Raw genomic sequence first — 288,358 nt, forward strand, 5'->3', positions numbered from 1 at the left:
ATATTTATATAAATATAAATATATATAAGTTTAGTATCCGTATGTTTGAGGGTAAAAATCAGTTTCTACCAGTGAGAAACATATTTTCTCAGGCTTCTATATTGAGAAAAAAATAGTGTAGCTTTTAAGGAAAATCTAGTTCAGTACTTCTTTTTATAGAAAGAATCATAAGGACGAGACTCACAGTTTTGTGATTCTGTGAAAAATCAGCTTAATATAATATACACCTTATGGATTGAATGAAATAATGAGTAGTGAGTATGGATTCTACATAAATGCCGATATCCCTGCTGAGAACCCAAACTCCAAGGCACGGGGATTACTCCATGCTCCTATATCACAACTACTACACATTATTATGTAGTTGGAGAAATGAGAACATTCTTAGTTTACATTTTTAATACATACATCACTATTTCAACTTGGGCAAAAGATCATGCTATCAGGAAGATGTCTTACCAAATGCAAAACTGGTTTTATTTGGTAATACTGACACAGATCTCGCTTTTTTCTTTTTAAATACGTGATTGTACAAGAAAAATGTAATCAGGATTGATGCATCCCTCGGCTTGCAGTTGATTGGGATTTAAGGGAACATTTAATCAGGTGCACATCCATTTCCACCGATCAGATGCTGTTGACGATCCCTCCCCATGTTCATGAGGTGTCTCCAGCGCGGAGAACCCGTGCGAGCAGACACCCCTGTGGAGCAGGTCCAGGAGGCAGCTGGCCAGGGCGCTCCGAGCACTCGTAGCCACTGTGACTGGCTGCAGTGTTGAAGACTTCAGCCCCCGTGTTCTTGAGGAGCGCAGTTATGTGCCGGATACAGGAACGATGCCCTTTGGATTTAGGAGCTGCCCAAACCCCATAGTAGGCAGTAAACTGTTTTGTAGATCTTCTTGAATGCTTTTGAAAATTTCCCCTACTACCAAGTTATTTTTAAGTGGTTATACCTTTTTTTTTTTTTTTCTGCTCCTAAAGCCGGATTCTCCTGGCTTCTGGACCCGCCTTTCCTAGGCTTTTTCAAATTTGTTTTTATTACTAACCAGTTTCCTATGTTTCAAATAAATTTTCCTGCAAGTCTTAGAGTATCCATCCTGAAGGACTCTAACAAAATGCCTAATTATATCATTTTAGTGTTTATCTGGCAAGCTGTGAATGATTGTACCGTGTAAAGAATATTGTTAGATGCTGTTGGCCTTCAAACCAGACAGGATCAGGTTAACTAACTGAGGTGTCTCTAGGGTTCTTGTTGAATTTACAGTTAGTTTCACAGGCAGATTCAGTTCCTTCCAAAATTCTTGCTATACAAGCCAGTACATTTCCAGACGTCCATTTAATGATGATCAAGATTCAATTTACACTTAAAATTCACGATTCCTCAATCAAGATTTCAAATTTAATTTAAATTTTACCTTTAATTCTTAGTCCTCAAAATCAAATCTGTTTCTTGTTACGGCATTGTTTCATCTTTACACTTTGGCATTAAAAGCGTTCAGTGTCTGGAGAATTTTGCCAGAATCCTTACCTTAACTAGGATAATACTGATAGTCTCCTTCAATAGAATCATGCTGACTAGTTTTTTCAGTGAGAACAGAAGAATACTGATTTCCGTAGTATGTAACATTATGAGAATTTTAGAGGACCTCGGTTGTCGGATATACTAACTGGCCTTAAATATATGACCTGACTGTTAGCAAATCACAGTAAATACTTCTCTCCTAAAAAAATCAGTATCCTACCACACCACTGGCTAAGTCTGCTCTTGGCAATCCATTTATTCAGTATTTTCATTTTCTTGCCTGTTGGCATCACAAAGATGCTGATTTTACTCTCCAGATTTTGCCTGCTTGGTCTTGCCAGTGTGTGTGTTTTTTTTTTTTTTTTTTTAATGTTGAGGAAAATTCAGTTTTATCAATTTGGCTTTATCTGAAGCTTGTCTGAGAATTAGTTTAATTTGTTTGGGGACAAAAAAATAAATCCTGTTGATCATTTTAGCAGCTGCTTCATTTCTTTCATATTTAATATCCTGACAGCATCTTACTTAGCTGATTACTGTGTTTTAATTTTGCTGGTAATCTAAGCATAATGTAGAACAGTACCTTTCTATAAAGAAATACAAAGGGAAAACCTCAGTTTTTATGTTCTTATGAAAACCTTTCTTTACTGATGTAAATAAGTACACACGGCAAAATAATTCCATGCAGACTCTTTGTAAAAAAGCCTGTTCCGCTCCTTAAATCCCAGCTTGCTTTCCTGGAGTCGCGCCCCGTGTTTCCCGCGCCTGCGGAGTCCCCGCAGCCTCAACAGTATTACCTGCACCGTGAAATACCTCACTGTCAACAGCATCAATAATCCCGTCACATCAACACACGTGGCTTCAAACATCCACAAAATGCAGGTCACTTTTGCAGCCTGGTGGCACAGTGATCTAGTTTTCCCTCTGCGCTTCCCAGTCCGGTGACTGTGGCACTCTTTTGGAGAGTTTCCATGTGTCCAGGCAAAGCATTTTGAGGAAAGGGGACGTGCTTTGAGCGTTGTGAGGGCAGCACAGATGGTGGAAATGGCTGACGGCCATGAGGGAAGTGATTGGTGTGTCGTGGTGGGCTCACGGCTTCATGAGAAGAGACTTGATATGGACGGAGCGATGGGACCCTCAGCTGGGCTTAACTGCTTGGACAGAGGTGAAGTGGGGAAGCCCTACGTGGCTTGGCCAGCAGGGTTGCCCACAGAGCTTGTCTTTCCTTGGAAATACAACTGGGGACAACCTTAAGCATCTGCTTTTTCTCGCTTTGAGCAGTACTGTGACCAGATGGCATCCAGAGCAGTGCCTTTTGTGGCAGCTGGAGGGGGAAGCTCCTGGATCTCAGCTCAGGTTAGATACTAGGAAATTTTTTTTTTACACACAGAGTGGTGAAGCATTGGAACAGGCTGCCCAGGGAAGTGGTGGGGTCACCGTCCTTGGCAGTGCTCAAGAAACGTGTAGATGAGGCACTTGGGAACATGGTTTAGCAGGCAGGGTGGTGATGGGTTTACAGTTGGACTTGATGGTCTTGAAGCTCTTTTTCAATCATAATGATTTTATGGTTCTAAATATAGGTGCCAACAAGCTTCCCCAGTCCATCTTTAACCTGTAGCAATGTCACCCTAAATCCCTATTCCTGCTTCTGTTTTATATTGAATGTCTGATATCCATAGTGCCCAAAATGATGCATCGAATGGAGGAGGGATTCATATTTACTTTGGTCTTAATTATTTGTTTGAGAGGAGATTATGAGAACCAGAGATGTCCAAACTTTTTCCAAGGTTATCATTTGCCCAATGGCCATCTGAAATCTGAAACTTTTTTCTACTGCATTGGTTAATCACTGGAGTTCATTTGATTTCAGAGTTGCTTCCTCCAGTTCCACGGGGAAGTTTTGCTTCCACTTGAATTTCAGAGAGTTTATTAAGCCAAAATTATTTTGCAGTCGGCATGTTCTTAGTGATAAACCATTAGGGAACTCTTTTCCTGGTGAGAAATCATAACATTTGGAAAAAATATCTGTTATCACTCTTCTGCTTTGCTGCATCGAGTTGAAGATGTGGGTCTTGATGTCATCCTAGAAGACTTGGCATTCTTGGTGCATTGACCCATTTCCATAAGCATTTTTTTTCCAAGAAGCCTTTCTGTGCAGTGTTTCCAGATATTATTCTCCCTGAAAGATTTTGTAATTGCACAACTAGCTGCAGCTTTTATGTCCCACTGCAGTTTCCTGTTTGGAATACCCACCCTGCAGTTACAGAATCCTTTACAATGCAGGAGGTCTCTGCAGACAGAGCTGTTGCCAGCTCTAATGAAACGAAAAACCTAGTTTGTTTTACACAAGAAAGAGGAGATACAGAAATGTAATTGCTTACCATACATTAATCTTGTTTTTAAGGATCACCTCTAACATAGTACAGTCTCATATATTCTTCCAGATGTAAGTGATTTCAAGGGCACTTTTTACATTTAACTTTACCATTAGATTTTGACAAATACTTCATTTGTGACTTAAATTAACTAATGCTTGGTTCATTTTGCGTTTAGCCATATATTGTTTTCGACAGAATTTGTTAAAAGCTCAGCTAGATGCCTCTCTTAATTGATGTTACAGTGATTTTCCCTGGAAGATTTTCAGTAAAAAATATTTCTCAAATATCAGAGCCAGTATAAACCAGCTTGCACTGGTTTACTAATAAGATTGAAGAACAGATCTACTTATTTTGTATTTAACTGTATTTCAGTGATCAATTCTGCAAAATTACATGATGAGTGTTCTTTAGGGAACTAACTTCTCTCCCTTCAAATCTGTAAATGGTCTTCGTATTATGAACCTTAATGGTGTTTTCTGTGGTGGTATCTAGTGATTCCATCTGTAATTGGTTACACTGTGAACACAGCAGATAAAGGATGTCTCAAATGGTTTGTAATCCGAGCAAACGTGAAAAAGATGGGGAAAAGGAAGGTTCATAATTTCACATTTTGCAGGTGCTGAACTGATACATCCAAGAACTTCCTTCCCTGTTGAAATCTGACTTTACATGAGCTGCCCCGAAGCAGAATATTGCTTGTTGCAATTTCAGTGCACATAGTCCATGAACCTCATTTCACTCATGTAGTGCCAGCAATAAATCTGCCATTTGAGGATTGTTGCGTATGTATTATACATGTGTAATTTAGATTCTTAAATGGTCATATTCAATAAAGATGAATTAATAATTTATGGGCAGTAACAGCAACCTAGAGTACCAAAGCTGCTGCCCAGAGAAAAGCATTTTGAATAATGTAATGAGAACCAGTTGTTACTGTCAGCTCTTATTTTTCCTGTTGAATGTGCTTTGTCACAATAATAAAAAAAAGCATTTTCTCTGTGCTCCTTACTGATACTGCAGTAGCAATAAGATAAGCAAGTACTTTACTGTAGAAATATAGTTCTATATCTTAATGTCTCCCATCCTGCAAATCACTCCAGCATATTGGACTGCTTCAAATTGCTATAGTTGATGCATTAATTGGCACTTAACCATTCTGATCTCAGGGTCCTGAGAGACTGATGGCCAAGGTTTGTTTGCAGGGTTAAGCTAATTTTTCCACTGTTCTTTCATTTGGATATATCCAAAACTTACTCATGTATTGCCTTAATTTTTCAGGGGGCTCCTTCAACATTATAGATGCAAAAGCGCATGGGCTGTACAGAAAAGCAATGAAATTAAGACATTTTCTTCCTAATTTCTTGATAAGCACTGTTAGGGAGCAAAGTATATAGAGTGGAGTGTTATCCCACTCTCCAGAGTACAAAAACAAAGGCAGAGAACACAACTCATGCAGGATTTTGTAGGCCACTAGCAGGGGCAGAAATGAACTGAAGCTTTTGCGACTTGAGCTTCATTTCCTGAGTAATTGTAACAAGCACATTATCTCTTTCCTCCAAAGAATAAAGCTTGTACAATTTGCAATAATTTATGTGGGTATAAATACATATAAATAGAGCGTAATCATCACACAGTGAAATCCATAAAACAATATGCTGAAGTAACTGAAAAATAATAAAGTGTAAATTTACCATGCAAAAAGAATTAAGAAGAGATTAGAAGACTTATTTGATTATTACAAAAGGACGGAAAGATCGTTTTGAGAAGGACTTTTTAAATGTCCATTACCCTTGATTTTGTCACTGCTGTGGAAGAACCATGCCTTAACTTCAAAGTCTCTTTACAGAACTGACTTGAGAAGGAGTTTTCAAAGGCTGTTAAGACAGCTTTGAAAAGCCAGTCAAGGTTGGTGTTGAGTAACTTCCCTGTTCTTTAACCTTAATCCCAAACTGGAAGCAGGTGAGCACATGAATTTTCATGGGGATGCTTTTAACCAGGAGAGCTAGGAAGGACATCTGAGAGGAGCTTGTACCCAGAAAGCACCCAAGGCCACCAAGCTGACACCAGGTGGGTGAAGGGAGCTCTGGTATCCGAGTCACTTAATGAGAGCAGATGGCTATTGCCATTCCCTCATTAAAGCTAATTAAAGGGTGTATAAGAGCTTGTCTCTCCCTAAGTGGAGAGTAATGAGTGTGAGGGTGGTTGTGTAGTTAGCAGTAGGGTAAGGTGGTTTTGTCGTTGTAATAACACCTAGAAATGCTTTTTTTAGAGAAGCTGTCAAGGTTTGTAACTTTTATTTGTTTCTTATGTAAGGGGAAAAAATAAAAATAGCAAAAGAGGGAAAGTGTGTTGGGCACCTAACTTCTGTGTTTTCTGAGTGATGGGGCTTAAAAGTGACCTTTTCTACTATTGGGTTCTGTAAGTATCCTTTCTATTATGTATAAGCAGAAACTAAAAATATTCTGCTTTTTTTTTGTGTTTATTGATGGTTCATGCTACTGTAGTAGATGGATTGAGCTTTGTAGTGTTTTCCCTTCATTTTACTTGTTCAGCCAATTGATTCTTTAGCAGCTTTTATCTGTTAGCTCTGGAATGCTAGCTGGTCTATAAAAACAAACACTTGGAAAGCGGTTGTTTTTTCATGACAACAATAAATTAGCTGTAAGCAACTAGTTCAGATCAGAAGAAGTAAATGCATCAACAGCTCTCAGTAATGCTGTTTGCCACTGAGGCACTGTCTGCTGGAATCAATGGGAAGGCTGTTATTGACTGGCACCAGATTTGGAGCAGGCCTTTAGCAGGGAGTAAAAAGGAAAAGAGAAAAACTCTAGAAGAAACAGAAATGAGATAACAGAAAGCTTAAGATCACTGGGTCTCTTGGTTTCAATGTAAGTCAGACCTTTTTTTTTTTTTTTTTTTTTTTTTTTTTTTCTCTCTCCTCTTCCTACTTTGAAGAAGCATTATAATTACTACGCAAGGTCCAATGTGAATTGTTTGTATCTAAGGCTCAGGAGAATTATTCAAGACTTAATTTAATGCAGGCTATATAGAAAAAACTGTCAAGAACTCTAACTCTTCAAAAAAAAATAAAAATACCCTCATGATTTAGCTGTAATTAATTGTGGCTTCAAAGATGTGGTGGAGTCACTGTCTCATGTAATGTGTTACATCTTATCCCCCTGGAGTAATCTAGTGAGGATTTAGGGAATGGAGCTACAGAAGGACTCCTTCCATATGGGGGTGCCCTAGATCAAGAGGCATTGGTCCCAGGTGAAAAAGTTTGCTGTATGAAGACACAATAATTCTGCGAATGATATTATATTGCGTAGCAAACAACAGTAGGACCCAACTGTTTTGGAAGGGCTGGTTTTTGGAAGAGAACACTTTTGAGGAATTTTGAGTAGTGATAATAATCACACAAACTTTATGTTTAAACATGGTAATGGCAAGACCGTGTCACAGGGTCACTGAATGGATCATGGTCACTGTTTGTAGAGTGTTTACTCCTCTTAAATATTCTGCATACTGCAAGTGGTGACTCTTCCTTATGACTATGACATATTGATCTTTATATTATGTCATAGATCTTTCTAAAGATAGAGATTTTTTTCCCATTAGACTGTAAATAATCAATGTGGCCATTGATTTTTGCTTAATAATGTTTTAGGTTTTTTGTGAATCTCTCCACTTTATCGTTGACAGTGGGAACACCATGTTATGAGTATCACAAACGGTCAATCAAATGAAAACTCTTCTTCAGCCCCTTTCAGATGTCTCATGATATCTATGCCTACATAAGCTATAGTTATTCCCTCTTCCATACTTTTCCTACAAAGGCTACTCAAGGCAGATGAGAACTTTCCTTTGGCTTCCTAGTTGCTCTTGGTGCACATGAGGATGTTAAGCAGTTGTTGGCTGCCTAGAAAGCTGAGTATCTTACCTAAGACCAGAGACATACATCATTTCTGGGTTGTTTTTCCTATTTCTTCATTTCTTTTTGCTGTCAGGGCAGTCCCATTGGAAATCTTGAGCTTCTACTTCTCATTGCTAAGAAGGCAATTTGAGGTATGCTTAGGCACTCTTTTGTTTTGTTAAAATTATTGAGAACAAAAGAGAATGAGTTTGAAGTAGCTCTTCTCAGGTTCTGAGCAGGGATTTTTCCAGCAGATGATGACCAAAATATATATTTTATGTAACAGACTTAAACTGAAAGATGAAGCTTCAAAGATAAAAGTTGCAGTAAAAGTACCTGATTTTTTTCTTCTTTCCATTTGCAAGGCAGTTCTTACAGGCTTTTTGGAAAACATAAATTAGAGGAAGCTTTTCATTGCTTCAGTGTCCAAGATGCTACAGCTTTCAGGAGCAGAAGGTTAGTGGGTAATAATGAGTCAGTGCTAGATGTGAAAATTTAGGTGGCTTCAGAAGTGTTACTTAATAATAAAAAAACTATTATTCTGGAAGGTAATTCTTATAACTAGAATTAACTCATTCTGATAAGCCTCTGAAGTTATTTCTGAGGATTCTGTGGGGCTAGGGGCAGGCTTATTTATAAAATGTTAATTAGTAGCACCTCTTTAAATCAATATTCTATTTACACTCTTATGATACATTAATGGCATTTGAGGATAAGCCCTTTTTCTTTAGGTACATGACTGGTGGAAGTATCTAATGACTGCAGTATCAATTTTCTATTGCAAAAGCTCTTTGTGTGCGCTCGTAAAACTGCAAGGCAGCATTTGTAGGATTCTTCTTGATTTTTGAGTTGGTGACAGACGGTGTTTTAAAATGTGCTTTAAGTTATGCTTTAAAATCTACTTTTCTCCAGTCTCAATCTACCTGTAGCAACACAGACTTAAAACTAAATCAGTTACGTAAGACAGGCTTGTTCATCTACTGTAACCTGATATTGTAATCAAAATACTTCTCCAAGCAAAGTGCTGAAATAAGGATCAGTGACATCGGGTCAGATTTATGACTGTGAAGCAACAGCAATCTTTGCTCACAGAGCAGGTGATCTTTTGCAGACAGTATTTTTGTTGTGTGGCAGGGAGGATCCAAACATCCCTATCCTGGTTCAGGCTAACTCTGTTCACCAAAGCAATCCCTAGTGATGTTGCTAGTTTATAAATTAGTTACCTTTGTTCCCCTTTTCCACTTTTCTGCCAATACAGATGTTCTGTGGGTAGTCTCTGTCCAAACATACTTTTCTCTTAACAGCCATTAACAAAATAACAAAAATAACAAATTCCATACTTTAGAGCCATGAAATATACTGTATATGTAACAACATATAGTTGCTGTATATATGCTCACATAGTGTGTATACTATTATACAGGTGCTTTTCTGTAACAATATCAGGCGAACATATAAGAGGCACAAATGAAGGTACAAGAAGCCAACAGATCCATCAGGTTTCCCTCCCACAGAAGCAGTAGTCTTTCCATGAAGGTTGGGGGGAACCAACTATAACAAAAACAGCCCTAATTTATAGCAGAACAATTAAGCGGGGGGAGGAAATCTTGCCAGTGTCAGAAAGATAGGAAGTGTATTACTGAATAAGAGAAAAATGAGTGTCAAAAAGAAGATTAATGTGAAGTAAGAAGAACTTCAAGCATGTCTGTGGAATAAAAAGGCAATATCAGATTTATGCCTTCCTACTTCTTTTTTGAACTAAAATGTTTTGGAGAATGAAGCCAGAAAATGCTTTTTCCCTGTTGTGTTCTGAGCTATTTCGCATTAGCCTGCAATGCTGCTTTATAAAAGCCTGGCTTAGCTTGCTTGTTTTTGTACTCTTCTCCAAACTCCCCCTGCTATAAAAGACATGTATATTCATTTCTTGTTTCAGTGAGGAATGCAAAAGTCAGTGTTCAACTTGTAGTTCTTGGCTCTGTGTACAGGGAAGGATTAATGGCTAAATCCCAGTATTGACTCGTTTGAGCAAAAGCAGTTAAGTGCCTATCAGAAATGGTGGAAACGGGAGATTTGAGAAGGGAAATGATCTGAGGCAGAAGGTGGTTTTGTTGGCCTGTCATTACAGAAAGGTAAGGCAGGACTCTGAAAAGGAGCGGAAAAAATAATGGGACATAGTTACAGAGTATTCATCTATGGGTAGTGTTGGCTGAAAAAGTCACTTTATGTAGGTTAAATATTGATGTATGTAACAAGAATGTAGAAATATGCAGCAGGGGGGAAAAATAGGGTAACAAATGGTTATGCTCGTAGAAAATGAGTGTTTACAGTAAGCTAGGTTTCAACCTCCCAAAGAGAAATGTAATTTATTCCTATTTTAGTTCTGAACTCTTAACAGATAGTTCTGTACATCTCTAATTCCTGTTACATCCTTATGGTTCATGCTCAAATCAAATAGATTATCCTCATGATTTTTTCTTCAGCAAATGGTCGCAGTGTGCTTAAATATAATGAGAGTTGGGTTATGGCCAAGGGAGAGTGCAGAATCATGTTAAACAGGGTTCAGAATAGCTGTGCTGATTGCAGGACAAGGGAAAAAACACCCTGTTTGGGTGGTGTCCGTGTCTGTTTAAATTGCTGCTGCTAAGCTGGGAGTCCATCTGGGAAGACTAATTTGGAAAAAAAAAATGTATGGGTCAGCAGTCCCTTTTGGACTGGACAGGAGCATTTCAGGGAAATGGCTGCATTACATATCCAGTGTATTATTGCCTAAGGAAAGGAGGGGAAATAATTTAAAAAAGCCTCTTTTTCATGACAGATACCTGGGCAAGCTCTCTTTATAATTTGCAGGTCAATGAGGGATAAAGATACTTCATTCGGCTTGCAACTATAATTAACATTTTATCACTCTATCAGCTGCTCGTGCTCGGTGGTGCTATCCTGGACGTTTAAAAGATGAAGTCAGCTTGTCGTAATCCCTGGAACCACGCTAATCATGGAGCCCATGTGGAAGATGATTGATGGGAAGAGGAAACCATCGTGGTCAACCCTTGCACCTTCAGCAGCTCCTTCCCATACATCACCCTCTCCACAAAAGCCCTCCAGATTAGTCTTGTTTAAATATTATTTGCATTTAAATTATGGCATGGGTTATAGGCTGTGTGTTTTGTGAATGAGACTAAAAATCGGTTAGTGCTTTTAAACAGTGAAATCCACTTTGTGGAGGCCTGGTTATATGTGGCCAGCTGAGTCAAGGACATAAGAGGAAAATCTCTTTGGATGTCTCCAAGGTGAGAGGCTAAAAGTCAGTGCAGAAGTGCAGGTCTGAGCCCTGAATTGCGATGAAAGGGGAGTATTTTGGTGGTGTGAACGGCACCTTTGTGAATGCAGCTTCATTCAAGTGCTGCATGGACTTAATGGCTTTTCTGTGAACTAAATTGTTGTTTTTGCAGTTAAATTCAAAAATGATCCTCAGAAAGGCAGTGTGGTAATGAAGTGTTGCTGTGTCACTCCTAGCCGGAGTTGAAGATTCCTACTGTATATTTGATGCTAAATGCCATTGTTGGGAAGTCCAATTATATAGTTTTTTCTGTGCTCAGTTTGAATAAGAGCAGCGGGTCAGTTGTTCTGAATAACAACTCAGCTTCTTAGCCTTTCCCAGAAATGCTTCATTATTCAAATAATCCCACATTGATTTTCAATTTGCAAAAGGTTGATGGAAGTTTTGCAAAGGGACACTTCATTTTCCCCACCACCACCTGCCACCTTTCAAAATTCAGGACCAATCTGAGATGCGGGGTTTTCATAAAGGGAAACGTTCTCAGACAAAAGGCTCTAAAATGGAAAGCATAATTAAGACTGCTTTATCCTGGGTTAAAATCTGTGGGGTTTTACTTTACTTTGCAACGTGATAACAAGGGACAAGGTGGTGTAAAATGCCTGTTGAAATGTGTTAGAGAGCATGACTGTGTTCCTAAGAGGATAATAGTCCCAAAGTCCTCATTTGGAAGCAATCTCATCTGTCAGTTCAGAATATTGTAGATGAGATCCTGGAAAAGACTGGCTGACAACAAATCTGGCCCTAATCCAGAAAGTAATGCAAGAATGGACTATCTGCTTTAAAATATCTTTGCCATTAGCATTTATATATATATATATGATCATTGAAAGACTTCATCAGAAGAGTAAAGCTGCAGCACAGGTTTTCTTGCTGTGACTTCTAGGGTGCTGGTAGTTGGGACTAAAGCTTGGTAAATCATTCCTAAGGACAGAAGAATTTGTTTGAGAAGTGTGTGGGGTTTTTTTAATGAAGTTAGATTATCGCTTGAAATATTTAGCTACAAAACCATGATCACTCGCAAGCAGCTAGATGGAAGTCATTTTATTGTAATCTCTACCCTGAAAGGGTCTGCTGCATCTTACTATATTTGTATGGGTCACTGGGAAGCTACCTGAACAAGGTCTGTTCCACCAGGCATGTGCCCAAAGCTGCTCCTGACCTACCAAAAAAGTCTGTTAGTGATTTTGTGCGTGTGCTTGCTCTAGGTAGGGAAAACATGTTGAGAAAGATGAAATATTTGGGTCATTTTCTCCATAACTGCTGAGAATTAGTGGTCATTAATATTAAGAGGTGGTAGTTTCAAAAAGCGCCTGCTTTTATTTATTTTATTTGCATCTCAGAACCAACTTCCCGAAGTCATAGGTGATGCATGAAGCCAAGGGCATTGGGTTGGCTGATGCACCACCTGCCCTCCCAAGTGGGTGGCAATGACTTGCCCTATGATAAACAGCTGTTACAGCATTTTCTTCTTAACCAGAAGTTAGAACTGTATACAAAACATTTCTTGTTGTTTTTATTAAGATTCCTGACCTTGCTTCCAGGGGAATAATAAGATGTCATAAAGCTGCAAAGAATTGCAAATAAAAGTGATGCATTGGTTCAGGACTGTTATTTGTAATCCTACAAAACTTTCAATTCTGTAGTGCTATCATTGGCTTGAGTATGGCAGGCTAAAGCTGAGAGTTACTAAACATACCTTCAGTCACAGGTGAGTTTAAATGTATTTTTTTTAACCGTTTATCTGTAGCAAAGTGGTATCTGAGCTCTCATGCATATTGGCAAGCTCTAGGCTCCTGAGCCTAGAAATTAAGAATACTGAAATTAAGAAGTGAGCTTCCCAAGACATCTAAATTATTCCTTTGCTATGAGAAGCTCCTCCCTCATGCTATGGAGAAACCTGTCTTTCTCCTTCAGCTACAGCAAGAAGAAAGATTTCCCTGAGTACTTAAAACTAGAATTACTTTTCTCCTGAGTTATCCTAAATCTTCATCTGTTTCATCTGTTGTACTGTGTATTTAAATACAAATTTCTGTGTGCCTGAGGAGAAGGCTCTAATGGCTCTGTAAGCCATTGCAGTTTGACATGTGTTCAGAAACTGGCCCAATTTCTGGTGCCAGTAATAGGAAAACTGGGTGTTAGTTTAATCTGTGATAATTGTCAGGAGCTTTTGTGGACTGTCCCAGGAAGTTACTAGCACTAGTACTCCTTTAAAAAAGTGTATATACATATTATGCTTCAAAACAGCAAGACTTGACAGGGTAAAAGGGCTATGTGATCTGGAGTAATGGGACTTGAAAAGGAAACTCCAGAAATCCTCTTTTGTATTTTCATGCCATTCACTACAAAAGATCCCAGCCCTAGTGTGAAGTCTTTGGACTTCACCATGATTGAAATAATTAATGATAATAATGACAATAATAAAGCTTGTAGTAATTGATGTCGGCAATATATTACGAGATCAAGAGGAAGCATCAAATATGAAAATAGTACTCTGATTAGTGTTCTAATGAAAAATAGAAAGATAATTGCATAAACTACAGAGATATGTAGTGCAATTAGCAGGAATGAACTGAAATTTCCATTTTACTACTAAGTGCTTGGGAATGACAAAGACCTTGAAGCTGAAAAAGCCATTAGAATGAGAATTAAAGGCAAACCTGCCAAGTTTGTGCAGTTGGGAGACTACTGTGAGGGTGCTGAGGGCACAGCAGGTTGCAATGGCTTTGGGTGGCCTCTTGCACCCCTGCCCAGGACTATGAGCAAGCGGAACCCAAACCGTTTGAAGATGACTCTTTTCAGTATGTAACCAAGAATATCCAATGAGTTTGACATCTAAGACCATCACTATTTTACGTATTGTGATCATCCTCTTCCCAAACACACTGGTAGTTTCTTGTATCTCTTTGTCATCCAACCGTGGTCTCTTGCACTTGGGCAAGCCCTCTCACTAAGGGCATGCGTGCAATGCACCACCTTAGTTACTGCACACTCATGCAGCTGGCCTCTGTACTGCAGCTGAACTCAAATGTGTCAGCACATTGACCACTCCATGGCAGGCAGTTATTCCAAACGGCAAATGATTGGAGAGAGAGAGAAAAAAAAAAAAAACTCTTGATCCCTTTCCCACAGTGGAAAAGCCCTCTGAAGGCATCGTAGAGGAATAATAACAGGATGTCTTTGACGCCCTGCTTGAGCCAGGGTGTTGGACTGGATGATCTCTAAAGGTTCCTTCCAACCTCAACCATTCTGTGAATTTGTGAATCCCTCTAAGCTTCATCCTGCAGCAGAAACCAGTGAAACTCTTTAAGAAAAAGTGGCATAAAAGAAATCAAACTTCATTTTAGAGATGATTAGCTGGAAACCTTTCTCTGGTGTTAGCAATCAGTCCAGAGGGAGAGATGGGAGATTGGTATTTGCAGTCATCTTAATGTGTTTTCTCCTACGTTTTCCAGGTTCCTACCTTATTGATCTGTCTGTTCATAAGTATAAGGGAGTGTTCATTTCCCTAGCAGATTAAAACTCATCCCTTAACATTCAGTGTTCAAATTCAGCGTGTTATTTGCCTTTGCATTAAAACATCTGACAGCGAAGACAAATGTCTTGTGATGCCTCACTTGGAAACATTTGAAAGTGATAGGCATTAATGACCCATTAAGAGAAGTGTGAGTTTTACTGGTATAAGTATTTTTAGTTTGCAACAGGCTTAAGAGCAGTGCCAAATTGCACAAAAATCGTCCTTGTTATGAAGTTTGTGCTATCCCCTTTTTCCTGATAGATAAAACCATTTCAAGACACATCAGAGGACTGTTTCTGTTAGAGATACTTGTCCTACTTCTTTACTGACACCCTTCATGGCTCATATGAATTCAGATCAAAGTTCCTTAGACAAGGAGAACAGCATGGTAAAACAGTGTAATTTATTAAACCTCCATTTGTGAGATGAGAATTAAAATGAGAAGTTTCAGCAGAGTATCAAAAAACTTGATTTAGGAAGAAACAAAAAAAAACACTCTACAAATAAGGAAAGAATTAAAACATCAAAAGCTCCTACTATTCCACTTTCCCTTTGTAAATTAAGAAAAGCAAGGCAGTGATTGCCTTGGCACTATTGGCACCTCCTCCTCTTTTCTGCATTGTTACCACAGAAGCAAGTGCAGGAGCAGAGACACTGATAGGGGCAGTGCTCCTGTGAGAAGTGAACATATGGCAGGGGCAGTATGTGCCACGCATCAGTTTTTGCCTCCTTTTGTATTTAGAACAGGAGTGAGGTAACCAGTTTTGTCGTGGCTATGTTACACCAACATATTGCCATCCTCCCACAGCCCTAAAGTATCAGCCTGAGCGGTTTCAACTGCTGCTTACACAAGTAGCCAGGAAAAAGGAAAGAGAGGATCAATACCAAACCTGCTCAGCTCTTCCAAGGTGTATCCTCATATATAGGGTGAGACTAAGAGGCTCTGAGCAAAGGAATGGTTGTTCAGATACTGGGGAGGTGACAGCAAGGTGTCCAAGATGCCCTGGGATCCCCTTCTGCTTTGTCATGTGTGTTGACCCTGTGAGACTCCTCAGCCTCTCTGTAGGCTTTGGGAGCTGACAAAAGGTTTCCTTGAACACTGTCTTTAATATCTTGGGCTTTCTTTTGTCATACAACTAGGCTTTGGTCATTCTGCAGAGTTTATGTGACTAAAACTTACAGAAAGTTTTATTTTCTTGCCCAGAATATCTGATTTAGCAAGATCTAAGCAGACATTGCCATCGGTGGCACTACTGGTACGGTTCAAGTTCGGCAAGTGGGATTGTTTTGCTGTGTTGAGCCCAAAGATGCAGTGCTAACAAGGAAAAAGAAAATCTAAGGCAAGTGTCTTGCAGAAACAGTTCCTAGGATCCCATGTATCTATGTGAATGTTGTGTTTCAAAATGTCCTCTTCAGATCCATTTTATGGAATTATTTGCTGCTTTTTTTTCACAAAAGTACATGGGAGTGAATCTGATTATACTGATAGTCATCATTCACTGAAATGAGATGAACATGCAAACTCGAAGACAGATCAAGCTTTGATGAAGGAAGAAATAAAAGACCAAAATTAATTGAAGGAATTTAATACAATTCAGCATATCTGAAATGATGCATTTGAAAATGTTTGGATATTTGGGTAAACATTTGAAAAATAATGTGCAATAGTAGATTAGACACACAAAGGACCTTTTTTTTTTTTTTTGGCTTTGCCTATATTCATGATATTAGACTCCCATACTGTTAAGTAAGATGCTGTTCCCTTAACTTGAATGTTGAATGTTCCCTTAACTTGAATGTAGCACTCCACTGTGCTATTGCCCAAGCAGTGTTTGGGACACCTTTGGTCACCGTGATCATCAATGATGGCTGTTTAATTTTTTGGTATAAATGTAGCTGATATGTCTCTGGAAGATGAGCATGTGCCTATATTAAAAGTGAATGATGATATTAAGGGTGTTCACGTGCAGCTATAATATGATCTTAAAGCATCTAAGCACATATTTATGTTCACACACTTAAAAGGCTCCTCAAGTGAAATAATTGTGGCGAGCCAGTAAATTTTTCTGGCACTAGTTGTTGAAGATGAATAAGCATCAGTGTGCAAGCCCTGCTGATTTAAATCTGTAGCCTTGATCTGGCAACTCATTTCTGGGGTGGATCTCGACAAAATATTTTTTTCAGCGCAAGCATCAGGGAAAGCGTTTTCCAGTTTCTAAATATTTTTTTATTTGCCTTGACTTTCTTTTTGATATCTTGTCTTCTTACTTGTAAATTAATTTCAGTATTTCATTGCTCTGATCTTTGCTTTTTTGCCACTGTGTAGGAGCTTTATTTTCTCCTGCCTTGGCACAGATTCTTTTCTCCTTCTCATTTGTTCAAATGAAACAAGTCCAACAAAAGTCAAGAGCCATCAGCTGCCTAGATGATTACTTCTCTGCCTACTCCTTTCTGAAAAAGGAGTTTTTCAGAAACTGGCTTTTATAAATTACAAAACAGTTTTAAGCAATATATTTTATTTGTTGTTGCTTTTGAGAGAGGACTAGAGCTGAATCTGCCCAAGCTTTAAAAAGAGTTTTATAAGTTTTATAAAGCGCCCTGGGAGACATAGTAGACAAGTCTGTCTTACTATTGTTGCCATTTGTCTGACATTCGTGATCTTGTGGTTTTTGTTTGTCATGGGTAGGAGAAAACAAAATCCAAGCTTTTAAAGTAGTATTCATTGAAGAAGAATGTCAGAATATACTTACTTGGATGCACAAAAATGATAATGTAGAATGGACTGAGACTATGGATAAATACTTTAAGGGGCACCCATGACATTTTCCAAAATGCAGCCTTTTATAAATTTCTCATTTCATTTTTCAGTTAATATTCTTCATGTTTTCTTGCTATGAAGGTCCAACCCTGCCCCTTTAGACTGTAGGCATGAAGTATATAAGTCATTTAAGGGACTAAAATGTTTATTGATAAGAAACACATTACTAGGAAAATAATAAATCAATTAATAGCCAACTTAAACATACCACTACTACTAATTTAAAATTACTAACTATAATTTTTGCACACTGTTACACCCCATTATTAAACTATTAATTATCTTGTGGAGCAGATAAATTCTGTTACATCTTGCCCACATTTTGCTTTTTGAACATTATTAGTTGGGCAGTTTCAGCCTTGCAAGATAAGAGCTAGGATTTGCTTGGGTACAGGTGACCTTGCAAGGTTTTGCACCTCCAAACTCCCTTAGGATGGTGCAGTTCATACTGGTGAGTTACTGTTTTTCTGCTGACTCACCAAGGCAAATGACTTGACTTTAGCTTTGCTTCCTCTCCTTTGCTTTAATTAAGCACTCACAGTTTCCCAAGTTGTGCAGAGGCGGCCTGCACACCCGAAGAGCGAGGAGTTTATTTTTCACACACTCTTTCCATGCTCACTCAGCATCTTTGTCATCCTTGGACAATTTTAATCGCTTTCTTGGAGCAGCAGAGACCCTAACTCGTTACAAGGAGCTCTTGAAGTAAAGGTTCATAGTGTTTAAGTTTGGCTTCCAAGCATTTCTTGGCATCAACCAGGTGTAAGACCTTAGATTTATGTGTTGGTTGCAATGGATTCACTTTGCACAGAAGATGACAGGATCTTGGTGGAAGTACTTTGTGAACATATTTTCAGCATAATTGCTGAAAATTCCTGAGTGTGGGCAATCACCCTGTTCATAAGTGTGCATAAGTAAAGCTTGTTTGTGTCTGTCTTTTGCTTTTGGAGTCTAACCAGTTGAAAAACTCCAATATTTTAGTGTATAGAAAAAGGAGAATTAGTGCTTTCAGAACTCCCTAGGAAAACTGCATGCTCTTTCTTTTCATAGTTTCAGTGTAATTCCGTTAAGTAAGCACAACTTTCTCTTTAAGGAACCTAAATTATTTTCTTGCAGATTTTCAGATCTGGCCTGTGGGCTGTGGAAAACAGAAAGATTCGTCAGAAGTAAGACAGGGTTAGCTCTAAAGTTAAGCAAGAGTGCAAGTTGCAAGCAGTAGAGATCAAATACTTGTGCCTCTTTGCAATTTATCCAATCTGTAAGTAATACCAATTATGAATGATATACCAAATAAATACTGGCTCCACAAAATGCTTTCAAAATACTATTTCTAATTCTGAACACCATTTTTGAGTTATCTGGCTGTATTTCTGCATGCCTGGTTAATTGATTGATTTCATGCTTTCCTACTAATTAGATAATAGGTTCCTCCAGCCTACATCCTATCCTTTACCAACACTATAGTTATTGGATTTTTCTTGGTAGATGGAACTACACTTTCCTCCATTTTACTGATTTTATTTTTTCCCAGCTATCAGCGGTGAAGGTCAGGGACATGAGTCTCTTCCCTCCTGATCAGGATAGCTCCCTGTCATAGTGAAGACCTGGTTTTAATAACATTTAAAAAACTAAAAAAAAATAAATCCTTGTCTTAAATTATTAAGGTGTCTTTTTAATGTAGCCATTTGCTTTTTCTGTAATTCCATTAATTCCATCCTGGATAATAGATTTTGTGTGAATAACTGTAATGGAAAACACTTCCATGGAAGCCAATTTCATTCTTTTTTTAAATGATTTGCTAAAGTAACTATTCAGTGGATTTTTGCTTTAAATTTGAAAGGAAACTCGCACAAAGCCAAGGTCCTGGCTCTCTGTGTTTCAAATCAAAGGAGATTATTATTGAAGAAGTCCTCCTAAGGATAATCAATCCTTTTTTGAATCAGGAACAAAGGCTAAGCACGAACTAGAATACTGAACTATTGAAAGAGGGAACTAGTTTGAGTATCCTGGCAAGTTTAGAAAATACTACAGGACTTAACTTCTGATCTGCTCAAAGAGAATTCAGTCACTTTGCAAGCGAGTTAAGTGGTGACATGAGAAGGGACCATGGCCATGGTGGTGTCCCTCTCCGTGGCAGACCTAGTGGCAAGGAGGAACCTGCGCTCCCTGGTTTTGAGGATCTTGCAAGTTCCTGCCAGTTTTTCCATGCCTCTTGTTTAATATTCGTGGATTCAAAAGCAATCTCAGAGTTCCCAGTGTCACTGCTAAGGAAATGAGAGTAAGGAAGACTAAAACTCTGAGAGCTTCTTTTCCTAGGGAAAAGGAAAATTGGACTTCCTTTCCCAAGGAAAGGACATTGCAAATTACAAATTGTTATTCCTGTCTTACAGATGGAGAACTGAGGCATGAAGCGGCTGGATAACTTGATTCAGGGTGATTATGATTACGAGTATGATTTTGGCAGTCATGGGAACTGAACTTAAATACATGAGTATTCCTGTTTGCTTTATTTTTAGTCTTCTTATTGTAGGAAAATCTTCCTCACCCTGTTGTTACATGCATTCTTTTTTTTTTCCTGCTTGTTTTATCTTAAACTGTAAAGATTCTATGATATGGACCATTTTCTTTTACACTTGTACAGTATCCTGCACAACGCAGCTGGAGTCTAGTAGCTCCTGCTTTTAGATGCACGTTTCTGCATGCTGTAGAATAAAGCATAAGTACCACAAACACAGTAAGAACACAATAGAAGTCCTAAATAAAACAATAAATTGCTGCCCTAAATCTTTCCTAAATCCGCAAACCTTTCCAATGGCACTAATATCTGGATCTTAAAAACAAACAAACAAAAACCAGTGTTGTTGCTCACTGACTTGAGGAATCCTTTTGCTGATGATGTATATTGAGCAGCCCAACTACGCCATAGTGTGTAAGCCAAACTACACCATAAATTTCTCCAGGAGACAATGAAACGTGGAATTTATGATCATTGACTCTTGCTGAAGGCTGATCCTCTGGATCTGTATTTGTCACTTCAATTGCACTGAGTCATTTTTCAGGTTTTCCTGGCTGGCAGAGGGGGGTTAGAGTGCAACTGGAAACAACACATTGAAATAACATATGTCAGAGTGCATTGCATGAGGAGCTGAGATCATCTCTAACAAGCCTTGAAAAATATTGCTCCCTCTACTAAGCAGAGGGGAAAGGGGTTATCTTATTTGCCTTTTCAGTCAATCAGAGCTTTGTCTGAATGAGAGCCATCAGATTAAGCTACAAGGGAGATTCAATTTGCACCATCGTGTGTGAAGAGTTTATTTACAGGCAACGACCTGCAGATGTTAAATTTTACTAAGCAATCCTCTGGTTATTTTAAAGATCCTCAGCTGATATGAAAACAGTCAGTCACTCCTTTAGCTTTTCCACTGAAAAAATATTGTTTTTCTCTGCTGAATTTAACTCAGGAAGGATTATTAAACTTCTTTTCAATTACTCGTGGGTCAGGGAGAATCCTCCTGTGCCTTTCTGGCTTGAGCTGTGCTTGAAGGTTTTGCTAGTGTCGCTGTCAAATAAGAGCTTGAAGAATCTCTGCTGCAAAGTATGACTGTGGGTAAAGACTGTGACTGGAAAAAAGGTGTCTCTTGGCTGGTTGACCAGCTGGTTGATGTGCAGGGAGGTGGTATGAGCTACACTGAGAAAAGCAGCCAGGTGCTGATCAGGTTTGTTGGTGTGGTGATCAACAGCAGCTTTCAAGTAAGGCAAATTTTCCGTATTCTTTAAACATTTCTTGGATCTCCAGCCAGTTGCTGGTGCATTCCTTCAGCATCTTTGATTTTGTTTCAGGAAATTTAATATTTACTTTTTGTTTCAAAAGGGAGTGAGCCCACTAAGGCAGCAAGGAAAAGCAAGCATATGGGAAGAATGGCCAGTTAATGCCTTCAGTTAATTAAGGCTTTTTCCAGGTTGCTTCCTTCCCCATAAAAATAACTTTTAATCGAGTTATCTAAATAGGTTAAAAATAATACATTGCAGAGAGCTTAGTTTAGTGATATGGATCTTCTTAATGTGTGCAAATCTTCTTGCAAATTTACAACAAACCTCAGCTACTTGTTAAGCAGCATCCATCATTCCTTCCAAAACAGCAGAACCACTAGTGAAAGGCTTCCATAAAATGCTGTCTCCTTTCTTTATAGATTTTTTTTTCCCCCAAGTTACTCATAAATCACAGGACATGAATTGTTCTTTCCCTTTGCAATTATTCAAAGTATTCAAGCCCTTTCCAGATCCCGCCACTGAGAAATGGACATGCCAGCCATGTGTCAATGCAGCAGCTGAGCCTTGAAGAGCAGAGCAAGAGTTTGCATGACCCCGTGGAGCATGGGGAGGTAAATGCAGGCACCTGGCAATGTCCTCATTTCAGCACCTGCAGCCTGGAGCTTAGTAGGTGAAAAATATTTAAAAATGTGGAAATACCGCAAGCAAAAGTGCCTGTGTGGAATCCCAGTTGTATCAATTGCAACGAGAGAGAATACCCCCACTGTTTGCTCCTGTCCTACTGACGGGCAATGCAGTGACTCCTGTGGACTTTGATGTGCTCCTAGGAAGGCACAGAAGTCTTGCTCATGTACGACTACTGGGTTTGGTAACACGGAAAGGTCCTCTGCTTAGCAAGAAGCTCCCACATGATGAATGTGTACCCGAGTGCTTTCAGAGGGTTGGAATATGGAGCGTATAGAGGCTGCTCTGGGAGGTGCGAGGCTTCCCCAAGGTAAACTGGGAGCTAGCATGGAAAACTCACCCATGGGAAGGACCAACACTTTTGAGACTTGTTTTTCAACCTGCTTTCCCCTGGAAAATAAATTCTTTGGAGTGGGATGAAAGCTTGCTAAAATATCTTTCTTCAGAATGAAACTACCACAGTTGGGTGGCTATGAACAAGTCATGGCTTAAAGCAAGGTATTTACTTAGTATTCTCTAATGACTTTTTACATGATGTGATAAAATAGTAATGATGCCTACTACGAGTATGCCATACTTAATGACATGCTCTGATTTAATGAGTCAAAATATATTTTTATCCAAAAAAAAAAAAAGAGAAAAAAAGCTGCTGCTGCACTGATAGGAGCATCTTTCTACATTTTGGGTTGATTTGAAATAAAATAATGTATTAAATGTACCACAGTCTAACTCATTCATTTCAATAGTGTCGTAGTATTATTATATGTCATTTTTAGTATCTTGCTACTTACTGAGCAATCATGAAAGACCATATAATGTATATTCTTGTTTATAATATTTTATAAGCATAAAATTCAGTGCTTAAAAGAGTTGAAAATGAAATATCAATGGTTGAAGCAACAATTTGCCTCAATGACAAGTGCTGAAAATCTTTTGGAAGACAGAAATGCCAGGTTTTCCTTGCACTTCGGTGAGAAAGTCTGAGAGATTCTTACTGGATTTTTTCATCTGAATTGTTAATAAACCCATACCTTTTCTTCCTATATTTCTTAGAAGAGGAGGAAGACTTACAAAATATACATTCTCTGGTAAGACTAATAGTTTTTAATATGAACATTTTATTTATTTTAAACAGAGATGCATCCAAAAAGAAATGTTTTGCATAGCAAGCACCTCCCCTCATCAAGGCAGTGATTTCTGCTCACTAGGAACCAGCATTCCAGGGAAGTCACAAGCTGTTTTAATTTAACATTTGATGTGATGAAGTTAGTGTGTTTTAGGAGGAAATAATTGAAGGGAAGGTTTGCACCATCATACACAGGTGCAGGCTCTTGGCTCCATTGCGATGTCTCCTTCACTAGCTAAATTGTTTTTAGTAACATCCTGTAGGAGACCAAGGACTCGTACTATATATTTCAATCTAGATTGTTAATAAACCATCTACTTGTGCATATATATATATATAACTCACAGAAAAATGTTACTGATCCTTTTGTGTTAAATATTTTTGGATAGTGTTGAATGGAAAAAGAATTTGGAGAAAGGAAATAAATATTAATTTTGGAAGCAAAAATGTCTTAGCTAAATGGGGTAGAAAGCTTACTTTTGTGCTGCTAATGCCCTTGTAAAACAGTATTGATTTCCCACAGTTTTCTCTAGATGATGAGTAATAAACCTAAATAGTGATTTACTCAGGACGTTGCTCATGAGTATCTAAGTTATGACCGTGCCTCCTCTCCTCAAACATGGGAAACAGATTCACCAAACTATAGTCTCTCCCCCAGGGAGACAAGATGGATTTTCATGTAAAAGATGAGGTTTCTGATGTGAATAGTTGCAATCTTTTTCTCCAAAAGGTGTGGCTAATATACCAAAGGAATGATTTATAAAAGCCATGGAAGCCACTTCTGCCTGCGACTTCCATTGACTCCGTATATAGAGGCTGCCACTCGTGCCGGGTTCCTGCTGAGCGCGGGCCGTGGTGCTCAGGAGTAAAATCACAGCACTTTGTAATGCCTTTTGGAGCCGCCTTTCAGGAGAAATTGCATTGCCAGGTTATAGCAGGGAGCTTCAGCTTAGAAAACAGGCATGAGTTACCTGACGCTTGGTTATTTTTTGCAGTTATTTTGCACTACTTCCTTCTCACATCCAACGGTGCATGTATATGGTGTTAGTACTAATAGCCTGAGACATGTCCATCTTGGAAATCCGGGAAGGCTCTAATTCCCCTTGGAATGATGAATTCTGAGCCCTTCTTTAACGTAACAGGTTTTCTGCTCTGCGCTTAGACATCTTTTTTAGTATATTAGAGGGAATAATTGCATGGCTAAACCATCAAAAAGTCTTTTATCTCTATTTTTGCTCTTTTCTCCTGTAAGTATAAAGGTAGAAAAGTCAACAGTAAACATTGCGTGGTGGCACCTGAGGAAAACATTCATACCATTTCCAGTGCCGTTTTGCTCTTATTTTGTTCAATAAATATAAATATGAATATAAAAAAGCTCTTACAAAAAATCTCTGTACTGCATATATTTCTTCTGACCTTGGCTCTGTTTTGTTAGGACTTTTTAGCATTGGTCTAACTTTATTTTGGGACACAGACGCAGGCACGTTTTATCACCAGACATGTCAGGCTTCCCTTGTGCTAGGAAGCCTTTCTCAGGAACAGTTTTTAATTAGAGAAAGTTCAATAATTAATTTAGTAAGAGCTACCTAGGTAATTCTCAAGTCCTGAGAGAAATTATGAGTTCACTGATTCTCTCTGACTTTCTCTTGAATATTTACTTGGAAAAGAAAACAAAAGTCTTCATCACCCGGCAAAAAAAGAGCTATGTCAAAAACAACGGAAATTATTTCCTTTCCCTGTGAAGAAAGCAAAAGCTTATGCCTTAAACCTCCGTCTTCCCTGCTAGTATTTGATACTAAATACTAGTGAATTTTGTTAGTTAATGTGAGAATTGTGAAGTGCTGGGATAAGTTTTAAGGGAGGTTCATGGCCTCTGCAAGAACAGGTGAGGAAGCGTCTGCCAGGGGATGGTTGAGGGCGCTTTGGACTGAGCCTTCTTGTGGTTTGGATGTAACATAGTAGGGAGAACAGTGTATTAAGACCTTTTGAATCACCATTTTTTTTCTGCAATGTGACTTTTGCGTCTTGTATTTTTGCACTGTTGTGCATTTGCACGTGAGTCACGGGATCTGGTGGGAATTTGTTACCCATGCTATCATGAAGTAATCTTCAGCAAAAAAAATGGATTGTGTTTAGAGCTATGTAGTTAATTCAAGTATTAAAAGTATTCAAGTATTAAAAAAGTATTAAAATGCTCGGGTTGAAATAGACAGTGTGAGCATACCCTTAAAAATCCTAGCTTTATGCTGGCTTTGGTTACTACAAAAATTGATTATCTTCCCCTCAACCAAGACTGATAACGTTGTTTTTTTTTTTGTAGGAGTTAAAATTTATAAGCTGTTCTAGAGGAGACATTTATTGCCTTATAAGCTGGAAACTATAGCGGAGTTATTTCTTATCTGGGTTTTCCGTGAGTGCTTATGGCTAGATTCTGATTTCAACGACAATGCTGTAAATGTGAAGAAATGCTGCTGGTCTCAGTAGACATACACTTGTCTTTGAGTGAGGAATGCAAACTACCTTCTCCCACCCCTTCAGATGTGGAAGTACAAGTTTCAGACACCAAATGATCAATTCCTTCTGCAAATCTTCCCTGTGCTACAGGTGCTTTTAAATTATTTATGAAATGGTTGCATCAGTTCTATAACTTGTATGAAAACAGAGGATCTGAAATCCTTGCGCTATCAAGAAGCAAAGCGATAACTTCTCTGTCATGTTAAACATCTTGGTGATATATTTGTGAACATATGTAAAGCTAAAATAAGTAATACCTTTCACTGTATTTTCTACTGATGTATTAATGATTTTGTTGTTTTAAGGTTGTTTCTTGCATTGGTTATTGGAATAGCAACGAGAAACTGTCTTCCAGATGTGCTGGCACTGCCAGTCCTTGAACTCTTTTCCTATTTATATATAACTTGCTGCATTTAGGTAAGATAAAGTAAGAAAAACAAACATGAGTATCTCAGAATTGGACATAATGCTTGGTTTGCACTGCAAGTAGTGAGTTGTTTGTTGTTTTATTTTGTTTTGTGTTTTTTGCCCTGTATTTTAAATATTATGTTTTGTCAGTAGATACCTGGACCTTGCTGCTCAGATTCCTTTTAGAGTGAGGCTGATTTAGGATCATTTATTTATCAAAAGTTCATAAATGTCTGTCTCTTGAGCAGCAGTTGTTAATAATTGCATATAACCTCACAAAACCTCTGCTGAAGTTCCACAGATCTTTTATTCTAAAAGAAAACAACAACAAAACTTTCATGATCTATTGCTCTGTTTTTATTATCACTCTACAGGAATGTTGCCAGTTAAAATAGTTACTCACTTATGGCAGAGACCCAAGGTTTCTAGGCAGGAAATCTTAGAGGGCAAAGTTGTTTTCTGGGGAGCATATGTTCCCGAAAAACAACCTAGGTGCAGATTTGGTCCTTTTTTATTAAAGCTTTAGTGTGCATAGAAATGCTTTACTGCAGGTAACCCCCTTACTGACTGTGTGCAAATATCCACATCAGTCATTAGGGGGTCAGACTGGCATCTTTTCCATAATGCACTATAGGTTTGATGGTATAAAGCCAGGAAAAGAAGGGAAATTATTTTATGCATTAATATCCTGCTATTCCAAGTATGCAGATTCAAATGGTGAGTTTCTTATTACCTTCTGGAGGCCTTTCTCATCTGATATCAAACAAATTGTTTGCAAATATGTCTGTATTTCAGCAATTGGAAATGGAATCAGTTTATGCAAAGAAATATTGAGTTTCCATGTCCATGGTGAGAAAAAAATTACTGAGCTCCTGATGAGAACTAATGGCAGGAGCAAGGAACTCAGGAGGAGAGATGCTCCTCTTTCCTTCTCCATCTGGTTGCAAAGAGAGACTAAAAAGGGAAGCTGCAGTGTTCTCTGCTTGTCCCCTGAGTCAGACCAGGGGGGTATTCCTCCTGCCTCCTCCTTTTTGCAAATGTATAACCCAAATATAAGCACATTTCTCTCTTGGCCACTTAAGAGCGCAGAAGAGGTCCATCATGTAGCTTCCTGGAAGTGAAGCGCTCATTAATGCAAAGCAGCTAATTGAACTTTTACTCCTGGCACTGCTATAGGTATTTCAGCTCCTTATTGATCTGAGTTTGGCATTGACACCCAGCTTTCCTTAAGGGATGTTGATGTAGAAGCCTGGTGAGAGCATGAAAGCTCATGTTAGGACAAGAATGAGGAGAACGTGACATAAACCTTCTCTTAAATCTTCCCACTTGAGAGAGAGCTGTCAGAGCTGTTATCGTTTGCTGAGGCTGCTCAGAAAGTTTCTTCGGAGAAAATTCCAGCTAAATATCATACTGAGCTGTGTCTGTTTTGACAACCTTTTTCCTTGAAAAGTTTGATGAGGTCCTGGTAAACTTACTGCCTGAGAAGGAGGTGAAGCGAGAACCTGACCTTTCTGAGCAAAAAAAAGAGGCATTTTTGTAAAATCGTTTTTTTTAAAGTTTAACATTTCCAAAGTGGAAAAAAACTGTAGCACATCACAAAATGGTATTGTTGAGCTCCAACCATCTGTATTATTCATGTAGCTGTTGAGTAGGATCTACCTGTAGTCATTTCCTGCCTGCTAGTTTTCGGGCTCAAGTAAGGGTTAGTACAGATGATTTTATCAGAAACACTCAAGGAAAAAAATAAATATATATATATACACCAGGATGTTTTATGTAAGGAAAAACCTATGTCAGACTGAGGTGAATAGTGCACCTGAACTGCAGCCTACCACAGGCTAATTCAAGATTTCGAAGTGTATCTAGGGGAGTGTGAAAGCTCCAGAAGTGTTTGGGAGCTAATGATGAAGCCTTGCTGTAAAGCCTGAATTTAACTCTCAAGTTCTCACTTACAGCTTGCAACATTAATGCTTTTCTACCGAATTTCAGAAGCATGTTAAATCTTTAAAATTCTTTCTCCCTCTGTGCAAGAAATGCTCATTTCCAAAAACGGATTAAAATACAGGCTTATCGTATCTCAGCTGGCTTGAATAACAAGATTGTATTGATAGCACCAGCCTCTCAAGGTATCCTAAGATACAGTGAGTTTATTAATCTCTCACGTATTCCCTCAGCAAGTCTTCAGTAACATTATGCCTCAAGATGGTAAAACCAACTCAAACCAATCAAGGAGACAGAGCAATAAATCCAAATGGGAACTTCCTCCAGGCCAAAAAACTTCCCATGAGAATCAGAAATCAATATTCTAAGTATTTAAAAAAAAAAAAAAAAAAAGCTTGAAGAAATTATCTCAAATAAATAAAGGCTCTTTCCATAAGTGGAGTCTAAAGCTAATTCTGTATAACAAAGCAGTCATTAAAAGTTAGTGCGTAATTACGGGTGATATACCGTCCCCTGGCACCTTCTGCAGGTTTCCCAAACTGTTAATGTGTGCAGTAGTGTAAAGGAGCCCGTATCACTGACGGGGATGGCGCAGGCCTTTTAGTATCATTTTCACTGCAGTCGTAAGCAGGAAAAGCTCAGCTGAAATGATTGCACCCGTGCCAGCGTTGAGTATGCCCTGTATATCAAAGCTGACACAAAAATCATTTAAGTTACTTCCCTGTGAGTGGTGTGCTGCCACGCAGATAAGTAAACTGAGCGTTTCTCACTCCCTCCTGCTCTGAGCAAAAAGATAATTGTGGCTAAGTTGTCCCTGCAAGAGACTTGGGGCATCTCTGGTACTTACACCACCCCCCAGGATTTGCCCTCCAAGCCTCAACCTGGGGTTCCTGCAGCCAGGAAAAAAGAACTTATAAAAGTCTCGGTACCACATGGAGGTTGTGCTTTTTGTGTATGTTCATTAACATAAAAAAACCCTGTGTTCCTACCAGGAGCGAGTAATTGGAGATCACTAATACAGTGTCACTAATAGCCTATATTGGCTAGAGTATTAACCAGGGCTGGCACTGGTTATTTTTACATCTTGATTATTTATGGCATGAAGTCTTTGTCCAGTATCACACACAAACTTTCTTTATGGTGCAACGATTAACGGTCTTAAACGGATTCATTGAACGTTTTTGCTGGGGTTCTTTTTCACTTATAGTTGAAATGCATTTTAGCTTCTGTGTTTGCTTTTCCCTGTCAACCTGTGTCGATGCAGTATATACAAACTAGAACAAAAATGTCAACTGTATTGAATAAAGAGTTTAGCTTCCTTCCCGAAGAACCAAGAACATCACAGTATAGAATTTTTTTTTCTTTTTAATAAGAAAAATTAAAGCTCAAGTGAGTGTAGAAATAATGCACAGTTGATTAATAGTGAGCTTCTTGGGGGAAAAAAAAACTAATCAGAGAGGTGCATTAGCATAAATTACATATGCTTAACATAATAACAAAAACACCCAGTGCTGAAACTCAGAATCAAGCTTAAAAAGCATGAGATTACATTATAAATATAGGGATTTAGCCTTTTCTTTAGCATTTTGGGATTGACAACCTGCTTCCCTGCATCCATGTTTTGCAAGGGAATCGTCTCGGCCTGCCTGCCAACATGGCCGGGGGGAACGTGCGTTTGCTGCAGGGGAGCTCCAAGGTGAAAAGGGCAAAAGCAGCTATTGAAAATAGCTGAAAATATTGAAAAATGGTGATTTATTTTAGCCGTAGGGTCAGTGTGGCAGGGTGCTGCTCCGGCCTCTTCGCTGGGAGGCGAGCGAGGCCCTGCGAGCGAATGAGCGGCGCGTTTGTGCGGCGCCCGCGATCGCTCTCCGTAATGGGCCTTTACCCGGAGTGCCTCTCACCCCCTGTGTGAAGTGTGGCTCCTTCCTCCCCGCTTAATGCCTTTAATAAAACTTAATGAAACATTTGTAAACCTAATGGAGCACTCTGCAAATGAAAAACAAGGGCAATCCGTCTCCTTCCGAAGCGGGCCTAGGCAGCCGTGCTCATAGCACGGGGAGAGCAGAGATGGTGCTAAGCTTTTAATGTGCCCTTCGGGGTTAATCAGTGTGTTTCCCAGGATCTGAGCCCCCAGGAAAATCCTGTTACAGTAAATACAAATAGCTCCACGATGAAAGAACCCGCCAAGCTGATGGAGGCCTGTGCTCCATCTAGTCCATTACCTTGCCACTGACAACGGCCAGTGTCAGATGTCTCCAAGGACGGTGCAGAAACCACACACTCGACAGATGAGATATGATTTGTCTGTCATAAAATTGGCATCCCTTTGATCCTTTCAGATTGATCCTTTTACAGTTAGCTTGTCCTTTCCTTGGAAGCTCTGGTCCGATGCAGGTTTATCCGTTGTCCTGGTTACGTGTAGACAGTGGTTTCCTGGGCATGCGCGAAGTGTAGCCCGATAAGAAACTACTGCTCTTGCAATGCACTGCAGTGGAGTCGCAGGCTTTGTGTTGAGTTTGCAAGGGCTCTGGATCTCTCTGAGTTTTCCTTGATCTTTGTCTTTACAGCTGAGCCTTTTGGCCTGCAGTGCAGCTACTTAATTTTCTTCAGCTTGCATATTTGGCCCAAGCTTTAGGGAGAGCCGTCGGTTTAATGGAGAACCAAGGCATTACCTGAGCATCAGTGCATTGCTTATCACATGAGCAGTAATGATTTGACAGTTCTTCAGTGTCTTGCTCAGCTCGTAGATCAGTAGTCTTTCAGTATTGAAATTTCTTGGAAGTTGAGTATCTCCACAGTCAACATCCTTGGTTTATTGATCAGGAGGTGAAAAGTTTTCATATATGGCGCTAATGGAGCCATGGGTGGAGATGCCCACCTACAGTGAAGACTGAGTCCTGATTTTGGACTATTCATCCTTCAGTCTTCATATCATATCTTCTTTGTAACTGACTGTAGTGGAAGACTAGGATTAGACCCTTCCCTTACCCCTGAGTGTTCTGTAGACTGAACAAATCCAGTTTGTTCCATCTTGCCAAGTTCTCCAACCCTGTAATCGTGTCGGTGACCCTCCCCCTGGACCCTCTCCATGTTTTCAGTATCTCCATTGAACTGGGAGGCCAAAACTGGACACCATATTGCAGGTGTGGCCTGACATACAAATACTCCCTTTTTCTCCTTGCTGGTTTTGACCTGTTGAGTGGGAGCTATTGGCCCACTTGTCTCTTCCAGTAGAACTAGAATTAGTTAATTTCTCCCTCTTTCTTCATTCCTAGCATTTTTGCCTGTTTTCTGGGTGTTTCCTGGTTGCTAGCAAAAGCTTTGGAGAAGCTGATCTCAAGGACATGATTTTTATTTGAGCATTTTCCAACTCAGACTTTGGAGTAATCCATGCAGATATTTGAGCAGGAACAATTTCTTACTTGGTCTTCTGAGATTGTGCAGTAAGATTTTGAGGAAGATCAAGTGGGATATGGCAGTGTAGCTTGCACATGGGGACACTTCATCCCATGGTTTACAAAGCCAGCCCTCATTTACATTCATCTAAGCAAGGTATAAAAAAGTGACTATTCAGTTTTACCAAGGGTCAACAGACTTATTTCTTGTCATTGTGTTCACTCTCACACTTCATGACTAAGACTTGGATCACTTAAAGACAACCTATTTCAGATGAGTGATTTATGAGGCACAGATAGAGCTCTCAGAGGTTAATTTAATTCAGGGAGATTTCCTAGATCTTATCAGGGGCTGCTATAAATCCAAACATTGAATCACATAAGAAGGTTTTACATTTTCTCCTAATGTTTTAAAAATGTCCGATTCTGCAGTAGTTAGTCTTCACACTAAGCTGCATCATACCCCTGCAGGATTATGCAGTGGCTAAACGCGCCCCTTTAAGACTTCTTACATAAGTGGTGTGTCTTAAGGTTATGCTTATACTTGTACTTTGTTTTCTAATTTCTTATTATATCATGGATTTTCCTAGGGATTGCCCTTAGAGTTGGCATGAATAGCAGCCTGGAGAACTTCTGCCCCTTTCTGTGCATGGTTTGAGTATTCACTGTCCAACGTAATACATCTAATCAAGGCATTCACTTTAGGAGCCTAGGATCTCTATGTAGTTGATGGACAGATGCAATTGAGATGTCTGAATTCCTCTCCAGAGCCTTATTGCAAGTAGCAGCCTAGGTTCCTCTCTTAAAAACCTAATTTAGATGCCCTGAATCTAACCAGGTAAATACCTCCATATAGGTATGGATGGCCTCAGCAATTTGAAATGTGTTGCCTTGCATCAGTGTGACAAAGAGCTTGCTTACTAAGCAAGCTCAGCTTCTCATGAATTGCTTGTTCCTAGAGTGCTTAGGTGGAAATGACATCTATTAACCTTAAAGTCAAATATCCTTGCTTGCAGGGGGATTACTGCTTAGTGGATCTTGGCTCTTTATGTAATAGCTTTTACTGACTTTATCAAAGCTTCTGGAAGTTACTTCTTAAAGAAAAAACTAGGAGGGTTCAGTGATAAGTGGCTGGTCCACGTTTTAATAAAAAATAATGGAATAAAACAAACAAAAATGATAGTTTGTTTTCAAATAAATCTAGGCTTGGACTTCAGTTTATTCCAGTAAGAGAATGTGACTGGGATTTAATTGCTATTATCTTTATCTGATGAAGGAAAGGGATCTGTCTGCAGGATACTCCATTTACTTCAACACATACTTGAGAAAAACACTTACATTATTTTAATTCATTAGAATTTGTTCATTTTGCGCTCTTAAACTGGTAAAGCCTGAGAAATGATACATCAGAAGAAATATATAGTGATTTTCCATGTTCATAACTAAACTCTTTTTAGCTCTGGGGTTTTCTGTAGTGTAGATAAAACATTTAACCAGGAATTGCCATTTTTTATTTTGATTTGGCAAGTCAATATTTGAAAACACTGAGAAACTCAGTTGACCTCTGAATTTTATAGATTCAAAGACAAAAAATAACCGCAACCTATCTGTTTTGCGGCTAAGCATAGCCCTTCATAGCTAATGCTGTCAATCTAGCCCCTTCAAGATGTACTGATTTTTGGTAGCGAAATCTTAAGTATCCAATAGTATTCATTGACCTTTAGTGGAAGAAATCCTGTTTAAGAAAATAACTTCATTTCCAGGTTATTGGTGCACTTTACATTTGGTGCCTAATGTATGGCAAATCTTTTAAAGACACACGCTTGTATACCGCAAAGATACTCGCATCGTTATTGACATAGGCAATCTGTTGTGTTGTTAATATATGAACTCCTTCAAAGCACTGAGAACAGGACTAATTAAATTGCTTTTAGTCATTGAGGAAGGTTTAATAAGCATATACCCCCTGACATCTTCCTTTGGAAAAGCTTAGTACTATATTTTACCCAGTGTTTTGGTTTAGGGATGAGGAAGGACTTACTTGCAAAACTTACAGGCTGAGCACAATTCCTGAAAATGACTTGGAGCTCTAACTCACATGGCAATAATTTTCTCTCATGGTAGGATGCCTTAATTTTATAGTTACGCCATAATAAATAACTGGTGAGTTTTATGACTGAAGGCCAGTAGAAGGGAGCTTAATTAAACAGGACAGCTAAAATCTGAACAGCTAAAATGTTAATTTTCTTTTTTTTTTTTAGACACATTTTAATGCTCTCTTTCATGCTGAGTAATACAAGATGAATACGGTATGCCCAAAACACACAATGTTCAATTTTCTTGTGTCACGTTCATGCCAAGCAATTGCCCCTAACCTTTTTATTCCTGGATTCCTGTTGCATTTATCCCCATGTGTCCAAGTGCTTGCAGTGTGTGTTATCTAAAGTGTGATGAGACCCTAGATGGATTTCTGAGATTCTTCCTCCTTCCTTGACAGGAAAAAATTTGGTATGGTATGCACAGACCCAATTTTGGTTCAATCAATTTTCATTTTTCCCCAGGCATTTGTTGTTACCAAAGCCCAACCAAACCCAAACACTTACAAGCTGTAGAAAGCTGGAAGTGCCAGACGACAGAGTATGGGACACGACCTACTTTTTGGTTCTGCTCTAGCCTGCTCTATGAGTTTTGACAGATGAGGTTCCTTTCCTTTTTCTTGGCTTCCATATCCATAAGCTGGATGTAATTCAGGATCTGCCATCAAACGGTATCAACAGGAGCAGCAGTTGGGTTGTCAAAGGCCGGTCCAGCCTCATGTCCCGTCTGCCCGGCTGCTGGGACCTCTGTTGCCATTCCCATCTCAACATCTAGGTGTAACCCAGGAGAGCAGGTTTTGCTGGCAGCTGCAATACTCCGCTTTGTGTCTCTGTCCTGGCTCCTGCTCGAGCTGCCTGTCTGCGCTGAGTTTTGTAAGGGCAAAACTGGACCGTGGCAAAGGCAGCAAAACCCTAAAACACAACAGAACCAGCTAAACCTCTCCCCGCTCCAGCCAGTGCAGTTCAAACACGTTTCTGTCCTGGCCTAGGCCTTCCAGAAAGGCCTGAGAGAATCGAAAGAACCATTACTCATGCCCTTAGTATTTTTAATGCAATCTGATTCTCACTCTGCGTTCTGAATTATATCAGCCCAGAGGTTTAGATCACTTTGGCAAATGTAACTGCTGTTACAGAGAGCTAATTTAACCCATCCTTATTACACTTTTTCTTGCAGTAGGACTTCCGGACATTAGTTTGGCTCCCGTTCTTTGGACATGGTCTGAATTGCATTTCCTTGGAAAAGATTCTTGTTAAGAGTTTGGTGTCAGATAGTGGCTGCCTTCACTTTAGCAGAAGGGCCGCCCTATTATAATTAGTTATTATAGAGACTAATTAGTTTCTTTTGGGTGTGTTGCCATGGTGCCATTGCTTGCTTTACTGTGCTTTTATTGTGTTTTTCCAATTGTTTCAGCAGGTAGTGGTAACAGTGGTGACTGAAATGGCACCTGGAGGACACAAATGCCATGAGGAAGGAGCTGAAGTATCAGTGGACACCGAGCAGGGCAGGATAATCTGCAGCGTCCAGATGGGAATGAAGGTACATAGCTGCAAGCACAGTTCACATTTCTTCTTCCACAATATGTCCATCTCTTAGCACAACATTTTCCTGTGGGTAAAATTGTTTTGACTTAGCCAGACTTTGTTTTTTCCATACCCTGAGGTTCTCTTTTACATATACAGAAAGGTTTCATTTGGGAAAGTATCGTAAGGGAAACGTGAATGCTTTTTGTTTGCAGCCTGGGAGCCTTATAAATTCAGTGTGTCTGCCGTTTACTTTTTCCTTTCTCTTTATGTTTGTCTTTCTGGACTTCAGTTTTATTAAACTAGAATCATTCATCTTACCAAGATCACATAAGCTGCAAAGTCTGCAACTAGTCCAGGACTAGTACACTAAAAAACACATTGTATGATCCTCTTAATTTGTCACAAACAATGCAGTAGAGAGGGACTTTGCTGCCGGTCCAGAGAGGTACCCTGAGTGTGACGTGCAATAATTAAATGCACAGAGCTTTTAGGCTATGAACCTGGAGCCTCTTTTGCCTTGTTTGTGTTTTTATCTCTGTTATGTGCTTGTTTGGGCATAAAGAAGAGCTTTCTATTTCAGGCAAAAAAGGGTATTTTTAATGAAAGGTGAAGTACTCAATGAGGAACTGTTTTAGGAAGAAACATGAAAGGAGAATAAATCCCAGATCGTTTACTGTGATGTATCAGTGTTTTTACTTTGTAAAGGGATAATATAAGAGAATGTTTTATTTAAAATTGTCACATATTTCTACTCTAGCATTTCTGTTTTTATGAATGCAACAGGACTTTCTGCTCATTTTGTTGCATTGCAGTCTTTTCCTTATTTAAAAGGTCTGCAAGAGGCGCTGACTAGGAAAATCTCATTGGTTAAATTCTGTACTTTAATTGACTGGAGACCAAAGGCAAGACTTGGAGATGTGAACAAGAATAGTATGAATCTTAATTGAAAAGTTTCTCAATTTGACACATAGAAGAGATGCTGTGATACATTATTTATCAAAGAAAACTGGAAAAGGAAAACCAAAAAGGAACTTGTCTAGAGACTAATGGAAAAATTTGCTAATTTTAGTCATTTTGGGCTTCCTAATATAGAATGAGGAAATAATATGAGTGTGTAGTGGAGCAATAATAACCCTTACAAGTATTTGGTGAGATGAGGAGGAAGAAGAGTCATTACAGAAAACAAGAGTCTCCTTGACAGTAGATTTTTAACATATTTTTTCTGACCTTGGATTTTATTTTGCCTACATTTAATTATGAAGCATAATAGTTTTTGTGCTGTTATTGTCTAGCTAAAAATGAAGTGAGGGCTGCAGCCTACTGATTCATAACTGGATTGCAATGCAATTAATGTAAGCAGTATATTAATAAGTTTTTTTCTTTCTTTGCTTGCACTTAAAACAGTAGTCTTACATGCAATTATTTCCCATTTAAAGAAGCAGCCCGGTGTTTACATCAGCGGCACAGATTCAGATTCACCCTAAGTAGGTGCCACCCAAGGAAACGACATCCATTTTGCTCACATTATCATGTGTTTTCTAATAAGGCCTTTTTGTCTTCTTGCAAGATGTAGCAAAAGTTTCATTTTCAGTAATATCTACCCAGTCATGAAGCTTCTTTCCTTCTTAATTCTTGATTGCTTTGATTTGCGTTGCAGCTAGGGCCATGAGATTGTTATTTTAAATGCAGTTTTTCAGCTGCAATGTGTAAAACATCGAAGAATCTGATTTGTTTTCCAGATGTGCACGTTTAATTCATTTCATGAATAGATAATGGAACCTTTTTCTGGAATTGCTACTTTGTAAAGTAGATTTCAATGCTGTCACATACAGGTAAAAGGGTATATTCATTAAAACCGCAACATCATGTCAAAAGGTTATTACTTGTACGTATGCAAAAATAGACACATGCTAAAATTATAGAATATTTTTGGGGGAGTTTTTAACTGCACTTGAAGTTTTGCAGCGTGGATGATACCTGGGCTAACAGTTTAAGTAGGTAATTTTGGATGTGTGTGTGTGTAGGGGTGGTATGCAGAGATGTATGTGAAAGCTTAGAGAAAATGTTACGGCTGGAAAGGTTGTCTTTTGTAAGGGCAGTTTCACCAGTTGCATAGACACCCTCTCCCCTGTTCTGCTATTGAGTTTCAATGCACCCTTTTGCTAGTGGGCATCTCCTGTCCATCCTAAACCACTCACTATTGCCCCCCGGGGAATCTGTGGGTCATATTAAGCGTCTCGAAAAGCGCCCGTCCTCGGAAAGCCTCGGAGGTGCAGCGAGCCAAACAGCGCTGCCGTTGTCACTTCAGCTCAGCACCAGCATCCACATCCACCTCACAAGGCTGCTGTGAAAATCACAGACAACTCTCTTCTCTCTACCTCCTCCTCCGTTATGCAACCCACACAAAAGGATATCTGCTACTTTTGTGCAAGAAAAAAGAATCCCACAGCATTTCTTTTTAATAACTGTTCAGCTACAAAATTTTATTGGTATCCTTTTATGTTCCCTCTAGAGGATGTAATGCACAAAAGCATTGCCACGGAACATAGAAAATTACAAATGAAATTTATTGTAAAAAGTAGAATGTCTTCTAGACTGGTGTCAGTATTTATTTCATTCATAAACCAAAACTGCAGGTATAATATATTCATTGTCAGCAAGTTCATGGGTGTAAATTGCCATCCAACAGTATTGACTGATATAAGACAGATATTGAAAAGACAATTTAAATGTACTCTTCCAAACATAAACTGCTCCACAAAAGCACTGTAAAAACTCCTTCAAGGTTTTGTGTTGTGCTTCACATTTATGGTTAACTACATAATTTGGTTGTGTCATAATCCACTGTGTTTGGCAATTTGGCATTATAGGCCTGCAAAGCAGATTGGATCCTCACCACCTCACTGGTAGACAGCTTGAGTCTGTGGCGGAGCAAGCAAGAGAAGAGGTCCAGGCGACGCTGGCCCGGTGGAGAGAGTTTATTTACACGATCCCGGATCTCCAACAGCTGCAAAAGTGCCGAGTCCTGTGATCCCTGAGTGTAGGGGTAGTCCAGCTGCAAGATCAAATCTCGAATTGCTTCAGGGTCGAAGTGCATGCTGTAGCCAAACACTTGGATGTTGTTGATTTTCATGTAGCCCAGGTTTCGCGAGGGATCGATAAATTCCAGGGGCTCGTAGTAGATGCTCTCGTTGCCGTTCGGACCACTCGACTTGATTCGACTCCTCAAGTAGATGTGTACCGTTTCAAAAAACGTCTTCCACTTGTTGCCCAGCGTCAGCGTCCAGTTATAGCACTGAAGGGGTAAGTCCAGCTTAGTCCGCTCCCAGTCTGGGAAATTGTTTTCGTTCACAGGCATAAACCAGCTCTCAGAGTGGCTGCCCCCGAAAGGGTTGACGTAAACAGCGAGAACGGGCTCTAAGGTGCTGTTTTTAGTTAGGCAAATCTGAAGCGAGAGGCCCAGGATCATGTGGACCAGGCTGGACTTGTACTTGTTGCTCTTCAGCGTGAGGAGCATCCGCTTGCGCCAGGACGGGTCGAACCAGCTGTTGAGGCGCATGTCGTTGCTGATGAAGATGGCGTGCACCTCGATCCTGCGGTCCGTCTTCTGCAGCAAGTACCTCATCTCCAGGTCCTGCAGGTCCGTCTCGAAGCCGATGTAGTGCTCGGTGGACTCGGCCACCTCGGGCTTGCAGAGCCCCTGGCTCAGCATGTAGCCGGCGTTGCAGGCGCCGCAGCGCGTGCGGTTGTCGGCGGCGCAGCCCAGGCACGCGGCGCCGGCGCCCACGGTGCAGGGCAGGGGGCCGTGGCACCCCACCTGGTCGTTGGGGCAGCTGCACGTGTGCGTCTCCTCCGAGAAGCTGCCCAGCAGCCCGTTCTCGTTGCAGTACAGCAGGGACTGGATGCGGGTCAGCCAGTAGTGGGAAGACCTGCGAAAAAAGCAAAAAAAGAAGAAAAAAAAAAAACCCGTTTCAGCGCTGAGGGAGAACATGCATTTTTTCATGGGGGAAAAGAAAAAAAAAGACGCCGTTTTAGTAGCAGATTAAGACCCTATAAACACAGCTAGGAAGTTGGATGACAGCATCTGCAGTCGGATAAATACCTTTGTAAATTGCCTTTTGACGATGCAACACCGCAATAGAGAAGGTTCTTTCACAACGCACAGGCACATTTGCTTTGCGTATTTGCTCTCTCCGTGCCTTTCCCAAGGGAGCCTGCCAAACAGGTATCTTTTCCGTGGCTGACTTCGGATTAACACCTTGCAATTCTCTGCTGCTGCTGCCGAGATTTTCTTTCGTGATGCTAATCGAGCAGTGAGGCGATTCCTACGTACCTAAGCGTGCACCATGTTTTTGCTGGGATTTTGCATGCTTGCAAGCTTCCTTGTTCCAGGCTTTAGCGAGCCGCAGAGCGGCCAAAACGTTTGCCTGGAAGAGCAGCTAGGACCCTGCTCTGAAAAAAAGAAGATTCCTGCTTAATTCCTTGAATGCCTTCCAGCGCAGCGCTGTCCCCGTGGGAGGCCATGGCTGAGCATGCTGTGTTTACTTTTCATCCTCTGCACTGAAATTAAAAGATCACTTTAATATTCTTCTTGTCATCTCGTTTTGGCTTCCCTAGAAGCAAGAGTTAAGGTCCTAATTTGTGCTGGGGGAGCGCAGACGGAAACCAGCAGCTGGGGCTGATAAGGCACAGTTGCTAGCAGAAAGGCTGGGCGAACAGCACGGTGCTGTGGAAGTAACCCAGAGAAAAATAATAAATCTCCCTTTTCTATATTTTTTAATTCTTCCCTTTAAGCCGAGCAGTAGCTTAAGGATCTGTCTTTGGCTGCTGCAGTCACTTCCACTGCTGTCACGCGGAGGATGGCAGCTGTGCAGCTTTTCCCTTTGCACTACACTGTTTCAAAGAGAAAATGCCAGAGCCTCACACACTGCCGGCTTAGGCTTTAGGTTGCCTCTGAATGTGGCTCAAGCATTTCCTGTATCAGAAATCCTAACTTTTCTCTGAGCATAAGATAAATCCTAATACTAAAAATCTGTGGTATCTCATTCCAGCTCTTTAAAAATAGAAAAATAAAAAGCAGTAAAGTCATTTTATATTTTATATACCTTTTACCTTTCATACCTTATATACCTTTTTTTCCTTTTATATATTGTCTATTAGCAATTTACATATGCCTAGTAAAGTCTGTGACATGGATGTCTCGATACCTGCCTCCTCCTTTGTGCCTAACTGAAAGTCAACGTTAAGCAAAAATGCAACTTGCAAGTTTCCTCTTGGATTTCCCGGTTAAAAATCAGACATCCATTCTGTAAGCAAATGCAATACCAAAATGTACATGTTATCCGCAAACTGGGGAAAATATTTATGCTATTGCTTTCACAGGTGGAATGGGAAGATCCCGTGTGCTGTGTCTGGCTAGGTTTGCCACTCATCTGTGTGTATCGAGCTTGTTCAGGTGTGTTCTGACCCCATTTCCATTACGGGATACTTTTGGAGCAAGGCTACTTCTCCCATGGTATATCTTAATACTACCCTGCCTGCAACGCACCACAACATGAAAGCAGAGAAGAGCTGTGCCTGAAGGAGTGAAAATCTCCTCGTTAGGGCTTTTTCCTGTTCCTTTGTGACTCTCCGCGCTTGTCCAAGAATTGTTTTAAAGGCTGCAAGATAGAAAAGTCCACCTTTTCACTTTCCTTTGGATCTTTGGGTCTAAAACCCATTTGCTTTTTAGTCCCCAGGTATTCGGCACATGCTGTGAGTGCCACTTGGAACCATGTCTGCTACAGCAAGGTTAAGCATGTTCCACAGCAGATGATCAGGTCCATAGATGTATGGACCTGATCATTTAGCATCATCTCCTACGTCTCTTGCTAACATCTTTTCTTGGAAAAGTTTTGTTATACATTAGGACTGTGTTTCCAGAAAGCCTTTTTTTTTGCATTGACCAGCTCTGAGCTTCCAGATATGGGTTTGAATTCAGCCTAGGAGAGTATCAACATTTGAAGACCTACTGTAAAGATTTCCCTTCTATCATGGAGTGTCTAGTGCAGAGTCCAATGCTGTTTGGCTCGCCCACACAAAACATCAAGCGTGACACATACTTTGGGCATCTAAGTATGCATTTCCATGAGATATTCCAGCCGGATGGAAGCCCACGGTGCCTAAGCACTGGTGCAACCAAAGCCATGTGTCTACATGAGTTTCTCAGAAGAGCTGAGCAGCCTGGGTTCAGCATTGCATTAGTGTGATCACATTCTTTCTGGATGGCTTGGAGGTGAAATGAGAGTGTTTAACCCTTGCATGGAGCTCCTGCTGGTGATGCCTCAGCTGCACTCCACCTAGGATTTCTGTAACCCAATTTTAGATAACATTCGGATAGATTATAGTAGTTAGCATAATTTTGAATATTACTTTATTGAGCAAGGAAAGATAATCTGCAGCTTTAAGATCATCTCTGCTTTGTTTTTTCTACCTTTGTTTCCTCTTAGATCTCGCAAATAGAATTACACTTTATTACATTATTATTTATGATTCTGATTTTCATTTGGCGTGGCAGTACTTCAAAGAGCGAGCCACACATTAATTTTTACAAATAGCACTGCTAGGGTTCTGAGGAAAATAGAAATGAAAATGAGGAACAACATGAGCATTAAGCTTACAAACTTACAATCAGATACTCTTTCCTTTTACAAATATGCTGGTATCAGCTGAAACAGGAATAAAAAGAGGGGTCAGAGAGGGAGATGTCTTGAGAAAGAGAGCACTGTTGGAAGATAAGGATTGTTAATTGTTGAAAAAAATTTCTTCAAGCAAGTAAAATTCTTTTGCTGGTAAAGGTGGCAGTGCTTTGAGTCACTTGCTTTTCCAGCCTTTTTTTTTTTTTACCCCCGTTAATGATCATTAGATCACGGTTGTTTCTGTTCTTGTGACAAGGAAAACAACTTACTTCAGTTATTTGTTTATTTAAATGCGCCTACCTTCCATTTTTTTCATTAGGAGAAGAAGCAGTCTGAAAATCTTCTGCATGAAATTACATATCCATGTGTTGAAATAAGTCTCCTGCCTAAAACTTACTTTATAACTTAATACTTAGCATATCCAAACCACTACATATTTGATCATTAGCAGTTGCAAGGAAAGCAGGAACCGCAGAAGGAAGGATGTTTTCTTTTTATTTCAGCCAAAGTTCATAACTTTGGTAAGGTGTTTTTAAAGTAAGTACCTTACACTTTTTGTTTTAATTTGCTACCTTGTTTTAATTAGACAGATTTCACAAAGTTCTAATTATACTTCCTTGTCTTTGATCAGCTTAGAAGCATAACTTCTATGTAAAAAAAAAAAAAAAAAAGGCAGCTCTTTTAATAGCTCTTTTTAAAGTTGTCATTAAGGATAACTGTTATTCATTCTAGATTTACTGCTTTTACCCAAGTATATTAATAAAATTAAGTGAAAATATCCAAAATGTAGGTAAATAGCTGCTTTACTTAAGCTACTCATCCTTAATTGGTTAAATTCACATTGGAATGTGATTCTGAAAGCTTTCTCATTCTGCTAGAAATAAAGGGTGATGATTTCAGTAATGGAAATTAAACTTCTGGACCTTCAATTAAGGGTAGCAGCTGATGCATCCTGCAGGTTCCCTTCTAGGAAGGCCAGGGAAAGGTTGCTGTCTATGCAAAAGGCTGCTTTGAACTAAAACTGCTATTGAATGAGGAATGAACCGGTCAAGAGCTTAAGTAAGTGTCAGGCTCAGCAGAGGGACCAGCAATAGGGAAGGGATAGCACCCATCTGCAACAGGTCAGAAGATTGAGACGAAGCAGATGAACCCTTCCTTAAGCTGGAAGAAGCCCTATGGTCACAGGCCCTGGTCCTCATGGGGTACTTCAGCCTTCCCGAGATGTGTTGGTATGGAAGCATGGCAGGAGAGAATGCTGGAGCACATCAAGAACAAGTTTTGGCAAGGGTCCTGGATGGGCTGACTCGGGGACATGCTCTGCTGGAGCTGCTGCTCACAGGGAAGGAAGAAATGGTGAAGGGTGTCGATGCTGGTGGCAGCCTTGGCTGCAGTGACCACAGGATGATTGAGTGGAAAATCCTGAGGGAAGGGAGAAAGATAAGTAGCAGGGTGCTTATCCTGGTATTCAGGGGGGCAGCTGTTGCTTGTTCAGGGAATTAGTTGGCTGGGTCCCAGGTGAGGCTGACCTGAAAGTTAAAATGACCCAGGAGAGCTCATTGGTCTTCAGCTCAGCTTGAGTTGGAATTGCTGAGACCTGTGAAGGACAAGAAGATGGACTGTTACAGGTGCTTTTGTAGCAGAAGTCAGACTGAGAGGGAGAGAGATGCCTGCTGCTGAATTACACTTGGGAGTATTAAAAAAACTTCATAGGAAAAAGCTCTGACCTGACTTTGAAGGTGACCCAGCTCTGAGCAGGGGATCGAACCAGATTATCTGCACAGGTATGTTACAAATTACATTTTTCATGATCTGTCATCCTTTTAAGTAGGATAAGTCTCTAACACCTGAGGAGGAAAAGACTCTTTCTTCCTCAGTAATGTATAGGCTCTTTCCACCTCATTAGAAATCCAAGATTTTGATACTTTTCCTGAGCTCATTATATGAGACTAGTTTATGCTAACGCCAGGGTTTGAGCCACTGAGCTGTTTAATATCCTCCACAAGGACCTTGGTCACAAGTTTTGACTGAAAACTTCACACAGATGACTGACGTTCCAGGTCAGTAATTACCATCTGCATGATGGCAGGTACTTCTGAAAACCTTATGAAAGGCAAAAACTGTGTTCAGGGAAAATCTAGATACGTCTAATATATCTCTGTTGATTTAAAAGATATCCAATTTTCATTTGCGTCTTTAATAATCTTGCCATGGCCTTCAAGCAACAGTGAGGTGAGATAACATTTTTTTTTTTTTTTTGGGGGGGGCTTAGTGCCCCTAGTATGAGACAATCAAAATCTCACCTTTCTCCTGGATTTTTATTTTCTTTACCACTCATTTAGCTAATATCAGTTCTTAGTGCAATCCACTGAATTTCCCCTTTCCCTTTTTGCACCGGACTTGATTATTCTTTGATTTTTTTCAAAGTTAAGTGGTTAAATTAATGCTTGGTTTTCTGACCACTCTGTGCAAAGCTGAGTCAACCATTCCTAATTTTCTGCTTCTCAAATTTTCTCTAGTAACTTTCACTTTTAGAAACGCTTTATCCTCTGTCATATTCAAAATTGATTCCTAGATCCTGTGTTAGAAAGTGGAGTTGGGGGGGAAAACAGTTCTTACTAACCCCACTATAAGCTTTTGTTATATATATATATATATATATATATTTTTTTTTTTTTTCTTTAAACTTGGGTTGATATCTTAGGTCTAGAGAAATTATGGGAAAGGCCTGTATCTGAGTCCTTGAATTTAAGCTCCTCAGGTTCAGTTTAAAATTAGGAAGAGGCTTTGCTCAAAGTTCAGGATACTCCAGGACTTCTCTTTGTACTCAAATGCTCATTTTTTTGCCATTCTTAAAGATACAGGTGACATTTGCTGTCTTTCAATCCTCAGGAACCTCTCCTGATCAAAGGGTTTTTTCAAAGGGAAACAAGAGTGGCTTTGCAATGATTAGGGTTCATGGACTTGTGGATTTCTTTCTTTTCTTTTCAAGTGCTGCTCAGGTTCAGTAGTTCTTTAACAATGTCTTCCTTGCTCCAGGCTTCCTCTGATCTCAGGGGTTGGGATTCCCAAAAGATGCTCTTCTCAGTAAAGACTGAGATGAAGAAGCCTTTCAGTACCTCAGCCTTTTCAATGTCCTTTGTCACCTCAGTTGTGTGGACACCTCAGCTGTGTGTTCTGAGGACACCTCAATGTCCTCACCTCTTCTACCTCTTAAACCTAAACTGGAAGTGTAGGAGTTTAGTGCATCCCTGCACATCCCTGTGGGCCTTCTGCTCCCCTTTGCAGTAGGATAGATGACCATTCTTGAGCTTAGAGGAGATGGACAGGCAGAGTCCAAGGGCCCACCATCTCATCATTGCTTCTGTTAAGGCTACCTCTGGCTTAGATATCTCCAACCAGCTCTTCCTTGTCTTGGAGTTATATGGCCCATCAGAGTCCTTCTCCTCATCAGCTCCTGCATCACCAGTGTTAGGAAGTTGTCATCAGTGGCCTCCAGTAATTTCCTGGGTTGCTTGGGTCCTCCTTTGCTGGTCCTCCAGAAGATATCAGAGTGGTTAAAGCACCCATAGGAACCAGGATCTACAAACTTGAGGCCTCCATTTGTCTGAAGACGGTCTTATCTGCTTCTAATTCCTGACCAGGCAATATAGAATAGACCCATGCTACAATGGGCTACCCAACTTTAAAATACTTTGCAGCTTGCTTTCTTGTTTTACATAGCAAAAAAAAAAAAAAAAAAAAAATTACTTGCAAAAGAAAGTAAATTATTTGAGTAGTAGCATTGCAAATGTAAATCCCAAACACATGCCTGCTTGCATTCAATACACTGTAACATTAAATACAAGAACAAAGCAGTATGGTCACCTATGCAATAGCTGTAGCAAGTGTTTAATCATGATATGACACTTTTACCTCCCTCTCTGCCTCACTAAGTGCTTAACATCTGCTGTACATCAGATGGTTCACTCGCAGATGATGAGCACTCAGTGAGGCAGCTGCTAAGTGAGAAAAGGGAGACAATTTAACAAGAAGTGTATGGGCAGTAAAATACCCATTACCTATTTTCCCCTCCTTTGGAGGTTTGAGTCCAGTATAAATCTGTGAGAGAAGAACAGCAACTGCAGTTACAGGCATCTTTAAAATGTCCTGCTGTGGATTTTGTGGGATCGCCTCTTGGGAAGGACAGGTAGGACTCAGAGTGCTCTTTCCTGTGCAGCAATTCATACCCAGAACATTAATTGCCATTAAATTGGGTGATGGTCTTTATGGGAACGCTCTTGTCTTCTGGGAGTCGGGATTAAACCACTGGCTGCACAGTTACCCGAAGGCCAGTGCGTGATTGATGGGGAGCTGGGAAGACTTATGGAGGCTGACAGAAGTCTAAGTACTGCTTGAACCACAGCTCAAATAACCACGCTTGGTATTACATGACTTTGGCTAATGTCACCGGTACGTTGGGGAGAGCCTCAATGACAGCTGCAAATCCCACTCAAGAAGGTGATTAAACACAAGTAATTAAACAATTTTGAGTTCACATCTTACAGTTTCACAGCTGCCTCTGCCACTTAATTTAAGTTATTCTAAAGGTGTGAATGAGCTACATGGCCCATAGTGAAAACAATGCCATGAGCTAGAGTAGGAATAGACACTTTTCTGAATGTACAGGAGAAAAAAAGAAGAGTGTCTGACTAAAGTGCTACCTTAGTTGAAATGTCCCTATGAAAATTTTAAGGAACTACTGTGTGTCTCTGGAAAAATGCTCCCAGCATGGGTGTGGATGATGCAGAGACTTGGTTTGAGGCTACTGCATGCAGGTTGTTCAACACAACAGGAACTAGAAGCACCAGCACATCAATTCTGTGATGATGTTCCTGGGATTAAAGACAACCTATACAGATTTGCAGTTATGTAGAGAAGTAAAATATAAATTTCTCCCTCTTAATCACATCTAAGATCTTCTCGGATTCTACATGCCTTATATCATCTTCCTGCAGCTACTGGCCCTTACATTAAGTCTGGTTCTCTATGTTTTGAAGGTAATAATACATGTCACTTAAATTCCTTGGGCCTTTCTGTTGCAAGACAGACAGGAATTAAGCCCATATTTTAAATGGTATAGGCCAGTACCTCACAGAGTAACACTGCTATGAGTTACTTGACATTCCAGACTCAATGACATTTTAACATTAAAAAGATGTTTTCTTCATTATTTAAATTAAGCTCATCAAACGAGCTAAGCCTGATAAGGGGCAGCTGCTAGCAAAGCTATCATGACATGTTCTTATCATCTTAAGAACAGGCTCCCGCCGTTGCTTTTATTGATTAAGCAAAGCCCCATCTAATTTGGAGATCTTCCTAAAGTTCCCCAAAGTCTCCCCTTGGAAAGCATAGCATTTAGTGATGACCTTTATAATGCCTTATTTTTTAATACAAGCACATGACTAAAACAATTTAGAATTGTATTCCTGAGTACATCCCTGTACGTATGGGTGTTTTACCACATTCAAAATGCATGGGGCTTGGTGATTTTGCTGGATTTTGTTGCATTTAACCTTTCAGAGGAGCTCTACAGTTCTATACTGCTAGGAATTCCAGTTTCCAAAGTTTTGTGGTTTTAACTAAACTAATATTTGTACTGTCTTTATTTGCATGACAAAGGTGTGGGTTTTTCCCATACCTCCCCTGCCTTTCCCTAGCAAAGTCATGGACAAAACTTCTTAAGATGAGATACTCATGCGTGCTTGACACAGTTAAAAACCTCATAACCCTTTTACAAAAGGCAGTTTGATTCTGATTTCACTGTAGTAGTACCTCCTATTTATTTAAACAGCTTCAAATCAGATATAAACTTTGAAAGTTTTTACTGGATAATGATCCCTAGTGCAGCAGGGATAAGGGGGCTAAGGGCCAAATTAAATAACTGTGTCAAAAGCAGAATAAAAGAGCAATTAGAGGGGTTGAGAAAATATGAGTTTGTCATGTACGGAAGGAAGGAAGATGCTACTAAAAATAAAAAAGATACTCTGTAACCTCTATTCTTTTTTAAACAATCAGCTGTTATGGATTTGTAGGAGTGTTTAGAGTGGTAGATCACTTTTAAGAGGATGAATTTAAAAAAAAAAAAAAAAAAAAAAGTGAAAATCAGTATACTAGATGTATGAAAGTCATCTTGGGCCAGCAATTACCCATTACTTCAGTGGGCTTTTCCAGATGTGTATCAAACTGTAATTATAAAGGAAAAAAAAAAGTAGTCAAGATTTGGAACAGGCTGCCCAGGGAAGTGGAGGAGTCCCTGGCTGTGTTCAAGGAATGTGTAGAGGAGGGACTTAGGGACATGGTTTAGTAATCATGGTGGTGATGGGTTTATGGTTGGACTTGAAGATCTTGAGGGTCTTTTCCAATTGCAATGACTCTGTGAACTTATTTAGGTGCTTCAGTGGCTGTCATTTTGATCCATCTCCTTAGATGTTAGGAAAATAACAAACAAGCTGGCGGTAAGATGAGCATGTTGTTCATCCATTGGGTAACCCAAAGAGTCAGCATAAAACTTGCCAAGCTGAAGGTGGAAGCGAGCCCTGCTGCTCGCAGCTGGATTCGTTGCAAACAGGTTGGTGTTGATGTAGTTTGATCAGCAGCAACTGGGGGCCCTTGGCTCCATCCTCAGCACAGAGGTAGAGATGAGCGAAGGAAGGGAAATATTTGACTTTAGGGTCTTGTATAAGGCTGACTTGAATACTTGCCCTACAGAAAGAAGCAAGCCTGGTGTTTCTGGGCACGTTCACAATCCACTTATATGATCATAACCATAGACAAGTTACTTATTAGATTATTATCATCTTTTTTCCTCACTGTTCCGTTTGGGTTGTATATGTTGGGAGCTCTATGCGTTACTGTAATATTAACGGCAGTAACATGTCATTTGTTTCCTTCACGTGACTTCAAAACTAAAGCCAGGATTATCTAGTGAAGAGTAATGATTTTAATTAAAGCATGAAGAACGCAGGTCTGTATTCACTGCTCACTTTTTGCTATTTAAAAAATGGATAAATAAGGAAAATCAGACTCCAATCTCAGTATGCTTTTTTCTTCATTCTATATTAATACTAAAAATAACCGAGAATTGAGATTTTGATCAAAATATAATTAAACTTTAATATGGCACAGTATCTTTATGAGCAGGCAGGTTTTTCTTCAGGAGAATATAACCTTGATTATATATATACTTGGACTATAATCAAAAAATAATCTTAAATTGCTTCTTTAGTGAAACTAGCATGTTGCTCTTGAAAAGAATTAATTTAAGAGTCTTGCCTTGTCTTTATAAAAGTTTATATATGTAAAAGTTAACATTAATAACCAAAACCGGATTGGAGCCAACCATGTTTCCTTTTTGGGAGGGGGAAAAAAATCTACTAAAGAATGTATTCTTCTGACAAGTAAAAAAAAGGTGGATAACATTTCATAGCTGACAACAGCACATGCCTTAAAACAATTCTAGCCTTCTTAACAGTTATTTTTAATAGCACCATAATATCATTGATTGTGTGGGATATCAAAGCCTTTATTATTAATAAGGTCTGCAGAAGGCTTTGGGTTTATATATATGAAAAACACATGCTCTCCCTTAATACCATGGGCATAGTTTTGAATTTCTGGTGGGGAAAGATGGATGATAGAGATTCCCAAGAAGCCGGAGTGGATGGACTTAAAAAAAAAAAAAAAAAAAAAAAAAAAAAAATTTTTTTTGGAAAAAAAAAAGTCTACCCTGCCCTTGCTTTGTAGCAAGTTAAGTGTTCCCCCTGTTCTTAGCAATGATTGGCAAGCATGGCTTTCCTTTCTCTTGCATTTATTGTTTAAAAAATGACCCATGACTTAATGCAGAGTGAGCATGAAGACACCTGGCATTGACATTATCAGAAAGAAGAGAGTTCAACCCCACAACATCCAAACTTGTTTCACTGAAGCCCTATTACAAATCCCATGCCAAGCTAACATTGATAAAATATTAACAAGGAATGCCACCATCTACTTGCAAACTGTAGCACGCTGCATATGATTGGTATTTATTCAAATGTAACTTGATTTAATTCTTCTAAAGCTCTCTAGCAGCTTCCACTGGTTGCTTTTAGTTTCTATGGAAACCATTTCAATGATTATTATTATATATGTTTTTTTCCATAGGACTGAATTTTTGCTTGGACCGCCTGCCCACGTCTAGCTGCTTAAACCCTTGCAGGAAATGCCTGCACCACACTCTGCTCCAGAAATACGGGAGGTGTTAGGCACTAGAAGAACACTTAATTTTCCAGGCGGTCAGGTAAGATGGGTCAGAAAACGTGCAGAGTTATGGCATTATCTCCAGTGCATCCTACTTGTTCCAGCACGTTTTGGGTGGCAACTGATTTTTGAATTAGATTTGTGGTTTTTACGAAGTGCCTTGTTTAAAAAAAATAAAATAAAAATAAACAGGCTCCATTAGCTAGCTTGCATCCACACAAAGTAGAGGGGGAAAAAAGGGACTGAAGTGTAATTTGGGAAGGGGTGGGGGGGGGATAGTTACCTGTGGAAAAAAATACTTCCAATTTCCCCTCTTTCTCTACAAACTTAGTCTATTCCTACTGAGATGCAGTCAATTCTAGAACTTCTTTTTTAATTCAGCTTAAAAAAGCTCTGTTTGTATGAGCTGACTTTGCTTCTATTTTCCATGGACCACTCTCTCTCTGCAGATTTTTTTGGTATTTAAGAGCATTACTTCACTATGATTTTCCACAGCATTTCCAGACAGCAGCTACATTCCCTTATGGAGCCGAGTTTATCACTTATGTTTTCTTTTGTTCCCTAATTCCCACGTAAATGTTTGGGCAACTTAAAATTCTGCTCTGCTCTTTTCATGCTGCAAAAGATAACAGGAAAAATCAAAAACCTCTCTGTGAGGATGATTTGGTAATGAACAAGATGCTCAAAGGAAAAGGAAGAAACATTGAATGGATTTTCTGCTCCATAAGTAATTTTTAAAAGGGGAGAGTTTTGGGGGGAAATAATAAAAGCATCGTGATGTTGGAGCACAGCAGGGCTCTCCACTAGGCACAAATCTAATTAGGAGGCGAGATCGTCAGCAAGGGGAAAATCACAGGAGGGCTCGTGGCTGCGGGACTCCCATCACCGCTTCGCTCGTCCCATTTGCGCTGCAAAACCAGCCCCGTTGTCCCGCTCCCTGGTTTGCGAGTGGAGCATCTGGGCCAAATCCTGTGTGCCAGGCTGGGCCCTTCGAGGAGGGCTCGTTCTTTGAGGATAGTCATGTTTTCACGGTCGGTTAAGGACGGTTCTCCGAGCGCCGCGCCAGGAATTGAGCAACTGGAATGGAAACTATTATTTAGACGGGTCTTTTCAAGCATAAGAGCCCGGAGAGCTTTTTAACTGGAGAACACAAAATTGGTTAATATGTGTTTTGCTTGTACATTGGGCATGGAGTTGTTGCTGCTGAGGTTAATAACTCTGCATTACTCTTGCTTATTACCAGGTAAAGTGGTAACATCAGCTGTTCTTCCTGATTTTTCTCACCCGACAAAATATTTCTTGCTAAACTTAAGCTTCTCCTAGCAGGACCCGTCCTTGGGAGCTGTTGCAGAAGCAACCCAGCAGTAATACATTAAAATCATTAACAACGATAGGCAGTGTTTTGCAGCACACAGTTGTTGCCTGTAACCAGGCAAAGAATTGCAGCAAACCAAGACATGGGATTTAAAGCTGAAAAAAGCTGCTTTACTGCAGAAAGGTGCAATTTTAAAATTATACTTAATGTTCTTTCTCAGATTCATTTACCAACAGCTTATTTTATCTATAATAAATTAGAAATTATTACAGGAAAGTAGTATCTGAGCCCATGTCAACAGCAGGTTCAAGTCTTTAGCAACGTAGTGAGGGACAGTCCAGAAATGTGTATTTAAGTAACATTATTTTGTTAAATGAAGAAAAAAAAGTTAAAATTCAGCTAGGGGAGGTTTATTTGTGTAAACGGACTTCAAGACATTTTGATTTCTTCTATTAATTCCCTTTGTGTCTGTATCTGTTTCAAAGCTGCCAGACTGTTATGCTGCAGATTGATACAATTGCTGCTGCCGAAATCAGCCCACATCCGTTTCACCACGGGCCGATGAAGTTAATGAAAAGAAAGAGCTAATATTTCATTAATGATAAAATTATACTGTATCTCCTTCCCCGTAACAGGAAGAGGAATGAGAGAGAATCTGAGTAATAAGAGGTATCTTTCCTTGTCAGCCAGGTGATCAAATATAATAAAAGCTTTGAAAGGAAAAGCTTTTAATCAAAGAAAATACCACATTATAAAAAAAAGCTTCATTTGGACAGTCAGTAGAATAAAGGAGTTTATCTGTTGCTATCTTCTGCATGGCAATAAGTTGACACAAATTGGGTATGTTTTATGTGTTGCTATTGTCGCCCCTTGCCTCACTGAAGAGCATTTTATGCAGACTCCTCCAGAGCTTCTCCCTCACCCTCCTTGAAGGGTGAGTTAGACTAAGTTCCTATGCAGAAGACTTCCTTCCATTAGACCAGGGGAGCTGTTAAGACTCCAATCATCTTTTAACTATTGAGAAGGGCTATGCTACAATAATCCACTTTTATGGGAGTTTGGAAGATGAATATGAAATAACATAATCCCCAGCTGTGCTATTATGGGTAGAGTCATCCCATTAATCACACTCGGTTTTACTTTGCCGCTTAACAGTGTGCAAAGTGTGGCTCGCCGCTCAGGTACCTCAATACCAGCAGTTGTGGACCTTAACTGCATTTTAACAGCTATCTCCCCAAGAAATTGGGCACTCAATCTTCTCCTCTCCTCCTGTGGAAATGCTAATTCAGCAGCTTTCTGATATCACCAGGGTAGATCCACCTAGAAACCTAGGCACTTGCTTGCTTTCAAAGTGTTAGTCACATTAAGGATTAAGTTTGGTTGTTATTTTTATTTGCAGATTATCTGAAATCCTTACTTTTCCTTTACGATTCTGGGGTACAAATAGCAATAATATATCCTTGAAGGGGAAGGTGTTATTAGGTCATCTGAAGATGTAAAGACTGAATATGTATAGAATATATAACTTTTTATATTGAAAACATGTAGAATGAATATACAGAATGACATAGGAACTGCAGTTGCCACTAAAGGAAAGGAAAATCTTATTCATGTCTGTGGGGGATTGCAGATATAGGAGTTCAAACATCTGGAAATACTCAGAACCGCTCACTTCATACCATGGGCAGCACTGAGGAATTGTGATCAAGCAGCTGAGTCCAAAGCAAAAAAGGAATAGGTATAAAGGTCAAAAAGAGAGGAAATTGTAGGAACTGGTTGTTTTTCATCTGATGGGTACTATAAGGTCTAGTTTGATATTCACTGGTCAAGGCAATAGCTAAGATCAGAAATGATGGAAAACTGAATGCTGAATCTGTGTGACACCCTCTTAGTCCCAAGATCACACAAAACCACTAGACAGGAAAAAGCAACATCTGCAAGTCAGGATAGCTTTATAAAATTCCTGGAGGAAGTGAATGTAAGCACCTGATTTTTTTTTTTTTTTTTTTTTTTTTTTTTTTTTTTTTTTTTTTTTTTTTTTTTTTTTTTTTTTAAGCAAAGCTTTGACTTGTGTGTGCAACAAACTTTCATGTGACAGCTGGGAATGAGATTTTCATTGTTTTTGCAAAGATTGACAGATTTTTGCAAAGCTTCCTGTTCATTTGACTTATCACCTTTCTGCTAATGTCTCTGCACAACTATCAATTTCCGTGCGCCGAGATGTGTATTTGGTTTCACGGGGTATCCCCCAGCCTGCGGTTAGGGACTATTGCACACAGGCATTGCAAGATGTAAATGCATTGCTGCTGCTGTTTGCCCTCTGGGTTAGGCCTTGGAACTAAAAATGATTTAGCTATTACAGGAATTAGATATATGCAAAAAAAAAAAAAAAAAACTATTTTACCTCCAAACTGTATGAATGCTCTTGTAAACTTTGATGATGGAATAATGGAATAGGCTAAATGATTGGGGGTTTTTTGTTGTTGTGTGGTTTTTTGTGTGTGTGTGTTTTTTTTTTTTTTTTTTTTTTTTTTTTGAGGAGGGTAAAATACAGTTGAATGGTTGGGTGAGTATACAGTCCCACAGGCTATAAGGCCTGTGGGGTCATCTACTTCGGAGCTGCATGGCTCTATTCATCTGCATTTATCTATGGAGCTCTATAACCAGATGACTGTCTGCTATTCAGCAAAGAGGGAAAAAAAGAAGGAAGAAAATGGGTGAAACTGGCTCTGGAATCATTATTTGCCAAGATTTGCAGGTGCCTCTTGTAGAAGTCTTCTTTATAGTGGCTCAGTCCTCTCCACCAGGACACTAGTCTCTATTCAGCACGGAGAAATTTTGCCTTTCACAGACAGAGGGTCTATTTTTATCTTTGAAGTTAATCCAGTCCCAAGTTGCCGGCACACTTAGAAGCACAGATGCCGAGATTTTGTATAGACTTCCTTTTAAATATTCATGCCTAGAAACCTGTTCCTCTAATTCCATTCAGAGCTGAGGATCGTGGCTTTTCCGAACCTTCCCTCATCCCTTAATCCCCAAGGAAAATGTGGCCCATCCAACACATCCGAATGCAGATGCATGTAGATAAGTATTCTGCATATGCAGCAGATGGTTGGCTCCAAAATGGAAAAATCACCTAATGTTGCACAACTTCAGACTGGTGGCAAGACCCGTTGAGCTGTGGACTGGACTCCGTGGGACAAGAAACACGGTTCAAGTGTTTTGTGGTGCTCTGAGGGCTAATGTGGTCCTACCAAAGGTCTGCATGCTGTTTTGGGTTTTGCTCCACAGATTTCTGCTTCCAGCTTCTTTGCTCAGGAGACATAAGGCACAGCTCAACTGTCCCTGTCACAGCACCTTGCTCACGTCCTGGACATACTTGTCAACTACCTGGTTTATATTTATACCCATTCTTAGCCAACACTCCAGGAATAACCTGAACCACTGTTTTCTGCAGATAATACACCGAGGAAGCAATCTACACAGATGGTAAGCTTTCAACTTGCATTAAAAAATCATCTGTTATTGTCCCTATGTATATTTTTTTTTCCCAAATTAAGGCAACATAGTCCAAAAAGGTATAGAATATTTATTTTCTGCGGTGCTTCAAGGGCATGATGGCCGTTGGGTTTTTAAGAGACTCTTTTGGGACTTCTGCCTCTTTCTAGCTAAGAAACATTTCCTAAATTTGAGAGAAATAAGAGTAATAATAATAAATGAAGGTGATGACCCTGATTTCAAGTTCTAGTGCAACTTTCACAGTTTTAAATAAAGGAGTAAGGATTTAGAGAGAATAATGAACACAGCCTAAGAAGGATTGAGGGAAGCTTTTAAGTGTCAGTTATTCAGAAGAAAATCTGTTTTATTTAAGCCGTAGCTCTTTCATGGAATCCCAGAATGGCTGAGGTTGGAAGGCACCTCTAGAGATCATCTAGTCCAACCCCTGCTCCAGCAGGGACACCCAGAGCACAGGGCGCAGGGTGGCATCCAGGTGGGTTTGAAGATCTCCAGAGAAGGAGCCTCCACAGCCTCTCTGGGCAGCCTGTGCCAGGGCTCTGTCACCCTCACAGGAAAGAAGTTCTTCCTCACATGGAGATGGAACTGCCTGGGGTTCAATTTGTACCTGTTACCCCTTGTCTCGTCTGTGGTCAGCACTGAGAACAGTTTGGCCCCATCCTCCCTACCTTCTCCCCTCAGGTATTTATACATATTGATCAGTTCCCCTCTCAGGCTTCTCTAGCTAAACAGGCCCTGCTCGCTTAGTCTTTCCTCGTACGACAGATGCTCCAGTCCCTTCATCATCTTTATTGCTCTACGCTGGACCCTCTCTATAAGCTCCCCATCCTTCTTGTCCTGGGGAGCCCAAAACTGCCCCCAATGCTCCAGGTGCCTCCCCAGAGCTGAGCAGAGGGGCAGGATCCCCTCCCTGCCCTGCTGGCAACGCTCCTGCTGGTGCAGCCAGGAGCCCATTGGCCTTCTTGGCCACAAGGGCACACTGCTGCCTCATGGTTAACTTGGCAACCAGGACTCCAAAATCCCTATCTATGGAGCTGCTTTCTTTCTAAATATGAAGATATACACTGGACTTCTAAACAGTGCAACAAATCCTCACTTTTGCTATACTTTGGTGAACTGAGGAGAAACTAGTTTGAACATATGCTGGTATCATTCCTGTCACATGCGTAGAATTTATCCAAGAAGCTGTACGAGCAAGAATCCAAAGAAAATAAGGATGGAAAAAATACTTATTTTTTCACTAAAAACCTGTAGAAGATAACTTTTATGGCAGACATGCTAGTAATTTTAACATTGGGGCAAGATTTTAGACTTGCTGTAGAGAGTTTCTTTATTATTACTTGAGTTCTGAACACACAAATTCATAAATCCATTCATTCTTGAAAAGCAAGCCAAGAAAAGATGCCTGTGGATAAAATACAGGTTAAATCAAAACTCTGCTCCTTGAGTTACATGAGGTCTTTACTCAATACTCATCAACTGTGGCTTCCATCTATGGGTTTCTAGAAAACTAATGATACTATGACTGGGATAATTTCCTGGCAAATGAACTGGAATTGGTGCCTTCTGCAGCTATTTTGTCTCATCTGCTACTTGAGGGATTTTTTTTTTTTTTTAATGTCTGAGGTCAATTTTAGACTATGCAGCTGACTATGTCCTTAGTATGCCTCAGGCTTCAACAAGCATGCACAGAAGGGAGCAAATGGAGAAGATGTCCCTTTGCCTTCCAGCCTTGTATGTGAAACAGAGGCCAGGGAATGCCACGGTGTGATATCACTCTTATTTTCCCTCCTGAATTGAGACTTTCCTGTGAAAAACCTTTCTGCTGTTACCTTCAAGATGGGGATGGATTGATGGTCAAGATGACATGGAGACTGCTGCATAGCTTTGAGGCCCAGGTCAAGCTGCAAATGTGGAGAAAGAAAACGTGACGGAAAGGGAACCTTGCTTTCATTTTCATAGTTGTTTTAAGGTCCTGATCTGTTTCCCTTGCTGATGAACTACAACTTCATTTCCTTTATCTCAGCCTGAAGCTTTTCTGTTCCCTAACAAAACACTATGAAATGGATTTTTTTTTTTAAAAGGAGTTCTATTGATAGCACTGTGCTTTGTGATAATTTTCAGTGGTATTTTATGGTGCCTTTCCAAAATAACATAAATATCTGAAAAAACATCCATAAATGATACCGTCTTCCATAAAGGCGTAAGCAGAAAAGTTTTGATAATAAAGAAAAAAAATATGTTTTGCTTTGCTTTGTTTTCCAGAATTACACAAAACAGACCAGTTCTGAGGGCGCAATTTTTAATTTTCTTGGCATTTGCCTGGCACCCAACTTGGCGTGTGAACAGGATAATGAGCCTTTGGACTGCCAGGGTGCACGGTACCATCTGTCACTGCATCAGCTCCTTTTTGTTTGGTAAGTGGTTGTAGAAGTAAATGTTGCTATTCCGGGTGAAGCAACTTGGTTGGCCTCTGTATGGCTGGTAGAGTGCACGTCTACATCACCCCAAGCATGTGAAGTTTTATAACGCTAATATTCCCCAGAGTAAAAGATGGTGATCTGATGCTTATTTAGTACCTGGAGTATCGTTTTGAGATGCTTTTTGAGATCCAAATTACTTGCATCTTTATTGAAGTTATAAATAGTTAGAATAGGACCACATTTTTTTTCTCTCCAGATGTTATCTCATCCCAGGCATGGTATGAGATAATACTTCCTCCTTTTCTTTTTGTTTTTGTGATTCTGAAAAATGAATCAATTAATTACACTTTTTTTCCCCACTAGTCTTCCCTGCCATAAATGAATCTACTCTATAGCAATTGTGGACAAACTATATTCTTACATAGCAGTTTGATTTCAGAGAACTTGGGTGTCTGCTGTCTCTTCCTACTGCTTCAATATTCATCTTATTCCAGCTTTTTTATTATTCTGCTCTCATTAAGAGTGTATAAGAAAATACAGAGAAAATAGAGAATTCAGTATTTTGATTTTTGAAAGATATTGCAAGCAATAAAGGGGAACAAGTGACAAACTTTGAAAGAGATGCAAAAATAGCCTTTAGCAACCAGTAAATTTGAACTGATTTCTTGCTTTTCCCCACTTGTAGAAGGGGATACTAACAAATGACTGGTTTTGATGACTTTTATCCATATGTCCACACGGGCCAGATAGTTACAAGAACAAATTTCCTATCTATGTCATTGGGAGGAATGTAAGAGAAGATAGAATTGGTGTAGTCTGCATGTTGACATCAGAACATCTTTAAAAACAATAACAAAAGAGTGGAAACATGAGAACATGAGATGTCCAGAGTCAGACTTGCAGTACATTTTCAAGCATTTTTCAAAATGAAAAAATTGGAAATTCCGCCATCCATGGGACTGAAGTTTTCCAATCTTCAAATTAATCCAAAGACAAGAATATAATATGTCTTTAGCTGAGATGACCTGAGGCACAATCCAGAGGACTAAATTCTAGCATTTGATGTCCCCTTGAAGCTCTAATATCTCTTTCTGCGTGAGCTATTAGAGCATACTACTTGGCACAGGTTGGAAATAAAAGACACTCACTTGCAAGTCTGTATATATGTCAACGCATATATCACAGGGCTTCGACTTGCTTAATTGAGAAGATCATCTGATTCATGAAAAAAAGGAAAGCAGGGTAGAAAAGCCTGCTTTCAGAGCTTTGACAGACACGACCTGACAAGCAGAGACCTCTTTGTCAATGCGAGGCATCAGAGCAGTGAAGGGTTTTGCCTGGAACATGGACATGCATGGCAATATTCCACTTCCCCCGTCCTCAGCGTCGACCTTCATCTTCCCTTCCCTTCCCTCCCTAGGCACGTCAAAGCTTTCCTTGTGCTCTGCATTAATCCTACCCTTCCCACGGGGGAGGCCTGTTTCAGCTTCAAGCAGCACGGAGCTGAGCGCCGCGCGCATCCGAGCGCTTCATCCGGACCCGTGGGACATGGGCTGCACAAACGCCTGGGGAGACACATCCCGGGCACCCCCCTAAGGAAATGACACAGGCAAAGGAGAGCAGGAGAGCTGGGGTATCATCAGCCCGGTTAGACCACGAGGAGCGCAGCCTTTGGGGACTCTGCAGAGGACACCTATTCCACTGCTGGAGAATGAATGTCAAGGAGCCGCTTGTCTTATTTTAGGTCTCCGTCTTCTCACTTAATAGTTGATGGATGATAAAAGACGTGCCTTCTTGGTAGATTTTATGCTGTTCTGAATCAGATAGAGCGTTGTTCAAATGCCCTCTCATTCCATAGGTGAAATCTGGACTTGGGAACAGCCTGGGCACAGGATACTCTAAGATCCATCATCGACTGACTGTGTCCTCACCTAGCCTCGAGCTGAACTTGTGGGGTGGTTGTTGTTGTTAAGACCATCAGAGATTGGCGGGGGTGGGGGGGGTACCATCTAGAAAGGACCTAGGCCGTCATGTCATGTCATGACCACAGAGGCAGATGGATATCAGCCCAGAAGCAAACAGAAGCTGCCAAGCCCAGAGAAGTGTGCCAAGATCCGTCCGCATGTCAAGTAGTTAAATTTTAAAGTGCAGACTTGCAAAGCTTGTGACTCCCTACGATGTTGGCTCCGGTGCTGTTCCTGCAAGGAGTTCATGTAGCTCAACAATGAATATAGCTTAAATTTGGCCTGAGGGAAGGCCCTTTACAGCAGTGTGGTCACAGTCCAAACCAGAAGGCCATGAGCAAATCCCTGACTACCCTGGATCTCCACTGAGGAGTAAATGGGCCAAATAATGTTCCTTTCTAGAGCTATTCTTTTTTGATACTTTGTGTGTGTGTGTGTGTGTATCCCTATATCTACATATACGTATGCATGTGTATGTATACAGGTAAAATTTTATTTCAACTTGCCTCTGTTTTACTGGCTTCATATTTTTAGGCTCCAGTACTAACTGCACCAACTGCATTACAAAATTTGTCTGGAAGAAAAATGGAAGCCTGGGCATTAGGATTGAAAACATCAAGGAATTTGGAAAAGATGTGTTAGTAGAGCTGCAAGAGGAAGGTAAGATGGATACTGTTTCATGAATGTAAAGAGAAACTGGAGCCTGGCTCTCTTCTTAGAACTAGGACTGTAGAGAGGAAATTTGCCTTCCAAAAGAGTTTGGGGTTTCTGTTTGTGGGGCCCTGCTGCCCTTAGAGAAGAACTTGCAAGAAAGAGATGGACACAGAAACCATCATTGTGTCCATCAGTCATCCTTGAACCATCTTCTGCTGTTGCACTTTTGGATGCTGCCACCCTGGGGCTGTTGCCCAAGCTACTGAGGTCCAAAAGAGTACTTTGGTGTAAAGAGTACTAGAGTACTTTGGTGTAACTCCTTTCAGATGCTGTGTTAAGCGCTGCCTAAGAAATGATCTTTAATTTTACCACCTGCAGTTGTATTACACCTTGTTTAGAGAGCAGCTATACTCAAACCTGGTAACTAAAGCATTAACTAGCATTAAAGTATTCTTGCACTGGTAAATAGCCCATATTTGAAAAGGGCAAAGTATTAGCAGGAGAGCAGTGGCTCCAGGCCACAAGTTGTCCCCAAGGCAGGCAGGGTAACAGGTATCAAGAAGGCATCATGCTGAAGTTGCTCTATTCTAATGTTGCTATTCATCAAAAAGCTCAAAAGTGGAGCTAGGAGGTGGCTGGATATTTTTCCTCTGTATAAGAAATGATGAGTAACAGCCTCTCTGAGGGTGTAATAAAATGTTGCAACATGAGAAATCCAAAATTCCTGGAGAGAAAATTTATAACAATCACAGACACTGAGAAGAGTCTGCTCTTAAGGACATATGGCTATTGACATATGTGTGAAAACACACCTATACCCAAGAGTTTATTTTAGTTTTGCTATCAGAACCGTTATTTGCAAGCGAGCCTAACATATTTTGATGTCTGTCACGTTAGCTTTAAATAACTCTAATCTCCAGTCCAATTAAAGGTATCACCTCAAAGTGGATTATTCAATTTCCTTAGAGGAAAGCCAGGGACTTATTATTCAGTTTAGTAAAGCAGCCGCTGCCAAACTGACCTTCATTTTATCTCACCCCCTTTCCTGTGATCACCTGCCTTTTGGGTAGCACACAGCATTCAGCTGGGCACCTGGCACCCCAGAACAAATCAAAGTTTCTACTGGGGGGGTGTCCTTTACATTCACATTTGCCACCTTCATTTTAAGTCCCACACGCAGCAACTCTGACCATAGTTTTACAAATTGCAGTTCAAAACGATGTGCAATTTGGGGGCATTTTTCTTTGTTCTTTCTGGAAGCAATTTTTATTTAGAAGCGTGGCTATGATATGTTGTATATTAAGAAGGAGAGTGTTTCCTTAAAAAAGAGGAGCAGATACTGCTTTTTAAAATATCTCTTGTCAAGGAGCACCATATACTTCAGTCCCAGTCCATGCAAGGGAACTTTTGCTTTTTTATCTCTTGCTGCAATTTGATTTTCATCTAGACGTGCTGTTTACCATCATTCCTGCAGTCTGCAGTTAGATGATCTTTTCCTTACATCCCATGCCACAGATGTGGCCTAGAGAAAGATCATCCTAGAAAATGAATCAGATTTCTTAAATCTGCTTTTCTGCATGTGCATCTGAGAGAAGACTAAGGTGCAAGCACCTTTACTGATGTGATCTTACAGTATTTAAGCCCTGTTGCACCCTTTATCCAACCTGGGCTTTTTGCTCAGTAAAATTCATGAAAAAAGAAAGAGAAAAAGCTGAAAAATGCAAACGTGCAGCTCTTCCTCCTTTTACAGGAGTCCATAGGAAGCTCCATAGTTTTTTCTGTCCTCAAAAAAGCAGAATTATTTCTGCAAATCTTATGTCTCATGCGGCTGTCCACTGGCCCAGCATTTTTCCTAGGGAATTCTGTTAGAAAAGGATTGGCGTGGCGGAAACATCAGGCTGGAGGGAAGGGCCTTCTCTTTGCAGAAAAGATTTATTGACCTCAATCTTTTTTTAAAAAAAACCTCATTAATTATTATAGATTATATTTGCTTTCTGCTTACAATCAGGTGCTTGAAAAAGTCTGTTTCTGTCCGTGGCCTGGCTAGACTGTTGGTATAACCTAAACTTGCTCTCTTATCCGTTCTTTTTTCTGCTTTGTCATGTGGCCCGAAGCGCCTTAGCCACTTGCTGTAAATTGTATGGTAATATTAGACATTCAGTCCTTTGAAAAGTTCACATCCTGACACTTTCGTTGAGATTGCATGCTTTTGTGTGCAAATGTGCTACATGACTTTTAAAATTAAAATTCTTATTTACTTGAATGGTTTGTAATTCCTCAGTTGCGCTTCGCTGCAGCCCATTTCCATTTTGTTAACGTGCCAAGGAAGACGTAATTTATTCCACCAGTTTATTGCTGTGTTCACATTATGTTTCTCTCTCTTAATATTTTGTTTAGGCCTTTATTCACTCACCAACTGTGCTGCTTAAATTTGGCCTCGAGTGACGCCTTTTCATTACCAAGTGATTTGAATTGCATGCAAACGCAGCGTGTACGTCTCGCAGCGCCGTCCCGCACCAGCGCGCGCAGCCACACGGGTAACGTCAGCCAAGGAACCGGTCTACATGGCACAGAAAAAGGTGGAAACTGAGTGCCTAAGCCATCACTTCTGAAGGAAGGAGCTAAAGATGTTCTCCACGTCCGAGGTAATTCAGCACTTGGGTATAAAACATGGGAAATCATAGCCATCCTTGCAGGGAAATATACAGCAAGGGGCAGGCTGTTTCTCCTCCAGTGCAATTTAGATTTTTTTTTTTCACTCTTTAGCAGTGGTCTTGCAGTTTTCTCATTTTCATTGATCACATTTTAATAGTCTTCAGTAGTTTTGACCAGAGAAAAGGATTTTTCTCGTTTGATGGACAAAACCCCAGCTACACCCAGATCTTCCTCTCTTGTGCATCCCTTGCCTCCCTGTGTGGCCAGCAGTACCAAAGAGAAGTATAGGTCTCAAATATTTAGCTGATTTATTAATATCAGGATCATTGCCTATTGGAAAGACACCTTGAGCCAAAATATGGGATATCAGCCAAAATGCTTTGCAGATCCTAAAGTGTCAGGGAACTTATATCTTAGGAATGTAAGGAATACATGATCTTAATAAATGTTTTCTGCTGTTCATTTAACCTTCTAATTAGCCAGCTCATTTGCTGGCTAATTTGGTTTACTCTCTTCAAACAGCTTACTAAAAATAATGAAGAAAAATGCATGTTGAGAGCTCAAGCTTTGTCTTTTTTTTTTTTCTCGATTAGCAGCAATGGAAAGCTGTATCATTTTGTCACTGCTACATGCAACATGGCAAGAGATCATCTACATAGGGATTGCTGTGTTTCTCGTTGCTTTGAATTTTTGGTCCATGATTTCCTTGGAACATAGACAGCCAGTAAATATTTCCCTGCTTACAGAAAGTCTTGACAAATTCAGGTGACTTTTTAAAGTTGTGCCGAACACCGCTGTAACACTTCGTTATTGAAATCTCAGACTTCTGATGTATCTTGGCACGATCTGACTTTTGGGGAAAGAAAGAATAGGCCGTTTCATGTCAGTGAAAGAAAGCTGAAAATCTGGGAAGAACATCTGGAACTTGAAAAGATTTGCAGCGAATCGAATAAAATAAAAATAGGGATCCTGTTCCCATCCCCAGTGTGTACTGAAGTGCTGCAGTAAATAAGACATTGTTCTGAGCACTAGGGTGGACTGAAAGAAAACTATTTGTTCATTCTTCTGGTTGAACAGTATAAACTGTGTTTAAGGAGATGCAGGGGTGTCGTTTCTTTAACTTGCAAGGTGATACAGATTTTTCTACTAAGGACAAGGATGCTAGGCGAGCATTCAATGCCATTTTGGTTCAAGGATTAGGAAAGTATTAAATGTAATTTATTCCTATGACTATTAAGTGTCTTGGATCTCCTCTCTGGGAAATCTGGAAGAAGTCCCAGGCAATTCTGCTTGGCTGTTTAATTGAGCCCCCATTCTAAAAAGGCAGCAATTATTTGTTTTGTGTTCAGTGAAAACTTCCGAGGCCAGAGAAAAAGAGACTGGTATTTTAAGTAACAAATTATAACCTTGTCTGCATGCAGGAGCTCCTTGAGGTGTGACAGCATGATTCCTGACAGACCACATAGACAAATCCCTATAAAATCCCATCTCACAGGAAGTTTTCCTGAATTACAATCAATTTTGGATTCTGTCACCCCGTCTCCTAAAAAGCTCTCAGTTTTAAACTGTTCCCTTGAAAAGTCCTGTGTGTAGATCATCTAGTGACTCGTAAGATACAGTGCAAGACAGGCATATGTTGAACTCACTGCCAACACCATGGCCTTTACTACAAAATAAAACATTGATTCTTTAATTTCTCTCTGAGCAGAAAGGTGGCACTAAATGCAGTCGATAGTTCTATTTATCTCTCTAACAACATTATAAGGATCTCTTTCCATAATAAAATCCCCTCCTGTTTCTCAAAAGCAGGGCTGGAGCACCGACCCAAACGAGTTTAGAAATCTAGAGGTTAGAAACTAGCTGATCACAAAACAGAAGGGGATGTACAAAAGCAAGGCAGGAAAGACTACATCCGTCTATCGGAGAAAGTATAAGTGTTGGCAAAATTCATAGTGCCTTAGCTTGTAACAGCAAAGCTGGAAGAAAGGGAGATTAAAGTACTCCTCTCAATTCTGGAATGCTCAACCTAAATTAGGTTTCCTACAGAAATACATGCTAAATTCAGGAGTCTCTGGATTGAACCCATGAAATGAGAATAATCTTCAAAATCATAGGCATTTCTAATTTCCTGTGATATCATTCCACTGATTTCAACGAAACAATTTTTGAACCACATCAACAGCAACCACCTTATGTTAATACAGACCCAACCAGCTGCTTTGCAGGATCTCTCTGTTTCTAGGCAGGACGAAAACTCTTCTCTTTCCTAAGGCATCTTTTCAAATTTAATTCACATCTGACAAGTACGACAGGAAATCAATAGTATGTTGTATATACTGTATAATGACCTGGAAAGTTCCTAAAATAGCCATGCTTGCTTCCGAATAGGTACTCAGTATGCTCTATACAGTTAATTGGCACATGGCCATTGGCCAAGCTCCGCAGAAAATACAGTTCTGCAAAAGAGGGGCAGACCAAGCAAGGGTTCAGTGTAAATACTCATGCTGCTTCTGAGTTGCGGTTCATAATCCACCATGATACATAAATCAGGCCTTGTTTTAGTCTTTCCCAACCCAATAAAGAAGCTGTGAGCAGAACAACATTGAAGACTGTGATGATTTAACTACAAGAGTCGTGTGCTCTACACAGCCTATGTACTCTGCATCGACCACGTCTATGCCCTGAAGGTCTCCGTCGCCTTTCTTACCTCTGCCTGGGCATGCGGATGAGTGGTTGCTTATGGCATCTCTTGCTGAGGCCGAAGAGCTTGTGGACAATCTTCTGTGCCTTGAGGAAGAGCTGCTTCATGCTGTGCTCTAGCTGCTCGTAGCGGCGCTGGAAGTTGGAGTCCATAGTCCACAAATGCATTACAGCAGATGTGTTGAGGAAATAGTTCATGGGCAGCCTCTTCATAAACAATTTGAATTCATCTAAAAAAAAAAAGTCAGAATTCAGGAAGCTGGAAGTATGGAGCAATTGTTATGTTCACAGACAGAACAACCCCCACCTTCTAATCTGGTCATTCGCGAACTTCAAAATTTTTTAAACTGGGTTTTCGGATTGCTTTTAAGTAGTAAGATGACTACATTGTCAATGGTAATATTAGAGTAAAAACAGCAGCAGGAAATAATTATGTAATGAGATTTAGAGTAAATATGAACAACGGCATTATATCTCACCTTGAGAACAGAAGGACTAAAGGAAAATCAGTGTAATTTAGCAGTGCCTCCTCTGACTGCCCTCCTTCCCACTGCCATCCTCCCATCCATCACGCTTCCGTCTCTTCCTTTCAGGATGTTACCATAATACACACACACAAAACAAAACCTTGGGGAGGGAAATGTTGAGAAGAAAGATCATTTTAAATGAGCCTCATCCCAACCTGGTGGACCTGGGGCCATGAGGAGGTAAAACAGTGCAGTTTGGGCATTTTCTGTGTTGGGTTGGAGTAGAGTGATGCTGTGAAAAGCTCTTCTGAAAGGCACAGAGCAGAAGGTAAGGGACGAAGATTATTTATTTACTAAAGTGGTTTTAATAATTCATGTGGGAGATCCTGGGTGATGCGTTACTGTTTCCTCTTTGAGAATTCACCCTCTGTGGTGACTCCATCAAGGCAGAGCCTAGGTACAGATGAGACATTGGAGGAAAGGAGCTGTCTGCTCATTTTGGAAAGTATTGGGAAACCCAGTTCTCATCCTTTGCTTTTTTCATTTCCTCTAGTTTTGTCCAAGCTGTGTTACCCTCTGTCCAACAGGAGTAAGCATCTGTCCCTCCTCCTGTACCTTCATAGTTTGACTTTCTAGGAGTTTCACAAATTCTGGGTTCCCAGATGACCAACTCGACGAGTCTTTTTGGTGTTTTAGGAGAACTAGCTCCCTCTTCTCCCCTTATGGAGTGACAAAGTGATGACAACTTCTTGGTCCCACACCTGGGACCTTGAGGAGGGCACAGGCTCCGCGGCTTGGCCTTCCCAGCCCAAAGAGTGTGTGTTAAAACGTAACAAACCAGCCATTAAAGAATAGGGAAAGCAAATGAAAGGCAAATAGGGATAACGGAACTGTCAAAATATGCCCCTTGGCAAAGCTCAGCACTGTAGTTTGTTTAAATCGGTCAAGCTCTGCTGCCTTCAGCGGGGCCTGCTAATACACTTAGGGAGGATTGTATCCCAAAGCCACGTTCCTGGCCACCTTGTAAACCACCGACTTCTCACTTTCTGTTTTTCTGATACACATATTTGCTTAAATTCTGTTTCATGATGAGAAAGAAAAAAGGCTCATAATGTGCCTTTTCAGTTTTCATATTGTTGCAATGACTTATTTAAGGAGCATTTTCTGTTTGCTGTCCTTTGCACACTGGCAATATGCTCCCCAGCTGACAACTAATCAGATGCAGTATTTAGACTGCAGAGGAGGAGGGTTTACACGGTTTTTACTTGCAGTGCAAAAAGACATTTCCAAGAAGAAAATGCCTTTTTTTTTTTTTTCTCCTTCCCCATAATAGACATTGACTTCGTCTGTCCCTGGGTCCACATGAACATGATAATGAGCACCACAGCACAGGTAAAACAGAGACAGAGGTAAAATGAGCACAGTTACATAGTGCCTTTTTAAAAAAAAAAAAAAAAAAAGAAAAGATAATGTCCTCATACCTTAAGCAGACACACTTCATGAGCTGTGAAGCTACAACATGAACTCCTACCATTTGGAGGTGATTAAACTATTACAGTCTAATCAAAATATTATCCCAGCCCTTCCCAAGTAGCCTTTGGTACTGGAGGCAGAGAAACTGATGTTCCTAAAACATTGTATTTGATTCCAGATATGACATATGATTTCAGCACATCTTAATTTTCAGATTCGCAGCTATATCAGGTGCACATGCAGAGCAATTTTTCATATTGCCTGCTAACTTCAGATGAAGGAAAAGTGCAAAATACTTTATGCATCACCTGATAAATAAATTATTTCCTTAAACTGTCTATTTTTCTGGTGGTCATGCCATGATTTCTCTTCAGTGTGGCAAACCATGATTCAGCGGTAAAGAGTAACCATAAAATATGACAACAGAGTCGAACATCTATGCTGAAAACAGATGAATATTACACATATTTATGGTGTAGCAAATACCTATGGCTACCTAACTTGCGACTTGGATTCTGTATGTTATTTGCCATCAGAGCAGACCATATTGCAGGCAGAGCTAGCAAAAAACCAGGCTAATGCAAGAAACTTCATCAGAACATCTGAAAACACCCTGTTGCAAAGGAAAGAATCTCCTCTGTATGCTGGAGAAGAGGACCCCTGTGTCCTCTGTTCCAAATGCTGTGTATCTTTTCCTTTATGTTTGCAACTATCAGACCTGCAGATTTATCATACATTGCAGTTATCATTTTGGCAATGATTGAGTGCTTTTGGGAGCTTTTGCTAACCATTCAAAATGTTAATCAATACCTTGTGTCCCAAAATCTATTTCAGAGTATCTTAGGAAGCATTTTGGAAGTCAACAGATTTTTGCCCACTTAGAAATCCAATGCACTGGGTTGATAATTGTGCCATAGGCTAAAATCTGACTGTAATATTGGCAATACTCTAACACGTCTCTCAATGCTAGTTTTGCAGTTCTAGATGCACTGTTGGTGAAGGCTGGGAACAAGGTCAGGCCCCTGTATACTTACATGTTATGTATATTATATTATGTTTCAGATTTTTTTTTGTTGGTTTGGTATTATGGCTGAAAAGAGTAAGAATGCATGTATACCTAGGAAGAAAGTTTAAGAAAAAAAAATATTTCACATCAAAGAAAAATGAAAAAAAAAGTCAGCCATCACCTCAGCCTTTAGTACTGAGCATAGCTGGAGAGCTGACCTTTCATTAACTTCTTTATTGTCATTTAATTTAATCTCAAAATCTGCTATTCTACATTAAATGCGATAATGAAAAAATGAAAAAAAAATACAACATCAATCCTGTTTTCTAGAGAGTTAGTTATAACATAATGTTTTACTAATATTCATTCTTGTCTTGTGTAATGGTGGATTTCATCACCTAACTTAAACCTATTTTTTTTTTAACCAATCTTGAAATGTGACCAAAAAAAACCAAAAAAAAAACTTGGAAAAAACAGTCTGACAGTAAGTGAAAAAGTATTTTCCCTGGACAGCTTAAGAATCCCTTATAAATTGAAACATGAATCCATATTGACAAGAGGCTTATACATAAGATATGTATTTTGTAAAATGAATAAGAATATAGACTATAGCTTTTTTTTTTTTTTACATTTAGAAACACTCTGTAGAAATATGTCTGCAAAAGAGAAAAATGCGTTTTTATATCACATTATCGTGTCAAAATCTACTATCAGAAAGCAATTGAAATGGTCTGTTTTGTCATTTCTCTAAATGAGTCTTTAATGACACATTTTCCCCCTTTATTTATCCAAGAATGATAATAATGAAAAGTCTTTGACAAACTTTGCATGAATAAAATGGTGGATGTTCATTAGTTTGATTGGCAGCATTAGTGACTCTTAAGAATTGTCTGTAAAAATCTGCACCTGACTTTTATATATATTTTCTTTCTCTTGAGCTCCTCAGCTTGTTTTAAATGTATTAGGTAGGATTCTGCCTTCATGGAAGAGCACATAAATACAGTTCTAGGAGAGGGCATGTGGAAAAGATGCTCTGCTTTGGCGCTAAAAACCATGTCAGAGTGAAGGCAAATGAACACAGTATTTTGGTCCTTGACAAGCAAGGCCATGGTAGTGGAACAGGCCAGGTCTCCCTTGGGTGGCAGCTAGTGATGGATGGCCCCTGTCCTGCCCCCATTTCGGGCCTGTCTCCAGTCCCAACCAAAATGCACTCGGCGATGCCCTCCACTAAAGAGAACAAGTCCCTTTAGTTGGTCTTGGAGTTCAGTTGATCCAGATTATTTTGGCCTTCCTGTCTAATTTTGCTAATCATTTCTCTAGGCCCGAGTTCAAGAGCCCTCCCTTCTTTGACGCAACGACACCGCGTTGAAATCACATTGAAAGTTCGAATAAACAGCTAGCATTGGCCAAGGATCAGTGGTCATGGCCAAAAAGAAATGCTCAAACCAAAAGCCTTGATTGGCCCTGAAAAACACCAAGGAAAGAGAGAAAAGATGACATACAGCAGCAAAACAAGCCAGCCAACCCTCCTCTGCCAATTTGCTAGACCTCTGGGCCCGTTTCAGCACCAATGTTATCTGATGGTGCTGTAAATAAGCCTACTATTTAATACAAATACTGATTTATTTTTGTTGCAGACCAGAAACTGGAGTGAAGACTATCAATTAATCTCATACAAAAGCTAAGGAAAGCTGCTCATTTGGGAATAACAAAAAAAGGTCTTAAGCTGAACTAGGCAGAGCAGAGAAAATCCATTTTGCAGAAGGTATTTTTAGCCCTCTGAAATTAGAAGGTGAGGGAAATCTTTCACCTTTCTCTAAAATTCTCCAAATGTCTCTGCTTCCTCCAAAATCTGAAAGGAAGACGGCAGGATTTCCTGGCTTTTTGTTCTAAGTCAGTCAATCAATATGCTTCATTTTTTTTGTGGAGTTGAGTTCACATTTTAATGTCAACCTTTAATTTTGTATTATAATCTAAAGCATTGCAAAATGATGAGTTTTTGACAGAGTACAGTAAAGCACTTTGACCTTCAGTTCAGAATGATTTTTTCATGTTGTCACTTTATAGCACTTTAGATTGATGCATCAAAATTATTGAAAGCTTATTCCTGTTTTTTTTTTTTTTTTCCGCTCCATATTTTCTAGTATTTTGTAGATCAATGCTTATCTCTTTCACCCTTTGGCTCTCTTTTCTGCTTAGACTGCAAGTTCTTCAGGGAAGCCCCTGCCTCCTCCTATGTCTTTATACAGTAGCTAGTTAGCACTGTATTGTGCAGTAGGCACAATAGGCCCCCAAATTTAATTGTTGACATGCAAGACAAATAATAATAACAAATTCACACGTGGCTCCAGGCAGTGGCATCCTCCATGGTGCAGTTAGTGCAAGGAGCGAGAGTTTTCATAGGACAGACAGAGCAATCCCCCAGAGTTTATCACACTTTTGCATGGTCCTATGGTAAGTGCAAAAACCTTTTGCTCCCGTAAGACAACCACGGTAACGTTGCTGCTTCTCCACAGCACTGCTTTTAATTCTTTTAATTGTAATCGGGCCAATAAATACTACAGCAAGTCAAATACTGGGGTGGGTCACAAATTGAAACCTCAAACCACAGAGACAGCAGAGCTATAGTCTGGGGGAATAAAAAGCAATAGGGCCTACATTTTACATGGCTAGATAAGGCTGCTGTTCAATAAAGTGCTGCCGCAATATTGTGCAGATATTATTAAAGAGATTTATAAAAGATATATTGGTTTTAAAATAGCCCACCGTGATTCACAAGCCGGGGGAAAACAAAGCACTAAAATGAACATATATTTGTTTTTATGTTGCAATGAATTTTAGTTGCTCATGATACATTACTTAATTTGTCAAGAGAAGAAGCAGCTGCGTTCCAAGAAATACATATCGGAAAACAATCCAGTCCAAGGAAGTTAAGACTGCAGTGCAAAGCTACCTTATTTCTTTGCTGAGAAGACAGCAAAGCTGAACTTTGTGTTTTTCTCCCGGCTAGTGTAAATCCTTGAGCTCTCCCTGTATTTAAAACATTTGCTCTTCCCAAGCAAATGAACTCTCTTTTGAACTCTCTGAAGGACAAACTGCAGGGAGGAAATGATTGCACTGGGAAAGATGCAGTTTGCATACGAAGGAGGAGAGGAGCTCAACATTTAATCCTAGACAGGCTGGTTGAACTGCTACACTCTATCATCTCTGCAATACCCAGAGTAAGCAAATTATCCTGATTCTTGCAATGGACAAGGTTTTTTTTTTATTATTATTGTGGTATTGCTGTTGTTTTCTGCAGTGAGGAATGCTGCAGACCGGGATATCTCCTATAAATCCTAGGCCATGCAAGGAGGAGAGGACAGGACTAAGAAGTACCTCAGTACATGAAGGTAGGATTGCTGTGGAATGGAGCTCCTTGGGTCCTCCAATTAGTGTATAGTGTTTTAGGGACTTCATGCTACACTACATATATAGATACACACATTATATGCATGAGTTATATCTGTAATTAATGCCATGAATGGCAACCTCTTAAAAGAAAACGAGGTCAGCGACGACGGGCCTCTCAAAAGCCTTTGGCCACCTTGGTGCACAAATAAAGAGGAAAATGCTGGCGAATTGCAGTTCTAGTAAAGACAGAATATCTTTCTGCAAAATGAAGGTTAGTTCTGAAAGGTTGCTGGCCAGGAGATGATTGTGTTCCTTTGACTCTGCTGAGAGTCAGCTTTTCTAAAATCAAAAAAAAAAAAAAAGGTGATTCTCAATCTAAACATGACCTTGCCACTGAGTTTGCTTTCCTATAAACCCCAACATCTGAAGGGCCTTCCCTTCATCCCATCGGGTGCTCTTTCAGATGTGACTTCAGGTCACGACTCTCTAAAAACATTTGCTTTCCTGGGCACCAGCTGTGTGTTCCTTGAAATTAGTGGCAAACTTTCCTCTCCCTTGAAATCTATTTTTACTAAATTTGTAGTTATTTTTTTGTTGTTGTTGTTCTGTGAAGCATTTTATCATTTCAAATTTTATTCAGATATATGCACATGTCTCTGCAGCACAATCATTCTAATTTCTAATCAGTGTAGAAGTCTATTATGATTCTAGAGCATCATAAACGTATGTAACACATAGGACAAACTTACACAGAGATTTAGCTGTAACCTCTGCCCCCTGGAAAGCCACCACATTTTTTCCTGGTCATGAAAGTGTGCAGATCAGATATGGCAAAGAAATAAGCAACGAGTCGTAGGGTTGTAGTTCAGGGTAGAGAGGGAGGGAAGGTAGAAATTTTCCTTGGAAAACAGGTTGAAGTAAATAGCATTAAGCTGTGAGAAGATTCAAGCAGCTATGAATCAGAATAGACAACGCTGCCCTAAGAAAAGAGTGGCTGCAGAATGACATCGCTCTTAATAAAGAAAGTCCAGAGCTGCCAGAGCAGATTGGAATCCCACCAAGAATGAGGTTTTGTCACCGGCTTTGAAGGGAATTACATTATGTCCTGCACACGGTGGACATAAGTAGAATTACATTAGATCAAGCCTTCTGCTCCTCCTCTTCTATTACAATGTCATCAGGAGGCTTAAAGGGTCGGCGAATGCAGCACCTTGCAAACCTCCGGTAAGTTGATTTGCCAGGTGCTGCTTTTAGCAGGAGGCATCTAATGCTGTTAAGGGCCGTGATTGGATCGGGCAGGATTGGCCACACTTTCCCTTTCGGAGCAGGGGACGGACGGTTTGGACGCTGGCTGTCCCCAGAACGGCTGCACATCCCACCTGCTCGTGTCACCGGGCCGGCAGCGCCGCGAGCGCGAGGCCTGGTCCATTGCACCTCCCGGGAAGTTAATTACGGGGAGGCAAATTAACACCCTTGCAAGATAATAGAGAAAACAATAATTATATTAAGAACTCGGGAGGCCGCGTTTTTTTGGCTCTGAGCCTGAAGCTGCAGGAACGTTTTCAAGAGAGCCACCGCTCTACTGCTCAGGGGCAAATGATTTTGAACCCATATTGATTGAAGTCTTTATTCTCAGTGATTAAAAAGCACCTTCAACCGCCACTGAATCCATTCACGCTCTTCACAAGGAGTCTTTCAATTAAGATTTCAAGTGAGCCTCCCTTGCATAGCAATTGGTCTGCTCTGGTAAACCCCACTAACGGTGTGACCTCTCCCTTCCTTCTGCATCAACCAAAATAAAGCTTCTTCCAGAATGACACTAAGCTTGGTGGTTTTATAAACCAAAGAAATCTTTCAGTTCAGTCTGGATCCCAGGTTTCCTTTCTAAATTTAGGCTGCATCCATTTGAATTAAAACCTGGCAACTGCAAAATCGGTAATATGTTGTTGGACCCCACTGAAGGAGAACTTCTATTGGAAAAGGTCTTCTCTGCAAATGGCAGTACGGGGCTCCAGATTTACAGGCTGCCTGTAATGCCAAGTCAAATCTACTCACGTCACGATGTTATTTAAGACTTGGAGCCTCAGCACGGGCTTGGAGAAGTCAGTCTGGGCATTTTTCTTCTGTGACAACAGCAAAAAATTTCTTCTGAGCAGATATAGCAACATCTACGTGTAATATGACGTTTCCAAATTAAACTTGTATCTTAGATTCTGTCCCTGTGCCCATCTTTCTTTAGTAATCTAAAACAGGTGCAAATTAGACATTTTCTGCATTTCTACACTGTGTTTTAAAAAGTCTTAGAATGTAGATTCTCTTTTTTTATCCCCCTCTATACTAAAAGGATCACAGAGAACCCTACCAAAAACAGTCATTTTACCCAATAATAAACCAAAGGAAGTCTGAAAAAACAAACAAACAATAAAGCAAAATAAGCTGCACAGAAATTATCAAGGACATTATTTGGGTTTAAGGCAGTTATTAGTAATGATGATAAGGGAGGAGGCCAGCATCTATGCTGATGTCTACATCGTCTAGCAAATCTGCAGGCTTGGCAGTTAGAAAAAAAAAAAAAAACACCTGTTTTCTTGTCAACTAAGTGACTTTCATTTGAAGATAGTGCGAGACAATGAGTAGGAATCCTCCAGGAAGAACTCCCAACAGAGGAACAACAACAAAAAAACAGTGGCATACTGGGAAGGCAAGCAAAAATATACTCAATTTTTCTAACTGGAGAGATGGCTAGAGCTGAACATCCCTGACTTAATTCAGTCTGACTGTAGGGTTGCCCAGAAAGAGTACAAGAGACTATAAAAATCTAAGCAATATTTTCAAGTGTTTGCCTGATGAAAAGGAAGAAAAAGAATGAACCACATGCAAGCAATGCTAGTTGAGTTCCATGCACCACTTACTTACTTAAAGATATTCCCATGCTTCAGAATTAAGATGATTCTAAAGCTTGCAAAAAATGACATCATTGCATGGAGTGATGAAAAAAACCTGCTCTTTAGCTGATGCTGGAAACATCACAGTGGCTCATGTGGGGGCTTCACGTTTCCTCCAGAGCATCCCCATTTGTCCCTGGCTGTTACTGTAACACATTCTGTCAAACCAGATGTCTATGATTTCTCTCTTCAGCACAGCCCCCCTCAGATTTAACTTTGCACTTTTGTTTCACTGGCTGTGTTTGTGCCACTTTTATTTCTATTTCAGTATAAATATGTATATGCATTATATATATATATATATATATATTCTTTATCTTTTTTGGGGGGGGGGGCGTGAATTAAATCATTCTAGTTACACTGGCCACTTCCACTGTTTTTAAAATTTTTTAAAAAATTCACGCTGTTTTAAAATTCACGCTGTCTCGAAAAAAGCAACAACCTCCAAACTCCTGCACTGGTATATAACAGTGTGATTGGCATCCAACAATCTCTAGAAGCAAAAATAATGAGGCAGTGAAATCCTCTTCCCTGAGATATAATGAGAGGTTTGTGTCAGTTCTGAGAGCAAATACCATCACTTGCTGGGATGTATTTACGTAGCTGTGCAACTCTCACGGCCATTTTCTGGCTTTGGAAGCAGATTTCCTACTTCTCAGCTTTCTAAGGCTTCAGGAATCACAAAGGCAATGCTGCCCATCTATGGCAAGGTCTGAAGAATAGCAGAGGGTGAGAAGAAGTCTTCCCCAAGCAGCTTTGTGCTTCCATGTTCAATTGGAATTGCTGTTCTTGATTTTGCTGAAAGATGCTATTTTATCATTCCCACTGATTAAGACCCAGAGTGGGAGAAGGCCAATCCCTCACCTTTTTACGGATGTTTAATTCAATAATAAGCTTATCAGTCACTTGATTAGAAGCTGCTTTCCTCAACCCTCTGCACCCAGTTCTTGTTTTGCAAGAGATTTTGGGGAACATTAGTATACCAGTCCTTACAAAGAAAAAGCAAAATAGAACTGAACTGAGGAAGCCATCCTGTAAAGTCTCAGAACAAATCCTGTGCTGATGCAAACTCTGCTAACTGTGCACATAATGCTGCTGCACATCAACTGAGGATTCAGACCTAATTTTCAAGTGAACCCTTCAAACCTTTGCATCTTTTCAGACGATTGCAAGTCAACACATGTAAACAGCATCAATGCATCGTAGGAAGACAGCCCAGAGTTATTATGAAGTGCTTTAGCCATGAAGTCCAAATCCATTGAATCCAGGGATAAAAAAGAAATAGCTTGCACTAGCAAATCAGATCAGCTAGGACTTTGCCATCACAGCAATGATGGAGAGGTGAGGTGGAATGAAAAGCAGTTTTCAGCAAATATTTATTTGAAAGTTAATATCCATTGACTTTGGGTGCACGTCACTTCTGTCACGTTCTGTGATACCGGCTTCCACTGCTTGCAATATCTCTGTAAGACAGATGTAAAAGCCAGAAGAATCAGACTCCCCATTTGAGAACAGGAGTTTGGCTTCTAAGATAGAGCAGGATATATTTCAAAATATTTACAGAAGGGTTTCGCTTATATCTGTGGTGCCACATTTGGTGCTATCTTAAAGGTACTAGATGCTCTAGCTTTGCTCCTTCTAAGCTGATGCTTAACATTTAAGCACGTACATCAAATCTGTGAACTTAATGCACTGCAAGTGATGAAAATAAGCACCTCAGTGGAGCACCTAAAGGCACAACTGTGACTGTAAGTTTTCTGCCCAATTTGTTGGAGTTGTGCATCTCCTTCTATAGCATTTTATAATTAAACTGAATGTTAGAAAATGTAAGTTTTTCTGTATTTTTGAAAACATTCTGCAGAGTATCTTTGTTGCACATCTTCTTATCTCATGACCTTGAAAGAAATATTCCAAGAGATGTTTTGCTGCCTTCAACAGAAAAAAAAATCAACAGCTCAGCACTTGGGAAAATTGCAATGGCAAGGCAGCAAGCTGCTGCTGCACATGAGCTATTTATGAAAATACATGCTTGGATGGAAGAAGGATTTACTTTTTTCACATAAATTGCTTAAATGAAGTGGTCAGGTTTCCAAAGGTACGCAGCAGCCAAACACAGGAGAATGATGGTACTGTACAGAACCATATTCTTATCCTTGCTGCCAGATTCCTCCATCAACTTCCATATTTTTTCTTAATTTTCTGCAGGCAACACTGAGTATTTATTTGGCTGGACTCATGTCCTCTATAAATCCCATTATGTTGATTCATGGCTACTAAGAAAAGAGAAAATATTGGTTGTGTTTCTCTCATTTTCATTATACTAAGGAAAATCTACTAACCAAATCTAGTAAGGCACTTGGAAGGAAGCATGGAAGACATTGAGGAAGACATTCCTTCCTTTGAGGACGGAAAAGCTGGTCTAGCAGCAGCTCTGGTGAAAGATTATGCTACTTGTGGCAATAATAATTCTTTGCCATCTCCTCCCATCCACTAGAATTGGGATAAACTGGCCTAATGAGCAGGCTGTTAAAAAAAACAGCCTTTCTGTAAACTTTGCTGTCAGAAAATGATGTATGACATTTTTGCAGGTCTTTCTGCCTTCCAGGTGTTTCAAAGTGGTTGGTCATAAACTCTCCAGAGTGCTGTTGCCAGCCAGGGGTTGGCAGAGTTGCATGTTGGAATTTGCTTTTTTGCTTATTAAGTCTTCTTAGGAGTCCCAAAAGATTCCCAAATCAGTGGTGTACAAAAAGAGAAGATGTTCACTAATTCCAACTTCAACGCTGATGGGACAGTAAGGTGCAAAACGTCTTACCATGCCTTAAATGCATCTTTTAGAACTTTCTTAGGGAATCACTTGAGGCTTGTTCGGTGTGTGAAACTCAGTAGCATTTGGGTGCTTAGGTCTTTCCTGAACGGGAAAGAAAAGGTTTACGGAGAGAATGGAGTAGCAGGTGGAGCCAAGGATCGCACATGGTCCTGATATGGGGGCAAAAAAAGGAAGGAACAGCTGCTGCTCCTGCAAGGGTAGCAGCTAAGTGTGAGGGCCACAGGATGTGATAAGGAATAAGCAAATGGCTCAGAAAAAACAACCTGAAGAAGATTTCTCATCTTTTCTGTGCGTGAGGACACACTATGTACCCTGATAGTAAGTGGTTATAGGAAACTCACTGAGCTAGTGGTGAGCGAGTAGGTACTTCTGAGGGCAACTAGGAAGATGAAGAAGCCAGCTGGGTCTACTGTGAGATAAATAACATACTGGTCCATGTCCTCTCAAATAGATTTGGAGTTCCTGAATGATGCCAGATGGGCCTGAGAGAAGTGAAACCTGCACGTAAGGAGGAATGACACGTTGCAAGTTGCAATTTCACTTGGTCCTCACAGCCGCTCAAAACTGACCTGATGCTACCAGCAAACCCCAACTGCAAATCCAAGTTCTCCTGTATAGGAACCAGGTGAAATTCTGCAGTGAGGTACAGCCACCCTTTTTACCTAATTTCTCATTAATTTAATGTGATAATTTATTATGGTGGGGTATGTATGAAGAGAGCAGCCATAATAAAAAGTTAACTCTGTGCAGTAGCAGTTGTTGCATGCAAGAGATTTGACTTTTAACTAGGGGCAGATGTTTTCTTTCTGCATCTCATGAATTAAAAAGCAAAACAATATTGCAATCTGCTTAATTTGGAAGAGAGCTGTAGGTCTTAGAGAAAATAATGGTCTTTTTTTTTTTTTTCCTTTTATTTATTCCTGGAGGTTCAGTCAGAGATTTTTCAAAGAGGCAAACAGCAGTTAGCTACCAATAGGTTTTAAATGGGAGTTAGGAACCGAAGAACTGCCACTTTTGCCTTTGAAAAATCTATTGCTCGGTTGTTTTATCTAGAACAGACAGAAGGAGAGATAACACCGACAGCAAACAAGCCATCTTAAACAGAATATTTGCTTATTCCTCTTAGGCTAAATTCTGTCCACAGATAATTTGCACAACCTCAAGTGAACCCGTAGGTTTTATCTAGGGACAAAATTTGTCTCTCTACTGAGAAAACTTTATTATGTATAAGATAAGGAAGGGGTTGGAAGACAGGAAATTTAGAAAATGAATACGCTTGGATGTAAATTGTATCTGGGGATCATACTTGTGAAAGGAATTGATTCACTCATTTATTCCTATAAGTTAGCAGTAGCTATATGGGTTTATTAACTCTGGGTTAGCCTCTCCCTTATCCACCTGAAGTCACTACCTACTGTTGCCCTTTCACACTTACTTGTCTGGCTCATTTATTTTTATTATAAATTCATTGAAACAAAAATGAGGTACTCCTATCCCAAAAGCTGACTCATGCAGATTGATACAAAGCCGGAGGAGTGTAATTGCCATAAAGTCAGACAAAATCTATTTAACATATTACCTTTGTTTAATACGAGGCACTTCTAGTCCCAAAACCTGCTCTTAACATGAATCAGATAATGCTGATCTTTGCTAAGGGTATGTTTCATAGTTTAAGTGTTTCATAATCTCTGTGTTTTTCAGACTATTTCTCAACAGTCAACGTGGCTAGAAATCTGTTTACACTCTGTGTATGACAGCACTTCTGGAAGAGCTTTCCAGATAGTAAGCTCTGATTTATATGGGTTTATGGGAGGCTGAATGGGCAATAACAAAGTTATCCATCAAAAGTTCCCTTGCCATCTTTTTTCCAACAAATTGCAGACCCGAACGCGGCGAGGTCACCTGCATCATCTTGCACCGCACGCCTTCATGCAAAACAGTCCATAAATGAAAGCAGGAAATTCCTAAGCTACCAGTGAGATCTAAACACACATGCTTTGTATATTGATTAAATTAAGAATAATTTAAATAATTCAAGGCCAAAAGAGTGTGCCCCAGGGCTTACTGATGTCAAGAAACTCTATGTCCCTCTCTTGAATAAACACCCCTTCTAGCAATGACCCAACACACACATAGAGTTGTCCTTAATGTGTTAATGCCACTTCCCATTCAACCAGGGCAAAATACAGTAAACAAAGTCATGTCCTTCTTTAGGTTCAATCTGCCCGGCTGACGGGGCAATCAATGAAAGGATGACTCCAGAAAGGACTAATCGTGTCAAAATAGCCAGTGCAAAAATGATGGGTTTTATGTGCACACAAATGAAACATTTTTACAATCATTGATAGCTATGATCTTCCAAGGTAAATATATGATAAATTCTGTATCCTCATTTGAAGAGTGAGACAGGGGCTGCAAAAATGGCCTGAGGTCTTTAAAGGGGAGACTCAAACATTTCATACCTCAAGTCTCACTAAAACTTTCTGCAGCTGAAAACAGTGGATTTAGGGGCTTTTCAAAAGCTCAACCCTGAGTCAAGAGAACAGTACTTAACAAGACAACAACCATGGTAAAAAATAAATCAGCGCAGACATGCGCGTTCACAGTTAAGTATCATACTAATTTTTGTCCGTTCTTCCACACTCTCCTCATCCCCAGTGCGTTGGGTTTTCCTCCGTCTTCCTTGTCCTTTGTCTATTCCCTATTTTTTTTCTCTTCAAATGAATTGTTTTTTTTTCTGCATTTTCTTCTTCTATTCTGCTTTTTCTGCTTCTTTCTGCTTTTTTTCCTCCTCGCCATCATTTCTCTTGTTTTCGCGTGATTTTTCCCAGCTCTGCTGAGCTCCCCTTAACTTTCCCACCATCTGCCTGGGCAGCTGTTACTGATATTCCTGAGCGAGCGACTTGTGAAAACAGTTGTTCAAAAGCCGATTTTACCTGCCGTTCCCATCCTCTATGGAACTGGAAGTTCTGATGATAAGGACAGGTGAAGTGATGTATGAAACCAACCTTGATGCTTTAGAGAAAACCAGTGTGGCAAAAACATGTCATAGAGACAAATTGGATAGGTCCATTTAAAGCACTGGAAGAAGCAAGATACCATCTACAAAGGATAAATTGCCAAGGGATTGGCAAACTGAGGGCAGACTGCACCCTCCGGGTCCATCTAGGTGTCTCTGGAGGGATGGAATAGAAAAGCAGCACAGGAGAAATTGTGGCCCAACATATCTGCCTAGTTTGGGACATATGGCTTCATATGGACATACGGTTCTGGTGACTACAGATCCATTTTGCAGTATGCAAGTCAAGAAATCATGTAAAGCCTCTTACCAGATTCTTCAAATTCGCTGTTGTATGCGTTCCAGGTCTCGCTTATGCGAAGCAGGTTTTCCTCCATGGCTTGGATGTCCATGTAGGGACAGTTGCACTCGGGGAATTTGGGCCCGCACTGACACCAGCAGTCATTGTCCTTGCAGATGAACTCCCCTTCCGAGTTGCAGGCAATGTAACTCAGAGCTGCCTGCACAAAATGCTCCTGCAGGTACTCAGGCAGGATGACCTGTAGCCCTGAAGGAAATAAAATAAGTATTAAGCAGAGGAATGCTCCCCTAGTGCGTATAAACTTATATTAATAAAAAAAAAGAGTGGAAAAAAAAAAAGGAAGGGAAAGGGGAAATGAAACTATGGCTTATTTAGTTCCATTTACAGTCTGCATTTTCACCATGTCATATTGTCATATATTTCCTTTATCAAGGTGTAAATTCAGATACATTCCTTACATATCTATCTCAGCAGGGACTAAAAGTTCCCCTAACCAGTAAGCAGTGCACCTCAAATAGAGCATTCACTGGGGCAATTTATATCCAGGGGGGCTGTCAAAAGCAGAAAGAAAGGATGGCATCAACTCCTCCTTGTTAAGAACTGCTGAGCAAACAGTCAGGAGCTTTGCAGCCGAATTGCAACCAAGGTGCCAGCATTTAATGCACGTTTGGAGAGTGCCAGCGAAGGGAAAGCAATCTGGAAGGCAGCAAGAGAGTGAGGAGACAGGAAAATTGGTAAAAGGGAGAAGAGAAGTTAAATTTTTCTGTTCTGTCATGGGATCATTCTCTGTGTTGCCTTGGATGCAACAAGGCACTTCCAATGTACCGATGTGTCTAAATTACTCCAGTTATCAGTGCGTGATGCTGCAGAGACAAACCAAGGAGGATGGGAAAAGCTGAGCTGGAGGAAATGTTAGAAAAATAAAATTAGCTTGATATTTCATGTCTTACAGCACTGGTATTTAGTGGCCTTTTCTCCCTAAGTGTGGTGCAAAAATATGCATATGATGAGTCATTAGGAGACATAATTATGTAGTTTTGGACAAAATGAACTGAATTTTGCTATTGATTTTTTCAGTGCATGCATGTAGAACATGCTGGGTGGTCCTTCTTCATCTGGTGATGCCTTTTGGCCTCAGTGTGCACTCAAACAGGCTTGGGGAAGGTACTATCAAATAGATGCTACTATATTTTGGAAGGGATTTCAAGCTTCTTTGCCAAACTTTCTTGTCCTGCCATGCCAAGCAGAGGCCTCGCTAAAGCATCTTATGTGGGAACCATGGAGCAGACACAGTAAAAATTGGGAATATTGGTGATCGGAAATGTAAACCTCATCAACTGAAAACATTGACTGTTGTTTGTGTGTTCCCTATGATGGGGTTGAGTATTTTGGATAGAAGTATTCTGAATATCCCTATATGTATATGTGTGTAAATCCAGTATATGGATAAATCATGTGTGATATAGGCACATGCTCAACTCCATGGACATCTGTTCCTTATGTATGTAAAAATAATAGCTGTGGCCTTTATTTTATGGACTTTCTAAGTAGAAGGCCACATCACCAAAGCATAAGAGGCCACAGATGGTGATGCTAAAAACAGCTATTTGTGCTTTCTTCTGCCTCCTATCAAAACTTGTGAATCTTTTGCTGCCTGGCTCTATTTTCCAGCGTACTGAAACACTTGTGGAAAGCTTGAAATGGTGAAACAAAAAGCAATTGGAGACAGGCAGCCCTGCGTCTTGTTCAGCTCATGCATGATAAACACGAAATAGGTTAAGCCATTCTAATAATACATTTCTTTTAATGATAAGCCAGCGGCATGTGTCTGAGCTCTCTCAGATGGAGGCAAAGGCTAATTTCCAAACTGACAAACGTCATTCAAATGCTGGAGACCTTTCAAAAGAGCAAATTATTTCTGGAGACTTGTAACTGCATGCCAGTGAAAAAATGATGGGATCGTCTTTAAGAAAATACATATTGCCTGTAAAAATCATCGTGTGAATGCATTGCATTTAGCTTGTTCTCTCCTTGTGGAGGCAGGAGGGAAAAGAGGGAAGAAAAAAAAAAAAAGGAAAAGCACATGGATATATTAAACAAGAAAATAATCTTTTCCTGAGGATCATTCCTAATAATCAGCAAAAGCTTCATGACATCTCTTTACCTGATTTATGAACCAATAGCAACAACACTTAAAAACAGAAATAATTGTTTAATTAACCACCTGTAGCTGCAAACCGAGGACCAAATTCTGTTTGCTCTGTTATCATACACAAGTATATCAGAGGTAAACACTGCTATTTATAGCATTCCCCTCCATACTGCTCTGCTGCTATTATGTTCTCTTTATTAGTGGTATATACAAGTAAATTAAAGTGAATTTAATCTTTCCTAGAAGTAATAATGAGATGCTCATGGGGTGTCTGACATGCAGGGAGAGGTATACAGCTACTGGGAGCTACAAAAACCGGCTTAGGAAAGAAGCTTCTTATTTTATTTGCTTTTCTATAATTGTTATTTTATTCTGATGAATGTGATGTCATCATAGGTTTGCTTAAAAGTCCCAGGGGAGCCTCTGGACTCTGCATTATTCACAGTTTTCCTAAATTTATGTCTAAAGTCCTAATGCTCTGAAGATGCTACTACTTGGAGGCTGCAGAGGAGGTTGAACCTGCTGAATGTGGTTCCCTGGAATCGATGGGGCTTCACATGGTGCAAAAGGTGCATAAGTGACTGCTAAATAGGGCTGTAAAAATGGTAACAGCATTATTCAAATTATTTTCTGCCAGATGCTGTTTCCCTTTCAAAGGCAACATGACTTGCTGACATTTCTTTCGCTTTGTCTAGAAGCTACAGGTACTTATTGGGCAAAAAAAAAAAAAAAAAGGAAAAAATTAGGAAAATGACCTTTTATGAGGCAGGGAAAAATAAGAAATACAAACAGCGTGATAAATGCCACCCGGTTCCAAGCAAATTAATGAAATTGCAGCGACATACCTTGCAACTGAATCTTGTTTTCAGGACTCTGCACCAGAACAGAGCTGACAGAATCTAGGTTGTCATAGTTACTGCAGCCGAGAGGACCGGTCCGCGTCTCCGTCACCTGGGGCCAAGGGAATGGAAAACGGGGCGCCGCGTTACTCGGAACAGGCTGAGCGCTTCACAGGTTTGCTTCATAAACTTGTAGAGAGCTATTTCTACTGCAAGGTCTCCTTAAAAAAAAGGATTCACCGGATCCACCGATGATTTATTCTGTGTGAATCAGAATGAGCTTAATACCAGTTCATTAGGAGGGCTGCAGTTTTCCCTCACTTGTGCACATGGTAACTCCTTGCTGAACTCATGGGTAAACATCTGACTTACTTTTCTTGGTTATTTTCCACCTGGGAAAGGCCTAAAATAAAGTTAGGCGTGAAGTTCGAGGCATTCTGTCTATTGCAACCATAATATCCAGGAACAGAGGAGCAAAAGGCGACTGAATTTATCCCAAATTGCTGCAAACAGATCTCCATGTCAACATCTGAGGCTGGTGCTTGGCAATGGGAAGTCTCTTAGGTAAGCAGGTAGTAAATACATAAATAAGTAAATGCAGAAATATGATGCGTTCACTGGATATTATGGCTAATCTTAAAAGCAGCCAGAAAAGCATTATAAAAATGAGTTCCTCTCTTAAACGCTGCGGTGGGCCAGGAGCAGGGTCTCATCCAGGGTCTCAGCAGTGCGGGCAGGACCGGGCAGCATCCCGGCCTCTTCTCCTAACCTGCTGCAAGGAGCCAAGGAAAACCCTCAAACCCTTCAGGACAGGAGGATGGAGAAAGCAGGCATTAAAAAAAGGCAGGACACCTCGGCCATGGGGATATCTTCCCAACCCTGTTTGTGGCCAAAATGAAGCCAACTCCTCTTTCAACCCCATCCAAAACTTTCCAGCCTCTAGCTGGGGCTCCCCTCCTGACAGAGCTTTGGCTCTCTCCATTCTGCCCCCCAGACCAGTGTTCAGAAATTCTAGTATAAAAAATCCCTTTTTTGTTCCAATGCTCCAGGCCCATGTAAGACTGTGTCAGTCATTATAAATAATGATGGATGAGGACTGCAGGTACATTAAATAAAACAAACAGGCAGAAAACAACAAGAGATTCAATGAATTTTATCCTCGCTCTTAAAGATTGCACTTAGCATATATTTAGGCATTTCCTTAAAGTTCCAATTACTATTATTTGTGGGTTTGATTTTTTTTCTCAATATTTGTCTACAGGACATCACAGCATCCCCAAATGATTTGAAATGTAGAAACCATATAGTCGGTTTCACGATTCCCATTGAATTTCATTATTCTTATACCTCCGGAGATAGCAAAATGAGGAATGTTAGTAAGTAATAGCAAAATTGTGGTCCAAGTTTGGACTATAAATACAACAGTAATAAGGATCTGGTCCAAAACTTAAGTTTTCACTCAAATTTATGTATTTGTGTTATACTTTCCTAAGGGTACAGTCCTCCTCTGCCAGAGGAAGCCAGAGATTGCCAGAGCAAAGCTCTGGTGGCCTTAGCTTCTGCAGGCAAAAACACATTGCAAAAAGCAACGTAGAAACTCAATGTACAACAAATATACAATGCAATGAACAACAAAGAAAGGTCAAAACCCGTGCAAATCATCCCAATTCCAGCCTTCTGCAGCTGAGGTCAAAAGGAAGAGGCCATGCATGTTCCTTCATAGCTGTACAAAACCAACTACTTAGCCAAGGTGGTGTTTCAGAAATAAAAATCGGAGCAGCTGATCAATTAAATTAGAGATTATGCAAGAAAGCCTCAACTTCCGGACACGTTTTCAGATCAAGTGCCAGGATTTCAGTTCTGGGTAACTCATTTTAATGACAAAGTGAACTACAGGGAAAATAAATGGTCCAAATGAATGAATTCTGGCTCACTCCCCGTTACTGAAATCCCAATAATTTTGTGCTTTCCTTCTGTAACAGGAAGAAGATTGCAGTGACAGAAATGAAATTGGAAAAGGAATATCACTTATTTAATTATCATCCAGACATAGAAGTGTGACTAAATTCGATCCTAGATCATGGCTTGTCTGAAGGCACGAAATAAGAGATAAACCAAAAACAGGATGGGGAAAGGTAAGCTGTAAATGCAAAGTGAATGCTAAAATGCCCGCACAGCCCAGAAGTGATAGTGGATCAGCAAAAAACACCATACCCACATGGGTTTCTCTGCAGGCGCTAGGCTTGCAGTCCATAAAAAACACCAACTCACAGAAGAAAATACCATGGGGGAAAAAAAAGAAAAAAAAAAGTTATTTAATAACCAAAATCCCCTAAGAGCCAGTAAGGAAATATGTGTAAAACCATCTGACACGAGGCAGGCAGGCGAGTCTCAAGTGCCTTGTTTTCAAAGATTATCGCCGAGCAGGTTCCCCCAGGCAGCAGGGTTTTCAGTTCCCAGAAATAAACCATAACATTTGGCATTAATGAGACAAATGCCTACAGTTTGCAGTCAGTTAAAACTCATAACCATGGTGATAACGACCCGATTAGAAGTGCACAGAGAACATACCTCCTAGCTCTTTAGCAGGGCTCAATTCCTGCGATATCAGTGGGTAGTATTTCCCTAGGAAACAGTGTGCCGGTTTTTTGTCCGTGATAATTAAGCCGAGGGAAGGCTTTCCTAATGAAAGGGAAATATATTTCCGCGGAGATGTGGTTCCTGGTGTGCCTTTTCAAACGCACATAGCTGATATCCCTAACTACGTGCCCACGCGGAGGTGGCGTGCCGTCGTGCATAAAGGACCGGCCTCCTCGGGAAGACTTTTTAAAATACACATTTGGCTTCTGAGAAGGATAACTATGTGGACACAAAGGAGAATGAGACAATGCTTCCAAACAGGCATCCGCGTCCAGATTCGTATAACCCAGCTCGATATTTTAAACATTTAAATAATGCCTTAGCAGCAACCTCGTTGTCCACACATGGTGCTACCCATGGAGAAAGGTCTCCTTGGAGCAACTATTGCAGACACAGAATGAGCAAAACTGTGGAAGGAGACAAAACCTGGAGCAAACCATTTCTGACAAATAAACGAAACTCAAGTGCTTTGGGATGAATATCTGAGGAAGAGGGGAAAGCAGCACTACAAAGAAGCTAATTAACAATTAGGTAAGACCAGCTCCTGACATTATCATTTACACTTAATAAATCACTTCCACCATCAATCATTTGATGGAACTGGTAACACAGTGAGTTGGTGGTGGTTGAAAGGGACAAATGTCATCTGAAGTCCTCTTGTGCAATTAGAAATCACTAATGACCCGGGGCGGGAGTCACCCATGCTCCACTCCATACTGCCTTGGTGCTGCCCTGGGGCACAGCTCATTTTGAGGTGGTAGGAAAAGCTCTACGAGAGGTGCATGAGACCTATAGATGGGCTGCAAAACCAAGCCTAGGTACAGCAGCTATATAAGTTTCTGAGCAAGGAGATGACTCTCAGTTCTACTTGAAGGCAACAGCAGAGCTTTCCAAGAGATCTGCATGGTCCCTTCCTTCCCTGTACCTCGGGGAAGCCTTCAGTCTCAGAAATAAGCTCTGACTTGCATGAGTGCATTACACCACCAGTGACGTTGGAAGCTTTTATGCCCACGTTAGGCATTGCCTGCCTGGGAAGTGCAACTATTTATGGAGCCAGAGAGGTACTCATGCTGCCTTTACTCTTAAAATAAGATTTACCCCCATTGAAATCAATGGGCAGTTTCCCGGAATGGAGATTATGGGGGGGAAAAAAAAACAAAAAAAAAACAAAAAAAAAAACTCCCCTGGCTAAAAGAGAAAGGAGGGCCCTTACTACACTTATATGCTAAAATAAGGGCTTAATCCTCTTGCTAAAGGGAACAAGGGCAGGTTTTCTCCCCGAAGGAATCGGCTATCTCTCTTAACTAGCCTTGAGCAATGTGCGGGAGCGAAGTCCTCTTATGGAGAAGTAATGGACTTCTTAGCGAAGACGTAATAAAAGCTGAGTATTTTGTTTCAGTTTATATTTAGATACTTCTGCTTGCCTGGTCTTAGTCACTTAAATGAATGCTAATATCACTTTTTCACAACTTTTATTGCTAGAAGAGACAGTGGAGCAGCGAACAATAAATGAAACCTATATATTTTGGTTAAAAGATAACATTAGAAACAAAGAGGACAGTGCAGATACAAATTAATATAATATTTCACGTGCATAAAAAACTCAGGGTATCTGCAAAAAGCAAAAGCAAAGCAGTCCTCTAAAGCAAAGCCCCTTCAGCAGCCCTCCATCCTTTTCCATGCATAATTCCTTTGCCATATAATGGACAAAAAGCTAGGACACAAAACTAAATTTTCGAGCACATTTAGCCCAGCTGCAACATCCCAGCTCTTCACAGCCTGTGTAAGGACTTCCCAAGAGTATTCAATATAAGACTTATATCTTCATGCCTTGGTTTTAAATACACTGCCCTTTGCTGCTGGGATTTTTCATTGCTTCCCCCTCACTTGCAAGAAGACAGCACAATTTGGCCATATATAAGAATCACGGTCAGTATTAGACACAATAATAGTGTAGCTGAGTAGAAAATCATAGGAATGGGTGAATAAGAATTAGAATGCAAAGATAAAATCTTCCTAATGCATAAGGGAAGAGAAAAAAAGGAGATCTAGATGAATATAGGCAGTATTTTTGGTCAGTTTGGAAGCATTTTGCCTTTGCTGTGCTTATCTTAAAAATAATACTTTTTAAGAGAAATAAAAAGGTGTTAAAAACATTTTATATTAGATTACTTGATAAAAATCTCCCCTGTACACAGATAGAGGAGCACAAGGAACAACAATTCCTGTTCCTGAAAATTTAAGTACTAAAGGTTAATGTTAGCACTTAAAACAGAAATACCATAAAAAGGATGGAAAGCATTTAAGCTGGAAAGAGAGAGAGAAGGAGAGGGAGAAAAGGAGAGGGAGAAAAGGAGAGGGAGAAAAGGAGAGGGAGAAAAGGAGAGGGAGAAAAGGAGAGGGAGAAAAGGAGAGGGAGAGAAAGAGGGAAGGGGGAGAAAGAGAGGGAGGGAGAAAAAGGGGAAGGGGAGGAGGCAGAAAGAGGGAGAAAGAGAGAGGGAGAGAAAGAGGGAGAGAGGGAGAGAAAGAGAGAGGGAGGGAGAGAAAGAGAGAGGGAGAGAAAGGGAGGGGGGGAGAAAGGGAGAGAAAGAGAAAGAGAGAGATAGGACCAGAAGTCAATTAAGATCTGGATTTTCCAGGGAGAACCTATCTATGATTGAACCTTTCTCCAGCAGTGTAAAAGTTAGCCATTATCTCTTCTGTACCATCTCGTAAAATTTACCAATTGAAGATATCCCCAGATCTTGTAAGGTGCAGGAAGAACATCCGAGATGCAAATACGATTTTTAATCATGCTGTAGTAAAGCCCTCATCATGCACCATGCCTTGCTCCAGATTATACAATTATTATAGCAGATAAAATAGGATTGGGAAACTTGTCCCAAGAGACCCAGGATTCAGCACTCAAATCACTGGCATTTATCTATTAAACAAGACATGTGTGTTGCTTGCAAATAGTTTTGACAATGTTCTCTAAATCTTTCAAGTGAGCTGAAGGACCAAACTCCGTAAGTAAACTTGATGCAAGATTGAGAGCAAGGCTGAAGGGAAGGCAAGCGCAACAAACCACTGTCTTCCCTGAGTCTAAATTTCATCCAGACACAAAGATTAACGCAGTTCAAGCTAGGAATCTCCACTGTGAATACAACAGTATATTTTTAAATCATTTGTTATACATATAACTAAAAATGACCCAACCTGAAATATAGTCTTCTGATGTCAAATACTCTCCAGTCTGTAGCATATAGAAGCTGTCTTTAGTGAATGAGAACCAATTAGGAGTTAGAAACCCCTAAAAAGTTCATTTTCTACTCAGAACTCAAACCTGTAATGAGCAAAAAAATAATCAGAATTCCCATAATCCAATAAGTCCTATGAGAGAGGCTTATAGGGCTTTGTTTTCCAGTCCATCTGGAATCTGCCATATTACAGATCTTATATTAAGGTGTTTTTCCTTTTTTTCTTCCCCCTACCCCCAAAAAACAAAACAAATATAGGACAACATCCATGGCAAAGGGTCATGTACCGTAAGGAGAAGTGCACTTCTTCAACCAAAGAAACTGAAAAAGAGGGAGCTAGAGTGCTGCTACTTGCACAAGGTTCTGCGAAAGACAGAAATTCCCAAAAAAAGGGAGAAACTAATGAAAAGACACTAACACTTAGTATCAGTACTGCAAAGTCTCAGGGGAGTGGATTTTGGTTCATCCACAACTCATGGGACGTGTCACCTGCAGAGGTGACATAGGTGACCACGTAACTGAAATCAGAACGTTTCCGGGGGTAACTAATTACCCAGCTGCATTCAAAATATGTGCAGTGAAGAACCTTTGAAATTAATCTTTGCTAGTTTTTCAAATCTAAGACGTATTTACAGACCTGCACAAAATCCATGTATTCACCACTGCAGATTTCTTCTAGCGAGTTTTTATCTATTAGACCTTGCCTGAGGAACATAATTCTCCTTTCTAAGCTATTATTCTACCATAATAGTATATGACTTTTTTTATATTGTAGAGTATCTTAATTAACTTTCCTTATTGTCCTTATAGCATTGTGAGCCCTAGATGACGTGGAGGTAACACGAGAAATACCTTGATCCTTCACCTCCTCATGCTCCTGTTTCCATCATAAATATATCAGCTCCTCTCCACAAGATTATTTTAAAGGGATTAATCTCTATGGCCAAATGGAGACATACGGAGCTACCTTTACTGTCACAAAGCAAATCTCACTGAGGGGAGTTGCAAAAATGACAGGATAAACCTCCCTATAGGCACACTGCAGGGATCACTCATTACTATAGAAAGTGTCCTGGATGAACAGAGATCTTTCCTAACCCTCTGCTCCTGCATATATTGCTGTTATAAGCATTGTTTTATGAGATATTATGCTATAACTAGAAATGTAAATTCTGCTGAATGAAGTAGTGCATGAGTCCTGTGGGTAGAAATAACTGAGGACAGCAGTCTTTTAGCTCCCAGGGTTACTTGCCTTTAAAGGATTTAAGCATGAAGGCTATTTTGAGGGATGTTTTGTTGCTCTGATTTAACAGAATGGAGATTAAATATAATGTATAACAGCAAAACCCATGAAAATGTATGAAGGGTATAACTTCTATGCGGAAAAGTTATACAAATACTGAAATGGTTCAAGGGGCTATTACTGTTCTCTTAGCTTATTGCTTGCGATGCCGAGTCTCTGTCACCCTGGGATCTCCTTCCCACGCTGACCTTTGCGCTCACATATGTTCTTGGAACGTGTTTATCTCTTCTTCCTTACAGTTCAGAGCTAGGAAAATGTTCTCCTAATTCTGTACTCCCAGTGTGACATTTCCTGACCTGCTCACAGCCTGTGGCCGTCAATTAGAGCAGCGGACACCGAGACCACTGAAATATCCACTTCTCAGTCCAGGCACAAAGAGTGGCATGGCCAGAATAAAGACTAAATTTAAATAAGAATGGCTCAAATTGGTGCCGAATTTCTCTGCTTTGGCTGCATTGCCCAATGCACTCTCGAGGGCTTTCCCAATACTCAAGCCTTCCTCCCTTTCCTGGGTTGGTTTACCTTGGCTCTACGTCGTAAAGGAAGAAAATTAAAAAGGCATCATGAAACACTGAAGGAAACTTTGGTACAAAGTATTTCTAGGGTTTTGACAACTGTGATGGGAATGGTTGTGTAAAGGATGCTAGAGAACCTTGTTTATACACATATATTTTTGGCCTGAATTGGATTTGTTGTTTTGATTCCTTTTCTCCTCTTTTAACTAATCTACATAATCAATATCAAAACAAAACTTCAATTTGTTACGGTCTGTCATGTCTTACAGGCTATCCTGGGGTTGCTTTTTCTTCCTTGAAGAATGTGGAATATTTATACAACCCCTTTCCAAGCGGCAAACCCGAGCATCTCTATTATGCACTATTTTGTAGCTCTGAAAGCATTTCCTGCTGTGCTACCAACTAGCTAGAGAGGGTATAACTTCTAGCACTCATTACTCCACTCTGCACACTGCTGAAAATATAATGAGACGGGGCAGCCTGTATCCGGGGCTGCTAAAGCGCATCCTTTTACAAGTGCCATGTTGCAGCTGCTGTGATATATTGTGTCAATTATGCTGCTGAGCTTGCATTCGGCGCCTGTTTAGTAAAACATGTTATTGCATTAACTTGCTGGGACTTTTCCCCCCACTCCCTCTCACTCTTTTGGATAGCGAGGAACAGATTCTGCAAGGGCTTGCGCTGTTTTACACCAGCTCTGACCTCTGCATTAGCTTTTAGGGAAGCAGCACCGGAGTTTTTATTTAATTAGAGGCCTCCTGTCCAAATGAATTAAGGCTGGTTTTAATTTACGTCACTCACATTCTTGAATAAAATACGGTGATACATCCCTAACCTTTATATTTGATGCATCCCTAGAATTAGTTAACAGCCTGCACGTATCAGTCACAGTATTTTGTTGACACTATGATGGATTTGATCCTAGGATCTCCAACAGCCTCCTGCCATAAACAGCATAAAGGCTCATTCGGCAAGTCAAACACCATTTTCTTTTATCAGATGAATGTGAATTCAGCTCTGTTACTAATGTAGCAGTGTTAGCACATGGTCTCTGTACTCTGTCTCCTGGCATGGTTCAACCAGGCCCAGAGGGCATGACAACCACAGTCTGGTCTCAGCGATCCAAAGTCACCTGCCCAAAATGTGAATCTGAATAGGTCTGAGATAGACTCAGGGCTAGGAAATGTTCCAGAGTGTGTAAGCTAGATGCCTAACAGCGGGTCTCAGGTGCTCAGGTAAGATTAGGTAATAATCCAAAATGAAGCTTCAAAATCCCTACCTAGCCATATAAACAGCTGAGCTCATTTTGTGAAGCTTCTAATAACTAGAGAGATTTTCAAGGTCACTTGCAAAAGTATGTTTCTTCGGTTATCCCCAAAATTTTGTGGGAGTTCATTGTATGAAGATAAAAGATCTGGGAGCACAAACACACGTCTTTCCTGAAATTCTTAATTTTTGACTACCCCTTTCGACAAATATCAGACTTGAGCACTATGTGGAGTCCACCTTATCTTCCAAGGCGGTGAAGGACTTGCAAGTTCAGCATGGACCTGAACAATGCTTGTTCTTGGAGAGCCATACTGTGGTTTCGCTTGAGAAGCCCAAGTAACGCGACCACCTTGGATCATGGGGAAGCAGCACATTCCTGAGGAGCACCAACACTTCTGCCTTTCAGGGTCCCACCACGTTTAATTATGCTATCTGATCACCTGCTACCTAAGTCACAAATATCTGATATGCCAAGTGTCTTTCCAGATCATTAGTTAAAGATTTAGATTTAAATCTCTAACATCTAAATATGACTTTTCAGCTTTGGGCTCACTTTGGGCACGAGCTTCTGAGGATCCCGTGTTTCAGTGATTTGGAAAGTTTGCAATCCCATTCACAGACCAAAGGAGGAAAACGGGGGTGAGAAATGTGCAAGACCTTGGTTCCAGAGCTTCAAAAATTTGCCTGTTTATGGAAAACTGTGGAAATTGTCTGTATCTACAATCTGCCAAAAAAAAAAAAAAATCTGACAAAGCAAAGGTATTCCTAGTTTTCAGGCCTTTTGATTATTTGAATTCACAGAAAAACACATTCAAGCATAATGTATGAAAAAAAAATGAAAAAATGAAGCAAGCCAGTTTTCTGAGACAAAACAAACCATTGGCCTGGGTTTGAGTCTGCATTCAGAGCGAGAGTCTAGTTTCATCACACATAAGCTTCCTTGCTATGAGTCATTCATGGGTTAATTGTAGCTAATCAGATATATTTATCATGACAATAGATATTCTTATAGACTATTTGTAATCTAAAGTTTTCAGAGGCAGCAAAAGCACTTAAATCTCTCATGACAAAAAAAAAGAGAAAGAGTTGAGGGGAGAAAAAACCCAAATTGCACAATAAAATTTAATTGAAATTAGAGGACAGATTCTCAAGGATGCTTATTCATTCCCACTCAGATGGAATAAATGGGTTGGAAGCTGGCTGTGAATAGCTGGTGGAAAATTTGATTTATGCATCTGTTTTCCTGTTGCCTCCTGTTCTTTTGCTACACAGGAGTTGTCCTGTAGCTGTTGCACCTAAAATAATGCTGAGACTGGCTTCACCTGCCCTAGGTTCCTGCAATGTTTTCCCTTGAAAGAAGATCTATTCCAGCCAAATATATCCTCCTCTATATCCTCCAAAATATGACTGCAGTAATATCATCACTTTACCAAACATAGAAAACATACAACAATGTTGTTCCAGAAGCCTAACGTAACTGCGTTTATCCCTTTGTGGGATATGTTCAGCTGCAATATTCAATATTTCATTTACAATGCCACCAATGCATTTCTTATCTGTTCTGCACAATCATTTGGACTTCAGTCAACCAACGACTAGCACATCCTCATGATTTTTTTACCATCTGTCCCCAAAAGCTCTGCGTTGTTCTCCATATAAAGCTTCCCAAGTGCAAACCATAGCCTGCAAGAGCAATACCAGGCAAGGCCATGGTATGAATTACCCTTTTCCAAGGCCAGTGGTGGAATCGTGGTTCGTGGTGAACAGGCCATTTGAATGCCAGCCCATACTGCTGTGTCCTCCAACTGTGTTAGCCTCAAAAGCATGGCAAAGGTTGTGCATGGCCCTCTCCCACCTTCCCACCATTGGAGAAGTCTCGTATGGGGCCATTAGGAGGATGTTTGGATGACCTGTGGGACGTGCCAAGGCCAGTAGTCAACAGCAAGACGTGCCCTTCATGTCATGTCTACAGCACCCTTCGATTAGGGAAGGAAACAAATCAGCAGTTTGGATTAGGGTCATTGCATAGACCTGGGTCCCTGGTCATTGCACCTTCCCCTGGGCCTCCACCTACAGTCTTCAGCAGCTGCAAATTAACATGTCTGTCCTGACATGAAGGCAAAGCAGAGGTAAAAGACAAGAAAATACGGCTGGTAGAAGAGAAAAAAACGCTCCCTGGCTTTACTCATCTCACACTTCCATGAATTTAGGGGATTTTACGAGTAAGAGGAGCACGCACGCCATCCTCCCAACAGAGCAGGAAAGTTGCCATCCCTACAGGCTTCCAGGGAGAAATTTTCACAGGAAATAAAAAAAAACAAAAACCCACTTTCAAAGCGAGCATACAAGGGAAAGCGGTGTTAGATCTGTAATATTTCAAACGCAACAGGATGTATGTTCGCCTTAATGTATATGCAAATTAGATGCAGCCCTCGGGCTCTTGGCAAGTTGCCAGGGAGGCCCTGGAGGCTGCAAACTGTTGATTTAGCATATGAACCCAACTGCTTACATTAAAACGCATGCATTACAATAATATTAGAATAATGCACGTATGGGGGAGTTTTATATAAGGTAAATATTGATACAAGGCTCTAGGTAGATCCTGTGATCATTTGATTTCCAGTTGGAAAATGACGTGGTTTTTTGGAGGTTTTTTCCCCTCTCTCTGTGGAAGATATTGTCAATATAATAAATGTCCAATTGTGAGGCCTCAGGCAGTTGTGCTCATATTATTTTTAAGGATAATTATGTCATAGTTGACAAACTTGATTTCCTTCATCATATATGTCTCTTCCAATCCTTTTCTGTTGTCATACATGAGCATTACTGGGAAAGCTGATGTTGGCCTCCCCAGATAATGTCTTAATGTCTTTTGATTTTTCTTTTTTTGTCTTACCCGTTCAAGGTGTTTTTCTGTTTCATTTTTATGTGCATTCTCAGAAAGATAGCTGGGTTTTACCTGGTAAGAAGCTAGCTTATCTATTTAAGTTATATGAAGTGATATTAACATTTTATTTTCTGAATCATAAACACCAATGTTAGTGAGATAAAGTCCACTGCATAACAAAAAGTCATCCAAAATGTACCTAAAATTGACTAACATAAAGAGAAGGGGAGGGGGAAAAAAAAAAAAAAAAAACTATCAGAATGATAAGAATCCTTTTACTATTTTGCTTCTCAATAAAGTGAAGTTACAGGCATATGCAAATGATATTTTAAGACACAGAATTTCTGTCTGAGAGGGAATCTTTTTAAAATTACCAAATACTACATAGGTGATGAACGTGATTTTTTTTTTCCCCTCTTAATGTGCAAGTGAAAAAAAAGTGCAGTGCTTGGTACTTTTTAAATATATCTTAAATTCAGAATTGCTGGGATCGCTCAGCTGTGGGGTCAAATCCTCGCCAATGTCTTTATTCTGGGTTTAGCTGATGCTGATCAGGAGGGAGATTTGCTTGGACCGCCCTTGCAAATCCCGCTTGGATGCACGTGTGACTTCAGGTTAAAACCTGGTTGGCTCTTCTATGCAGTGATGTTGACTCAAATAGGCAACGTGAAATGACAACGGCTCAAAAGAGCAGTTGTAGCTTTATGCTTGACCACGTAACTGTTGATCTTAGCCAAGCATCTTCTCATGCCACGAGCGACTTAGAGCAGCTCTGCCTGACAAATGTGCCAAGACTGCTCCGACCAGAAGATGGGAAATGCCTCCACAGTACAGCAGAACCAAAGCCTCCAAAACCTCCCCCAAATAGGAAGAAATTAATTCATTAACATTTCAATTAGAGGAGTACATTAGACAAAAACTGCAAAATACCACCAAGAAGTGCAAGGGAAAACACACAGGGTAGAACAGCTATAAGTGCCGTTGTTGGGGACATACTTAAAGAAATTTGCTTCACTGACGAAACACTGAGAAAGGCCATCTGCACCATTCAAATTATACATCGCTCATCAAGAATAATATCATTAATGCATTAGGCTGTCTTTCAGGGCAACCAAGAACTCAGTTATTAGCTGTGCTCATCATCCAATTACTGCTTTTTATCCCCCGGGAAAATTTTAGGACAAAAGCAATTATTTTCCCAAATAAACCTCTTCTTTAGCATTTGGAAGCAATCCTCGGCGCACCCGGAAGCGCTTTTTCCGACGGTTCCCGAGGGCTTTTCCCTACCTTGATGGCGGTGGAGGCGATCTGGATGTGGTGCAGGCGGCGCAGGGTGCTGTCGCGGTCGATGAAGTAGGAGGCCGCCAGCTGGTGCAGGGTCTCCAGCGTCACCGCGGAGCCGTTGGTGCTGGGGTCGCTGCCCTCCGAGCGCTTGCTCAGCTTCCGTTTGTCCACAAAAATCGTGAGCGACTCCTCTCCTGGAGCGGGGCGAGAAATGGGAGGTTTTGCTGGGGGTAAAGCGGCAAGGGAAACTCTTGCCTGACGCTTTATGGGTTTTATGCCAAAAATGCCCTGGTAAGCTTTATCCACTTGCTCCTCTTTACCAATGCCATATAATTGTTACGTATGTATTAAATGTAAATTATGTGTAAAAGCGTATTTGCATCCAAGATCGCTCAATATGTGCTCTTTTTGGCGTTTAATATTAGCATTAAAACAAAAACCAATATAATACTTGAGACTTTTCCTATTTTTCTTCCCATTCATTTCTTTCTTTCAAAACATGTATTTAACTTCAGGCATACATTTACCTCAGAAAATCGTAATACCTTGTTATAACCTTTATAAAAAAATTCTGATGGTGCTTTTTAATCAATCCAGCAATGAGAAGAACACTGAAACCTGATATAACTCATCACTTGCACCAAATTTCTATAAGCAATATGTAATAATCATCTTTGTCAGTATTCTTTAAAGAAAATGAAAGACAAATAGCACTTTCCCAGCTTCCAAAAGGGTGTTGTTTTTCCAAAAGCAAAGAGAAGCTCCTGCATCTTAGTTTGAGTCTTTAGAAAATTAAATTCCCACCACATTATTAAAAACTGCACAAAACAAAACTGCCTTTCATTAATGTGGTTTGTTCTCAAGCACCACTGCAGTGTAGTCCCATCCCACTGACACCATTACATTTATAGGTATTTTTTCACGTTTACTTTTTACATCACCAATGAATTTTGGGTCACCAAGGGTTCGTTCATTTAGTGACAAGTTTAGACAAGATTCTTCACTTCAGAAAGTGCAATAGGAAAGTTATCACAGTAGTATTTCAGGACAATTTACGTCCAGAATAGCTAGAATAGCTAGTTATTTGCACTTTCTGAGGCTGGTTTTGAAGTTCACCTGCTTGGAAATCATAGAGTAATACCATCAAACCTCTCTTCTAGCAGCGGAATGTCCACGCCATAGGACATGCCCACATTCCTGGGATGGAAGCTGCCCCGTTACGCCTGGACTTGCCACTTGCACTCGTTCCATTGCTCAGCCATCTGCTCCAGTGGCACTTTGCCCATCTGGAGGCTGGGTTGCCAAGTTCAGATGCGCTTCCCATGCCAACAGATATTGCTGCAGAGGGACAGCGTGTAGGACGAGCACATGATGTCATCGCGGAGAGAAGACAACCTTGGTAGCGAGCGATACTCACTTAAGGACGTACGGCTGCGAGTGGGCGAGCGCATCTGTTGCCACCTAATGATGATACGAGCGGCTCCCTCCGCTCGCAAAATTTGTTTGGGTCTGAAGAAGGAGGATTCAGCTCGCTTTAATCCATGGATATGGCCATGTCGGATAATCCCTTCCACATCCACCCAGGCAAAGTTCCCATTATTCAGAGAGGGTGTTATCTACCCCACCAGGATGGTCACATCTTCCTGGAAAGGGACAGCAGATCCCCAGGACACTGGCTGTTCCAGTTGGAGTCTACCTCCGTGCCCTCCACTGTATTTAAGCCTCTTCTCCTGTGTTCTTCCTAAGGAGTGGTGGTTCTTTTGTGTGCTTCCAAGCAGGAATTAATTGCCCAAGCTCCAAAAGAGCCAGGAATTGCAGCAGGTTGCAGAAGGAACAGGATGTCCCCAGCCAGCCACCCAGGCACCGTGCCTTGGTAAGTGGGCACAGATTTGCATTTTAAGGAATTGCTGCCAAAACCAGCCAGGTTCTCTTGGCAGGAGGAGCATGAGCCAAGCAAAATCGAATGGTTTGTCCCCTGATGGCAATTGGCCATCAAAAAGTTCAGGCACCGTTGGGCCTCAGATACAGCTATGGAATAACACCCACCCTCGGGTGCTGGCTCATGTGCTGGATGTCACCAAACTGCAGCGGGAAGGAGTGACGTTTTAACGAGATTTTTGCAAGCGTGATCATCTTTCCGCTGCAAACAGGTTATAATGAATCGCAAAACAAAAGAAAAATAGTGCTCAGCTTGCAGGAAATCTCTGCCAAGCAAGGGAAATTCAAGAGAATTTGACCCAAATCCCATCTAATTACATGTCCGAAGGTTGAACATGTAATCATGCACGCGGCCGGAGGAAGGAGACTTTTGGGGTTTATGAGAAGGAAACACCTTCTGCCTCCAAAATATCTGCCACTCTTTCGGTGGCTTCTCAAACCAGCAGGTCCTAACTCATAGCTGGCATCCTCAGGCACCAGGGTAAGATCAGGTGCGATGAGGTGCGGTGTGAAAATAATTTCTTTTCAAAGGCTTCTTCCAGATTCTGGAATCATTTAATCTCTCAGAGCTGATTTAGCACTTGCTAGGAAAAGGATTAAAGTAGATTAAAAAAAAAAATCTCCACCGTGGCTGAGTGCTTGGGCTTGAGTGTTCTGTTGCAGCACTGTGAGAAAAGGGTCTGGAAAGTAACATTAATGACTCATCTCTAATTTGGGGAAGATGGTATGAGTTTTGAATTAATTTAGAATAAAAATGAAATCCATACCAAAAGAGTTTGTGTCTTTTGAAATAGGATTTTTTTTTTTTTTTTTTTTTTTAACCCATAACGGTTGGTCTACAATCATGGAATTGCCTGATAAAACATGCAAGCACAAGACAAAAATCTGATTTACCAAACGATTCAAGGTTATGAGTTTAAGGAACTGCGAAGGATTAATGACAGCAAAGGCTAAAAACCACCCGTTTTTCAGCATCAGGGCTGCACAGCTGCGCTTGCTGCAGTCTCTAAAAGCACCATTTTCCCGCTGCTTCCCCAAATTCAAGAGCCAGCTTGCTTCCCTTTCTCACGGGTGAAAGAAATGGCATAAAAACCTTGTCGCTGCTCACAGAACAAGCCCATATAGTCCCATAATTGGCTCAAGAAATTAGTGGACGCTGCTTTATCACCGTGTAGTTGCTGTCGTTCACAGATCTCCATCGGTGGGCAGGGACTGACATTCACGCTATACATTGACCTTGGTGCTATATAAACTCATGTCCCTGCAAACCCTGGCGTACGCAAGCTGCAAACTTAGCCTATATATTCAACTCTTTGCAAAGGCTTATAAGAACTTATTTTCCAGTGTTTGCACTTGCAAATGAACCTCCTTGGTTGAGGAAAAATATTCCATGCGCCGTCTTTCAGAACATAAAAGCACAAAACAAAGTGGGCGTGTAGGAATTAACCTAGGCACATAGCCCATCTGTGACAGTTTAGCTCTAAGACTTCTGCACAACAGCTCAAAAATGGCATTCAAAAATTAGGAGTTAATGTTGTGTTCTTTCTAAGAATATCTTCAGGAATTATTTAAATAAGGAATGCAAATATCCATTGTCAGCATGGCAGAATTAGAAGAATGTGATAACAAATGTAACTAAATATAAACGTCTATTAAAGAAGTGGCTTCTGTTATACATAACAATAAATATTCATCTGATTTAAATACTTAGTGCTATTTTCTGCCTCAGTTATAGAGAACCAGCTCTCTGGTATCCACATGTTTGTGATGACGGAAGGATCAGACACCTTGATGCTTTGAATAGTTGTATGTTGAGTGATAGAAAAATGCGATGAGCCAAGCAATTCCCATAACTTTCTGTCAGCCAGTAGGAAATAGCAATAAAAGGATGATGCTCAAAAGCAGCTAAATCCAAGTATCACTCACAGTATCACAGAATGCACCACTCGGACTTCTTCATTTTCCCAAACTCAAGCACATGTTGGTTGAAGTGCACAGCCTCAGAAAGTACATAAGTTAAGGCTAGGCCAGATATGGCCCCATTTCTGTGGCCTGACTGCATAACAGGGAATGTTTATTCCACACGCCATCTTTTTTTTTTTTTTTTTTTTTTTTAGGAGGATTTGAGATTTTTCTTCATTGAGCCAAAGGAGAGGAAAGAAATATTCTCTGTATAGATATACATTTTTATACTTACATATATATTCTGCTAATTCAAATATCTTTGGCGAGTTTGCAAGTCCAACAGTAAATTTTTAAGTTCCTTTCTCACATTAGTCATTTCAGTCTGGATCCTCCCTCCCTAGCACAAAATCTCAGAGGGAGCAAAGGTCAGAGCTGCAGTTACGGTAAATAATCATAAACCCCTGTAAATTCATTGAGATCCACTCATTTCCACAGGCTGAATTTCTCCCCGCATTTACGCAGGCAGACTGACATCCTGCTCCAGAGGAATACCAATGAGAGGAGGAAAATGCGTGGAATAGCAAAGGTGCAAATATCAAACACAACCACAGTAGTGCGTAGAAAGGAGAATGACGGCAAAGTGGGATTAAGCTCCGTGCCCATTAAGACTGTAAAGATAAAACAAGCTTTTCTTTTGGTTCTCAAAGGTTACAACATCATCAAGGAAATGTTCCTGCTCCAGAAAGACGCCTGATGATACTCTGGTAACGATGCTTTGAACAGTGAGGACTGACAAGGAGAGCCAAATAAATGCATCTCAAATGTTTGAGACCACCAGCTCGCCCATTGCCATCGACCTGCTCAAATTCAGTCACAAGCCTCCCGAAAGCTTCATGAAAAGTGGCTTCAAGACTGTTGCTGTGTTACTTTCAGACTCCACTCTCTTAGATTCTGAATAATTTTCAAGATGAAGTGCCTCAAATATTATTTTGAAACCTGGACTTTCATCATGCAGTAGGCAAAGAAAGAGGAGAAAAACAAAGTACAAATGCAGAAAAAAAGATATAAGCAATATTCCACATTGCTTTTCATCCAGAGGACACCTTAGCTTTTTGGGACTGAAAACTGAATGCCTACGGAGAATTTAGACATATGTTTCATAGGCTCATAAAGTAATTTAGGTTGGAAGGGACTTGTGGAGGTCACCTAACGCGGTGCCCAGCTACAGGCAGCTCTAATTAGATCAGGCTGCTCGGGTTCATGTTCAGCCAAGCCCTGAGCTCAAGGATGGGGGATTGCAGAGCCTTCCTCTCCAGCAACCCTGAACCGCTCACTATGGACACGCGTGACTTTGCTCGCGGACACCAGCGGACACATCTTCAGTGAGAAATGGAAGCAAGAATAAATGCCATTTCCCGTTATCTCGGAGCAACGTGAAAAATTGTGCAACTTCTCTCCGTTCGCATTTTAGAATGCCCTTGAGGAGAATATTTTTCTGTTTCTGAATAAAGACTTGGTAACGTTTTACGGATAACCATGTGCAAGAGTTCCCTTTATGGTCAAAAAGGGATATTCATGAAATCCAAATGGCCACAGAGGTACACAAATCTTAACCACAAGGTCGTTCATTTGCCAAGCTTTCCTTTATGCCCATGAATATAGATGATTTGGGATTTATTAAATAACAGAATTATATACACTCAGTTTTGCTCTTCTGCTTTTAAGAAGCTACATGAGCAATGCAGCTTTCAGATGAATACTAGTTGCAATTAAAGGAAAAGTATGAATGCATTATTGATGAAAAAATGTAATTACACATTAATTAAGCGTGGACAAGCATCTCTGGGAACCTCTGTTCAGCATAGGCCAGAAATGAAAACTAACCCAAGCATACAGGAAAGCATAGAGGTATCAGCAAGCCCAGGAAAGCATTCCTAGAATTTACTAATTCCCCGTAATTATGTTAATGGATCCATTTTTTCAGCACCAATCTAAAGATGATGAGATGCAGAAGGTATACCTATCATTTCACCTAAAAATCGATGCTAGGGACTTAAAACCCACTGAAATTTCAGCTCCAAAATGGATTTTGGATTAGATATTTTAGCACTGAAAGACATGTTAGGGGATAGTTAACAAATACCTGAATGCTATTTTTAGTATAATCTTTGCAGTGGGATCTATGTCAAAGACAAATCTTTAAAGAATATGTTTACTAATTTAATAAATATTTTATTTCTCTCCTGCAGTCAGCTATACTCTTCAGCTGTGCTGAGTGCTGCACACACAAGAAAAGATATTGTCACTGTTGTAAAAAAAAAAAAAAAAAAAAAAAGTTGCCTTTTTCTCTATGGAAGAAACATACCGATCAATCAAAGAAATTCTGTAAATTTTATTCCAAATTGCTGGTCAGCATGTTGTAATACATGCTTAAAATTTTCCAGGTCACAGATTTGCTGTGGCAGTGCTATTTCCCCAGATTAATTAACTGTTATTTAAAATAATTCCAGGAATACTGAAATTCTCACTGCTTCTAGACAAGTCTTCTCCATGAGGGAGATGCTGGGAGCCATTTCAGTTGTTACAGAACTCAAGTTATCAGCCAAAAGCGAAAAGGATGGCTGTCATTTCCTTAATATATGGATTGAATTCAGGTAGGAAATGTATTAAGGAAACCCATTCCTCAGGTGACTAAAGCCTTTTGACAAGATTGTCCTGCTGGAAGGATACTCAATCACTAGAATTAGCTTTAACATAATCGCCCACTGAGGGATAAAAACGGCATTTCTAAAATGTCAGTCCAGCTTGCAGTGCCTAGATGGGCCATCACAGGGGCTAATTATTTTTCTGTCCAAGCAGTTTATGCTCCATCTTGAACATCAGGCCTTGCCATGGGATTTCTTCAACCTGTTTTGGAACTGGATTCCAGTTAGGCACCAGGCTGCCCTTTCCAAAGCAATCTGTGGGGATTTGGAAATGTAGCTGCCATTAAGTTAGTAGGAACTTCATGGCAAGGCCTCTTCAAGGAAAATAAAAAAAGAAAAAAGAAAAAGAAAAAAAAACAGGGTAACAATTTTGAGATCTCCCAGCAATTGGAGTAATTTAAGCCAAGAGATTTCCAGGGGAATGATCATCCATACCAGGAACTTGGGCCTTGGCATTCCTCAACCTTTCTTTACCAGTAGAATTGTTTGGGCAGAAGCAAGAAAGCAAATTTTAGGCAGGAAAAAAGGCATGTGAACGCTTGTGGATAAAACCTACACGTGACTTGCAAGGTCCAGCCCTGGGACAGCAGCTTGGCTGAGCTGCTGAGAGGACAGGACCTGGGGACACCACAGCTTTACAAGGAAACCAGTCACGACGATTGCTCCACCTTGCAAAGCGTCACCTACCTCCCAAGGTAGCTGACAGGAGGAAGTGCGTCCCATACTTTTTGATGAGGTTTTCTGTGATCTGCTGCAGCGTTGGGCGGCGTCCGAGGAGCCGGATGTTGCGGAAGAACTCGGGGGCCAGCGGCAGCGGCGAGCCAAGGAAATTCCTTCTTTCAACGGCGAGGTTGTTTACTTTCCAGCGGCCAAATTCTCTGCAAAGCAAAGTGAATCTCACTCAGAAATATGTCAGCCACACAAGTTTGCAAATTTTAAATGGCAAACTAGGCTGCTCCGCTGATTAACTGGGGGTCATGCATTACAAGGAGCCTTGACGGTGATACTCCATCACGTGCTGCCTCATGGCAGCTGCTTCATCTGAACAGTTTAGAGATGCCATCCACCAAATTTGGCCCTGCTATTGTGTTTCTAAGGGTTTTTTGCACTTCTGGCTCCCTTTCAATGAGTTACGCTGAGGGTGGATCCAATTCCTATGAGCAGACAACTTTTCTACTGTAGGAAGGACAGAAATGAATTCAAAGACGTGTCAGCCTTCCCCTCTCCAAAATAAATCAATGGCAGCAAGGAAAGCAAACAAGTCAATTACACAGTAATAAACACATCTTTTATTCATTTACGTGCCAATTAAGATAGAAGATAGAGTTATTAGCAGAAGGACTTGTTGTCCTCAAAAACTGGTTGAGATGCTCCATTGGCTGCCCAGCATCTGCAGTAGGTTTGCTTTTGCAAGGCACTCTGAGCACTGGGAAGGTCTGGCCCACAGATCCAAACAATTTCCTTTTTTTTTTTTTTTTTGTTGTTGTTGTTGTTGTTGTTTTGTTTTGTTTTTCCACAATATTTTTAAGTCCAAATCCATGAAGAGAACCCAACTGAAGAAATTCTGGAGAGCTCCTCAACTTTCCAGTCTCCTCCCAACTCTGGCATTTCCAAACCATCCTGTTCCCCTGGTGTCTTACATTTACAGAGGATAATTTGGTGCAACTTTTTCTAGGTACCTGTCCTCTCAGATGTATGCTTGCAGATGCCATCTTTCATCAAAAAAGCATAAAAAGTGCAAGAATTATCATAGAAAAAAAAAGTTTGTGTTGCTTTTCTGGTGTTCAATGCAATTTGCCAGTCAAGAGCATGAGACCAACTAGACCTGTCCCGTTTCTTAAGATAGCTGCACATCCACAGTTTTCTTGCCCTGGCCTTTGGAAATTGCTATTTCACGTGAATTTTGGTATCTTGGCAACTTATTTATAAGTTTTTAAGGACTTCTAAAAATATAGCACATAAGAAAATATAAAACTGGTAACCATTTCCTTCAAAATTTATTGGAAGTACTAAACATTACTGGAAAACGATAAGTAAAAGGAAAAAAAAATCTCTATGAAATGAGAACAAGTATTGGTTACACACATTAACTAGTTTAAACCAGGTACTTAATGCTGTGAGTTTTCCTGCACTGTCCTTTCTGCAACTGTACTTTAGAATGAAAGAGAAATAGGAAAAATTAAAAAAAAAAAATCCATGCCTTCTTAGCATATTTGAGCTTTTGTCTTCATTTTGATATATAGGAAAATAAATCTTAATTACAGAGTCTGAGCAGACCACCAGTATAAAGTCACTTTGATGGCAAGATAAAGATATAAACTCTATAAAGGGTTCATATAAAATGTATTCTATACCATGATACCTTGGGCTTTTTTTTTTCTTCTCAACTTCCTATGTGACTAATTGTCTATATCAAGGCTGAAGTTCAAACCCAAGGATAACACAAGTAGAAAATTACCTTTCATCAGAATTTCAACAGCCTTCATTTGATTTTTTTTTTTTTTCCCCAGAACTTTTTAGGACAGAGGAGACCACAGTGACCCGCTCATCTCTCCTCTTTTCAATGCAGTCAATACAATAACACCAAATGGTTCTTTCATCTATGTCAGCAAGCTTGTGAGTGAAGAAGAAACCACCTCTGAGAAAAATAACCCAGCTTGACTTAAACTGAAGAATTCACAGCATTTCTCAGCAATCTCCTGCAGTCTACTTTCTGGGTTAGGAGAATGCATTTTATTTTCAGTTTGAACATGGCTGACTTCAGTTTCCAATTCTTGCAGCTTCTCATGCATGTGTAAAGACAGACTAAAAATTTGAGTCATCCCTTAATTTTAGGGTAACTAAACTGATTGTCTTCTTTTATATTTCTGTGTGAACCATGGGTTTAGATTATAAATCATTCTTATAACTCTTCTCTGAGATAAGCACTTTATTTTGTGATACCAGAAATTGGGACCTGTATGCATAATGAGCCCTCCAAATTCAGCAGCTCCTGCTCTGTTAAAAGTTCCCTGTTTACTGAAAACTGAGTTTTTCTAACATTAAAAGAAAATTCTTTGGTTTACTTAATATTGAGTTAGAGAACATTTCTGACACAGAATCACAGTTTCTGTGACTCAAGGCTCTTTAAGCCCTCTTTTGTAGAGGGGAAGTTGGATAATGTTTTTGGGAAAGTTTTGGGTGTTCTTTTCTGCTTTGGAGCATGTAATGGACATAATCAGCATAGCAATGCTAATGGAAATAATTATTAGTATAGCAAGCAAATATTCTTTGAAATTCCCAGCTATGGAAAATGGTGTGGAGTATAGGAGTTGTGTGTTAAAAAAGACTATGCAGTTTTGCAACTGCGATGGACGGAGCTGAAGCTTTTAACGACCTTGGTAATCAACTCTGCTCTTTTTTGCACTCTTTTCACATGTATTTAGAGCATTGAGGGATTAAGACAGAAAGCCTCTCAAGGAAAACGAGTGGAAGCTTCATTTCTGCAGATGAAAGGGAGATATGGGACAATCCAGAGTTAAGTAGCATGACCACGAGGAGAGCTGAGACCTTGCTGTGGACGAGAGAGAAGTAACCAGCAGGAAACACAAGCAAACATGCACAATTTTGGAAATGCAGTTACAACAAGCAGGGTGTTTTCTTCATACTACTCCTAGCAGGTTGAGTGAGGAGGCTTTCACAAAGCCTTCCTGGATATCTGAAATTCACCTACAATTGCTGTCTTGAAATTGTAGCTGATTTCTATTTTTTAAAAAAGACAGTAGAAATCATATCCTTATGTTCCTTTTACATGTCATATAAAGATATATGCATATCTGTCTATGCAAATTCCATTTCTTCTCTTGATATCACCTTGAAAACCACAGTATATTTTCTCCTATTCCATTCTCCCCTCTCTTATCACACAGTGTGGCCAAACTTCTATTTACTGCAGCCATTCTCTTTAACACAACCTCGCCAGGCCCCAAATGATTTTTTTTTTTTTTTTGTACCAAATGTGCATTATTTTCCTTCAGAAATGATGCTGCTGCCTTTTGCCAACGGCAGCCTAGCAGGCCTGACACAGTTAATGATGTGCCCAGAAAACACCATGATCCAAAGTCACTGGAGGACCATTCATCAGGAGAACGCCTCCCACAGAACAGCATAGCATCAGCACTGGCTGCTGGTCAAGAAAACCATTTATGCCCTGAATACAAACACTGGAGATACTAGAAACTTATTTTCTCCTCCTCTTCCTCTCCTTCTCCTGCCTAAGAGCCAGCACCAGAAGCTATCACACCGCTACCAAGAAGCTACTATTTAGTAGCAGGTGGTTCCCCTACACTGCCCATCTATTTCCAGCCCAAACAATATGCTTGCCACTGGAGAGAGGTTTGGGGTGCTCAGGTCCAAACTGTGGAGAAGGATGATGATGGTTTTGAGTCCCTGGGTCTGCAGCAGAGAGAGGAGATAAGTAAGCCTGGCTGCACAAACAATGCCTGCAATGCAACTGCGTTATCTCCAGCAGCGCTGGGGGCTGTGGACAGCGCTCCCTCTGTCCTCATATATATATAACAGAAGGGCAGACTCGGATGTCCTTCCAAAAACCAAAATGTTTAAACCACAGTTCTTATTTCAAGGCTATTTCTCTCATTAGTTCCTACTATTTCCTACTATCTGCTTTTTTACACCCTGATATTCAGAGTGATGCTTGATCTAAGACTAACTTTATGACTCCCACACCCCTTCAAAGACTACACGTTTTTTCCCCTGAAAAGAGTTTAAATTACACAAGGATCTGAAAGTAATTCCAGGGTAGTAGGCAAACAAGAACTGTCAATTCCTCTTTTAGGTTTCAAGTCATTGCTTTTTTTCTAATGTGCATAGAAATTTTACATTTTCTCCTACCACATTCATTTCAATACATTTTAAATCATATGATATGGAGAAATATCGAAAAAAACTACATAAAATGTCTAGTTGAAGCCATGAAAAAGAAATGCAGCATTAACCATTCTACTTTAAGATTGTAGCGTGCAGATGATCTGAAATAGCACAACTGACTGAGGTGAATACATGCTTTCTTTAGCCAACAGTCCATTGCAAGTGAGTTAGGCAAACTTACTGCAGTTACCAACGTTGGGTCTCATTATTAGTGACTTGGGTGGTTCATAAAGAGTGGCATTAATGCCACTAAGCATGAATAAACAGTAGTGCTATGCAATTTGCTATGTAATTTCACATCAACTGTAATGCTACAGAAGTCTCTTGCATTCACATCGCTTAATGCCTTCATGTGACACCGCTCCACTTTTGCCTGATGGAAAGGTGAATGTGTCAAACGGGCTGGAATGACAGTGGGATTTTGAAGACAACGCTCATCAAGAAGCTGCAAATTAACCCACTGGCAGAAGGGCTCAATGAGAGACTACAGGGTGTTTTCTACCACCTGCCTTCCTTAAATGCCTGAGGATTTCTTAAGGCTTGGGGTCTTAAGGCCATAGCTTGGACAAGGGCAATACAGTAGGAAATGAGATGACTCCTATATTAAGCACTGGAAGAAAAAGGTCAGCCAAATGCCAGGATAATTCCTCTCTCTGGAGGAACCTGGAGTGTTAAAGGTAGCATGGAAGATACCTATCCACTTGGTCCCACCTCAGTCTTTGGTAAATGTCTGGAAAAGCGAGTTTTTGATATGCAAGGTGAGGGAGAAGGAAACTGGGAAATGAGAAAAGAGTTAAGAAGCATTTTCTATTGAAATACATGGGGAATTCAATATGTTTGACTATGAAATACAAGATCCAATGCTGGCCGAGTATCCTTCTGAAAATATCCACCTAGGTACAGACACATGGTAATAGGGGGAAGGATTGCAACATGGCTAAGATAACTCCCATTACTCAGAAGCAGAATCGTGACCTGATAATACAAGATGCATCACATGTAGGTCCCTAAAAATTCATCAATCATCTCACTTATCCAGACCTGTAGGTTAAAAAGTAACATTTCAAGATAAAAACCACATATTTCCCACTGATAGAATCAAAAGTATTTCTGTTGTTAACCCTATCACCGTGGTCAGCTGTCATTTTCAAAAGCTAAGAGAAGTAACTTTAAATGCATGTACATTTCCATATTATTGCTGGTACACTCAAAATGAAGCATTACCATCATTTTTTTTAATCTTAATATAGCATTCCTTTGAAATTTCCTACTAATATTTTTCTTTGTAAGCCTTTTTCATCTTATCAAATTTCCCAGCATTTGAAATTCTCCTTCCAGAACTAGAATTCATTAGTATCGGCTTCACGATGTTCTTGCATTATGCATATGAAATATATAGAAATGTATGAATTAATTTTAATAAAAATTATATAAATTATATACCTATAATTAATTCAAATGTCTGTCTTGACTACTTTTATTCAGGGTCAGTGAGATGACTTTCTCACTGGAAATTCTCATCTGTTTTAAGCACTGGAGCATTTACTACAGGAGAGAGAGATTTTATTTTGTCCATGTCTGATAGAAATTTGACATCTGTAAGAAATATCCCCCAAAATTCCTCCTCTGATGAGATCTGTGAGGGATTTTCTTTTCTCCAGCTACTCTCATGGCTTTGTGTTGGCCTTTCATGTACAGTTGGTGATACTCTGCTGGTGGCCTCATGACTTAACCTTCGTTGCTTTGGAAGAAGCTCAGTTACCAGGCAATGCACAGCCACAGTATGAAAAAAAAAATACAGTCTACTTGTAGTAGACTGCCCATTGCAAAAAAATAAACAGTAAAAGAGTAATATCAATGTTTCCTACACCCTTACACTCTGAGAACTAGTCTGAAAATATCCATCTAATAAGTCGTAAGTAGCTGTCCATCCAAATAATTACTAAACGTCCAGGTCACCTTTTGTTATAACTGTTCTATACCTTTCTGCTCTCCTGCGAGAAGTTCAATACTGATTTCATGCTTTGGCATGTGTCCAACAGGGATAACAAGGCTGTTGATTTTCCCCTCAGATTCGTATCAGGTGAGATTATAATATTTTGAACCTGCCTTGCTCAGACTAGGCTTCGTGCAGTCTTGGCAAGCTCAAAACCTTCTCCTCCTGCTGACATCTGCCCATAGGAGGTGCTTATTCTCCAGACTGACCATTTACGCTTACAAAAGGTCTTAATTCTGATTTGGCCTAGACTTGTGGAAGACTAGTGAAATTCAGAAATTTTCCTCAAATTTAAAAATTCTTGCCTTTTTCCCCCCCATTTATTTTCAAATATGGTGTTGTCTAGAATTCAGTGTGACAGATATAAATTCTGTAACGATACTATCAAATTTATTTTCCTTGTTTTCTACAATGTCCGGACCATTCTTACTCCATTTCCCAGACCATTTTCAAAATAGGTATTTATAATTAAAACATTAACAAACCATTAAAATGAAGAAGTCTGGCTTATAGGAGTTTTTTTTTTTTTTTTTTTTCCTGTAGTTGGCTGTACCCAAGCACAATGTAATGGCTCTGCAAGTTCATAAAAAAATGAAATTTGTAAGAGATCTCCAGAGATCTCCCTAAGGAGAATCTTTATGGATTTGACCTTGTCTTAGCCCTGCAAAATCAAGAAGAAAATCAGACTCTTCTCATTTATGTTCTTGCCTTGATTAAAATAAAAGGCACAGACGGTTGAATGGGTGGAATTATGAGAGGCATCACAAGAAAAAATAGTTTTTGAAGGCAGGATCAGCATTAAGAGACTGCTGGAGAAAATAAAGCATAATAGAGGGTTCATTGATTAAGGTTGATGGACACTCCACGGTGAATCACAGGGGAGCACAGACTGCCCCAATTTATCATCAATATGTGATACAATTCAGAGCCTCCAAGTGTTTGAAACGTCGCCTTCTTTTATCACTATTTTTATCATTTGTGTTTGAGAACTACAAAATCAATCTGTTGAACTGTGCGATACGCAGAGCTAATAGAGAGGCATAGAGGTAAAAACAAACTCTGCAGGAAATAATTTAAAGCTGAGCGTGCTTCTTATTCACATCATTTTCTGTTTGGAAAACTGAAGCATGGTTGGAATTAAAGTTCATCTATACAGAGCGCTTTGAGAAGACATGACCTCATTCTGTCCCATACTCGGAGCAGACCAAAAAGCTTTATAGCCAAGCTAGTGCAGCAGAGAACATAAGCTCTTAAATCCTTTGAAATTTTTTATTTCTTTTTTCTTCTGTTGTTTCTCTGGAACATTACTGCTGCTCACTATTAGCTTAGGCTCAGACATCAAAATCTGGTGTGCACAACCCAAAGGCTGATGTTGCTCCTGCCTGCCCCGAGCAAGGGAGACCTCGGCTGACTGGTCACCTGAAGGCAGAGAGCAATGCGATAGCAGAGGGATCAAATTCTCAGACTCAGACTGATCCAAAACCTTATCTACCCAGCTACACATAATTCCAGAATTGCTACTTCCAGTAAGAACGCTATATACACTTAAACAACCTTCTATAGAGAAGAAGCATTTTGGGCTCATTTTCTAAACAACTTGTGAGTACAGCCTACAAAATAAGGCTTTCTGTCTCCTATTTACTTTGACATCACTATCAGAATACATCCCACAACTACTCTTTATGGCACCGACAGATGACTGAGCTACTTAACCCACACTGGTGCTTATAAAGGGTGGTTTTCTTTTTTTTTTTTTTTCCTTCTTCTATCTGCAGTTTTCTACCAACACCTATATCAGTTCCAAACTAAATTTGGTACTCTGCTTTGTTAAAAATGGTCCTGGTGCTATTCTTCCAGTGTCATCAATTGGAAGCATCTCCACAAGACCACACACAAACCCCACATCAACAGTTAAGCTAACAGAGCCTCAGGCCAACAAGCTTGCCAACACTGATGCAGATTGCAGAGGCATTAGTCTGAATCTTTTAATATACTCAGCTACATGCAAGTATTGAAGGAGGGCTGAGATTTTGGTGGTCTTAGTTAAATAGCTAAACCTTAAGTATATTCCTGGAAAGAAAAAATCTGTTTAGCTGTTGCATTTTACCTCTTAAATGAGGTGGATATAGAGATTATCAAACTCAGAAGCTAAACTTTCAGTAGTATCATCGTTTCCAAGACATTGATAAAGCCATTTAGCTCGCTTTGCAATGCATCTTAGAATGCAAACATCAGAGAATTTATATGCAACCAAATCTATTCAGAAGCTCAGACTGTATTAAAAATGCTAAGGAGATGTGTAATCTCTATACAGTCTAAGTTCTTCATGAACTCACAGATTGCAATGTATTAAATATATCCCAGTATTCTATATGTGATAAATACACATTGCATAAAGTGATAGAGGTGAGAGGATCAATTAAGTAATCTATATTGCAATTACAAACAATACTAGTGCATTGCTGCAAATCTGTAGAGGCCCGTGAGGGCTTGCAAACTTTTGCTTATCTAGACTGCCAGCTTGAATGCAATTCAACATGGCCACAAATTAGCACTTTTTAACCATCTGATGGTTGTATCGTGGCCAGTAGGAAGGGAACTCCAACTCCAGTCCCTAGAACAAGTGTTTGAATCTCTCAAACATATTGCAGACAGATGCTAATCAGCATATTCATAAACACTCCCCCAAAGAAACAATATGGCAAAATAGATAATACTAGGTTTGGTCTCATTGTCTCAAAAAGCATTAAGCATCAAAAAAGAAAAGAAAAAGACAGGATGGTCCAGGATTTCTTTTTTCACAACACTAAATGTTAACTGCTGCTTGTGCATAGAGCTGGCTTGGAGCAAGGCTGCTACATAACACATATTGCTGCATTAGCACAAAATTACACACTGCCATTAACACTCAGATGTACATTTGTCTTCTCCCAGAGTTGCTGGGCACTCATCACACCATGAGGGCTGCAAACAGTCATGCTTTTTGGCTTGTCTTGGATGAGGCCAGAGTGAGTTCCCTTACCCCACGTGTGGAACAACTTGCTTCACCCCCGCACCTGGGATTGACTGGGAAGCTATAAAAGATGGAAATAAGGTAGGATTAGAGAGTGATCTACTCTGTACTGGGCAGAATGGGAGCAAAAATACCTTCTCTTCCCTTAGTTTTCCTACAGGGCATTCACACACAGCAATGCACCCTACGCATCAGCTGTGTCTCCAGTGGGTAGGAAGAGGTAGAGGTTGACATTTCTCTCTTTATTTTTTGGAAAGAGTTCAAATGTGGTGACATTGAAAGCAATATCAATGCACGGTTAGCTAGAACTATCATTTTGATTAATCCTGGTTTTTGCTCATCTCGAGCCTGACAATTCAGTGTGGAGATGAGATTTATTGCCCTTGCCATAGAGTCACCTTGTGGTGGTAATTCCTTCTGAATCGTGGGAACCACAGACATCCACGTTCAAAGGCGGCTGCTAGCTAAAGTGACCCCAACTCACTGAAATCAATCTGGAAAAAGCTGAAAAGGAGGTTAAAAATAATACACAGGTTCTCTCAAATATGCTCCTGGAAATTAGAAAAGATTTGCTACAGGAAATCCATAAATTGCACCCTCTCTGAGGACAGTCCAAACCTGTCTTCATGAGGACTCCACTGAGATTTCCTCCCTCCTGATAGGACTGAGCTGCAGGGAGGTGCACACTGACGTGCACCGTATCAGAATGCAGCCAGACGGCCCTTCCAACCACATCCATGGGTCATTTCTGCAAGGAAACCAAGGCACAGGGAGTGCAGGAACAGCCCAGCCTGAACATGGAAAAGACCAAAGCACCGCCTGGTTCTTCACCTTGATGTGAAGCAGGACACCAGCTCAGACACACTCACAAAGCCTGAAGGGATCTCAGGAGAAACCTGACCCAACAGCACCCCCACAAACAGCAGCAAACGCTTTCCTCACCTCTTCAACCTCAATGAGACTGCAGAATTCACTGCCAAATGGAAACTATTTAAATGCTAATTGTAACAGCAGGTGATTTCATTCCCTCTTATTTCAGTTCAAAGGAAAGCAAAAAAAAAAGAAAAAGAAATCAAAGAGGTGCAACAATCCAAGATTTTTTAAATAAATGCTTGAATTATTTTGCTGTAACTTTGTTTTTATGCAGTGTTGCATATTCATCCATACAATTACCAGGATTGAAGGAAATTATCGTACCAAAATTTTCCACATCCTTGCCTCACTGTTGTGTTACTTTTCTAAATCTATGAAAGATAGAAAATGCAAGAGCTGAAAGTACTTAGTTTCATCAAATCAAATACATAGTAATTTTTGATCTGTTCTCTTTTCTGGTTAATAGTTGACTGTACTTTGGCTTTAGTGAGAAAAATATATATCATAAAACTTAAAAACATGCAAATTTGGGTCCTATAGAGGAATTTTTGTAGCATTCTGTAAATATAAATGGCACTTTTATGACATACATAAAAAGAAAAGATTTTGCATGCAAGAATTTATGACCTAAACGCAGGCTCCCATGATCTTTTTCATTGCTGCTGCAACTCTGTGGCCCCTGTAATCACCTTTAAGTGCAAAAACTATGTGCTGTGCATCAGCTGGGAGTCTTTCATGCTGCAATTTGGTCCATCAGTAACCATTTACAGCCCAAGGAATTTATGAAGGTTTGGGATATCTTTCCTTGGGAAGGATGATTTACAGTGGACTGCCTATACACAGAACTAGGACCTCAGTCCCTCCTCTCACAGAGTATATTATTGGTGGCATGTTGGCAAATTAGGAAGGAGTCACCTGTGGGAGCCTATAGGTATTGTGCTGAACCCAGGTGTTGTAAATTTTTTTTAATATTGAGCAGGATACTGGAAAATATATTGGTAAAACATTAAGGTAGCAATAAAAAGAGGACTTTGGCAAGTGCTTCTCAGGGTAGAGGGGGAATCAAAATGCTCTTGAGAAACCAGGGAGATGATGGCAAATTCAAAGGATGGAAATTAAGACCAAAGGCGGGGGGGAAGGCAATATAAATACCTAACAATCCAAATCTGCTTGGTATTTCCCTGCAAGCATGGCAAACTCTTATCTAAAGATATTTTATATGTTCCAACAAAACAGCTATTTCACCTTCCTGAGGCACCTTCTCACATACTCCAGCATAAAGGAGTCTCAGTCTGTTGAAGACAGACATTATAATGGAGGCAACTATTGCCCTATCCCTCCACAACTCTCGAGCAGAGTATAAAAACATTAACATTGAAGGAAAATAAAGAATCATCAGAAAAAGAATTTGGCTTAATTACATTTTGTGCCGGGTAAGGATTTGCTACAAGTCACTATTAGAGACCAAAATAAATGAAGTCTTAATGTATTAAATATTATTATATTTTATAAAGGATTAATCACAGTGGATGTTGCAGGATGCATTACTAAGGAGCCATAGTGAAGCTGTAGTTTAGAGCTATGCAGTCAAGAATGTTATTTTCTACTGAAAATAAGTTAAATACACAGTATCTGCTAGAGTTTCAATAGATTCACTATACTTGGATTTGCTTCAGGAATATGCAAGATATTTCAAGATTATTTTTTCTTAAGCTTAGCACTAGCCTTTGGGACTAATGTTTTTATGAACCTGAGACATTTTATTTCAGAAGCATCAATAAAAAAATCTTTTTAATTAAATACATACCTTAGCCTTACAAAAATAAATAGTTACGTCAGCATGATTTGAGAGAAGCCTCATGAAAAGAAAGCTTAGCTTGCAGAAGTGCTTCTTTGGCTCTTTCCTAGGTCAAGTTGTCACCTTACCTAAAGGCCTTCTTGTAGCAAATGCTTCTGCAGTCACCTAAGGCTTGATAGGACAAAGTAATAACCCTGCATACAGCAAAAATCCAAAAATTCTGGGGGAGAGAAGAGGGGAGGAGGAGGAAAAAAAAAAAAAAAGGGGGGGGGGGGGGGAAGCAAGCAGGGAGCTGCAAATACTATTAAGATTTTAGATGACTCATCCAAGACCAGTTGGTTCTTCAGAAGCTAATGCCCTCAACAAGAGAGGGAAAAAGCACCTTCTTTCAAACCTGAGGAGCATTATTTATTGGGAAACTCTGCTTCCTGGGTTTCTGCAGAACAGCTGTGGGTCTTTAGTAAACCACAGCTGTGGCTGTAACTTGTAATTCCAATGTGCCTGTACTGGAGAGGTGATGGGTACCCTGATGGATGGATGGAGTAAGGTGATAAATAGCTCTTCTTGTGGAGACACGGATGGAGACATTGACATCATTGAAGTGCATGGCCAAGGGAGAGCAAAAATGAAAGCATGAATAAGCTCTAGCATAATGTGTGCTAGAGGTGTAGTCCTGCTCCTCCTCTGCTTTATCACTTTCATTTTAAGGTCTCTAAGAATAAAAATAATCTACTCTCCTTGTTCACCTGATAACTCTGGCATGTAAACGACTTTGTTCAGCAAATGGCTTTTCAATAGCAGAGCTCTTACCCTGTTTTTGCAGGTGACTAGGCATGCTGTTTATAGCGCAGTTATTATATCCTCATACCTTTGAGTAGCAGCAGAATTCATATTTTCATTTCCCAGCAGGTATTTTGGGATACAAAAAACCTGCCTAACTAGTGAGTGTGCCCCCAGGTCTTGTGGCTCTTGGGAAGGAGCTTTTGGCATTTTGAGAACTAAACATGTCTTAAATTATCTATGACTCCACAGTAAATTGGAACATTTTAAAACATATTTTTAAACAGAGAGCCTAGCTTAATGGAGCCTCATCTTTCCCACTGGGAAAAAAAGATAGTGATTGAGACACTTATCCCTTACAGATGAGAAGCATTATAATTCCAATTCTAAAATATTATTTGAGGTGCAGTTCTGTACCACTCTCTGCAATCATAATTATCTATGCCAGGAATATAATTAATGCTTTTCTTTAATACAGGAAGAATGGGATTTTAAAAGGAGCAGCTCAGGGAGAACATAACCTGGTGAATGGTGGCTGGGAATGTTTGCATAGGAATCTATTTGCCCCTTACTATTTCTATTTCTTTTTATCTGGAAATCAAGATAGTGAGATTTTTATGAGGAACAAATTTGGGGTTGCTGTTACATTTCTCCTCTTTCCAGACAGTCATTTGTACAGCTTTATTAGGAGAGAAGAACAAGCAAAGACGTTCTGCAAGGGATTTCAGCTGCCTCTTCTAAAATCCCATGGCTTCTGCAAATATTATTTGAAATAAGGCTGGATGTTTGCAGGATGGGTTGTGGGAAGATCCTGTGTTGGCCCTCACTCTTCTAGGGCTTCATCGCATTTCTGTTGGTTGGCTTTAGCAACTCTATGCAGTCCCTGCTGCTCCTACCAGTCACAGCTCGTATGTCTTCCTTGGGACACGCAAGCTGCAGCCCTAGGAGCGATACCTGCTCTCCTAACAAGAACAGTCTATAGATCTGATAGCATGGTTTTTTTCCATCAAGTAAAATGCTGTTGTATCACAGAATGATCTAAACACAATTTAAAAAGTGTCAATAGTCAAAATAGACAGGAGGCAAATATATCTAGAGTGCAATAGGTCACATCGCCCAGACAAGGCTCGCACGTCATCGGGAAGGAGAAAATGAGACGGGGTGGATGGCTCCGTTGGTTTTAATATCTTTGCATCGAGCTGTCAGTCACTCTGCTGACAGTAGCCAAGTATATTATTCCGAGCATCAACGTGGAGATTAGAGGCTGTGCTTGATTTTGTGAGATTTTTTCAATTGCCTGCACGGTCATGTTGAACTGTATCTGTCATAGGTAAGTCCTCACTAACCAAAAGAATAGAGTAATTCAATGGAAAGGCCCCCTCCCTGCAAATCCTGAGCATATAGAATATGTCACAGTATGACAAGGATGTAAAGAGTCGATTTTCAGAGATTTTAGTGAAACTTTGCTAGTCAGAAGGGAATTAAGTTTAGCGGTTTAATTTAGAATAATTCTAATTTAAGGTAGAATCTGGTCCTCTAGGTTCTGCACCTGCTTCAGTAAGCAGTAAATATGCAAAGTATCTGTAATTCTCTTTCTCCTTTCCCTCTCCCACTTGGCCACTAACTTAATTGTTTAAAGAAGATCAAAAATAGGCATAAAAGAATTGCAAATGTTCATCTTCCTTTGTATCTCTACCTGGAATTTTCCAGTGATTTGAATATCTAACTTCTCCCTGAGGTGTCTTTACAAGGATGAGCCTTCAAAACACTTTGAACTGCTCAGATAAGGCTTCTAAATGCAAGTTTGGAAACACACCTAATGAAGTAAATAAAGATCAGTGTGAAGAAGCTGAGAAATGGCTGGGGACTAAGAAATGAGCAGTGTTTGTTCTGCACCTGCTGTGGGTTTGCAAATCTGCCAGGGGACTCTGGAGGACTCTTGACACGGGGAGGTGTCCTCAGTAATGAGGTGGAAGTTGCTCTTTATCCCAGCATCAAAGCCAGGCAACTTTCTGAGCTCATCCCGTGTCTAATAAACTTATTTTGGGACATTCAGGCTACCTGAACTTGTTTGGGGCTTTAGGATTAAAGACCTGCTGATGTTGTTACGTGAGGTTGTGAGACCATGTTATGATCCCCAAAGGCAAAGCTACCCAACACTGAAACTGCGACTTCACGGGCATGAGCCACTAAAGAAGAGTGAATTTGCAAGTGCCTGTGTGTTAATTTGCAGTGGATATGAATGCATGTAGGTTTGTATTCAATTTTGGTAAGAGATACATGAGGCAGAAAATAGCCCTAAGTTACAATGGGTTTTAATCACAAATAACAAAGCCAGAAGGGAGCTATGAAAATAATCCTACTCACTGCACAAGCAACCTTCAAAGAGGACAATCCCACGAGTTTAGAGGATCCGTTTGGCTGCATTTAGGGGTCTTGAGAGGGGAAATTTGCCACAGTATGGACAAATTATGTTTTACATGAACCCCTAGGATTAAAGAAGCAAATGATCAAATGAACACTATGTTCAATGACGATTTACTCTATTGGGACTCTCTTGGCTGAAGCCAATCCACATGCCACAAAGAACTTTGAATGTTGGTTTTACTCAGCCTTAGAACTGATTCAAAACTATATTTGAGTTCTGCACAAATAAAAATGTCTGATCAGTTTGAACTCCTTTGGTTCTCAGCATGCCAATGAGCAGATGATTTTTTGTAGCTTGTTCAATATTTGAATGGATTGAAAATACTTCCCCTGGGTTTTGTCCTGGGGATATTTCACTGTACGTATTTGCTGCTGTAGTCAGAGTGCCTGTAAATTATGACCGCGACATGAGTCACGTTGCTCTTCCTCTTTGATTGGATTAGCATAACCAATAAGTTAGCAGATGTATAGCTGATCTGAATTCGCTTGGGAACATGCTGATCTGTCACTTTTAAAATGCACTTCTGTGGCTGTTAGCAGAACTCAAATCGAAATATTTTCTTCCTTTTTTTTTTTTTAAGGGGGTAAAAAGGAGAAAAAAAGAAAGGAAAAGAGTACTGGTACTCTTACAGGGAAGTTATGTGCATATAAAAAATAAAATTATTCACAAAATAAGGAAGTTGCGGTATCAGAAACACTGATGGGAGATGATATCCAAGCAGGCCATCCCATTACAAACACAGAATCTGAGAGCTAGCTTACATCTTTGGGATCAAATCGTTCGTATAGAATTGGATCAATATAAAGTTACCAAGGCCAGACATCCAGATGGTGTTGATTTCAGCCAACTAAAATTAGCTGCACGGGTTTTGGCTCACTACTCCGCTCACGTTGAGCTATGTGAATTTCTGGAGAACAGCCAAAATCGTACCCTGTTCGTTACAGATGTGACTCCATTTTTTCCAATTAAAGGACATTACAGTAGCAGCTCATTTTTTCTTTCCCAAAGTATTTAAGAAATTACATTTTTAACCAACAGTTTGATTTTCTCTGATGAAAATAACACATGCGCTGGTTAATCCATCTTCAGAACAGAAATACTCCACTTCTACTTTATCAATCAAAATCTCAAATGACTTTAACGGAGTAACGAATGACCTTTTAATTCCAGCCTGAATATATCAACCTTGAAGTCTCTGAATGTAATTAATTCCCCTTTGTTATTTATATTTCAGTAGCGTCCCAGTACCCTGAGCTCCATCATCAACAATGTTTGTTACATAAATTACAGACCACAGCATGTTACAACCAGAATTCGTGCAGTGACCTCTTAATGAGCTAATAAATAAAAGTAGAAATTCTGCCATCTCATTTTACAAGTAATGTGCCACTCCCATATGATGAATACCATAGACGTATCTGCTATGTATGAATGGCAGAATATTGCTTCAATAAAATAAGACAAAATAAAATACATGTCTGATTGCAAGGGTCCCTGACATAAATTCACCATAGGAGTGTAACTGTGCTTTGGATATTGCCCAGTGATTATTAACTTATAATGCCATTTCTAAGAAGATATAATTTTTGATTGAGATATATATTTGAACTAGAGTAATCATGCGATTTAACTCGTGGATCTCTATTTATGTCCAGATACAACAGGTCGGGATCGAAGGCATAAAGACACTGCTGGAAACCCTGGAAAGCCACAGTGAACGGGTAGTGAAGTTCCTGCTACTAGAAAAGGTCACTGTCATTTGCTCTATGTGCTTCTTCATTGCAAACATAGTTTTTAGAAGTATTGTTTGGTACCAGTCACACCTCTACTTCAGCAATTATTGTAAGTAAATATAAAGGACAAGAATTGTGCCAGAAGGTCCTTCTGGAAGTGCACAGATAATGGACAAGCTTTCTAAGAAGGATCATCAAGAAGATGTAATCTTTACCTAATTTCATTCTGTATGGAATAATGAATTTGTATGTACTTTAGCACAAAGCATTTACAAAATGCTTTTTTTTTTTTTTTTTTGATGGAGCATTTACCACGATGTCGACTTGTAATTTTTGAGTCAAAGTTAGCTGGAAACTTCTGAACCAAAGGAGAGACTTTAATGGCTTCATATGAGTGTACAAAATGCTACCAAGTTAGTTTTCATATATATCAAAAAAAAAAAAGGGGGGGGGGGAATAAATCCTTTAAATCAGCATGGAAGTTATAGCAGGCTATATGTGCTAATCACGGGTATATACCCTGGTTTTCAATAACAAATTGTGACTGCTTTTATGCAATAGTGGTATCTGCCCAGTTGTGTCCACCTTGTACCATATTTACATTACCTGCATGTTCTGTGCATACATCCATTTTATTATTCTGTAAATTCAGCCTCGAAAGTGAACACACAATGCAGGATGAACTTAATGTAGCAAAAATCTATTTGCGAAGGCAATTCTTTCAGCAGATATTGCAATCTGATATGACCAATTACCTTTGTGTCTTTTCCTTAAGTTAGAAATTCAAACCATACACTGCATGTATCACCACAGATTACATTGTCATCTAAATGCTGATGCCTAGGTCGGGATTACAAATGAGATGTGGCCCATCTATAGATCCATCCACCTAAAATGTTTTAGATTAACCCAGGGTTGCAGCCCCAGGACAAGGAGGACACCAAGCAGACACGGACATGGACACGGGGTTGTTTGCATCTGGAATGAGAAGGATCCAGTGCTCTATCCCTCTTTGTTCGAATTTTCCCTCTGTAAGTTTTCCCTCTGCTTTAGAAAGCAAGTACAGATGGATTTCCTGCAGCTCATTCCTCCGTGCTTCCTGACTGCACGGGTGACATGCAAAGGCAAATATTGTCCTCTGCTACACTTCAGTGGGACTTCTGCCTTTTTTTCCCCAGGGCCCAATTTACAGCGGAGAAGCTGGCTAATAGCAACCACCTTCCTCCAAGTGCTCTGTTTCTCATTTCTCCATTTCCACACTCGATAGCTTCCCTGGGAGGAGGCACGAAACCTTTTCTGCCTTTTTTCATGTGTATTTTCCTGCTATTTCATTATTGTCTGCTAAACAGCACTGCAGCAAATATTTAAATGTATTGTGGGGGATAACAACGATGGAGAATGTGCTGATATTGCTGCATATGCAGCAACTGTGCTTCAATGTTAGCCTGTCCTATATCCCTGCTTGCTTTGCTCTCTTCCTGAATCTCATCCTCACAGGCCTACCTTGAGGAAGGGCGTCCTTTTTTAATTATGCGGTACTGTATCTTGATCAAGGCAGTAAAGAGTTTATATATATACATATATATTTATATACGTATGTATGTACAGTCATCAGGACCTGCACGTTATTTCTGCACCCCTCTCACCACTTGCAAGAGACTTTCTGTCTCTTAAGAGTGGCCATGGGTGGAAAGCTGGGATGCAAAGGGAATCCCTTTGCTTGCTAAACCCCTGTGCCTTTGATCATCACCCAAGTGTGACAGCAAGGAGCACTCACAATAGCAACTCCTGCTCCTCCCAGGAGCTGCTCCGAGGAAGGTCTACCTCTGGATTAATTCACCCTTTCTTTTCATGTCATGATCCTCTTCCTCAGGTTTTCCTCAGTCAGAAGTTTTACTTTCCCCTGTTTGTCCTTGGTCAGCTTTCATGAGAGGGAATTACTCATCTCATTATAATCACTGGCTTTTCTTCATCAGATATTGCACAGTGTAGAAATGCCTTTGAATGTGTCTCCCTGCTAAATCCCTACTTTGCCCATCAGCTGGCACGGTGGCAAAACAGCTGCTGCAAGTGATGAGAAGATTTCAGCAAAAAGTTCATGCTAAAGAATCCACTAAATTTGCAATCATAGCACTTGTTCTTGGGCAGCTTAGCTCTTGTGGCAGCAGCTAGGAGAAAAAGTATTTGAGTAAATGCAGTGACTATTGTATGAGGGATCTTGTGTGGAGAAACAAGCCCCTGATGTGATCTCTGACATTTACATCTTGTGTGCAAGGTGTTCCAGGGCCTCCTGATGATCAGAGGTGGAAACCACATGGGTGGTCACCACCGAGATCCAGTGACACAATGTTCTATGTGAACTTTCTTGGAAAACCTCTTCTCGTACACCCTGAGTCCTGTTTGAGCATCCCCAGTAGTACACAACAGTTAGAATAAATTCTATGTTGTTTTTACAAAGTTTTCTTTTTCCTTTCGTGATTCTGCTTTTTCAGTTTGTCACTTATTTCCTGAGCTGTGTTAGCATCACTGAACAGATCTAACAGGTCCCTTCCTCATCCCCTTCCTTTCCCCCTTCATTTCTCTATACTGTGATTTATTTACCTAATTCCTTGCACTTGTAGCTAAGACTTAACAAAAATTTAAAATTAAACTAAAAATATTGACTGCTATGTTTTTGCAAAGAGGTGAGTGAATAAATAAATGCTAATGCCCCTTTAGCCACTGTTGCTGCTAGATATGATCCTGGATGTGCCAGTTTTCTGCTTAGAGCATGCTTTTTGCAGATGAACGGTATTCCCATTAAAATAAGGTTTACAATGGAAATGCTGACATAGTGCAGCAGGCAAACTAGTGCCATTGAAATTATGCAGAATTTAATAACCAGAAAGTAAGCACAAATTGAAAAAACTCCACATAATCAGATGGGATATAGTCTCCTGGATGAGCTGTGTACTTCTAGCTATGATCTTTCCTTTTTCAGTGATGAGGTGCTGATAGCTTTAGCTCATGTCTGTTGAAAAAGTTACAGCACACACCCAGAAGTGTGTTTCAAAATTGCACTGCTTTGCAAACCAGTAATTATTTTAAAACAAACAGCCATACTATGGTTCAACTTAATTATGAGTTTCACACCCAACTTTTCCCTCATATTCACAACTCTTTTAAAAAGCTTGTGAATACATTTTGTATTTCTAACAGCAATATCTCACGCTTTTTGGGAGTAGATTGGGTAAAATTTGAGAAAGGATTGCCTTTATAACAAAAGAAATACAGACAAGTACAGTGATCCAAGGCTGTTTAAGGGACCAATGGCAGAGATGGGAATGAGACCAAGTCTTCCCCATGGGTCATTCTTTCCTAGAATTATTTACTAATTTACACATCTTCTCCTCCTCAAAGCTTTGTGAAGAGTGGTCATTCATCTTCATTCACTAAATAAATCTTATTTTGGACATTCCATGACCTGGAGTTTATTTAGTATTACCTATATTTTGTTGAAAAACACATGTGAGATCCAGAGTACTGACAGCAGGGGCGGAAATGAGGCAAAACTTCTGGATATAATTCAGGTTTTATCTGCCTACTGTAGGGCTTGACTAAGTTATCTATGTCTCTCATTTTTGCTGCCTATAAAATACATGAAAATTCTCAGTTCTACTCTTTTATGGTGGTGGGGGTTGCTACAAGAATTAACTACTAAACATCTATTCTCAAGTTCCCATTACTCTAGTTATATGTATCACCAGAAGTTCCTATTATTCTATTTACAAATATTACCAAAGGACAATGTATGTTTAGTTAGCTTATGATCATATCTTGTTCCAAAACTCTCTTTGGAGCCTGTGGAAGGAGTTTCTTGTAACCCAGGCCAGCTGGTGCAGCAGGGTCCATTTGCTGGAGAGGGTGGCATCAAGGACCTAGCACCACTTAGAGAACAGACGCCAAAACCATCTCCTATTTTTTTTTTTTTACTTCCAGAGATATTTGATTCTGAATCACTTAAAAGAAAGGAGGATGCCCCCTGAACATGTGTGATCACACCCTGTCTAACAAGGGTATTGATCGATCAACGTCAAACGATCCGCCGGAAGATTTACTTGCAGTAATGAGCTTAATGCTCCAGAAACAGTCACGGGCATCCCTGTGATTTAGTCAAATCCATCAATCTTTTATCTATCTTCATTCTCTTAAGCTTCAGTTCCAACTTCCTTGCCTTTTTCTGGAATTCTGCACTGCAGAGGGCACGCAATCAGAGATACCTCCCTGCAGATTGTCTCCACTTCCAAGTTAAGAAGCATTCAGTATTTGTGTTGTATGATTTTGCAGGAAAACAAGAGGAGAGTGCTGGTAACCTCTGCTGTGTGACAATAATAAACCATTTCCTTTGTAATCATCCAAATCAGTAATTTTGCTTCGCTCCTCCAGCTCCCTTTCTCCCAGCTGTGCTGGGACTGAATGACAGCGAGACACTTTGGAGAACGTGCCTGCCCGATTACAAATTCCGCTCCGTTTGTATGAACACTTCTTGTAATTGCAATAACCACAGTGGATTAAATCACCCATTTTTTTCTCTTGTGCAAAATTGTTACACGTCGTGGGCACGCAGTCTGACAAAGAGATCAAATCTTATCAACGCAAAATGACTCTTCACAGCTTGAATGACGGTGTTGCTGCCAGTGGGGCTTTGGACTGAAATGTCTTTTTAGAAAAAAAGTTAAACCAAAACCAGCGTGTCTGGACCCAGAGTCATCCAAGTTTCAGCTTGCCCGGTGACTTGGAGCACTGATTTACAGCACCAGGCCCTGCAGCAGCTAAGAGGCAGGAGAGGAGTTTGCCCCGCATTTACAGAGGTGTTTATGTGCACGGTAAATTGATGTCGGATGACACTGAACCACACTGTGACAAGCTGATTGACGAGAGCTGCCGAAAAAACAAAATACTTCCCACCTCACATGCAGGGTTGTTCAGTCCCAATAAGTCGAGACAATAAGAGGAAGGGAAAAACCATCACGGATGTGGCAGTGCGGCCCTACAGACGCCTTCCTTTGCAGCACTAAATTATATTTGCTAAAAAGCGTGATGTCAATTCTCGCATCGGCTCAGGCGCTAATTGCTTGTTTCAAGATGCAGCCAGGCTGAGATTTTTATTTCTGCTGAGTTCAGTGAGTTTTGCATTCAAATGTGCATCAGCAATTTGGGTCTCTTAGTATGAAAATGAAATGCTTTCCAAAACTCGGTGTTGAAAATAAGAGGATTTAATAGCTGTCAAGGTATAAAAGATACAAATTGGTAAAAGCGCAGGTAGGAAGATGGTAACCATCTGGACAGCTTTCATGTGTTAACTACATGTCAGAAATAGTTGTCCCTCAGGTTAGTGCCTCAGCACTTTGATTTTTTGCTGAGTTTACAGCTACATGCAAGACCGAACAGATCTTTTTCCACCATTTTTGTGTGGCCTTTAGTTAGCCTCTTGCTGCTTGAAATAACGCCCAAACCAGCCTTTGTGAGATTTTGTTTGCTCTTTCTGTGTCCAGATACAGAGATCTGCAAAGGGATTTATTGCTTTAGCCAGTGCAAAATTCTTGCCAGTTCAGTTGTTCAGCAATTTGTTGACTTGACGGCCTAAAGAGAGGTGTTGCCACTCCATGTATTGCTTAGATCTACGTTGGATTCTAACTTTTGTTAGGTTTGGTAACGTTGGTAGGTGAGTGTACCTGCTTGTGACATGTGGCTCTTTCTCTTCAGTTGCTGGTCATAAGCTCCAGCTGTAAAACCTCTAGTACTTGGTGTCCGTGTAAGGTCGGGCATATATTAATACCACAGGAATCTAATTTGTCATTCTGCAGCAAAGTCAAGGTGAAGGGCTTTGAGATAGCTCCTCTGGATTGAGGTGACAGCACAGGACCCACAAAGCTCCTACCTCAGCATCTTTTTATGATCAGATAGAGCAGGCACAGAGGTGACAGGTGACCTCTGGGAACACAATTGGCTCCATAAAGCAATGGAAAGGTGACAAACCTCAAGCCTTGGGGAGGGATGCTGTCCCTGGGATACCTGGTGGCAAGAAGCTCAAGACCTCCACCTTCCAGGGCTGCCCTTCTAGCTGAGATTCCTGGATTTTGGACTGTACGATCACTATAAGGCATCTAATTATGTACTAGGGTCTTTTGAGAGCTCTGAGACCATCAAGTCTTCAACACCTGCATGATGAAATAAGCCTCATGGCATCCGTGTATCCAGTTTTGGCTGCTCTAACCACAGCACCTCCTTGCATAGAACCGCCGGAATGTCACATTATCTTCATATTCTAATAACATGCCATGTCCTTATTGTCAGGTACATCAGAATGTGTAAGTATATATATGTACTTTTTCATTTAAAATCAAATTATCCTTGAACTTTTTTTTGCATATGACTTCCAACAGGAATTATATAAATCAGTCATTTAATAATTTCTTCTTGGATTTTTCTTAAGTAACAGACAATAACATCTAGCTTATATCACCGTGAGACATGTTATTTTCAGCCTCCAGATATAACAGTCTGCATTAAAGATGGGGGGGAATGAAATGCACAGATTGTCATACATGAAATAACTTAGCAGTGGATAGCAAAAAAATAAAACGCACACAAAAAAGCCCCCTACATAACCAACAATTAAAAATAGAGGTACACTGAAAACATTTTTGAACAGAAAATAATATCACATTCAGAATCTGCTCATTGTTTCTCATATACTATTCCTTTAAAACCACTGCTAATGGTATCTATCTGTCACTGGACACAGACACAAAAGTGGCATTAAAATTTCTGATGGGCAGTCAGGAACATTTAAGTATATCGTCACAACGATGAAGATAATATTAGGCTTATCAAAATATTTTTGAATAAAGGCATTAGTATAGAATAAAGGAAAAGGATATTAAAATTTAATAGTCATCTTAATTCTGTATTTTTCATCTAGTTTTATGGGTCTTTTAACCTGAGCTATTAAAGGACACTGGAGAATTAAGCGCATAGATTTAAGGTGCGCAAGGATGTGACTAAGCCCTGGCTGGAGGTTTAGCAAACAGAACAGACCAACAGCACTCAAGGAACTTTATCAATAACATCAGCTAAAGCCAAAACTGCCTAGAAAAAGCTAGGAAGAACATCAAATTTGGGTACCAAGGTAGGAAAAAATAGGATTTATACATAAAAAGTAATTGTTACCCCACCAAGCCAGGCAGGGCAACCAGCTATGTGGGGACAGGATGGGGGCAGTGCTATGACAAGTCTGTTGTATTGCCAATATTGGTCCTGATCTTACTGTTCACTGATTGACACTTAATTGCTTTTCAGCAATATATCAAAAAAAGCCATGTGAGACCACTCTTTCTCTGCAGCAGATAATGGTGCTACTAATGCACGGAAACAGGCGCTCTGGCTAACATGGGCCCAACAGGTTAAATGTTGTCCAACCCAGTGACCATTTAAATCATTTATTTGAAAAATTCAGTTTTACAGCTAACAGAGATTCTTTTTTTCCCCATAATCTTTTCTTCCTTTCTCCATCCAAATACTCATTTTTAACTCTTAGAGTTTTTGCTTTTTGCTTTCCTGGTGGCAATATGGTGCTGCTGGTGGAGACAGTAATTTTTTATTCCAAAGGTTTTCTTTCCAAATTCCAGATTTCCAAAAAGACCTTGCATTCACTGCTTTTTGTGGATTACTTTGTAGTTTTCATGGCGCTAAGGATTCCCCCATGTGCTATGTGCACGTTTTTTGTGCTTTCCTTTGTAACCTCATACCCTTAAAAAAGCAATTCGTTAGTGACTTTGTTCAGGCCCTGTGCAGAACGGTGCCCCCGCGCCACTTCATAGCTCGCTCTTAAATGCTGCATGTGTTTTTATTACCTTCCTCTCAAAAATGCCAGGGGCCAGAGATCTAAACAGTTTGGAGTCTTAAGTGAACAATTTGTTTGCGAGACAAATAAACATTTCCAGGCTGCTAAACAACTCCCAGCACCTGCATTATATCCTTTCCCCTGTGACCTTGGCAGATCAGCCATCAGATTCATTGGAAAAGGGGAAAGAAAGGGGAAGGAGAAAGGGAGAGTAATATCATATTTATCTGAAAGTGTATTTCCATTCTTTGAGCCAATCAAAGAGCATGTGCCAGGATGAAGCGCCCATGACAGCAAGAGAATTAGAAGCAATCTATAGCTCACACTTGATGTGCTCCAGGACGACTTTCGAAGGATGCCTACAGCAAGTCTCAACGGCAGTGCCAGTGCTGCATTTATTTTATACTTCCAACGGGCCCCTAAAGTCAATCCCAGCATGGAAAACCCTTGCTTCCTCATTGCATCCAGCTCCAACCGTTGATGCTGTCAGCTGTGGCTGAAATTCCCACTTCAGAATGCATGGAGACTCTGGGCCTTCCAGTAGGACCACTGATTTAAGAGGCTGTCCCAGCTACAGGCTCAAGCAAGTGAGCAGCTGGGGGCACCTGGTCTTCAGAAGCCAAGGCTGGACCTGAGCTCAGCTAATAGCACAGCTTTTTTCTTGGTTGACTAAGTTTTCACAAAGAGCAACATATAACGTCTTTTGCCCGCTCTCCTCCACCAAGATTTTTCTGCAAATTTCCTGGCTTTCCCACCGCACTCTTTCCTCTGCATCCCTTGACTATGCAGAGCAGTTTTAGCACACCTAGCCCGTGTTTTCTTACACTGAATTTCCATGGTATTTATTGAGCCGCTTATTTCTCACCTATGGTGAGGGTGCAACGTTCTCACCTCTTTTACCCAATCTTTTTATTGGTGCTTCCTGCTGTCACTTTACTGCCCTGTTTTTTGTATCTCTACTTTAGAGATGAGGGGGAAAAAAAAGAGAAAAGGAATAAAATTCTGCAAGTTGACACTGATTTCCATCAGTGAAATTCAGACTGGAGAAAGCCCGTCATCAAAACAAGAGTTCTGCAGAAGGATACAAGTTTTTTTTGGAAATCACAACTTTTGTCACATAATGCAATGTCCTATTGTGCTTCCTTTACTTCTAGCATTCTTCATTGCAACATGAGAAGTCTAATGAATGTGTCATAACACCTAAGAAAACACCTAGTGCACCCCGTATTTTACTCACCTTGGCTATTTACGAATATCTTAGATTATTTTAAATAGAGACTTAAAGAGTAAATCTCTGTGAACTATCAGGTTATTTAAATTGGCATTTTATAAAGAGTATGTTACTTAAGTGCAACCTGTAATAACATAATGTGTGATTTCCTAATTTGAAACGGCATAACACAGCAGGCTATTTAAAATATTATTATAGTACATACCATTCTCCCCTTTTCCCCTCTCAGAAAGCATGCTGAAGTTTCTTACAACATTTTCTATTTGCAAGAATAAGCACCTTGCATTATAGTACTTTATTCCTCTTAATAAGTGCGAGAAACTGCTCTGATCCTACAAATTGCCACTTGGAATAATAACCCTCTTTCACTTATAGCTCTATCAGTTGTTTTTGTGAGGATGTTTGGAAAAAGGAGAATACCTGCAGGTGATTTAGTAAACATCAAGAACTCTTAGGAAATTACAGCAGTATTTTGAGATGAAGCTTAAAGAAAAAGGTACATTAGAGTAAATATATATATATATCAGAGCTAGGGAAGTGCTTCTGAATAACCTTTTTTTTTTTTTTTTTTTGGGTTCTGGGTGGTATTAGCCCTTGTCCAATACAAGAATACGATAAAGAAAACACAACAATAAGAAAGTCTTTCACAGAGGCATCTCCCATGCCACCACCATCCAAGAATCAAGTTTAAAGACAAGCTTTGTAATTTCTCACTGTTTAAACTGTAAATAATTACCTATCTGTATGCTGAAATGTTTACCACTAGCATTAAATGTTAGTGTTTCCAGTAACCTTGTATCTTCTGTGCTTGGGGTCGCATATGGTTTTGCTGTAGGGGGAATAAGGTGACGAACATACCATCTGGTGTGTACCATTTTTAAAGCTGTTTGTTTTTTATGGGGTCAAAACTAGCACAGCTCTTTAGTCAATCACACGTGTGGACACATAATTTAAGCGTAAAGATACAGTTTAGAGAACCTGAGGCTGTACTTGATCATAGCACCAAAAAAAATAAAATAAAATTAAGCAGAGTATTTGGGCTACAGACAGTTGAACTTCCCATTAAATTGATAGCTCCTACCATTTTCAAGGCATAAGCACTACAAAATTTATCTCTCTGAGTAAAACCTACATTTTGGTGAGAAGGCCTCAAACTTGCATTCCTCAGGCTTCCCTTTCATGAGCCCTTCAACCTCCCAGGGCCTGGTGGCAGTAACTGCTCCAGGATACATTTTTTTGGAAATTGGGAGCTCCTAAAAGTGGCCAACTTATTGGGTATATCTGCTTGTATACACACCCCCCATTGCTGCATCCCGAGTTAGATATAGGCAACTAAATATAAATTAGGCAAACACAGGACAATTCTGATATCTCTGAACTGAACCTTAACTTTCTCTGCATGGTAACCAAGTGTCCTATCTGATTTGTGCTACGATTTCCTGGTTTGCAGCAATTCCCGCTCCCATGGGTGACCAGCTCCTCCACCTGCAAGTGTTGCTTGCTTTTTGGTGACCCACAGCACATGTCAGCGCTCGGCCACCCTCCAGGGCTGGCACTACCGCGTGACATGATCATTAATCAGGTGGTCTCCCCAGATTAAATGACCTGCCACTCTTCTTCTGCATCACCTCAGGACATGGCAGCTTGCTTCCCCAGTGCTGGTTTCATACCCACAAGTTGCAAAGAGTAGCCATAAACAACTTCTGTATGGACTCCTTAGAGGGTAATGGGAAGGGTTTTCACCTGTAGCCACTCATAGTCATTCTCAGAGCAATCCTGGTCTGTTGGTATCTCTTCTTTCAAGTCCACCCCTGCTCAGACAAGCATCTTGCTGAGCCTGACTGGCAAAGCTAAGCAGCTCTTCTACAGCACACGGCCTTCTCCCCTGGAGGTCCAGTTGGTGATTCCACACGTTTCTGGGCTCAGGGATGCTGTCTTCAGTAATATTAGGTTCTTAAACACTTCTAGCTGTGCTTGCTGCCTTTCTTTTCCTCACATTTACATAAAAATAGTTGGTTATAACAAGCTTTCCCAACCCTTCACCACTTCCCAGTATTTGTGTTTCATCTGAGCTCTTAATCTCTGTCTCTCATTACAGTATCTGCTGGTCTTTCTTTCTCTGAAATTACAGTGAAGGAACGAAATCTTAGGCAAAGGTGCGGGTGGCGTTTGGTTTCCGGCTAGTGGCACTGTGCAAGATTCAAATTTATTTCTGGGGAATGAGTAAAGGCTGCCGATTGCTGGCAGTGCATTGTTAATGGTTTTTAAAACACCCTTTTAATTGACGAAATGCACCCAGAGGCCTCCTGGGGAAAAGAAGCCAGCTTGTATTTATGTGCAAGCAAGCTTAAAACGGTTACTATTCAAAACCAGAATGTCAGCCAAAATATCCTGGGCACCTATAACAAAGCACTTAACAAATGCTATACTGCCTCTGAGCTTACATGCTTGATCCCTTGAGTAGGATAAGGGACTGTGTAAGTGACATTAATTTTACCGTCAGTCTGAGATCCGGGGTTGACACGATTGTTCCCTAGATCAACGACATCCTCATAGACATTTACATTCAAGCATTTTTAAATATAAATTCCTCCAAAGGGTCATAGGCAAGCCATGGTAGATTATTTTCATGAATAATTCTCATGAGCTGTGGTATCAAATGCTTTACTACTTTCAGATATTAATCTAATTCATTCTACTGTTCTCCCCAGAATATTGAAATTAGAGTCAGTGGGTTAGAAAATTCCTCAGTGACGACGAAGGTCCTTGTGGCTGAAGCTATGAAATATTTTATGTCTTTTGCTTTGAGAATGCATGAATCAATGAATAAAAGTGGGATAAAGTAGCCTATGTCTTTTTTAAGCTCCTGAAAGAGTGGGGATGTATGCAATCACAGAATCACAGAAAGGCTGAAGTTGGAAGGGACCTCTGGAGATCATCTAGTCCAACTAGACACAAGCAGGATCACCTAGGGCATGTTGCACAGGTCCATGCCCAGACAGTTTTTGAGTACGATGGAGACTGCCCAGCCTCTCTGGGCAACCTGCTCCAGTGCTCTGTCACCCTCCCAGTAAAGACGTTTTTCCTGAATTGCTGTTTTGGCCCATTGCCTCTTGTCCCATCACTGGGCACCACTGGAAAGAGTCTGGCCACATCCTTTCTACATCTTCCCTTCAGATAGTCATACCTGGGGACAAAATCCTGCTTCAGTCTTCACCAGACTGCACAGGTCCAGCTCCCTCAGCCTTTCCTCTTAGGAGAGATGCTCCTATCCCTTCATCTTCGCCTTTCCTCTTAGGAGAGATGCTCCTATCCCTTCATCTTCACAGCCCGTAGCCTAGCATGTAGCTACATGTCTCTCTTGCACTGGGGAGCCCAGAGCTGGACACAACACTCCAGGTGTGGCCTCACCAGGGTTGACTAGAAGGCGAGGATCACTTCCCTTGACCTTGAACTTGCTTGCATGCACTCTACAGTCACATAATAAATCATCTGAAATCGTTTTTGGTGTAAGAAGAAGTATCTTTTAGGATTTAACTCTAGAAGCAAACTCAATGGAAGACCCCCTGGATTTAGAGGAGGCTAAATCCTTGGAAAATCCCCCTTCTTATACTACGCAAGGCCAGTTTATGGTTGAGCTTTGCATAAAAGCATGCAAAGGTAGAATGATTTTTTTTTTAATGTGGTCAACAGGAGAGATCTATACTGTGACTGGGGGAATAAGTTCAGTTGTCTCCCTGCAAATGAGACCTGACCAAATGAGACCAAAAATTAATGCCTGTGAGGCATTAATTTCACAGTGGTACAGAGGGTGGGTTGGATAAGGTTGAGGGCATGGCTTCTGTTCAGTGTTACTAGTAGAATAATTCAGTATACAGTATTCAGAATTTAGTAATGTCACTAGTAGAATAACGTCCATAAATCTCAAAACCTTTATCTGCTGGGATAGAACAGGTAACACAACCTGTATGCAGCCATCTCCAAGACAGTTTTTACCTATATTATCAGGAATCCTGACTACAAAATTGTTCACCCCTCTTCCCTTGATTTTCCATAGGTTACCAAAGCAATATCATCCTGAATGGTTAACTGCAGGAGTTCTTATGTTCTCCTGTTAGCTGGTGTTTATTTTGGATGTATAATTCAGCAGGCATCCCCTATCGCTTGAAATTTATTTAGTTATTGTAAAATTCTGTTTTTTACTTTCAAGCTGTCATCTCTTACTGCCCTCGAGAGAAGACAACACTCAGTTTGTGAGAAGATCTGCATTTCTGAAGAGGGAGCTTATGGAAATGTTTGTTGCTAGTATGTTGCATTAATTTCATGCATAGCCTGCTTGAATGCATATTTATTTACATTCCCAGAAATGAATTCAATATACACTAAGAAAGTGTAATTATTTATCCAGTAACTGGAGACTGTTTAAACATGTCCAAATAAATCTTGCTTACAAATAGTTTCTTTCCAAGACATTTTTTTTCCTTTTTTAAATTTTCATTTTTTACCCAACGCTTCAAATTCAATGGGAACTACGATTCTTGTTTTCATACAAGGACTACAGAGGACTGACTTACATCTTACTTACATCTCTGTGTCCTACAACTGGGATTCCAGCTTCTCTTCCTTTTGAAGACTGGGAACCTCGTGGAATCCTCCAGGAAACCTTCCAAGTTTCCCATTTTTAGAAAAAAGGGTAAAAACAAGGTGTAAAGAAAGTCTAAACCTGTAGAGTCACTGAAGATGAAGACTCTAGTGCTCAGTCCCAATGTAGATGAAAATAAAAAGAAAGGTAGTGGAAGCAGAGGTGGAGGATCTTTGTACTCAGAAGTAAAATAAGCTTAAATGTGGGCTGTGAGGAAGGAAGGTGGTGGAAGCAGAAATGAGCAAGACTACAAGAAGAAAATGAGACAGAAAATCCATAGTGGACCCTTGACATCGTAAAAAAATTGCTTTCCACTTATATCCTAACATATTAAATTAACACGGCTGCAAAATTGTGACTTATTATATGGTCTGCAATACACTTTAGTGCTCTTATTTGTATGCACTTGTGAACATTCAAGAGTAATCAGGACTCATCCAGTCTAGGAGAAGACGTGAAAAGTGCTTGCAGAAACCTAAAATTGAAGTACTATCCAGGGATAGAGCAGGTAAACTTTCCAATCGTGTTGCCCCAGCATTTGCATTTCATATAGGCGCTTTTAGCACTGATGTAATGCCTTCTGCTGCACCAGCTGAACATGAGCGGCTCTGGCCAGTTCTTCAGGATCAAGCTGCAAGGAAATGCCTGCAGACAATACGGGAATACTGTGAAATTCTGTGCAAGTGGGACTCGAATCAAAGCGAGTACATTGCGATCGGGAACACAAAGCTATTCTCGGCTAAGCCAGCTGGACAAGTCTTTGAACTTAAGAAATCTTCTCCTTAGAAAAACACTTTCTACTGGTATCCTAAGCTGCAAATCCCACATCTCCTCACTCATGCACTACACTGGGGTGGGTTGAAATACTTTTAGCCGGTCACAAATATGGTCTCGGTCTGCTTTTCTGACGTTCAGATTTGGAAAGTGCAAACAAGCTGATGCTGCAGTGTGCGGGAGAGAAGAAACATTGCATGGCAATGGTGAAAACATGTTTTTATTTTTAGATTTTAAGAAACTAACGCTTCATTACTACTCTTCATTGCCATGTCTGCTTTAGTCACATACAAAAAATAAACATAGATTTGCCACAAGTATCTTGAAACAGTTATGGGTCTTTGTCACCTTGGGGAAGCCAACAGCTTTGATTTGCTTGTTTTTTTTTTGTGCAGCAATACGTTTGTTGTGGCAACATTTCTATATGCCAAATTGCTCTATAAAGTTATAGGTTAATTCTACTCCCATCTGTGTAAATAAGAACAGCGTTTGAACTCAAATAGATCAACCCTGTAACAAACAAACTGATAAGTGTAATGCATAATCCATTAAATTGGTAAGTAATGGAGAAACAAAGATTAAGGATTTTGATGTGCACCTTGGAAGAAATGCGCAGGAGGAATTAGCAGGCTAAAGTAACTCACAAAAAACATTCCCTCGAGCGGAACTTGGCAGGAAGCTGCTGCTCACAAGCCCGTGGTTGATGGCAGCTGCTGAAATGGGAGATTCGGAGCAAGGAGCATCCTGTGCCCTGACCCTGCCAGGCTGCCGAGCCCACCCCTTGCCGGGAGCTGCAGCCCACATAAATCCGAGGAGGCTTTGGGTCTCACGTCGTATTTCTGCAGAACGCACACAAGTGAGCATAGCTTTTCCCCTCTTAAAAGCATTGCAGCATTTTCTTTGGGCTTGAAGGAAATACTCGGTGCTACAATTTCCTGCGACTACAAGTCATACGGTAACAAATCTGAGTATTAAGATTTCATTCTTCCTTTTCTCAGGGCCAGCCTTCATCCTGGAGTGGAAAATTTCAATAATATTAATTGATTTTTTTTAAACAACTTTCAGCTTCCAGAGATGAGTAGTGTGTTTTTGGAGACGGACCAAGTGCAGGAATGAAGGTGCCCATGTCAAGAGAAAGATGTGACAAGTGTGGGTGACTCACTGGAGGAACTCAGGAAAAATAAAAAGGCTGATGTCACCGTGCATGTCATACCCTGGGCACACTGCAGGGCATGACAACCCATAATCCTGCCTTTCTCAAAGCCTGCAAAAATTTGCTTTAGTTAGCTACAGAGCTCCATTTAGTGACCGGCATTCTATGTATCTACTTGCAAGTGGTTCAAAAACTCAAAGATCTGTATTCATGCAGGGATGTGCTAGTATTCCTGAAATCTCTTTTAATACTATGTTATTAACATTAAATCATGCAGCAGTCCAGCAACAGAGCTACAGACGTCTGAGCTTACGCATCGGGTGTGAATATAAGTCATAGCCTGTATGTCTTAACACGGCCTCTATGAACTGATGGGGCTGCAATTAAATAATTAGTTCTCTCATTTTAGGTTGACAGAAATTTTGCTTTAGGTGGGAATTTACACAAATATATTTCCAATCTCTCTTTTATTTCACTGACTGGGCATGATCTTTCAGGACACAGGATGTTTCAGAGAGGTTTTATTCCTTTTCAGTATTAAAAGAAATAGCAGAATTTTAAAATTATTAACCTACGTGTAGCCTTCCATATCCTTCGTTGTTGCAGTAAATCTCATCTTCCCTTCCCCGATCCTGTCAGACTTCCTCCCCCTGCTTTTTGCGTGCCTCTAAGTAAGCAGATGATAACATACGGCCCGTTATTTGACACAGATTAATAATGATAGCTCCAATATAGCTTTAGAATAACATTTGTTCAGCCCTGTTTTCTGGATCAAATCACCAAAAACGACTATGGCATTCAGCCTGAAAACCCAAGACTGAAAATGCTTACAATTGGCTTATTTCCACCTCAAACTATGCATCTTGAAAAACAAACAGACAAAAAAAAAAAAAAACTACAATTTTGGAGGACTGAAGACATTTTTCAGATCGTGGTTTTGAAATTGTACTCGAGACATGTGAAACTTAACTCTTGTATCCAAAAAAAGCAAATGGCATGGAGACTTCAAGGCACTCCTCACATTGCTCCAAACATGGGGGAGACTCGAGGGTGTCCTAAAAGGCTCCATCACATCATCTCTTACCTCCATCAAAGAAATCAAACTCTAGGAGGGAAAAAAGAGGAAAGACAAAAAAAAAAAAAAAAAAAAAAAGGAGGAAAACACTGTGAATATCAGTGATATTCCCTCTTTAATACTGATTCGTGTTATATTAGCATTTGGGAGTTGCTGCTCTCAAATAGTAACATAAAAATATCATTTAAAATATCAGCCTCTCAAACTTCCTTGGAGACTGCAATAGCCCTCTCTGTCCCCAGGAACGTGCATCATGGTACTGCATGGTTGCGTGAGACATTAGGTTAATAGCATATACCAAATTGCTGAAAAAACACGTAGTCATTTGCAGCAACATCTAAATTACAATATACCGTGACGGCAGAATTTGTGCTAAGCAGTGTAAAGAGCACTGCAGCTTAAAGCTTAGCTAATTTTACTCCAAGTCTTTCTGAGTTTGTTGTTGCAGGCTCCTTTCCTTTTGATAACGACCTTCATGAGCATCACTCTCCTTTACTACTATTACCCAAGGTGCAGGATTATGAGCTGCAGCAGCAGGATGTGGGTTTTGGATCGCACCGAGGTTCCTACAGACGTACACAGTCACTGCTTTGACTCTTGATAAAACAGTGAAATCTTCCTGGATTTTCCATGACATCATTTTGCTGTGATAATTGTCATTCTGTCTATATTTTACCAATGTAAAACATGCACAGGAATGTCCAGATTAAAAGTAGCTACACCAATGACTAAGAACATTATTTTCTATGTGCTGTTCTCTCCCCCACATCCTTTTCCTAGCTATTTTCCAATATGCAAAAATTTCTTACTCTGCAGACTGAGAGACTGCTGGGACTTGCCCAAAAATCATTCAAGTCAGTGTGATCTTCAGCCTGATTTGAAAAGCTTTTGATTCTGGCTTCTTTGCGTACAGGTTGTGCCTTCAGCATTGCTGTCAGCCTCTGGAAAAGGGTTCCGATTATCTGGGGATCTATTCTGCTCAGATTTAGCACAAACTAAGGATCAGTCAACCTAGCAAGCCTCATACTACTTTTTTTTTGCAGAAGGAGGATAGACCTCTAAAGCATTCATATGTGCAGCCTGAGCGATTTTTTATTTTTAAGAAATTCTACTATTCTTCTGGAAGGATTAAAAAGTTTATTGAGCCTTGAGCAAACCAAGCAAAATGAGATTTTTTTTAAGAATAGTTTCCCACTTTTCCTAGACATAACAGCAAATCTCAATGAGGATCTGAATTCCAAAGGGTATAGAAATATCCTGCACCTATTGCTAATAACAAAATAATAATAAAAAAATCTTGTTAGCTTGATTTATGTGGTAAAGACTGCCCACAAGCTCTGCTCAGATAAAACTAGTTCGGTCCCTACCTGCCTCGCTCCAGTTTTTAAGATCACTGTGGTGTTTGTTGGGAAAACAAGGAAACACAGATACTGGTCCTGGGGGAGGTCTACTGTAAGCGCTACTCGCAGGCTGCATCTGCTCTGCTCTGATGGTTTAGTTACACATGGAAAAGAGACACAGAAGCACAGATACCTCCACGAGTGAGGTGAGAGGCCAGAAGGGGGTTGTGATTCAGGTAACAAGTGTTAATGGCAACAGATCTGGAGAAAATCAGGCTTTGGGATAGGACTCGGTAAGGTCATCGGTGGCTGTGACCTTGACATGAGAACGAAGTGTGAGAGGGTCTAGAGAGTAGAAATCCTAGATATCACTATCCATCCACTATTCCCACCCAGCTTAGCCAATAAATCTTAGATATGACAACACTGAGTGGTGTGCCTCCACTTTTGTGGTTACTCCACATTAAATTCTTCCTCAGTAGCTTGTGTAGAGGATTCTATTATGGGGTGAAAGTGAAATTGGGATGAAAAAAAGTGACAGAAATCAAACTGATGCAAGTCCAAAGCTGTCGATTCTAGCAAACAGCTCCTGGCTATTCAACCTTCAATATAAAAAAAAAAAAAAAAAAAAAGAAGCAACTGATCTGTGTCTCCTCAAACTGACTCGAGAACTACATGTCTTAGACTAACCCTGTGGGAGGAAGTACTTCTTTACCCTTTTCTTTTTAGTTTTTGGCTAATTTTAGCAACAGACAAGTTTTACCAACTTGCCACTTTATTGCCATTGCCAGTCTTTTTTTAATAAGCCTTTCCCAATAGCTCCCTATTTGTCAAAATGAGGTTAGGTTGACTGCATTAAAGCCTGCGAGATAGTACAGTAGTGGGCACATATTGCATTTCTATCATAAAACCCACAAATATGAGTTTAAGTTATTAACAGATATGGATAGCCATCCACTTGCTGCAGTAGCTAGTACAGCTACTGGACGCTGGAGGGTGCCGCACAACTGCAAGGGCTAATTCTTCATTTTTATTTCCAGGCAAAAATTTAGGCCCAGGGGAAAAGATGCAAGTACAAAACTAATAGCTGCTAGGGTAACTCTAAGTATCAGCGAACATGAAATCTTTCCTAAACACAACACTTCTGCTAATGAAAGAACAGGCTATTTTCCATGATATTTCTGCAATATAAAATGATATAGTTGTGAACGATGTCCAAGTCTGATATTTTTGCAATGCTATTTTCCCTTCCTTTAATTAAAAAAAAAAAAAGAAAAAAGATAGAAAAGACTCAACTCCTTTCAAACTGTCTGTTAAAACAAGTAATTCTCTGAAGACATATGCCCTCTTGGGCTTTCACCTTCAAGGTCTTAAGAATTGTTTGATCTGGGGATCATACTGTGTATAGAAGGCTAATTCAGTGACCCTGGCACAAGAATGGAAATGTCAGAAATATACTTGAGATAAGACCTGACATGGTTTAACTGAGAGGGATTTGCTGCTCTTGAAAACACTCTTGTATCTGCAGGATTTTTTGCTTCTTTCCAAAGATATTTCTTCAGAGACCAAAGATTAATGTAAAATAAAGTAAGAAACAACATATACACAGACTTGAAATAAGGCTCTCTTCCTCTTAATAGAATAATCGTAGTAGCTACTTGGGATGCTGAATAGCAAAAGCCAAATAATAAATTATTTGTTACAAATCACTCTCCAAACTCATCATATTTGTAAGGAAATTGGGAAAAGAAACAGCAGAGCAGAGATGAAAAAGAGTATTTCATAGAGATAATCCATGTTTATCACCTCAGCAATGGTTTTGCCTTCCTAGAGTGAATAAGAGGACAATCTACTGCCTCCAATTATCATTTCTGTATTCTCAGACTGGAAAGGTCCACCTGGCCATATTACTGATATTATCAACAAACTGATGGTCTTTGGATTAGGATCTCCTCAATAGCTTTGAAGATATGTCAAATTGCATCCATAAAATACTCATTAACTAAGGAACAATTTGGTCACTCACTAAGGAGGAATAAGTATCTACTGTCCCTGATTTTCCAAACCAAGGATCAACCGCTTCTGGTGTACTTACACACCCATTAGTCACCACGTCAACAGAATCTGTTTTGTTGTACCAAAAAGACACCAAAAGGTGCAACATACCCAAGTGTTACTACTCACAGTCCTGACATATTATAGTTCTGCTGGGATCACACACACAAATAGAAAACAAAGTTGGAGACAGAGAGAAATAGAAGTAGGATGTCTCTTACAAGCATCCCCTGACTGAGAGAGACTCTCAAGTGCTTTCTTCCCAAAAGTGAATTTTGAGAAAAGTTAACTCAATATCAACCTGGAAATCTTATTTCCTCTCAATACAAAGGCATGCTGTAATTCAGATGCAGAGGAGTTTCATGTACTTTAAATGTTATGCCTGTCAATAGCACGTGTTTGTCAGAGAAATCATTGTGAACTTACACTATTTGAGATTTATCAATAAATTATTTTTGCCCTGTGCAGCACAGATTTCCTCATCATATGAAAAGCCCATATACCAGCAGAGGGAATGACAGAAAACCTTGAGGCAATAGATAAATCTTTTTCTCTGCATTTTGCACATGACAAGTTCTAGGAGGAACCAATTGCCATGGGAAAATATTACCCTAGGAAATACTACTCCTATTCTAAGTCACGTATGGTAAATTTACCTCTGTTTCAAGGTTTATGCTACTTGGAAGCAGCTTCATTTTCCTTGCTCCATTTGAGTCAGAGAGTCTACACTGAGGATTTGGGGGTTAGTCCAATTCTGCTCCTTACTCTGTTCTTGACTTATGAAAATACCGTAGTACCTTCTTGTGCTTTCCTCCAACCCAGTTCAAAGATTTTGCACCTACACCATGGGTTGCTGTAGAGCCCTGATTTAAATACCACAGCTCGCAAGTGCTTAGTGCTTAGATAATGCCTACAGAATATAAAATTTTCTGGTATGAACTAGGGTATCAGAATCTAGCTCCAGCTTTCCAGCAAGAAAGACCAGAAAAATATATATGTGTGTATCATACTGTAAGTATTTATCGTAAAATATGTGAGCACAAAATAACTTCTGGATCTGAACATATGCCCTTACAGTTGTAGGATTGATATTTATGCTATAGTAGAAGTAACTTCAAAGTGATTCTAACCTCTTCAACTGCATGATTTATTCCTAAACAGCCTTGTCCCACATCACCATCTCTGACAGAAAGCTAAAACATGCCCAGGCTTCATTTTTCCTTTTTTAACTATTTTCTCTTGCAATTGTTTCTGGGCCCAATACTAAGTGGAAAGAGCTGCTGAAATGAAAATAATTATATGTATTCATTTTAGGATGCTCTCTGTGAAAATTGCAGCCTTTGTATGTCAGTTTGGAGGTATCATTAGCCTCTTGGAAATCAGTTGCATCCACGATTCTGCTTTAAAGAGAGGTTGTGTCCAGAAGGGCTGTTTATAAACATTTCTCCTGGATTATTTTATGACCTTGTGGATACCTGCTTTTAGCTCCAGCTCCCTGGCAAAACTTAGTGACTCATTTTCTACTCTCCTTTTCAGGTACCATCCAGGTCTATTAGCAGAGCACATCTATCCCTCATTATCCTTGAGAAGTGACACATCTAATGAATCAGAAATGACACCAGAAAGAGTGATTTCTCCCTTTTATCTTTACTTTAATTGCTGATTTGTATGAAGTCGTGCCGCTTTTCCTGTGAGTTACCTGAAGGCTTGTCCTGCTTATACTGTTGTGTTTTTTTTAACATAGATTTCTTGCTTTTGAATTTGCAGGGTGATAAAAAAATCATTTTCGTAATTTGTGTAAGTTGGCAATGTGCTGGCAGTGTGCAGCTTCTGGTATTTGAAATTTATATGGATATTCTTACAGTGCTAAAGCTTAGTCAGCATTCCTGTAGACACAAATTTACACACATCTGCTTTTCCCTTATTGCCCCGAATTCCTGAGAGCTGCCTAGCCAGTTTGAATGGCACAGTAAAAGGTCCTTTTTCATACAAGACATTGCCATTCTCATATCTGGGCACTGCTAGTTTGCATGCCCACCATGCAAGAGCAAAACCCAAGGACGTGGCAGATTCACGCTCAGCTGAAGACTGTCTCTGCTTCAGAACAGCCTTAATAATCTCTCTGGAATTTGGGATTTAAGAAGTCTTCACAAGGGGAACTTATGTTAACTGGTTACTGCTGGTCACAGTCTTAAGCATGATTTTGAAATTCCACGGATTTCCCTTTCTGATACTAGCTCTTGAGTTCATCCTTAAATGCTTATAAAGCTGTCCCTTCTCAAAATTTCGGAAGCTATTACACAGCTCTGAGGCTTGTTCCCTCCATGACCTGGTCAAAACTTGAAATTTTAGGGATGAGAAATGTTATGGATCAATTTTCCCAGTTTCCACCTTTATCCCACTGCTAGGACACATGGTTTTCTTTCTCTTTTCTTCGTGCCTGTCTGTATGAACTATTTCTCCTTGCCTCTCTCTGCAGGATATTCTTTCTCTGAGCATAAAAGATGCTCAGAGATGGCCTAATGGCCTGACCACCTGCATTTGCTGGTGCAGGTTTTTAAAGCAATTTAGTGCCCAACAACAAGTGGGAAAAAGTTATAAATGAATTCCAGAGAAACTACCTTTGAGTTCTTATTTACAGCTATACTAAAACTATCTTCTTCAGGAAGCCACCCTGATGCCACATTAGCCACAGAGGAACAGACACCAGATGGACTCGCATCTCCCAGAAATTTATCAACTTGCTAAAATGCACTTTCCCTTTCCATACACTCTTTTGGCCATTTGTTGAGTTTTTGCATCACCTGCTAAGCTTATTTATCCTGCATGAACCTATCCAGTTTTTCACTGTTTTTCTTCCATGCACGTTGGCCATCAGCACATCAGATGTGCACTTCCTGGGGTATCTCTGTCAAAGCAGTTTGGCCAACAACCTTGTGGTGCTAAAAGCTAATAAATCTTTGGGATCATGATGGCTACCATGAGAACACCCTGAATTTCAAGTCTGATTTATTTTACTGGCTCAGCAAATAAAAAAATCCTCTCTAAAAACAAGTCCACCAACATGTGAGCAGGGCTACAAGCTCCTGAAGCGGCCAACTCTTGCCCAAGTCTCAGCTGAGGTTTAACACTAGGTAATAAATCACAGCTGGGCACTCCCTGGAAACCCAAACCTTAACCAGTTTGTCTTTTACTTTAGCCTTTGAGAGCTGATATAGCTGCCAATTAGAGTTCTCTTCCCCGAGTAAAATAAAATTGCTGCTTGGAATGAGATTTCATATTGGTTCGTTGCAAAAATCATTCAAATTACTGGAAGGCTTGAAATCAATAAAATAAAGTGTCAGTGAATGAAAACCCATTAAGAACAGAGAAACCTATTTCTAAAGCCTTTTTCTAAAGTCTTTTTGGATAGTCCATTGGAAAAGTAATTGTACTTGTTTTAGAGATGCTTTATTGCATGTGTCTTTCCTTCTCCAGATCTAAACTGTGCTTGAGCATCAAATAAAGACTCTTTGTAATACTGTGTGTATTTCTGTGTGCCTATGACGTTCTCTGGGTTCTTAAACCCACAGATTAATTGAGACTGATGGGAACCTCTGTAGATCATTCAGTCCAATCTCCTGCTGAAAGCAGGCCCCATTAGATGGGTCTACTCAGGGAAATGTCCAGTCAAATTTTGAATCTCCCCAAAGAACGGTGATTTTCCCGTATTCACTTTGCGGACAATGAATCCTATTGCTTAACCGCCACCACTGTGGTTTTTGTTTGTTTGTTTGTTTCCAATCAATTGAAATTTCCCTTTTTCCAGTTTTGGATCATACCTTCTTAGCATCTCCTGATGCACCTGTCTGGCTCTGGCCTGTCTTGAACAACAGATAGTAAATTCATTGGTCATTCAAATGGTCAGGTCTCTTCGACTTGTGGCTTTTCCACTTCTTTTTAGGAAAGCATCCTACACGTTCTGTGGCTACTGCACCCGTCTGCACACCTTGTAAGAGACTATAGAGGAAGGATGAGACTGAGCGCTACTGAGAGGGAAAAAAAAAAAAAAAAACACACACAGAGAGAGATAACTGCCTTCCAGGGATTTTTTTGGCTATTCAAGAGGGATGATCCCAAGTCTTCACATTTTTTTGATGTTTACCCTTCTGGGCAGGAGATTTCTGGTTTCTAGCTGTGGACTAGCAAGCAAGATGTTTCTGTATCCAGAAAAAAAGCTGTGAAAAGCATGACAGAGTAAAAGGTTTTTTTTTTTTTTTTTCTATACCTTGTTCCCTTTTAAGTACAGCTACTCATTGGACTGCAAATGGTCACCACTACTCAAGTGCTCACCTTCCAGAAGACTGTTGAGGACAGCAGGCACAGGGGACCAGAAGGAGACCAAAAGGTCTCAAGGACACTGCTTCTAGGCTCCAAAGAAGCATGGATTAAAAGGAAACAAATCCATGAAGCTAATGTTATTTGTACCATTTTAATATCTAAGTGGCATTGGTCTGTTTTGTCACACTGTTCCTTTTCATTGTGCACTTTCTGAAGCCATAAACTTCTTGCATTCTCAGGCACGTATTATCCTCTCCCTGGATGAAATGATATTTAAAATCAGGTACACGTCTAACATTGTTCCTTGCATTTTGATAAATGCTATGCTTATTCCTGAATTTATGAGAAAACAGAAAACTTTTATGGCTACAAAAGAGAAAACAGAAAATAGTTTTCTCATTTTAATAACCTGAATTAATATCTTCTATATACTATAATTAAAAAAATCATGAGCAGGAATAGATATACTGGCAAGTAATAAATCAGTTTTGCCATTTCCCTGTTATTACTAACCATGAATGAATGCTACAGATTTATGTTCTGGTAATTCATCACTTTTCACCCATTATGCTGTGGGCAATTTGTTATGCTCATAATAACTGGTTCTCAAACTCATTATATTCAATACTGAGTTATTTAGGAGTATATAACATTGAAGAAAAAAACGGAGAAAAAATAAAGAAAAAAAAAAAGAGAAAAATCCTGAGCAGTTTTGGTAAAATACAAAGTTGCAGTTTCTTTTTTCTTCCTTCCCCCCCCTCCCTTTTTTTTTTTTTAATTTCAGAGGTAATAAGCCAAGGTTTACCTGCTGCCCTAATCAGGGATGATGGTTAAAGCATCTGTTGTGGCAGTTAGCAGCATGCTAAGGAGCAGATATCAGCTAAAAATGGTGAGCCCAGCCTCCTGATGGTTGCTGCTTCAGCTCTCATCAGCTGGATCTGACATCTTTTCTGTGTGCAAAAAACTAGTCAGCTTTGTCACCTAGCAGCAATTTGTATATATTACCCATGCTCTTGTGTGGCACTTAGAAAAGTTGTGTTTTCAACTTAGTCAATAAGTACCTAACTAGTCTTAACTCTCACTCTCCAAGTCAATATTAACCTATGTAAACAGGGGTTTTGTACACTTATAATATTGCATTAAACCCCCTCTTGCAAATTATCTACGATTTCATTTGTTTCTGACCAGATAGTATGTGTAAGAAAAAAAGCCTACATGAACACATGCTGATTCTGTAGGATCGGGGCCTGTCTTGAGGGTCTGAGTCCAACCTCCTACTCAAAGGAGGGTCAGATCTGACTTCACACTCGGATGCTCAGGACTTTGGTTGCATCTTTAAAGCTTCTGAGGATGGAGAAACAGAGAGCACAGTCTCTCTGGGCAACCTGCTCAAGTGCTTGGCTGGAGTCTTATTCCTCCCATACTTTTAAAAAGTCCAAAGGAAGAGATGCAATTCTCCCTCTAGCTTCCTTAGAAACCTTTCAGCTTAAAAACAAACTGCCCTACAAGGGCAAAATTTGTATCTCACAGTAGGAAAACAGCTTTATCCGCCTTGTCTCATGTGCTATCATGGAAAAGAGCTTTCTCTGGATGGATAAAAGTCACACTGGAAGAATTCAGTGGGCCATGTCTGAAGCAAGGGCCTGTGTGTCAGGGTACCAAATCTGCCGCCTGAGGAGAAAGTCTGAGACTGTATTAATTAAAATTATATCCAAGGGAGAAGGTGTAGACAGGAAGAATGTCCCTCCAAAGGAGGCCATGAAGAAGAATGATTATCTGCAAAGAAGAGTGGTCAGCAACATGCTTGGAAATGTTTGTTAAACTAGACTTCCCATGGGCTGAAGGTATGAAAATGTAAAGTATGTTATAACAAAGACCAGCTGCTGTAAAAGAAAATAAATGCTGAAGGGACACTAAAAAGATCCCCGGACTTCTACCTCTGCTGAGAATATTTACAGTTCATGCAGGCAGAAAGCAAAAGGAAAGGAATGTCCTTTAAAAATATTTAATGGAGATTGGTGTCAGCAGAGCTTGTATTGCTAGAAATAATTCAATTTTTTTCTCAATAATCACTGGAAAGAGCAACTGGGTTATTGCAGGCATAGAAAAGGTAGAGATCTCCTGAATTTGCCTTCTGAATTGCAGTATCCTTCCAAAGTCCCTCGAGTAGATGAAAATTAGCTACAGGGGAGCTTGCTGCCATAAAATATTTCTAGTGAAAAGACAGAGTTTAGGTAGCAAGAAACCAATGTCAGCTCTTTGAAAATCCTCCTTTTTTTGCATTCTAACACAAGCAGCTTAGCTGCTGCATTAGAATAAGAACAGCAACCTTGTAAGTTGTTAAACTGTACTTATGTATCTTTTAATTATATTTCCTGCTAGACAATTTTGCCCTGTGTATTATTTTAGCATTAATATAACCATGTCAGACATCCCAAGGACACAGTGTGATACTGTTCAAGTTCAAAAAGCAGTGTTAGATACGATTGCCAACGTAACGGAAATCCTACAGTGTTAGGAATTCATCAAAAAATAAGTGATGTTGTAGTATCAGGGGGACACTGAGTAACGTGCATGAGATCAAGGCTGCCACATGCCTTTCCTGGTTGGACACAAGCCATCTCTTAAGATTTCCCTAGTTAAAATGCAAAAATAATAAAATAAAATAAAATAGAATAAAATAGAATAAAATAAAATAAAATAAAATAAAATAAAATAAAATAAAATAAAATAAAATAAAATAAAATAAAATAAAATAAAATAATAAAACAAAACACCAGGGTCTATTAGGCTGATATTAACCTTGTGCTATCCTATATTAAGAGCCCAAATGCAGGTGCAATAAGATGTGACACAGTATTTATATATAAAAAGAAGTTTCCTAGTAGAAATCAAAGTTTAACTAATATTAATCTTTCCAGCAATAATACCAGTCATTAATGAGACTTTAGAGACTCTGGAGTTTGAAAACAAAACATGGGAGACTCCAGTAGAAGCAAACATGGAAATCCACCTCTAAAATAAATAAACAAGCCCTGAATTCATCTTTATGATAAAAGAGCCAACACATGCTTCATCTATCCCTGGACATTATTTTCCATCACTGGAAATCTAAAAGCAGTCAAAACAAATGGCACAATGAACAAATAAAGCCGGAAAGTATAATAAAAAGTCCTCTTGGAAATGTTTCTAAATATAAAAATATTACACGAGAAAAACTGAAGCTGAAGAGGACCAAGTACAGGAAAGTCTAATGAACTGAGAATTCCCCCTAATTCTTCTAAAGTCCAGTATGTCAGAAGAGAACTTTTGCTGCTCAAGGCTTCACTGATAAAAGCGTTTCCAACTTGATTCCATTGCCAGCAGAATCCCGTTTAGCTCCTGCAAACCCTGCCTGCTTTGAGGCAGCTGGTTTCTTCTGCAGTGCGGATTTGGGCAATTGAATCGAGGCCTAACGAGCTCATCTAATATCACCTTAATGCCTGGTGCTTTAACACAACATGACAGCATTGGACTGGAGAGCTCTGCTGTCACAAAGTACTGCTATATATTATTTTAATAGCCAAAGACAAAACCCTGAAGACTATCACAACATGTGCCAAACTTGCCTTGCACTATTACGAGTATTACATATTAATGAGTATTCTTTAATTTCCAAAACTAAAAATGAGCTAATTAAGGAGAGCACAATTCAAACAGTATTATTTTCAATAATAACACTGACCTTAGCGGATAAAGGTTAATTTGTGGAGTTTTCCTAACCGCTAATTCTGTATGGAGAATTTCTGGCTATATTCCTCCCAAGGAAAATATCTATATATGCATATATTCCAAAACAGAGAAGCCTTTGAATTTATATTGTCACAAAACAAATTGTTTTCTTTCATCAACACATTTTAATAATAGCCCAAAGAACTCTTTTCTTTGTTTTGTTTCTTTATAATCTCATTTTAGCTAAAAAATCCATTCTTCCAAAGAATATGTATATTTTAAATTTCAATAGATCCTCAAATCTGTCTCTGTACTTGTAGCACTTCATCAGACCTTTAACTTGTCCTGCAACAAAATGCAATGTCCTATACAACATATGCTGATTTTACTGCAACTGTAAAGAGAAAGAAGATGGATTTTCTGCGTGTCAGTCTCTAAATAAAAAGAACAGGAAGGAAAACACATTTGCTGGCCAAAAATATCGTGTGTAAGACTTTACCACTGCAATTACATGTTTTTTTCTGAATTAAACAGAAGAAGAGAAAAAAGCAACCTTGATTTTATAATTATGTGTACATAGTATTTATTAGTCTGCATTAACACTAGTATTTTTTGATTAGTTTGAAGAGTATTCATGTACAGAATTTATTGATGAGCATTTATTACTAGTATTTATTGAGCTTGGACGAACCTAAATACCTAACTAAAATACACATCTATGTCCATTTAAATAAAGTCTTGCAGCATTTGTAAGTTTAGCTTTCTGGTGCTGCTTTATTTCAATAAAATAGTATGCATTTCTCCTAGCTACAGTAGCACGATGCTGATAGCATTTGCTGCAGAAAGATGATATCAAGAGGGACAAACCCATCAACATGAACAAGTACTGAAAAATTTGCTGTTTTGATGTCAATATAAAATGTTCTAATAAAAAATCTCAGTAGTGCCAGATTGAATGTTTAGAGAAAGGAAAATAACAAGGTGCTTGAGAATACAGTCAATAAGCCAAGGCTACCTCATCTACCAACAGATAAATCCCTGTCGTCTGAAAGACTGTAGCATCAGGCAAAATATTCCCAAGCCAAAGATGTCTGAAAAGCAGATGTTTCAAAACAGACTTGCAAATTCCCTAGTACGGGGCACTGCAGCTATTTTCCATCGTTGGCCAAATATCTATTTCCACAGGTCATCACTGAAACTCTCTGAAGCTCTGGGCCCACTGGACAAATTTCTGAATGAGGCTCTATGACCACATTACCCAGTAAGCTGAAGAAAAAGTTTACAGAAGCCCTTCTGCAATCAGTAGCTACATATATTTTATTTACTTTCTTTGCAGAAATATCTAGAATTATCTAGAAATATCAAGCCACTGAGTGAAGTTTTGCAGTGGCTTGGGCTGGTTTGAGTTTGGGCAGCTTTCCCAAGGGAACGATGGGCTCCTTGTCTTGATGTGTGCATGAATGGTAAGAATAAAATGTGGGTTTTGCCTGTCCTATTAATGAATGCCTTGATATATGCGACAGGCTTAATCTATAGGACAGGTTCATGCACATTTGTTTCTGTTTTCACCTGATGCTCTTTAGCCCTAATACAAGATACACTACAAATATTGAAATAGTACTTAAGATATTACACTTACTGGTGAATGGGCATTAAAGATAAATCTGCTCCAACTTTCTGGGCTGGCACAGTCTCTGAGAGAAACAGAATGGGAATAGTTTTGCTGATAACAAACAAAAGGATTCACTGTAAATAGTATCAGATTGATAATTGGCCCAACAGGTTGTATGAGAAATAGCATTCATTCATTATCAAAAGAAACCTAGGGACAATTTAAGCAAATAACCCTCCTACATGTTATTTTGCCTCATCTTTACTGCAGGCTAAAATGAGATTCTTTAAAATAAATACATATTAGCTTAAAATATATATTTTAAAGTTCCAGTTACCAGGAAAAGTCCCTTACAGATTGCCTGGTTTTAACTCAATCTAATTTAATAGCCAAGGAACAGATGGACCCATTTTGTGATGCTGTGCTGAAATGTAAAGAAAAGAAGGGAAAGTAAGAAAAGAGAATATCTTGACAAAGTTACGAATATTTTGCTTCAGAAAGTCCAGTATTAAAAAATTTCACTGTGTGACACTGTGTTTCCCTCCATTGAGAGTAAAGCTGCTAAGCTACGTAAACATTTTAACTTTGATTAATATTGAATAATAACTTTCATTTATACAGGGCTTTTTTAACACCAAGGGATCATTAAGCTCTTAAACAAGCTTTAATGTCTAAAAAAGCTGCACAGCTGAATCACTTCATCCACCACTGAACTGGAACTGCTGCTGCTGTGAAATATGAGGGATATTTAACAGTTCATGGCAATATGGCTAGGCATAGGCAAGGAATTGAAGAATAACTTTCCCAACTAAAGCTGAAGGGAAAACATATTTCTGGAATGGAAAGTGATTCAGGTTTTGGGGCTCACATTCCGTCCATTTAATAATTCTTGGCCTTTTTTATGCGCTGACAGAGTCTGTGACTTGTATTCATGCTAATGCTTGACGGGTGCATGCAAGACAGGTTGCATCTATCCCTGCTGTGTGCAATTGCTTTTCTGCATTTTTTTTTTAACTATATAAGCACTTCTGCCCTCCATCGACAACAAGAAGTGACTTACGTGTACAAAGCTCCTAGCTCAGACCTGAAAGACACTGCTCTAACTTGGTTTATTGCTAGTGTTATTCACTGGAATGAAGTTGTTCGTTGGTGTCTCCAGATGCTCCTCAGTGTCCACTAGAAAGCTGTGTTTTCTCAACAAGGAAAAAATCACTTTCCTCTGCCTTTTAGGAAGGAGGTCTTCTCCGCCAGCACGTGGAAGGAGCGGGCTGCACACGCTTCCCAGGAGAGGGGCAGCTGTGACCATCCCTTGCCAAGGCTGTCAGATGCGACCTTCTTCTCCTCCATCACCAACGCTTCCATCTCAGCAGATACCACTGGGGCCTTTTGCATCTGAGCCCAGCACGTCAGCTTATACTTCTCCAGTCTGAACGCAGAGGGAGGTTATTAAAACACACTTTGTTTGACTTCTTTAGCATACTTGAACGGCAGCCGTTCAGAGAGGTGGCAGCTGCATGGCCCTAGGTCTTTCTTCATCCGTGCTGCCGCTGCGATGCAAATAGCATACGCGCCTGGAAAGGCCTGGCCCAGCTGGGCCCGTTAAGAGGCACGACACTCGGAGGTTTTATAAAGATCCAATCCCATTCCTGGCACTGACGGTGAGGTCAAATCAGGAAACGCATTGTTGCTGATTCGCAGCCTACCTCTCACTCTTGTTTTTGATGAGAAAACACAACGCTCCTCAAAGGGCAAGTAAGACCTTGCACCACATCTCTCCTTATGTCTTCCAATGGTAGATATATTTATAAGGTTCCTGCCTGCAGCTTGCAGAAATGAGGCTTTGATTTCTTATGATGCCCGCTGGTCCTTGCCTAGTTCATGAACCTCCCTTTGCCAATGGATACTAAAGACTTCTTAAAAGTCTAGTGCTCTGTGTTTGTAGCCTCCAGCCTATGGCAGTCAGCATCTCGAGCCTCGCAGAGCTGCAGAGGCAAACGTGAGCACCGCCGAAAAGCATCAAATCCAAACATCCCGGAGGATGCTTCCAAAGCAGGGGGCATTTCATAAAGACGGCCCTACTCCGAGTCACTGGTGTGCAAACAAAAGTGGAAAATAATGCCTAAAAAAAAAGGGGGGAAGGTGCATTCTGTAATTGTTAACCATTTAGAATAGTTTAGGTAAGGAAAGGATGGTTGTCACCCATTGCCAGGGGATAGAAAATCCAGTTAAACAAACAAACAAATAAATAAATAAATAAAATGTTGTTGAAGGCTATTCTGGGCACATGGAAACAGCTTAGGATCATGTTTTATTGCAAAACACAGGAGAGGAAAAGTCAGCCACAACTCTTTAATGTGTTCAGCTGCAATTCCAGCCAAATTTCTCTGTTCCTTCTTCTTTTCGCAATTATTGCCTTAGCTATTTTGGAGTTTCTTACACCCAGTTAGGTGCAAAATTCTATTTTTACTGCATAAAAGACAACCACTCAGTCTTAAGCCTTCTCTGTCCTTCTTGAGATAGCTCAAGTGCATAAGGTTGGCTGTCAGCTGACTTCTCTATCTGTCAGAATAAACTGCCGCGGTGTATATACATACATCTAGTTATGCATTCATTGCATTTCCTTCTTCTGCCCTATCTATCAGTGATGAATGTGCTTTCAAACCAAGGACCCTAGGGTCACCTGGCATCGCTAGTAACAAAAGTCCTAGAGTTAATTGCCATACGATGCATTTATGGCCTGAAGAGCCGACTGCAAGATGAGGACCCCGAAGGTGGGTCACAAACTCAGCTTTGGATAGGACACACGTAGCTGTGCAGTATTCCAGCTGAAGCAACCTGGAGTAATAGCAAAGCCACAAAAGCCATGTTTTATTTGCTGTGTAATAACATTGGGATTAAGGCAAAGGACATTCTCCGGTAAGTGCTTGGGTGGCAAAGGCCACAATCATCTCCTGGAGCACGGCAAAGACGGTGGCTTTAGGTGAGTCCACCTGATTTCTCATGTTGCCGAGTGGATGAGCCTCGCTAACCCCAGCGGGTTTTGCAGTTTTAGGAGAAAGACAGTGCCACACACGAGATGCTCAGGATGAGAAATTGAGAGCTGCTATGAACCAAAACCTTCGGCAGTGAAGGGACTCAAAAATAAAAAGAAATAAAATAAACCCAAGCTAATGAACACTCACTGTAGTAAGAGCCACTAACTGCTTAAATAAATGCCATTTCTAAGATGATTGCATTAGAATAAGTGTGTCTTTTACTGACTCGGGAATCAGTGGAGCTGCTGTGAACTATTGCTGCATTCCCATAAAAGATGAAGGGATACAGATTTTATAGGCTGACAATTACGTTTACCTAGGCAAGAGAAAATGTGCTGGTCAGATAGTGATTCACAAAATGTATAAACGTGGGGTGAGAACCAGGATTTATTTGATAGGAAGATAAGAAATAGGAAACTTATTCAGCTTCCTCTACTGAAAATGTTCTTTTTTATCAGTATTTTTTTAATGGTAGAATACTGTTAACTACCCAAAGGCTCTCCAATTTTCCAAAAAGGAAAAGAAGGAAAGCTGAGGTTTGTGAACAGATCTCCACATTCAAAATTTCTGAATTTTCTTCCTACCTCCCAGATTAAAATATTTAGATGGGCTAGAGGAAAACATAAATTAAACTCTAAAGAATTAGAGGAAAAGCAAGGGTGAAATGAGAGATTGCCACAGCAAGTAAAATGTAAAAGCTGAGTTTTGCAGAAAGCATAAAAAATAACCAATCTATCAGTAAAAATCATACACTTTACTCATGTACTAATTTCTTCAAGGTCAATTTTTTTTTTCAATATACCTGCAGCTGTCTCATAAGGCAATCTGAATGAAATCCAACACTCTTAAAAGGCTGGCAGCTGCTGATGAGTCGAAATCCAAACATTTTATCTGTGAAACATTCTCCTGAAAAATTGGTGTCGCTGCTTGGCAGCATTAGGGCTGCGAGGTGAGCTGCAGCTCACCCAAGCTTTTGGTTTAATTCTTGAAGAAAGCAAATTAATGCTGATTTTCTGGCTATTCAGTGCCCTATCCTCCAAATTCCTCTTAAAAACAACGACAACAATAACAAAGAGCCCTGGATTATCTCCAACTGTGATTCTTTCTGGGGCAGAAAAGCCTTTTCTGAATCCAAGACGACCTTCCGCTCTCTCCTTGTATGCCCCTCTCTTGCCCTCCAAAAGTCCTCTCTCATGAAAGACCTTGCAGCAATAAGACCCAGAGGTCTAAACTTTATTTTAATAGAGTGTTTGGGTCAGAGGGAAACTTACTGGCATTTTAAAATATATCTTGGTGCAGCTATTCAGCGTAGTTGCTTCACATTATACAAGACTGCTTGCATCGAATATCCTAGAGAAGGAAGATGCACCTTTTGGGTAAGGTTTTTGGTTTCTCTGTCCAGACACTGCTGGTCCCACTTTTGCCTCGTGGTGTTTCAAGGGTCAAGTGGATTTCTCTGCACCATAAATGAGGCTGCAATGCTCCCAAGCGAGCTGTTGCACTGTGCATCTGCTAGGAAGCCTACAGGCAATCTGGCCTGCTAAGTAAAACTAGAAATTCAATTTTTGCTCTTCATTTACAACCTAAACCCTGGGCAGCTACAAATTACACGAGAAGGAGCGATCACAAGGGACTGGGAAGACACGCGTTTGACTAGCACAGAGTCCTCAGTTTGATTTGAAAACCAGGGATTTAGGTTTTGCTGGTTCAGCTAATGGAAGAGGTTTGTTGCTGGTCAGCATATGCACCGTGATGAAGGGTGTGGGGAAAACAGCAGCAGGGTCTGATCAGCTGGATGAGGTTTGTGGACACAAATTTAAATCCCAACATTTGAAAATCTGTTTCTTAAATAGAAAACAAGCTCATATCCAGACCCATTTCTGTGCATCTTCTAGGTTTACTGAAGGAACAGTCAAATTATGATGGCAACAATCTTGCAAAGCTCTGTTGTTCTCAGTCCTTCTCACCATGGCAAGACCCAGCTTTGCCAGCTTGCATTTCTCATGCGCTTTCCTAGCTAGAGGCGCAGTAGCTTTTTGTGCTTGTGACTCCTTCAAAAGAGCAACAGATCTATAGAGCAAGCAATCTGATGCTTGTAAATGCAAGAAGACAGAGACACACTGAGGATGTTTTTCCTTCCACAGTTTTTAAGTTCCTGCGCTGCCCAGTCTTGATCCTTGTGGTCCAGATACATCAGTGAAGGAATCTTTGGGGACACCCCTAGGCTGTGCCTGTTGCACTGTTGTCCAGTGAATATTGAGCAAAATCAATAGTGCTTTCGATCTTGCATTTGTTCTTCTTTGATATGCAATAAATTACAGCCCACAGCCTCTAGAGCATGATATATACTTCTGCTTTTAATGCCAGCATCTGCAAAAAGAGGTCTCTGAATCACAGAGAACATCATTGTTATCGTTGTCATCACCTTCTCTGAGAATAACAAATGGAAATTTTAAAGGTGAACTCATTCAGAGATGTGAAATGTTAAAAATTATCTGGGCTAGAACGGCTGAAGTGCTTTATATAAATTTATTGATGCCCGTGTTTTTATACACTGTAATGAAAACACACTGCAGGCAGGTCCCAGGTGTCCCAAATTCTCTCTGGTGATTCGGAGAGAAAAAGCACCAGAGAAAGCCAACAGGGTGTTCAAAGACTTCTGGTGATGAAGGTGGTATGAACACCTTGGGTGAAGGTGATTGCAATGCACCGTGTGAAGAGACGTGGACAGTGCAGCAGATGTTCCTGCTTTGCAGACCACCCCGGCATTGCCAGTGGTGTGGGGCTGAGCTGCAGGCAAGCTGTCTCCATCCAAGACTCATATACTCATGGTCTTTAAGGGCAGAAGGGAGCACTGAGTTCATCGGATCTCACCTGCATTTATTTATTACCCTACTATGTCACCATGTGGACGTTGGAGCCTGGGATGCTTACCAGATCATCTACAGCAGTCACTAGTTCCTCGCTCTGAAACCAGTTTTCTAACACTTGCACTTTCTCAATGACCCTGCATTTTATCATCTTCACATACCTATTATTTAGCTGCAAAGGGTTCTTATCAAAGGATCTATGTGGAGCTGTTTTTGAACTCCCGGCCTCTGCAGCCCATTGCTCACTATCATTCCTTCACAAAAACATCAGCTGGAAGCTATCACCTACTTCTTCAAGGGTAAAAGGATTGAGAAATTTGTTCTGGGATCTTCCACACTTTCCTTTTCCTTCTACAAAGAATAAACAACTTCCCGAAGCAGAGATCAAACCTACAACATTCTGATACCCTGAAATCAGGCCAACACTATATATAATACTACCGGCTAACATGCAATGTGCTGATGTGATTGAAAAAGTCTAGTTCCTCTCCCACTGCTAAGTGAAACCCTTTAAAAATAAAATTCAATTTACAGTTGCTATTATTGCTTCCTAGTGAGTTTTTTTATTATTATTTCTAGAGAACTAATCTGAGCAGATACATATAAACAGAGGTAGGAAACAATTCCCATATAGCAATATAAAGATTAAATAAGTAGTGTTCCTCATTAGTTTAATGATCGTGTGCTCAAGATTTTAGAGAATCCTATGGACATTATCATTATATAGATAATTAATAATGAGAAGAATTCCGCTGGCTAAAATTACATGTTATTACCCAGAGACCTCAGCTTAGAGAGGCACATGGTGTCTAAATGGGAAGGGTCAGGCAGGTTCAGACTCAGCAGAAGCAGCGCTCCGTTAATCTCCCTGCCCCCTACCATCTCCATGGTACCTTCACACATTTCCATGTGTTTATCCTGAAAAATTCCGGTGAGCAAGGAAATCTCTTTTTTTGTTGTTGTTGTTGCTGTTGCAAAAGCCAGGTTAAAGGGTTTGTGTTTGATAACACAGTGAATCTAAGGGGAAAAGGGCAATTGGGCATAGGTTTTCCAAGGTGCCGCTATTACCATAGGCACTCATCTTGGCAAAGATGCTCTTGCCTTTGATAAATGGATTCATCCCTTTCAAAGGCTCCTGGGTCCTCAAAGATCGACCCGTGAGTGACAACAAAACCCCGTGGTTCATAGTGGCTTCACAACCAGGTGTTGACCTGAAGGATGCATCTGAGCTGTCATGTCTTTGACCCACAACTCTTATGACCCTGTTGATATACCCAAGGTCTCCCCAGCTGTGTCATTGGTCTCCATAGGTTGATGATCTGTGGACTAGACAAGCCTCAGCAGTATCTCTTCAACATCTATGATACAGGGCTCTGGCAAGCAGCAAATCTCCCTCGACAGCAAGTCAAGGTAGGCAGATGGAAGCCTGAATCCCTCCCAGGGAGGGAGATGCTGGAAACATTAAAATGACAATATGATAGATAAGTAAGCATTTCTGAATCCATAAATTTTAGAAATCACAGTAGCATGTTATGGAAAAGTAACAAAACACTCCACTCTCTACAGCAGCAGTTATCCCAAAGGGAAAGCTACATATACAAGTACTATTTTGTGGTGTTCACTAGACAAAACTACTTTGGCCAGAAGTATTCCTTATTCATAACTTGGAACCTTTGCTATATCACTGCACACTAGATTTCTTCTAAATAGTTAATAATGACAGGAATCTGCTCAATAGCAGATTAAAGTAGACTAACCTATCTATTTTCCAGGTTGTTCTGCACACCACTCAGGTTCCACCAGGAGACAAAATAATCAGAAATACATTTGAAGTGAGTCTTCTGCTTAGATTCACTGAAGTAATAGCATGGCATCTCATTTCAGGAGGGAACACCACAATTACCCTAAGATTCATTTGATTATAAGCCCTTTCTAGGTTTCAGTGCTATCTAACATAACACAGAAGAGCATCTTGCTGCAGCTAGTGCCTAGGATAACCCAACAGTAAGGAACAGTACGCACCCAAACTGACACTCTGAAAACATACACACAAAATGAGAAGAATTGTTACTCGTCCAAGATGAAGAAACCTTCCTATGACCTTAAGGAAGCGTGCTAATTAAGAATCATTTCCCAATCAATGACTTTTAGGCACAAACGGTGCTGATTTGTGGCGTGACTGAAAGGAGGGTAGCGGAAGCGAAATTAGCTGCAATAAAGCTCTCGTCTTTAATTGTGTCCATTCTAACAAGTAGCCTCTAAATTGCTGACCTCTTTGAAGAGATGGAAAGCACCAAATAAGCAGCAGGGGTTTGCCTGCAATCTGCTAGAGCCCCGCTTTTGCTTTCCCAAATACATATTTGTGTTCACGTGCATTAGTAGTTTTCTTTGTTTTATTTTTAATGGTAACCTGATAAAGGACATTTAAGCACTGCTCCCTTTCGTCACCATCACCTGAGCATCTTCCTTCTTTGTTTCTGACCAGTCTGGAAGGAAAGGGAATTTAAGAGGAGATGATGAGGATGAAAGGGAATTTTGTTAAGTAGTAGCAAGGGTTGACTCAACTCATAAAAAGCTTGGATAGCTGGGACAGAAGATGCTTTTTTTTATCCCTTTTCTTTTTGTAGGAGAAAAAAAAATAAAACCTTATTTTTAGAAAGAAACATTGCAACGAAATTGTCGTGCAGCTCTATAAAGAGCAAACATCATTCTGGATATTCTGGACTTTGCATATATCCAGATCATGATTTATTTATCTAGGCATCACTACACCTATATTAAAATGAGATGGTCAGCACTATGAAAGCTCTTTTCCCGGAGCGGAGCACTTGTCCCTGTTTCCAGGGGATGCTTCTATCTCCAAAGTGGACCCAAAGTGGACACTTGGTTGGAGACCCAAATCAGATGCAGTCATAAAGAGCCACTCTAACATGTCCCTCAGCAGCCAAAAGTTGAGAATGGACCTGGAAGGTGACACGAGTAACACCGTCATCGCTGTCTGCTGAAATGAAGCACTGAGTGCATCAGCTGTGACGGTTTGAACAACTCTCACCAGTTGTTTCATTCCTTCACTACTGCTGATGGAGAAATAATAGGAAAAAAAAGGTGGCGCAGTGCTTTTAGTTTCAAAAGATTGCAAGCTTTTCTGTTCATGTGGCCTGGGCCAGATTCTCTATCAAATGTAAGTCAGTGTAGCTCCGCTGTGCTGATTTCTTTTCTTTTTTTGCCTTTTTTCCTCAAAAGATTGTCACTGCGAGGTGGATTGCAATAGCTTAGCTCCATGGCTTGCAACAGCAGATGGAAAACAGCCTGACACCTTACTGTTCAGGCAGATTGGACTAAGGCAAAATACAACAGTCCTACTAGAATAGAGCCAGGATGCTTGGGTGAATGCCCCTACTCTGATAAAATATAATAAAATGCAACAAAATAGGTAATAGCCATGAGTGGCCAAAGCTTCTGCTCTGTAAAATGGTAGTTGCTTCCCTAGCACAGTGTTTTCAGAGTGAAAGCTGGGGCACTGATTCAGGACCTGCTCAGATGACATTTGTGGATACGAGAGATGGCAATGAACAGTTCTTTATCCGTATTTTGGGTTAGATATATAATACTTGAGTATTTTTTATTGCAGAGATGATTGTATGCAAGGACAATGAATAAACTTAGCAGATGCCAAAGGGACACACAGACTATGTCTTGTACGTGCATTGTATCAACAAAAACGAAGAGCTTTTGCAGTCTTGGGAAAGACAGAAAGTCAAGTCTTTGCACCCAGTTTGCCAACTGCATCTAATCCAACCTGCTGCAGCTCATGCAAGAACTATGTGTTGTTGCCCCAGCCAGTTCAGCAGCAGGACACAAACTGGCAATTCTTTGCTGCAGCAGAGAAGAAGTAAAAAGACAAGACACAAGAATAACAATAAAAAAAAAAAAAGAGAGAGAGCAGCAAATGTAAGACACAGCGTGTCTGTATCTCTGATGTGACCTGCTTCCAAGTGGAGAAGGAAAAAAGAAAAAAGGCAAAGGAAAAAAGTCAAAAGGCAACCTCAGGTGTCATACCATGCCTCACATCAAATTGTTGTTTTTTGAGGTATTTGGGTCTTTTTCTCAAATACGACCATGATTAGCTCATATTCAGTAACAGCAGGCAAGACTGTAACACTGAGTAGTGCTAATGCCAACTTGTTCACTCGAGTATGTTAATGTTCCAACATTAGGAAGAATTAATTGCAGGCTGTTGTCTTAAAATGAAGGAAACTTTCAGCATTTAAAACATTTGATCGCTCAGATTACACTGTTATGAAACTCCACAAAGAAAAGGGATGAGCTTCAATGTTTTTATTTTCCTTTATAACTAAGTAATAATACAAGGGGTTATTTGGTTGGTTGAATTCATTAGTTTCACTGTTCTTAAAGAAATCAAACCACAGAAGTATTAGAAAATGAAAATCTGAACTAAAACAAACAGTCTGATGATCATTCTCTCTAGAAGGGAGCTGAAATTAGGATTTTAATTACTTTTTGATCAGAATTGTGACTACTTCCCACAATCAAAATCTCTACAGGAGCACAAAACTCTTCATATCTACCTGTTCACTTTTGCAAGTCATTATACCATATTAAGCTGATATATTTTGATGCTTTTATAATGAAGTAGAGGATTCCAGAAGCTATAAAGAAGCTAGATGAAGATGGAATATATTTATACGATATTTTTGTTTTGATTGTGAAGAAGTCCTCCGCAACTCACTGATTTGAATGGGTGCCTAAATGAAGGTCAAGTGCCAAAATAATTTTGAGCTTAAGTGCCTTTGAAATTACATCTCACAAACATTAAATAATACTGAGGTTCAGATGTTTAACTATTACTTTTTTTAGCTGGACAACCTACATTATAGATAAGAGTATTTCAAGACTGCTGTGTGTCGTCTTTGCTTGGGGTTACAAGATCCACTGCTTTCTGACATGGCAGGAGACCAGCAAAACTCGCCTTGCTCCAGCCTGAGCTGTAATTGCTTCTGAGGCTGCGTTCAGTACCCAGCATTTCCGAGGGCTGTGCATCCAGCACATCCCACAAGAACCATGTTAACTTCTGAGCGGGACAAAAATAACAAAATTGAGAGAGGATTGTGCAAGAGGGCAACAGAGCTGTAGGTGGAACAAGCAGCATCCCTGCAAAGTGGCGCACGTCCCCAGAGCGGGACTTAAAGGACACGCTGCAGGTGAGGTTTAAATCTTCCAACTCAAAGCAGATTGAAGACCATAAGAACCCTTTTAAATTAATTTCCTTATGCGTGAGGGGAAGGTGAACACCTCCCTCTGAACAGGTGCTGTTCACCGAGCAAAAGAGATGACTTGGTAGTGCCATGTGTTGTCCTTGCAAGAAAAGTCTCTATTTTGAGAAGGACTATTGCTTTAGCTCTCTCTGCTGATATTTTTTGCAAAGAAATTGAAAGAGTAAGTGGTGGATGGAAGAAGAGCCTGCCACAGATGAGGAGGTGGAAACCTCAGTATTGGCTGGGGTCTGAGCTGGCTTTTCTCTTAGTGAAATTTTAGTGAATTCTTAGTGCTGCTAAGAATTAGGTGAGATCTGCAGCAGGTACAACTTGGAAATGGGCAAGCGAACCTAGAGCCACGTCTAGAAGGGTCCCTCTGCTCAAGGTACCGTGTTTTCACCCAGGGCCAGTAATTTGGAAGAGGCACACACTAATTGGACTAATATCCTGAACAGCTCTTTAATTACATACGCCAACACACCAGAATTTTTGAAGGACGTTTCCCCCACTGCAAACGGTATCTTGCGGCTGCTCCAAAACTGTCAAATGCAGACATAAACACCAGAATACCAGTAAGTGCAAAAGAAACCCCAAAGCAATGGTGAAATCCTGCACAGTTTACGTTGCAGGCATCCTGGTAGCTTCCTGACAACTTGGCTTCAACTTGAATTTTCTTTATCCCGGAGCCAAGCACCATATGCTAACTGCTACAGTGCAACAACACTTATCCCACAAGTCTGCAACAGCGATGCTATATTTAAATTCAGCTGTTAGGTGGAGGTTTGTTTCATAAAAACTCCAGGAACCTGCATCCAGATGGAATCTGTATCCAGAGATTTGGTAATGACAGTGACAGAGTAGCATCACTCCTGAGTTTGCGGGTTATCCTGTGGCTATACCATTTCCTTTAAGGTAGAAAGACCAACTTTGCACAATGTATAATTTGGCATTTGGCATATTATCCTGAGCAGTAAGAACAAACTTTTAATAAACTTGGTTTCTTTGGGGCTCTCTGTAATTATTTGTGCCTGTCTACTATCAGTCTCAATATCTTACTTGAACTTAGGCAGATGAAACAAAGAGAAATGTTAATCCATTTGTTTCCTGCTTTGTCAATCGGACTGTACTTGTAAATAACAGGGAGCCTTGAGGGGAAAAGATGCTCAGCTGGTGGAATTACCAGTGCCGAGTACCTGACATTACAAATTAGGTCATTTCCCACTTCAGAGCCTTCCCATAAAGGGAAAAATGGCAAGGTGGGAGCTGATTCTGTTTTTAGGATTTCCTAAGCAAATGTCAGAGCTAACACAGCTCAGCAAAGCTGCAATGTTGGCATAGAGTAGATGCGTTGCAGTGGCTGAAAGTATCTGTGAGTTAATGCCAAGAATTCCTCAAACCAGCCAATGACCCACACACCCAGAACAGCTTCAAAGAGAGACAGAGACCCCAGTCCAGCCCTGGGAACCCTGCAGTTCAACAGCTCACTCCTCAGCTCAGGGAAGGGCATCCAAACCTGTCCATTGCCACTAACAAGGCTGGATGGAAGGGCACTTGATGCCCTTCTGGAAGTCTGCAATGTATTGCCATGCATTCCACTATATTCCAAAAATAAATTCCAAAATATAGTGGAATACAGGAGGATTCCGGTTACCTTGATTGCATGAAGCTGAGTTCGTGTCAAGTAACCTGCAACCCCTTTATGTATGTCTGCCCACCCAAATATTGGTGCCAGCACACGCAGCATGTATACATGCCTACTCTAAAGGGGGTTTCATGAAAGCAAGCTCATTTCAGAACAAGTCTAGCACTGCAGCAGGCAGCTAATGACACTGTGACAGAACTACTGATGGGTAGGATATGCTCAAACCCACGTCAGGCAGTCTATGAAGGCAGAATGAAGAACTGCGTGACGCAGCGGCAAACGTGCCTACAGTCAGATTGAAGCTGCAAACTGGCTTCTGAACGAGTCTGTGGAAAATATTCCTATTGGGATAGTGTGTGCAGGCTTCTTGCAATGAAAATCATCAAATGATAGAGCAAAGTAGCATTATCCAAAAAAAAAAAAAAAGTTAAACTTCTCATGAGGGTTGAATTGACTTCTTGGATTATATTGGATCTGGATGCTCCCCAGTATAGCAACAGTCCCAGACCAATCACACAACAAAGCTATAAACCACAATCAATTCCTCATTTTTTTTTCCCAGGGAAAGTCTGGTGAACGTCAGTTCTGCTCTCCCCAGAGTGAACCTGATCTGCAAAATTCAGTTTAAGAAATTTCTGCTTTTGCAATGTGGTGCCCAGATTTGATTGCTCAGGCCTGTGTGTTGCTGCGATGGATCCAACATCTAGTTGACATCTGAAGATGGGATGTCACCTGAGCAGTGGTTTCAAGAGAAGAAAAATACAACCTATGGGGAAATTTTACACTGCTGCAGTTACTGGGTCTCCTGCTAGGTCACAGGGTGGGTGGACATCACTGTCCACAGTCCTACCTATTGCAGCCTCATCTGGATCTAGCCCTAGGCATCACCTGCAGAAACCTAAAAATATGCCTCCTGCTGAGGCATATTATCCAACAGATAGATAAAAATAATTAAACAGTATTCTAGCTGTCAATGTTCTTGTTTTTATCCCCTTTTCCTTTTTTTTCTCTCTCAGAAAAAGCATGCATGACCTTCTCCTGTCTTCAGATTATACTGCACTGCTAATGCAGAATATGATCATCGTGACACCGGGCAGGAGGCCTTATGAGACCACTAGATCTAATATATCAGAAAAACAAAGAAAGCACAGATTCATAAGCAGATAACTGTAGAACTTCAGCCAAAATATTTCTCTCACCTCAGAAATACTTTTTGAGAGAGAAACGTGTTCATAGCAATGTAGTAGGTAAACTTGACTGCAAAAGGGAAGCAAAAATCACACCAATCTGCCATTAACGACTCCTCGGTTTGGTAAGCTTATTTTTTTTCTTTAGGAAATGAGAACCAATCATCATAATCAAAGCAGATAAGTTGAGTGAACTGGGGACAACAGCTCAGGAGGCAAATGTACTTGGGACAAGATGAAGTAGGCTGCATAACAAGATGACGTGCCAAAATATGTCAAAAACATGTTAAAAATACTGTAATAACCACTTTCAGTTCAATGTTAAGTTTCTTCTCTGACCTTGAGACCTGTATTTTTTTTCCAAATTCTCTTTGAAATTATATTGCATAATTTCATTATTTGATATAAATGCTGCTCTTCTATAAACTCCTCACACGCTTTCTAATCTTCAAGTCTCCAGTACTGAATCACCTTCACGTAATTCATACTCATATATAAAACTCCTTTAGCTCATAAAACCATCAAGATTTCCCCTGAACAGACTTTTCACTCTTATTACCATACCCTCATATTTACTTATTTTATTCCTCTATTGTCCACTATCACAAACTCTTTTGCAACCAGGACCTGAACCTACTAATCCAAATCGCTAGGCAGGATCTCATTAAACAGATCAACTGTTAACACCTCTGTTAATGGTGTGTTATATCACTAATGTCATCCATGACAGTGGAGGTGTTAATTCCAAAACTGCTGGGCCATCCACTTCAGTAAAGCTCTTGTTAGGTACCTAAATAAATATATGTCACATTAAGAACAGGCGCCCTTTGAAAATACGAGGATCTGGTTCTGACTGCTAATGCTAAGCTATATATAAAATGTTAACACAGATTGACTAGGAAGAAAAAAATAGTACTGAAACAGCTTATTTAATTGATATTGCGTTAGCTTCAACGATATTCAGAGAACACTGAAGATAGGACATATCTGTACCATGAGGAATGAAGCAAAAATTGGAACTTCAGCAGAATGCACAAGCTGAATTCAACAAGCAGCAGTGGGAAGAATAACAAAATATTCTATGCAGCAAGTTTACTCATCCTCTTAACTTTATTTGTGCAGCCTGAAATTGGATTCCATAGAAATGCAAAGTTTTTCAGATTGCTGAGATCTGAACCTTTATCTTTCCCTGCAGGCTATTTGTATTAATCTACTTTTCTTTCAAGCACAGAGCTGTTAAACTGCTAAAGCTCATTTAAAATGTGGCTATATTTCTATCAATGCACCCAGATAGCTGAATTATAGATTTTAATTGTGCTTTTATACTTTGGAGATGCTTACTTAGAAATACGCGTAACAAAAGTATGTAATTAAAGAGTCTTTATTGCTGCCGATCAGTGAATTGTGCCTATATTGACAGCAAGAAATGGCTTAGCGTTTAAGCAAATTTACATAGGACACTATTTATTAGTGGTTAATATGAAACACAGGCTCAGCTTTGTTCTCCCATCTTTATTAGTATTTTGTGGTGGAAAGCAGAGCTAAAGATATGAAAATGTGCATACTGCCGATGTTTGGTGAGATATATGAATATTCCCTACTTGAATAACAGCTGCTCCACAAAACCAGTTAAATACCTTTCTGGAAAACTAGGATTTTACTTACAACTTTATCTTTGATATACCTGAGGCGTCTAGCTAGCTTTTAGCTTCACGAAAAAGAGCATATAACAGCTATATCCATGCAACATCCAGTCACTTTTCCCATCGACATATAGGTACAAGCCCCCTCATTGATCAAAAGTGCTACACCTATGGTCTCAAGAACATATGACAAAAGACCATCTGTCTTTGCTATATGTATGGGCTCAAGAACATATGTCTATAAGCAGAATAGGTAAAACCAACAGAGCTGGTAGAGGGACTCTACTTCTGTAGACCACCATGTGCTGCCACTTCTCAATGTCTAATAGTGACAAACAGTGCAATAAAATGGTAAAGGTGAGCTCCATTTGCTTTTCAGGTTATTACTGGACAGCATGACAGAGTGTGCTACTCTGTCAGATTTTCAATTAAAACAAAATCATCTTGTACTGTTGAAATCTCCTGGCAATGGAGTGGCGAGAGATACAGAACAGCCCTAATCCGTGAGCAAATACCAGCAGCTCAGTGAGATTTACACAGCAGAAATGATAGCAGCACATTAGGGAAGACCAGGAAAAAGGGGGTTGTTGGCAAGAGGCGGTTACGTTCTTGCCTTGGGATGCCAATTTTTGCTTATCAGCATAGCAAAATTGGCTGAAAACGGAATTTACTAGCAAACTCTTGCTATGGGAACTCAAATGGCTTCCAAAACCTGCACCTACCCACATGGAGATTCGTGCATTTTTATTACATTTGAGTAAAAACCTGATTGTATCATTGACTGTAGTGAAACTGGTGGTTCTGAATACTAATTGATTTAAAAAACACTGTTCATGCTGCCCTGGAAAGACTCTACAGAAATATAATGGAAAAAAATAAAAATCCTTTCTGCCTAGTTACATGTATTAAAGAGCACCACGTCAATAATCCCTTGTATCTGTATGCTGCTGTCCTTTCCACCTGGGATTTCTCCTCTCACATTAGGATTTCCATACTGTCCATGGCTAGTCCAATGTCTTCCTCTACATTCAAGTTAAGGTTCTTTGTTTTTTATGTTTAGAATTATAGCTGGGAAAAAAAAACTAAGAAAACTACATGCTAAAGGCTTTGAGGACAGGGAAAAAGAGGGAGCAAAATCTTGACAGTATATAGTTTTGTGGCTATAGAGACTAATCATTTTTTTCTTCTAAAGTTTGCCTTTAAGAATTCAGAGAGTCCTAAAAAGGCAATTTTTACTGCCCTGAAGATTGCTTGAATAAGACAGTACTTGGATGGAGAAAATTGCTAGCTCTGCTTGCCCCTAGTGAGGCAGCTCTCGCGTTTCTGCGCTGCGTTGGTGTCAGTAAATGGAGACCTCATAAAAATAAATAATGTGCAGTCCTTGAACATACTAGCTGAGAAGAGAGGCTGCTTTTGCTCCTGCCCGCGAGGAGTGTGACCAGTCCTCGTTTCACAGCATGAGAATTAAATCTCCAGATTGCTGCTCCAAACTCCGGCATTTGTTATCAGTGATAAAACCATCTTTCTCCATGTCGGAATGGAGCTAACTAAATCCCAAATCCTAATCCTTTTGCTGGATTAGTCTCAGCATCAAGTCCACACTGGACGGGTTTATGCTTTTACATATTCTCCTCTGTGTGTGCCTGCCTATTTACAAAGAAGACCAGCACACTATTTCGTGAGAGTCAGAGACCAGAAATTTCTGCAGCTCATCATTTCAGATCCTTCGCTTTACCCACCAAAGGATTGCTTCATTGAGATAGCACGTTTCCTACCTGGGAAGCTTAATTTGCAAGCAATTCATTGCCCTTTTTTTTTTTTTTTTTTCTTTCCCCTCCATAACAGTGTTATTACAGCTTAATTTTGTCCCTGATTTTCAGGACATAGTTACAGCTAAAGGATAAATAACTGGAGGGGCTTTGCCTAGGGCATCTGTAATGCAAACTCTTTCATATTGCTCCATTATTGCATTTCAGGTTTGATTAAAAGGTATTACCTACCCTTGCAGCAGGAGAATAATGATTTTTTCCCAGTGAAGCAGAAACACTAGCAACTGCCTCCAATCCTTGGTTTTATGCAGTAAGACGCCTTACTGCCAACATTCTGCTAAGGCCCATGGTTGGCTGAGACACTCGCTGACACAGTTGATGAAATTGGAAGGTGAAGAGCAATGTATTGATTAACAACTTTAAGGTGCAAAAAGAAAACTATTCATATCGTCTGACTGCCTGAGCAGCGAGAATCACCTAGCTTCTAGCATTTACTCTTGCACTGATCCTGATGAGAACTAATACTAAAAGCAATATCAGCTGTCACAGTGACATCTTGCTGCATGAAAATAGCCAAATATGGATTTGGGGCTGCAAAGTCCAACCCACAGAACTTCAATAACTCTACCAATCATAAAGCTATTCCCACTATATTGCCTCTGCTGTATATTTTGTGATCCACTCCTATGAAGTGGTTCTAGTGATGCTAGAAAGTTTCACATGCCATACACCATGGGCAACCCCCAGAACCAAAGCCATGAGCAAACACTAAATTATTTTCTTTATTTAGGTATAAACGAGCCTTCGAAAAATGAAACAAAACACCCCAAATCATGAGAACTGTGTGCAAACATAAAGTACAGATTATACTTCTAAGACATTGCATTATGAGAATACACATGCCCCAGCAGCCAAAAAAATCGAAAGTAAGCAGCTATCACAGAATTAATCTTTCCCTACTCCAAAACACGGCTGCCTATACCCTCTAGAGCAAGTCCATTTTGCCCTACAGTTAGGCAAGCTATATAAGCTATAGAGGTGTAATGTGCCGACAGTTTTTGGCTCCCATGTGTCTAGGTATCCTTCAGAAAAATAGAAAACACAAAAGCAGGACTTTGGAGATGGGAGAGGACCATTCCCTGTTACAGATGTGGCCATGAGGAGTCAGCTTGCATCACCTTCTAGGTTTCAGTTCAGGAGTCCATTTGACCTCCTAACCTCAGTGGGACACGACAGACTTCAAAAGATCTCAAACCACCAATCACTTCATGACTGTTGCCATGTTTTGGGAGAAAGGCAACCTCTCTGGTAGCTTTGCTACACCTAGGGTTGTTACCTTAATTTCCCCCTGTTTTCTAGCTTTAAGGGACATTATGCACTTGCCAGACGAGGCCCTTCTGAAATTGTTTTCTTTTGTTAGCATATTTCAAGATGATCTTACAGCAAAATAGAAAAGAAGAACAGGCTTTTTTTTTTTCCACCACAGTCACAAATGCAGATCTCGCAAGGATAAAACCACCTTGTGTCTGGTACATGCTATTTTCAGACACAGCTACTGGCCACAAATCCACTCAGATACACTTGCAGTCTGAAAAATGATGATGTGCAAATGGAAGAGCAGCTCCTTCTACTCCCTTCTCCCTCTCTCAAGGGTTCTGTTCCCTGGCTGAATTTTGAGACATAGCTACTTAGTTTACTTAACTAAAATTGACCTTTTTCTACTTTTTATTCCAATTACTGTGACAGAACTACTGCTTCTTACAGAGAGATGAATATTGCTTCATATATTATCAGCCACGGATGGGAATCTCCAAAGATTCAAACAGAATTAGAAACTGAAGTCAAGAGACCTTAGTTTGTGTTGTGGAGAAGCTTCCAAAATTTCATTTCATATTAGCATATATCCCAAATGAAGAATGTTTTATTACTGCCTACAATGTTACACAAATCCACACTGGTTTGGAAATCTCATGCTATGTTTTAATTGCTAAGAGAAAAGAAAAAGAGTGAAATGAATGTGACTGCCAATAAATATAGACTAGTTACACAGAAGCACTTCTTTTTTAAAGTAGACATACTTCAAAGCTAACTTCAATGCTTCTACTGCACAAGAGGAAGAAAAAATGATTCTATATTTTGCAATATCATCTTATTTCTACTTTGATTTAATTTCCTAGGGTGCAGAGGTTTTTAAGCACTTCTTCAAGTTACAAGGAAGTGCTCAGGTTACATCTCCTTTTTAAGTTATCAGTACCAACTACATAGCCTGAGCCTATATAGTACCACTACCCTCCAAAAAAAAAAAAAAAGGGGGGGGAAAAAAAGAACAAGTTTTTTGGTTTTCTTATAAGAGAAAGGCCGAACTTAATTTCACCTGCTGGTTTTGGTACCGAGTTCGCTCCCACCCGTGTTGCACAGTGCCTCAAAGTCACTAGTAGCAAACGAGCACACATTTGTTCTCATCCAGGCCAAGGATACAGCAGTAAAAATAGACATAGCCACTACTTCTCCAGGCAAAATTCTGAACAAACAGATGGACCTTCAAAGGCAACCAGATGAGAAACCCGTTTACCAAAAGGAAAAGCACATTTTGGAGGTGAAAACCCATAACGAAAAATCATTTCAGATCTTTCTCAGTCACCAACAAACCCCTAAAAATAAAAAGATATATTTTGTTTGAAGGGCTATGAGAAGGAAAGCTGTACATGAGCAAATTAGGACCTACAAGAGAGGTTACCGAATGTTTTAAAAGGGTATGAATGAACTGGTATAAAAATATATATGTGTATATATATATATATATGTATATTTTCTCCTAATAAACAGTGTTCTCTTTACAGCTTGCTTGGGTAAGATGTCAAGTAATAAACCAATACATTCACATTTATCCCTCTATACAAACACACACATGCGCACACATTCACTGTCACACCAACTTTATTATTATTATTAACAGAATAAGTCATTGCAAATGTCGGGATTCTAGAAACTAAAAATTGAAAAAGCACCACATGCTGCACATTCTCCATTTATTCTAATTTATGAAGTTCCATAATGCACAGCCACAAGCATCATTAAATGCCACATAAAAGAGAAATGCCAATGATCAGTTAGTTCACTATAACACAAGACTACACTACAGGTCTTTCGATGAAAATGAATTTTTTAGGCTGTTGAAATTATTAAGTTTTATTTATTTTGGGTGCTTAAACAAGTGAAATGTGAGGGGAGGAAAAATATATTATTTGTCAATGTTGTTTATCAGATTGGTTACTCTGCTGTGTAAAGTTTGGTGTTTATTTATTATGATCTATAGCCAATGTTTATCTAAATGGCCAAAGATATAGTTTAAGGAAAACAGAGCTATGTGTAATAGGATAAAAAATTGTTGCCTCTGTTTACTTTCTCCTAAAATAGCATATTTATCCATAGGCAAAGCTGACTTTTTATTTGTTGCTGTAGTAAAACATCCAATTCTATTATCAAAATTTAGGGCATCAGTTTAAAAAAATACTATTTGCTACATTTCATATATTTATGTTAAACGTATCAATTATATTTCCTCAGGTCGGAGATTCTGATGATCCTTCCAAGTACTTGATAGAATATGGCTTATGCTTTTGATTTTAAATTATGCTGCTCCTACAAGTGAAAACTTGTGTATTTGTTGTTCCCTTGATAAATCAGTATTCATTACTTAAAGCCAGATACTATCTCTTCTCTGCATGTGAGACCTGCATATACAACTTCTAAATTGCCAATGGGCTTTATTTGTGTAGTTTTCCCAGGCTATGTGTGTAGATATATATGTATATACATATATATCAAATTGTCTGGTCAGTAAAAACAGCTTTTTTTCTCAAAACTATATAAATAAAGTAGAAATTGTGTGCATCAGAAGATGAACTGAGATACGGAGCCACTAATGACCTTTAGAACGCTATTATCCATGATAATCAGGTTGGGATCCTAGCGAAAATCGAGCTGCGAGACATTACATTAAAGTATTGTTGTTCTTCCCCAAAGTCTCCGTGGAAGGAATCTGCGGCTACACCATGAAATTTCACAGCCAGGATAACCATTAGCAAAACCTGCAGCGTCGATCAGAGCGAGACGACAGCCGCAACTCCGACTCTGGGCTATCAGCTGTGTCCTTAAGCCAATGATAGGAGAAAGAAATGAAAAATCCTAGAGTGAACATGTCTGGCATCAGTCATCCTTCTTTTGCACTGGCAAGCTAGGAATGCCTTTGTATGGAAAGAACCATACCTTCGGACCTATACTGATGTCAGCATAAATATATAGAAAAGACCTCTGTGCTATTCATTTTTTTTTCTCTGCACAAGGTCTAACGTGCCACTGATATGCATAAAATGCAGCTCAGTTTTATTTAATAATATTAATTAATATTATTTTTATATATAATAATATAATATAAGAAAAGTTTTGCTCCTCTGGAGAGGACTACTGCCCTAGCAGCAATAATGAATAATAACAATAAAGGTGTTAAAATTATAGTAGAGAGAAATGGATTCAAGCAATAAAACCCTTTGTATTTTTTTTCAGTGACCAAGATAAATCTCTGTAATTGTAATGCCCCTTGCTGAAGGTACTCACTGTTAGAGCTCCTCCACATCCTGACTACCCAGGATTGTCCTAGCCAGCTATTCAAACAAAAACGGAACAGAAAAGCAAATGAAAGAACAAAGTCCCAACTAACCCAAGACCTTCAAAGAATTAATGATAATGACCTGATTTTATTCCCAAGGTCCTGGCAGACCATCCTGCTGACTGGAGAATGAATCTATTATTAGTGTTAAACAGCTTTTATACTACCTCGGTGATTGCATGGAACCATTAAGTTGCTGCTTCTATTATCTTAATTTTTTTAGGGCAACTTAAAGGATTTATAAACTTCCCACCTGAGACGATGACATGCCGTAGTTGCTAAACAAATGTGCTTTGCTCTGGGGGACGGATCAGTAGGGATTTTGAGCTAATAGTTGCCTTTAAAACATTAGGTTCTGTAAAGTGGGTATATTCAGGAAATGGATTATGGCAATCTCTGCAGAAATGTAAGATCCACTCTCCCCCTCCCCATTTGAGTTTCCTTGGGATCTTTGATTAAATACAGCAGATGAATGAGAGGAAATATAAGGAGAGATCGTCAAAACATAGACTCTTGCAGTATATTTTATATATATATATATATATGTATATAAATACACACAGAAGGCAACCTTGGCATTAATACTCTGTTTTTTTTGCCAAGCTGAAACACACTTGTGTTCTTGTCAAGCAAACTGACTCCTGGGGACGCTTCTCATCATGCTGGCCCAGCCAACACCGTTCCCCAGCACCCGATCCAGCATCAACCCTTGCTCATCTAGCTGAGACACACTCTACCTGCACCCCTACCTCCACTCTGATGCCCAGGGATCTAACGCTCATCCAGCAAAATCCCCCTGAATAAAGAGATCAAGAAACTAATAGGAGTTTAATTTTGATGATGGCAATTGCTAAGCGTAAAGCACTTCTGGTTGTTGTCTGTTTAGGCCCTACAGGTAAAATAGAAGTGTTTTCTTAAGAAAGGGAGTTTTGCATTTGAAACAAAACATTAGAAATTAGATGCTGGTGGGGAATGTTGTCCAAATAACCCTACAACTGGCAAGATGGCTTTTTAAAGCCTTGGTTTTTCTCAAACATATGCTCATACAAGCAGTTTCACCAAAGGCAGCTGTTTACCTTATGTCATGTCTTTACTGGCCACAACCACCTAGCCCAAGAAAGACAAATGAACCCCAATGACATATTTCAGATTCAGACATCCTTAAGAAATAAGCAACATTATATCTATATGCCTTTCTTTACAGCAACTATATGCTTTTCTTTAGATATTCTTCCAGTATGACAAAATGCTGGAGTTTGATTCCTCACTAATGAAAATCAGTGCCTTTTCTGCTTGGTGTTCCTGCCTGTCACAACAGGGTCACTCCTAGACAACTCCAGTACTGTGTTTTTTGGTGGAAGCCTATCACCTCGCTATGCCAAAAATTCTCTTTGACCTGCACTTCTCTCTTCCCAAATTTACAAGCCCCTGGATTTAAAACAAGGACTTGGTGCATTCAGCAGACTAGACCTGTGTAAACCTTCAGAGAATGGTGATCTGATTAGTGCACCTTTTATCCACCAGGTTGAACAGAAAATTCCCTAAAGCAAACCGAGCAACTACGATGAAGGCCTGAAGCAATTTACGGCTGCAGTGAATCTCTGGAAAAGGCAGACAGGACTTTTCCGCCTCTTTATTCCCTACTGATATGGCAATTGGGGAGATAAACTTGTTTGCTCCTCTGCGCGTTTATCTCTGTTCTCAGCGCCCACGCACACGCAATGCAATGTGCAAGAAAGCAAAGGCTCCACAGAGGCAAAGGCAACAGTCACCCAGGTTGCAAAGCTCTTGGAAGCGACCTCACACCGTCACTTGTTGCAGTTACAGGTTGCCAAGTACAACCCACTTCCTCCCTCGGCTTCTACTACAGTCATTTGTCTCATTGCTTTCTCTGGTGAACCCTGGTGTGTTCCTCCTGTCACTGCCTCTCCTGACCTTTGCAGGTCTTGGATATGGTATCAAGGAAATGGCACATGGAAATGCAGAGAGGCTTACAAGGAGCTCCTGTCTGGACGTCAAATAAAGGTCTCATTTTTTAAAGACGGTATCTTTGATGTTTCTCCTACCAATGGGCTCTTCCTATAAATGTCAATGTTAATGGTTTCTAGAGTGCAATGCATACAGCACTGAGGAGGGCCATGCTATAGTTTTTTTTGACGTTTGAAAGGGATGACAGCAGAAATCCCTTTACAACCATCCATTTTCCTGAATGCTTGCTTTGGGGGAAACTGTGGCAGACACTGCCTTAATCTCTCTCAGCTCCCTAAAATTCCTAAATGACGAGTTCAAAGCAACCCCAGTAGAGGCACAATGAGACTTATTCCGACCTAGAGACTGCACAAGTGGATGAAGAGTGAAGAAACCAGGGCACATCCACAACCAACTCCCCTGAATTTTTTTTCATGCTCTCCATCAGGAACATAGAATCACAGAATGCTTAATGTTGGAAGGGACCTCTAGAGCTCATCTAGTCCAACCCCCTGCACACGCAGGGTCACCTAGAGCACGTGGCACAGGGCTGCGTCCAAGCGGGTTTGAAGATCTCCAGAGAAGGAGACTCCACAACCTCTCTGGGCAGCCTGTTCCAGTGCTCTGGCACCCTCACTGGGAAGAAATTTTTCCTGAAGTTCCTGTAGAACTTTTGATGCATGCATGTAGCCCATGTAGTCTGCTGTGGGCTTGACTATGTTGATATGGAAGTAAAATATGTTGGGTTTGGCCCTATTTGACTTCAGGCAGAAATGATAAAAATATATATATATATTAGCAATCTACTGGAGAACCTTCAGCCTTGCTCACTTTGCCTTAGAGCTTCAATTGCAGGATTCAGAAGAGATTCAGAATATATGAGAAGAACCCAATATGTCTTAACACACACACACACACAAACCTTTAGCTTCACAGCATTATTTCCTAATTCCCTCATTTGAATTACAAACAGACATAACCCCTCTTAAAGCCCTTTCTGAGGATATGCTTTTTAAAGTCAGCCGCATTCTTCTATTGCTGCACAGAAATGCTCAGGTTTTTAAGTGCTGCATTTGTTTTCCCTTTTGCAGACTAGTACTCAACATTTATTAGGAACACTTAACTCCAAGAGACTTCAGCTGTTACTAAAATCTACCTCCATTTCAGGAATACCAGCTCTTAGGACTCTTTTCCCAATGTTATTATGCAAGATTTGGTAATTTTCCTTCTGCTAGAACTATTTTACTGTGATGCTTAGGAACCATCCATGACCAGCCCACTAATACCAATTAGGGCTTTTGATTTAAATAGTTCTTCCCACGCTGTGATATATATACATACAGACAACAAGTCTATCCTCTTTCAGCTCTCTCTTTTCTTTTAGGCTAAACATACCAAACTTTTCTGTCTTACAAGCAAACGCGAGACTCTTCCTTACCCTAATATTCCACATCTGTTCTGGGTTACAAATCATTTTGTTTGGACAAAGGTACATAGCAGCCCTGATGAGATTTTCACAGGGCCCTGTTTTACAGCATAAAACCTTCCCATCTCTAAAGAAATTACCTTTTCTGATAGAGGTTCTTTGCCTACTTTCTCAATCCCTCTTTCCATCCTAGTATCATACAATCTCATTCTGCTTGGATTTAAATGCCTTTGTGCCTGATTTATACAAGTGACACAGAGCTCCCACAGGGTATTGAGCAGCAAATTATGAACTCGGATTTCCTTGCCAAAATATTTACCCTTATTAAATGCAGCAGCCATTTTCCATAAAATCCGAACTGTGTATTGCCCCCCATTTGGAGATTTTCAGCAGCCATCCAGCTGCTCTCCTGACATTTTTCTTTGCAGACAAGTGGCAAGGAATGTCACTAACACCTGTGGCAGGCCTTGCAGGAGGATATTTCCTATGAAGAATTATAGGGAATACCACACTGCTGTGTAACCAATCCCTCATTCCCAACACCAGTTACATCAGCATTACTTAATTGCCTAATTTACTTAATACAGTATCTCATAAAAAATGCTAGTAAAGAGATGCATGTCTCTTCCAGCCTTATTCCTTAACATTCAAAGCTGCAGCACTATATTCAAATATTCAAAGTTGAGCACTCTGTGCGATCAGGTTGATTCACTGCCATAATTGATCTTTACTGTGTAGGTTAAAAAATAGGTGACCAAGTTGATCTTTTTTTCTCCCTCTACTCCCTGTTTCATCCATCAGCTCTTTTCCTCCCATAGTTGTTTGACAATTTGAAAGCTAAGGAGGGAGATAAGTCAAAGTGTAACTTTGTCTTTAAAAACTTCCTATCACGCTTAGGTTAAGACCTTCCATAAGAAGCTGGGCTCATCCATAAAGCGAACTCTCAGTGCCAACCATTGGCTTCCTAACCACAATTTATAATAAATTCATGGCCAGGTGGTAACTTGTTTACACTGGTCAGAGAGGGTGGATGCAGAAGAGTGGACTTCTTTTGGCCGCATTAGCCAAAAGTTGGATGTAAAAGTTATTCAGGTGAAAAATAGAAATGCCAGCATGGACACTGCACAGTGACAGTCTTTTTTTAAAAAAAATAAAAATAAAATAAAAATCCTTTAGTCTAGAAGTTGAGCTCTATCCATTTAAAACATGAGCAGGTTTTGTAATTTAATAACAGGAAAAGAATTAAGGTAGCAGGGCACTGCGGAGGTCGGCCGTATCGTTCATCTCATCGTCTTATCTGCCACACACGATTAGGAGGAACTAGACTCTAGAATTGGGCTGTCCCCTGTCATGTAAATGACAGCACTAACGCAAGCAGCACAGCACTGTTTTAGGCAGGAGCTGACAGGTAATGACGATGTTTCCATCAATTTTCAAGTAGCCAAGGTTTTAACAGCCAGCATAGTAAAATCTTGTTATCCTCTGTTTCATCTCTCTGTCCTTTCGCCTCAATTTTAATTATTTTTGCATTTCTGATGGGCCTGCAGCACATGACCTTGAACCCAAGTGCAGCAATGGCGAACAAGGTTGCAGGACGAAGACCTCCATCTTTAGCACTGTGGTGTTTATATAAATATAAATGACTTAAGCAAAAGCAGGAGAACAAGTCTCTGTGTTTTAATGTGATCTTGATTATAACGGAAAACGCTACCTTGAAACGCTTCCCCCTCTATTTGGGGGGATTAATGAGTCAAGTGAGATTTTGTTTTTTCTACATCATTGCTGCCTCTCCTGAGGCTGCCAAGTGGGGGAAATAATAATAATAATGGGAATGAAAACATCACTCTAGTGACTCTGTGATTGTTCCAGTGCTGGAAAACTGAAGTTGTACAGCAGCCTCCTTTGCTGAGCTCCCCTCCAGGAGGAAAAATAGACTCCATCAACGACACATTTTAAAACACTGTGTGTGCTACATGCAGCTCACTATTGGCTTTCAGGAATTTCTCCCGAGCTCATTTTATCCGTGGGACATGGGAACACAGAGCCCCAGCTGCTGCTCCAGAGGAAGGGAACTGCCACCTGTCCCAGGCCCTTCCCCTTTTCACTCCTCATGGATTTGGATTTAGCCTTGATGACAAAATGAAGGGAGATGACCTCTCTGCTTTGATCTCAAACCAGCAGGTCTCTGGTACCGGCTTAAAGGGATGGAGAGAAGAGGGAAGAGGAAGGAAGCCACTTGGTTGGCACAACTTGCTCCCAATTGTGCTGAGCCAAGGAAGATCTGCGCATCCCTCTCTTGCATCTCCTTCCACAGCAATCCACAAAAAGCAGAGCTACAGATGTCCCTGGGGGATCCCCTTGCTTAGCTGCGAGATTGGTGAGGGAATGATGGGCCAATTAGGCTCCAGACTCCTCAGCTCGGGAAAACGCACAGAGGAGCCACATGGATTAAATTGGCTCTGTGTGCTTTGCAACAAGGTCACCGTGCTCTGCGCTTGCCTGCTAATGGGACCATATTTTATAAGGAGACGTGGAAGCAAGGTTTGCAGTGGGGTGACTAAATCAAAAAAATGCACTTTTCCTACTGATCTGTGCAGCTCTTCCAACTTCCCAGCTCGTGCCATGAAGGGAATAGGCAGAAGATGGAAATAAACAGCAGCAATGCGCTCTGCGGGTTGCTGTAAATTAAACTCCCTTTAAACCTATGCACAAACACAGGTAAATACTGGAAATATCATTACAGATCTATAAAAGTTAACAGTGTTTCTGTAATGATGGCTCAGAGGAGAAAAAAAATCTCAAAGACATGACTGAAAGCACTGAAATGAAATACAATTCCATCTTTCATTTTGTTAGCAAGATAATTTTGATTTGGTGTTGACTAATACAGAATAATAGGAATAAAATATGCTGTCTCAGTCTCCACATTATTGGCTTTACATTATTGGTCCTGACAGCTGGCTTTTAAAATGCAGTAAATATTGGGCAATGCTGTTCTGTTAAGACAAGCCACTTCATCAAGCGCATTTCCAAATCGCCCCTGATTTTCAAAACGCTTTTAATTCCTCTTTATATGGCGAGGGAGCTCGCTGCAAAATTGACCTGCAACAGAGTGCCCTCTACTGCATGCATTCAGGAAAGGAAAATAAAGTCGTGTCTTAATAAAAAGTTAAAAATAAAACACAAAACAAAAATTGTGTGCACTGAGGAGATCTGTCACAGCCCACTGGACATGGAATTAAAGGATATATATGTATAGGCATATTTCACTCTTCCCCTTTTCTGCAGGGCTGGGGATAATCATTCAAAGTAGGTATGAAATTTGTGTGGACTGTTTCACGGATTTTAATGAAACCACTGTGTGTCCTTCCATAGCAAAACGGTCCACATTTCTAGGTTGGAGAGTTATTAGGGAAGTTAGCAATCTGTCAGCATTGCACTGCTGCAAACCCTTGCTCCTGGCTGCCAAAAAGGTCTGGAGCAGTGAGAGGTGAGGAAGTCCCTTTGCACATAGCTTTGCTTTTTTGTCCTTAGTATCTCACACTCCCTCATTTCTCTCCTTCCCTCCATTTCCCTTAGCTCAGTGTGTTTACACCGAGTTCTCCTTTCCATTCCTGCATCTATCAGATGCTAATTACACCTCCTGCAAATGATTCAGGAGACGCATCGCCAGTGCTGCCCTAAAGGAATGGCCATGGACAGGCTACACATGTATCACAAAAGCAATTCAACGCTAGGCACAAATTCACAAGCAACTCTATAAATTCCAAATCCATCCCTTTTTTTTTTTTTTTGTCCTTCCCTGCCCTCCCCCTCCCAATTTAATCACAATAAAGCCCACCTACTGCCAAATCTGCTGATGGACCAAGCACCAAGCAGCTTCTGGTGGACTTAACCATCGATCTTAGAGCTCAACCTCTCAGGGTTGAGAAAAGGGCTTCTTAAAACACTGGCCCAAACCCACAGGAGATCTTCTGTGTCACTTTGGAAACACCCTTATTCACACAACACTTGCCGCATGGAACCACAATTTTGTTCTTAGTGTCACTGTTAGCGTCTCAGCGAGTTGCACTGAGAGCAATTGGAGAGGATCTCCTTAGTGTCCTGCAACAACCTTCTGCAAGCCTAGAAGGACTTGCATTGGACACCTTTGGGCATTTTTGAGGATGCCACTCAGGAAGACCAGAGTTAGACAGTGATGGGGAGGGTTTTCCAAAGCAACAGAAGCAATTACCCAAATTTCTGCAAACAAAATAGAAACATCATAAGCAGGCATTTCCACAGGACACCGTGCGCGCGGCCTTGCGTGCGTTTCAGCCATGAGTTTTGCATCTATGGATTTTGTCCCCACAGCTGAAACTTTCCCTTAAGGAAACCCTCGGAATTCATTTACAGCGGCTACGGACGGTACCTCTGCGATGGCTTTCCCTTCGCTTCATACCTGTAAATCTTGTATCTTGTGCTAAATCCCTGTCGACTTCTGTCCACAAAATCTGTGTATTCCTGTGAGCGATGGAAGGGTCCCTTATCAGAGAGGAGCCAGTCGAAGGGGCTTGTGGCATGCTGATCCGAAACAGCAGCAACCGCTAAAACCCAGCAATGAAGACTCAGGGCTATCCACTCCCATAGAGCCATCAGAGAGGACAATTCAGCACCAGCGCTGCATCGCCATATCATGCTTCCACTGGGGACTTAGAGCCTTCATTCTCTTAGCTTTCCCTCAACACCTAGACAAAATACACAGTCAATTAGATAAGCACACACTAGGCATCCCTTGGAAGTAGAAACAAGTTTCCTTTCTTTCAGCTTAAAGAGATAGTGGCCGCCACTTTATTACATTTTGCATTAGCATAAACCCCGCTAGGCTACTTAACAGTGGGATGTTTCAGTACTTCAAATGCTGTGAGACTAATGTCTTCATTAACATCAGCAGCCATAATATTTACTGTTGAAGGGAAACCTGCAAAAAATGTCGGGGGAGGCATTGCTTAGGTTTTCTTTATTTTTTTCTAAAATGTTGACCATTTATGAAAAACATGCAGTGGAAGAGTTGCCACCTGCTTGTGCTAGTGCAAAATAACTTGGCAAGGTCAGTGCACAGGCTCGTAGCTGGGCAGCTGGGGAGGAAATGGGGGAGATGCAGAAAAGACGGATTGTTTTTTCCTTTTTTGTCATTAGGAAATTCTCTTAGTGGCTTGTCTTCACTGCAAGCTCCATTAATGGGGCTGACTAGCACGGGAGGATAAACTAGCACGGGAGGATAAAGGACGATTGTGCAGTTCCATGGCACGCGTTGGGCTCCATGGGCTCCTGAAGCTCCAGCTGCTGCGGGATTTGAGTACCCCTGGCTTTGGAGCAATGGATCCAGCCAGGCGGATCAGCCTGGAAACACTATCCCAATCGAGACGGTAGCGTTGTTGGATGCTCAATTAAAAACCAAAGGTGAATCATAGCATTACTCGGGAATACAGTGAAGACAAGCCACAGTTCCTGCCTACACCTCAGTTCCACCTCTGTGAGATGAGATAGGGATCCCATGGCCTATTATGTTTTATTCTATTTTTTCAAATATTCAAGAGCATGAAGTTCTCAGAAATATCAAAATAACAAATGTCACTTAGATCCCTAAATGTTTAAAAAGAACCAGTTCTAATTTTCAGTGTAAGGCAAAACATCATGGAATTCATTAAGGTATAGGGATGGGAGGGCTTTCATTGGTTGATGAATTTACAGGGAAAAAAAAAAGACACATTATTTTAATTCACATTCAATAAAACAGCACTCATTATGACATTTTTACAGTGTCCCACTGCTATGCAGATTTTTTTTCGTAACTTGGCAGGATTTTTTGTTTTTGTTTTTTTGCTGTCAGTAATCAAATTTTTAAGTACATTCTAATTGCAGCATGCTTCAAATACAACAGTACTATACCTGCACACTCAGTACAATCACTCCATTAAAATGGAAATACTGTAGCTGAATACGTATGCGCTGTACATATATTTTGGATATTAATAGTCTCAAGAGTCTTGCTATAGATGATAAACATATTAACTGCAGGAAGGTGAACATCTCCAAAGGAGAATAGAAGTTGCTATGAACCAACCGCCCTGCAGATGGAATAACCTATCTATACAGGTAGAGAAGGCACAAGTGCAAACATTGACATCATTTGAACCTATATATATATATATATACACACACACACACACACACATTTAAGTAATCTCACTTAAAAAAAAACCCAGACTCTTCATCTATTCCATGTTGCACACAGGTCACAGTATTGAGTTGTGATGGTGGTAGCTGATCAGCATAGAACATAGTTTGCATCAATTTTATAAATCCTTCAGAAATGAGACCCCAGAAGTCTATAGCAACCAGTTCTTTGACTTCTACCTCTTATCTCATGCAAACATTTCCATGCAAAAAAGCCAGCTGTTCAGCAGATCGTGCATGAGGTTTCTATGTTTTCCCCCTAGACCAGCGATTTTTCTCTTTTGCAGACTGAAACATATGTACATAAGGTTACGCTGTGGTGTAAACCCCCTGACACCCTATGAGCAGTCATGCAGGGACCTGAACCAAAACTGAAAAGCAATTCTGTTCCCTCCCGGTCCACAAAAACAAATTGCAACAACCATGTGGCCATTTCTTGTTAGGAGTTAACACAGTGCATGTGAAGAAGTGATGGAGGTGACTTTCCAGCTGGCTTTTGCATCACACCAGAGTTAAAATCCATGAATACTTCTGTATTTCTTCCCACCCTCCATATAGTCTCTTTGTCAGGAAAAAATACACTACAGAGCAAACTCATGCCCCTCCATCATCTTCCTCATAGGAAGACCCTGGCCATAATTTCCTTATACTATGTACAGCTGCAAAGGGCAAAATGATAACGATAAATTTTACACCTACTGAAAAAATAGAAGCTAAAACATACGGCTCTCTGTTTCCTAAGTCAACTTTCTTTAAAAAAAGAATCATGTAATGATTTAAACTACAAGAATTTAAGTAGGAGTTTACTCATTTGGGTACTTATTAACACTGAAGTGTTTCAGGCCATTAAAATATAATGATGACTAATTGAGCCCTTTTGCATTTAAAAATGATAGTATACGAGGATTAGGAAATGAATTACTTTGTGCATGTGGTGTCTTCCAACCCAAACGTGTGCTCAAAGAGGAGTAATGAAGAGCCCTGCGCTACCCTTGCCTTAGTGCTACACCTCATGGCACATCATAAATCAAGGGCTGGCAAAAGAGCTTTGAAAAACCTGTGCGGTTTCAGAAGAAAATAAGCTCCTTGTTTAAAGCAGGTCTATGTCTATTTTTTTTTTCAAAGAAGTTTAAATATCTCTAGTCCTTAGGGAGAGTAAAATAATGCGTGCATTTCTAAGTGATACTTATCCACTTGAGTATATGGTCCAGTTGTTGTAGGCTGTATATCATTAATTCTCGTAACGCCCCTGGGAGGTAAACTTTTCTTCAGTTTAACAAACAAGGAAATGAAGCATAAAAAGGCCAAGGCCAAGATTTTTTGTTAAGCTGTCAAAGGGATTTAAGTGTGTATTCCCTATTAAAAAGATAACGTAGAAAGTCTCAGCCTAAGCAATCTCCCTAAGGTTAGTCAGGGAAAAAATATCTCTGTATTTTAAATACTCAGATAAATTCTGCAGTGAATGTATATGCCCTGGAAATGTTTTACACAGACTGTTACAGGCAAATGGAAGATACTAAGGTTGCAGCAGATTTCCAGCGAAGAAATCTGAATTAAATTTGTGGTAGAACAGCTGCTGTTTTCAGGATGGGATATGAGTACAGAAAAATAAATGAAGACCTGCTGAGGATCAGGAATGGTGGATTTCTATTAGAGGAGATGCTCCTCAAATGAGGAGTGGGGTAGGAAGACACTGTTTCTTCAAAGTGCTGTCTTGGAGGATGAGCTTCAGGTACAGGTGTTCAGCAAAACTACTGTTATCTGCAGGGATTTCACCCAGATACAATTTGCTAAAGCTAAAAACTCTTAAACTCTTAAAAACTCTTAAGCCCTTCTTCTTCTAAATGCTGAAGTTATTTAAAGTTATGAAGTTATTTAAAAGGTTTTTGGTGCTCCATCTTCCATTCACTTACAAATCTCAATGATTTCAACATTATTAACTCATATGAAGCACAGTACTATCTGTAGCACAGGGTGCATGGGATATTCCCTTTTTTTGCACATGCCATGGAAAAGAGGACCAGAATCATTTGTGGATTTGCTAACAATTATGCAAAATTCTCAGAAGTATTAACAGTGACTTCAACTTTCAATCAATGACAAGAAGCAACAATTTATCTAGCTGGAAAGAAAGCAAGGAAACTCAGAGCAGGAAAGGTAAGTTTAGACCAGATTTGCAAAGGTATTTTGACACAAATAAAAGAGAAAGCAATTTATGCATAGTTGTTAAAATAAATGTCTTCCTCTATAATGTACAGCAAGACCTACTCATAAGAACTGTGTTAGAATTAGTGAATTTTTTTTTTTCTCAGAAAGTAACTTCTGGATGTTAACCGTGTGAAAAGGAGACACTTGTTTACACTGGAGCACAAGAGCACTTGAAGGACAAGACAGCCACAAAGCACCGTGAGATCTCACGATGGGAGCACTATGGACAACGAGGAGCTGAGGGCTCAAGAGCATCTCAGTCATTCTGGGCACTGCTCTCAGCCCCCACATGAAGTTTGTTCTTCAAAGGGAATCATCAAGATGCATCAAATGCACTCTTACGAGCTAAGCTTTCTGAAAGACAACAAAAGGTATCTGAGATGGAGGCCTCTATTCTGTCCTTTGTAGAAGAAGCTGTTAAGAGATTGTGTAGCCTTGAACCAGCAAAACCTTGATGCTGGGTGAAAGTGGTTGATGCTTGTGTGACAAGAGAGGCAGGAGAGTTGGGTGGAAGAAGCAGAATAGGGATTCAGGGAGTTCAAGAGAGCCTTCCCTGCCTCCAGCCCTGATGCGCTGCAGGTCACGGTGTCTGCCACTTTGCAAGACACAGACAAAATATACTTGTCAATAGGCAACTTTTACTGAGGAGCTTCAGATCAGCTTGTTTTCTGCCATTCATAGTGAGCTACACTAGGCCCTGACCTACACTGTCCTCAGCTGGAACACAAAGCAAATACGTTGGCAAAAATGAAGGGAGAAAACAACTCTGTATCTGACATCCTTAAGCGAGTTTTATGCTCCAGGCTCAAAAGGACGTGAGGTCCTCACAAAAGCACCTGATGTCTTCTCTGGTGTTTCACGCAGCACATTTTCTCCTGCTCAGATAGGGCCTCCTGCAGTGCCAAGTTTTTGGCTTTCATCTCTTCTCCACGCAAGACCAGAATAAGCCCCATGTAACCATGCTTGTGAAAATTGAAATATCAAGTAGACAGTGGTCTGAACCTTTTTTGCAAATGCAATCCTACTCCTGCTCCTTACCCCAGCTTTCAGAGGAGTGAAAAATAAAATGCACCTGCAAAAAGGAGAGTCCACATCATCCTGACCCTGCAACCATTGTCCGTTCCGTCTGCCGTGCAAGATGCAATGGTCACAGATGACATGATTGCATCTATAATTCACAAAAAAAAAAGTTTTTTGCAATGTCTTCGTAGAAACCCACTTTTTCCAGTCTTTAATTACATGTATTCACATGTTTCTTATTGCATCTCCGTGCAGCTCTTGCCAGTCTCCCTAGCTCTAGAAGTGCACACCAACTCTCAGGTACACTGAGATGATTGCCTTAATCCCTAATATTTGTGGAAGACCCAATTTCTCCTCTGCTGCCCAGCTCAGAATGCATAAATTCCCACAGGCCCTACTAATGCCCAGAGGCACCCGGGGTCTGTCATCAACAGGCCTTGCTCGACCTCTACTCTCATAAAAGAGGAGTGTTGGCTCTTCTCTACCACGTTTGATACCTCAAACGTGTGAATTGAGTAGGTACATAAAAGAAAGAGGTTCTTTTATGAGATCTTTATCTTTTCAAGTTCACAAGGGTGTGTGGAATATCATACATCTTTTCATGTTGATCTTCACATGCTATTTAAGTGATCCTTCCTTCACAAGGGAAGGAATTCACCTGGATTTATTCTTTCCTACCTAAACTTCTCCGTTTGTGACATCCCTTTGCACAAATACAGTAGTTCGCCAGGAGCCGTGTGAAATCATACTCCCCTTGCACAAGTTTCTCTAAAGACTCTTCCAAGCTGTCCAAAAACTGCAAGTTAAAATATCTGATGCCACGCAGGGAGTTGGAATGCAAACAGCACAAACACATTTGGAAAAAATCAGGACTTGTTCTGCAGGGAGGAAAAAAAAGGCAGATATTTTGAAACTTGCATTTCAGCTTAACAGATATATTTAACAGTCAACACAGCTTTAAATTGCTCAGTATTCTCTGCCACAGCCGTCTGGTGGATGGGTTCTCACGGGGATTAAGCGGCTCCTGAGGGCTTGCAAAGAGTACACCCCAAGTTATATATTATGCTACCACTAAGAGCTCATTAAGAATTGCATAAATAGTTCTCCTTTCCATCCATCACTGTTAGTCACAGACAGAAGATTTAGGGCCCACCTTAGCAATGGGGCATCAGATGCACCTGAAAAGTGCACGTGTGCTAAAACACATGCAACTTGGCGATAAACTATGTCAGAGTAATCATAAAGCTCATCCCAGTTAGTCCTACTTTAACGGAACTCAAGCTAGTTTTAAAACCAGGGGCTGGTTCAGCTGCCACCACCTAAAATGGGAGGAAGAAGCTCTTCACAAATTGCACACTACTGTTTTAGTCCCAACAACTGCTCCTAGAGGTCAGTAGACTCATATCAAGGCTGAAGGGGTAGGGAAGAAATTTTGTCCCCTAACGGTTTGCTGAGACGGAATTTTAACAGGAAAAGAGAAAATGTGGAGCACTCTGGAATTACAGCTCGGATCTGACTGCAGAACTGCCACCTAGTCCCTTAGCCTTTCTTTAAGCACGGTTTCCATTCACAGTATCAGGGTGTCGCAAAGCCTGACAGTTAATGTCTTTCAAATAATTTGATAACAAAAACAATACAAAATGAGAAGAAGGAAGGCACTGATGATGTCCGTTCCCTCCACGGAGCACCCAGCTGAAGATTCATCTCGTTGCTTAAACATCTTGATTCTGAAGATCAGGCAACAAATGCTCAGGAAAGGAAGGAGAGCTGAGGAAATCGGCTCAGCCTCAGACAAAACAGGAGTTTCCTTGAAGCTGCTGCAGTGCTAATATTGTTCCTAACGTAATGAAGAGCAAAAATAATGGAGCGTGGGTGTACTGTGGCTTTAGGAAGAGGGCCAAAGCAGCAATGTGCTCAATTGCACGTAATGAGCACATATTTACAAAATCCCACGGACAGCCTAGTTTCATTAACTTCCATCCCCTCAGATATTATCCAACCTAATCCATAACTCTGCTCTGGTCTCAAACCATGTGTTTTTTTTTAGGTGTGTTTTCTGGAGTTACCAAGACGGATTGCTCATTTTCAGAGGCTTCAGAGGTGCATCCCATTTCTGGGTTCACTGCAGTAAAAATGAATTATTTTATAAGCCTTTTTTTTTTGTCAATATCTAATAGAATGGTGACTGTTTTTTGAACACTGCTCTTCTATTATATCTTTCGACCACGTCCACAACACATTTCACAGCTGATTTCACAGCCTGCGGATCAGTTTCTTGGCTGGTGCAAATAGATGGTTAAAGCTCAAGTTCCTGGAGCTAAGTGCATTCATGCTAATAGGAGGAAAAAAAAAAATGTAAAATGGGACTTGTGCAGGACCAAAGCATCAGTTCTGCATCGGATTCTGCTCCAAACTGCCGTGTAGACTTTGCAGAAGAGCCTTTGCCTCAACACTTTAAGCCCGTAACTAGTAGGTGGGAAACAGCCAGATCCTCTTAAACATTCACATTATAGCTATTGATTTTTTATAGATGTGAGAGCAGGGGCTTTATGGCTGATTGAGTAAAGATTCAAGCTTTGGTAAGACAGCCTGGACCTAACTACATCTCAGGACATACAATGCACAAAGCTCCATTGTAGAAATAATGTCACGTACAGCAATTATGTCATGTATATTGGACAGCCTGCTATCCTACATAAACGTGTCTCCAAAGCTCTTCCAACTTCCTTGCAAGTCTTTTTCCTAAAAAATTATTGTGATGCTATGTTTTTATTCAGATAAAATAAACAAATTTGTCACTTATTCAACAAATTTTGAAGAAATGAAAAAAAAAAAAACAGAAAAAGTGCTCTGTTAAAAAAGTGCCTTTCTTGTGAACGTCATGTTATAAGGAGAGAAAATTTGAGCTTCAGAATCTCCTCACAATTTACAATCTTTCTAGTGTTTTAATCAAGCTAAGTAATAGTCTAAAGCCACGCTATTGCAAAGTTATCACCACTTCTTGTTGCAAGTGATAGAAAAAGACATTTTGATTTAGTAGAAAAGTGTTGAGCTAATGCTGAAACGCTGGCCTTATCTTTAAACTTTCAGCTTGTACCTTTTCAGCCTGGAATAAACGATGTATGTTCTACACCTCTTATTAGAGATTACAAATCTGCAGCTAATGAAGTCTCTTTAGATACGAGGAGCATAGGATTTCTTCATTACATTCTCTTTCCTTTTTTTTTTCAGGAAAAAAAAAAGAGAGAAAAATAAAATTTTGGTAGGCTTTGCCTAGCCAAGACAAGCTTGTACAAAGAAATTAAGCTGTCCTATGAATAACCATGCCTGTCAAAAGTGCTGTTCCTTCAATTAATGGGAATCAATCTGATAAGTGCACCTTGCTAGATAGCTTGACGGGTACTTAATAGGTTATTCAAACTTGCAGTTTTTTAAGCCAAAAGAGCCAGAGCCATGTCTGACACCAGCACTGGATGAAAAGGAGGCCCTCACCACGGTAAAGTCCTCACCTCCAGACCACCAAAAGGATTGATCTCCACATGCTGGTTTCTGTAAAGCAGCAACATCTGTGCATTGTTACAGGCAGGGTAACCATTACACAGGGTCAGCCACAATCAGGAGATCCCAGGGTCACCTGATTAGCCAGGTGTTTCTGTTGCTTCCAGGAGATTTATAAGTACTGAAAGAGCTAACTCCGCTCTGTGTCTTCCATAGTCACGAATAACACAGGATCTAGAATCCAGAGCCCCACATGTAAGCCCTTTACCAGTAATGTGTGATAAATACCTCAGAAAATGCTCTCCTCGTCAATCAAGGGGCTGGTATACCTGGCAGTGAAGGTGTTACTGCTAACGAGCAAAGTTTTCTAATCGTCATTCACATGCTGTAGTGAAAGAACCCACCTGGGGAGCTCACCTCATTAGGAGACAACCCATTGCAATTTAATAATTTCCACTTAGCTCACAGTGTATAGAGCCTGGCTAATATTCTCTCGTAGGCGGAACAAAATATGGGGTCCCAGTGAGAGGCTTCATTAGCTAAACACAGAAAGCCTTGACCTGGCAGAGAACACCATGAATTCATGGGTGTGCATGGTGTATATATGCATATAAACATATATATGAGTGTGTACACATGCCTATGCAAAATGTGTGTGTAGACATATATTTACTGACTGTGATAGCTGTAGGAAATTAATTTCAGAGCTGCAAAACCAGATTATTCACACACTAGTTTTCAGACTTGATTCTCGGGACACCAAACGCCTGCAGCAAAATGGGGCCCTTTGGAAAAGGAAGTTCTCTTAATGCACTTTATATATTTATAACATGTTGATTTAGCACTGAAGATAGACTACAGAGACCTAAAGCAACATAAGCTGAAGGGTGGGAGATGAAATCCTTCATTTTTCTACTATTTTAATGCTCTTCAAGTCAATATACTCTCCTCATACTGCTCAGTGTGCAGCGAGCAGCTTGATAGCACTCCCAGATTTTCGGACGCTAAAGTTCATCCCAGTTCCAAATTATTAGCTGGGAAATTGATCCTGCTCTCAGGGAAGTTAATAGTAATGCCGAGATCATCTTTAATTGTGGAAGATGGGGGCCCTGGCTGCCAGAGCAGATGTATTGAATGATTGGAAAACGATGCTATGGTGAGAATGCAGTTGCAATTAAAAGGGATGTATCAATGGTTAAGTATTAAGAAGAGTCAGACATCTTCCCCATATAATTATTATCTGTACATTACTGGCTACAAGACCCTAACAGGATAGTTTTCTTTAGTAAGACCTTCTTGAAAAGGTATTTTTGTCAAATAGCATTTTGGGTGATTATCCTCCCTCCTGGGATTATGGAAGTTTCAGGAGGAAAATGAAAAAAAAAATCAAAAAATCAACACCTACTTCTGGGAGGAATGAGAAAGGGAGGCACTGGACACACAGGACAGCTAGCAAACACTTAATGCTTCCAAGCAGCATCTTCTAGCGCCTCCCACCACTCCCTTTTTTCTTCCAAAGGAAAATCTGGAGAAATTGAGTGATCTCCCAAATTTTCCATTTAGATTTTCTGAAGCTCCTGAATAAGCAAACTCCTTGGTTTGGAGAGAGAGAGAGAGAGAGAGAGAGAGAGAGAGAGAGAGAAAAGAGAGAGATTTTGCACATTCATTTTGTCTGCTGAAGTCTCAAGCAAGACATTTTCTAGACGGTTCACCATCAGATACCCCAACCCCATGCAAAATGAAGCTGAATAATCCCTTAAATGAGCACCTCTTCCCAGGGCAGAGATGTCCCAGCTCTTTCCTATGACTAAAAAACAACTTTCCAGACATGTCAGCACTAACAGCGAGACGGTGGAACAGTTAACTCTCCGCGATGGCATCTGGGGAAAAAAAAAATGGGAAGGGACAAGGCCGGGTTCCTGGATTCTTGGATTGCTGTGTACAGACGGTGCCTTCTGCAGCTGGCTCTGTACAACACCCGGCTACTTGTTTTCCCTCTCTCCTGGTCGATATTTTTGCTTGCAGAGTCTCAGGAGCCCATGGGCAAGAGCCCCTAGTGCAGCAACTCGAGCGAAGCCCGTGTCAGCGGGGGAGGTTTCCCCCCACTGCAGGGGATCGGCTGCCCGAAAACATAACGGATCGTTCCATCCTCCAGCAACACACACTTAAATTACACACACGATTTGGAGAGGAGAAATAGCAGCAGGCACCAATCCATAAGAGCTTTTGCATAGGCGGCAAGACAACAGTGCCTAAGGCTATAGCTCTCCGGCTCCGCACAGATGCCGAGGAAAAGAAATATAGCTCAGGCTTTTAATCCCCAATCTGGGTGCCACAGCAAGGGGGACTCGCACATTTAACTCGAGTAAATCCCTGGCACCACCAGCGCTGGCTTCTGGCAGCGAAACCCAACTCCACACCTGCCTGCAAGGGTTGGTGCACCCAAGTTATTCCCTACTCCCAGCAACGCACGGAGGGCCACACAAGCTATTTGCCTACATGGAAAACGCAGCCGCTTGCAAGCTGCTACTTTGCTCTTCCTTTTCGCAAGCATCCTTGAGTGGCTGGAGTAAAGTGAGATGTGGGATTTTTTTCTAGCAAATAAGTTACTGTGATTTCTGCAGCCCAACTTGCTAGCCAGCTGCATGCCTGTCTGAGTTACAGTCTGTATACATATATATATATGTATATACACACACACAAATACATACATATACATATATATATATATATGTGTGTGTATGTGTGTGTTTTTATCAGCTCTGTCTCACACTGGCCTTCATTCTGGCAAGGATCTGCACCTGCTTTCCATGCTGTAACACTCCCCACTCATCATGCACATTACATTCATCTGCCAGGCACGCATTTACTTTGCTGCTCAGTACGTATTTCCCACCCGCTTGCTTATCCCTAACAGAAATCCTCAACGTTAGGAATGATGCCTTGCAAAATACCAGCAATTTCAGTTCATAAAGTTCCCCTTTCCTGCAACTCCTTAAGGAAACGCTCCCAAACTGCCGAGCGAGCCCTTACCTTAAAGGCACGGCCGTGGCATGGTTAAAAGCACGGAGCTCACACCCTCTAGCCCCTTTATGTCCCCCTGTTTTTTGCCGTACGGCTGCGCGCTGCCCCGTGCCCCGCGGCAGCGCCGAGACACGCGGGGGTTAAGCGCAAGGCGGGGGGGCTGCTCCCGCGGGGTGCCCTACAGCCAAATAATAGTGATAATAATAAATAAGGGAGGGAAAACTCCCCAAACCCTCGATTTTGCCCCTTTTTCTGAGTCATCCAGCCCTGCGCCGGGGGAGTGGGGTCCGGAGGAGCCGCCAGCGCCGGCAATGAAGCATCAAGGCTAACGGGGATCTTCTCCCCTAAGCTTCCCGGCGAGGCTACGCGAACCGCATTGATTTGCTGCGGGTTTGGAGGCGAAAGGGTCCGGGGGTGTCTGCCGCCTTGCAACACACACACGCACGCACACACACCCCTTCTGGGCACAAAAATGTCACCAGCTCCGAGCCGGTGCCACCATCCATCAGGGGCACCCTGGGCTCAGCACTTCGGATGCCCTGCGTCCTCCTTGCCTCTCCTCTCTTTTTGGAGGAGGAGGTGTCCGAAAGTGCTCTTAAAAATGGGATATATCCCCTTTTGCAGCACGCCAGCCTGCAGCCAGCAAAGGTGCGACCGACAGGCTGAGCTGTTAACCCCCGGGGGGCTGCTCTTTTTTAAGGCTAAAAAATATTTATAACAGCAATAATAATAATTGCAATAATGACACCGGGCCCGGCATCTGCAGCGCACTTACCTAGCTCTCCCTCTACACCTGGGAAGGGCATCTGGCTGCAAGGGAAACTTTGCGGAGCCGCCCGTGGCGGCAGCCTCAGGGCGGTGCGATGCAGCCGAGCCCGCGGCGATTTGGTTCATCACCCCAGTCCCGTCCCCACCTGCGGCTGGGTGGGATGGGGCTGGAGCTGGCGGGGGAGGGGGGGACACAGCAGAGGCTGCTCCGGAATGACGGCAAGGAGGGAAAATTCTCCTAGAGGAGAGAGGCAGCGGGGCGGGAGGGTGAGGAGGCGCTGGAGGAAGGCTGGATTTTGGATCCCACGCCTGAAGGGCTTTTGCAACTCCCCCTTTTCCCTGCGATTTGGAGGCAGGAGGAGGGGGGTGGCGGCAGAGCAATAGGGAAGGGGTGGGGGGAGCACTGCTCTTTCCGGCCCTCCGGGCCATAAATTTGGGAGCCTGGCAGGTTCTCGTTACCTACTGACCACTTGCCTGGTGGTGAAGGCATGCTGGAGGCATGAGCGCGCACACACACAGAATGTTTATTTTCCAGCGTCTTCCTCCCCTTTGCAAGTAAAGCAGTCCCTACTTCAGCCTCCCCAAATAAAATAATAAAATACAATGATAAGCTTCCCCAAAGCTCTGCTCCCAAGCGCGGCATGCGGGTGCGGGAGGGCGCAGACGCGCTCAGGAGGCTCTGGCTCTCTATGTCTCTCCTTGGGGTAGCCAAAAAGCAGCTTTTTTTTTTTTTTCTTTTTTTCTTTTCTTTTCTTTTTCTTTTCCAAAAAATGCTCCCCTCCCTCTCCACAAGGCACCCCCCTCCCCTAAATACTGGCATCTCCGAACAGCTCGGGCAACCCTGGCCGTTTTGGGAGGCTAATTCTCCGTGCCCCATCCTACCCAAGCCGAAATCATGAACTTTCCTCCACCCCATCCATCCTCACGCCGACTTCCAGGCACTCCACTGCGCATCCCAGTCTTTCCGCCCTTCTCCCCCGCGACCCCCAGGCCGGCGCGGGGGACGCGCGGAGGGTTAAAGCGGAGCGTGGAGCGGGTCCGGGCCGGGACACGGGAGCGCCGGGCGCAGGTGGCCGCGGCAGGAGGCTCCGTGTCTCCCAATTCCTGCGAGTTCGGAGAAGCGGAGAGAGCAGAAGCAAAGGGAAAGACTGAGGAGCCAGCAAGGTCTGGCTTTCCCTTCCCTCCTTTTTTCCCCCCTTCTTCTTTTTTTTTATTTTTTTTTCTATTTCTTCCCTTTTTCTTTTTTCCCTCCTTTTTCTTTCTGGGTTTTTTTTTTTTTTTTCCCATTCGTTTAAGCGCCCGGTGGCTGCACGCGAGCGCTCCGCGCGGCCCCGGCCCCACTCACCGGGCGGCGCTGCGGGAAGGCGCGGGAAGGCGCGGCGGCTCCGCGGCGGCTCCGCGGCGGCTCCTCGGGGCCGCGCGGCGGGCACGGGCAGCCGCTCCGCGCGGGCGGGCGCGCGCCGAGACCGGCCGAATGGGCAGGCACGGGGGGGGAGACGGTGGTGGAGAGAGGGAAGGGAATCCGAATGGCAAGAGGAGTCGGGAGGGGGGGAAAGGAAAGGAAAGCGGATTTGTGGGTGGTTTTTTTTTTTTTTTTTTTTTTTTTTTTTTTTTTTTCATCTCGGCAGGAGGAGCGGCGCTTTGCCGCGGTGTCCCCGCTCTTCCTCCTCCTCTTCCTCCTCCTCCTGCAGCCCCGGCGGCCGCGCCGAGCGGGTAAGGGGACCCCAACCTCCCCGCGCCCCCCTCCCCTTCACCCTTTGTTTCACCCTTTGTTTTATTTTGGGGAAGGGGGGGAACCGGCAGGAGGAGGTGCAAATCGCCGGGATAAACGTGGGAAAACGTTCCCGTCCCCCACCATCCCTGGCTAAGGAAACGCATCCCCCCCCACCCCCGCACCGTCCTCCAACGCTTCTTGCGTTTCCCTACGGAAAATCCAAGGCGGCTCAGTTGGAAAAATGCCCGGGGACGAGCAAGCGAAGGGCTTGTACGGATGCATGGCGTTGCGGTGTGCATATATTCTTCCTTCCAAAGCAACTGTCATTTTTTTCCCCAATTTTTGCATTCCCCTCCACCCCCCCAAGCATCTCCTGAGGCGCTGGCCTGAAACGTTTGCATAAATTTGCCAGTCTGGTGGTTTTACGTTTCCAGCAGCTTTTGCGAGAGCTTCCATGAGCACGGAGACCCGGCGTCATGGTGGTGCCAGCATCATTTTTTTTTTTGGTAGTTATTTTTGCATTAAGGAATCATAGAGCAAATGCTTTTAGCAATGAGCTGGCCTTTTTATGTGTTTTTATGGGGGAGGAAAAGGACGGGGTGGAGAGAAGATGCTATTGCTAGCGCTGAGAGAAAACCCGGTGTTCCGCTGGAGTGCAGCCGCTGTTAAACACGTAGGCTTATGCACGATGCCTTATGCTGCTATTAAAAAAAGAAAGAAAAAAATGAACGGCACAGTCAGGATGATGCTTTGCCCCAAAATACACTTTTCTTTTACAGCAACAAGTAGCGCAGGCTTCTCTGCCCCCTTCGCTTCTCTCCCCCTCCCGCCTTCAGCCCGTCCTGACAAAATGCCAGCGGAAAAAGGTCAGGCTTTTTACGTAAAGATCACTGTGTTTCTTAGCGGAGACTGCTGCACATCACGCCTGCAGTGACTATCAAGTAGGATCGGGGAGCCAGGATGCTCAGTGGGAGCGATAAAAGCCTGGAGGAAACGCAGGACCCGAGATGCGGCACCGCTTTGTGAATGGGGGAGATGAGCAGTGCCAGGGTGGCTACGAGCTGCCCAGTCTTTGCTCGGTAGCAGTGTTTGTTACTGCAAAAGCTTGCAAGATCCATTGCAATTTTATTATTATGATGATGAACCTTGCTGTTACACTAATGCCTTTCCCCTCTTCTCTTTAGGTTTCCTGCTAGCCCTAATGATGTCCTAGGCTGATCATCCGCAGCCTCTTCGTGCTGAACATAGCTCAACTCATCTTCCCAACTCCCCAAAATGACACATTTCTATTGACTTCACTAGACTTCAGCTTAAACTCTGCACCATTAGGCTGAGTTTTAATTTCACAGCATGTCGAGATGCAGTGGACACAGCCTGTTCTGTGCTTCCCAGTATTCCCTTTCCCTTCCTGCTTACTCCTTCACCTAGTAGTAAGTTTTAACCAGTGTAACTTTGTCTTCTTGGCTAGTAGCACCTCTTCTGGCCTTTTCTCTCTGATACAGTTCTCTATCACACTTTTTTTTTTTTCTGATATGAAAAATAAGAGTTCTCATGGAGTTAACATCTATCTTCCATTGTGGACAACTCCAAGAATTAATGGTTACAACAATTGTCATCAGATGGTTCCATTTCACCTCTTAAAATGGTTCTTAAGCAGAATTCAGGTGTTGCAGAGGACATTTTTAGGCTTTTTGCTCAATGGCACTAATAATCCATGACCTTAAGATGAGTATTATGAAATATCATCCTAGCGCAGAACAGCAAAAACTGCAAGCAGTGGACCCCAAAACACTTGACTGGTGTAAGAATTGACACCCCCATTGAAAATCCTTAACTCAAGCTGGTGAGCCAGCCTCAACAGGGGATGGTGGCCCTCACCTGCAGGTCATTAGACTACAATTAAGCACAGGTGTGCAGGTCGTTAGACTGCAATTAAAGACAGGTGTGCACTGTGCATGTGGATGCTCACCACAGCAGAGTGAGCTTGGATGTTAGGTGCAAAACAATCTTTGGAGGCTCTTTCTTCCAGAACTTGCTGCGTGTTTCTTCTTGCCTATGGAAACGGTGTGCAGTTTATGACACCAGTTCAGCAGTTCCCCTTAGTTTGCAGCTTGCAAGCCCCTTATGCAAACAATATTGTCACCTTCTTAAGGCGCCCTGCTCCTGCTTATAATGAATTCCTCGCATGCCGCTCTGCTGTAAATTCTCCATCTAAAATTCCTATCCACTTCATGTCTTGTCGGGGAAAACCACACTTGACTTCCAAAACAGCTGGGAGGAGCAAATTGATAACCTCCTAACGTGCCTTGCCCTCCACTGAAATTGTGACAAAGTAATTAAAGTTAAAGCAAAAAAGGCTTAAACTCTGGACCGCTTCTGTTATTAGTGTTTTTGCATGGGTGAGATCTTTTCAGAAGTTTGATTTGAATGTCAAATTTGCATATGAAGCCAGAAGACGTAGGGAATGCTTAATTGCTCTCTGTGTCCAGAGTTCAGATTTTGCCTTGAAAACCACGTGTCACATATTCCTGGGCTTCGTTTCTGGCTGCTGTTTGAGTGCTTCCATAAACTGAACCGAGCATCCAAATAAGGCCATTGCTTGCTCACTATAGAAACACGTATTCTGTGTTTAGCCTTCTATTCCATACACGCATTTTGATCCATATGGTTTTGCTTTAGCAAAAGAGATGATTCATTTGAATAAAATTATGCCCACTGACTTTTTGCTTTCTTGCAGGGGAGTTTCTTCTTCAGATTCCCCAGTGTTTAACTTATGGGGAATTGATAGGCACTGTTGAATTTCCTTAACTTCTCCCCCCAAAATTAAATCAAAAAGATCCAGCATTAGCAAAGATTGCAATGATTGCTCCTCCATAGCTGGGATATCCCACAATACAGCACCAGAAGAGATGTCCTGTGAGAGTGGTGCAGCACATCCCTCTGCTAGTTGACATGTTGGGCACGTTGGACACGTTGACAGTAGAGTTTGTCTTAGTGTTGTGCTACTTCTGCATGATCAGAATTGAGTCCTTTCCAGACAAGGTGGAGGATTAACACTAAAAAATCCCAACCCCAAAAAGGTTAGTCTGCAATGTACTTAAATCAGTGAAGGAGCACAGAAGAAGAAGCATTGCCATGAATGGAAGACTCTTCGAGGTATTTTCTGCAGCACATAGAAAAGAGTGAGACCGGTAAGATTTATGGAAGTTGTATCTGATGTATGACCCAAAAGACAGGCTTCTTCCAAACTATAGTAAATGCCATTCTGTAATTCAAGATGGAAGAGATCCTGACTGTAATCTATATGTTTTTCCTCCACAAGTGTTTGCAGAAGCAAGATATGTTTGCCAGAGCATATGAAAGAAATTTTTCATGCACTGAAAAGGGAACAAGAGCCAGTTACCAGTGAAAATCTCCGTTGACGCTCTGCAGTGTCAAGGAATTACACACCAGCAGAGCAGAGTGTTGCAGGATGGCTATGCCAGGAAGAAAAAGGGCATGTAGAAAAAGCAATTTGCATTTGGAAAATAGATTATTTTACAGATATTAGTTCAAATTGATAGTCATTCCCTGAATAACGTCTGGTGCATTATCTCAATAGATGTGGTTATCTCCCTTAGAAATGAGCTGAGCAAAAGATCTGTAGCAAGATTTGAAAATAACCTTTGTTATTATATGCCATTACCTCATACGAATCAAAATACATGGGCCTCTAATGACAATGAACAAGAACAATACAGTGTCTTGAACAATCTGTTCAATGTATTTCCAGTCTCTAGCATACATTTAAAATATAGCGATATTACAAGCATTTATCATTTGTCTGGAGTATGGGAGCTAATGAGACAGAAAAAAAAAAGAAAAAACATGAAGAATTTGGATGGATGAACTCCATTTACTTAATTTCCAACTCCAACATAATGATATGAAAAATAAGTAAAGCACGTATGAGGTCCCTTTCTCCAGTTCTTGCAAAGGCTTGTGTCATTACAGAGCACAGCAAGTCTGGTTTTGTCAGCGGCAGCCCAGGTTTAGATTAGAAAGACCTCAAGTTTTCTCAGTCACAAAAGACAGTAGGTAGGAATAAAAAAATATGTCTCTTACCCCGTTTATTTGGTTATAGTCCCCATTTATCACAATGGTGGAGCACAAAGCCCAGATTTATTTTGCCAAGTGCTCTAGAACCTGCTTGGTTTTAAGCACTTGCTTAAGTACTCCAGCCAACTACGATGGTCCTCTGCTCACTCTTCAGCGGATGTTTTGCTGAGGCACATGGCTGCAGTAATTTGTACATTTGAGGTGGGAAATGCCTTTATCGAAGTCCAAGGATTTCAGTTATATATATTTTTTTTCAATGACATTGTCATGGAAATAAATGTAGACTTGGAGCCAAATCCAGAAAACATTTGCCTCCAGGTTGGAGTTTGCTGCCACGTTTTGCTCAACCTTAGAAATAACATTCCCTTTTGGGCAGAAAGCTCTGATATGGCAGAACATTAAGGCATGTTCTAGGAGAGCTGAGATCTCCTGGGCTCACTTTTTATGCATTGATCTCAGGTGACCTTGGGATGTTTAAATCCTTGATGATTAAGAGCTCCACCTTGTTGCACGCTTGCCTCTGTGCCTGGTTGTGTTGAGCTGGCCCCGCAGAAGAAGGGACATGGATACTTTTTTCCCCATTTGCTTCCAAATGAGAAGGAACCCACTTGGTGCTGGATTTTTTGCATCCTCACTGTCCTGCCTCATAGTTTTGTCGGCCAGTGGAGGTCAGCTTGATGACCTCTGCACTAGACCTGAGAAAATTTGCTCAGCTTCATCTTTCTCTTTCTGCATGTCATTTTCTGAAGAGGTTCAGCAGTTGACTCCACTGAATAATTCTTAATCAGCTTCTGTTATAAATTTATTTCCTGTCCTGCATAAAGCCATGTAATTGCCCAAACACCTTATGTTGACTCAACACTTCTAATTCTTCCAGTATATCCCATCCTTGCAATACCCAGCCCATCTCATTTTCAAATGTCTACAAAGAGACAAACTTTGCAAAATGGATGCTTGCTCAGGAGACTTTTTTTTTTTTTTTTTTTTCTCCAAATGCTAAATGCTTCCTTGGACCAGCAGGAGAAAATGCTTTCAGATACTTGTTAAATTTCTCATTCTTTCAGCCTTGTGGCTCATTTGTCTGAGATGTTTGTATGTAGCCACTCTTTTTATCGCTCAAGGTACCCTAAGCATCAGCTGATAATAAGGTTCCTACTAAAGAAAGAAATACTTTATGCGCATCACAAGTGATTAGGGTGCACTTTGCAATGCCTTGGTTAAACAATTTCTCTTTCTATAGGGCTGTAAAGTGGGCAAGCAGCAAAGACAAATTCTTGTGCAAAGTTTGCCAGCGTATTCACAGTTTTTACAATGGTCCTGGGAGTATTTTTTGCCCTCAAATCAGCAATTGGAATGAGGAAGTCATTTTGAGTTATGCTGTTTCTTAACGGGTTCTTTGCATGGTAATTACTGTATTGTCACCTGCAACATATTGCAGAGCTGGAAAATTAAACTATTATCTGGGCAAGCTTTCCATGGGATTTTTTTTTCCTTCAGGATAACTAAAGTAGGCTTATAGTGATCCTACTGGCCATTCTATGAAAATCTACTTGTAACCCCAAACTTGTTCTCATCCTACTTAGATGGTTCCCAGGATTATTTATATATAATTATTGTATTGTTGTGTACCATTTATATTTAATCCTCACTCAAAGCATGTCACTGAAATGACTGATGTCCCCAGCCAGCCTCAAATATACCTTTGTCTTAGTCACAAGCAATTCTTCACAGGGGTAAATAGATAATCTGGCACATGCTACCCCTAAAATATTTAAAACATTGAATCTCTGCTAGCTTGAAAAGGCTCTTTAAAACTTCTTTTGATAACATTTCATCAGCACAGTGAGATTTCTTATCACATTCATAATTCTGCCCCACTGAGGCTGGTAAAAACTCTCTATGAATCAGGCAGAAGGAGAATTGACTCTCTAGGTATACTTGCAAAAATGAAGGAGACCCTGCACTCGCTACAAGGGTCTTGATTTTACCTGGTGCTTTTCCCAACACGTAAGTATAGGGTTTGTCTTTGCTCAGGTGCTTATGGGCTGTCTTGAACGGAAGTGGATCCAAAAATACGCCTGAGTGCTTTCCTGGACTGCAGCCAAAATCTATACGCAAACGAAAGAGAGTCTTTCTGAGTTTATTGTAAAGATATTATTGGTGAAAAAAAAAAAAAGGGAAAATTGGCAAGCATCTTCCTTAAGTTGTCAAAGCAGGTGACAAAATAAATACAACGTCAGGAGAGAAGAGGTCCTCTGCTTTGCGTTCCAGCATCTTCAGCTATCACTGTAAGAGACACAATAGAAATTTCTCTTCTGCTTTATTAACTTTGTTAATTTGCCTCTTTTCTGAGATCAGCATAAGAGCGCAAGATAACTTATGCCTGGTGCCAAAGTACAGTGAAAATACAAAGAAATAAAATGGTAATGACTATGTGGCTAAAGGACTAAATACTCAGAGGGCAAATACTCTAAAAACATACAAAATTGCTGTGTATGAAAATGTATTTACTTATTACTTCGTATGCAAACAACTTTTTTTTTTTCTTTTTGCAGCAGTAAAGATCATCATAACTTCAGATTAGAAAAGTAGCTCCTACTCCCTGCTGAAAAGCACCACCAACAATAAAAAAAAGTTCCAAAGACAGGGAAAAAATGCAGCGCCTGATGCTCCTACAGTGGGCTGACTGCTTTGGTATATGCCGGCAACGCAGAGTGAATCTACGTGCCTTAACCTCAGGAGAGTCCCTCTGTGGTGGAGGACTGTCTTCAAGGCATCTGGAAGCATTTTAACTCCTATATTAATCAACCTTTTCTTCATGTCCCATGTGAATAGAGGCTGGGATGCTAAGATAGCAATTTTCGATTTATCACTGGTTCTGGACTCATAACACCACCTGCAGTCGCACTGCATAGCCAGGTTTCCATCATCATCTGAGTGGTCATCAATGGCCCCCTGGTTTGGTGACATCCCAGTCCCTACCTATTGCCTCTTTTAGATGTGGAGGCACCAGCACTGATGCTGTCTTGCAGCAGAAGAGGATTTATAGACTGAAAGAGTTAGTGCTGAGGGCCTGAAGGCCGCGCTATGTGCATTTCAGGGTTACTTTAGATGGGCTCTACTCTGGTGCTGTAGATTGGCTGTCCACTAACACTTAGAGTGGGTCTTCTGCTTTAATTTTATTAGTCACGATGTCCAAATGGGCTCCATGGTGAAAACGAATTTGTGGTAAGTGGGAATAATGAACAGATTCATTTAAGAAGCACACTTCTGACTTGAATTAAAATGTTGATGTTGTGACATTCATTGCATTATTTAGGTAGAGCATTCCAAGCAGCTAGGTCATTTATTCAGGGAACCAGCTAAAATTCTGCATTGCAAGAACCTTGCCAGCAAAAATACCAGCCCCATGAGGTGCGGCAAGCACACACTGAGCCGAGAAATTTAACCTTTGCCTCCGTGACAGGTTCTGTAAAAGTGTCACCAACCAACCATAATTTTCTTCTTCATTATTTTCTCCTTACTCTTTGGTTGTCTACACTTCTGCTACTCTATTTTTTTCCCTCCAGAGTAATAGTGCATGCTCATCAGCATGTCTTTGTGTATATATTATTCTTTATAGAATGTGTTCTCAATGCACTGTATACATAAGAATTCAATACCGACAAACAAATCCCAGAGTCTGCTGTCAGTCTTGATTGTGCTTGATTTAGCCGTGGCCTTTCTCACAATCAATCATAATGTCCTTATCACCTTTCAGCATTGTATAGCAGCTGGCATTCAGTCCTCTCAGGCTCTATTTTTGGATTATATAGGGAGCAATTGCCTTGGGATTGGCAGTATATCACAAGGGATTTGTGATGGGGAGGTGCAGGCCCTTAGGAGCTTTGTGGGAACAATTTGGGGTTATGCTGAGCTGATTTTTATGAAGATTCAAACTAGCCCCATTTTATCAAGGAGTCCAGTGATGATGATGATGGTCATGTAATGGCTGAGCAGGAAGCTCCTCTAAGATAAAACTTCAGTTCACTAAAAGAGTCCTCACCTACCCATCAGCTCTGTGCTTTCTAGTAATGGTCCAGGCATATACAATACATGCCAACAATGTGTGTGAAAATCTTTAGAGCAAAAGTCCTCTGAGTCAACCGGTCCTTACTCTGGTTCTTTAATCTTCTTGTTGCTTCCTCTTTGGATTGGATCAAGCGCGATATGAGAGGTAAAGCAGTGTGTCTTTGGAACACATTTTGCTCTTTTGGACTATCTTTTTCCATGGCATTCATGATAATGATATGAGAAGGGATGAACAGGATGTGTCTTGTTTACCTGTCTTTGTGGACCATGTCTCTATGAAACTATTAAGGCTCTCATTGACACCACTTGCAATCTGGGCTCTCAGGAATGGCTGGAATAGCCATTACTGAATGTATCCTTGAATCCCAGCTATGCCTTGGTGATAATGTGTTATTTACTTGTATTATTTGGAGTTTTTTCAAAATGCCTATTACTATAAGAGGCAGATGGCACAGGTGACCACAACACTAAACAGCATGACAGTCGATCTGTGAATATGTACTATTAATATTTTAACCACTTCTCCATTCAGAGAGGATTTGATCCTTGAGTAGAAGTATGTTTGCATGCTACTCTTTGTTTTCTTCAGTTATTTTTTTGTTTTAGATATTTCCATAACCCAGAGTCCAGACAAGGTAACGGAGCCTGCAAATTAGACTGTATTACACTTCAATAGGTTCAAGTTACAGTGCTGTTTGTAGCATAACCATATCAGACCTGTTGGCTGGATCCATTTCAACATTAAAATTCTGTTTTTTTTTTTCCTCCCTATTCATATAATTTGACAAATAACACCCCCCAGTAATCTTGTAGTATTCTCTGTGCTGCAGTACAGGAACCATATGCCCATCCTGAATAAGCTTAGGATAATTTTTCCCAAACTTCCCAAGCAAACATTTCTGCTATGAGTAGGTTTTTCATTAGGATTAGTTGTTTTGGGGAAAATTGGGCAGGGGACTAGAAATTAAAGCTTCTAGTAGGGAACAAGGTTCATAGGAAATACTTGCTATAAAAGAAAATAAGTGTCACAAGCAGAAATAAATTTCTTTGGAAAGAATGTCTCACCTCCATCCTCAGCAAAAGTGTTGCTTTCCTTGTTGATCCAAGCTTTCCTTGTTGATCCAACTTGTTTGTGCTGATCCAGACCAAATACATGTACCTACATGTATTACAGAATAAGAAAGCAATATTTTAATTCATAGTATAGTTTTTCAAAGCAAATACTAGAAATATGAGATCAGAGTCTTTGATCCAGGCATCACAGTTATATCCTTTATTCATACAGTACGTATCTCCTCAACTTTGCTTTCGTGGTAGTTGCTTTAGATTAATGAGGCCTCTTCGTAGTAGCAAGTCTAAAACATATGTCTGAATTTAAATCTTTCATTGGAAAAAAAAAGCCTCCTGCTGCTGTCAGAAATGCAGTTCTGCTGATAGTACAGTGGACAAAGTCACCTAAGGTCCTATCTCTGGTATCTACTGCTCCATGGAAGAAGCAGCCATTTGTTTATCTTACAATCCAATTTGTTTGTAAGCTGATGGAGAGTGTGTATTTCCCATGAAAATAAATAGATTTGGAAAGAGCTCAGGTAATAGAAGACTTCATTAGATTTAAAAAATAATGTCATACAAATAATTACTAAAGGGTATGAAAATCCATGTGTAGGGCATGCATGCCACAGGAAAGATGTAAGAAGAAATTACTATGGGAAAAGCATAGCAATCAACTCACTAAATCTGTAATTTGGGTTCTTAAATGCATTTATTTTATATATTCATCTATCTCAACAAATTAATAGAGGTTTAGAAATTTCTCTCTTTTTTTTTCCTGCTCATTCAACAGCTCATAAAGTTTAGCCTCTTAGAAGAAGGAAAATAAGTAAAAGAGCCACAGTCGAAAGTACAGAGCCTCTGAAATGGCAAAAATGGTCAGATTCTTCTTCCTGATCTCAGCTGGATATAGCAGATAAAATCTCGCACTGGTATTATATGAGATTAATTGACTGATAGCAGTGCATGGATTGTACCAACTGGGCATCTGGCCCACTTGAGCTACTCAAATTAAAATGTTGAAAAACACACACAGACACGCACTGGAGCCCAGTCAATGTGAGTTTTATCATTCCAGTAAAAGTCTACGTGCTTTGTGTCAACTTGACAGTTCAGGGTCTTGGGTCTTACCTGCACTGGCCTTGGTGTGAGCTGGTTTGAGTTTGGAACAACTGTCTGCCGCTCAGTTGGCTGTTGTCTACCCTGTAGTTGACCTGTGTCAAAGGGACTCTGTCAACACCACATGCGATCAAGGTCTGACAAACCTATGGGATCACCAGGAATAAAGAATTACCATTTGTGCAGTTTTAGGCTGGAGCGCGGTAGCATGCAGCTTGAGGCAGGAACCATTTGGAAGGAGCCAGACTGTATTAAAGAGAATATATGAGAGCATCCCAAAGCAGACCCCAAGGGAAAAAAAACCCTCATCGTGGACATCATAATCCTCCCAGTAAAGATCTCAGGATGTTAGTTGCTCGTGGTAAGCCTCCCTCCCTGCACACATATCAATTTTTACGTTTGTATTGAAAAAAAAACCCACCTATGTTCAGACTGCAACATGACCTTCATGCCTAGCTTATAAACCCCTTCATCTTGCCGTTGACCAGCGACTCTCAGTGCACGTTTGATGAAACATGACACATACGAGCCCTACAGCGACGAGTGGAGACAAGATGGACACAACTTCCACCACCGCTGCCATTCTAAGACATCGCCAACAAGGCTGTATCTTTTTAATGTCACCATTTTTAAAATCATTGGCTTAATGACACCACACTGGCCTCTTGTTTTTAGGCAAAGTACCTTTCATTGTAATTTTTAGTCATCTTCCCAGGCAGAACATAAGACTCCATATTCTTAAATGCAACAGTTTTTCAGCATGGCTATGATAAATACATGGCCGCATGGAAAAATAAATAAGAACTAGCGTCTCGACATTTATATTAAAACAGTATATTTACAGCAGCAGCTCAGAACACTACATCTGGCATCTGTGCTTCCTTAACGCTCTGGGCCACTACTGTAGAACAGTCTTATTTTTATAAGCTGATGGATAGATTAGGTGTCAAATTTAATAAACCCTTTGGCTCCTTTTCTATTATTCTATGCTGCGGGTCACCTCTGCTTTGAAATAGAATATTTTTTCATTTGTCGGTGGCAATAATCCAAATATATAAGCCACCGCGTATCATTTGATATCATTTGCATTGATTGGCAGGTTTAAAGCTAACCTGCTCTAATGAATTTCTGAATATGGAGTATAAGTGATTCAGACAGACTAGGGCAAAAATTTTGTTAGAAAAGCATGAGGAGAACTGCATTTGCTTGGACAGAAAGTCCATTTCTTCTCACAAAAAGATGCTGAAAAAATGACTCCAGATTTAAGGAAGAGAATTCAAATATTTTTCCTAATAAGTATGAAGGTAGTTAGTAGACTCAATAGCCTGTACTTGGGCATCTTCAAAGGGAAAAGTCTCTTTTCTGCACTAAGACAAAATCTTCAGGTGTTGTTATATTGTTAGGTGAACCGTATGTGAAGCCTTTGTCAGCATGGTGACACTGCCTGACAGAAAAAGTTCATTTTTCAAAGGCTGGAGTGTCTTATAGGAACACACTTTCTGACTAAACTTGCACAAGGAAAGACCCTGGAAAGAGTCTACATATGATTAACTGTCAAAAAATATTTATTAGCCTGATAGCCATACAAAATCATGTCTCAAGACCTATGGTCTTGATCGAGTAGAAGAGAGGCATGGGTCTCATGGGCCCTCTGTGTTAGCAGATTGATGGCCTGCTATGTGCTTACTTTTGCCTTTGCCCACCAAGAGGTCTTGGTTTCTTCTAAATGCTGCACAAAAAACCAGATATCTCTTTTTTATTTTATTTTTTTTCTTTTTCAGTTAGAGTGCTTCATGTGCAGTTGGAAAGGTTATACGGGATGTTGTACAAAGCGAATGATCTCAACATGGGATATGAAACTGAAATCCACTCTGATGGTTTAAGTGGAAGACAAAAATATCCCATGGCGTTTCTCAAAAATATCACAGAAAGCGTGACAAGGCACTGAAAAAATCTCTGGAAGAAGCAATACTAAAAGTCCTGCAGTACATAGTTGCTGCTCTCATAATCACTGCCATTGACTTTATATTCATGATAGCAATTAGACCTATTTGCAAACAGGCATGAATTAATGGGATTAAATCACTGTGGTTAGCAAGGTCTAGTGAAAGGAGAGACTTTCCAGGCATACGAGAGCAGTAGAAATTTGGAAAACAAGAATATTCCCCAGCTAGTATGTTAAAATAGGCACTGGGGTTTGGGCAATTGGTTGGAAAAAAAGCTGCCTGGAAAACATGGAGTCAGAGGGCAAGGGGTAATGAAAAGGGTTTCAGCCTCTCACAGCAGTATCTTGAACATCTCTACAAGCGCTTTAAAAAATGAAGTGGGAAGAGAGCGAAGCTGATGATTTTTGTTGATAATGTATCTGCTGAAATTCAAAATATCAGCCTTCTATTCTCCTCAATTTCCAGGATAACGATGAGTTTCTTGCACTGGGAGTCGTATTTTCCCTCTGGTGATGCTGCACTTATCTATTGTGTCCATGTTCACGGCTCTTTTCTTTATTCATGGAGTCAGGGGAAAGGCAGCAGTTCCTCATGAAGCAGAGCACAGAAAGCGTTTTTGCTTCCTGGCAAAAAAAAAAAAAAAAAAATCCTGAATAATGCATTCGACTTACTTAGAAAAGTCTATATAGCCTGAGAGATGAACAAGGTCAGAAGACACTCAGACAGCAAACATGCCTCTGACCCTATTGCTTGAAACGATACAATACTTTATGTGTGTTTTTTTTAATATTCTCAATTGTCTGATTTATCTGCCAAGCTAAACTTTTACTCAAACTTGCACATTCACTGTGGCTGCCTATAATTCCACGGGCTTCATTCTAGGCAAGGTATTGAAAATTCTTAAGCTTTTCTTTTTTTTTTTTTTGGTCAAAACAAGCTATGATAATAGAGTGCAGGTGGAGCTCATTTGGGGTAATGAGGTTCTGAAAGGCAGTTTTTGTAAACAGAACATTTTTGAGACCTAACAGCTCAGCCAATTCACATGCTGTTCCTAAATGGTTTGTTTTTCTCCTTCCCAACTCAAGGGGAAATGCAGATTTCTTCTGGTGATGGTGGTGCAAGGGAGACACAAATTGCCAGGTTGTTGCTGAAGCTGGAGGAAGATCCTCTACTCCTTTGCTCTTGCTGTGCTTGGGTGATGCTTGGCCCCCCAGATCTGAGAGATTTGAGCCCTGCAGGCAAGCAAATGAGTTTGGAAATGGGAATTTTTGGATTCTTTTTGGGCATTCGACACCACCGCAGCCCCAGCAATGACTGTCCACAAGCAGAGGGCTCTTCAGCACGATGTTCAGGGAGCCCAAGCTCAGAGCTCTGTTTGCCCCAACACTTGCTTTCAGCCAGGGCTGGTAACCTTCTGTGTTAGAAAAATATCCTGTAAGGAGAAAAAAAGTAGTTGTGACAACTACTGAGGAATTTATATGAAACTGTAGAGGACATGGAATGCTACGGGAATGGCCCCAGGGAATGGGCACTCCTGCAGGCCTTTATTCAGCAGTAACTATCAAATAGTTTGGGGGCTTGCAACTATATTGTGGACTTCTGTCCTCTGGTACTACTTGGCCTAGTAATGCCCGTGATTATGGGCACGAATATCTACAGAACATCTATATTCTGTATTATTGGATTTAAAATACATTCCCCCAAATATTTAGCTGCTTAATTTCCAAGTCATCATTCGGAGTGATTCATCACACTATGCTGGATGAAGAAAAGAAGGGTACAAGCCACAGGAAAAGCATCCGCAAAATTTTGTGGCAGTGCTAAGGAAGCATCCATCCTGCAAAGCATTCCCAGGCCATGATTGCCTACATTGCAGGCTGATCCAGATGTACACAAGCTATCTCCTGTGTAGGGAAATGTGGAAATGAAGACCAAGAAACACACAACACAAATTTTACAGCACAAATAAGAATACTCATCTATAAAATTGAGAGGTAGCAAGACCTGAGAGTGATTAAGGATAATACATTAGCCATCTGCACAATGTCTGGTAGCAGCAAGAAGGTAAACAAGGTCTTGGCATGTATTATGTCTGTGCAAGTGAGATATATAAATCAGAAGTTAATCAGTTGCATAGAAAACAATGAGAAAACTTATTTTGGATTACTCTAAGCTTTTCTTTCTTTTTTTTTTTTTTTTTTTTTTTTTTTTTAGGATGTTATAGGAAGACTATAGCTAGAAAAGACCAAAAAGCTTCAGCAGAAGGTACCCAGACTAGCACTGGAAGCAAAGGAAATGCTGCATTAGGAAGGAGTAACTGGCCTTTGTCAGCATGCATGAAGGAAACCGAGAATGCTGAGAAAAACCTAGGATCTGAAAATACCCTAAAAGGGAAAGACAGATGCCAACGCAAAGCATTTAAATACAATAACAGCTAATTGAAAAGCAAACATCTTAAGGTTTAAATGAAGGTAGGGATTAGTAGCCTGAAGTAATTTGGATAGAAATTAGGACATGCACAAATAGCTGTTGCACATTGCAAAAGGGAAAGATGGTCCATCAAATCAAAGGAGTACTTAGCTAGCTAATCGGAGACAGAGTGTGCCCATGGAGGGACTTTAGGAAAGCAAACAAATTTATCTTCCCAGCTCACAATCAACACATCCATGTGAACCAATATAAGAAGGTGACTTCTCTCTCTCTGGAACGGATTTGATATAGCGTAAGTGATGCAGAGCATGCATAATCTGCAGTCCAACCCGTAAAACCTGTCCTTCACAAAAAGGTCCTTTCAAAAGACCCGCTTACGGTGAAACTTGGGAGAGCGCTGATGTGACAAGAATGGTCAAACAATTGCTCTCCAAAGATGAAAAAAGAAAACGTCATCTGAAAACATGCAAAGATTTATGACGTAGAGATGCTCCAAAAGCAAAGCAACATAATTCTACACAGACTACTTTTCTCTAGGTGTTCTCTCATTAAAATAACACCTTGATGAAGAATCCACTTGTTATTCGAAGGGCTCAAAGCCATTAGAGATATCAAGGGGGAACCAGGTGGAGATCTGCCCCCACTTTTAGGAGGAATTAACTCCCAAAGGGGCTATATACTTAGTTTTCTTCTCAGATTCTACATTATTCAGGCCAGAACTAGCAACTAGCCAAGCAGCTTAAGGAAAAGGGATGACATAAAAAGCTTCCTGTTCTCAGTTAAGAAAGAGCCTTTTGAAGAAAGACAACAGCTGATTGCTGTTTTCCTATGGCAGAATTTGTTTGGGCAGAACTTGCTCAAGACAGAGGAGAAGCCTCTGGATGGTGCGAGTACTTTAAGTACCAAATGCTCATTTCAGAAAAAAAGGTAGGTTTGATGTTATGTCAGTGGCATTGCAATTTTTACTAGAAAACCAATGTGATCAGAATCAATAACAAGAAAAAGTACCATCTACTATAGAAAGGGAATGTGTGTCATCAGATCATAAAACAGTCTTTTAAGAAGTAAGATATATTTAAGTATCAATTCACATTAATATATGATAATAGGGTAAGGAGCAGAGAGAGAACGTGAAGATGATGGCCTCAAGATTTGCACTTATAAATGGTCAAGAATAGGATCATGAGTGATTAGGCTTTATGTACAAATATTCACTTCAGTTTAGGGATGAAATAGGGTTTCCACCAAATCAATAGCAAATAACACTTCCCTGCCAAAGCTGCAGTGGCCACTGCCAAATATTCAGGCGTTGCTGGGGAAATCTTCCACTGACTGGATCATCTGTATTCCCACTCAGCAGGCAGAGGTTGGGATTTAGCTTGCACATGTAGGACTGGAAGGAAGAAATCGTCTTTCTTCTGTCAAGAACCCATTCTAGTGGAGGGAAGGTTTGCCAGTAGGAAAGGAAAAGTGAAAAACAATTCTTTTCTTCTCCAAATGAACAAAAGTTGTGTTGCGGTAAAGTTACGCACTGTTTAATTTGAGTTGTTCAGATGCTGGTGCTTGTTCTTATTTATTCAATAACAGCAATTGGACGTCTGGTTTGGAGTTGGACTCAGAAAAGTGGGTGGTATATGGCAAGGCTGCGGCACTATTTGTTTTGGGGGTGACTTTTCAGGCCAACCAAAAGGAATCTCCCTCTGTCTTGTAGGCTGCACTTTAAATACATAGCTCCATCTATCTGCATTTCATTTCTCAAGCAATGAAACACAGTGACTAAAAAGAGGTGGAGAAAAAATGCCCCACATCTCTCAATATTGCCCTCAATGACCCCTCAGCATCAGAATAAGTACCCTAATGGAAACAATTGCATGATCATTTTCTTATGGATTTTAGGTTTAAGGTTTTTTGAAGGAAGAAAATATAATGAAGTCATTCCTGTGTAATTTCAGTGAAGCCAATAGTTTGACAAGGAATCCTGCCTGCTGCATCTAAGGTTAACTTTCTTTAGCGCTGATGATTTTGAGGTGTTACTGTAAGGCATTCTGCCTCCCAAAGGGTGATACGTGCAGTTGTTTTTTGTAATGCAAAGTTTCTCTGGAATTTTAATAATGATAGAATGATAATTTTATTAAAAAAATCAGTTTAATATTGCCAAAGGCTACAGAGCAAAGTAAAAGGGTAGCTTCTTCAGATCCTTTCACTGCTTTCTGGAGGAAGGCGTGAGATTGATTCTTGTGCGCGTGACTTTGTGTGCCAAGAACCAAGCATGGTGACAAGGACATGCTGAAGGTTTCCAGCCTCAAATGCAAATAGCAAGAAAAATTGTCATACCATTGTTTGCTGGATTAGTGAGAGGAAACACATACTCAATACCTGGGCTGGCTCTACAGGGTAGACATGTGGCTGGAGTATTTCTGCAGAAGTTCTGGGACCAGAAAGCTGCCAGAACTGATTACTCACTCTTGATGGTGGACATTTTTCTCCCAAACTTCAGGTTTCGTGAAATACCGCAGTGATTGGAGATGTTTCACATTTTCAGTTTTAATATATACGTACAGAACAAACGTGCTTACAGGTTCTTATGTCTTATGAGTTGTATTTGCATGGAACTCAAGTTCAAGACCTTGATTTCTGCACTTTGCTGTGCTTACCTTCCTCAGCTGGAAAGCTTAGTTTACAATTAAATAGAAAAAGAAAACTTTTCTACCACTCTCAGAAAAAAACCCAGACAATATTGCTTTTGTTATCATGTAGGACTCATATTTCCTTGAAAGACAATCCTCCCATTGGAGATAGAAATTAATTTGTGTGCACAACCAGATAATTTGACTCTGAGATGACTAGTTGGTATTTCAAGTTCTTTCTGACTTTTAAGCCTCATAGCAAAATGTCCTAAGGAGCATGTAATATAACAACACTGCATAGTAGACAGCAATGACATATATTTTCTTGCTACTTCATTATCCACAAGGTTTGCAGAGAAATACAATTAGATCTCCAAATCTATTTCTATGCATTCCTAAATTTCATTCAGGCGTTCTCAGTCATGGTTGACATGGCTGACATGGTTGTTCACCTCAAACTAAATACAACAGCTCTATTTTAGAGGCAGAAGGCTCCCTTGTCTACTTTGGACACAGGTGTTGAAAGTAGCATCATTGCTGCATCTGGATCACCTCTTAAAGCAAAAAATAATTGGCAATATTTTCAACAACTTCCATGGGCTTTGTATCAAACAATTCAAACTCTTCTACCAGGCCTGTTAGTCTCTGATAGTGTTAAGTTCTGTGACTCCATAAGCCTCCCTAATCATTGCTGTGGAGGAAGCAGGATTCCCACACTCTCCTTGTATACTTTGAGGGCAGAATGCAAAGGATCTGGACTTCAAACAAAAAGAAAGCAAGCAAGAAATTATTATTATTTTGTGTTTTTTTTTTCTGACCATCTAGATTTTGAGTGGATACTGAGGGATTCGGATGATTCACACAAGCACTTCCGAAGCAAGAAGCGCTCGCTCTCACCCAAGTTACAGGGTTTGGCTCTAAGGCCCACCAGATGCAAGACAACCCTAGAAGCTGAATGACATGTGGCCCATAATGACTCTGTTAGCCAGACAAGAGATTTGAGTTACCTTATAGATAGCCGGAGTGTTTACTTCTGCATGTGTACATCTCCCATTTCTGCCTCAGGACCTGAAGATGGAACCTGCAAGGAGAAGCAAGAGCTGTTTCAGGCCATAGCCAGTCTCTCCAACACCCTGAAGTTCTCGGTTTGTTGTGTCCAGCTAAAGAAGTGAAGCATGCACAATTGGGAGAGTATCCACTTAATGCACTGGTTGGTAGCCAAGACCTACACAGAGAGAAAAATGGGGAAACTTGACATGAAAAATTCCAGAGTGCTTCAAACTGGCTAAAAAGTAAAATAAATAAAGTAAACTTGAGAACACTATTGTAAACAACTGTGCTCTGCAGTATATATATATATACACGTATATATACATATATATGTGTGTCTATTTTTTAAGCAGAGTCTTTCTTTATAACCACCAGCCAGTGATGAATTAGGAAATAAGTCACCTAAAAGGAGGTAATGAGGTGAAAGGAAACTTCTCTTGGCTCCTTTGTTTCCTTTGCATCAGCAGAGACTTTCAGGTTTATTTTCATACAACATGTCTCTATTCTGTTGGGTTTCTCTGGGGAAAAGAATGATCTTGATCTGGTGTTTACATACACTCTGTAAATCTTTACCCAGAGAACTTAAATTCTTTTGATATGGTTAGTGCACTTTCTTCAGGTTTCAGTTCTTAAGCATTGTAAAATAAATGTGTAGATTCTGGGAAGAGAAAATAATGCTGCTGTATTTTAAAATTTGGCATCTGAACAACATTACAAGAAAGAGAAAAACTCACCCTCCATTAAATGTGTACATGAATATGTCAATATGAATGTATGTCAGTCTGAGTGTATGTACTGGAGTCTGGTCAGGCAAACTGTTCTCTAAGACATCACTTCTGGATTGATCCTTATCCCTGTAGACAGATATTATGAGCTAAATAAAGACTGCACACAACAAGCATTAGTTTACAGAGAGCTTAACATTTTATAAGAAGGTTTGAGCCCTGCTGAAAGGCAAGAGGCAGCTGGTTTAACTTCAGAAATCTTAAAATTGTCAATGATTTTCAGTTTTCAAGTGTGTACTATGGCTAATGCCCATGTAAATGTGTGGTTAGTGCTTTATTTGCTTTATTTGTCATCATTTTTGTGGAACAACGGAGCATGGCAGAGGATGGAAATAGAGGACAGTATAAAGTGGTTTTGAAAAATAACACGTAATTCAATTCCATCCATATTTCTGTGTGAATGTATGTCCAAACCCAAATACAATAATTAGCTAGAAACCCTGGGATTCTTAACTGATCTTGCGGTACCACAGGCAATAACTGATATTCTCTTGGATGTATGTATTGAGAACATGGAACCATTTTTGACAACTTATAATGGAAAAAACAGAAGCACTGATATTTCCATAGACTTGCATATTGCTTGTGCCAAAAAAGGTTAAAGCAATTTCCTCCCTGAAGTTGATATTACAAACCCCATATGAAATAAAAAAGAGAGAAAGATTTTTAAAAATACAGTTGAGGTGTTCATATTGCACATACTGTATTTAAAAAATGCTAAAAGGGTGGTACTCATCCTTGTTAGTGATACTGGTAACCTAATTAACCAGGAACTGTATTAAAATGTAGCAACATCAAATTATGTTTATGGCTGAATATACTGACAAGCCTCAAAATGTTGGCAATAAATATCAGCTTGAAGGCTAGATTCCAATATCGTCTACTCGCTCTGGAGAGTGTTAGACTCCATTAGCTGTCTTTGACCAGAAGGGAATATAAAAGGACAGGCATAATGCTCTTTTTTTTTTTTTTTTTTTTTTGGCTTGGTTTACACATTGGAAGAAAATAAGATGCTTTGTTTTCCCCTGAGAAGATTTACACAGTTGCTGATGTTAGTAAATGTGGGCAAATGCAGAGAGCCATAAGGAGGCTTCATAGGTTTCTGGTTTGGAATTGGTATGCAAGAAATTTTAAAAAGAAGAAAGAGTAAATAGTGGATTCTGGAATTTATTTGCTAAGTCATGTGGGCTCTGATCTGTTGCAGTTATAGACAAAAGAAGGAAAGAAGTTGTGTGGAAATCTCCCAGGGGAAATAGGATATTAGTTTGTTTTAAAGCTCTTTTTAAACCTTCTGTTCTTCCTCTTTTCTAAGGACTTTTTCTTAGGCTTTCCACTCTGTAGGGAGGAGCTTTCTGTGAATTAAGTTTCTTAGACATCTGTGAAAGATCCTTTTTCATTCAGTATGAAAATGAAAAATTCTCAGTCTACTGGGACCGATGATTTAATTTTGATTTTCTTGGTCTGCACAGTTAGAAGTCGTAAATTAACCACAGTTGCTATAAAATACGAAAAAAAAAAAAAAAATCTGTTCCAAGGGATAAAGTCAGGAGAGACTGCCCATATGGAGTCCGCCTCCCATTAGCAGTTGGGACCATCATCATATACCTGAGCCTGCAAACCTCTTGAGATATCTCCAGAGGGCTGTAGACATGCAGCAGGTCCGGTAAATTCAATTTTTGCTGCCTATGTAATGCACACCTCTAAAGCCTCTGCTTCTCATTTTCATTTTATTTCAGAGTAAATGTGCCCCTCTTCTGCTGGAGTAGGACTAAATCACAAAGGAGAGCTCTTGGCAAGGTTAGTAGTGCTGCCTCTTAGAGATGAGCAGTACAGACCAGGTCTCAGAGGCTGGAGGATGAGAAGGAGCTGTTGTCTCATGATAAGTTAATATAACTCATGATCCCTAGGCTTTTAAACCATCAGCCTTCAGGTGTGTGCACCCAAAGTGTTGCAATACTTTGCTGGTCCAGACAGCTCGTGACACATGGCTTGACGACCTATGTGACCTTATGGTAGAGCCAAAGAACCTTAATCCTCCCTCTTACGTTCAAACTATGTACCTTAAATTTTTTGTGTGCTTTTGCCATCAGTAGACTTGTCAATTAATGGATTGTTCAGGGAGGATAATGCAGGGCAAAGCATCTCAGAGCTGAGCTGTTTGTGGGATCTGCAAATTTATTTCTCCGGTTTCTCTGTATAATGGCCCATAAGTCAGCACAGATGCAGTAGCAAAGTCTGCTTCTCTTGGAGAAAGCGTGAATAAAATCAAGGAGACTAATGGGACATAAAATGCTTACTTATATCCCTGAGTGAGCTATCTGTGTTGCTTTCCCTCTCTCAAGCATATGCACACATATAGTGTGTGTGACCCGCACTTTCTGGAGCACAGCTATTTGCTATTCCAGACGAGTAAGTGGGAAGAAAAGAACATGGTCTCGGGCATGTATTAACAAGGTGCTGGTTTGTCTTGGCACACCTAATCGAGTAAGATAGAAAATGAAAAGCAAACTAAGTCTTAAAACCTCAGCACGTTCCCTGGACTGACCTTAAAAGAGTGCAGCTTTGTACTTGGACAAAGTACATTACCAGGGACTAATTAAAAAAAACAACCAGACACAGGCTAGCAACAATTATAATAATAATGGTAGATGACTTCTGGATAGGAAAATGTTATATCCCATCTGAAGCTAAATTTTGGTGTAATATTATTATTATTTTTTTTCTCAGTGAAAACTCACTGTTTCATTAAAATATTCTTAGTTTCAGTCTTTATGGCTCTAACAAAGATTCTTGGAGGATTTGAATTAACATTTTCTTGAACTGCAGACAATATTTGTAAGTTATTCTCTATGAAATACATTTTTCTTATAATCACAGTCCAGTTGGACATGGAAACATATGTTGGATTGCTAGATAGTAATTTTTGGTAAAAAAACAAACTTTATGGAGGATAAATTTGGACAGTTAGGGCGAGGAGAAAAAGAAGTAGAAGCTGATCTCCAGAATGGATATGTATAAGTTTTTAAGGAGTATGTCTCATTCTTGTGGTCCATCAGGCAACGTCCATGGTGTTCTACTCCATTGTATCTGTTGGTATCTGCTTGAAAATCATCAGAAGTAGCAGCTGAGGCTGCTCACAAGAATCCCACTCACACTCTTACCCCTGGGTGCAAGGGACTCATAAAGAAACACTAGCATCTGTGCTGCTAGTAAAACAGGAAACCTGTTCTTTACCAAAGTCAAACCCAGTCCATTGGTTAGATTTACCTTAATTAGGAATTCAGCCATGCTCATGCAAATTTTCCTTCTGTTTCGTTAGCATCCAGTTTGCCGACAGCTGCTTTGCAATATATGTATATATAAAGAGTACTTGAAAGATTCACTGTGCTTTTGCCGTTGGATCTTTCACAAGGGAGATTATTTTTATATGGTAGGAGATGAGATGGACTGAGAAAGAGTAATAACCAATAAAGGTTCTTTGTAGTCTTCCAGAAAGACATCTGAGAACAAAAGGGAATGGAAAGTACAAGAAAAAAGAAAAATGAAACGTGTGGATACAGAGAAATTTCGGAATGATTAGATTTGACTGCAGTCCTTCCAGTGCCTCCAGAAGAAGAGCTATATAACTTTGTATTTTTTTTTTCTCTCGAACAACTGTTACTGATCCGGTTAAGTCTATAGCAAACCATTATCATAAATTTACAATGCTAAACTCTAAGTATGTCTCTTTGAATGGAAATAACTTATCAGAGAAGTCTAAAGGAAAATGCAACCAGCTAAAATCAAATTGATGAGACATCCATGGGATTAGTCTTGCAGTGAGAGGAGATTAGTTATCAAGTATCTATCCACAGCTAGTGGAGGTCTCCGTTCCTGCTGAAGCAGGCTCACCTAGAGCACGTTGCCAGTACCCTATCCAGATGGTACCTCTCCAAGGATGCAGACTCCATGACCTCTCTGAGCAACCTCCTCCACATCTGTGTCACCCTCATGGTGAAGAAGCTTTTCCTTTGTGTTCAGATGAAGCTTCCTGCGTTGCAGTTAGTGCCCGTTGCCTCTCATCCTGTGATTAGACACCTCTTAAAAGGTCCCCATCTGTCCAACCTGTTGAGGACCTTCTGGGTTATCAGTCACTCCTCCCAGGTTTTTTGTTACCTGCAACTTACTGAGAGTAGAGTCTGTTCTTTCATCTAGGTCACTAATGAATAAGTTGAACAATATTGGACCTGGTATCAACCCTGGGGGAACACTGCTAGCTACAGGCCTCAGACCTTGTCCACAGATCATAATTACTATTTCCTGGAGAATTAAGTTCATAAATGACTTATAGAAGGAAGATCTCAACTCAGTGAAAGCCAGATTCTTATTTTTGTGAGGATGCCACTGGCACCTGTAACAACTACATCTAATATAGGAAAACCATGGTCCTTGATCACTTGCTTAGTTCTAGGGAAAAAGGAGGGAAAATAAATACAAAGGGACCTAGAAATATTGCAAACCAGGAAAGAGTAACAAGATTGAACTTTGAAAATGTCAAACTTTTTCTTTTCTCTGGGTGTAGGAAGTTGGACAGAACTGTTTCACAGAGCAGAAGCAACTTTCCTTCTGTTAAGTTGTATTCCTCCACTTATCACTATCTTTTTCAGAACTGTGTTTTGACTTTGAATGCTTTTATTATCTCAATGCTTTTGTTATCTCAAATCGGTGCGCTACTGAAAGCAGTTCTGCCCTGGTGTACCATCAAAGCCTCCAGCTTCTACCTGACACCCAAAATAACACATTTTCAGTGAAATACTTGTCCTCTATAATGCAGTTTGGCATCAAATAGAATAATATGGTAACACAGAGATGCTGTATCGATCTGTGCAATTAATTTTCAAGTGAAATCCAGAATTTAGTGTTCCTGGCATCTGGGATTGATCTCCCAGAAGAAGACTAACAGCAAGAGAAGATGGGCTTGAGGGAACAGGAGATGTGATGAGGCTGTGCAGGGTAGTGGTGTTCTCCAACAAACCTTCTTCCCACACAATTTAAAAATGAATAAATAAATGAAGTTATAGATATATCTGGTGTTGAATTTATCTTTCTCTTTGCTTCTGAAGTGGGTTAACTTGTCCAGTTGTTTTTAGGAGAATAGCCTGTTCTCCAGATGAATCATTTTCGTGAAGCATAAGAACTGCTTAAAATTGTGGTGCTAGAAGATTGTTCAGGTCTCGTCATAATTAGGGCCTCTGAGAGTATAGTTATTTTATTTATTACTCTGTCGAATTAATATTTCATATTTAACTGCAGGTGTCCATTTCAATGCCTCAGTCTGTCCTAACTATTAAAAAATAGAAAACAGAAATCTTTTCTTAGATATATGCCACAGAACTGCTTTTACTGAAAAATAATCCAGTTTCTACAGAAAAGAAAGTATAATTTTGTTAATTAAAATATACTGAAATTCCAAAGAGATATATATTTATACAAAATCTATCTTGTCTGATGTTTTTCAATACATTGTTGTTACTACTCTGAAAGAGATGCAAACATTCTCCAACTTGGGAATGCAAAGATGAAAAGGAGGAATCGGAAGGCATTCTTTAAAGGAAAATTCATATTCAGTGAAGTATACCGACTTAAAGAGAGCCTTTCAAGAGTTTTTATGCTGTAAACAAGATACTTTGGGTTATGCTGGGCATTATGGTGCTCTCCTAGCAAACAAAAGACACCAGAAACTGAGGAGAACTTAAGGTTGGAGAAACGTCTTTCTCTAAGGCACATCTCAGAGATTTCAGATGTCCTTGCATGGCACAAGTAGGATCTTTTTCTTTCTATACATGATGGTGATCTATAGACCAATATCAGGTGTATAGAAACACACTCTCCCTCTCTTACTCCTCCTTCATTCCTTCTCTTTAGCCCATGGTAGGAAATACCAGGATGCCCACGTAGAAATAATTTAATTCTGGCTTAAGCTAATGGCAAATAAACTTGATCGAGTTCTGTGCAGTGTTGAAACACTTGAGATTGTTTCATCTTTTGTTCTAATCCTTGCAGAATAGGACAAACGACTGTTTAAGGAGATTTTTTTTTTTCCCCCCCAGGAATGTCTCCTGCTGTTGCCTGCATGAACCTGATACATTATTACTCAGTAGTAGAGATGTGCTGTCAATGTTCTGCTCTCCATTTATGAATGATTAGCCATTCTCTTTCTGAAGATTTGTAGGGAACCAGCCTTTGATTCCAACTGCCTTTTGGCTAAGCCTCCAGACTTGGCTTAAACGGATCAGAACTTTTGATCCGAGGATAAAAAAATTTGAAAACAATATTCAGAGGAGTGAATATATTTTTTCTCCATAGAAAGGGTAGAAGGTCAAGATTTTGATTCTTCTAACTTGAGCATAAAATTGAATACATTGAATACATTGAATACATATGGCCTGTCCTGCTTTATTTACTATGGGCAGGAGAACACAATTCAGAATAATGTTAGAGAGAGGCAATTATTGATTAGTTATAACAAATTGCCCTAGAATTATGAGGAGGACTTTGTTCACCTCCCATTAGGAATTCTTTGATATTTAATATGTTACCTTTTTGCTGTGGGATACAAGGATTGAAACTTTTCATAAGGGCATCCTGAAGAAATGCTTTGGTGTTGTGAGGTGCTTTGCTTTAAGGAATAATAAATAACAGGTATTTGCAAATTGCTTTTGATAGCAAAGCAACTCTTAACTTGAGAACAAAGATATGTAATATAAAAATATTTCTGTCTCTTTTGTAGCTTGCACATATCATTTTCTTGTAAATATAGCAAACCACAAAAGAGAATAAAAATGAATAAAGAAGAGATGACTGGCTAGCTCAGTTATGTCTTAATGTGTCTAATTTTCTTTTCACTTAAGAGAAGTGAAACAGCATGAAAGGGATACAAACCAAAAATTATTTTGTTTAAGCATAAAAAGAATAACTTTCTTTACACAAATAATAAACCATCCTTTTGTTGTTTGTTTCTCATCATCTATGAGACTTGCAAAAGAGACGATACCTATCAAAAGGTATTCTATTGGCAAATATGATAGCCAAAATCCCCAAACTGGGGTTGAATAAGGAGACAGAGAAAGGGAAAAAGTTCACCACCCCAATGACATTTAGTCTGTTAAGTTACTCTTTATTTTAACCTCTCAGACCATCTAGAGTAAAAATTGGAGACAGACTATTTTCCATTTTAGCACAGAGTGGAGAAAGAGTTTCCAGTGAAGCAGGACTAGAGGTACAGGGCAACTGATTCTGGTGCATCATCCATCTTGTCAAGTTCCATTTTAATGTTCTTTAATTTTAAACATGGAAGAACAACTTGTTGCCCATCCTCCTGCTCTTTTGGCAGGAGTTGTCCCCATATGATCTATATTTGTCTGCTGGATATAGGACAACACATCCAAGTTGACCTTGTTGTGACTATTTCCCAGAATCAGACTCACCAAAGATGCCCTTTCCAATGAAAGGAGAACATTGTATTTCAAATATAGTTCCAATAAGTCCCCCAAGAAATCTAGGCTCCAGACTGTTTTCTGAGAAAACAGACTGATCATCGCTTGTATTTCCCAGTCTGCTGAAAAAAATACAAACTGTCAAGTTTTGCTGTCACATTAGAGCGGTATTGTGTACTTCTTACAAAATTGCATTTGATAATTTATTTTATAGTCATGGATAATTTTCATTTATGTCTTTGTTTATATTTCTAGTAATCTAATATCCCGTGCACAATTATTTTTCATTTTGGCATATAGTGGAAAAGGAGCTTCCTGTTAGTTGAATTAGCCTGGAACCAAGAGTAATAAGGTTGGAATTACACTGTGATTTTCATCCCAAAGGGTTCAAAACCACTTTAGAAATTTCTGAAAGCCTTCTACAAACTAGATCACCTCTTGCTGACACAGAGGCAGTTTCAGGGCAGTACACGCCAACTACCTTATGCTGCATTAACATTTATCTAGCAGGTAACATGCTGGACTCAGCTTTCAGTTCCACCAAAGCAACTGGGAAACAGTTCCTCTGGTCAGAGGTGAATGTCTCTACCAGCTGAAGCTATCGTTCCCCCAGTGGAGTTTTAGTCAGGTTACGGGAACTGCTAAATCTGCACATTTTTAAACAATAAATTATTGGATGAGTCACGATTAGGGTCCTTAGCAGGCACAAAGCAGGATGGCTTCAGATCGGACCAAACTCTATATAATGCCTGATCAAAATGGAAAAATGGTCTTTATCTGGCAAGAGGGAGTCAGCATCTTGCATTCTCATCTATGGCATCTGCAAGAACCTGGAATCAAGGTAAATGTTCAGCATTGCAATAAAGACGTTCCAATGAAATTTGAATCATCCTCTCTTAGAGATGGGAGGCCTCCTATCCTATGATAAGGATCTCAAGCAGGATGAACATGCAACTCTCTGCTCTCATCTGTGCAAGCACATCCTTTTCATAGCCTGCACAAAGTTTCATGCTCCATCTTTCTTTCTTCATGCTTCCTTGCCTATGTTTGCCTCTTTGCACCATAAATCAGTTTGCTGTTGATATGCTTCAATTATACTCAGCAGATACAATCTAATCCTGCCTATGCTCGCACGACGGAGGCCTGCTTCTGTAGAGGATTGTAGTGGAAATACTAAGGTTGGTTGGGTGATGAATAAGAATCCATGTTCATGAAATCTATTGCCTACACTGGAGAAGGTCTTCCATCTTCAGAATAGTGAAGGTCTTCCATCTTCAGCATAGTCATACTGAACAGCAGGTAAGGCTTGGTTTGTGTATTTTAGACGTGATAGTCCTATGCATACATCAGAAGTTTTCTTCTGTTTACAACAAAAAGCTACTACTGATTTATGGTTGGTTATAAGACTCTCTACACTTCAGAAGCTGTTCTGCAGACCTTTCAGCCATCGCCCATTTCATATTTATGGTATTGAGTGCACATAAGTTAAGCATTTTGCCTCTGAACTTATTAAAATTTATTTACCAACACCATTTTAAATTCTAATCCTGTCTTCCAGCCTTTTACAATCGTAACATATTGAGGTAAGAAAATCTTATCTAAATAATATTACCTCTATCAAAATCTTAAAATATTTTTACGACACTAAATGGTTTATTTAATATGAGGTTAAATGAGATGTTTAAGACATGATTTGATTCTTCTGTATCAGTTTACAACCTTTTTTTTGTGTGTAATCTTTGTTTTACCACCTTATGCAGAACAATATTTATGAATCTTGCCATTTAAGAATCCAAACCTCTGTTTGGAAATAAATGTAGCTGATAGAATCTAAGACAACTTCCCTGGAACTATGGCAGCTTTGGACAATCGGCTGCTATCCAAAAAAATAGTTGCCTGCACTTTGAATCTGGCTAGTTATCTGGGTTGCAGAAGAACAAATAGCTCATCCATCGGCACCTTAATCATATTACAGATTATATTTTATAAAAAAAGTGTCCCCAAATGCTTGAGTTGCTGAAGGACCCAAGAACTCCTGAGTGTGTGACATTATATATCTGAGCTGTGCATGCAAGTGTGAAAACTGCTCTTGACATACAAAGTACTCATGCAGTGAGATGACCACCACAGTATCTACAAACTGTAAAAGTTGGTAGCCTTTGTGACATAAAAGCTATATATAATATCTATTTTTATAAAGCAAACATAGTCACAGTTGTTCTCCATGTGACAGACATAGATGAAACCCTGAGTGAACTAGAAAGCTTCACTCCAGCCGTGAAGCTTGGCTAAAATGGCATGAAATGATAAATAAGCACTATTCCCAGCTCATTTCATTGGCTTCCCTCTGGCTGAGCAAGGCATAGCTTTCTAGGATGATGATAGAAAAAGTCAAATATCAAGATATTTTCTGCGTAAAATCAAAACTCAACACAGTGGGAACATAGAGGAACTGCAAAAAGTTTTCACTCCAATCTTTTTTTAAAACATTGGTGATGGGATTCTCAGTCAGCCAGAGCCTGAGGTGGGTCATATGGCTCCTTCATAGGAGCTCTTCCAGAAAACCAAAAATGTCCTTAACACAACGAAGCTCCCTGCTTCACCTTACAATGTGCAAACTGAGAATAAATAAATAATCAGGTAAATAATAAATAAATAACCAGATCCTGTCTATCACAAAATACTTTTGATAAATTCAATGCCTGTTTAAGGGGGAAAAAGGGAACTTTGAAGATAGTGGGGCCTGGGCTCATTACACTTCACGAATTTGAAATCATTAAAATTTAAGTTAGTAAGGAAAAGCTTTTAGTCCAATCTCAAAGCGAGACTGATGGAGGTTGGACCAGGTTGCTCTGGACCTTGTCTAGGGGAATATTGAATAGCTCCTCACATGGAATTTCTGCAGCAATATCTCAGCCTTCACGTTTTGTATTTCCAAAGGAAAGTTAGTTGGGTTTGTACGGGAAGGGCTGCCATGTTAATTGGGTGTGGATATTAATTTTGATAGGTAAAGGCAAAGACTGTGCCTGACGTTTTTAACCGAAGCAACTGAATTACTTTGGACTACCATCATTGTAAAGCAAATCTAATTTTACTGAATGACAGGAAAGAGCCTTTTTCCTTCCTACGGGACATGCAGCCAGTGTGTTTACAACTATTCTGTGCCATGAAATGTTGCTGTGTGCACTGCATTCTCCTCCGATAACCTTTGTATCTCACCAAGGGGAACATATTTTCCAAGTTTGGCTGCTGTTGCGGATGTGACTTTCATCTGACAAAGCATGTGGAGTAGGTGTCTTAAAGAGCCTGCAGTTCTCCAGTGAACCACCATTTATGTGATTTGAAGGAGCTAATATCTAACCCAGTAAAACTGCTTGGAAAAGCAGCTTTCACCCTTTTTGTCCTTAGTACAGAGTACTCTCAAAAACAGGGGATTATTATAATCATATAAATGTATAGTTATTATATTACAGACCTGACAGATCCAGAGAGCCAGTTTGCAGCTTCCTTTCAATTTGCAGCTCTGCTTTCCAAGTGCATCCCACTGCCTTTGCATTGAAAAAAATTGTGATGATGCTACTGAAAGAATCCAAAAACAAGAGTGTCAGTAGGGCAAGATCCCTTATAGCCACTGGGTGTTCCTGTTCCTATGGAAGGCTGGGGGAACGGAGACTTTCTCTGCTCTCAGTTAGCATAAAACTCATCCAGTATGAATGCTTGGACCCTGGAATATGAATAAGCTATTCCCAAAATATTAAGGGCTTTTTAATATTGGTCTTCCCTAGGTTGCCTTTTGCAGAAAGGCAGATATTGTAGTCTACAGCTTAAAAGACTATCCCACCTTTACATTGACATTTTAAATTTATTTTTTTATAATTCCTTTCTCTCAGTCACTCACTAAAATCCCAGGAGCTTTAGGGTGCCTTTTGGAAGGAACATGGAGGTGATGAATCCCACCTTATCATGGATCAATGGCGTAAGGCAGGTAAGAGCTCCCTTTCATCTAGCTGGTGCACTAAATTATTTTAATGATATATTTAATGCAGGCAGGACTTTGAACATAGTTTTTACAGTTTAATTTGTCATTGAGCAAGAATATTATGGCTTTTCCTTCTCTCCCTTCAATTATCCGGGCATAGGACTGCATGATGCAATATTTAACAGAGATAAAGGCCTTATAATATTACAAGTGAGCACTTGTCACTACTTGCTAGTTATCAACATTCCTTCCTGGGCAAAAGTAATTTTAAAAAGTAAATAAGAGCCTGATCCCATTCTGTTGAAGACAGTGGGAGATTTTCAAGTGCGTTAATGGGGATTTGGATTAAAATGGAAAGAATAATTACTGAATCAATAGATTTATATGAACAAACCTGTTTTTTTATTATTTTTATTTTAAAAATCCTAATTAGCGAGAAGAATAAGTGTAGTAGATGTATTCTATTTGGATCTCAGCAATACATTTGCTACCATGTCTCAAAATCTTAATTGGAAAGTTAATTTAAATTAGCTTTTGTATGACCGTCTTGTGGATTGCAAATGTGCTAAGTGACCATCTCCACTCCTGAATTCCGCCGTTTCTTTGGAAGTGCTGTCAGCTGTTAGAGAGAAGCAGAGGCCCATCTGAAGTCCATTGCAGAGAGGCAGCTGAGCCCTACAATGAGAGTCTTATGTAATCTGGAGCTTACTAGTTAATTACGTATTATTGTGAAGCAAATTCATTTACTTTAGCCTATCTCCAAGTGTGTGAACATGTGTCACTTCCCCATAAACTTCATTAATTTTCATTACACAGAGATCTGATATAATCTGATGGTCATTCTTACCTCTGTATCGATTAGTAATGCTACATCATTTTGAAATACTGACAATTAAGGCTTTTGCTAGGAGAGCTCATGAGTGTATTGAGTTAGAATGTTTTCCATTAATTTTTTTCCCAGTAATAACCTTGGTCCATTTGAGACATTGCTTAATAGTCCATAACTCCTACTTTAATAGGAAACAATAATTGATTTCTACTTGTACTTGAATACTGTAGGCTATAAATTTTAACACATTTAATATCCTGTTAATGATACACCTCTGGAAATACTAATGGAAGCAGACTCTGGGCCGTCGTTGTTTGCATGCATATCCTTGCAGATTAACAGGGTATTTACTCAAATCTTACTGACTACAAAGCAAGTAGCCAGTAATTCTGCAGAAAATGGCTTATACTTTCATCTTTCTCCATCTATAGAAGCTTTACATGGTAGTCCTAGACATGAATGACCTGCAAATGTGATCTTCACCCAACAACAGCAAACCTCTCACAAAGAAGACACACATATTGCTATGAAGCTGTGCTGTGGCCAACTGCTGTGGGATTAGGAAGATCATTTGCCATTTGTTGCTTGCAACATCTTCATTTTTCTGGTGTATCCTCCACCGCTCTGCAGCTGGAGGGATCTATTCCAGCATGTGACAAACTCGTATTCCAGAAGAGTGAAACAGGTTGGGAGTGGAGCTGCAAATGAAGCGAATCTCTTATCTCTGCAGCGGTTGAACGACGACACGCAGGCTTGCAAAAAGGTGCTAGTCTTCCTTTTGTTTAGGATCCTCATGGCAGGTTTGAATGCTGCTGATAAACTTGAGCTAAATGAAGGGTAATTAGCTGCAGAATAATCTTGAACGTTTCTCCTCCTCATGTGATAGGTAGAGAAGAGATGAAAAATGTTACATGTGTAATCTTGCTCTGTACAAAGTCTGCTTTTCCCTAGAAGTTTGTCATTTGTGTGCGCTCCCTGATTTAGAGACCTGATAGGAAAGTGTTTGCCAATGTTGCTCTCTTTGCAGAAAACCTGCCTGTTTATTTCATTAAAATGAGACTCTCAGGAGCCAGTCATGTTTTTTTTTAAAAAAAAAAAAAAAAGAGAGAAAGAACATGCACAGCACTTTGCACTTACAATTAAACATCCGTCATCATAAAAACTGCCGATTGCATGTGAATTTTCAAGTCAGTGCTTGTATTTAAATACGATTCCAGGAAGCGCCGAGGTAGCAGGTAGCATAAAAATAAGTAACTGATTCATCTTCTCTAATAGTAACCGAGATCAACAGGGTGAGAGAAGTTAAAGAGTCAATGCATGGCTCTGGTCAGGGACAGACAGGGAAATACATGTACGAGCTTGTTTATACTGTTTTTCCTCAGTTTTCGATCTGTGTTTTAGATTTGTGGAGCAAGCATTTTTAATGTGCATTGACAATCTCATTACGTCGAAAATAAAATGAATGACGCGACATCTCAGCAGCTCAGCTGGCATTTTAGATGGATGAAGCAGGATACAATTTAGAAAGTAGTGGTAGCTTATAGATTTATAATGAAAACACCAACTAGTGCCTGTAAAATTCTCTGGTTTTTAACTTTGCATCCTAATAATTCACATATATCACCAGCTGACATTTTATTAAAGTGTAGGCAAGCCTATGGCTTGAAATCCATAAAATTAAATTAAATAGTCTTAATGAGTTAGGAAAACGATGTCAATGGGTCTACAAGACTTTTGGAAGTGCTTTTCTAGTCACCCTTCGAGAACGAAAGCACTCATCCCAAGAGAAAAAAAGAGCTCTGGGGTATTTAAATATTTCAGTATTTTAATCATTACTCTTGGTTATGAGATTATTTTTTTCAGCTTTGTTTTTGATATGTTATAGCACTGAATTATTAAGAAGATGAAAAATAACATTCTATAATAGGTTGAGAGATTTTATTGATTAGTCCTTTGTACAACCCAAATAATTTTTTAATGACAGTGTCTTCATCATTGATGCTTTTTCAAGATCAAGGGAGGATAAATGCCCATTGGATATGTTTTTATGGACAAGACATCCTATTTTGAGGCAAGCTTTGAGCATCATCATTCCCTGTCCCATCTTTTACACCTCATATGAATTCCTCTTCACCAAGTTTACTTAGAGGGTCTACAGAAAGGGATCTGCAGGATTTCTTTTTTCTTTTAATTCTGTGTTTCTACAGAACAGGTGGAATTGTACTCTATGCTATGTTCAACCTAATACTTTTTTCTCCCTGTCCCATTAGGGCTGTACTAACAACTGTGGCAGAAATTACTGGCAAAGCATCTCTAGTCACAAGATACTTTTGCTGCAATCACCTTGGAATATACTGTGATTTCCACTGTTCTTTAAGAATCGCTCAGTTGAGCAGTAGATAATTGTGGAAATAAATAGCTTTAGCCCCAAGCAGCTGTTGTTTCTTTCACAGCTGTGTTTTCTTTTTCTTCACAAGTTTGCAAGGGGAAGGTAAGGAGAAGAAATGTGCTAGAAGTGAATGGCTAATAACTGGCTTTCTATTTGCATACACTGATTGCTGCTCCTAAAATCCGTGGAGAGCTGCTGCTCATGAAAGTTATAAATCTCAACTGTTTTCAGAGATTCTCCACTGAAACGCGAAAATTGTTGTCCTCTGGAGTATGGTTAACTTTTGCTGAAACTAAACTGAAAAGGTATAGTCATCCAAAAAATCAGATCAGCTTTAGCTTGGTTTTATTTAATTCTCCATGACGAGAGCCCATAGCACTATTTATTTCAGCCTTGAATTTATTCCAAGGACATCCTATGTCTGACTTTGTTCAGTGGCGCAGGAGACAAGTAGCCAGCAGTTTCATGCTCAATTCCTTCTGCAAAACCCTTGTGGTTTTGGACATGGGTAAAAAGGACCAAGATGGAGCCTTTATCCAGCTTAGATTTTCTGGACATGCTCAGACAAACTTATTTGGATCCCGAAAGAGCAGAAAAAGTGGAGGAGTATAAGCATTGGGAAGTTATTGAGGAACAAGTAGACATAGAGCTTGCCATCTAAGCAATGCTTTGGACAGGTAGTGGTTGCTGATGGCCAAATGATTTTCGCAACATTTCCTTGCACAGAGGAGTATTTTCCACTTTTTTTTTTCTTTTTTTTCAAGGAGAAAATAAATCATAGCTTTAAAAGTTAAAAAAGAATTTTAGCGGCTGGCAGGTAATCATTCATCAGTTTGAAAGAAATATAACCAGAAAGAATTGCAAAAAAGCCCTCATCCTTATAGGATCTCTGATTACCAAAGCTAAAATTAAACAAGAACAGTCTCCGAAATCAAGTACAGAAATAAAATTTACATGTGCAGAAAAAAATAACAGCTCCTCCTGTTGAGAAACCCATAGCAAATGTACTATGTGTTGCTTTGTGGAAAAATCAACTTTATTGCACTCAGTCTACAGACATCTTATTTTTGGCTGCATTCTCAGATACGACAGATGTGGCAGTAATTAAATGGGAAAATGTCTTATTTTTCTCTGAGCTGGCATATGAATACTACATATAAGAAAACTGTGGTCTTTTATTAGTATGCTGTATCTGGTGACAAGGGCATTGCTGCCTTTCTGAGTATTAAAAAAAAAATCAGAAAATCTCAATGTTGTTCAATGAGACTCAAGGACCTCTCGCCTATGGGCAACATTGGGGTAGGTCTGATTTATTGTATCAGATGCCTGCATCCTGGCCATGATTCCATGGATAAATTCCTTTAATACATGGAAGGGAAAATAACAACCAACAGAGCACTTTGGTTTCCTTTGCAAAGTGGGATTGGGAGCAGTGGGAGCCTGTAGCAGAGCAGCCGCTGGCACATGTGTTCAGAGCATCTTTTTGTAAACTTCCCAGTCTTTCTGGGAGACAGGGCAAGTTCAATTACAGCAGCAATGTCGCATACAAAGCTCAATTTGTTTTTCCTTTCTAACCAAAAGGCAAAAGGAAATGTAATTCTGTAGACAAGTTCCTCGCCAACCTAGAATCAGATGGGGTTTTTTCCTGCTATTTTTGAGACATAGAAAAAGCTAAAAATAACATATAGTGAAACCCCACTCACAGAGTTTAGCTTTCTTTATTTTATTCTTCTTTTTAAATTTTTATTTATTTTTAGCATCATCAAAACTTGGAAGGAAAAAAAAAAGCAAAAAGTGATCAATCTCTATATGTTTGTGCTTTATATCTACTCTCGTTTTATTTCAAATGTGTCTCACCACCCATGGGATGATTTCTACCTCAGTGGATGCATGTCAATCGGTGGAGATAAGGTGCTGGAAATGCACAATGACCTGAGGTTCAGGAAGTTCTAACCAAACATGAAAAAATACTTTTTCATTGCAAAGGAGATTGAATAATGGTACAGCTTACCAAGAGAGGTTGTGGAGTCTCCATCCTTGGAGATATTCAAACCTAGCTGGATACGGTCCTGCTCTTGCTGACCCTTATTTGAGCAAGGAGGCTGGACGAGATGATCTCCAGAGGTGCCTTCCAAGGCCAGCCAGGCTGTGATTCAGTGAATCCCCACAAACAAAGTGAAAACTGAGCAAGAGGAAGAAAAGCCATAGTTAATTTAACACCCCCAACAGAAATGTGATGTTAATAAAAGACAACAGTTTGCCACTATCATTACTGCTTTATTCATTTGAGAGTAACATACAATTAAAGCACAAGGGAACTCAAGCAGGCTGAAAACCTTTTATCTAGATTTAGGGTTGAATTCTCTGGGCATTTTTCAGGAAACTAGTTTATCAGAAGTGCGTGTTTGTTAATATTTCACCTTAGTGTTCCAAGCAGAAACAATGCCTTTATAATGCTTGCCCATAAGTATCCCTATTTACACGGCACCCATTATTCTTTCCGTGAATAAGCAGATTTACTACCCTGGCTGTGTACAGCATGTTGTAGTTGTAAATAATGTCCAATATATTGAAACAGGAAATAGCTTTCCTGGAAGCTTTCCATGTTTTGATTTGGTCTCTTGTTAGAGCTAGCATTAATTCTTAAAGTACGAATTGATTACAGATTTGTCAGAAGTGATATACTGAGGAAGGTTGCTTTGATAGTATCCTACTATCAGTGGCTTTGTCGGTAATGCACCAGAAGTATAAGACAAGGTAACTGCAATTGCATCGTACTACAAGAAGCAACTCGACTGACCTGCTAGAAAATCACTTCTTCCAACTTCTCCAACCTTTCGGCGCTTGGAAAATGTGTCATCGGATACTGTAAGACTCCATTTGACATGGTGATTCTGTGCTTCCATAAGAGATGAAATAAACGATTCCATTTCATACCTTTTCCTTAGTACAATGGAGAGCTAAGGGAAGAAAGGAAGAACAACTTCTACAACAGTTTGCTTTCATGATGCATTCCCACACCTCTTATCTGACAAGAATATAGCTCTAAGATTATTCTGCTCCCAGACTATTGGGATTTTTGAAGCAGCCAAGAAAGAGGACTGGGGAAAGAGAGAAAGGAGATAAAGGACAATAATATATATCTGTCATGAACAGAAGATTGACAAGTAGTCTAATACCTCAAAAATCAATTACTCTGTAAACAGATTTCTAGGAACACAATGGGATGAACTTCCATTGCTGAATCAATTCCAGAAAAGACAAGAAAAATGAGGAGGAAATCAATTGCACACTATGTAATTACTACTTCGCTACATGCCTACATGCACAAGACACCGTAATTTCTAAAGCCTTTGTATGAGATTCTCAAATAGCTCAAGTATTTTGGAAGACTTTATCAGCTTATAAGTTGCTGCTTATTGGTGATGCCTATTTAGCAGATCAGGTCTTTGGATCCAGTCAGGAAGAAGTGAGAAATGTCTTGAAAATGTTGTGACTGGAGCTGCCTCAATTTGAGGCATATTTAATAAAATTTATGCTTCAAAAATTACTCCCCCCATATTCTCATTCAAAGGTGCTACAAACACTACGTCTGTCTCCTAAATAGCATTTAATAGTTTTCCCAAAATAGCATCTAATGATGAAGAATCGCGAAGTCAGTGTAATCTCTGTTCTACCATATCCTTTGAGAAAAGAGGACCCAAAAGGGACAAAATATGCAAAGATCATTTGACTAATGAAATATATGAAATATATTAATAAAACGAATGACCACAGAGGTGCTGGTCTCATCATAAATCAAAACAACCTTCTGAATCCCCAAATGCACCTAGGCAACTTTTTTTTTTCACAAAATAATAGATACAAATGTTGAAAAAAAAAGAAAAAAAACCTGTAATGTGATTAAAACAGAAGAATTGTGAGATTATAGGGCAAATCAGATCAGTTTGCTCAGGCTGATCACTTTGTCTGCTAATTGTAAAAGCAGCATCATGGACAATGATGCTAGCATTTATATTATGCACCATGTATTTTGAACCTGGCTTTTGCTGTTGTTCATTGTTGTATTTTGGGTGGAAGCCATTAGTAGGAACCGGGCACTGTTGATTCAGATTTTGAGCTCTGTTAAATAGAATTGTCTCAAGACAAAAACTATGGATCCTAATGCTTTTAGAAATATAGATTGAGTTTTTGATCTGAATTTGGACTTTGGATCTAGTAGATGGTTAATTGTTGCTTAATAGTCATCAATAGGGGCCAAACAGCCATCTTGTTTGCAAGATCATTCTTATCTGTCAACTCATATATGGTTGTATGATTTATAGAGCTGAGGTCTTCGTAGCTGGCTAAATTCAGAAATAAAGTAAAAAAAAAAGTATAAATTTCAACAGCTGCATGAAGATCTCAGTACAGATGCTGGATTTATAGCTTAGGCCCTTGTCCACTTAGGAGATATTTTATTGCTTTATTATCCATTCTATTTCTAAATTTTTAGATATATTATGATTTCAGCTGGATATATTAAAGATTATGGAAAATGTCACAGAGAAAGGAATATTGATTTATTTTTAGATGTCCTTTACATTGCAGCTTTAAGGACCTCCAAATCACAAGACATCCAGTAATTCTATTATGGGATTAATGATGTCTGCTTAGTCCATTTCTTCAAATATAAATTCTCCTTTTTGAAAACTGTGGCTGTTTTTTAATAAGAGTATGTCAACCTGTGGTATAATATGTCATTTTTTTCAGATGTGTTTGGGTTACTTTACTAAGATAGATCAGCATGAGGTTTTTTTAATAACTTTTAGAAGATGACTTGATGCTAATCTAATAATTTGCTTGAGATGAAAAGTTTAAATCCAGATTTGACTTTTTAAAAGGGATCTGGTGACTTAATGTTCAATTTTAATGTTAAAATTATTCAAGGAGTTATTGCCTGGTTATGAATAACGAAAAATGCCTAGTATGAGCCCAGGCAAAAAGGGATACGGAGTCAAATGACTTCCTGCTAATTCTGCCTTCTCCTTCCCCATTTGGGTGTTAAATTAGCCCTTTACTGACCCATTAAATGGGAAGTCAAAGAGTCACTTTAAACCAAATGTAGCTAAATGTTTGGATACTACTAAAATTGAACTGCAGCCCTTTTGGGCTTGACTCTGCCTCTCAAGCTCTTCTCTCTGATGGAGCTTTTCCTTCTGCAAAAATACTCCAAAACACTCACAGCTCTAGGATTGGCACTCCCACCCTGAGGACTCCTCAATACTGTGCACGACGTGGTTTGCCCCAAAAGAGAATAAAAGTGGGCCTGGGTAAGGGGATCCGGACGTCTGGTCCATGTTGAGAAGTTGCTTCCTATTCATCCTGGCATGGATTGAACTTATCGTCGGTTGCATGTTCCCACTGGGAACAAGGATCCAATTATTTTCTGCAGAGGAAGGCAGTATGACCCCCTGTACCAATGCAGGGCTGCTCAACACTCATATCTATCTATTTTTCCCACAAAGTGCCTGTTTGTGATTTTAGTTCGCCTTGTCTTTTCATGACATGCAGGCATCGTTATTGCACAGTCATCTTCTGCTTTCATGTCCTGCGTTTCTTAAATGAATTCCTTCTTCTAAAAACCTAGTATATAACCACATGAAAATACACCTACAAGAGCTAAAATTACCTTGAGCAGAAATGAAAATGCGTCCTTTTTCTATTGTAACTGACATGACTGTTAGAGGATGAATAGTACATTTTTTAAAGTTATAAAACATTTGGAATTGCTTTCTCTCTCCACCTTCCATTTAAACTACTTTTTTTCTTTATCCAAAACAGTGAATGGAAGTAAATCAAACAGTATATTAAACGGCTGGAGAAGAGACCGCATATCATCTAATACGCAGTACTGAAGAATTATAGCCAGAATTTGGCATATGGCTTACCTCTAATTCCCGTATGCATTATTTTGTTAACATATATATCCCATTGTCAGCATAATTCATTATGAATTAGAAAAGAGAAGGAAATTCATCCAAAACGAAATGGGAAGAGGAGCAAGTCGGAGGAGCGTTTGGATGGCTGACAAACTGGGACAAGTAATGACCACAGCATGGTCACTAATGCAGGCTGAAATAAGTTGCGTGTCCTCTCTTGAGGGGAGAGGGGGAATTGATGATAAGATCTGGAGCCAGCACAGTCTGCGCATCTCTTAAGTGGTTCAAAAGCAGCAGAAACTGATTAGAGAACTTCTCTAAATATATTCTTAAAAGAAGAGAGGACCTCGAGGCAATTCACTGAGTTCTCAAAGGAAGCCTGGCAAGACAAGCCACTATGCTTCAAACCTAAGCCAGTGAGTCTACTCGGAGTGCAAATGGGGCTGTTGGGTTCCCAGACCAGTTCAGCTCTCCATGTCCTTTCTGAAATCATCAAGAAGAGCAGAGAAACATGAAGAGTTTCTATCTAATAGTCAACTACAAATATTTTTAAGTTATCTCCTGCACATTTCTGTCTAGGGTCTGCTGTTGACCTCTCCTAACACTTCTTTTTTACTACCAGAAATCAAACCAGAGCCAGCACATTGACATCATTAGAAGTGAACGGAGATTATGGGCCACCTTACGTAAAATGAGATGTGGGCTTGGTCACTCGTGTTTTACCAGAAAAATACTTCTCATAGTGGACAAGAAGGTGCTATGTTTTTTTCTTGAAAAGCAGAAATTTAGGTGCAGATTTTGAGGTGAGTCCATATAAACAAAACCATAAATGAATGTGCAGAACTCTCAAGATCTCATTCCTTTGCTGACTGACTAAAAAAATGCATTTCAGCTCTTTTTTTGATTACTGCTGCTATAAATTATACGGCTCTTGAAAGCATCAATTAAGTGTGAAAAACTAAAGATACATGTATGTTTTTAAAAACTTAATTTTAAACATTAGAATTTTAAACACTGGAACATACTGTTCATCTTCTATATGAATGTTAGCGTATGGTGTTCCAGAAAGACAATTTCAGAGGAACTGAGTCATTATGGTTTTCCAAGAATTTCTGAGTCATATTTAGAGATGCTGCAAACAAAGTCTCACCTAAGACCGACTGGTATCAGCCAATGCTCTGACTAGTTGTTTCTGATTCAGGCACCAATGTCTGTAGGTTTTTTTTTTCTCTTGATCTGTAAAATGTCAATCTAGAATAAAATTCTGTTCTTATATTTGTTGGCTTGAGATTTCTCTGGTTCTTGTTAAAACAAGGGTATATTACTACTTCATTTCTGTAGTTTGCTTAGCTGCACCTTTATTTGCCTACTCTGTGCTGCAAGAAAATGCTTTTGCAGCTGAAATTTTCCCATCTTTGAAGTATTTCTCCCTATAAATATGCAAAAAATAAACAAAAATGTCTATATATTCAGTGAAAGTTTTTGCAAGGCCCCTGGCTGTTGCATTTCAGCTGCAGGAGAGCAGGCAGAGAGGACATGGGTACAGACACCCCGTGGAGAGCTGGGTGTAGCTTCAACACTTCAGCCAGCCAAAACATTGCAGAGTTGTCAGTATCTCACCATTCTGCATCCTCTCCTCATGCTCTGTTGCCTCTCCTGCTCTTGGATGTGGCCAGGCAATGCATTAGGACACCATCCTTGGGATGGGGCAAAACCCACACGTCTGTGAGTCTCTTCTCTTTGGCACTTGAACTCTCTCTATTTCTTTTCTTCTGCAGATAGAGCTGGTTTACTTAGGGCTATGCAGGCTGTTGATTTTCCCCTCTTGTTTCTCTTCTTACTACCACAATTCAGACCCAAAATAAGCAATCGGGCAGAGTCATTGAATGAAGACCCTTTTTTTTTTTTTTTTCCATGTTTACTTGCTTTTTTTCAAGGGAAGCTAAAATATTGAAATACTGCATTGCCCGCATTTGCAAGACAGGCTGCAGCATTAGCCAACACTGTGTCATTCACTTGTCAAGAAATTAGCAGGGCTGGCAAAGTAATCAAAGCAGGGAAGCATCTTTCCTGAAGAGCTGTAAGGGTTAGAAACATTTTACTCAATGCTGCTGTAACCTGCCTCTGTCTCCTTTTGCCTTCATCCATCTTCTGTTTGTATTTGCCTGTCAATCCAGAAGGATTTGGAACAATAAATAAATAACGGTGGGTGACTGACAAGCAAATTGACTTAAAAGTGGGATGCTGAGTTCATGAATACAGTTTGAACTAGGGTAAGATTCAGTAAACAGTTTTGTTAAAGGCAAACAAAACACAAACAATAAAAAAGAGGTGGAAACAGCAAGTTAAAATTCTCTTTAGCTTGTACAAAAAGTTTTAATCCATCTGATATTGTCTTTCTTTTAAGAAATATTTCCCTCCTTTTCTTCTCCACCCACTTTCTATCATCCTTTGGTTTTCTCCTTAACAGAAAACAAATCTTAATCTATGCAGACCTACATTTCACTTGAAGTCAAATTTCAATTTTGTCAGTAACAGAAATGCAAACAATAAATCAAGATATGTGAGAAGCCAATGAATATTGACTTCTGTTGTACAACTTTTTGGACCTCACATCCTGACATGCAAAATAAGACAGCTAATAAAAAACCCTCATTTTTTTCAGCTAAATACATATATAATTAGTGATTGCTGTGACAGCAGTGCATAGAAGCCTGACAAATCACACTGGTTTTAAATCTGAAACAAAACTTTGCTGTTCAACAACTGGTTTGTCCACAGTAGTAATTAGTTCCTCCATGTTATTATCACTGTGTTGCCAATATGTGCCAGAAAGATAAGTCTTTGGGCCCAGCTTAACAAGAGCACACTTGGGTTTAGGGTGAAGGGCCTCGTGCTGGCTCAGAGCACACATGGACTAACAGCAGCAGCAGCAGCAATTCCTTTGCACAGCCCTTGCCCTTCTAATTCCCATCTTCCATCTCTTCCACTTTATTTTTCCTTTTTTTAGAGATGTCCAAGTTGGAATAACAGGTACAAAAGCCCATCTGCTTTCCATTCTGTGCTATGGCTGGCTTTACAATCTGGTATATTAATCACTGCCTTCCCTTTCTTTTCTTATTTCCTTCCATTACATTATATCACAAACGATTTCAGTACCACCTTTGAGATATATAATGCACCTGCTTTTCATTTCCTCTCATTCAGTCTAACTCCTTTCTGTCTCTTTTGCTATTAGCATATATTCCCATAGCTGAATGTGACATTTTATGGACCCTCACCCATTTACCATTAGTTAAATGTACCACTAGAACAGGCCAAGGCCCTAATTGTAACAGAAGGCACATACACATTCCCACTCTTTTTTTATTTGTTAATGATGTGCTACACTTGTCCTGTAAAAGAATATTTGATGTGGATTCAACCTATCACACTTGAATTGGAGGAAGAGAATCTATTGAAATTTCCTTAAATTTATACACTCGCTATTGATCTTGGGCATCATGGCCTCACAATAAACATCTGAAAAAAAACCATTAATCTCTCCTGGGGAAAAAAAACCCTTGGCTTTCCAAGGCAGCTAAGCAGTGACAGATTTGGGTTGTTTGGCTCATCTTCTGTGTTTACCATACGGTTTAAGATATTGCACTCTGTGATTAATGGTTTGCTAAAATATAATCTCCTAGGATTACCTTTCATTGTCAGTGCAGCAGAAAACATGATCATTCCTCTTAAGGAGTTACTAAGAGAATTATCTATGTTTTAAATAGAGTTAGATTCATCACTTCCTGAAAAGAAATGCTTTTTTTGCCTATTCCCTTTTATCTTTCTGCAGTTTTCCATTAGGGGGAAAAATAACATTATCTATCTCTGCTCAGTACCACAATCCAGAAAAATATTGCTGCACCCTGGATGTCATTAGGATTAAATATTTCCTTGCTTCTCTTCTTGTTTCAGAGGAAAGTGTTATCTACTTGTGAAAACACAAATACAAGCAGAGTGTCATTTGGATTAATTAGGCCCCTGGCCCTTTTCTTTCTGGTCTCTGAGAACTCCCAAATTAACATTTTAGACAAGGTTTTCCAAGATTAATCCGTTGCGCGTTGTCAGAGACAGATGACTGAGGTAACTATGAGCAAGTGCTTAACAGGGAAGAAATCAAAATGAGATGACAACCTTGTCCCATCCTGCTTTTAATGCAAACTCTAACTTAAGGCCAGCCAGAGTTTCTGGTTTAGCTATTTTTAGTAGACAAGAAGAAAGGTTGGGGCCCTTCTTGTCTTCTGGCCCAAACTAAAACACAGTAGTTACAGATAGTAAGGTATTAGATGGATATTAGCTAAAAAGCACCAATCCTGGGAGATTTTCACAAAACATTGGGCTGTAACAAGAGGCTTAGAGGTAACAGTCAGAACTTCAAAACTGCATTTCTTGCAGTTTACACATGCCTATTCCCACATTTGTACTTATTAATACAGACTAGTATGTGTAGATGTTTATATACATTTATACAAACATGTATGTCTATACAGACACACATGCACATATATAAATACAGTGAGTTTGCAAAAAGTATGGATTGTCCTGTTGATTATAATGCAATGTTCCTGTCTATTACAATGTAATGTTAATTTTTCATCTCCCAAATCACAGTCATTGCAATTTAAAATCTTTTCAGCATAAATACCATAGTATGGCCTGAATTATCCTGTTCCTCCATGAGCATAGTCCATTTTATTTATTTAACACCAGCAAAGTGAGTCCTCTGGGTCCACCAAGGGGAGTTATTTAAGATAAAAGTGAGTGCTCCCTCAAGATCCAAGGCATTCTTCAAATTGCCTGTGCCTGGACTTGGCCACAGCTCATTTTCAAGGGTTCTAGTAATGGACTTCTGCTACTTCCCTCGGGAAACGATTCTGCAGTTTAAATCTCTCTCTTAGGAAACTTTCCTCGATTATTTCAGCCTGCTGTTACTCATTTATGTTTTAATTGCTCAGCATTATCCCATTTGTCCTATTAGATCTCAGGGCCTAAAATAAGAGAGTTAGGAATTGTCCATGAAGACATGAGCATGGGGGAGAGTGTAACCCAAGACTGAATCTACTGCAAAAAGAGAGAGCAAGAAAGGCACAAACCCATGAAGGATGCAGTTCAGGAGATCTTTCCAGGCAAATATGTATTTATTATTTATTTTTGGAAAAAAATATTTTTACTTTGGAAAACACTAGGGATGGAAGGGACTGGGATTACTTAGAGCTACCCCACACTGGTATTGATTGATTATGTTACTTCAGATCACATATTCGAAGCTCAGATTTGTTAAGTAATTTTACAAGTGCGATATCCTTTAACATAACTATTACCATTCCTGAAAGAGCAGTCAAAATACTTCTCCAGACACTTTTCAAGTTCAATTTGCACATATCAAGATAGTCATGGTTGGTAGAAATGTTTGTTAGAAAGAAAAACATTCCTTTAATGTAAAATTTAAGGCAAACACTTATTTTTTGATATAACCTTGTGTTCAAAACACAAGCCCTCCCTATTAATCATGCAGTGCTAATATAGCAAATATTTTAACCTGGAAAACAGCCTGGCCCTTACTTGTAGTCTACCCACAATAAATCATATGTGGATATGGCTGAAAAGAGCCTCTATTATTAAAATCCTGCCACCAAACTAAAGAAGGGATTAGAGAGAATTCCTGATTTTGAATGGTGTTTACTCACCTCTGGATGCTAAATCATTCTTGCCAGGAACACCTTTTATCTCCCAGATTCATAAAAATAACTTGGATCATATCAAGAACCTGAAAGGACAATATTTGTCACTGGGGATGAAACAGATGGATCAAAGATCACATTGCCTTTTTAAAACCTTACAAACTTTTTAAAAGAGAAAAATATACATATATTTTATACATATATTTTATACATATATGCATACTAAATCTATATAGCACATTTTATAAGCATTATACTACATATAATAAACATTATATGTATTATATTTTATTATTATTTATGTATTATATGTAATAAATATATAAAATAATTTATAACACATTTAAAGATATTTCTACATCCCTATCTTCCTTCCAGATCATTTTTTTCCCAATGTGAAAGTCCTGAACATAAAAACTTGGGTGTTTTAAAACTGAGTAGAGATATTTGAGATCAGTAATCTCAAATGAATGATGTTGTCTCATTATTAAGCATAGATACTAAAAAGTGATGTTGTCTTATGATTAAGTAACGATCTTTTACTTGAAAAACCTTGATAATCAAAATATAATAGCAATAACTTTGACCTATCTGGGATGATTTCTGCTGCAATGCTTATGTCAAACACCAATAAAACATGAGGTTTAACATACTGAAAGGACACTGAATTAAATATCAGACGTATATGGATGAAGATTTCTCTAGTGCACACAGGCATGCTTGTTTTCTTCAGTTTCACCCGTAATTCATGCAGCTACATGTTGAATTAGGGCTGATGTATTATCCAATGTATGAGAAGCAAACAGACATCGTGAGCTTACTCAGCTTTCATCCATTTTTAAAAATAATTTAGCCACTCTCCATTAATAATGCAGGTTCCTAAAATATACTGCACTGAGGAGCAATGACAAGGAAAACGCCAATAGAGAAAACGACAGGAGTCTTGAGCACAGGAATTTGGGAAAGTACCAGACAATACAGCTAAGAAACCGGCAGGGTGGGTTCCACAAAAGACCTCCTTTGACTTCATATATATCAGAGGGAGCATTTCTGGGTATACTTTTTCTAAGTATAGCACAGTTAGAAAATTACAAGAGTATAGGTAGATGTGGAAGCATCTATTGTCTAAAAAATGTAGTATTTCCTATTTGTTTGCATGGTCAACCCGTGCATGGTCATTGTATTTGAAATCGGTACTACTGTTGCCACTGGCTTGTCTTCTTCTGAAGCAGGTAAATCTTTGGGGAGGCAGGAAAGGAAGCCAGTCAAGTAAACATTGCTTCCATCTGTAGTCATCCTCAACAGCTTCCCCGCAAGTTTTCTTATTTAATAATGTGGGATTTCTATGTAAATTACTTCCGTGTTGTAATTCTTTTGCTGTTGGTTTGTTATTATATGCATCCTGAAAATATCTCTTAAAATAACAACATGGCTTTTTTGGTGGCATGGTGCATGAAAATAAGATAATCAAGTAATGGAGCAGGTTTCAGAAAGGTGATCTCCATCCTTGGAGGTTTTCAGGTCCCAGCTGGACAAAACCCAGTTTAACCTGGTCTGATGTTGGACTAGAGACCTCCTGAGATCCTTTGCAACCTAAATGATTCTGTGATTTTTCTGAAGATGGGAAGGAAAGCTGGAGGGGTAAAGGGTTGAAGAAATTAAAATGACCTTCATGAAATGGGACAATCACGATATAAAGCATGGCTGTCAGCAATGGGTGAGTTCTGTAGTAGCAGTTTTGGCAGTGAAGTATGTATCTTGGTTTAGCTATATAATGTTACCTGATGATATACATCAGAATGCACAGAATTAAATGAAAGGACATGTGAAAAGGCAGGAGGCAGAGATGAGATCCCCGAAGGAAAGAATCCCAAAAGGTCCTCAGAAATGCTTCTGGCTACATCACTAGTAGTTTGGAAATACTTATAATGAATCAAACTGAAGATCCTGGATTTGAAGATGAAAGGGCATGAAAGAACCTTAAAGACACTAGTCCACACTTGGCAGGGAGTAGAGGACGAGGAGCTGATTGAGGTGTCAGCAACTGTTGCCACAGATAGTGAGACCAGGAACACGCTTAAGCAGTTCAGGCTGTCCCTCCCCACCTGGAGATGGAGGTCACCAGGGTATCTTCAGCCTAATAAAACTTGTCAGAGAAGATAAAGCTTTAGGGAAAATATGCCTTTCTTCTATATATTTTTAATACATTTTGTCGGCTTGCCTCATACCTTTTCATTTTGGTAAAAGAACAAAAATGCCCTGACTTGTAGAAAATATCCATTAATCACTTTAAACAGCTTACTACATGCCACCTCTAAAAAGAGAGTTGTTCAGAGTTAAGCTCAGCTGAGTCCTTTGGCCTTGTCTGTTGGAGATACAGGTGGGTTGTACCCCAGGAGGTCCTGGTGTTGTTGTAAGTCTGGGTCTGCTCTCAAGAAAGGCCGGACCTGTCCTCCTCCATGGGAGTCACACCATGCATGCAAGCTAGATTTACATTACTGAATTTATTAATGCTGTAACTCTTTTAGCGCTAGGTCTTAAGAGGACAAAAAATGTAATGGTAGCCACTTCTTGCTAGGTCTTCCTGCTTCAGAGGACCTTCAGATACCTAAGCTAGGATGTGTTGACCTTGAATGGACAATGTTCCCCTTGGAAGTGAAGAGTTCTTGACCTGTTCCACCAAGTCGATAAGCTAGCTATCCTTTCTGGAGGAAATGATACAGGAAAATGTAATCTTTTCTGAGATACCATTTGAATCTGAAATTCTATTGTGCAGGATAATTTTTTAAAGTAGCTCAGACACAGAGGAATAAAACTTCATTATTATTATTTTTGCACAACATGAAAATAGCTTTTGAGCTGTTTTGGATAGTTTTCTGTTCATTTTACAGTGAAAAAGACAAAGATTTAATTAAATAGGAAATTTGGCAGGCAATTCCTTAGTTATTAATCTGGTCCAGTACTTTCTGCTATTTATATAAAAAATGGTTTTGTACAATTATGAAATCCATTCCTAACAAATGACCAATACTTATGTAGGTTTAATAGACTCGAGCCTCTAGTCACAGAAAGCAGTGAATGGTTTTTGGCTTAGCTGTATTCTTCACAGCATTACAATAAGGTTCAGGATGATAACAGATGAGCATCCTAGCTCTGCGGCTTTTTACAGTTATCCTGATAGATTTTTTTTCATAGCCTGGTATAAATTATGTTAGTTCTGTCAAAAATAAAAATACTGCAGTATGGGGAATTAAATATCTTATAATCTCAGATACTTTATGTCCTTATGAAAATTCTCTATGAAATACAGAGATGAGGCCAATATGATTTAATAGTTAACCAGAAGGGTTCTGAAAAGAGGAAAATTTCCTTCGTGAGAAGATTTTGACATGTTTTAGACATAGCCATACTAGAGCACACTGTCTGGGTTCTGGAAGCGTTATTTCAGAGCACGGATCATAGCGAAAACTAATTTATTATCTTTTCTGTCTTGATGCATGACCATGCGCATGGAAGTTTAACAGACCCTGTTGAGAAGAACATGTAGATCAGTCATCTGCGCTTCCAGTTCAACACTTGAGATGCTTCTGTTTCCCCAAATAGCTCTAATAAATAGCTCAGCATTTCTACACAACACAGCACTCAATACCGCAGATTTATCCTAAGTGGCCTGGGCTTTCCCAAATCATTTTTTCGCTCAGTAATCACAGCAGTCTCTCTCTTCTCAAAATCAGTGCAACATTCCAATATGTCCACAATTAATTTCACAAAAATGCAACAAGCAAGGAAGGACAACTCACTTTTGTGAGTCTAAGAGGAAGGTCTGTGCAAATCTGTCACAAAGCCTCTGTTGACTGGAGCCCTGACACAAGTTTTTTTTGCCACATTTTAAATGCTTACAGTATGCTGATATGCTTAAATAATCTTAATTAAATAATTTAAATGCTTAAATAATCTGAAATGCTTACAAATGTTTATATACAAATATATGCATATTTGTATATATACCTATATATATTAAAAGTTATTCTCTAGCGGCAACTATATTGCCAGGTCTCCTGGAAATATTTTAGCAATTTGGTGCAGTTTGAATAGGATAATAAAATGTGCTGAGTGACAGAGTAAAGGACCCCCTGTACCTTTTTCTTGATAGTTGTGAGGCTCTGGTTCGTGCCATTCCTTAATATGTTTCTGTACAGGGTGCACAGGGTTACTGGCTTGTAAAGGTGAGGGACCCAACACAGCTTCCATTTTAAATTTTTCATTTAAAGCTGGATTTTTTCCCTCAAAAAAAGTAATAAGTATTGCTAGTTGTCGGCAGTACATCAAATGCACCTTGTTTGCAAGTGTGATGATGCACGTTCGGGACGTGCTAGTAATCTGCAAATGAGCCTGCTCTTTCTAGCCAGGGGATTATCACTTCTGCTCCCCAGCCCTGCTCCCGCAATGAGCGTCCTCATTTTCAAAGCACTCAACGTCTTAAAGTCAGATAAAATGTTTTGTAATTCAAATGGAGGGAATAATTCTGTTTAGGATGCATGAAACAGGAATAACATCCTGATCCCTCTTTCACAGCAGTATCATCTGCACAAGAGTTGAAGGTACCATAGAAAAATTATTCATGAAATGCCCATGCAATAAGTAGTAAGCAGATGTGACTGGACGTGACTGGCAGGTCAAGGAGGAAGAGGATTTTTTAATAATACTCACTTTCTAATTTTTTTTTGCATGTATATATAATTGGACTGCATGCATTTTTTTCACGTGAGTTGCATTAACAAAGCCTGAAAGAAGCAACTTCCCCTTTTCCCACGTGACCAAGTGTTTTTCTAGACACATTTCAGAGCAGTAGCAGCAGTGCAGTCATATTTGCATTCAATGCAATTCTTGATACCTTGTAAAAATTTAAATACAGAGGTTTTACTATTGCATAGCTTTCTTTGGCCACCATCCATGACGTGTAGGGCAAAACATTGCACAGAAAAAGAAAGAGAGAACAAAAGCCTCAAAAGCACTGACTTTTCAGACACAGCTGGGAGGAAAGATAATATTGTTGCAGACATATTGACGGATCAGCAGAAGTGGTTTGGAACAGTATTGACCATTAAAGCCAAAATCTATTGATACATAATTAGTACTGGACTCCAGACTTTCATATTTAGCCTGCTGGACATGCTTCTAATATAAAAACAAAGCTCATATAGCTGTGCAAAGCCCCAGGTATTTGCAGATTACCAACATGCTGTGCTTAAAAGTTGGTCAGTATTTTCTAAAGAGCTCAAAGCTTAGCTGTTTTTCAGAGCAGAGGGAATTAAACTTCTCCAACATGAGCTGGAGATATTTCAGTCACTCCTGATACAGACAGAAACTTCTCCCAATTCAAAATTTATTTATCCCTCTAGAAAATCAGTGCTTCTTTTTTTCCTTTGTACTTTTAAATGGCTTCTTAGTGAAGCTGAAAGGAAATTATGAAGTCCTGTGAGTGCTTATTCCTGAAAGGATAAACAGATCCCTTGTCTGGAGCATGCATCCTACTCTGGTAAGCCTTTGCTATCCAAAGACAGTCTCATCAACAGTAGCTGGTGGGCAGAGAGTAGGGCAGTGGATTTTTGTAATCCACTACAAAAATTGCCTACAGGTGGCTAAATCTTCCATATGAATGACATAGAATTTTCTGTCTTTCTTTAACAGTTAAAGACGAATTTGCTCAAGGCCCCTGGGGTTTTCTTTACCTTTAAGAACGATGCTATCTTAGCAGTAAAGAAGGAGCAAGCAGCTATTCAGCATTTCTCTCCAGCAGGACTTGATCAGAGAGAAGGTTCACTCTGTGGATTGTCCATGCCCTGTCTGCTGTCCATATCTGCACATCAGAGAGTGCTGACCACACTGGCCATGACTCCCTTCAGACCTAGGCACCCAGGTGTCTTTGATCAGGCACACAGGTGTCTTCAATCAAAACCAGATGGTTCACCCAGCTCCTACCCCAGCGAGAAGCTGGACTGTTGCTGGCAGCAAAAAGGTGTTTGGTCTTTGGGTCTATAGATACCCAAAGTTGCAGAGATAGATCACAGGAAAGAGAGGAATAAATCTTCAGTATGTTAAAAGAGTAACTTGTTTTAAAAATATATATATATTCTCAGTGTCACCTTTGAAGATCTTAAGTATAATGTGATCTCTCTGTCTGTTCAGAATCTGGAAGTTTGCAAAAACCGGTCTGTTCTCCAATGTAAAAATCTTCCCCTCAAATGCCTTATGTACCATTCCCAAAATTTTAGAGGTTGGAATTCGTGAGCATTCCTAGGCACTTCCCTCTCCCCCATTCCTCCTCAGCAGCGGGGTGAAGTACAAACAAGTCTCTTGTTTTCCTTGAAGAGGTCCTTATTCCAAGAGGATCCTCCAGCAGTCCGGTTTACATAAAGAAAAAAGAGTATTTTAGTTTTTTTTCCACTACTCATGAATATATGGAACAAGGACATACCAGCCTGATGGAGAACTTCTTTGTCTTTGTGCAGATGATTAACCATTTAGAAGTGTTGTATCTCCTCCCGAGTAGATAACTTTTTTTTAATAGCCTCAGAGGAAATGTTTTTTACATCTTTTTCACAAAAAGAAAAGGGTACAACTGCAAATAGTTATAAGCACTTGAAAAGAAGCTTGATGAAAAATGCTTTTTTTTAAGATGGGAAAAAGTTGGTTTAATTTGAACTAATTATTTTGGTCTTTATTGAATTAACTCAGTTTCACAGACTTCTAAGAGGAAAAAAATATATATTTATTTATTTAAAAACACTTTGCACTCTACAGCCTCATTATTTATAGGCAGTTATGTTTAAAGAACTTCATACGATCTTGGTGGTGCTCTTGGTGGAGCAGCTCCTCATATGTAGTTATGTATGAGTTGAAATATTCCATTTTAGTTTCATTTGTGAAAGAGCTTCCACAATATTACTGATGGCTCCTGACTGAAATATCTTATTTGTTTTCTCTTTAAAGCGTCTTTGCAGTTTCTGAATTGTAATGAACAGGCTTGAATTTTTGACAGGGATGAGTAAAAAGTGTCAAGCAGTTCATGTGCTTCCACTGCTGATATGTCATGGCAGAATGAAAAAAATATTATAGATGACAAATAATATTTTGAACAAAGTTTTAAATTCCCCAATGAAATCTTTTAACTGTCTTCCTGATAAAATTTAAAAAGCCATCTCGGAATCAAAACAAAGGCATAATATTAATCTCCCATAAAACACAAGGTGATTGGCAACCTGCTCTAACTTAAAAATAAATTGGGAGGTGGGGGGAGACCTAAGTGTTTCTGTGCCTGTCTGTGGTCTTTATATGTTTTCCATTTTTGAACTTTTTATTTTAACATGGCAGCGACACAAATCCATTTCTCAAACATCAGATGTTGAATGAATAGCATCTTACTTTTCTTAATCATGTTTTGCAGACAGCCTGGAAATAATCTGGTGTGCTCCCCTGAGCATAATCTGGCTTTTGGCTCTGGACCTAGATAGCAGCGTCTCCACATCAAAGCATAAAGATCTGCTTGTCCTTGACAACAAAAAATGAAGAAATAAAAACCCAAACCCACATATTTCACAGTGAAGAACGGGAGCTTTTGTAGTTTTATGGGCTCTGTGCTTGGGCAGGACCTTCGTGCTGGTGTGGATGGTAAGTCCACGCTATGCTGGGCATGGAGGAGACGCCACAGAGGTGTGCGCTGACCTGGGGCTGCATCGTTAAGGGCTTCCCTTATCAAAAGCATCGTTAATGCTTTCCCTTAATGAAAAGCATGAGGATCACAGAATTACAGGATGGTTAATGTTGGAAGGGACCTCTAGAGATCATCTAGTCCAGCACCCCTGCTCCAGCAGGGACACCCAGAGCACGGGGCACAGGGTGGCATCCAGGTGGGTTTGAAGATCTCCAGAGAAGGAGCCTCCACAGCCTCTCTGGGCAGCCTGTGCCAGGGCTCTGTCACCCTCACAGCAAAGAAGTTCTTCCTCACATGGAGATGGAACTGCCTGTGTTTCAGTTTGTACCCGTTACCCCTTGTCCTGTCACCAGCCAGCACAGAGAAGGGTTTGGCCTCATGCTCCCAACACTCTCCCCTGAAGTACTTGTACATATTGATCAGATCCCCTCTCAGTCTTCTCCAGACTAAACAGGCCCAGCTCACTTAGTCTGTCCTCATAAGACAGATGCTCCAGTCCCTTAATCACCTTTCTTGCTCTACGCTGGACCCTCTGTAGAAGTTTAAGCTCTTTCTTGTCCTGGGGACCCCAGAACAGCACCCAATACTCCAGGTGCAGCCTCACCAAAGCTGAGGATGGCAGGCCTGTGCTGGGATGTGCCTCTTCTAGCATGTGGTCTCACATGAGCAACCTCAACCAAGATGTAACCTCCCTGAGATGTTCCCTTTCTTAAGAGATGGAGCAAGACTGTGGAGCAAGATATGTGGCCTGAGTGTAGGTGCTTTAACCTATCCCACTGCTCCCTGGCAAGGACTGTGCCCATGGGCTGGCAGTACATGGACCTCCTGGAGCCGTCACCATTGAAACCCTTCTGTACCCTGAGCAGGAGATGAAGGGTGCAGTGGGTCACAGTCAATCCAACAGTATTCTCTGGACTGACATTCAGTTATTTTTCTTGGTCCTGCCTTGAAGGCAAGCTTGTTACTCACAGACAGAGAAGAGATGGTTGAGCTCCTTCTCCATTTTTATGGCAGGCTATAGATGTCACGAAAAAAAAAAGAAAATAAAAAAGAAAGAAGCAGTCATGATGGTTCACGTAGATATTGGAATAGCGTTTGTGAAACTGTTCCCAATTGCATGAAGTAAATGCCAGAGCTCTGAAAAGTGCACATCTTATTAAACAAGTTGAGGCTGTCCTTGGTAAACATAGATTACCTAAAATGATCAGTGAGAGCTTGAGGTATGGCCAGTGATCCTCTTCCTGATTTTATCATGTATGGAAATAAACACCAAATACAATAGATGTTTAAGCAGTACCACTGAGCATGATGTGTTTCCTGAAAGGTTCAGATCTTTTGTGGTTGTCTTGCAGGCTAAGCTGCTGTGGGCAAAGTGATGGAGATAAGGTCTTGCAGATGTCTGTGGTGATCAAAGGAATGTACCTGCTGTTATGTGTACTAAATGATTTTGGAATAAAACTGTGGGGAGTCATCACAGCTTGGTTTCGGAGCCCACCTGCTCTTGGACTTAGAGATAGATCGATAGATGTTCTGCCTCTTGCAGGAAATAGGAGTTGCTTGGAGGAAGGAAATAATGTCCCAGTGGTGGTCATCTCACCACCAGCAGAAGATGCCAATAATATGGGTCTCAAACAGATGAAATGTGGTAAACTCAGAAGGTTGCTCCTGTTAGACATCACTTTGCTCCTGTCTGTGCTAACACCAGCCACAGTGACATAGACTCGGAGAGAACAGATAAGTGAAATTTCAGGCTTCATGGAGTTGATATTCCCAATTTTATTCCTCAAAATCATATGCAGATAGCTGAGAATATCTGTCATTTTTTTAGAGCCTGCAATATGAATGAGGATTGGGAACTCCAGCTTGGATCCAGCTAATAGTAGTTCTGGAATTATAAACGTACATGACTTAGAAAGGTTGGTTTTATTTATTAGCTTATTTTTACCTTTGTGTGTATAATACACTGGCAATCTGTATGAGGCAAAAATAAATAAATAAATAAGAGAGAAATATTTTTCAAGGAGGAGAGTTAACCTTCCAGAAATAAACATTTGCGAATCGGAAGCTTAATCCTTTAGCTGTTCACTTACTGTAAAGAGTGAAACAAAGTAGCAGGAGTATATCCAAATAAATAATGGCCGGTATACAAGAACATGGACATTTTTGCTAAAAATAACTGAGAAGGCAATTAGCAACCGCAGGGTATTCTTCATAATAGAACCTCACCTCTTCAGGTGACTGCACGGTTCAGAGGAAAGGCTGCTGGGATTCTTCCCCTTCGTGCTAAAACTGTTCTCTCTCTCTCATTCTAAGGTGGACAAGTGCAATTAATCACAGTTAGAGCTGTTGGTTTCCATACTTACTGACCATGCAAAGATCCGTTCTGCAGGAGCAGGGCTCAGTATCAAACCTGCCTCAGATATACATTTTTATTTCTTCTCTTTTAAAGAATTCTCCACAAATGAAAGAGTGAATATTTTGTGAAGAGATAATGCTTCTCGGCATTCTCATTTGGAGAAGTGCTTATTAACAATGAATTTTTGTTACGATTTTGTTTCAGTTTATCATTATATAAAACTATTTCACAGTATTAGCCTAGTGTTCCCATTTAACGATTGAAACAGAAAAAATATACAATAGAAATGGATGTTAAAACACTGAAAAGACTTGGACACAGAAAATATCTAGTGCTTATCACTACTGGAATCTCTGGCACATTATAACTTACTAATGAGAAGAAGGATTTCCAATATTTTAATGCATTTCCAGACTTTGTATTTTCAGGGTGTTTAATCTACTAACTATTTTGGACTTGTCTGATTATTCCTCCTCATATTTTAGTATGGGATGCATTTAAAATACTGTAATAATTACAAAATTATTGTTACTATTTCTGCATTTCTAGAATGAAATGTTAGAAAAAAATGGAGATGGCTTCAGAGTGTTTAATTACAATTCTGACAATGAGCAAGTGTATGATTCACATATACAGTAAAAGAAATGAACAGCTACTGAACATCTTTCATTACTAAAAGCCTGGTTTGACTTTCATAACCAGAATAAGCTGCTAAAAGCTGTTAAACTGCCCCTGCAGATTTTCCAGGCCAGATGTAGTGATCTATACAATAAAAGATTGATCTAAGTCTCATTCTGAATTGATTTTTTTTATTCTACAATAATCAGTGTAAAATTTAAGGAGTGGATGTCCTGGATATTTTACTTTGAGTATAAATCAAACAAAATATAAAATTCAGATTCAAAAGTTGGATGCAGGTATTTGCAAGAGAAAGAATATGCTTAATACTTAAAACCACTCTGTGCTTTCTGTGGTACATAGAAATCACCTTTATTTCTTCCCCTCCTGGGATTTGTTACCCAGCTCTCTGAAGCATGTTCTTTGTCAGGAATAAATCCTAGCGTATATTATGTTTGATCTGAGCTGTGTTTTAGGCTCTCTTGTGAAGGAAAATCCTGCACCATGTGATTTTCACTGCCAAAGTGAAACTTAGCTACTCTGGTGAGCTAAAGCTGCTGTTAACATGCACCCTCAACTTTCAGGTTTGCCTGGAATAACCCCCGTACTTAACGCAAGGGAAAATATTGCTGCATTTCGGTACTTTGGCTATTTTACTCCATTCTCAAAATGAGAAAATAGGCTGCATCTGGCACAAAAAAATAAAATAAAATAAAATAAAATAAAATAAAATAAAATAAAATAAAATAAAATAAAATAAAATAAAATAAGGATTGTCTGTGAGCATTGATTATCACTGAGCTGCCTACTGCGACATGCTGATCTTTTTCTGATTGCCTGTTTTCATTGCAAAGCTTTTTGATGAGTGAATAATTCACATTCCATGTGATGCTTTGGCACTGCCTGTAGTGCCTAATTAATTGCTTTTTATTGGGTTTAACTGAAGCTGAATCCAGGAAAGAGCAGGGGAAACGATCCCAGTTGGACCATGTCAACCTGAGGGTCACTTTTATGGTAGCTACTTAGGATAAGGAATACCCTAAGGTAAATTAAATGGTTAAAGGGTATTGTCAATCTCTTTAAGTGGATGGCTGTTACCCTAAGGATAGGGACTTCATAACTCTTGCTAATACTCAAAAAGATTTTATTTTTCTTTTCTCCTTACATACTACCGCCACGCTTGGCATCACGATGAAGTAGTAAGAGAAAGATGCACTGAAACAGGACGTTTTCTGCACCTTCCTGCTGAATCCCACCGACTTAAAAGCTTGAAAGTCACTTCCACCTCATTGGAGTTATGACTTTCGCATCAAGAACACCCTATTTAGCCTTCTGTTCTCACAGGTAACTGCTCAGCAATAAAATATTTTATTCCAACAGCATTCTTCATGTAATTTTTTTCCTCCGGCTTGTTTCTAGGCAAAGGACAGCTCTCAAGGTTTAGCAAACACAGCTTAATGAAATTCCTAAGTATTTATTCCCTGCCAACATCTTATTGTGAGCAGGTAAGTATTTCTGCGAGTGAGAGCAATGGAATTGCACGCGTGCTTAAGCTGTCCGTTGAACCAAGCTGCAATGAATAAGCCAAACGATGTTCTGCTTTTGTGCTGTGAAGGAGAAGGCCCTGTTACTCGTTGCTAATCTACATTTTGATATTCAATACTATGGTCTGCATTTGTGAAGGTATATATAATCTGATCCTTAGGGCTTCATCAGTAATTCTTCTAACAAAACACTTCAGGGCAGAAATAAATCAGTTGATGCCATTTTTTTCTGTTTCAACAGACATATTCTTGATGGCATTTTGCGAATAAACACTATAAATAGACAATAAATAAGCAAACAACAACAACAGAACTGTAAACATATTTGTGGTCACACAGTATTTTGAGCAAGACTATTAACACAAAGAATGCCTTCATAAAAACCGCAACCGGATGATTTATGTCTAACATAGCTTCACTGCACAATTTATCCACTTGGAATAAATTGGCAAGCTACACACACGCATGATGTTACATGGACAAAATTGTCCAGAAATATGTGTTTTGGATTAAATTAGTAGTTAACATTGATTAGGCTAGTGCGGTGATGGCCCAGGAAAATGTGAGCGGCACTGGCAGGGATCTTCATTAAAGTGATCTACAGTTTCAATATACATGATAATAAAACAGTCTTCCTAGAGGACTCTCAAAAAAAATTAAGTAAAATAAAGATGACGATTATGATGGCTTTTGATGATTTACATTAATGAAATTACATTAACAACACTTCAGCATTGTATGCCCCGACTTAAACATGCATATTACATTCTATTTTATCAACACTACAAAATGTGGTATTTGTTTTTATTTTCCATAACGTAGTTTCTACTTCAGTGTCTCTTTTCTTAATATTTCTATGGCACAGTGCCATCTTGGGGATGCTGCAAGCATCTAAAAGGACATATGCTGTACAGAGGCTTTGAAACAGAGTCTAGAGATTTCTGCTGTGTTGTGTTGGGGTACGAGTCTAAAAATGCATGTGACCGAAATTAATTAATCTAAGATTCCCTAAAGTACCGAGAATACCCTCGCTGATGACGTCTATAAAAAAGTATGAGGAATTCTCAAAAGCCTCAGGATGCAGATATCCTGTCATTGAATCCTGATACTTTGAATCCATGAATTCTGGAGTCCTGGGACAATTGTGCAAGTCAGCTTTTAGCTCAAATGTACATGTCCCACACCTATGGTTGAAAAGAAAGACTGATACATGTCTAAAAGACTTGGCTGCTTGAATACAAAATATATTGCTTTAAAGATAGCGTCAGTTCTGCCGAATCCTTGTCCTGATCTCTGGTAGTTGTCGGGAATTAGGAGTGTGGGGAGGAATACCCACAGTTGTCAGGACACAGTGGGCACTGCCCACCTGGAGGGCAGCTCTGCAGAGAAGGACCTGGGGGTCCTGTCAGCACCAGGTTTTACTGTTGGCCAGGAATGTGTCCTGGTCTAAGGCGGCCTTGGGCATCCTGGGCTGCAATAGGAATAGGTAATAGGATGTGTCCTGATGAGGACACATCAGGATGCTGTGCCCAGCTCCAGGCTCCCTAGCACAAGAAAGACATGGAGCTACTTGGGAGAGCCCAAGAAAGAGCCACCAAGATGACTGGGGGACTGGAGCATCTGTGGTATGAGCAGAAGCTGAGATGAGTTCAAACAAATTCTTCTTTGAGGTGATTTTGAGGATCACACTGACTATATGGTTTGCATCTATTCCTGCTGTGAAATAATCTCTCAGCATGGCCCAGGAAAGGTTTACTGGATCCTTGACCATCTAGGGAGAGTCTCCATCTCTAAGGAGAGGATCCATAAAACCCTTCACTCAGATAGGGATGGGAAGAATCAGAGTGCTAATGTACTGAAGCTTCAGTATGAAGTTTTGGTTGGAAAGAAGAGTTCCAACAAAAATGTGTCAGAAGACAGACTGTGAATTAGCTGCTCTTTTATGATGAGTAACTTGAGTGAAGATTTGCAACAAAGCCCATATGGTGCAGTGAAGAAGCTAGCAGGCAGCAACTGCATCTTCAGAAACCAGGAGAACTTCCTTGTCTCCCTGCATGACCTGTGCCACAGGCAAGCAACAAGAAATCCAAGGATACCCAACAGCTTGGGGTTGATTAATCACACAAGGGTGAGGATCTCCGCTCATTATCCAGGTGGGATTTATCCCTTAGAGCTTAAAGGACTTAAATATAAAAACCACATAGAATTTTAAAGAATAATATCTGCCTACAAAACAGTTGGGAACTGCTGCTCCCTAGCACTGGGGTAGACATATATAATTATCTACTAATCAATTTTATGTTATATTTAAAATTCTGACAGATAAAATTTCCCTTTCAAAATTATGTAAGCTACAGCATTTGTGGAGAAGATGCTCAAAAATTGTGGGTGTCAGAAAGAAAAAGCATGTAGATACTGCCTGTGACATTCAAGTGTTTAAGAAATCCCTGTTAAAACTGCCACCCATGTAAATATCTTAAGGGCAAAGGCAACTTGGGAAATTTCCCTATCTGAATAAGTTAGGGATCTGAGCTTCTTGCTCTTTGGTGGCTCTTTTATAATAATATTGCTTTAAAACAAACAAACAAACAAACAAATGCAACCCCCTTTTTTTTTTTCTATGGAAGGATTTTGCTGTGGAAGGAAATCTGTTTTTCTTTCAAATTTATAGAGCTATTTCAATCACGATGACTCTGTTTTCACACTTCTGGAGATTATTCTGCAATATTAACAAATGTGTAATCATATTAAATTGGAGTTTGCTCTCCAAAACAAATGAGAAATTGTTATAATTAACAAGGCCTTTCCAACTGTGATTATTTAACAATTACTTGGGAGTCTCTTATCAGGCGTTATTAGAGTATTTGTAGTAGGCATTTGCCACACTGTGGTGACAGCATATGGTGATACACTCTCCTCACCTCCTAAGTAATTGTTCTGCTTGAAACACTCTGCCAGTTGAAGTGGCATTTAAATGCAGATCAAAATATGATTAATGGCACAATGTAGTATCACAGAGAGTACTAAAGTCATCAGATGGAAAATTGGAAACTCTTGGCTAAGTTTCACAAGTTCTGTGCTAAGGAATTATTACTTCAATATGCATATAATCTCACTGCCTTTACTGGGTGTAGTTACCAAAATGATACTGGTGACAGGTCAAGAAAGCCATATGAAGCTCAATGTTTGAACATTGGTGAAGTGCATGTTGAATTTCGTAATGATAAGACAGAAAATAAGAGAGAATTTACTAACCGGTTGCAGAAAAAGTAGCATCAGGTATACAGTGCCCTGACATTGCCAATTTTGGTGTCCCCCTTCATAGGCCTTAATGCTGCGGTGAAAATCCCTGAAGTCAAATGATTTGATAATGCCATTATATTTAAAACCCTTCGCAGTTACATTTAATGCGTTTTCCATTTTCTCCTCTTATTCTTTTACTGCAATAAAGGCGGGATAGCTCGGCTATCCCAACAGGCAGCTGGGAAGCTTCAATAAGGATGTGCGGGCTACCGTCCAAACAAAGTTGCAACATTTTGCTTAATCATACAGGGTCTTTTGAGGAAGATGAGGGTCCAGCACAGTCTGGGGTCTTCAGAGGACCTTCCCCATGCTGGGTCTACATCACCAATCTCCCGGCCTGCCTGCTGCATGGGACACCACTCCATTACTTCTCCGTTCTCATCAAACATCCATCCATTTCATTTACTGTTGTTGTTTACTTCCTAATATTACTCTGGGTACAATCTCTCCACTCAGTTGTTTATTTTCCATCTGGTTTTGCATCACTAATCTCCAAGCAAACCTTGTTTGCTCCCTTCCTTCTACCCACCGCGCTTAGCTCTCCTTGCTTACAGCCATAATGATTACACTTATAAGGGTTATTATTTACATATTTCTCTCTGCCAAGGTCAAGCCAACGGGAAAGGGTAATGCAGCCCCTTCCACCAGTATTTGAAGGGCAAATGTTAGAAAGATTAATATTAATCGACTTTCTTTTCAAATGTCTGGGATAACTCTTTGTGCAGTGGATTGGTAGGAATTGATTATTGTTTAGTTGCCTTTAACTTTAACATTAAAATTTAAAGACGAGGGCACAGAAGATGCAGTAGCCTGGAACCAGCAATTTTGTCATTCATAATAAAGCATGACTAGAAACATTTTTCTGTTTTTAGATGGGTGCCGTTTAAATATATGTATATATATTTAAATGTATACATACACACACATGCAAATACATATATATATTCATCAGTCAGTCTTTCAGACGTTCATACATAGCGAAAATCAACATTGGAGCTGATGGTCAAACAACACAGTTGCTTTAATTCTGTCCAGATTGGTCTATATGGAATTTTAGTAGACAGCATAGGCGTTTCAGTTTGATATGCACAGTTACTTCTGCCTTTCCACAAGGAAGATCCACATGTTCTCAAGAACGTTTCATGGAGTTTTGTGAAGGAAAAACCCTTGTGCTCTCCCATTAGACTGATATTTTGAGTGAAATCCTGGGTTCTCATACAGTTTGAGGGGATTTTATTACTATTAACCTCAAAAGCAGGATCACACAATGCTTTAGGTTGGAAGGCAACTCTGGAGAGGATCTAGACCAACCCGCTCAACTGCAGCAAGTTGCCCAGGACCCTGTGCAGTCAGGCTAGGAGTATCTCCAAGATGAAGGCTCCTCTTACCAAGCCTCTCTCAGAAAACCCATTCCCACATTTAACACACCAAAAGGTTTTTCTTAAGTATAAACAAAATCCGATGTGTTTCAGTTTGTGCTATTCATCAGTTCTGTGCTCCACGGTGTGTCTTGGCACCTAAGCTAATTCCTCTCCAAGTTGAATTCCAATTGAAAATTCCTAATTTCCAATAGCTTCTTCCCAGACTCCCTGGCAGGTTTCCTGCTGTTTGAAGAGGCATTTTGGTTAGATTATGGCTACCTTAAATCCTTTTCTTTTTTTTTACAGTTTCAGAAGATGTTAAGAATTCTGGCTATTTGTTATGATGGAGATTTTTATTTTCATTTCTTTCGTTGATTTTCTTTTAGTTGATCCTATGGTCTTTGCTCTTTGTATATAGTGAAGCAAAAGTTCACCTTGCTTTTTATGACTGCTCTGCACGAAGAATTATTCAGAGTGCCAGCTGCATGTAAAATTAGGGCAAGGGAAATAGTTTTGTTTCATCTCCAGATAACGCACTGTGTAGGCTATTCTAGGTTCAGGTAACTTTGATACAATTATCACTATTTTTTTTTAAAGTAGCTTTTTAAGTAAATGTGAGCAGACAACTCTATGAAGAATTCAAGGACATTCCAGTAATTTAGAATTTCTGAATTACAAGATAATTATTTAGGTAGTATGTGGCTATGACTGAGTAATAAGCATGATTTTGATTGAATGAGTTACTCTTGGCACTGTTCCAGCATAAATTTCCCCCCTTTTTACTTCTTTTGCCAAAAGTGTAAAAGCAAGACAGAGGGCTGGAGAAGTTCCAGGTCCTTTGAGACACTCTGATGAATTATATATACCAAAAAAAAAAAATTACCTGGTATGATGAAGAAAAAAAAATGAGATGAGGAATGATAGGTAAGAGTAGCAAGGGGAAGAAGATTAAATAACATCTGTAACATAATGATTGAGAAGAATAAAACTGTGCTAATGAACGCATAACATTTTCCTTGATCTTTTCCTGGTGCTTTTAACATCTCCTTGGAAGGTAAAAGGCAGTAATATCCATTTACCAGGGAGTTTTATTTGCATTAATCTCTGCTTTGAAGATCAATGGGACTACTAGGTTTTAGCTCATATTCACTTTTGCAATTAAACAAAAATCTGCTGGGACAAAATAAATGAAAAGAAAAAAGCACTGGCCACGTTTTCTGTGAAGGAGCTGCTTGTTGGCTGGTATTGGATGGACACTTGCTACTGAAAAACTGCACAAAAGCCCAGATCTAAATAAAAACTACGGTGCTCAGGAGTTTCTTTTTCTCTTTGGCCTTTACAACTCTATTACATGTGTGTAACAGCCTCACACATTTATCCTTAGGAATCAAAATCACTTCCCAAGACCTTTTTATTTCAATTTTGTGTAAAACATCATATGAAGGTCATGTCAACACACATACTATAATATTAATAAGGAATTGCCAGAGATTGGTACCTAGAATGTGAAATTTCTGGAAATTTTCTGATCTCTCTCACTTTTTTTTGTTAGAAATTGATTGTTCATGAAAATAAAAAAGGCTGAAAGACAGAATTTTCAGTAATGATTTATTGAGTGGGTTTCTTTTTCTCATTAATTGCTAGAATTCTCTCTGATTCTCTAACAATTTTTCCACAGTAGAAATTTCAGTGTGTTTAATGTAGCTTGGGAGGAAGATTATAAAGCAAACTAAAGTTCACATTAAAAAAGATAAAAATCTGAATACATGGTAAGTAGAATGTGAGAGAAATGACTGAATCTACTAGACTGGAGGAGACAGAGTACAAAAATGCCAACCAGATAAGTGGAAGTCTTGGGAAAAACAGCTACAAAAATTATTTCAGGAAAGTTGGTAAGATGCTCCATTTGGGAACAAAGTAAAAAGGATCCTATTATTTACACAGTCTTTCTAAGAAGAGCGTGCATGACAGTAGATCTGAGCAAGCAAAATAAACACACTTCTTCTGGATAATAAATAGAGTAAAACATAATGATGGAGATTTGAGCAGCATTTTCACGGGTGTAAGCTTATAGATGATGAGCCATTTTTAATCAAAATATTTTGAGGAAACAACTAAAAAGATTTCTGATAGATGCTGATTTTCATGATTTCCTCCTTTTGGAAACCATACGCAAACAGAAGACAACCTCATTTTTACAATTAAAAACAAACTACTTGCTATTTCCTTCATTTGCAACGTTCAAAGTTCATGAAGTTTTACAGTGAATGGTAGAAAACCGAAATCTAGCACATAAGAGAAAGAGTGAGTTGTTCGTGAGCTCCTCTGCTGAGAGGACGTTATTTGCATTTAGTAGGACATGACCATCATCCTAGGGACTACCAGAAATGCGAACAAATTACAATTTTGACAAGTTTTAACAGTGTATTATATCAGGTCTTTGATGTTGGGCATGTTTTCAGATTTAAATATTAAAAACTCATTACCTTTCCAAATAGTCATTACAACAGCAAAAAGAAATTCTTGCCTTTACGTGGAAAAAGCCTCAATGTTTTCATAGAGCAATTGGTGTGAGTTAATGACTAATGAATAATTAATCAGATCTGAGAACATTTTAATGGTCCATGACTTTGCCGTAGGCTGTTCAACTACAGTTCAGTCCTTAGATAGCAAATGATTTAGAGGTGCTAATGCAATATTATTAATGCCTTGCAAACTTCCTTTTAAGACACAGATGTTCTTGGGAACTGTCGCTATATAAAACACACCAAGGTAAAATTGACTGTCAAAATTCACAAGTGCCTGAAAGTCTCGATTCTCCAGAAAAGTCTGGCATGGCTGAATTCGCTTCAGAAAGTTTGTGCTCTAAATAATATTGAGTTGGAAAAGTAATTTTCGGTCATTTACTAAAAAAGATAAGTTGTTGCATCACGGCTTAACCAGCCTCTTATTTTACTGTTCTGGTTGTTGATAAGAAATTTTGAATTCATTCCTACTGTGAAAACTGGCAAGAATTTATCTAAGATTGTGACACTCAGACCCTTTAAAAGTAATAATAATATTTTTTTGCTACCTTAACAGGTTAACTTTGCTGTTGAGCTTGTATTTTGCTTCTATTGAGTATTCTTAGCTTTTATCATAACATAACTGTTTCAGCCATATGTTCTCTCTAGAAATTCTATTTCTGTTCCTAACTCTCTGTAATTACACCTTGGAACGGGTTATTTCATATTTAAGTTTCAAACAAAATGTTGACTAATAAACACCTGGCTTAAATACTTATATACTTGACCAGCCTGGGGTTACTTTGCACCTTCTATGTGGACTACAGTATATTTCTGCTTTGAAAGCAAGATTAAAATAAATTGTGGTGAGTTTTTCTGTAACCTCCTTCAGGAAAAGGAGGAAAGGAAAAGAAACGATGACTTATTTGACATGCTTCAAAAGGAAAGTTGTGACAGGCTGTCAGGTATAGGAGAGAACTAGAAGGTAAATTTTGATTCACCCTTTGTATATTGGTTTCGCATCAAGGCAACTTTTTTTTTTTTTTAAAGATAATTATGAAGAGAGTAATTAGGTAGGAGAAGAAAAGCCCTTTGGTATCACATATTTGCTGGTTGGAGGACTGAATAATCCTTCATGGGTTTTGAGGATGGGCAAACAAAGAAATCAAGGTAATACCTAAGAACAAACTTCCAAAGCTCTTGCAATTTCAGCGTTTCATAAACAGATTGCCTAACTTTTTATTTGGGCCAGGAGATTTATGTATAAAATGTACTTAAATTCTCTGTCAAATTTTGCCAGTCAGCCTGCTACTCTAATTGCATAAATATGATGAACAAAACAGGCGAATATTTACATTCCGCTGTGTACATATCTTAAGTGATTACTTGGTTTTCTGTGAACATCCTGTCAAAATTAAAGCACAGCTGTTGTGTGATGAGGAGAGCTGTGGACAGGGAACATTCCTTTCAGAGGGAGCTGAAATCAGTCATTAGTGAGCAAAAGGAATTGAGTGCCTCGCTGCTCCGCTCCTGTTCATCTTAATGGCACCCTTCTAACTTAAATCACTTCTGTGCCATAAAATCACAGGCCGAACCCCGGCGAGCGTAAATCGAGAGAGGTCTTCTCAACTCAAATATATTTAAATTTATGCAAATGGAGAATCTGCCCATCACTCCCAAATTTAGTTGTTTACCCATGCAGCGCGCACCTAAGTATTTGTTCATAACTAATCATGAGTTAAGGCCGTAGGAGTCATTCCTAAATTACACAGAGACTGTTGATCCTTGCAGACTCCGCGTTCCCAGCTCCCAGCCGGCTGGGAACCGGGAAATGTGAGGAGGGAAAAGTTACCAGGCTACAAAAACCCAAGCGAAGGTCCCCACTGCAACTCTGCTTGTTAAGTTCTCACCACTGCTGACAAGTATCCACACGGTCACGGCCCATACTTTAATAACAGATAAATGGAAAGCAGTTCTGCAGCGGGCACTGAGGCAGAAAATAGAATATAAAAGATAGAGTAACCTGTAATTTTGATATCATCGTCTGTACGGTCAAGCTTCCCTTCCTTACCCTACACTTGCTAGGAACAATCAGGCCAGCTGAAATAAGGATGGTCATGCAGGAAATTGCTAGAAGGAGGGAAAATTCAACCCAAACTTCTGTGTGGCTGAATGCTTTTAAGAAGAAATTGTACAACTCGCATTAGGTTTCAGAAAAATAAACCTTAGGAAGAGATCTCTGGAGTTATATAAGTATATTCTCAGATAGCTTTTGGGAAAAAAATGGAGGTATAAATAGAACAATCATCTAAACCCTTTTAGTTCTTAGTTTCTGTTGACTTCTGGCATTGTTTTCCATCAGTTCCCTTCTAATGAGCTCTTTTGAGTAGACTCTTCATTAAATTCTTTTTTTATTATTATTACTCTGTGCTTTAATTAAACTCCCTTCCCCCTCCCCGCTTTTCCTGGTGAATTCAACACTTGTTGAAAAGCCTGTTGAACACAGAAGTCTTTCTCAACATTTTTTTTAATAACTTCAATAGGATTTAGATCAGGATTTTGGAAAGCCGGCATGACCACAAAACGGTATTGAGCATCAGTCAAAGCAGGTTGTTAGAAGATTGAAAAGAACAAGAATGTTGCACTTTAAAGTATGGATAATTCCAGTAAAATATACTGAAATTATTTATGCAAATCAAAACCCAAGATTCATGAAATGGACCATTTTACTATAGTAAGTATATAGAAGAGGCATTTTTACGTTGCTTTAATGTAACATCTATATTCTGCTATTTGTACATCTGGGTATTAGATGACGGCTTTACATTCTCCAAATGAGGATCCTGCAGCGGTTTTATTCAAGTGAATGCCGATGCCTTCATGAGGAGCACGCTGAAATGAAGGTGACCAAATCAGTTAATGTAGAAATAAACTAGTCTGCTGATTAATGTAAAATCAAAGTGAAAATTGAACCTTGGTCAAATTATGTTCTCTCTTATTTCCAGGGGGATATTATCCAGTGGATACTACAGTGCTTAGTAGCCCCTGAAAACACTAAGCAAATGGCTAGGCAAATGCTACGTGTAAAAGAGAGAAGGTAAAGCAGTAAGAAAGGCTAAAAAACCTTCCCTACTCTGCAGAACACACGGTAAAATTTCTGCTTCCCAACATGGCCAGTTCTTGGGTTATATTTTCACACTTCTCTCTTTACAGCTGAAGTCAGCCTTCCTGCAGCTCTAGCAAAGCACAGTGAATATAGCACAAAATAACAAAGTAAGTTCTATAATGCAAAAGTTAATAAAATTTATCATAATACATTATATTGGATACAGTGTAATAAATAATAATTTAGGGTTTCACAAGTTTTGCTTTATTAAAGTTAGTAATGAACAGAATAACATCCTTCATAGATATTGCTTTAGTGATATGATTATATATTCCTTTTAATATGTTGCACTTCTAAAATATTAAAAATAGGAAGTGGGGCACAGAACAACGCGATCATGTACGTAAGGCTGCCGTGGCTTCGGCAAGGTCAAAAGAGGCAAGTGTAGGGATTAAATACAGTTTTGTAAGTGTGAATAGGTATGAGAGGAGGCCGGTGTTGTGTCTGCTAACCCCGGGGACACTGATGAGCTGGGGCACTCCCGGCAGCCGGACACCATGTGCGTGTGGCGGCAGCGCCGGCTCGCTGCCACGGGGCGACCGCGGCTCCGGCTCAGCCCTCACTGAGGTAACGACCGTGGGGAGACCCGGCCTCACGGGCGGGGGCGAGGAGCGCACCCTACCCGCGCTAACGGCCGCGCTAACGGCCGCCCGCGCTAACGGCCGCCCGCGCTAACGGCAGCCCGCGCTAATGGCAGCCCGCGCTAACGGCTGCCCTAACGGCCGCGCTAACGGCAACCCGCGCTAACGGCCGCCCGCGCTAACGGCCGCCCGCGCTAACGGCCGCCCTAACGGCCGCCTTCCTGCTGCCTCCGCCCACGCTGCCTCAGGGGGGCCTCACGCGACGGGCCCCCTGAGGGCGCCGGGGCCGCCTCCCGCCCCCTTCGCGTTCCTGTTTTCGCGGCTTTTGCACTGGCAACCAGTGGAGAAAAAAAAATCAATAAGGTTTTAGGGAGATTAAAAGTCCTTCTAATGGCGAGACTGTGAAATGGCACACTTCGGTTATTTGTTAATGAGAGATGCCTCCCTGTTACGCGTTTGCGGTAATGGGATATTAATATGGCAGTTAAGAACAAATGGATACTCTGGTTACTTTAGGGTTATTAAGGAAGTTCTTTTCTTACAAATGAATACTGAAGCCCCTTTTTTTTTTTCTCTGAAATAAATACTGAGAGGCATAATTGTTTAAACTATGCCTTTTTCCTCTGTGAAATGTATCTAATGAAACTATAATTTGTGCTTCCATGAAAAGAAGATGAAATCTGAACCTCTTTCAAAGGGGTGGTATGCAGTTGTTGAATTTTTCTGGTTCGGAAAGAGAAAAATGAATGTGGCGAAGGGCACATCTTCAAAATTCAGATGTCTCTGCCTGATTCAGGAAAGACTTTTTTTAGTCCCCGAGCTTTACACACAACCAGGACATAGCATCATATTTGACAGTGTATTAAAAGGTAGTATCAAGTTCTATGTACAAGAGGGTACAGCTTTCTTAGACTGTTATAGAAGACAATCTGCATCCTACCTATGCTGCAAAATACACCTAAAATAAATGATCTCATCTAAATTGCTTTCTTTTTTGCCCTCACGACTGGGGATACTCTGGACTTTTCCCAATCAAGATTACATCAATTTATGTTACTGTGACTTAGACTTGTGCATAGACAGTTATAAGGATAATCCCTTTATGTGGAGAAAATAATTGAAATGCCATCTAGAAACTACTAGAAACATTAGTTGTAACATTGTCTTTGTGCAGACACCTGTTTAGATTGTAGCCGAGTTGACTTCAAGAAGCCCTGTAACCTGTCAGGTCTCAGGGGTCATCTCAATCTTCTAAGAAAAACCCTTATCCACGCTATATTACAGCTCTTGTGTGCTTTCTGCTCTCAAGATTCAGCAGGTCATTCTGAATCTTGTGTAAGGTCACTGCTTCTCACTGCTCGTACAGAGAGGACACAGGAATCTGCAGTACAATTTCTTTAACTGGGTAGATTTGGCGAAAAAAAAGACTTTACTGAAATCTCCTACGACTTCCAGTTATGCTGATGTGCACACCCTGAATGCAGCATGGTAGGAATGATGCAGAGAGATGTGGACATGGGTGTTGTATGAAGCAGTGTTAACTGCTCTGAAATAAGTCCTCTTTTCTCACATACAATATTTTTTTTTCCAGATAATTTAGCAAAATGATTAGCCAACCACCCAGCATTTATGCATGGTTGAGGTCATTTGTGTATTACTGGAGATGTACTACTTTGAGTTCATTTGTGCATAAGCACAAAGTCCTCTTTTTCTCCACTGTTATGAGATTTTTGTGTGTTTGCAGCAATACTGGCTCTTAATTAAAATAAAATAAAATAAAATAAAATAAAATAAAATAAAATAAAATAAAATAAAATAAAACAAAGGCTATAATTCAGCCCTAGCATCCTGCTGAATATTAGTGTTTTGTAAGGTCAGTGAAAACCACTAACTGAGTCATAGCTTTCTCTTTCCTGGCACCACAGCATTCTCAGATATAAGTAAATATACAGCTTTCTGTCTCAGTGTGACATACTATTCATGAGTTGGGGGAAAGGGAGGCAAGTGAACCCTCTTTTTACAAATAGTGTGACTTCGATTTGTGGCTTTGTGTGCTCTAGCTCATAAATGTTATGCTGTATTCTTTTCTGTTTGAAAAGCATATGCCATGGAACCATTTTCAATGTGACAAAGCACTTCAGTTTTCAAGCTGTCAGTTGAAAAGAGAAAGGGAAACCACCTATAGCAACAGATTTTGTAAATAGTTGCATCGTTTATAAAAATGTTAGTCATAATGATAAATAAAGAGACGCAGGAAATAGCTGGTACCTTGGTTGACAGGTTCCAATCTTCGTGGTCAGATATATTCCAGCTAGATATCATGGGGATACCTGGTTTTCTTGTGTTTGTCCTCAAAAATCTCTTTTCTACAGCAATTGCATTAGGTTTGTCAGACAGCTTTAGTTCTACAGCTTGGCAATGAGTGAACATCGGCCCTCAAGGATCCTGGACTTAGGGAATTAGATTAAAACCTTAGTTTTACAACTTCTTCCTTCATCACAGCAACTTCATCCAGCCCAACAAGGCTTGGGTCTTTTGTTAGGCCCAACGAAAGTTCTCCAAATGGCATTTATAAAGACTGTATTGAATGACTGGAATAAATTTTCTTGGATTTTTGGCTACTGAAAGCGACAGAATTACCATCCCTTTGCTGATTCTCCCTAGGTTCGTGGGGAGAGCAGTATGTCACATGTTAGACCCCCAGAGAAGACACATTCCTAGTCATTAAGGTCATCTAAGAGTTCTTCAAAAGTCGGTGAAATTCCTATCTCGTTTTTGGAGGGGTTTGTACTGCTTCCAATAAAGTGGATTGGAAGCAGGTCAGAGGAGAGAACACGGAGATATCTCATACGTATTCACCCTCAAACGCTGATTGAAGAAGGCATATCTATAAATGCTGCAATTAAATTCCTTTTCAGAGCTTTGGATTTAGCAGTGGACATTTCAGGAGCTGTTTATCCATGACAACAACAATCTCTGCATAAATGTGTTGAAATTATTAGTAGGCTTTATACAAATATATTTGGACAGCTGTACCTTGGTTGAAAAGCAGCAGCATCCCAGATGTTTATACAGCTCAAACAAGACTGACACTGAGATGTTAAATGTTCATAGTAGTAAGTCATTTATTCTGCTGTTTCTAATCAAACTAATAATGTTAGCATTTTAGGTTATATTTTAATAAAAAAAAACTTTCTCTCTTAAAAATATATGAATTTTACATCAGAAAGGCTTTAAACCCACATTCTTCCTGAAACAGCTTGTCAAATAGCATGTGCTGTTACATTGCGAGCTGTATATTAAATGTACAAACGCAAAGTTGAAAAGTAAAGCTAACTTTTCAGAGCATTTTTCTTCCTGATAGTGACTTGCTTGGCTTCTACATTTTTAATTAGTCTGTCTTGTACTGAAGCATGAGTGAACCAGTTTATATGACTTGCCCATTCTTTTTGAAGTTCACAGTAATAAAATTCCATCATAGATTAAGAATTCTGGCTAATTTATGAAAAGAACAAGCTAGAGACCTTTCAAGAGATTATTTTTGGAGAGAAGCGCTTCATTTTGGCTTTCTAAAGCAGTTGTTTCATATCACTTATACAAGAACGGGACTGTCAGACTACTGTGCAGTGCCGATTGAATAATAATAATGAAAAAAAATTACAAATATCTTGAGAAAAAACTATCACTGCCTTTGGTTTGATGAGGTTCACTGGTTCATGTTATTATTATTGACTAATATTCAGCCTGCTGCAAGGACGTCTGCGAAAATATGATCACTTCCAAACTGTCACAGATTGTAGCCTACAGTTTTATTTCAAAAGCTTCTCAAAATATATGATTTATAGGTTGATATATAGATTATATATATGTATATATGCGCCAAGTACAATCTAAAGCTCTGAAATATGAATGGCATGGTATGGTCAAGGTGACTATCCAATTTAATTCTAAATTTCAAACTTTAACATGTACACTTTTGACTAATTCATCAAAATGGATGGCATTAAAGTCCAATTATGATTTCTCATGCACATGACAGCTGCACTTAGCTTTTATAAATTGTATGTAAGAGAGCTTAGACTTACCTAACTTGAGCACAAAAAGAAAAAAAAAAAAATGAAAGGTGACCCTTCCTTGTTGATACAACAAAGTTAACAACTGCCTCAGAAGATCTGAAATAGACCTTTTTTTTTTTTTTTCCTTTTGTGTCAAAGATTGAAGAGGGATAGGAGGAGTGAATTAATTTGGGTATTTTGTCCACAGATTTTACTGACAGTAACATTCATCAAAGCGTATAGAAGTGGCACTGCCATGACTGATCTTTGTAAGACTTTATGCAATAATGTCATATCTAACCTTAATCCTGCATCATAATAGCTTTTTGTTTCTCTTCAACATCCCAGATATCTGCAGACTTATTTATTCATCATTTTAAAGAAGTGATGTGCTTTATGTATGTGATGCTTGGTTGCCATTCTAACTAATCCGTAACCGAGGCAGAATTAGTTGTAGACTTGTGTGTACTCGGATTGTGCTTAAAATTGCAGAAGGATAAATACAACAGTCAGAAGCCACCTGGTGGTTCCCTCTTTCAGTGAAGTTTGTCTGAAGCAGTTTAGGTTTGTTAAAAACTAAGAGACAGAAGATTTGTCAAAATTTGCTAAAGCAAATCTCCTCTCAGATAAATCATTGCACCCCATCAGCATTCCTTTGGAAAGAAATCCAGCATTTTCCTCAGGGCTTTTTTAATCAGACGTGGGTAGAAATGTCTGGAGTTTAAGAGAGGTGGGTGGTCGTTTTGTTGCTTATTGAGGTTTTGACCAGCTCCTGCAGTATCCTTTGCTGTCCCCAACCTACATGGAGATCTCTATTAAATGGGACCTGAGTTAGGTACAAAATGTAGCAAGTAGCTTTGTAATCATGGAATTCAATCTTAATTCAGGATATTTTGGTTGTTTCTATATTTTTATATCTTTTTTTCTTTTTTTGACTGGAGATACTGCTTTTGAAAAGCTTTTTAAGCTCAGGGCATAATATCCAAGGCATTTGTCATACAAGTAGGTTCAATTGTCCTTAAACTGTTATTTCTACATTTTTATGGATTATTAATATTGTCATTACTGTTGGTCATAATTTTTCATGTGAATCTGTTTTTCACTGAAATGCTGCTTGGTCAAAGCCGGGGTGTTTTGCTGTGTCTATTAGACAGAGAACAGGAAAGACATCAAGGGAAAGCTTCTATGCCAGCCATTAGTCCAAGGTGGTCAATCCCGAATTGTAGAAAACCAGCTTTAATCTGGTGTAACTCAGTTGATAAGTGTAATTCAGAACCTTGTGTTCTCAATAACAGGCTATAAGTTGTTCTGGGAGACTAGAAATAGGGATGAGTGGGGTTAATTTTTTTTTTTCATTAAAAAGAAAGAAAGAAAAATCTTCCAAACCAATGGCTAATGGAATCTCCATCTTTGGAGCTCTTCAGAAGCCTTCTGGACACCATTCTGGGCAACATGCTCCAGGTGACCTTGCTTGAGCAGGAGCTTGGGACTAGAGGGGTCTCCAGAGGCCCCTTCCAACCAACCTCAACAACACCTATTCCAGCCTTGCTTTAGTTGCTGTACCTAAAAATCCACTGGGACAGAAGCCCAGTTATGACATAGTTGGATCAGACTGAAAATAAACTCGAAAAGATTTCATCCGAATGAAGAAAGGAGACCCAAGAAAGAAGAAGAAAGAGTTGTAGAGCAGGAGACTGGATGTTTATTGCACTTTTAAAGAAAACAGCTTTTAGAAAATTATCTTAAAATCAGTCCTATGATAAAACTTCAAGGGATCTTTAAATAAATTCAGTTCTTATTTGACCTTTACCTTGGTTTTATCTCTCTTCCTCTTCCACAAAATCAATCCTATGGAAAACAGGGACTTCTCCTTGTTCAGGATTTATTGCCCTCTATGGAGAGCTACTGTACAATTGCAATTCTCCTCCATAAATACATATATTTCTCTCCAAACCCCCAAAGAGAATTTACCATCACAGTAATAGCTTTGAAGTAAATACTCCTTTTCCTAAGTTTTGAAGTATTTACTCCTTTTTGAAGTAAATACTCAGATTTTGGGGAATTAGCTTGTGGGAAATGGCCACCTGAGGGCAGATGGAAACAATCTTCCTCCTTGACAATGCTCTTCATTGAGATGTGTTGTGAGCATGGAGTGTAGGAATGGGGGTATGAAAGCATGACTTAAAATAGTAAAAAATTATCAAAAAACTGTAATTCCAGGACATAAACAGAAACTAAAGGCGACACTAACACTATAACTGCTCTGAATCCTGCGGCGGGATATTTAGCACTGTTCGTGTGGCCGGAGGGCTCGATAAACTAAGAAAAAATCATAAATACTCATTTCAGCCACTGTATAATACAGATAAATGTACTTTAAAAAGTTGTTTGCATTTCAGATTGTGCCAGACCTGTCTGCAGAAGTTTTAGTTTTGTTCTGCCGTTACATTGCAGCCAACGTTCGACAACAACAAACAGAGCCTTCTGCTCCCGTGTATGTTGTGACTGTTGTTATGTAAAATCTTCCGTGTGAAAACAAGTTCATTTTTGGGCTCCGAAAATGTGTTCTTCTATTATTATTTTTCTTTTGAATTCTACTCATTAAAAAAAAAAAAAGAAAAAAAGAAAAAAAGAAGTCAGAGAGCAGATAAAACCCTTGAACAACTGTCTTCCCTGCTGTGTCTTTGAAGCTTTAGTTACTGCTGTAATATATTTTCCTTTTAAATCTGTTTTCCACTTGCCAATGGATCTAATGAGGAGAACATTAAAGGGCAGTTTTTCCTCATAGTTCCCAAGGTGTTTGCGTTCTTGCAGGGGTGCAGGTGTAAACATTTGCCTGCTGGTTTAGACTAATAAGGGCAGAGTTCTCCTTATAGAAAATAAAACTTACTTGTGTAACATTACAGCCCCCAAACTGCTTGAGATGTTGAGAAGTGTGGAATGATCGTGGTATACCAAAGGGAAACATCAGCCTCCTCTTAATCCTAAATATCTGTTGTGAGCAGATATGCTTCTTTTTACCGGATTTTTAAATGTCTTAGCTTAGACTATCCAGCCGTTGGCCTGTGCCCATAGATCGCAGGAAACTCTCTTTAAGATCACTGGGATTTAGTTGGTTGCGGTCTTGTGCATTTTTAGGAGAAAAGCTAAGCTTTTCTACAAAGCTTTTGTAAGGTTTCTACAAATTTCGTCTGCAATTCTCTTCAGCAAATCTCCCTGGCAAATTTTTGATTGTGTCTCCAAATGCCTTCTAAAATATAACGAAGTATCCTGACAGGCTTCAAAGTTTTGGATAAATCTCATATTGATTCTCCTCCCCAAGATTTATCACATTCTGTTACCCAAGTCCCCTTTCAGTTCTGGCTCCAAACACCCCATTTTTACATTCCTATCATTTGATACAGTGGCAAGTTATTTAAGCTGAAATCTGACTCTGTCACTTGAAAGAAATCTTGGATAAACCTGACCCTTGCTATCAATTGATGGTTTAATGTCCTCATACAGATTGCAGCCACTTTAATATTTCAGTAAGTTCTTCACTAAATGAACCATTTTAAAATCCGATGCATTTAACTTACTTTTTCTATTACTTTAATGCATCTTTTTATTCCTAGCCAGGGTTATATATTACTAATTGCTTGACCTGAGATTGCCAACTGTATTATTATATACTGGAAGCATTTTGCTTTACTTAATTGGTTTCCAATTTTTTATAACACATCGTAGGGGATGAAAATCACTGAAATCAAAATGTCAATGGAAATTTTAAATAGATTGATAGGAGGAAAAGAGAGGGGTTTAGGTCCAAAATGCACGTTCTCATCAGTGTCTCAATCGTGGCAGCCTAGGCAGGTCCATCTTCGAGGCTTTTGCTGTGCAAGAGCTTTATTTTGGGAGTGCTGCTTTGGGTTGAGCAAGCAGCTCCAGCAATTTCAACATATCCACAAGATTTACCCGAGCACAAACGTGAAATTGCTCCCTCACTACTTATTTACTATCATTTTGTCGTTTCTGATATAGGTAAGAAGCCTGGCTGCAAAAATGTCATGGACACTCATAGTAAATAGTTAAATGGTGAAATTGTATTGATAAATTATAAAAAGAAGATCCTACTTCTCTATTTTAGTATTTCAGGTTGTATTTCTAGATAAAGAGAACCCACGTAGAGCTCCTATGAACTTCTCAGTGAAACAAAAACCCCTAATTGCAGGCTCCACTTTTTCCACACTAAATAGACTCCTTGTAGTACATGAATAGGAGAATTAAAAGCAATGGGACAAACTTGAACTCCATATATACACATATTTTATATGCATATATATAAAGGATCAGAAGAAACCATTCTGCTTTTTCCCTCATTACAATTTCTATGGAATTGACCTGATTATAATTCATCTGAAGAGAGAATAAATCCTGGCAGCCATCGGGACGATGTATCTGGTTGCCGCTCCTTCGATTACTGCAGTATTTTGCCAATTTACCCAATTTGCAGTTATTAATCTGAACAGATTAAGGGAGTCTCCTTGGAAATAACAGCATTCAGGTGCTTCTGCAAAGCTTACAAATATATAAGAAAAGCAGTTCTGAGTTCCTTGTCTGCTTCACAAAGCATATTTGCAGATAGAAGTGAATTACAACAAGCGATCGGCTTCCACGGCTTTGAATAACTGCTTGTCAGCTCCGTTGCCATAATCGAGATTTAAGATGTTTACCATCATTGCCAACATTTAAGGTGCTTTATAGCAAATTATTGGATGTCACAGTTGTTTCCAGCGAAGTTTTCAGCTGGGGAACTGAGCTAACCACCTCCCTAACACACGGTGATGGGATTGCTTCCAAATGCCTTTCCCTTGCATGAGACGGTATCGAAACTGAAATCGGTTGGTTATGAGCAGCTACTTCCTTAGCAAATATGTTGTCGTCCTTCTGTGGTTGGATTTGTATGCTGGTTGTTAGTTTCCTAAGAATTCCCAGAGGAAAACTTCAGTGTTTAATGCAGACTTAATACCAAATTTAAAACTTTGCCTAAATTTCTTATTCTGCTGATGCTGACCCAGTGATTTGGCAATTCCTGTTCTGAAAGACTCTTTCCTCGAAATTAAGTCTTGGGCTATGCTGTCATTGTAACACCTTAGTTTATACCAGCATAATTCAAAAGCAACTATCTGATATTAATCAGGCATTCCTACAGCACGTCTATAGTCTTTCACCTATTATAAATCCACCTGTTTAACCATAAATCCATCTTTAATTTACCAACTTTCATGCATAATGGAAATTAGCCAGATAACCCCCACTAGTAAAGTTAAAGCCCATGGGAAAGCAGCTGTGCAAATCAAGACTTCTACACTCTTAACAGTTTCTTGGTTGTTAAAATTAATAGGATGTCCAAATGTTGGTGAAGAAGCTTCTAATGGTATTTTTTTATATACATATTTGGTAATTATTTTGCCTTTGGTGTGTCCTGCCTTCACACAGTCATGAAACTCATTTCTGAGCCACACAACTCATTGAATGCTCATGAAAATTAATATGACAAAGATGTGTATGGTAAGGTTTTGCAAAAACAAAAAAGTCTGTAGTTTTATAGCTGCTGTGTGTGGATATTGAATATTTGGAGTAATTTTAACAACAGCAAAATTTGGACAATGCTTTGAAATTCCCTCACTAAAATTATATTGCCTGGGTTGCACAGAATTATTTTTCAGATTGCTATAATACACATCATATTTCATCTAATGAGTCTTAAATTCTAACAGTGATGTTATCAAGCAATTCCTAAAACAGTCCCATAATCTTCTCATTGTGGTTGTGGTCAAAATGCTGGAAATAATTGAAAACAAATAGTGTCTTTTGGAAAAAATATAAAGATAAAAGAGGCAGTTATGGGTACTTAAACGCCTCTGTTTAAGAACTGTTATATCATCAGCTATAAAAGCATGTTCACAGCTAATGAACCGAAGGAGACATGAGGGTGATGGGGAAAGTTGCTGCTAAACCACCCCGCTGGAGCCGTCTCTTTGGGTAGATATTCACACTCTGCAGGCGGTACCGTATACGTTGCACACACATATACTGCCCCGCTCCTTGGCTCCGGGGGGTCGTTCAGCAAAGTAGCTCTCCTCAGCATATATATATCTACAGGATCCATTATTTTGCCCGAACCAGAATTTAAACACGAACTACTTATATTTATTTTGCCTTTGAGAATTTACTCGGTCTGAGGGGACAGAGAACGGGACTGGAGAGACTATAATATCATAGTGTCCCCAGTGGCTTTTCAGTTAATGGATTGTGCACGTTAGCATTCTACCTTGGAAAGTGGGGGATTGAAGCATCACCTTGACAAACTCAGCTCTGCAGAACTGTTTCCATGTATAGAGAAAGTCTAGTCTTCCCCAGCATAATTCCCCACTTAATGCCACAAAGACTTTAGTTATTTTATAGAAAAGAGATAACACCTTTATTCTTTGCAGAACCTTTTAAAAGGGAACTCCTTTTAAATTCAAAAACCTTCATTTCTTTAATCTAAGTTCAATAGTACCCTTGCCATATTTTGCATTTCTATTAAGTTTGCTCTGCCGATTAGAAAAGAAGAAAGCAGAGTTATTAACAAGAGATATTTTCAGGAAAAAATAAAAAAACAAAGAAAACCCCCTTGATCTTTGTCTAGATGCATGATGGCCCTCAGCTGCGATCAATAAAACTAAATGCTGCTGCAAATGTTGGTTTTGTCGGTAGTGTTTGCTCGCTCTTTCACTCGAGAGGTATGAGTATATGTAACAGAACTAATAGTTCACAATAATCTCGTTACAATTTGGCCTCTTGCAAATCCGCTTTCTTTTCACACATAAAGGGATGGCCCTGAAGAAGCAGATGTTGAGAAGCGCGATCCTGCCAATACCCAAAGCAGTGCTGACGGCAGCCAAGCGTGTTTAGTAGCACCCAGAAAATGGTATCGCCAAATTTTATGTTTCTTACCCTCAGCCGAGGTTGCAACGCTTATGATAATAAGAGAAGCACCAAAGCAAGTAATTCAAGTAAATCTGAGTAATTATTTCCAGAAGCGTTTCCTTACACAATCAAAAATATTAACAGATTCTGGCATTCATCTACATCATTTATGAGGAGATTCCTAATGCATTTCCCTCACAAATAACAAAATTGAGGCATAGGAGTTGTGATCACTTTAACAAATCTGTAGCTTGGCAATAGGAAAAGAGCTTCAATTGCTACACAACCACTGTATTTTCATAGCAAATAAATTAGTCTTTTTGTCCTAAAAGACAATTTACCTCAGTTTATGCTTGATAGATATCTATTTAGATATCTAAGATAGATATCTTTTGATATCAAGCACAAATTAATATCAGCCATGTGCTTGATATCTTTTACAACAGCAAAAGAACTCATGACAAAAAATACACAGCTTTCTAATATACAGAATCATTCCGTTTCTTAAAGCAAAAATCCTTATTTACAGGTTTGCTCCCCCAGTTTATGGTCTCCTACAGGAAATGAAACATGTTAATAAAAGCATTTGAACTCAGAGAAGTGCTTCTTCCCCTTACACATCCACTTCTAATCCTAAGGGGTGGCTTAACTGTATTTACCAAGGCAGCAGCTGGTGTCATTTTGCCGGGGATACATAACTTTTTAGAACCCTCTCATATGATTTTATTGCCTTGGAAACATTTGATTTTGGCTTAAACCTCATATGTTTGACACTGGCACTATATACTTTTCCTTTTTGCATTCGGTGCTTTTTGTTTACTGTGGATGACAGAATTGAAGATAAAAAACCTGTTACAGGACCAGCGCAGAGACTGGGCGATAGCAGAAGTCTCAGACTATAGAAGTCAATCGGTGGTCACTACGGTCAAGTAGTTACTACCTTTCGAATGGGATGGCTGCTTAAGAACAACTTTTTTTCTTGTATTTGATTTGCACTGCTAAAATTTATGATTAAAATAACGATAGTTTTTTGGCTTCAAGGGTAAGGCGGGTTGTGCTTGCTACTCGTAGCAAGGTTTGGGGAATAACAGAATATCATCTGCAAAATTCCCGACATTTACAGCTGAATTAGTTGGTAGGTGTTATCTCACTTGCTTTTTTAGAAACAAAATACTACTTCATGTCCCTTGGGGAAAAACAAGCTTATTAATTGCAGGTGCTAAGTTGCAGGTTTGACTTTGCAGCAACCACGCTGCAGGAAAGGAAAAATTATGCAAAAGTTTCTTTTTTTTTAATGGCAGTTGCTGCAGCTCAGGGATATTGCACTCAGTGTAAAGCAGATAGGGCAATAAAAATATATTTTAAAAAAAGGTTCAGTGCTTTATACTACTTTAACTCCTCTACTTATCATGTTACTCTGTGTTCATCATCCTTTACTGACCCCGAATTGCTTTTCAACAGCCTGATATGGGCTGCAAGTAAGTAAAAAAAAAAAACACGAACAGAACCTATACATTTCTCTTAATTTTCCAATTCAAGTAAGTACTCAAACATACTACAAACACTGCATGATTTTTTATTATTATTTAATTTTAGCAATTGCTTTTTTTTTCAAATTTTCTAAGTATAGAGCATCATGGAAATAATATACATTTATAAAATAAGTTTATCTTTTTATTATTTAAAATCTAGTGAGGCAGGAACAATTCCAGCCAACCAAACAGCAGTGCTGATTTTGTTGTCATTTTGTTTCTACATCGCTCTGATGCGCTAACAGTACTAAAAAACTGTTTACCAGGATACAGACAAAATGCTTGAAAAATTGCTAATTGCATTCTCTAAATGCAACATCTCTTTAAATAAAAATACATAAGCTGCAGTCGGTTCTGCCCAAAGATGTGACCCTTTTGGTTTTGTTACGTTTCACGTGCACAGCCTGAGGCAAGGCCTCTTGCAAGGCTTCCACAAGGGGGCTCAAGATTTCAAACCAGACGTTACCAACTCTCCTTGGCAAATCGCCCAGCAGAGTCTAATGCCACCAAATTAGCAGGAATTGATTTTCCTTCTTTTTTTTTTTAAGAAAAAATTTTTGTTGACCTTGGGGGTCTTCCATAGTAGGGTTGAGATGCCTCCATATAACCTCTTATAAACTAGCATTGTGCCTTGTAATCCTCATGCCTACAACGCGGTCTCAATAAATAAATAAATAAACAAATAAATAAATAGATAAATAAATAAATAAAATGGAAGGAAGAAAACTAAGACCTGAGCAGCACCTGTAGTTGTCTTCCCCACCACTACTCTTGTGAGAAATTGCATGTAGCTGATGCTTTGGGGTACTTTGTGACCCCTTTTTGCCCTTGCAGCTTTGCAGGGTCTAAGATTCCAAGAAGTCTCGGTGGCAACACTCTCTTTCCATTTGATTCTTACTCTTACTATAGCTATGCTTTAATACTGATCCAAAAAAGCAGCCCTTGCTCGCTCATCGTGTAGGAATCGAACAGGATATTATAAAACATGCTCCTTTTGGACTGACTGCTTCACTCTCAAAACTGTTGTCATTATCTGTCATTATTGTCATAAGAAATAAAATAGCAAATACAGCAGTCTGGTTTGGATTTCTTTCCTGACAGATAAGACAAAAATGAGAATAATTTCAATCTGTCTGTATTTCCCATGCTTATTTGAAAGGTGTTAGTCTCAAATGGGTTGCTTTATATAATACTATTAAGCTAATAGAGCTACTCTGCATTTATGTAACACACTGGGAAGCAGATTTGTGCCTCTAACATGTACTGGATGTTCAAAAGTCGACATAAGGAAATTTTTTGTTGCTTCTTATTGGCCTTGTAGTTTTTACAGTAGAAAGAATTATCCTTAGGTATGGTGGTGACCCTTAGGGGCTCTTGCTGGACCATGGAAGTGCAAGAGCACTGGAATAAAAGAAAAATAATGGAGTGGAAGTGTGAGCTAAACCATTTTGAAGCCTAAAAACTAATGGTTGTATTCGGCTAGCTTAGATATAGAGATTTATTTTCATTTGTTTTCAACAATTTGTAAGATATAATTATAAAATGTAAACTCCAGTGGAGCAAACTCACTGAAGAGTTGGATGTTTGTTTAATATGCTCCCTAATTCATCATAAATTAATATGAGCTTAAGGTAGTTCATTATATCTTTTCTCAGTGCTGGAAAATGCTTTGTACTCAGACAAAGGTTGCATGAGTTTTTCCTGACATCTTAGATGTGTTTAGATGTTTAACTAGGCAGAAAAGTGTCACCTTCCCTTTCTAGCTGTGTTGATGTCACCATCAGTAACCTTCATTTTACACAGCATCTCAGCAGTTACTTTGGCCAGAAGAGGATGAAAGGAAAATTGAGAAATATCTGGAAAAAGAAAGAGAGTAAGTGGAAAGGAGTCTGATGAGCAAGAACGTAGGAGGTTGGGAGGCTGTCCAATGATTTAGCTCTGTCGAACCTGTTGCACTTCAGAGAAAATTTTCTTGCTTGAGGTGGGAGAAGCTTTCAGGCACTCCGTGTTTACAAATTTTCAACATGCCTAAAATCCATAAGTCTTTCTCCGTTTTAGTTGCCCGGGGCGACACCTTTTCAGCATTGAATCAAGAAGATTATTTTCGTGGCGAGACTGTGTTGCCGTCTGTTTTTAAAATATTGCAATGGAAACCATGCAAAATTTGGAAGTCCCAGTTATCGCAGCTTTTTATGTATTTCCATTATAAAAAAAGGAGAAATTGTACCTTCTGAAATTCACTGCTTTGCTCAGTCAGTTTGAACTAGTGAAAATAGGCTGGCTGCCCTCGTCATCATAACGAGCATAATCAGAGTAATGCATGCTGAATTCACCCGAAGAATTATTTTCAGCTGTAGACAACTACTGCTTCAAATTTATAGAAAAATATAACTATATGTTAAATATATATATGTATATAAATGAAGCCAGGACTTTATAAAGTACTTTCCACAGCCTGGGCTCCTTGCAGGCCCATCCAAGGGAGTTTTAGCAGCCCGTGGAAGGCTCCTTCCCAATGTGTGCCAAGTAGCCCAGAACAGCAGGGCAGGGAGTCCCCACGACCTAGGGAGCGATGGCCACTCTGCTCCAGCTCCTTGAGGGCTGTCCCAGGAGGATGCTTGGGACAAAGACGTCTATCCCAATGTGTCCATGGGAAAGGCTCTGTGAGGACCTCACGGATGGCCTGGGGAAAACGGAGCGAAATGGGGATAAAAGGGGTTAGTTCCTACGCAGACAGCAAGTGGGCAGCCCAGGTGGTGCTTAGGATGGACCCGAGTGTGTGGCACTGGCACCAGCAGTGAATGAGGGTGTGTGACGAGTTGGGTGGTTGCTAGCAAAGAGCAGCTGGGGTAGTGGGACAGGGGCACACGCACATGTATCCCTAAAGCAGGGCACCTCTTTAAAATGGATGAATGCCTGCTTGAATTTCCCCAAACAAAGAGTGCGGATACGTTTCAAAACCTGTGCTGAAGGTGATCTTTAGAAATGGTTTGCTGAATAATTCAAGTTTCTTGTACCTGTCTTTCTTCATTCATAATAAAAGAAGTGACTGGTATTTACTATTCGTAGGAAGCGGGACACGTCGAGTTGGCTTAATGAGTTGTGTTCCATATGGATCATAAACAATTTATGGCCACTACAAACATAGGATACAGTATTCAATGGAATGAGCCTGGCCTCTGTAATGATTTCCTCCACTGTGGCATACATTAAAGGAGTTCTGCAACCCTTAAATTATTTGGTTCCATCATTCCTCAGGTTTGTCATTCCCACAGCACAGGAGAATGTCTCCAGTAGCTGCTGTTGTAAAAGGGATGGTGGGGGAGATGATGGAAGGTGGCGATAAGAGAAGTTACTGGTTTGCAGCTGAGTTTCATGGGGCAGAAGGTTTCCTTCCAGCTGATGAAGAGGTCCTGTGAGCTGGTTACTGCAGGCATGGAGGGATAGGAGCGCTGCAAGGAGGCAGGATTGGTGCAGCTCACTTTAGAAGCACCATTTGGCTGCTGGGAACGTGGATGAGGAGGAGAAGATGGCCACAAGTACAAGAGGTCTCTAAACCTCAATTCTCCTGCTGCTCGCTTGCACACAGCCCTTAAACCTGAAGGCTGGAGCTGATAATCTCTCCATGCTCTGCAGCTCTCCCTTATGTCTTTGACATGCCCCATCTTCCCCATCCATTTTGCAATTCTTCCTATATGATGATGCTCCTATTCATATTCCGATGAATAAAGAAATGAAGATGCCGTTATAACATGCTAAGCTGTTATATTTTGGCTCTTATGTTAGTAGCACTGTCCATGGCAACTCTCTACTATTTATTAGCATGAACGTCCATTTCAACATCCTCTTTTTCCATAGTGTTACTCTGTATTGGCAGAGCTTCTGCGTGATTACTCTCTATGCTTAATTGATAGAATGTTTAGAGAAACTGTATTCCCTCTAAAGAAAATCTAATTATTGTAAATGGGTGAGATTTTAGCGGCTGGATCACAAAGCCTGTTTCTAATTATTATCATTAGGGCACAGGTGAGTCCAGTTAGTGAGGTCGTGTTCAATCAATATCTTCTGCTGGAGTAATACAGCCAGTGTCAAGTTGTGCCAGGTACTTCTTTCTTTTTTTTCTTTTTTTTTTTTTTTAAACATGTATTGTTCTATAGTGCCCAATGTCAGAGCACAAAGATGATATATTAAATTTAAAAATCCCTCACCAGCTCTAAGTGCAATAAATTTGCCTTTCATGGAGCGACAATGGCATGTTTGACTTTACAGAAGTTTGCCAAAGTCTTGCCTCTTTTCCAGCAAGGAGTGAAGTGAGTTGGCCTATCTTTCATAGATCATCTCTTTGCAATCTGCCTGGTTTCTCACGGCAAGTCAGTAATGTATCAAGAAGAGTGGTTATTCTCAATGGAGACAATCTGAATTTGCCCAAATTTAACAAATGTCCACATTTCATAAGGAAAATGTCACAGACTGGCTCCTTGATTTGGCTTTGTGAATTCATACTTCTTTTTGTTGTTGTTGTTGTTGTTTTAAATATAAAGCAAAATAACAACGAATCACAGCACTTCCACTCCCATCAGAAAACACTTGTCAGTTCAGTAAGAGTATATCAATAGGCAAGATGGAATTCATGCCTAAATAAAGTAACTTTATTTGTCTCACTGAAGTCCCAGTTAGTGACAGAAAAGAGGTGGCATCTCCTTGTTGCATCTCCAACTTTGCTTCAATTGGAGGGAGAAACTAGTTGAGTGGATTTGGTGGAGATCCCAAAGGAAAAAAGGTGGCTGGGACTTGGAGTTCTGGCAAGGAGATGTGTTGGGATATAAAGGACAGCAACCTTTTAATTACAGAGGATAATAATATGTATATATTGACTTTGCAACCTTGGTAGTGATCATTGAATTTAGGATTTACTCGTAGGCTGAGAACCTTCATTAGGAGTCAGGAAAAGCTACAAATTCTGATCTTTTGTTTTGTTTGCTCAGTGCTAAGGAAGAAAAAAACGGATGCAGGGGGAAAATAATTGACAAGAGAATGGTGATATTATCAGACTAATAAAATTAACAGGGACTTTCCTAGAAAAAATACTCACTTCTCTTTCTAGCAACACATTATGGCAAAACTCTCCCATTTTCCAAAGATCCTCTCAGTAAATTATTTGTAAAGAATGACTTTAATTAATTCTTATTTCATCCCCTTAGGCTCAGGTTTTGCTGAGTTATTAGAGAAAACGTTAAAGTTTATGTTCATGTAGATTTATTTGCCCTTGACTATGTTTAATTAAGTTTGAAGGATGACAGATTTTTCAGTTCCTTGTAAATAAATATTAAGGTACAGAGGATGAATATCAGCAAGACCATTTTTGGTCTGTAATACATTTTTTATATTGGGAATATGTGTTAACTCTTAATTTTTTTGCACTCTATAAATCTCCTTATTTTGTTATTTTAAGCAAAATAAGTGCTTTGGGCATTCAGTAATTAGTAGGGGTAGATTTGGAACACATTAAGTTTGGGCAAAAAAGGGCATAATTCAGCCTGCCTGAAGCAAAACTTACCCTTTGCACCATGAACCTGAGCTCTCTTTCCTGTTCTAGGAATTCTCAAACAATAAATCATTATGCAGAAAAATGTGTCCTGTTCGCTACAATTTAAAGCCTGGAAAAAATAAAACAGGGCAAGAAAAGCCAGTGTGTGAGAGAGATCTCTTGTTAGCTTGTACAGAAAGGATATAAAAGCTTATCAATTTGGAACTTCTCAACAGCAGCAGCACTTGGAGGTTTTCCACTTTTGCCTCCATGGTATGTAAAAATAGAGAGTAAATTGGCCAGTGATATCTCGTTTTGTCCCCTCTTACTGCAGTTTTTTAGATAGCTGTGCTTCCAACTTGCTCACAATGTTCTTTGATGCCAAAACATAAATTTTAACTAAACTTCCCAATACTATGATGGATAATTTTAATTTTTTTTATTTTTTTTTTAAGGCGAGGTCATCCTTTGTTGACTGGGCAGATCTGACATCTTGATGGGAAGATATTGCTTTGCCAGTAGAAGACCCTCAGAATCTGCCTCAAGAAAGCAGGTATAGTGGGCTAATTGTGCTATAGATTACTTTTAAAGCGTTAGTACATTCATATTAAGCAAAAAAATCCTGATTATATCTAAATTTATACAGCTTGTCTGTGATGCAGTTGCTGTCAAGGTCCAGCACCAAACCTAACAGGGAAGATGAGGTTTCTTCACTAGGAATTATATCTTCATTTAAAGGACAGCAGTGGAAGCCAGGTTCAGCAGAGGGTCCAGGCTAAGGAGGAGGAGGGATTTGATGAATATTATTCCAAACATATTGGATTTTGGCAGTTTGAATTTCAGTTTCAGTCTTGTGCACAGTTGCTCTGCCATAGAAACAGGACTGTTATTGCTTCCAGAAGCTCTTTGTGCCCAATGCAGTTATCAACAAAATGGTCATCTGCTTTGGTGACCTCAGGATAGTGCTTAATATGTCAAAATAATTACAATCTCAAAAATCAGCAATTTTGAACAGCTGTTCTCTTCTTGTAATGCTTGAAATGGCTTGCTCAGATTGGGTAAATCTTCACACAGAGGCACAGTGTATTTCTGAGGGTCCAAGAAATCTGCACTGTATCCCTCTTGGAAAACCTTCCAGAATCCCAGAATGATTTTCCTTTTTTTTTTTTTTTTTTCCTCTTACGCATTGGTTTTGCTCTACTTCACAGGAGACTTTTACAGCAAGGTTGTGATCAGTGATGTGGTCTGCTCATTAGTACTGAGCCTCATACGGATATACAGTGCAGTCTTCTCTTTTTTTTCCTTTTTCCTTTTTTTTTTTTTTGTTCCTTTAAAACCCCGCCGCCTTAGAAGCTGGTATTCATGGAGCTTCTACAGAGGCATCAGAAGGGAGCCTCACTTGGGGGGAGTGACTATTCTCCTGATTATTCCTCCACAGCAATAGCAGAGAGGAAGACAGACCTTCTTCTTACAGTGGAGACCTGGGGTGAGGAAGGAAACCAGGTTCAGCAAAACAGAGAAGAAAGTTTCATCCCTGGATGAAAGACTGGTGATAAACTAAGGAAAAGTTCCATTCGCACAAGGCAGGTTACCTAGGAACTATTTCCCAACTTGCTATTTCTTATTTTGATATAAAACTCAAAGAAACACAAAGCTGGAGTCCAGTCACAATATGTTCAGATTTAAGGCTCCTTGTTGATAATTTCTATAACTCTTCTGCAAGCCAAAAGCTTTCTCATCTAGAAATCTGGGGCAGCTTAGCTTACCTGTGTATGCTTTAAGGACGTTTAACAATTTAAGGACATTTAGAAAAGACAATTAAGAAATGAACCCAGATGGAGAGTATATGCCTAATGTGGTGAGACCTGATACATCAACTGAGCTTTCTTGCTATATTGGCTGGAGTTCAACCCACGTAGGGGGCTAATGCAAAATCAATGCACCACTTACTTTCTCAAAATATCATTTAAATGTGGAGAGGAGCCTGTGTTGGTGCTTTTCTCTGACATTTTACCCACCTTAGACAATATTCTGCAATTGAAGGGATTTACCTTTTCTTTGTTAAGAAAAAGCCTTCCATTAAATCAGTTTAAAAAACTGATGTAGCATCTTTACCAGCTGCAAGTACTAAAATTTAGACACTGTGTAACTCAGACTGGATGCTATATTATCATCTTGGTTGATGTCACGCTAAACTCTTGAACTGTTATTTCAGAGAATTGCCACCGTAGTGTATAAGTAAGAAGAGAAACCTGAAAGCAAAACTGAGTCAAAATTTCAAAAGGAGAAAAAAATGGTAGGAACAATTTAGGAAGTCCTTCCACCATTAAAAATAAATTATTTATGTTCTTCTTGTTGGCAAGTGAAGAAACATGCACAACATGTGGTGAAGTTGAACACTTAAGTGTCATTCAGTATTATTTAAAGCAAAATCTATGAAATGACTACACAGTTTGTCAAGCAGATGAATATATATGCTACTTTAAATGTTTTATGTCGCCATATAGCTAACAAAAGATGTCAAAAACAGCTGAGTTAACAAAGAAATAAAACAAACATCATTGTAAGTCTGAGCCACACTGCCAGTGGCATTCTTCCTCTTTTCTTTTTTGCTCTGTAAGCAAAATATATGTGCCATATTTGACGAAAATATTTCTGCATTCAGAATGTGCCAGCTGAACGCAGAAGCTGATTTTCTTTATAAAGGACAATCAACAAGAAAAGTTTTAGTGCTTTCCTTGCTTTTCAGCAGCAGAATTAGTTCAATAGAATGGATGGGGATGGCCTGAGGAGATGCTGCTTTTCATTGGTTTGAAATCAGGGTTTGCACTTTAGAGAGCTCTGTGCCATGGTCTTTTTTACTTCTGCATTGTGTTTGTGGAAGAAAGATTCTTTATCATTTTGGCTCCGCTTAGGAGTGTGAGTTATTATTTCGCTTTTCATTTTGGCTTCAACTCTTGGCAGGAAATACAGGTGCACATATGAATTAGCACTTACAAATGAAAAAAAATCTTCTCTGCTTTCAGAGTATCATGTAAGATGGATGTGAGGATTGTGTGTGTGGGATCTCCAAAGGCTGAGACATTTTTAGAAGAGCTGTGAAACATACGGAAAAGGCCTTTCAGATACAATTTTTCTACAGTTTTTATTGTTGACCTCTTCTATACTGATAAAAAAAAAACTCATTACATGTAAACCAAGGAAAGAATCTATTTACATGAAACCAATCACAAAAAATGAAGGCACTGACATAATGACGTGTGACACTCAGAATATAATGACAGTGGCAATCAGAACGGAAAAGCCCTTAAGGGAAAAAGCAAAACAATATTGTGTAGAAAACTACATTTCCTAACTCCCAGGTTTATAGCCACTGACTTCTTGGTTTAGACTAAAGTCACAATCTCCAAAAAAGCTTGATTATACTTCTGCTACATATAACTTAATGAGAAGCCACTGATCACCAGCAGGTTTTCTGGGCGTTGTCAATGAGAGGAGGGTTGGTCAGAAGCAGGAGATTGAATTTGGATGTAGTGGGAGCTTTAAGACCTGGTTTTTCTAAAACCAACCTTAGGTTTGAATTCTTTGACTCTCGGTTTCTTTTTGTCCGCTCTCCAGTTTCTCTTCTAATTGTTCCTATCTCGATACTTCTCCCCTTGTTCTTACTCTTTTTAGTGACTGTCGGTCTTTCCAAAGGGAAATCCATTATCTCATCTCTCCAGGCATTCTGACTAACGTTTGCAGTGACTTGGTTACCTACAGAAAAGGAGATGCTCCTTTATCCCTCCTTTTTCTGGCTTGCCCCAAGTTTTATGGCCATGTCTCATCAGGATGTATGGTAAAATGTGCCCCAAGGTTGAATGAATTAGTCCATTGCTGTGATCTTGCTATAGACTTATTCTCTCTATTCCACATGCAGCACATCATTGAATTACTGAAGTGTTTTGTGGGCTTGAGCACTCTGAAATGTTCTGGTTCTGCGGATGCTTTCTCTGTTTCCTTTAAAACCTCTCCACTTCTTTCCTTCTTTTGTGAGAGTTCCTCAGGCTTTATTTCTCCATTTTTTCCTCTACTTTCTTTCTTCTTACTTGTGCTTTATGGATGTTCACATATCTTGAACATCTTCTCTTGATAGCTACATCTTTGCTTAAAACATACCCAAATTTGGAGTTCACTCATTTCATAAGATAAATTCTGTATACGTGTGGCTACTTAGTACATTCATTTTAGACATAGTGTTGCTTGAAATAGGAGTAAAACACCAATATTAATAAGCAAATACTGTTTTCCCTATCTAAAAAGGGCAGAAGGGGAAGTTGTCTGTGCATTTCTAAGAGTTATCACTAGTTTCTAGTGATATATATTGCACTTCCCAACTTATTCTTCAGCACAGGCATGAAACTTACTTCAAAAAGGGCTTTTTTTTTTTCCCCCTCCATAAAGAAGTTGCTCCTGGGTTACCTGGATCTTCTAGAAGTAGTTTTAGTAGTGAGGCTGGGAATCAGAGAAATAAGCTAAAATCCCTGAGCCTTTGTAGTGAAGGCAATGGTGTATTTTATGGATATAGCACCTATCTACAGAGGCATTCCTGGACACACAGAAATATAGCACAGCTTTATCTGCAACATTAAAGCGAGTCAAAACTTTATCAAATTGAGGTTTTCAGAACTGTCTTTAAGTGGTTAACTCAATGGCACTTAGGAAAGACGTGACAGAGCCTGAAATATGAAGCTGGCTTCTGCCACAAATAAAAGTTTACGCCCCTCAAAGACTGTTAAGGTAAGAGGTTTTTTACAACATTCCATATTTTTGACTATTTTGACCTTTTTTCTTTTAATTATTTTTTTCTTTTAATTAATTAATGACTAATCTAAAAGTAAAAGCAGGCTCATCTGTATGACTTGTAGCTTATTTCTTGGATATTTTCTTATCATTAACAGTTTTCTTAATTACAATGTATTTACACATTTTCTAAAATATATTTTTGAGATAAAGAATACATAAATGAAAAAAAAGAAAAACAAGCATTTGCAAAATGAATATATAAATGACTAAATTTTCTGGCTTAATATCGCTTTGCTATTCAACCAAGGAGAAAATCTGAATCTTAATAATTAGCCAAACTAGTTGTACTTCCTTGTTAAATGATGTACTCCTGGACTGCACCACACAGTTTTCCCTCTCCTTTTGTCAAGCTTAGCCCTGAATTTAATTGCACGTTATAATTGCATATAATCCTTTAAAATAGCTAAATTGTTCCTGCAATTTTCTTTGTATTTCTCTTCATTTTGAGCAATGCATTCTTCAAAATCGCATTATTACTGCTGCTACAATTACAAGATCTTTCTTTTCTTCCATTTTGTTTTCTTTCTGCTTGCAAATGGCTAAATACCTTATGCTCAGCTTAGCTGTTTTCTTTTCTGTGTGCATGTGTGTGTTTTTTCTTTTGCGTTTTTATTGCTGTTTTCTTTTTAAAGCCTGTGTGCTGGAAGCCACATCCAAAAAGACCTTTCTTGCTGGGTGCATTGATACTCTTTCAAATAAAGAAAGAGCACTGCAATGACAATGCACCTTATGCAAAAACTGGTGATTCAGTTGAAGGTTAATGGCTAGCATTGCAGGAACGTCAGTGTAGAGGCTATAATTAGGAGAGTCTGATGGAAGCACAGAATATAATATAAACAGAAAACATCTGCATGTTCATGGTAATGACTGTCTGTGTCTCTCTCCATACCATTTTTTTTGGTGTTTTAATAGCATGTTTATCACTAAATCTTAGTTTCTCATTAAATCCAGAGCTATAGGGAAAAATAAGTTTAAATTGCAGTTGAGTAAATGGAGGACATGGCTTTTCCATCTCCTTTCCACTACCAGCTAAAATGCTACAAATGCACTTTGCTCTTAACAACGTTTTGCTCTGCTTGGCTGGTGAATGTGAAGGACAGCTATTTTTGATAGAGGTATTTGCAGGTTTCAGAATAGGGATATGCAGAGGCAAAACCCTCTTCATTCCTTTGATAATTGCCTGATTTGAGATAACGCATTTGTAGGTGAGTTTTCTTTTCTCATCCTGAACCCAGGCTTTATCTTTGTCTTCGTGCTTGTAAGAGGAAGAATAGGACACAGGCCTGCTCCCCACAAACAGGGCCCTGGTGGGTGCTGTTGGCCTGTGCTATGGTTTGGTGAGTTTTTCTTTTGTAAAGTTGCACAGCTGGTCGAAATGAAGAACATGCGACCCCAGAGCTGGCTGCACTCTGGTGATCAGGACATTCCGAGAAGGCAGGAGACAGCGGAAGCCTGAGGATGTCAGGTAGGTAGATGCTCTCGGCATGAATTAGTGGGGACAAAACTACTCATCTCTGGCTGTACTTTTTAAAGCAAGGAATAGACTCATGCCAGGTGGTAAATCAGAATATAGTCAGAGTAACGATCCAAGGAAACAAGAATGTTGAACAAGTATTGGGGGTGCCTCAGACTCACCTTTGGTTTCTGGTTTAGGATCAAGCTTACCTCACCTTCTTTTCTTCATTGATTTGTTTATCAATCTAAATCAAAATTTATGAGGTTTTTTTTCTTTATTTATTTTCTTAGTAAGGCTAATTCAGGTAGTTAGATACCACTCCTCCTTTAGCAGCACATTCAACTATCTCTAATATCCATTCCTTTGATCTTTTTCAGTGGCCTCCTTGCTTTCTTCTATGCCTTCGCTGGCAGTGACCATTTCCTACTAGCTACTTTTGTACATTTGGGCTTTAATAGATTTCCTGTCACTTCCTTATTTTAATCCTTGAACTGTTCAATGCAATTCAATTCACTAATCAGCTTTCCTAATTTCTCAGTCTTTCTTATTGATTTTGAATTTCTTTTTTTGTGTGCTTATCTTTTAAATGAAGTAAATTCAACCAATAGGTGATCTCCAAAAGTCCCTTCCAACCTTAAAGATTCTATGATTCTATGATTCTAATTTATCCATTCCTCTTGAATGAAGTAATTTCAACCAATAGGTGATCTCCAAAGGTCCCTTCCAACCTTAATGATTCTATGATTCTAATTTATCCATTCCTTATGACCTGAATCTTGTACCAGATTCTCAACATCTACCAAGGCGTCAAATGCCATTATTGCTTTTTGCTTTAGAGCTATGTGA

The 288,358-nt window shown here is 39.8% G+C and overlaps 1 protein-coding gene and 1 long non-coding RNA gene across 5 annotated transcripts; one reads left to right on the plus strand and one right to left on the minus strand.

Annotated features, from left to right (window-relative positions):
* Positions 1–37,386: 37,386 nt before the first annotated feature.
* BRINP3 (BMP/retinoic acid inducible neural specific 3) lies at positions 37,387–194,153 on the minus strand. 4 transcript variants are annotated; one of them, XM_088524837.1, is made up of 9 exons: positions 192,798–192,835; positions 185,553–185,648; positions 180,495–180,780; positions 103,911–104,101; positions 96,679–96,869; positions 83,545–83,650; positions 80,557–80,793; positions 65,124–65,346; positions 37,387–38,864 (listed from the first exon to the last, which is right to left on the minus strand). In XM_088524837.1, the coding sequence occupies exons 3-9, from the start codon at positions 180,728–180,730 to the stop codon at positions 37,748–37,750; spliced, it is 2,301 nt and encodes a 766-aa protein (XP_088380963.1). In that variant the 5' UTR covers positions 180,731–180,780; positions 185,553–185,648; positions 192,798–192,835; the 3' UTR covers positions 37,387–37,747. The 4 variants fall into 4 exon arrangements, with proteins under 4 accessions (XP_088380963.1, XP_088380964.1, XP_010211302.1 ...); XM_088524838.1 differs by lacking the exons at positions 185,553–185,648; positions 192,798–192,835 and adding an exon at positions 194,136–194,153; XM_010213000.2 differs by lacking the exon at positions 185,553–185,648 and having other exon boundaries at positions 192,798–192,932.
* Positions 194,154–194,390: 237 nt separating this feature from the next.
* On the plus strand, positions 194,391–195,763 carry LOC148594666 (uncharacterized). Its single transcript, XR_015913381.1, has 3 exons — positions 194,391–194,503; positions 195,284–195,370; positions 195,689–195,763. It is a non-coding gene; the product is annotated as an uncharacterized LOC148594666 (long non-coding RNA).
* The last annotated feature ends 92,595 nt before the right edge of the window (positions 195,764–288,358 follow it).

The sequence above is a fragment of the Tinamus guttatus genome, unplaced genomic scaffold, assembly GCF_059628265.1.
Source record: "Tinamus guttatus ecotype Peru unplaced genomic scaffold, ASM5962826v1 Tinamus_guttatus_pri_ptg000215l, whole genome shotgun sequence".
Classification (NCBI taxonomy): Eukaryota; Metazoa; Chordata; class Aves; order Tinamiformes; family Tinamidae; genus Tinamus; species Tinamus guttatus.

What these genes read in the sequence shown, in the direction of transcription:
- BRINP3 (XM_088524838.1), bottom strand. Translation starts at nt 180,730, where the DNA reads ATGATATGGCGATGCAGCGCTGGTGCTGAATTGTCCTCTCTGATGGCT. An exon ending in TCGCCTCCACCGCCATCAAG is followed by an intron (nt 83,651 to 96,678) that starts GTAGGGAAAAGC and finishes CCTTGGCCCCAG; the next exon opens with GTGACGGAGACGCGGACCGG. An exon ending in AAACAAGATTCAGTTGCAAG is followed by an intron (nt 80,794 to 83,544) that starts GTATGTCGCTGC and finishes TATTTCCTTCAG; the next exon opens with GGCTACAGGTCATCCTGCCT.